The 288,358-nt window shown below is 32.0% G+C and overlaps 4 protein-coding genes and 1 pseudogene across 12 annotated transcripts; 3 read left to right on the top strand and 2 right to left on the bottom strand.

The window, feature by feature from the left end:
• Positions 1-9,754: 9,754 nt before the first annotated feature.
• LOC143062366 (uncharacterized) lies at positions 9,755-52,601 on the top strand. Its single transcript, XM_076234079.1, has 9 exons — positions 9,755-10,072; positions 34,039-34,196; positions 36,888-37,030; positions 38,837-38,970; positions 42,484-42,555; positions 46,717-46,764; positions 49,509-49,823; positions 51,098-51,532; positions 52,106-52,601. The coding sequence occupies exons 1-9, from the start codon at positions 9,994-9,996 to the stop codon at positions 52,435-52,437; spliced, it is 1,716 nt and encodes a 571-aa protein (XP_076090194.1). The 5' UTR covers positions 9,755-9,993; the 3' UTR covers positions 52,438-52,601.
• A 23,000-nt stretch (positions 52,602-75,601) lies between these two features.
• LOC143062526 (hephaestin-like) lies at positions 75,602-96,747 on the top strand (annotated as a pseudogene).
• Positions 96,748-99,778: 3,031 nt separating this feature from the next.
• On the bottom strand, positions 99,779-221,700 carry LOC143064162 (transcriptional activator GLI3-like). Of its 9 annotated transcripts, none has more exons than XM_076236783.1 (23): positions 221,570-221,700; positions 215,260-215,415; positions 200,467-200,514; positions 193,517-193,563; positions 178,817-178,928; positions 148,730-149,002; positions 147,365-147,485; positions 144,963-145,138; positions 144,007-144,042; positions 142,595-142,630; positions 141,698-141,832; positions 140,961-141,164; positions 132,167-132,429; positions 125,364-125,475; positions 124,209-124,351; positions 119,333-119,482; positions 118,645-118,809; positions 112,144-112,305; positions 111,542-111,631; positions 110,922-111,104; positions 110,101-110,224; positions 108,668-108,745; positions 99,779-106,489 (listed from the first exon to the last, which is right to left on the bottom strand). In XM_076236783.1, exons 5-23 carry the CDS (start codon positions 178,899-178,901, stop codon positions 103,935-103,937), a joined length of 5,091 nt encoding a protein of 1,696 aa, XP_076092898.1. In that variant the 5' UTR covers positions 178,902-178,928; positions 193,517-193,563; positions 200,467-200,514; positions 215,260-215,415; positions 221,570-221,700; the 3' UTR covers positions 99,779-103,934. The 9 variants fall into 9 exon arrangements, with proteins under 9 accessions (XP_076092898.1, XP_076092903.1, XP_076092899.1 ...); XM_076236788.1 differs by having other exon boundaries at positions 148,730-148,999; XM_076236784.1 differs by having other exon boundaries at positions 221,574-221,700.
• Positions 221,701-232,085: 10,385 nt separating this feature from the next.
• Positions 232,086-247,523, top strand: LOC143064161 (very long chain fatty acid elongase AAEL008004-like). Its single transcript, XM_076236782.1, has 7 exons — positions 232,086-232,270; positions 237,997-238,184; positions 238,924-239,007; positions 243,120-243,176; positions 245,389-245,494; positions 246,211-246,347; positions 247,175-247,523. The coding sequence occupies exons 1-7, from the start codon at positions 232,216-232,218 to the stop codon at positions 247,379-247,381; spliced, it is 834 nt and encodes a 277-aa protein (XP_076092897.1). The 5' UTR covers positions 232,086-232,215; the 3' UTR covers positions 247,382-247,523.
• Positions 247,524-277,673: 30,150 nt separating this feature from the next.
• LOC143064156 (uncharacterized) lies at positions 277,674-281,255 on the bottom strand. Its single transcript, XM_076236776.1, has 4 exons — positions 281,142-281,255; positions 280,591-281,001; positions 280,057-280,235; positions 277,674-279,543 (listed from the first exon to the last, which is right to left on the bottom strand). Exons 2-4 carry the CDS (start codon positions 280,787-280,789, stop codon positions 279,046-279,048), a joined length of 876 nt encoding a protein of 291 aa, XP_076092891.1. The 5' UTR covers positions 280,790-281,001; positions 281,142-281,255; the 3' UTR covers positions 277,674-279,045.
• Between the last annotated feature and the right edge of the window lie 7,103 nt (positions 281,256-288,358).

Genomic DNA, 288,358 nt, shown 5'->3' with positions numbered 1-288,358 from the left:
TTTCTTTAATCACTCTGTAATGTTTATGGCATGACGTTATTAATGTTATGCTCTTATTTGGCCCTTTAATTTAAAGTAAAATATTGTATTGTATACTCTGAAAAATATTTCGAACTTAAAGCAAAATTTTTTGTTTCCAAAACTGTAACTCACATTTGACCTCTTGTACCCTCAGTCAAGATAAAACTATAGTCCCACGAAACACGCGACTCGATCAATCCATATAAATTCCTAGTTATTTAAAATCTGGTTACATTACCTAGAAATTACTCGCATGCACTTAAAAAAGGGAAAGCATATATCGAAATTGTTAACGGATTTGTAATATGAGGTCTGGTTTTAACTTCTTCAATACAATCATTAACCAAATTTTAAAGATCAGCAATAGCTCGTGATACAATTTTTGCATTATCAATAGCAGATTTATTGTTTTTTACTAAAAGGAATAGCATATCCGTTTAAAATAATGTCTAACTACGAAAGCCGAAAAGGATCATTCAAAATTCAAAATTCAAAAATCAAAAATCCTACATTAATATATCATGATTCCCCGCGCTTACGAAAGCCAAAAAATATCGCACTTTACACTTTAATATGCTACTGAAACCTATTTTAGAAAGATTGTTAAGAACACGAACCCATTAAAACAAGGTAAAGGGTCCGTTTAACCTTCAGGGGGATACATTCAACTTTACCATTTGACACCCTTGGTAACACAGCGTCCTTGCAAGTAGCAACCCTCTATCAAGAAAATACGAAAGGAAACCCGTGCCCTATACTACTACAGCTGGAAAGTTGCTTCAATGAAATGTAAATGGCCTATTTCTATACGAAGGTATACACAGACAGACGTGCCGCCGGAATAATCTTAGCTACAGCGGAAGGAGCATTAATTTTAACGCTTGTCCGTCTGTACGTCCGTACGTATTCGTGGGAAAATTTACAACTTGGAAGTTTCCGCAATTTAACTTCATGTTGCCTTAAACAAATGCTATGAAACTTACATGCATTGCTAATTACCACCAAACTGAGATCAAGTTTAAATTTGGCTGGCATCACTTTCACCGTTCAAGCCCATTTAATGGAAAAATGTTAAATTTGTCGTCTACGCGTTCTAACTTTATGTGCCTCAACAAAATGTTATGAAAGTTACATACAATGCTTATTACCACTTCGACAATGAGCAAATCCCATACCACATAGGAAATCATATAAAACCCCGATGTCATTATATGAAAGAGAGGACTGCTTCAAATGCCATTAGCACCACTGAACCAAAATGTACATATGATAGCTATGTGGATAATTAGCATGTTCCAGAGAGGTATACAGCCGTTTAAAACATAAATTAAAACTGGTACTCCAGGAATATATTTGCATAGGAGTATTTTCACCTAATTTGACACAAAGCTTCTGTTTTTTATCTTTATTGTACACAAAAATTTCTGTAACCTGCTGTGCTCGTCGTTTAATTGCTATTTTAGGAGGGAAATGATAACTTTATGTGGAAATGTTGTTTTTTAGTGCAAATGTTTTTTATTGTTACTATCAGAAAGTTTTCTTGTGAATTTTTAACTTATAGTGTCTTTGCTATAAAAGAACCTACATCGAAAGATCAAGTTTTCAGTGTTTACTTAGAAGGTAATATTTTGACACTAGATTTCCCAATGACAGCAATGAAAAAATCCGAAAACCCTTGGTAAAATTGATATCCAGGAACATTGCAAAACATTTTCACCAGTTTCAAGGCGGTTTCGGGTTAAAGAAATAACAGAAATAAATTAATAAATAATCATTTAAAAAAACAGTTGAAATTTTATATTACAGTCAAATATAGTATGTCAAAACTATGTAAGCATCCTCTACAATGAAAGAAAATTGGTCTTTTCGGACACAATGCGAAATGCTTAATTTCTTACAGCATAAAACTCTCAATGTGTTCCCTGTGTGGATAAAAAAAAACCCGTTTCGATCTCCATTCATAGCCTGCTTATTCTCTACTTTTACACCTGACAATAATTCTCATTCACTACACCGAAAAGTGGACGACATATTTTTTGAGTTGTATAAATGAGGATGCTGCACATTCTGTATGTGCCTGTCCCAAGTCCGGAGCCTGTAATTCGGTGGTTGTCGTTTTTTGCTGTATATCAAATTTGTTTTTTCGTCTGAATTGTTTTACATTTGTCATTTCGGGGCCTTTTATAGCTGACTATTTTTTATGGGTTTTACTCATTGATAAAGGCCGTATGGTGACCTATAGTTGTTTTAATTTCTGAGTCATTTTAGTCTCTTGTAGAGATTTGTCTCATTGGCAATCATACCACATCTTCTTATTTTAATATTATGAAAGATTCTCAAGTCATGAAAAGAAGAAGAAAAAATAACAATCGAACAAGGATTGAAGTGACACTCGATATCTCTCTCAACCGGAGTAAAAGTGATAACAAGAAATGTTTCACTTGTCTGACACAATGTCGGCACATATCATTTGAAAAGTGAACATTATAATGTTTGTCTGTGCACAATTATATTATTAATCTACGGTATATTTTATCAGATCAATTGATCAGATTAAGACAATATTTGTTGTGTTTGGATTGCAACTGCAATAAAACAGGATTATCTTTCTTGATTTGCGAGTTTTGAATTCTGAATTCTGAATGATCCTTCTCGGCTTTCGTATCTAACACATATGAATTTGCTTCAATCATTTTTCAATAATCGAAATATTTTTTCCGTCTACCTTTAACAGATTGTACACTAATTGATTGCTCATATTCATATGAATCCAGTTGTAAAGTATTTAACTGCTCTTTTAAATGACGTTTATCACTGGCAACAAAATCAAAATAATACTTATCATTCATATCTCCGTCCGCAACTTCTTGGGTTGTTAAACTTTGAACAGTTTCGTCTCCAGTGACCCATGATCGTCTGACAACTAAAGCAGATGTCTGTTGATTTAGGTCCAGTGTTGTTTTTCTAGTGGACACGAAAACCGCGATCAGTAGAACTAGTAACAGTTGAATTGGTATTCTCTACGTGTATTAGGAATAATCTCTTCATTTTCAGAATTTCCCATACTAAGTTGAATGTATGAAATTGTAAGAATTCGACAAAATCATCTAGAGCACTTGACTGCAATGACTCGAATGACTTTAACTACTATCAAACCACCCGTGCATGAAATTCTTCCCGCATACTTTATATACCCAACCAAACAGACCTTTCTATAAATAGCATAAACACATGTTCCTTACCAAACAAAACAAACTAGCATCGATATATGTACAACTTTGATAAATATAAAAAAAAGTGTTGATTAATTAGGTGAGCTGGTATAATTATTCTATACTGTAGGGTTTGTTTCATACAAAATGATGGAATGTACGGAGTTTAGGTTCATGTGAACCCTTTGGTTAAAATGGCTGCATTTTAACCTCATAATTTACTCTCAGTACAAACAAATCAGTGTATCTGGGAGCTGTTAGGCATAGCATGTCCTAAATAAATAAAATTCAAATATATTTTATGTTAGAAAAGTAAAAACTCAACAGGATTTGCCGTGCACTTTTTTTCATTCCTCCAGAAAGTGCAAAAGAAGTTGCATAGCCATATTATCGCTGTATGTCAAATCCAAGATAGTTGCATCGAACTGACACATACATTTATTCTTATAAAGATAAAGAATATTAACTATTGGAAAGTTTCTGGCTAGGCCCTATACAACAATGTGGGTTATTTTTTTTTTTTGCGAAGAAAAAAACCCAGAAGATAATGAACTTCAATCACAGATTTCCTCCAGATATATTGTTGCGCATGTAAATATGTGTCTGAGTGTTTCCAAATAAAGTATATTGTTATTGTTGTTATTTATTTTATTGCCGTTGTCAAGAATTATTGGATTATTTTTGGGAAAGCTAATAGTGATTGATATAAAAAAAAAGAAGTAAAATCCCCAAAATTCTGAACTCTGAGAAATTCAAACCGAAAGTCGTTAATTAAATGGCAAAATCAAATGATAAAACACACCAAACGAATGGACAACAACGTTCATATTCCTGACTTGGTACTGGCATTTTCAAATGTAGAAAATGATGGATTGAACCTACCTGGTTTTATAGCGCTTACCTCTCACTTGTGCGACAGTCGCATCAAATTTTATAATATTGATAAAATTTAATGATGAGTGAACAAAAGTAACAGACGCAATAGATAAAAATGTCACAAATAGCGGTAAATACTCCAATTCGGTAGGTCACATTCGTGACAAGGGAATGGGATTGTAGTTACGACATAAGGGACATATCCGATATCATCTATATAACAGATATTACATAACGGTAAACCAACTCGTGATGGCGTCCGTGAAATTTACGAAATGATTATTTCAACTTCACTATTTGGAACTCTTGGTTTAAAATTGAAAAGGTCACAATTTGGTAGCTAAATGTAATGAAGTTTTATTTTCAACCGACTCTCACAGTCAATTTTGAGATATAAGTAATATCAAATGGCAATATCAAAAGCTCAAACCCATCAAACGAAGGGATAACAACTTTTATATTCCTGACTTGGTACAGGCATTTTCTTATGTAGATCATGGTGAATTGAACCTGATTTTATAGCGCTAAACCTCTCACTTGTATGACAGTCGCATCAAATTCCATTATATTTACAACGATGCGTGAACAAAACTGAGAAAAATAGGGATACAGCAATCAATACCGTTTCACAATCTCAATCAGAACAAAAACAAACCAATATTTAACAAAGAAGCCATTTTAAGAATATTAAGAATATCCCGGTAAAATAGGCATGTGTATATGTTTTGTTCTTTAGTTATTTTCACATTAATAAAACACCTTGAATTGAACCTTAACTTTAATTTTTTTATATTTGAAAAAGAGCCATGAATTCCCAATCAAAAAGGATGATATTTCTCATTCTATTTAAATTTCTAATCTTTATAATTATATACCATTGTCGTAGGATCAGTAAGATCATAAAACGCGATATTGAGATAAGTTTGGAACAGCAACTTCATCCATAATTTAGGTTATGTGTCAGGATTAGGCTATGCAATCAAAAGTCAGTCAAACAAATATCTGCTAATTCGCCCTCATGAATATTTGATGACGACAATTCTTCCAGACCCTTGTGTTGCAGGTTCCAGTTGAAATTAAACAGGAATCTTTCAGTCATATATATTAATCTGATAGGCTTGCTGTGCTATTGACATCATGCATACAGAGTGGTAATTTAAAACTTCACAAGTTGACGCCTCAATTTATAAATCTGACGTACGCTTGAGTACATAAAGATAAAATTTAGAATGGAAATGGGTATTGAAATGTATATTTCTGCCTTTAACGTGGCTTACAGGAGCAATATGTGCTATTGTCATATTTTTGCGTCCATCAATTGTAATCATTAAAAATGTCTTCTAAAACATTATTAGAACCAGAAGAGAGGTTAAAGTTACAAAAAACTGATACTCGTAAGTTGAAAACATACTGATAATGACATGACAAAAAAAAAACACGAAAAAACGACTAGACATACAACAGTAAACTAAACATAACATGAAACATAAAACAAATACGAACCCCACCAAAATCAGGGGTTAACATATCCTTAACCACTATTGGCAACCATGTAACTAAAGTAAATACCTATGTGGGATGATTCTTATTCAGCTCGCTACATAAGAGAAAAAGAAGATCGGATTATGGTTGTTAAACTTTAGATATGTCTGTAAAACAGATTATTTGTAACAGTCGATCAATTCGTGATAAGTTCGGTAATTTTTTGAAGGGATGATTTTAACTTTATCAGTTGGAACTCTTACTTTATAGCTTTCTCGTAAACAACAACTCCACTCACAGGCGCTGACATGTTGTTACATAGAAATGGAAAAAAATCACAATTACGAAGCTGGAATCATTTTTTGTCATAAAGTTTTTGAGAAAACGCGACTCTCATTGCCAATTTCTAAATGTAACAGATATAACCTGTATCAATTTTTATTTTATTTTGAAGTTTGATGAGATAGATGCGTTCGACATAGTCCTAGAATTATTGAATGAGAGAACATCATCTACATAGCGGAACGTGAAGTTAAAGGATAATGCTAGCTTCTTCTTATTCTTTATTAGATGCTCGTGTATGACGCCAGCTACGTATGAATTAGGAACAAGTCGGAAAAAAGGGACACAGTTGCTTCCAATAAAAATGCTGATTGTTTATTGAAAAAAAAACGTCTTCTAAACGTTACAAAAAAAATGTCCATCAAGTAACCAAGCGTCTTGCTAATGCCAATTTCAGAGAACATTTTGTTCGAATCAGAGTGATTTCTTACAAAGTACGATACAAGTCCTCCATAGACAAGATAATTGTACATACATAAACCGTTCTTTTAATTAAACAAAGTAGAACCAAATATGTCCATTTTTAAAGTTAAGAATATGTTTTACTTGTGTAAAGAGTTAAAAAGTTAAATACATTAATGCTATTGAAAGTCGAGCGATACTAAGATTGCATCTTTGGAATGTTTAAATTTCACATCTGATAGGTACATTTGATAGGTACATGAAAAAAGTAAACTACAAAAATACTGAACTCCTAGGAAAATTAAAAACGAAAAGTCCAATTTCAAATGGCAAAATCAAATAATAAAACACATCAAACAAAGGGACAACAACTCTCATATTCCTGACTTGGTACAGGCATTTTCTTATGTAGAAAATGGTGGATTGAACCTGGTTTTATAGCGCTAAACCTGTCACTTGTATGACACTCACATCAAACTCCATTATATTTATAACGATGCGTTAATAAAACAGACATACTGGGTTAAATTGTTAAAATAGGGATACAGCAATCATCACCGTGTCACAATCTCAATCAGAACAAAAACAAACAAATATTTAACAAAGAAGCCATGTTAAGAATATTAAGAATATCCCGACAGGTTTTTCGCATTTCTAATCATTGTAACTTTTTCACTGTAGCGAAAGAATATGAATGTTATTGCGGTAAAATATGCATGTGTATATGTTTTGTTCTTTAGTTATTTTCACATTAATAAAACACCTAGAACTCATCCTTAACTTTATTTATTTGTCTTTGAAAAAGAACCATTGATTTTCAATCAAATAGGATGAATTTTCTCAATCTATTCAATCTATTCAAATGTTTAATCTTTATAATTATATACCATTGTCGGAGGATAAGTAAGATCATAATATGCGATATTAACATTAGTTTTGAATGGAACAGCAACTTCATTCATAATTAAGGTTATGCAATTAAAAATCAGTAAAACAAATATCTGCTATTTCGCTCTCATGGTAATTTGATGACGACAATTCTTCGAGACCCTTGTGTTGAAGGTTTCTAGTCGAAATAAAACAGGAATGTTTCAGTCATATATATAAATCAGGAAGGCTTTCTGTGCCATTGACACATATGGATTGGTGTTTTAAAACTTCACGAGTTGACGCGCCAATTTATAAATCTGACGTACGCTTGAGTACATAAAGATGTATATTTCTGCCTCTTACCGTGGCGTACAGGAGCAATATCTGCTATTGTCATATTTTTTCCATACATCAATTGTAATCTTCTTTAAAATTTCTTCTAAAAACATAATTAGAAACAGAAGAAAGGCGAAAAATACAAAAATAATAATACTCGTCAGACGAAAACAAACAGACAATGACATGACAAACAAACACACGAAAAACGACAGTAGATAATATAACATAAAACATATAACGAATAAGCAACACAAACCCTACCAAAACCAGGGCTTAACAGATCCTTCACCTCTAGCTGCACGCGATGTGTAACTAAAGTAAATACCTATGTGGGATGATTCTTGTTCAGTACGCTACATAAGAGAAAAAGAAGATCGGCTTGTGGTTGTTACACCTTGGACATATCTGTGAAACATATAATTTGTAACAGTCGATCAATTCGTGATAGAGTCAGTAATTGTTTGAAGGAACGATTCCAACTTTAAAACTTGGTATTCTTGCTTAATAACTGTCTTGTTAGCAATAACTCCACATGCAGTCGCTAAAATGTTGCTACTTAGAAATGGAATGATGACAATTTCGAAGCTGGAATCCTTTTTTTTTGGGGGAAAAAGGACTCCTATGGTCAATTTCTAAATGTAACAGATGTGAGGCATTATAACCTGTATCAGTTTTTATTTAATTTTGAAGTTTGATAAGATAGATGCGTTCAACATACTCTTTGAATTATTTAGTGAGAGAACATCATCTACATAGCGGAACGTGAAGTTTGATCGTTTGATCAAATAGGTCAAATTTCGAAATTTTACATCCAGGTAGAACATTTGACCGTTGCAGACGACTTAAATATTTTCCATTGCAGTTACCACCCATCAATTTATGAAACGACTAAGCTCGATTGAGTATTTATACTTCATCATTAAATCTCTATCATGGAATTTATATTAATTAACATGCTAAAAAAAATAGGGTATCTTTCTACCTCCGTGAATGAATCATTTGATTTATTATATGAAATTTGTAATTTTTCTGAATACCACTTCAGCATCGATTCGACTATTCTGTATATCATGTATTGAAAGTGTAAGAAGTCACACTGTGTAGAGCAATACGAAATGCATGTACCAATGAGACAGGGTAATTGCTGAACAAGTAGTGTTTTTTATTAAAAAAAAACTTGTTCTTGATACGTTACAAAAATGTTGTCCATCAAAGATCCAAGCGTCTTGATTGTTCCAATTTCAGAGAATATTTTTCTTACAAAGTACGATATATCCCTCCTAAAGACAAGATAATTTTACATACTCTAGCCGTTCTTTTAATTAAACAAAGTAGAACCAAATATTTCTTGTTTTTAAAGTTAAGAATAGGTTTTACTTGTGTAAAGGGTTTAACATTTAAAGGTAAATGCATTAATGCTATTACAAGCATAGAGAGACTAAGATTGTATCTTTGGAATATTTCAGTTTCACATCTGAAAAAAAGTAAAATCACAAAAATACTGAACTCCGAGAAAAATTCAAAATGTAAAATCCCAAATCAAATGACAAAATCAAATGATAAAACACATCAAACGAATGAACAACTGTCCTATTTTTGACTTGGCACAAGAAATTTTCAAGTGATCATTATTATTATAGAACACGTAAAAACCAAATGTTCAGAAACAAAAAACGAATGGAGAACAGCTGTCATATTCCTGACTTGGTACAGGCATTTTCTTATGTAGAGGATATAAGTATTGAATAATTAACAATATATATCCTTATTGTACAGTGCTTATTAGTTGCAAAAAAGCTTAGATGGCATCCTTCGTTGGGTTATTTATATCAGGACCCTTCTAAACTTTTTGCACAAACTTTTTTTAAGCTCACATATTCTATATATGTAAATTAAACTTAGGTCAACTCAAAGTTATTTTTAAAAAAAAAGTGGTGTTTTAATTGATTTTGTAATCCTTATAAGTCAGTAACGAATCAATTTAGTTTTCAATCGAATCTAAACGGTCACATCTACAACATTTTTAATTTACGATTCTTATAGTGATATTGGCTGTGGACAGAAACCTATAGCTTGTAGTTTATAATTAACATCATTTGATTTTGGTTATACGTTGAAGTATTATTCCATTACCAGGAGATGTATGTATGAAAATATGTTATACATTTTTGATACATCGTCTGTACAATAGTTTCTTATACTACGCTGAACAATATTTTATCCGATTTACTGTTCTTTATAATATTTCAAAAACTTGATGATTAGCAATCATTAAAGATGAAAAATCGTAAGTTATCTGTAAACTGATCAATAAAAATAGAAGGTTCGTCAATATAAGAAGGAAATGTAATATAGCGGTTAATGACTAAGCAACCTTCCAAAAAGAAAACATGTCAATATACGTTTAAACCGATATTTATATTTAAGTATCGTGAATGGTTTTACCTGGATGAAAGAAACAAAGTTTTTTGCCATGCGAACATTAATTCTTTTCACTGGATTCTATGTTTTATTTGGTTTAACAGAAGGTAAGTTTCGTTTTATAAACATTTTATTGTTTTTGATCTTATGATTTTACCTAAATCAGTAATAACGCAGAAATTTTTCTTTACAAAACCTTGAAATAACAAATGAACCAAACTTTACTGTATATAAAGCTACACACAGCGATCCTTGATTCCCAGGTCAGCGTCATCAAAATGTAGGTTCAGTCGATGATAAAAGTATTTCTGAAGATTTCAATGATTTTGTCAAACCTTCATGGAATTTTATGAAACTTGGACAGAAGCTTCTTTCTGATCAAAAGACAGTATCCAAAGTAGATGTTTATAAAAATATAAATCCCCGCACCCACTTTTCTGTTCATGAATTGTTTTTTTTTTGCAATTAATATTAAAAACAATCTATGGATAAATAAACTCATCATAGATACCAGGACTAGTTTTGTATATACGCCAGACGCCTGTTTCGTCTACAAAAGACTCATCAGTGACGCTCGAATACAAAGATTGTCAACACTTTGGTCAGACCTTTATGATATCAACTGATACATAGAAGGAGATATTTACAGAAGTCCATGTGTTATCTGCCATCTGATATTGTAAAAAAAATCAGAAACCAATCGGTATAGACCTTAAATGCCGGTATGCAAGTTACGAGAGAAGAATGTTACTGAATGAGGAAAATTAGTGGTTTTCCCAATTTTTTAGTGCAAATTTTTGACATATTTTATTCTGTTTGTTTCTATTTTGTCACATTTAATTTGTCATATCAAGCAAAATAACTAAGATAAAGTCACTTTTATCCTGGGTTGTGTTATCACTGATTTTCTAAAATTCATTGTCTAACGTGCGTGTATGGAACGCCGGAACTGTCTTATGCGTGCGCTCAATTTTCATAATTTTGTGTATGTATCATTCAACGTGCGCTCAACGTACTTTAATTCTTTGTCGAATATAGTGCGGTCGAAATTAATTCATACTTAATCATGTAAAGCGCGCTCAACTGCAGTCTTAATAGTGTAAAATACGCTGAACATTTATTCATTCTTAATCGAAAAAAGTGCGCTCAACGTCAATTCATTATCAATTTTTTAATGTGCACTCGGCATATTTTGATTCTAAATCAGTATTTATCAGTATTAATCTTGCAAGATAACTTTACAGAAAGCATTATATTCATTTTAGACATGATCCAATGTATAAAATTCAACTTGATTAATTTCTCCAATCTGGAACCATGCTCCATTATTCTTTGCCTATTTGGTAAATTCATTTTCTACTTGGATATTTTCATTCATTTAGGTTTTCATAACTGCCATTACAGATATCATATTTGTCTCAGTTCTTGATGATCACATCAATAATATACAAACTGCAAGGTTGTCAGGTAAATGTAGATTGCAAATTAAAAAAGTTGGATGCCAAATTTGAATTAACAGACTTTAACACTGATATGTATGTTCTCTACAACAATATTTTTATTCTCTGTTTTTTGTTTTCATTTGAAGTAAGCTAAATAAGTCTGTGATAAATGAAAAATTAATTACATCAGATGTATTTAAAGGTATTTAGTCAATAAACAAATATAAGAAGAGACAACTATACCAAGAACGATTTTGATATAGGAACTTTTGTTTTACTTGTAATTGTGCTAAAATCTGTTATTTATTTTCTGATAAAGTTTAAATTGAGGGTTTAATGATAAGAATTTTTCATTTCATTTAAACAAATTATTTACTCGAATTAATTTGCACTGTTCATCGTGTTCATTATGGCAGACTCAGCCGTTTTAAAGATATGTCCAAGGAAAAATGTTGACTGCTGTATATTTGACATTTATAACTATTATGTTTGTTTGTAATGTTCACGCATCTTTGTCAATATAATGGAATTTGGTGCGACTATCAATGTGTGAGGTTTAGCTAGCTATACAACCAGGTTCTATCCACCATTTTCTACATGAGAAAATGCCTGTACCACAGTCAGGAATATGACAGTTGTTATGTATTCGTTTGATGTGTTTGGGCTTATTATTTTGCCATTTGATAAAGGACTTTCCGTTTTGAATTTCCCTGGTAGCTCAGTATTTTGTGATTTTACTTTTTACTTTAGATCTTTGTTGACCCTCTAGGATAACATATGGCGTAATTATTTTTATCATGAGGGTACTTATTTCCGTTCTTGAGGAAATTCTAGAACATTTGTACTTCATGATTTTATAATGAGGATAGAAATGTGAAGTGAATTCGGAAAGTTGTACATTCCATTTGCGGAAATAATGAAATGAAATTCGACTTTGACATCCGTGGACAGTGTTGTTTAAAGAAAAAGTAGAAAATCTGCACGCACATGGATATGTACATCCTTGTTCATTTTTATATTACAATGAATGTTATCTCACTAATAATGCATATAATAGTTGACACTTGGCGTTTAACAACCATCTATTAGTTCAATTATCTTATCCTAATGTTTGTTATAATATGTATAACAACACGAATAAACTGCCAACTGCAGATTTAAACTAAAGTTAGGAAGCCGAAATAATTGCAATACATAAACCACTCATTTACATCCCCTTTATAAATAATATGCACCCGAGACATTTTTTGGATTTTCTTTCACCAGCAACGCTTAAAACTTTCAAATATTTGAAAGCCAAAACTGTATAAAAAAGGAGTGAAGAGCTTTATGACCAATTAAGTACCTACTCATTCGCCACATTCTGTATCTTCTTGTCAAAAGTCAAGAACATGTAGTTCAGTTGTTGTTGAAACCGTTAGTTTTCACAATTGAAGTGTTTCATATTTTACATGTCGAGACTGTTTAACCGACTTTTTGTATCTGGTTTTTCATAACTGAAGATTGTACGCTTAACTATAGTTTGTTGGATAGTTGTCTCATTGGCAAACATACCACTTCTCTTTATCATTACATAAGAGCTAAATCCATATAAGGTCAGCTTTGCCTGAAGGAGGTGAACATTCGTATTTTAATAATTTAATACTTTTGTAAACTGACAATTAAAGAAATGTTTGTTATAAATCATGATTGCCGAAATCCTGACTACTGAGCTGATGATACACTCGGGGACTGAAAGTCCACCAGCAGCGATTTCGACCTAGTGCTATAACAAGTGAAAACAGCACATTATAACGGTAATGTGTAAATGAATACGTCTTTAACTAAAACACAATATTGTTATGAGTTCAATTTCCACTTAAATTTATAAAAGAAGATACATATTTGTAAATAAGCATTAATATATTTCAGCTATGAAGATTTGTAATCTCTAAAATTAACCATATTTCCCTTGGCCATTACTCGCGGGAAATATAGTTAATACTATAGTACAATAAAAACCATTATATGAAAGTTGGTATTTAAAAGTGTTTGCAACTATTGAAATCAATTAAAACAAGTGTATATATATATATACGTCTTAACAACTGACAACTTTACGACAGATCCTTCAATTGGATCAACAGTGAATAGTGATACGCGACTGAAAACGCATGTTATATTCAAAATTACTCGAGCTCTAAATATCAGCATAACAATGTTATATCTAAAAAGTTACTGTTGGAAATCACGCACAGAAGAGAACGTTAGCGTAACGCGGCATTGTTGTATATCCAACGTCGTTTACTTATGACGTTATCTTGTACTTCAGTCATCAATACAAATTCATACAGTTTAGACGTCTTTGTTATATTACATGCAGTTTTAGTAAAACCACTTTACGATATTGGTGCCGTAACTGAGGATACATCATTTGAAATTGGACTGCTTGTTGGAGCTGACCAATACTGGGATATTGTCGAGGATGATATCATTAGGGGCGAGGGACCAACAGCAGTAAAGTCCAAACTAGGATACCTACTCTCAGGACCACTCAAAAGAACTAGTTCAATCAACGAAACACACTTTAGTACTACCAATTTAGGAAAAACGGAAGAGACGCACACTAACGAAGATACAACAGAGAGGAATACTATTAACATTGAACATATCTCTACATTTGTGGACACGTCAAGGACAAAACAAAGAACCACTGGTCCGTTGAAAGTAACTGAAACAGACAAATCAGCTTTAATGTGGACAATAGACACTAACAAAAACAAACGCTTTTACGATGATTTACAAGGAATAGGGAAATCAAAATCTCAGGTCACTGAACAGCTTTACTTATATCAGGAATTGGATTACAGGGAGAAACTTACAAGAAAACAGAACGTGAAATAAATGTGACACCGTACTATAACAAACTGTGGTAAAAAATTTAATTTTAATGATGGACTTTAAAGTTAATTTCATTTATTATTTTAACAGAGAGACTTTAATTATTTTACAAGATATAATTTTTCACTTTTCGTGGGCCGGAGAATGTTGGAAATCACGCACAGAAGAGAACGTTAGCGTAACGCGGCATTGTTGTATATCCAACGTCGTTTACTTATGACGTTATCTTGTACTTCAGTCATCAATACAAATTCATACAGTTTAGACGTCTTTGTTATATTACATGCAGTTTTAGTAAAACCACTTTACGATAGTTACTAATGCAAATGATTGTTATTCCCTCGCCGGGATTCGAACTCCTGCTATTGAGATGTCGCGACAACATCGCTTGTACGAACTCTAGCACTCTAGACCACTCGGCTACCTAGATTGAACAAACAATCGATTTTCGGTCTTCTGATGTTATCTTTCCTCGTCATTATAATCTAGAGTTGTGGGCATTACTGGCAGAATTTCAACAAGTTAGGAATCAAAAAAGACATTATCAGTGGTTGTTGATTTCTCGTTATATTAACAAGTGTGATAATTATAAACAATTTCATTCGGTTCAATGGTATATTTAGCAAAAAAAAATGCTTTTGCTTTTCTCGTTACAAAGCGATACGGCTACAACACAAAAATATTGCCTTGTGTTACATACTTATTTGTAGCATGAATAATTTCCTTAGTGGTGTAGAGACTATTTACACTTTAATCTGAAATCTTTTCTAAAAGAGCGCCATGGCTTGTTCAGGTTTGTGCAGGTGCAACCCAAGTCTAGAGAACGACCAGTCCATTTAATTTGAAGGGCTGCAAAAGGGGGTGATGAACATGGTCGGAAACACTTGCTTGGTTTAGGCATGGTGGTGAGATCTGATATTTGATATATAAATTTCACAAGTAAGAATTTAAATAAATATTGTGCAACACAAACACCCGTTGTGAAAATAATTGAAATTAAATAAAAATTCATCCTGCCTTTACCCCGAAATTATCATATTGTCGTCCTAATATGAGGCAGGCATTACCTGTAAATGGGGACGAAGTCTGTATGAATTATTTTTTTGTAACTTAAATATTTGTTAAAAAAAAAGAAACAGAAATACCGTAACGTTTCCGATTTAAGTTCTGTTGTTAGGGATTTTAGTTGTGACGTTATTTAAGTTATGACATCATATGCAATGTAACAAAAGAAACGCTATCATCAGGTAGCGTTTTTTCATATCAAGGAATTATTAAAAATGAAATTGGTATTGCGTTCCTTCCTATTTTCTATTTTATACAAGACTGTATTTTACTCAAAGTTTCATACAAACGAGACCGGAAAAAGGAAGTACATTGTAGATTTCTGCGCAGATGTGGGAATTCAAAACATGACATCAAAAAAATTGAACGATTTTGGGTTCATTAGTACAATGAAAATATCGGGAAAATTTTCCCGATTTTTTTTTTTATTGATTTTTCTACTGTTATACATATTACCGTTAATTTTGCTTGACTTAAAGTCGCAGTTGAATTTGCTGCTAACAGATTATGTTTGATTTAAAAAAAAAATGTTCACCAGTTTAGTCACATTGATGTTAATACATCGCAACTTGATACATTTTTCATACCTATTGTGACATAGAAACTGCTTGATCGCTGACGACGAGTGCGACTATTAAATTTTTAAATTTATATATGAGTTATTTATCTTTTTTTAAGTTAAATTATATAGATATATCTTATAATTTGAACACATTTAATGACAATAAATCTATTTACGATATGGAATGTTAAGCAAAATTGCCGACCAATCAACATTGAAACAGAGGTACTTAAATTGTGTATACATGTACCCTTATACCTTTTAATTATCATATTTCAATTTTAAATGTATTGTTAGGAAAATTGGTTTTTTTAATCGTGTGTTTAGCGCTTATTGTTCTATATATTTCGTTCTTAATATATAATTGTGATTGTTATGGTGTAATAACTTGTATTTTCATAAATGTCTAGATTTCTTCTAAATCAAAACTGTGTAAAACAAATAATCCTGTGCATAGGTGTTTAAACTAAAAATCATATAAATGAATTAGCTGACAAATTATCTTTACTTTTACATATATATAGAAAATAAAAATAGAATTCCAACCACAAACTACAAACAATAAGACATAACACAATATCCAATCAGACTTTAAAAAGAAACATCATAACTAAATACATGAATGTTGAATGTTTAAACCATTGTGGTGACGTCAGCCTATTCATTTACCGTGGATTCTTTTTCTAGAATCTACGCTTCCTAAATCCGTCGCTGAAATGGACTCACCAGATTATATTTTATTGTTTCCTTTGTGTGTCTAATTTCATTAAGGTTGAATTGACTAATTAACTGATTTCTGTTCCCAAATGGAATTATTTTAAAAACTTACCTTTAATTTTTGTAATTTCTGTATGCCTTCACTGGGAATCGAACCCGTCCATGAATTCTGTTAAATGTTACTGACTTCAACATATCGATGAAACCTCTGGGCTACCAATTGGTTACGATTTATAAGTTTATTTTATATATATAAATGAATAAATAATATACATCGGTTCAACATACACACAGGGCTTGTACCTTTATATATTAATAATAGGCAAACGTAGGTTTCATGGTTTAGATTAATAAGGTAAAGTTTAGGTCTTGTCTGTTTAGGTTCGAATTCTGAATTCTCTTTGTTGTCAATAATCTCTGGTTTTCCAGTTTTTGTTCTTGTTTTGTATGTTATTGTGGATATTTTGTGTAATAAAAGCGAGTTTAGTCGTTTATAATCGGATAAATGTTGGCCATTCCACGTCCACTTGTATTTCTGTCCATTTGATGAGTTAAGCCTGTTTCAAATGATTTTTATAGTTCGTTCTTATGTTGTACTGTACTGTTATACCACTGTCCCAGGTTAGGGGGGTTGGGATCCCGCTAACATTTTCAACCACGCCACATTTTGTATGTATGTGCCTGTCCCAAGTCAGGAGCATAGCTGTAATTCACTGGGTTTTTTGTTCAATTTTTACATAAATAAGCCATTAGTTTTCTCGTTTGAATTGTTTTACATTGTCATTTCGGGGCCTTTTATAGCTGACTATGCGGTATGGGCTTTGTTCATTGTTAAAGGCCGTACGGTGACCTATAGTTGTTAATTTCTGTGTTTTTTTGGTCTTATAATAAGAGTTGACTCATTGACAATCATACCACATCTTCTTTTTTTTATATTCCACATGTTTGAAATAAAAATGAATACATTCTTTTTGTCCATTATTGTTTTATAAATTAATATAATATGATTTCATCTGTTTTACTAAATAATTTTACAAATGTTAATTCGCAAATTCCTATGCTAGAAAATCGTTATGTGCCTAGAATTAGGCTTCGTGTTAAAAAATTTCGGAAACACACTTATTATATGCACTATATGTAACTTTTTCCATTTTTAATTTTAATAGAAATGAGTCCGAATAGAACTTATTTTGTATAAACAGATAATATTCAGATGCCTGATAATATGAAGATCTTAAAGGGCAGACGTGTTGTGTAATAATGTATTTGTATTTTTAAACATTTATTTGTGATATTTAATTTATTGTAATGGATCGTTTGACACGATAACATGGTTATTTAAACTGACTTACAATACCTTCTAATTAAGAATAGGCGTTAATTTTGACAAGACATTAACACAATAGTTTAAGTTATAGATACAATGGATAAGCGTTGGTTCATGAAAAACAAATCATTCGCCCTCCGGGCTCATGGTTTCTTTTTCAAGAATCAACGCTTATCCATTGTATCTATATCACATAAATAACGAGTTAGTTTAGGCACACAAACATCGTACAGATCAACCAATCCAATGGTATCTATAAAATTAACAAAGTGGCATTTTTAATCTTTCCTCCTCACAACCCCGAGGGAGCAGCCTCTGCGTAAGTAGCACACTACTAGACATAACGTCTTACAAAAAGGTAGGTGGCAGGGAGAGCTAAAATTAAAGTGTATTAAACGTATTGGACGATATCAGTTGTGATTTTTTTTTATCTTTTCAGATTAGGTAAAAAAAAGTCTTATCATTTTGTACATACGTTATTTACCAAAGAAGAATATGTTATACTATATAGAAATAAAGTTCAATAAAATAACAAAAAGGGGTCTATAACTAGTAGATAAGGTTGTGGGGAATACCACCCGTTTCGACAATGTCATTATACCTTACAATGCTGTAACTATCAAACTATACACTGTAGGTAAAAAAAGGAAAGTTTTTCTATCTTCATAAAGTATGAGATGACAAAATAGTGTACCCCTTTTAAACAATAAATATTAAAGAATCCTATTGACAGCAAAGATGCATTTTGCAAGAAGTTCGTTCGTCCTCAAATGTCCCCAAACATTTTTATTGAACTGATGTCAACTCATGATTACTTTCAAATCTGCAAATAAACAACAGCCTTTTAATATACATTTTTTTCTGATTTTTCTTTATCAACTAAGTTTTCACTCAACTGAAAAACGAGGACAATTAAAACAGATGGTTCAAATAAACCAGGCGTATCATTAATTTGGTTCATTTTCATAGTTCTAATCAGCGAAGATCGAATAAAAGACGTTGAATTACTAAATAAATAGATTATATACATGTTGTTGAAAAAACCACAAGACATTTCTAGCTTCATTATTCCATATTTATTTAAAAGAGGGACGAAAGATACCAAAGGGACAGTCAAACTCATAAATCTAAAACAAACTGACAACGCCAAGTCTAAAAATGAAAAAGACAAACAGAAAAACAATAGTACACATGACACAACACAGAAAACTTGAAAACAGATCTGAGATTAGAAAATACAAATATCTATACAAAATACAAAGTTGTCAAAGTCAGAGATTCAAGCATTTAATATCCTCGCTGAAAAAGGAAGTGTATTGTTTTCCTATCGATATACAATTGAAAAGCACAACAAAATAGCTTATTATAGTCGACATTTCTTGTGCAAACTAACCAAAGTCAGTGTATTGTATTCCTATCGATATACAATTGAAAAGCATATAAAAATAGCTGATGATAGTCGACATTTCTTGTGCAAACTTACCAAAGTTCTATTCGAAATCGTCAGACAATGGTTATGATAACAAACAAACCTATTGTTTATCGATTACTCCTTCATTTGAAGTATTATATTTCTAGTGCAAAACTAGAAAGACAATGCATGTTTGATTTTTAACCTGAATCACAATGTATCCTTTGGATGTAACCAATTCTGTATTTCATGTGAAAAAAAATTGTTTCTTGTATCATTTAACAGAGAATGAAATATCAACACGCTCAAATACAAATGCAATAAAATTGGGTTGACCTATCCTGCAATTTTACTCTCATTGACTATAAATAAACTCATCATAGATACCAGGATTCAATTTTGTATTTACGCCAGAAGCGCGTTTCGTCTACAAAGGACTCATCAGTGACGCTCGAATTTTAAAAAGTTAAAAATACCAATTAAAGTACGAAGTTAAAGAGCATTGATGACCAAAATTCCTAAAGGTTTTGCCAAATACAGCTAAGGTAATCTATTCCTGAGGTACAAACGCCTTAAAGTATTAAGCTCTTTTATTCACAATTGTATTTTTTAGAATTATACAGATAACAATATAAATTCACGTTCACAAATAGGATTCAAATTAATAATTAAATACAAGTAGACATAAAATACGAAAAACAATTAAAACTGCAATGCTTCAATGAAAATTAGTTTTTTCCATGTGAGTTGGACCCCTGCTGATGGCAGATCTGTCCAAAATAAAACACGCACAACCTTTAAATAAAAAAACCGATTTATGTAAACGAATACTTTATGTATATGATAACTTAGATGTAATGAATCTTAAGTTGACAAAGCTTTGACTACCGAAACGCTAGACTAGTGTCGGATCTTATGAGACGATAGCGGTGCCTTGTTGCATGAGTGTTTTATGATAACAAAATGTAAAGTGTTGTTTATTTTACATGCTATCAGTCTAACCGTTACAACACAAATATTTTGTAAAAGAATCAATGTACGAATTTTGATCCTGAATGAAAATACAAAACTATAGCAGATCAGTTGTGCACGTTTTATTTTCATTTCCACAAATTAGAAACATTGTTTTCTCTATTTTTGATCAAACTGGATAATTAAAATAAACAGTTGTTTTTCATTTCGTTAAATATATTTAACTAGTAAAGCTGATCATCCGTATAATTTGTTTAATAAAAAAACAAAATAAAAACATAATTGATTTCTTTGGATTATTCAATTAACAAGATACAATTTTATATGACTATGAAAACTCATTCCGTGTTCATCATGCACGACCTAACCGTTGCGATACATCCGCTCTACATAGCAAATATATCGGAATCCCAGCACACAAATCCCCTAACATTGTAGATCTAATGTGTGAATCTTTAAAAACAATATACTAGTAGATACTGTCCTCTCAATATTTTCAATTTATTTAGCCTTCTTACTGTTTTGGATCAAGCAATGAACAGCAAATTACTAATCCCAAGAGTGATGCTTTACATTCACATTACGAAGTCGTTTTCCTGACATCAGAAAATATCAAACGATGATGAATTATATACCAAAGGTAGAATAGCTTGGCTTAACTGTAAGAAAATCGATAAATAATTCGTTTTATTCTTCCAGCGCAATAGACTAATCTTTGCAGCAATACACAAATGCGGATTTCCTGTATTCATTTAAAGCAATGGCATAACACAACGTATATAATAATCACTGAATACCTGTAAGCGGCTTTAAAATACTTGTTTTTATTGATTTCAATCAAGAATATAGTAGGAAATCTGTTATTTTATAATTTTGATGTTCGCAGGCTTATACATTATTTTAATATTTGTTTGTATTCATTAGCTTACTGAACAAGTAAGTGCTGATAAAGTCTGTGAAATCCTTTAAGATTATCAGTCAACGTATGCGTCATCTTCAAAACAAATTTAAGAAAAAAAAAATTTTTTATTAGTTAATCTTTTTTATTAGATAAGCATTTACATAAATTGAAGGTCAATTTTTTTGACTTTTTCGATATGTGCGAATCTGTAAATAGACAACGTAGACGAATCGATGTAACAAACAAATTCTGATGACATCACACTTTTGAACTCCAAATCAGCTCGACCGGAGTTCTCAAGCTATGGTGAACTAACTTAGAACGGCAAATATTTTCTAAAGGGGTTGAATAGTTCTTATGCTCCCTACAAGTGTAAAAGATTACTCGTCAAGCATTTCATTTTAGAAAAAGACAAAAAGACACTTGAAACAATTTCGGAATAAAGAACAGAAGAGTTACAGAAATGCTTAAAAAAAAGATGGCTAGAAAGCGAAGTGACAGTTCTTGAAACAGGTGAATGTAAACCAGACTCTCAAAACCGACATATGTTAACCAGAATATTGAAATGGATGAATGTAAACCAGACTCTCAACACCGATATATGTTAACCAGAATATTGAAATGGATGAATGTAAACCAGACTCTCAACACTGATATATGTTAACCAGAATATTGAAATGGATGAATGTAAGCCAGACTCTTAAAATTGACATATGTTAACCAGAATATTGAAATGGATGAATGTCAACCAGACTCTCAACACCGATATATGTTAACCAGAATATTGAAATGGATGAAAGTAAACCAGACTCTCAACACCGATATATGTTAACCAGAATATTAAAATGGATGAATGTAAACCAGACTCTCAACACCGATATATGTTATCCAGAATATTGAAATGGATGAATGTAAACCAGACTCTCAACACCGATATATGTTCACCAGAATATTGAGATGGATGAATGTAAACCAGACTCTCAAAACCGATATATGTTAACCAGAATATTGAAATGAATGAATGTAAACCAGACTCTCAAAACCGATATATGTTAACCAGAATATTGAAATGAATGAATGTAAACCAGACTCTCAAAACCGATATATGTTAACCAGAATATTGAAATGAATGAATGTAAACCAGACTCTCAAAACCGATATATGTTAACCAGTATATTGAAATGGATGAATGTGAACCAGACTCTCAAAACCGATATATGTTAAGCAGAATATTGAAATGGATGAATGTGAACCAGACTCTCAAAACCGATATATGTTAACCAGTATATTGAAATGGATGAATGTAAACCAGACTCTCAAAACCGATATATGTTAACCAGAATATTGAAATGGATGAATGTAAACCAGACTCTCAAAACCGATATATTTTAACCAGAATATTGAAATGGATGAATGTGAACCAGACTCTCAAAACCGATATATGTTAACCAGTATATTGAAATGGATGAATGTAAACCAGACTCTCAAAACCGATATATTTTAACCAGAATATTGAACTGAATTAATGTAAACCAGACTCTCAAAACCGATATATATTAACCAGAATATTGAAATGGATGAATATTAACCAGACTCTCAAAACCGATATATGTTAACCAGAATATTGAAATTGATGAAAGTAAACCAGACTCTCAAAACCGATATATTTTAACCAGAATATTGAACTGAATTAATGTAAACCAGACTCTCAAAACCGATATATATTAACCAGAATATTGAAATGGATGAATATTAACCAGACTCTCAAAACCGATATATGTTAACCAGTATATTGAAATGGATGAATGTGAACCAGACTCTCAAAACCGATATATGTTAAGCAGAATATTGAAATGGATGAATGTGAACCAGACTCTCAAAACCGATATATGTTAACCAGTATATTGAAATGGATGAATGTAAACCAGACTCTCAAAACCGATATATGTTAACCAGAATATTGAAATGGATGAATGTAAACCAGACTCTCAAAACCGATATATTTTAACCAGAATATTGAAATGGATGAATGTGAACCAGACTCTCAAAACCGATATATGTTAACCAGTATATTGAAATGGATGAATGTAAACCAGACTCTCAAAACCGATATATTTTAACCAGAATATTGAACTGAATTAATGTAAACCAGACTCTCAAAACCGATATATATTAACCAGAATATTGAAATGGATGAGTATTAACCAGACTCTCAAAACCGATATATGTTAACCAGAATATTGAAATTGATGAAAGTAAACCAGACTCTCAAAACCGATATATTTTAACCAGAATATTGAACTGAATTAATGTAAACCAGACTCTCAAAACCGATATATATTAACCAGAATATTGAAATGGATGAATATTAACCAGACTCTCAAAACCGATATATGTTAACCAGAATATTGAAATTGATGAATGTAAACCAGACTCTCAAAACCGATATATTTTAACCAGAATATTGAACTGAATTAATGTAAACTAGACTCTCAAAACCGATATATATTAACCAGAATATTGAAATGGATGAATATTAACCAAATTATCAAAACTAATGAATGTAAACTAGTTTCTTAAAACCGATGATTGTAAACAAAGATATCAAAATCAATGCATGTAAACTAGAATCTTTAAACCGATGATTGTAAAAAAGAATATCAAAATCAATGAGTTTTAGTTAGAATCTTTAAACCGATGATTGTAAACAAGGATATCAAATCAATGAAAGTAAACTAAAATCTTTAAACCGATGATTGTAAACAAGGATTTCAAAATCAATGAATGTAAACTACAATCTTTAAACCGAAATATAAGAGGAAACAAACGACACAACAGAAACACAACGTAAAAATGTAACACACACAGAAACGAACTATAATATCACAATAGCCGTATTCCTGACTTGGTACAGGACATTTTTAAAAAAAAAAATAGTAGGTTTTGTGGCATGCCAGATCTCCCGCTTTTATGGCAATGTTAAATATAACATTAAAATGACAACATTACATGACAAGACTACAATACACATAGCTGGGAAAACATATAGGACAGAGAAACACACGAATAATAGCTAACAAAAGGTACCAGGTTTAAAATTTAATACGCAAGACGAGCGTTTCGTCCACACAAGTCTTACCAGTGACGCTCAGATTAAAAAAGTTTAAAAGCCAAAACAAGTACAAAGTTGGAGAGCACTGAGGAACAAAAGTTCCAAAAAGTTGTGACCAATACGGCTAGGGTCTTCTGCCTGGGATAAGAACATTCTTATTATTTAGAATAATTCATACTTTTGCAAACAGTAAATTTTATAAAATGACTATATAATAGATCAAAGTGGTGACTAACTACAGAATAAAAACGGATACATTACAAAAAAAACAACCTAAACCAGCACGAGTTAGCCAAAACCAATTCAACGCACAAAGTTACGTCACATTTGAAATTCTAAAAAGATTTCCCAAAAATAAGATTGATAAAGGCAACAGTAGTATACCGCTGTTTGAAACTCATGCATCAATTAAGAATCTCATAAACTTAAATTTAAATTAAAATCTTAAAACCGATGCATGCAAATTGTAATTTCAAATGGATCAATTTTAGCCAGAATCTTAAACCGATGAAAGTAAATCAAAATCATAAAAAAAATCATATCAACTAGAATCGGAAAACGGATGAATTAATACCAAAATTTTAAAACTGATGAATGTTAACCAGAAGAAGAATTTAACAAACGATGAGCGCAAACAGCAAACATTAACACAAATGTAAACCAAAAGCTCAAAACTTATATCTGTAAACCAGATTCTTAACACCGATGCATATAAACAAGAATCTTGAAACATCTAAATGTAAACCAGACTCCCAAATCCGATATATGTAAATTATATTCTGAAACCCGATGTAAATAAACCAGAATCTTGAAACGGATGTATGTAAACCAAACTCTCAAACCCGATGTATATAAAACAAATTCTTGAAACGGATGAATTTAAATCAGACTCTTATAACCGATATATGTTAACCAGATTTTTTAAACGGATGAATGAACACCAGACCCTCAAAACTGATGTATGTATACTAGAATTTTGAAACCGATGAATGTAAACAAGGATGTCAAAATCGTTATAATAATGTAACTCATATAAGGCTTTACGTCATTACTATATATCGCTCTATGTGTTTTCCGTTTATAATTGTATGGAAAATTGGAAATATATATATATATTTGTATGAGTTAATGTTTTGCTTTTATTTAGAAATCTATTTCCTTTAGTCTGTCAACAAGTACTATGCATTGATTTTATACTCAAATTGGAAACACAGCATGTTTCTTCAGCAGACAAATATAAATGCAAGAACGAAGTTACGAGGCAGTTGCCCAAAATTGCGGATTTTCGGATGCTAAAAAAATATTGAAAAATAAATGTTGATATATAGAGCAATATTACAATAGGATGATGTATCATAGCCATGTATTATGTTGAAGATATCTTAAAACAAGTGAGTTCGAATCAACTAAAGAAAGCCCTTAAGAGCAATTATATTTTTAATAGATTGAAAATATTCAAATCCTTCTAGATTTTTTACTACGACACACGTTGAATTGAAAATGAAAGAAAATATGTCTTTTGTAGTTAGTTTTTTTTTCTAAGTATGAAAACTATCAATTATATAAAACTAAATTCGACAACTGTATTGTTTGTTTTCTTAAACAAATATGGACTTTATTTTTTGATCTGATATAGAAGTAGTATTATTAGAAAATTCTTGTTTAATTTGTGAAATTACTCACGTAATATATCATCAGTTATCTATAATAATCGTTCTGATGTGATATTTATTTACCTATTGTCGTTGAGAATTGTCAGACATTGTTGCAATCTTTCTTTAAACATATTGATCAATGAACGACATATAGTTACTTGAAATATTTTTATGTAAGTACATGTATATACAGCCCGTAACAGAGAAGTGATCGAATTGATGTTTCTTTACCGTCAAAATTAGCTACGTTATCGACAAACTTAATTGAGTAGTGACCGAACTATTGGTACTTTAACGTTAAAAAGATTGACAATGCTGACAAACTTTCATGTGTCGATAATCAAGTTTAATACCGATAATATTGAAAATAATTCTAATAATATGAAACAAAATATGTCCATGCACCATTTCGATTGGGCGAAAAGTAGTCATTTCTTCAAAGTCAGAACAGAAAAAAAAAAGATTTATGGAAGGACATCTTGATAGTATTATTTCCTTTACAATTTTACCCAAAACTAAAAGAAATATACTGGTAAACAATTAAAAAGGTGTTTGATAGGAATGAAGTCCTTTATTTTTTCGGACTACAATGTGTACCGTATGTGTGATGGATTTGAATTCAAACAATAACTTTGAAATGTTTTCTCATATGTATACACAAAAGGGAGGACTGGTATTTGTACTTCTGTTAGAATATGTCTTCGTCCGTTTCACATACCAAACTTTTTTCTAGTACAGTTTAAACGGGAAAATTTTGTTGAGAATTTTTTTTAATATGAAAAAATAACGAGCAAAACTCTTTTTTGCAATAGCACACACAGAGAATATTTTTTTTAGTAAAAATCAGTAAAAAAATGTTTCTTCAAAATATACCATGGCCAGGACCTGACAGTTTTTAGCAGTGTACAAATGAATATCGTCCGGAAAACTGCGCTTGCTGTCATTTTGAGGGATCATGCAACATTTCACCTATTACCCATAAACAACATAGGTTCTCAATTACTAAAGAAAGTTCTAAAAGATAATTTCAAATCAGAGTAAACATATTAACTTCCTTATATCCAGTCGAATTTTTCTATAGGTTACACAAAGCTGGTTCTTAAAACCTTTTTATCAGGGAAAACAATTTTCTTTGACTTTTAAAACATGTAGGGGAAACTGATTTACTAACCATTCACATATAATATTCCGTATTTCCAGAGACATATAATACATATGTCTCTGGTATTTCTGATTTTTTGTTCGATAACGTAAATTATACGACTTTTATATGACTACATGAACTTGTGCCATTTATTTTTGCTGGTCTTTAGGAAGACAATTTACAATTGTGTAGTGAACGGAGGCACTTATACATAACCTTTTAATTCTGTTTGGAAACAAAAATAAATTCCCAATATATAACTATACATGTATGAATATACATGTATTTATATGTCGTGTACATGATTGGATTTTGTAGATATAACTACTACACAGAAAAAGTATCATGGATGTCGAGGCTTTCATATTCAAGGTTTTGAATTCTACCCTTGTTGAAAACCTATGGAGACCTCTACAGTTTCTCAAAACATCAATTATTTTTTTGTAAATTGAGTGCCGTCTCCCTGAACATGCTAACACTTAAGTCATATCTTTTCATTTTCATATTTTCCCCCCTGTTTGTCTCTGTTGTCTTGATTGTTGGAACGATTAGTGGTATCTAACAATATTTATGAAAACTTTCTGAGAATTATGAATATTTCTTCTCTGTCAGATATGGATCATTACCAATGATAAAATGAAATGCCGTACATCACATCTTAAAGAGGTTTTAATTTCAAATATTCGTCAATAACTTAAGATATAGAGCAATTTTGTCTTCAACATTTCAAATGTTAAAGGGTACATTTGGATTTTTACTTCGATTTGAAGGAAATTTATTTCAGTTTTTTCTGTGACAAAGTACAAGCATGTCGGTATTGAAACAATGTATGATTGACATAATCCCGGGGACATAATAAACAGATAGGTATGAAAAAGAAAAGATATGGGGTATTCTGTATCAGACTAAAGAAAAACTATTACAGTGTTGAATCCCATAAATATTCACAAAACTTGCAAGCAGTATATAATATCTACATTGACCAAATCGATGAGGTCATGTTTATTGTAGAAACGATGGATGCGACCCCGATAAAGTCATGATCAATGTCATTCAATCAATGAGTATTTGTGCTATTCATAATGAATTTATCTGAGTCGCAGTCATTGTTTCTGTGGTAGTAAACATAAAATCGATTCGCACTGGCAATAATCGGTGATTTCTAAAATTAAATGAACCTGGATACAGTGATTCAAATAATTCTTTATAACAACTTTCAAAGAAATAATGTATAAACTACAGCATGTACAGTGCAATTCGTTTTTGTTGTATGTAAACGTAAGCTATATTTGCCTTTTCATGGAAACGAAAGTATAGAGATTATAGACGATATAAAGAATATATGAACGCTTTTATTTTTTTTTTTTTAGTCAGTCACTGTGACAATTACCAATTAATCAAACATTGAACATTCCTGTCCCATTGAAGAACTCTCTCGTGTCTGATGTGGTTACTTCCCCCAAACTTAAAGAAACAGCAAATTTCAGATTTTCCTTAATGATAGTTTGAAATCGTTCTTGTTTCAAAACTATTTTCAACTTCATGAAAACTGGCTCTGCAGCGCTGAGATCAGGCGAATAAACTGGCATAATTATGATTATAAAAAATGTTTTACTGTGTTAAAAAAACTTCGACTTAAACAATGAAAACTTAAACGTTGGACATGAAATATTTTGTCGATGAAGAAAATTAAATTATGTCACTTCTAAAATAAGTTTGTCGATAACGTAACTTATTCTGACACTAAAGAAACGCGAACTCGATCACTACTCTGTTACGGTCTGTATCGGTCATAACCTCCATAGCAAGTAAACCTGATGACCATAGATAATTATATGCAATGAAAGATTTCAAAACGAAGAGCGAATGCTAAAAGACAATGATCTTTATCAGTATTTGAAGAATATATAACTTAGGACAATGACTACGACTTCTTGTGGCAATATGCTAAGATTTCTGGTAGACTTTTAACATTTAATGATAAGCTAGACTTTTGACTACTTCCCCGACTAGTGGAAACTTCAAATTGTGTGAACACTGTGTACAAGACAGCATTTACTATCAAATTAGTCTGTGCATCGAAATACAACTAGACACTTGCTATATGATCAATTAAATGAATTGATTAGTGACAATTTATATTTACACTGTTATCAGAATCAGACGAATGCTTTTTATGTTTGTGCTTGGGAACAAGGAATATCTCTGTGACATTTTAACACCCGCACATTGTCGAAGTCCTTAACGTAGAATGCTTCTTTTTGAAATAATGTAGACTGTAAATTTGTTTCCATTCATGAAATTTAGGGACATTTCCAATTTTTTATTTTTAAAACAATATAATCGTACACAACCAATGCATGTCAATCTCCTATCGGTGGAAATAGATTAAGACGAAGTTCAGGAAAATGGCAAGTTCGATTCTGTCTTTGTTGCATTGTCTTTTTGTTTTTTTTTTTTTTTTGCACTTTGTAAAAATACTAAGTGTTTCTGTTGTTTCGTTGTTTTCCTCTTATAGTTGATGTGTATCCCTAGATTTTAGTTTGTAACCCGAATTTGTTTCTCTTAATTGATTTTTAACGGTATCCTACTGTTGCCTTTATTTGACAATCTTTTATATTTTAATATCGTAATGAAAAAGGGATACAAGCCGATAACAGTCCATTCTGTAAAATATTGAACATGTCTGAAGCTGCAGGCCGAAGACCTGTTCAAAATTTTACAGAATTGACTGTAAGAGGCTTGTATCTTACTTAAAACATTTGTTTTACACGTGGAAAAGGTAAAACAAAAGAAAAAGCAAGCAAAGATTTATTTTCATCAAGGATGAAAATTGTTTTGTGAATAAACTTTCTTTACATTACAATATATCCTACATGTTGGCCCCTTTAAAACAGTAGCTTAACTTAAAAAAATAAACAAAAAGAAAGTACAGCTGAAGGTGAACAACATGTATTGCTACATGAAGAATAAGACACAGGGTATGCGTATTATGATTTTTGCGTGCTCAATGACTACTCCTATTTTCCGCTCATAGTTTCCGTGAATACCTTTACATGCGTTTTGTGTATCAAAATGGATAAAGTGATGAAAGTATATTCGTAATGCAAAACCGGAGAAAGAGATGTCGTTATTTGTGATTGTGTTGTTTCAAACTTTGGATTAAATGTGTATTCAGAATCTATTCAGATTCATTATTTCAGTGTGGATTACACAGAGGATTTAGTCAAAGCAGCTAATAAGGGTAGGTTTTATATATTTTATTTTAAAATGTAATCCTCTCCTATTGGTTTCTTGTTTCTTCTCGGGTTTTATGTTTTACTAGGTGAATAAGAGAAAAAAAGCGTATGAAGGCAGGTTGAAGTTCTTTTTGAACCATATCAAGTGCACCGCAGCCAATTTTAATTAAAATATATTATTGATATGATCAAATGAAGAGATAACAAAATTCAATCAGATATATTCTTTTTGTTGGAATTTTCAAGATATTGTTATTGTCTACCCACACGGTACCATCTGAATACCCCCTCCTTTTTCTTGTTTTTTTTTCTTTCTGCAAGGTCTTTTTTCGTTTATTTGTGTATTGAGCTCCTTGTGTTTATTAAATATTACGGGAACGTAATTTTGTCTCGATTTTCTTTTGAAAAAAAATCTATATAAAACGATCACTGCGAACAAAGTGCGAATCGGACACACGATTGGTATGTTTTGACAGATATAATGCATTAATGGCTTCCTTAATTTTGCTTCCCATTTTCATCGTCGTTCATAAAGAAGTGTTGCATTATATTCATATTAAGCAATAATATCAGACTTGAAAATCAACAACTTGTAAATCAACGCCGAAAACTTAAAATAATAAAAAATATTATAGTTCCCTAGTTTATGAAGGAAGTTCTAGATTTTCACTTTTTACACAGGATAAGGTTTAGGTTGTTCATGGCCCTTGTATTGCGGCATGATCTATCAAATTTTGGAAAGCATTACTTTATTGTTTGTTTTTTTTTTTCATTTCAATTGTAGTTGAACATGATGTTAGGAAGAACTAGAGTAACACCAGAGGTCAATTTTGATAAGCTAAAGACGGGCGAGGATAAATCTTTTGAAAAAAGAAATTCACAAAGACTACAAAAACAAGACTTACAACAAACATAATGAACTTATTGAATTAGTGCTAAAAGAGAAAACAAAAAAACATGAGAAAAATGGCTGTGATATAAGTATTCGGAGTGTTAAAATCAAAAGTTAAAATTAATAATGTACTTTCATTTCAGTGATTGAACTATCATTTACCTGTAAGAATCAGTTATGCTACCTTTAGCTGTCCAATATTTTAAAGAAAGCGGATGGGCTATTCTTAAAAATATTGGACAGCTAAAGGTAACATAATGGTTTCTTACAGGTAAATGATAGTCCAAACACTGAAATAAAGAACGGGTAAAACAATAGAATGACGTCACATCAATATTTTAAGTACAAAGTAAAAACCAGACATTGTTCTATAATTGTTATAGAACTGCCTATTAGTTAAATATATTTATCGGCCCGCTACCGATGATAAATTTGTCAAAGTGTAAAATCACTGAACTCCGAGGGAAATTCAAAACTGAAAGTCCCATAACAAATGAATAAATAAGAATATTGCAACTCCCAATTGATACGATATTCCCGTGCTTGCATTTCCTATCATGCTTTTCTTGATAGAGGGTTGCTGCTCACAAGGAAGCTATAAAACCAAGAGTTCCAAACGGTGAATTGAAATCATCCCTTTGTAAATTGTACGGATTTTTAATCTATTTTACGGACGCCATCACGAGTTGGTTGACCGTTATGGAATAACCGTTTCACAAATGATATCGGATATGTTCCTTACGTCGTAACTACAATCCCCTTCCCTTTCATGAATGTGACCTACCGAATTAGACTATTTACCGGATTTGTGATCACATAAGCAACACGACGGGTGCCACATGTGGAGCAGGATCTGCTTACCCTTCCGGAGCACCTGAGATCACCCTTATTTTTGTGGGGTTCGTGTTGTTCATTCTTTAGTTTTCGATGTTGTGTCATTTGTACTATTGTTTGTATGTTTGTCTTTTTCATTTTTAGCCATGGCGTTGACAGTTTATTTTAGATTTATGAGTTTGACTGTCCCTTTGGTATCTTTCGTCCCTCTTTTATACTCTATTAACATTTATAACTTTTTTTAATTGTTTGCGTCGTTTGGTTGTTGTATCATTGTCGTATAATCCACATTTCCGAATATTCATGTTGTATATGTACTACTTTTGTTTATGATGAAACACAACGATACAATGAAAGTGAAACCCCCTGGTTTGTAGAAATGTAACTAGTGTCAGTTCATATAAACTTTTTTTCGTGCATTATCGCAACATGTTAAGCTCTTATTCTCTAGAAAAATCAAACTGAAAAATTCAATGATCATTATTTTTAAACTAAAGTATCTTTGTGTTGGTTTTTATAGTTGGGACAAAAGAATAAAATGCCAACTTCACAAGACTTTATTTCACAGCAATGGGATTTTCAAAAAGTCCTTCAATATAATATATCACAGTATAATATGGTTATTTACTAATAATTTTATATTCTACCGATATAATAGCTTATTTCTTAACAGATTACAAAATATTGAGTTAATGAAAATAACCAAAACTACCAATTTTGACAGATTATAGCAAGCTTTGAGTATTGATTCCAGAAATGTATAAAAGAAAATCTTTAACCTAATATAACCCAAAATACTGCGGAAAGTAAAGTTGGTTCATTTAGGTTAGCGCAGTAATTCGATTTTTTACAAATGTTTCGTTTAATCTATTTTTTGACGTCGACAAAAAAAACAAAACTATGCAAGCATTTAAAATCTTTAAAGTGGTAATTTCTAACACAATTCCATATAAATAATCTTTTAAATATTAGGTCGATGACAAGATATAAAGATAATTGGACTAATTTACCACAAAAAATGTATTAGTGTTGGAATAACCGTTGGTAAAGAAAGTTAATTCGCTTTTGTTGAAAAAGCAAAAATTTAGTTCGAATAATCAAGATCAAAATTAAAGCTCTAATTCCCAAGACCTCTTAAAAAGCGTAGATTTTGACTGTGGAATTGTTGGCATCTGATTTGCCAAATAAAAGGCAACAGTAGTATACCGCTATAAACGTTTCCTTCCGTCGTTAAAAGACAAAACGAAGACTCTTGTCATCTTTGGCATATCCAATGATTTATTTATTCAGTTATTATGATATGAGGAATGATGTGAAAATGCTGCGATACGTTACCAGTCTTGTCGTTGTTTGTCTCTCGATTGAATTGTTTCACATTTCGAGCGTCACTGATGTGTCTTTTGTAGACAAATCGCGGGTCTGGCGCAAATACAAAATTTCAGTCCTGTTATGATCTATGATGAGTGTATTTGTCTAGTCGGGATTTTTATAGTTACTATATGGTATTGGTTTCGGTTATTGATAAAGGTTAAACGATAACCTATAGTTGATTAAATCCACGTTATTGTATATCTGAAAGATAGTAGTATCATTTGGCCCACATATCGCATCTTTTTTTTTTATGTTGTCATATTTTTTATTCTTGTTTAGTCATTAACTTTGGCCCCGTGATTAAGTGATTAATGTGTCCAGATTTAATCTTCATTTTCAGCCCATTATATTAACAGGTGTTTAAGGTGGTCTATGTTGAGATAGAATTGTATCTGAAGATTAGAATAATATTTCCAAACACATCTGCTTTTATAAAAAAGAAAACGTGTCAACATGTTAACCATACGGGGACCTATAGTTGTTTATACCCTCGTTCTATGGTCTCTTGAAGATATTTACATGTTATCATTTTCATAATCTTCTCGATAGGTGACACTGTACACACTGTTTTAAAGATGTTGAAAGAATGTGGATATGAAGTATTTGATGTATGGAATCTAAAGCATGTATACTGTGGATCAGCAGGCAGCACTTACATATATCGTCATGATTATATAGATAATATTGACCTTACGTGTGTCTCTTATGTAAGTAAAATTATATGTTTGCATGTTTGCTTATTCTGTTTTGAAAAGTAATGCATTCTTTTGTCAGAAGGTTTTAATTTGTGACATCACATTCATAGAGTGTTTTTATTTCTTTTCCTAATTATCATTATGCCCAAGTCGCAGTAAAAGGTGCAGTAAGTGTTACCTTTGTTCGTTTGTCCGGTCGTTCATACTTATGTTCATGAACGTCCTGAATTTGGATTCCATTCTTTCACTCTTTTTAGATTGTCTCAATTAAATGTTATGAAACTTTAGCATAATTCTTTTTACCACAAAACACAGATGAAAGTTTTAATTAAGGTTATACCGTTCTTAAGTTATGTTCCTTTGAAACGTTATATGCAAGCAGGTGCTTCATCTGTGTCCCATGGACACATTCTCTTTCTAAACAAAATAATGTACTAGAAAGAAACATGAGACATTAAAGATACATGTAGATATGTGTGAATTTACCAGACTCAGTACAACAACCTCACGTTGAGTAGTGTATGTAGCGAAATGAAACAATCAACGTTTGTGATGATATTCTCATAAAGAATGAAAAACCTGATTTTGTTTACAAATTCAAGTTGATGTTGAATATTTGTTTATATCTAAATTAAGTTTTTATTTAAATATTCAAAAGTGACGCATAACGCAACCGAAATTTAGATTACATAATCTATGAATTAACACCAGCTTAAACCACAGTTCTGTTGTTCAGAAAAACAACATATCATTTTGTTGACACACAATTCAATCGATATGTTTTATATTACCACTTAAATGAGCAATCTTTGAGAATTTTAATTCTAATTACATAAGTCCTGGTATTGGAAAGATTGGATTTGTTAATTGCTAACACGGGATCAATAGGATCTAACAGGATAAAACTTTAAGCTTACTCAACGTTCATACAATATTGTTTAAGTATCTAGTATATAACTATTTGCCACGTCAACGAATGCTGGAAGAATTTATTTTTTTGAGGTGCATTGATAATGCATTTTCTAAGAAACACGAATTAAGAAAGTTCTTGCCTGTAAGAGAAATGTATAGGTACGCTATTGCGAGAACAACCTGTTAATTCAAAAGTACGACGCCTTTTCCTGCAAGTTCGAATTCGTTCGTTTTACAGTATCGATTATCAGGTTTGACAAATTGACCAATTGATTTAACGTGAAACAAATGAAACAACCAGTAAGTATTTTTGATTCATCTAATGTTTTGTCATTAAGAAAATGGGATGTGGATGTAATTTATTTCATATTGTTTTCGAGATGACGAGTGATTTTAAAATTCTTGTCTAGTCTCAATTTAGAATTTAAACACAATTGCCTGTTTTTGAAAAACATATGTCTACATGTGCAAAATGTGACACCTTGCTTGATATAAAAATTCGGACTCAGACATAAAAAAAAACAAAAACACAAACGCCCCTCCTTTTGAAGTTGAATGGTTGTTCCCTATAGAATGCTTCGGGTTTGGCATGCCATAAAACCAGGTTCAACCCACCATTTTTTCATAAATGCCCTGTACCAAATCAGGAAAATGACCATTGTCACATTATACTGTAGTTCTTTTCTGTGTGTGTTACATTTCGGTGTTGTGTCTCTGTTGTGTCGTAGTTCTCTCATATTTGATACATTTCCCTCAGTTTTAGTTTTTAACCCGGATTTGTTTTTTCTCTATCGATTTATGAATTTTGAACAGCGGTATACTACTATTGCCTTTATTAAACATGTTTGTTATCACTCAACCCTCCCCTAACCTGGGACAAGGGTGTAACATCACAACAAAAATACAAACTATAAAAATCTGTTGAAAAAGGCTTAACTCATTATATTGATACAAAGCAGAAAGACATCGAACAAATACACAGACCAGACGTGGCAGAGTATATATACATCCCTCATCCCTATTATAACAAAGGACACTAGTAAGACAATAGTTAACTCTAAGATCTGATAAAACTTGTTGTCACTGACAGCTATTTCAAAGCCAACGACAACTTATTAAAAAAATTCATGTATCTAGGACTAAAATATAAATCAATACACATCCGCAATCCAATGAATTTAGTGTTAAAATGTCATTAACTGTCATAGAAAAATACTTTACCTTTTGCAATGCCAAAATATAGGTATTGGCAGTTTGTAGGGGTAACAGGAAAGTGCATAAGTTTATAACAATAATATTTAGAATGTGATAATTAATTGATAACGAAATCAGTATTTTCTTATATCATTAAAAATAATATTCAAATATTTAATGACAGTGTTGAATTGGTTACCTTTTAGAATAAATTTATTTCAAGGATTGATAAGTTTAACTGGATCGTTTCTAAATGTCCGGTCTCAGTTAACAACATCGCCTTAAGTTTAAGGTTGATATTCGGAATCCGTTTGAAAAAAGTTTTTTACAAGTACTTCAAAACTTACAACCAAAGAATTCAATACAGGTTTTAAGTAATTTGTTATACCGAGATACCGAACTTAAGGATGTTGTCTTATTGATTGATGTATACCCAATTTTAACAATTCTAAATATTTTGTGTTTACTTTTTTATATGAACCAATCACATATAAAACCAGTTTTAAAAGTGTAAAGCGTATTTTGTCTGTTTCAGTTTTCAGCTTAACTTGATTAAATCCATTTCAAGTCTGTTATATCACCCATTGAACATTTCAGATGGAAATGAGATTTGAGACAGACAAACTAACCCTGAGGTACAACAATCCCATTACTGATAGAATAGAAAGCATTCTAAGCCGTAAACCAGATAGTAGTTCTCCTGATAGGTCTCCATTACCTATGGATAACTTTATGACAAAGTAAGAATTATAACTTTTAGTATATAAAGTGTCTATTACTAGTAATGGCATAATTTTAAGAACAGGAAAAGTATTGATTAAAAGATTAAGTTTTTACTTCATGATTTCTTAAAGAAAATTGATGAGTCTTTTATAGACGAATCGCCGTCTGGCGTATATACTAAATTTAGTCCTGGTATCTATGATGAGTTTATTGATACAGTTTACTCCTAAATTTCATTGGTGTTTTTGATCGAATTGGTCTTTTTAAAATCTCACAAACAAATCTCAGGTATATTCCCGTGGTCGTGTGTATAAATAATAAAATAAGAAGGTGTGGCATGATTGCAATGGAACAGCTCTCCACAAGAGACCAAATGGCATAGAAGGAACTTGGAACAATACAACAACATGATTGTAACGTTAAATATCGTTTTAAGTAAAATTGAGAATGGAAATGGGGAATGTGCCAAAGAGATAACAACCCGACCATAAAAAAAAACAACAGCAGTACCTATTTTCTATAAACCTATCTAGATTTTTCCAAATTTGAGATATTCTATAATCATAGTATCAAGTGTCATATACTCTGAATACATTATATATGTTATATACATGTATAAATTGAGAGGAGATTAAAATAAGGGAGAAAAACCAATTTTTCACCATCCCCTACCCCTCCCCCGAAATCCTGAGAAATTCAAATTTTAAACAAATATATTCTATTTAGCGTGTATTCCTGGAAATTAACTGTTATATTGATGCAGTTTGTCACATTTTGAAATAATTTATTTTGAGTCATGTACTTAGCTGTCCGTTCAATGAAATTTGTCTATAATTCACAATAATGCATGTAATATAATAAACATATACAGAATTTTCTAATCAGTACAGGGAACTTTCTGACATAGAATGCCCTGAGATGACTAAATGTGAAACAATTGAATCGTAAAAGTAACGGCATGTACGGCAAACAATAAACTAAGAACAAATATGATTTTCAGCAAAAAACGACAACCACTAAATTACAGGCTACCCACTTTGGACAGGTTAATAACAAATGTTGCAGTTTTACACATGTCTGTCAGCCCTCAATCTTGCCTTAAGATTTGACATTGATGTGCTAGTTCAACATTTGAAAAATTGTTAAAACCGATGGAAATGTCTTAACTGATCAGAAAGGCAAGAAGCTTAAATATAAACTGCTATAAAGACAATATACACCAGTACTGATTTAAGATATAAAGTACCCGCAAACATTGACCAGTAAATAAATCATGTTTTCCTAGACTTTCTACATCTTTTATGTTATATATTCTGCATGGTTCATATACGTATTGAACTATATGCCCTGCATAATGTTTTAAAGGGCTGTTAATGTTTGTATTCAAATATGTATTAGAATATTATATCAATTTACACCACTGGGTCGATGCCACTGCTGGTGGACGTTTCGTCCCCGAGGGTATCACCAGCCCAGTAGTCAACACTTCGGTGCTGACATGAATATCAACAATGTGGTCATTTTTATAAATTTTCTGTTTCCAAAACTTTGAATTTTTCTTATCCCAGGCATAGATTACCTTAGCCGTATTGGGCACAACTTTTTGGAATTTTGGATCCTCAATGCTCTCCAACTTTGTACTTGTTTAGCTTTATAAATATTTTGATATGAGTGTCACTGATGAGTCTTATGTAGACGAAACGCGCATCTGACGTACTAAATTATAATCCTGGTACCTTTGATAACTATTTGCACCTTGTCCATAACGATAGTTGAAGAATAAAACCGAATATGTTATTTTTTTTTCATTAACTGTATTTTAGCACCAATAACAGATATGAGTTTCTATGGTTAGATAGCTCTAATAGTACTCTATATGCTGGTATATACCATGGCACCGAGGCCGGTACAGCGCCACAGTATGTGTACAACGTGGCTACAAGTTCACCATACACCGGTAGGTCTGTAAGAATCCACACACGCTCACACACATACACTCACTCGCACAATTATGCAGAGGACAATTATCATTCAAGATTAATTTAGATAATATTCAATATGAATAAAACACGTATCATGCACCAAAATAAACTCTTCATAGATACCAGGACTAAATTTTATATATACGCCAGACGCGCGTTTCGGTTTCAAAAGACTCATCAGTGACGCTCGAATCCAAAAAATTTAAAATAAAAAAAAAAGCCAAATAAAGTACGAGGTGAAGAGCATTATGATCCAAAATTCCTAAAAGTGTTGCCAAATAGAATGTTCACTTATTAAAAAGAACAGAGTGTCAACATTAAAAAGTAAAACAAATAAACCAATAGGAATAACAATTGTGTTTCTGGTCAACAAAATCATTTTTATGCAGGTAAAACCATGATTCACATATATTTTCTATCTATAAAAATCAAAGTGACCAAGAAAAATTGTCAAAGTAGTGAAGTAAATATGTCTTTATTCAGCATAAAGGATGAATAAAAGGCAATTTTTACACTGGACTTTTAAAACGTCGTCTATGTATGCCAAATTTCAATGGTACTAGAGCATTTGCATTAATCAAGTATTTGCTGGCGTATCCGTATCGACGTATCGTATAACACGTATATGAGGAAAAGATAAATTAAGTCAAGTTAGTCCCGATGAAAATATCATATAATGCATGAAATTTTAATTGAGATTGGGGCAAAATCATTATTGTAAACAAATCTGTTCGATACGTATACGTCGATCCGTGCACGTATCCTGATACTTGAATTATTCAAATGCTCTAATAGAGGTTGGTCATTTAAAAACGTATCAACCGTATCATATACGTTGACGTATACGCACTGCAGATAAACCAAAAAGTATTTTGTGATACCGAGCTAAAGACTATTTTACGTTTTCCACCTGTCCCTCTTGTATCTTTCGCCCCTCTTTTCCAACAATTAAGTCAACTACACAATTAAATACTAGCATTAGAAATTAATCAGTTGCCCATCTGCATTATTGAAAGTAATATACAACTAAAGCTCGGTATCACATAATGTTTATGATAAATCTGCGGATGCGTATACGTCAACGTATATGATACAGTTGATACGTCTTTAAATGACCGACCTTCATTTAAAGTTATATGAAACGAGTGAGTGGTGAAAAATAATGTTTATCCAATTCTTGAAACAATACATTTATATATCGTAAACTTAGTCCTCTGTGCACGATTTTATCATTTTTTACGCAAATATATCGTATAATCGTCAATTTTTTTTCTCTCTGTCTGTTATGATTTAACAAATATGGTTGCTCATTAAATGCCGTGTTATGAAGCCGATGTTTACCGATTGTCACCTTATAGTAAACGAATAACAAAAAGCATGGGTATTGAGCACGTGTTTAACATGTATAATCATATATTGTTTATTTTAATGACAGATCCATGCGTATTGCGATCACCGGATTTTTACGAGGGGGTCACGCTTAGGTCACTATGCATACGTAAAATATGTCGGTGAATTGCTTCCTGGAAGCTGGCAATTAAATATAAGTAAACTTCTTTTACATGTGGAAAAAATTAAAGAATTTTCCTCAGAAAAAGTATATGTACATAAATTGTATAATGAAAACTATCCATTTAGTTATAAAAAACATATGCATATATTTTTTTTAATTTGAGGTTTCTTATGACTTTAAGGTAGCCCAATACAAAGATTTGTTCACTCCCAATCAGACAACTTTAAACTGATGTTATTCATTTTATTCTTCTTTAAATTTTATAAATGAGGTACAAAAAGAAAAAAAGAAGAATTAATCTTTCAAATTGTGATAATTTCATTATGACATAGTTATTACATAATTAATTGTTATGTAACAATTATGTGCTATATTGTGATGATGTCCACACTTGAATGAATTAAGCTTCTTTGTTATTCATAGAATCCCAAAATATTTTATTGAGTCTTGCACAACACAGCTTGAACTCCAAAACCGTGTCTCAGATTTCCAAAAACATCAATAGAACAAATTTTATACCCAATTAAATTTAGTGAACTCTTATGAACTGATGTTGCACACCTCATTGAATGTTTATGAGAGAATGAAATACAATTGTAAAATCTGAGGAGGTCGAACTGTGTTGTACAAGAATATAAAAATATTTGGGGATGCTATGAATATTAAAGAAGATAAATTCATTCAAGTGTCGACATCACAATATAACAACTAATTACATAACAATTTAAAATTATGTAAAATGTATGTCATAATGAAATTATTACAATTTGAAAGATTAATCCTTCCTTCTTCTGGTACCTCATTAATAAAATTTAAAGAAGGATGAAAGGAATTACATCAGTTTAAAATTGTCTGATTTGGGATGAAAAATCTTTGCATGTTGCTACCTTTTAAAAAACGTTACCGTGACAAGTCAAGTTACCACAATCCCATTGAAGTTTCCTTATTTTAGAATTGACAAAGATCCATTAAAACATAAAAGATTTGGAAAAAAAAAACGAACAAAACTTGTCCGTGCATACCGAATAACTTTATGTGTATGCATCGTCCCAAGACATATGGTGGAAGCAAAACAGTTCAGTCTTGAAGTGTTAACACCGCGACAACATTTGAAGATTGTAACTAAACTATACGAAATGTTCTTAACTTATTCATGCCACACCCACACTTTGGTACAATAAAAAAAATTACATGTGATATCGTAGACATTTGTTGTATATTTTTAGCATATCAATAATCCAGTAATATTGGATTGTGAAGTCATGATGATATGTTTGCTTTTCGTTCATTTTTTATATGTGCTTTGTCTATATGCTTATTTATGTGTATTTGATACTTATATGACGTGGCTCTGTACTTATATATTCCGACATTGTGTTATTGTATTATAGTAATAAAAAAAAAATTCTCGTCTTTAATTTTTGCTAATATGCTTGGTCTATATTCCATTTTGTGCTTCTTTGTTACATATTTTTTTTAAAGGATTACGATTATAACACAATGTTGACTGTTGTACCCCTATTTTTGACCTTTTTACATAATATTTATGTTTGTCTTGTTTATGCATTGTTGAAAATATAATGGAATTTGATGCGACTGCCACGCAGTGAGAGGTTTAGCTTGCTATAAAACCAGGTTCAATTCACCATTTTCTACAGAAGAACTTGCTATTACCAAGTCAGGAATATGACTGTTGTTATCCATGCGTTTGATGTGTCTTATCTTTTGATTTGATTTCCTATTAAAAGTCGGTGATTTTTACCGGGCTGTCCGGCTTCCTCTACAAATAAAAAGTGGCCGCCACGAAATAGCCTAAATGCGATGCTGAAAGTGACGTTAATTCACCACAAATCAAATAATTTTTTTTTTATTTGACCATTTGATTAGGGACTTTCCGATTTGAATATTCTCCGAAGTTCAGTATTTTTGTAATATCAATTTTTTAAATTGTTTTACATTTCTCCTTCTTCTTAAGTTAATGACGACCCTACAGGTTTTAACAATATAAACACAGCAAACGATGTTGAGATAGTATTGTCAATTAAAGGTAAGTTCGATTACCAATTTCAGTTAAAATTCTGTTAATAAGAAAATGTCTTATGCTATTATGAAATATATGATTTTATTATTTCTTTATCAATGTCTGCATGAATGAACAATACCAACTTGTGGGTTTCTTGCAAAGTTGATAACACATAACTTTGAAATAAATACGACAGCATAAAAGCCATGCGCTTTTAGAACGAATTAAATATGATTGTAATGATACAAATTCAAGTTTAATGTTTATGAATAAAAATGCAACACATACCTACAGAGACTTAAGACGCGTACGTACATATCGCTTATAAATTTGGTGCCGAAAGTAGACAGAATAGCTCGAAAGGAGTAGGCCTCAAATTTCAGGTTCATCTGACGAAAGATTTTGACCACTTTTTAAACACTTAAGTGTCTATTTCATTTGAATCAATTAGTTTATGTGAAAGATTTTAACTGATTAAGTCATTAAAAACGATCCGATTCAAGCTCAAATATGAAAAATCTACCAAATATGCCAAAAAATGTCACTTTTCAGATGGTTTTTGTCAAAAATGAAAGTGGCCGCATCCGTGTTCATCCTCAACCTATATATATGTTATGTATTATCATAAAATACAATTTAAATTTTAATATTAAGGATGAACACGAATGCGGCCACTTTCGTTTTACACGAAAACCGTTTAAAATTTACCTTAAATGCTAGAATTGTGAAGATTTCAGTAATTTAGCATGACTTAATGGTGCCAGTACCTAACATATGGGCATTGTATTGTCAAAAAGAGCCCATATTTATGTAGCAGAAGCATTCTACTGTCAAATAAATAACTAAAAGTTTACATTTTATCAATTTTGTAAAACTGCTATATTTTGGGGCCAAAAAGGGGTCTTACTGGACCTACTCCTTTATTCAACCTTATTCCAGAAGCATCATTCTTCATATTGTGTTAATGCGTTTGCTTTGTCTGATGTTAGAAATTATATTGTAGAACTTGTCTTTTCTACGAGGATCTCCTTGTAGGAGTTATCCTCAGGTTTGTTGTTTGGTTAGTTGTGTTCAAACGCTAGTTTTCAATTTATATTACATAGACTGTCTGTTGTTTGTACTTTAGAATGACGTCTATTTGGTGTCTAAGTAGATGGAATAGTGTATGTATGTACATCACAATAATATAAAATTATGTTCAATGAAATGCCTGTTGATAATAATTTCGGCAATTAATAGACTAACGGCACTTACAAGAGAGAAATGTGTTGTTCTCATCACTTGGAGTCCGTTGTCCATCGTCGTCAGTCGTAGTCATTCATTTTTACAACTTTTTTCTCCTCTGAACTACTTGACCAAAGTTAACCAAAGGTGAGCGACACAATATAAATACTTCTATATTTTTTCTACTTTTTCTTGATTCTAATCTTTAACACTGATCATAGATAACAATTCATTTTTTTTTCTACCACTGTGTCATACATGCATAAATAACGTAGTTAGCCTGGTACCTTTGATAACTATCATATTCAGATAGTGACACATTTGACTTGGAAAACCACGTGTATATTAATTTTGTCATGTCATTTGCAGTTTTCTATATTGGTATTAATTGTGTATCTTGTTGAACACTGTATTCTTTAAACACCATATGTTCTGATTTATTTCAGTGATTTTATTATAGATGTTTTTATTATTGAAATCATCTGCTATAACTAAAACCTTCCCAATAAAATATTTCTCTGAACACCACGGAATCATCCATGATACTGCCAAATTCAAAATAACCCATCATTGTTTTCATAAATTCGATGGCAAAGACACATTATGATTAAAAAAGTAGATATATCTTAAACCTTTTTTATGAAGCTGGTTTAAACGCCACAAATTGTTCTGCATTTCACGATATACCTTTCCATTTCCACCACTAACAATCCCAATTTCAACCAACAATTACACGATTTACCATACACCACTAACAATTCCCCAATGTAACATATACAAAAAAGATATGGTATCATATCAATAGATCAAAAGACACAGAAATTAACCATTATCGCTTACCGTACGTCCGTCAACAATGAGAAAAGCCAATACCATATTGTCTGTTAAAAAGGCCTCAAAAGGAAATTTGAAAAACACGAAATATACAACAATCTAACAATACAATTTCCAAAAAAATATCAAAAAGTCAACAAACACATTTCCCAATAATCACGTGTATATTGTCCTTCAAACTGTGGCTGAAAATAGCAGACCGACATTGACTATGCGATAAAAATGAATGGTGTTCATTTGTTTCCTCTTCAAATTTATTCAACTTAATTTCAGAAGCATCTTTCTTCATTTTGAGTCAATGCTTCTGCTTTCGTTTAATGTTAGAAATGATCTTGTAGAGCTTGTCTTTTATATTAGGATTTCATTGAACGATTTATTTTCAGGTTTGTTGTTTGGTTAGTTGTGTTCAAACGCTAGTTTTCGATTTATATTACATAGACTGTCTGTTGTTTGTCCTTTTGCATGATGACTATTAAGTCGTGATGATGGCAATTATAATTTCTTTCATCCTGCAATTTCGCAATTTTGATGGTGGTCGGAATAATTGCTTAGTTTTCTAATATGCATAGTTACCACTGTACTGGTGTTGGCGATTTGTCCCTCAAAAGCTATTCACTCTGTCAGAAGTTGATGTCTTTGTATTGCATTTATTTGAGGAATATTTCAAAAACAAATCTCGTTCTAGAACAATAAAATGATTAACAAAAACTGAGGTTTATTGCATTGGCATAATTGATCTGTTGGCTGTTGTTTTATGTCTATTCGATTATCAAATTCGAAGCTTTAAGATATTTATTTATGGATGTTTTCCCTTCCCAATGGTGGCAAGGTTTCTCTTTGAATGTTAGTCCAGACACAAAGCGTTTTATTTGTCACATCAATAGTTGTCTACTTTATGATACACGAATGGGTATAGTAAAGGATTGCTTTGCTACATTCCAGAACATTACATTAATTAATATAAACCAAAAGGGAAAATTGCAAGCATGTGTACAACATATATATTATTTATCCCATGTAACATCCTGCCACATTTGTAATGCTATACATTTAAACATACATCAGACAAACACACACTTTGTTCGAAGATACAACTTAGTTATTTGTTTGTCAAAATTTAGTTTTGTTTTTGGTACTCTTCATAAACAAAAGAAGATATGGTATGACTGTCAACGAAAAAAATCTCCACCAGAGATAAATGGCGGCCTCCATATCGCATAGCAAGTTTAAAAAAGGCCACGAAATGACAAATTTTAAACAAATTAAAACCAGAACACTAACGACCTGATTTATAAACAAAACAAAAGATAAAACAAATATGGTATACAGCAACAAACAACGACCATGGAATCACAGTCTTATATTTAAAAAAAGAAAACAAGAATATGTCACAAGTACACGGATGCCCCACTCGCACTAACATTTTCTATGTTCATTGGACCGTGAAAATGGGATATAAACTCTAATTTTGCATTAAAATTAGAAAGATCATATTATAGTTAACATGTGTACTAAGTTTCAAGTTGATTGAACTTCAACTTCATCAAAAACTACCTTGACCAAAAACTTATACCTGAAGCGGGACGAACGAACGGACGAACGAACAGAATGATGAACGGACCCACAGACCAGAAAACATAATGCCCCTCTACTATCGTAGGTGGGTCATAAAAAAATCATATTTTTATGCCCCACCTACGATAGTAGAGGGGCATTATGTTTTCCACAGACCAGAAAACATAATGCCCCTCTACTATCGTAAGTGGGGCATTAAATATGATTTTTTTTTTTACCCATCTACGATAGTAGAGGGGCATTATGTTTTCTGGTATGTGCGTCCGTTCGTCCGTCCGTCCGTCCGTCTGTCCCGCCTCAGGTTAAAGTTTTTTGTCAAGGTGGTTTTTGATGAAGTTGAAGTCCAATCGACTTCAAACTTAGTATACATGTTCCTTATGATATGATCTTTTTAATTTTAATGCCAAATTAGAGGGTTTACCCCAATTTCACGGTCCACTGAACATAGAAAATGATAGTGTGAGTGGGGCATTCGTGTACTGGGGACACATTCTTGTTTAATAGTTTTTTTTTTTATATCCTATATGTAATTATCTAGCATTGTTTCTTTAGACCATTGTAACTTTGCATCAAGTACAGGAAAACAAAACACCTGTCCAGGTAAGAATATATTTATATTGTTAAAAATGTGTACGGTCATTTGTCAATGTTTTAAAATGTCATAGCAAAATATTAAAGCAAACATCGTATTTTACAATCCTAACTTCTATTCCAAAGCATAAAGACATAGATACAATATAGGTACACATAGGCAATGAATAGAGAATGTCATACTGAGACGTTTTGATTGTGTGTTACTTAACGCTTTATCAAAAACTTAAAGAAAATAATGATATAATTGTACCCCATGATAAAACTTATTTGTACATATATTTATTCATTAAATTTGAATAATTGCCTTCGCCGTGTGATATGACTTTTGTTATCAACTGCTTCTGGTTTATATCAACTGCTTCGTTTCATATCAACTGCTTCGGGTTATTATCGCATGCTTTGCTGTAACGTTATCGGATGACATTTCGACGTAATTCGGCAAATCTCGGAAAATATACCTCACTGTTACGTTTCTTTGTTTAAAACATAACAAAGTTCAATCCAAAAAAGTATTAAGAATCAGGAAAATATATTATTTAAAATGCAAAACAAATATTACAACAAATGCATTTTTTCAAAGATTAAAAAATAGTTTGTGTCTGTATATCTTATGTTGAAGTTTATGATAAAAAGAACATAACATGTCATTTTTCATACCAGACCCCTTATCAGCCCATGGTCAAAATCATCCCTCGAGGCTGATATCATGATCTAGGCCTAATAAGGGGTCTGATTACAATCCTAACTGCTATACAAAAGCATAAAGACAGAATACAATGTAGGTACACACAGGCAATGAATAGAGAATGTCATACTGTGGACGTTTAGATTGTTTGTTACTTAACGTTTTATCGTTATTCTATGACTATGATAGAGTGATAACTTCAAGATTTTTTCCTTTTTTAAAATTAGCAATAAAATAGTTCAGTCTAATACAACACCGATCGATAGAAGAATGAAGTATTTACATTATGTATATCTAAGAAGATGTGAAATGAGTGCCAATGAGACAACTCTCTATCCAAGTCACAAAGTATAAATACAGTTATAGGTTAATATACGGCATTCAACATGGAGCATTGGCTCACACCTAACAACAAGTTCTTGAGGTACCCAATATGGATAGGGTAAAACAATTCAAACAGGAAAACCTACGGTCTAATATATACTAAAACGAAAAAGAAAAAAAACCCACTTATGAACCATGTAAAAAAACGACAACCACTGAACGACAGGCTTCTATTTGCTTCTTTCTTTCTACTCTGGTTGTTTGCACGGGTGTAATACAACGGATTGACTTATGGTCGGACAAGGGGTTGGTGAAATGCAGAGCAAATCCGTTTACTTGCAACTTCTTAAATATTTTCAACTTATAAATCATGGTCCTTAGGTTGATATTTTGAAGAAATGATGCTGTCTATCGTTTTTGTGTTATAAATTGAGGACAGCTCAATCATCAATATTAGTCAGATGTAAATATATTGTATGGTTTAGTTTAATTTGCTATTTTGTGTTCAGTTGTGAAAACCTTTGATTAATTCAACAATTTATGATATAATGTATTAATAAATGTTATGTAGCCCAGTTTGCTTTCACTAGCTTTTATATATTACATGTATGACGCAAAATAGTGAAATTGAAAAACAGATTGATTAAGAGTAAAGTGATCATTTTCAAGGAATAGCTAGCTAGGGAAAACGTCGATATCGTCGTTCTAAAAAGTCTTTCATGCTGAGTGATTTTATTAATTAACACGCAATACACTAAACTGCGTTATTTTTTCTTATGTTGTATTAGTATTATTTAAACTGACTTTATTCAATAATGAAGGTATTTTCCGTTTATACATGCTTTTCAAGTTCAATGTCTTCAAATATTCCTTATGGTTAATTACACCTCGCATTCAATCATGTAATGTATAAATGTTGTTCAGTTATGTTTATAATTACAACTTGATTATAACACAAAACTTGTTTACTAAATATCACAAAACGGTTTAGTGCAGACAACATCAAATTACATTAGTTCTATAGGGTAATTAATTGCATGAATAATTGGGAATATCGTCCCAAGAAGAATTTTATATTGCACGAGCTTGCAATATGTTCTACGAGGGACAATATTTCCTAATATTCATTTTAAAAATGTCATCCAATTTTTACTAAAATAGCAGTAACAAAGCTTTATTTTATACTTCAACGTCATGTCAATATCCTATATATATATATATATATATATATATCGCATTGATGAGAATATTACAAAAAGATGTTCACGAATTTTAAGTATTTACCTAAATGATTAATCGTATTCCCAACAATAACAAAATGTTATCGAAAGCGAAGCTTTATAAATTATTGATGAACGTTGATGCAAAAACTTCAATTACTTAACTAAATATATGAATTTCATACGTATCTGCGTCGAACAACAAATATATATTTCTCTGAATATCATTTTGATTAATGGATGTTTAAGAAATTGCTAAATCAAATCTTATATTTATGGCATATATAACATGTTTTTGAAACTCTTTAAAATCAAAATATTATAGTAATTGTTTGGATTTTCCATTTTTGAAAATGCCTGTACCAAGTCAGGAATATGACAGTTGTTGTCCATTCGTTTGATGTAATTTATCCATTTTGATAAGGGACTTTCCAAATTTAATTTTCATCGGAGTTGAGTATTTTTGTGATTTTACTTTTGAGGGATATATTTGTCAAACTTCTTTATTTTAATTTTAATAGACCATGGAACTCCCAGTGTCCACAATACAGATACATATATTGAAGTTCCAGCTGGTGAAAGTGTAACCATTGACTGTTCATACACCGCGTATGGTCTGGCAACGAATGTTGAATGGACATTCATAAACAAGTATGGTGTTTCATCTATAATACCAGATGGCACAAACGTGTCTAAATACAGTGGGTCTACTGTACACATTCCTTCATTGATAGTCAATAATTTTGGTTTCTATGACGAGGGTATCTACAAATGTTCAGCAAGTAATATCTTTGGTACAAATACCGGAGTAGATATTCAACTTGTGATGATTCAAGGTAAGATACAATCAAGTTCTAGAAAAATAATTCTTTATTTGAAATTGTTAATTTTCTATATCGTGTTATTGTCTTGGAAGATATGAAAATGGATGCTAACTAACCCTTTCAAATATGTTACTCAATTATAAGAAGTTTGTTGACGATATAGAATTAAAGTATCAATAAATGAGAATTTATCCAGTAAACATCTAGTATTTTAAAGTATTGATATCGGGTATCATAATTAGCAATTTCTATTTCCCGGTATAAATTTAGGATATGAATGATTGTTTGTTGGCCTAATCAGTCAAAGATATGCCTTTTTTAATAGTGAATCCTATGTTTCAGTTTTAAATATTTCGTTTATTTTCTTTATGATAACTGCATGCATTATTCATTTTAAGCTTAATGTCAAATTATGGTGCTAAATACAAGATTGAATTTTATTATTGACTTGCCAATCATTAATGCATTTCCATTGTTATCGACCGTTATTTGACCACATTGAACCAATACTAAACTCCGAGGAAAACTCAATCGGAAAGTCCCTAATCAAACGGTAAAATCAAATGACAAAACACTTCAAACAAATGGACAACAACTGTCATATTCCTAACTTGGTATTGGCATTTTCAAAAGTAGAAAATGGTGGATTGAACCTGGTTTTATAGCGCTAAACTTCTCACTTGTATGACAGTCTAAATGTCAGCTTATGCCCCTTTAAAGTATTTATGTGGAATGCAATACATACTGGTAGTTCCAAGAACGCAAATATTTGTTCATATTTTACTGGTAACATTCTGACTATTAGATGGTACTTAAAATTTTTAAATTAAAAACTCATCCGTTTAGGTTTTGATATCCAGAAACTTAAATCCATATCTAATACCGTGTAAAACATATATACTATGCATTTACGAAACAAACATTAACAATGTGTATATAGTACTAGAATTAAACGTTTTTATCAACTGCATTCTGGCCAGCCTTTGCCGCATGATATTTTTCTTAAAAAGATATCATTACATTTAACTGAACTCTTGCAACCGTATAAGGAATAACACTCATGACTTTCAAATTTTTGAATTTGAGCGTTCCTGATTAACGTAAATCCAGAAAAGCGCATCGAACGCGCAAGTTAATAAGTTTTATGCGTTTGGTCGATACCATTATTTTATTCTTATCATGTAGATTTTTGTTTTAAATTGTATTTTTTCAAATATATGAACATAACATACATAATCTACGAAATCCCGTCGAAACGTAAAATATCTTACTCCTCTCTTTTAAAGCCTCAACAGTTATTCTAACAGACACGACGAGTGAAGACCTGGTATTCACAACTGTACCATCAACAACAGTCGATAGAACTTCAGTGAAGATAATTTCTACGAATAATAAAACAACAACGAAAAGAACAACCGAAATTATGTCAACAAGCGGAAAAATCACGACAGATGAATTATCTACTACCACGGAAACGATAAATAATGACATAACGACTAATGTGTTACCATTAACCACGGAAACGACCAATGAAGACATCACGACTAATTTTTTATCTATTACCACGGAAACGACCGATAAAGACATCACAGGTAATGTTATATCTACTAATATTACCATGGGAATGACCAATGGAGACAACACCAGTAAGCTAGGCACAACTCAATCCCTATTATCTGACAATCATGCCTCTTCAATATTACCACCAGGAGCACCCACAGGTAAGTGAAGAAAACAATTGTAAATCTGGCTTTAAATTTTTATTGTGTAAAAAGCAAGGTTCAGTGTAATTTTGAGCTAATATTCGTAGCATTGATTTGAGTTATATCTTAAAAATATTTGATAGCTAGGACTTGATGAGGTCGATAGACATAAGAGCGCTATCTATAAAGTAAATATGGAAAATTATGACATATACCTTTGCTGACTAAGTGTCAAAGGCTTTGCTTATTGTTGAAGGCCGTACGGTGACATATAGTTGATAATGAAATTTTGGTCTTTTATGCAATTATACCATATCGTCTTTTTTTGTATTTGGCCTCAAGGTTATGTTTCGAAATCGCATGGATCCATTCTTTAACTCTTATTTTAAAAATTTGAAGTAACGGAATTCTCATATATTCTTTCTTGTAACTATAACAATAAGATATACTATGTGTACTCGAAACAAGTAATGTGTGTACAGTTGAACTTACCGTTGGTTCGTGATTTCAAAAATCAATTTTAAGCTTATTCTGATGCATATGTAAACTGTGACATATATGTCTTATATACTATATTCGTATATTTTGTAGGGGTGCCACAATGTGCATGCAGTTGTGAATATAAGGCACGACTAGACTATTGGGGTAATCAAACTGTTACCAACTATACAATGGATGAGCTTCGCCTTATTCTATCACCTAAACTAAAGGAAATTGAAGATTTACTTAAGGTGGATAAACAAAAGATTTCGTCTTATCTCAACAAATTTGTAAGTGCCCCCGATGACAGGGTATCCTCGCAATCTATAGGAGCTGGTATGATTTTGATTTTAGTGTCATTCCTGTGCTGTTTCGTAATGTTGGATCTAACCTCTATCAAAAGGCATATGAATACATGTAGAAGAATTAATAAAAATAAATAGTATAGAAAATAAAAGATCCAGAACTGTTCTTTTGTGAACAGGAAACGTTTTTAATTGTCTCCTTATATTATATTATGATGAGTTCCCTTCATAACAAAGCATGTTTTTATTATCACGGTTTTGTTGTAAATCATATCTTAATTCAATTAAAATCTGTATGCCTTTTTGTGTTTCTTTGATACATATATACGTATACATCCTGTCATTGTGTTTTTGTGTCAAAGTTAGTTTACATATTTGTTTGTTTTTATAGTGATTAAGAGAATAACACAATGTTGACTTCTGTATCCATATTTTTGACATTTTTACCTATTATGTCTGTTTTGTTTAAATATCGTTGTCAATATAATGGAATTTTATGCGACTGTCATACAAGTGAGAAGTTTCGCTAGCTATAAAACCAGGTTTAATCCACCATTTTCTACTTAGGAAAATGCATTTACCAAGTCAGGAATAAGACAGTTCTTGTTCAATCGTTTGATGTGTTTGAGCTTTTAATTTTGCCATTTGATTAGGGATTTTCGGATTGAATTTTCCTTGGAGTTCAGTATTTTTGTGATTTAACTTTTAACATAATGGGGTGAAGTTTAATGTTTTAAAGACTACCACACCTGACAGTATTAGATTCATTGCATGCATTATAAAACTTTTGCTTTTAACTGTAAAAAGGAAGAGCAAATTCATGTTACAATTATTATCGGCTAAGAAGCATGTTCTCGTAGCCTTGAATTTTAAGATTATCTGATTCCAGCATATTCAGATTACCTGTAAATAAACTAACTATGTTATATTCCCTCTATTGACAATTAGAGTCTCGATTCGAATAATGGGTGATGTGTGAACAACGCTTGGTGAAATACCAGTTCCGAGTTTATCGTCAGCTTAGAAGTAATAAATTCGGTACGGACATGATTTACTACAAATCTTTCTTAAATTGTCCATTTCTAATTTTCAACTCCCTCAAGCAAAGTTAACCTTAGATGAATTGGGCTATTATTTTTATGATCTTTTTATATTGTATAGCTTCATATCAATATATGGCTATCAATTTTTTCGGCTTTGACGTTCCTGATGTAGGTAAATCCAGAACAGAGATTTGGAAGCACAAGATTTATAGTATTATTTTAGTAATGTTTTCCTTTTTACCCTGTAAAATCCACCAGAAGTGCTCCATTTTGAGTTCATGTAATTCCCTCTGTGGATGTTTTCGTTGATTGTAAACTCAAATTTTGTTAAAGTGGTTTGAACATTGGCAAACTACTTCAGCCATTGTTTAAAATCATCAATCTACACTGAGGGAATAATATGTTAGACATTTACTACAAATTGGAATATCATTACAATACCGCCTGCTCTTTGTCCATCGCTCTAGACCACTCGTCCGACTAGACTGAACTAATAATTCAGTTTCGGTGGCATAGTGTTTCCTTTCCTTGTCAGTAGAATGTAAAGTTGTTACACAGTACATGATATATAAGCCATGAAGATCGAGTTGAGTGCAGGTATGCTAAATATCTATCGTAAAGGATCCAAATTACTATTTTGATAAGTTTGTCTCTACGACAGATGCATGCAACGGCTCTCAAGAGAAGGTGATACACGGATAAAAATACATTTTATATTCATAATTACTCTAAATATCAGCACATTCAATGTTAAATTGCAAATTTGATGATGCAAATGTTTGTACTTCCCACGCCGGAATTCGCACTCATGCTTTTGGGATATCGAGACAACACCACCTGCGCTGTGTTCATTGCTAGATAAACCAATCTGCCACCTAGACTGAACTAATAATTCGCACAAATAATTAAGTACGTCTAAACAAGTAAAAACTCAACCAAACATCCATCCAATGGATCAAAAATGAAGGTTCTACGCGGCGAATATATATAAATGAACAGACACACGGTAAATACTGCCATAAGGAAGCTACCAAACCTTTGTAATGACCTAGAAGGAGACTTTCTTATGCTTATGAGACTTAAAAATATATATTTTTAACGATTCTCTTTCGTAGCAAATCTTATTTCTTTCCGGAATTAGATTTTTTTAATAGCCAAAATCATTGTTATATCTTAACAGCTGCTGTATGTTATATTAATCAATTCGACAATATTTGTTAGTTGGTGGCAGTATCATCAACTTTTACATATGTAATGTTAATAACCCTTGCCGTTTATCCAACTTTAACAAATACTCACGTAAATAGGGATTTCATTCCGTATAATATATGGTATGACGGTATGAATGTTTGCTCCATTCAACAATTTAACGATATATTGGGTTTTGTGTTGGCTATAGCGGGCATTTTGCTTCAACTGACACATAACAATTACAAAAGTTCAGATCAAAAGATGCGATTTTAAGGTTGAATGTGAAATTAAAAATGATGCGATTCAAGCATTAGATTTAAAAGTACGAATATAATTGACTATATAACTCAGATAAAGTATAATCTATGTTAAATAAATGTCAAGAAAAAAGTAAATCAAAAGACCTCACTCCAATGCAAGTTTAAAATTTAAAAAAAAAACTTACAAATCAGACGAAATCAATATCATAAACGGTACCAATTTTTCTGCATCAGATGTGCATTTCGACTATCAATGTCTCTTCAGTGATGCCCGAGGCCAAAATAATTGAAAATCTTAAGCTTATTAAAAGAATAAAGAGCTAATTACCAAATAGGACAAAAAAAGTACAAAGCCGGGCAAGGAAAAAGAGCTATGCATGAGGGAGATACATTCCTTAATTCTAATTAATTTCAAAAATATTGGAACAGCAAATTTTAATAACACAAAACCCATATGTTCATGCTCAATCAACGAAACAAGTGAAAAACAACTACAAAAAAACATATTTCTGACTTAGTACTGTACAGGCATTATACGAAGAAAAATGAAAATAATTTATAGTTCCGTTAAATTGACGAAATTGGTATTGCATCAACTGACATAATAACTGTTCAAAATTATTTTGACGTTTCTTAATAATGAAACGAAGAAGTTTTGTATAATGATGTTTGCATAAACACGAAAGCATGTGTGAAATACAGATAAGCATATTAAAAAAAATACTGGTTAACATACTATATATATATAGTAAAATATCTTTTCTATCGATCATCGCGGTGGGAAGTCGTCAAGAACACAGTATTATTTTATTTAGGGGGTTCATTCTATACACGCAAATTTTTATTAGTTTTCACTTCAAGGTTAATCGAACAAATTTATTTAATGATTGATTTTTACATATTTTATTTTACTTTACACCGAGCTCATGAGGGTCTTAAATATCTGATCTTATTGCTGTGTCCACAATTGTTATTCTACGTATTTCACCTGTATCGGTGTGGATAATTCCATGTTTATATCACATGATATTTCCGCGGGAAATTCTTCTATTGAGACCGACGAATCATGATGTAAATTTGGATTAATGCATATGTACAGGGCCGTAACTACATTGAGGCAAATGAGGCAAATGCCTCGAGTAAAAAATTTCAAAAAAAAAATGAAAGAAAAGGTTGTTTTCTTATCAAATTGTTTTCACGGAAAGTCTTGCAAGAAGCAAGTTCTTTTCACTCTTTGGTGTATCCCCTGGATTTTTTTTTTCGTTTTCCATGTTTCTATTTTCCGTTTAGTTTTCAGAGTTGATGGTCTATTGTTTGAACTTCTGTGTTCCTGGCTTGTCTTTTGTTCATTTATTGTCCTACTTTATGACTATAGTCTGAGCGTTGATTTTCATTTGTAAATGTGGTTTTGCAATGTTGCATGTCCACCGATGTCCAGAATTGTGCGAGAAATATATTTTAAGAACATGCGATGCTACTCAGTGGACACACAAAAAAATGTCCTTACTGCATGGATAATTGAAATTGATATCAAAGAGTTTGATTGTAAATAAAACTAGATAGCTGACATGGTTTGAATTAAAGTAAGGTCACATATTTCCCGGTATCAAATAATTTGAAGAAAAAAACCAAGATATTGCCATATATGACCTTTTACATCGAAAGGTTAAATTTAACTTGCATTTATAAGTCGTGTTGACACCCTTTAACAGATAATAAAGGAGAGGAGTATGGGGACATAATCGCACACAAAGTCAATGCATAGAAAAAGTACAAATGATCAATGGTCAAAGTTTGTGTTCCTGCTCTTCATCTTGATAGTTGCCGCGGATGGTCTTCAACAATACTTTTAAAGAATAAAAAAAAGATCGTAAAACAAGGTGAAGATGGTCCCTATAGTGTGGACATAAGCAGTACTAGTACTTAAAGTATAATACTGCAATATCACTGTATTTAAATCTAGTCATAAAAAAATCACCAAAGTCTAATCATAATACAAGACAAGAACAGACAGACAGATACGGTATTAATAATTATGAGAATTACGATTTTTGCTTTATCATGGCCTACATATCGGTCTTTTAATGTTGTATCTAATACCTAAAAGTCTTAAATTACAATGAATCTTTGTTTTTGCTTTGGGACCTGATTGTCGAAAAAAATATCTAAATATAAATTAAGCCGTTTCAATGCAAGAAAGAGTCTGGGAAACGCTCAGAATGCACGATTTTGCGTTATTTTTCTCAGAGCTTCTGGGGGCCTTAAGCCTTAAGCGGCCCCAGACCCCTCGCCCAAAATTTTTTGCCTCGCTCCCCTCGGCGAAAATATTTTGCCTCACTATTAAAAGAGGCTAGTTACGGCCCTGATGTATTGTGAAATATATTGTTCTCTGTGTATATATTTTTGATAAATTGATGATCACATTTTCTACAATATAGTTAGATGTCAGGTTTGTACAATTTAGTCCCCATTTAGTCTCTACTGTAGTCTTTTATTCAAACTGAAGCCAGTGAACTGGTAAAGGGATACATGTGCTGCATAAACTCATCACATTTCAGGACATTTCAACCAACAAAAAACTATTGAATATTTTATCAGCTGACATATCTATTTTTATTTCATCTAATAGACGTCATAATTATTTGGACTAACCAACTGAAAAAATCAGCGAAAACCGTGTATTCGTGATTTCTACATGTCTTTCACCTGCTATGGACGATTCTCTATAACATTGTATTTTAGGGGTTGTTTACATTTTGAGTCGTATGATAAATGTATGTTGCACGATTCCATATAACATTGTATTTTATGGCTTGTTTACATTTTGAGTTGTATGATAAACGTATGTTTGTATGTGTTTCTTAATGAACACAGCTCAATTTTATGATACTTTATATCCCAATGACTCGTGGCATTTACGTGGGGATTCTGCAAATACCATACTGCCATATCGAATTTACCAATAACAAAACAAATATATATATATATATACATGTACATAGAAGTTTGAAATTCTAGTTATGACGGTGTAAAGATATAACAAACTACTATCACAGTAGAATCAAGAAATAAGAAGGTACACCCGAAGGTACATCCCCACTCCATCCTTATTTTTATCTAGAAAAGGACGGGGAGGGGGTAAAGTCGTTCTACGTTGACGAATTTCATTTATATTCACATTGATAAATTACATGCGAGTATATGTCAATGAGGACCCAATGACAAAGAAAACAAAACGACATATAGGACATATAGAGGGCAACAATCAGTCTTCAACAATGGACAAAATAAAGATGTAAAGATAACTGTTTTGAGAGTATTATAATTTGGACTTCGTTAGATATTTTTCAACAAATTTAGAGTTTTATTTTGTTGTGAACATATTGACCTAGAACTGTCTTTACATCTCTCTCAGACAATCGAAGTTTCAGTTGGTATAACATGTATAAATTTTTTTCAGTCCCAATTTGCAGTGTTGTTCATTTGTTTTGGACATTTCCATATAATGCAGCATGTCAGGCCAAATATCTCGGCGTTTGAATCTTTGCATATGGCCATAAACCTGACGTCAATTTGAGAAGCTAAAAATTGGACGTCTATTAGAAAGGCCAAAAAATTGATGTCGATTGACCCTGAACAAAAATGTATAGATATACCGATTCAATTCAATAGTCTGTTCTCAGATGCCTGAGATACACTTCAATATTTATTATTCATTGAAAATACAATGAATATATGTGGAATCATCTTTTAGAAAAGTTGTTCTTATGGTAATGACCACCCCCCCCCCCTCCTTTACTTAAGTTAAAAAGACTACATCTTGTTACCCTTATTTTAAAGCAGCAAGATTTTGATTCGGTTTCCATGTATTTGTGTCTTATATGAAGGAGGTTTTAGGTCATGTTTTCCTAAACATCTTATTGCTATTTGTCTGCCATGACTGGACATCACCCAGGTTCCTGTAAAATTTTGACTTCACAATACAAAATAACTGATGCCACAATGGAAACAGGATTGTTGTATGAAGTGGGACAGATTATCTGGTCAGCTGACAATAGTAAGTGATATTAGGTGACTTGAATCTAAGGGTCATTTGCTTAAATCAGTTCCAATAATGCATTGGACATACACAAAATGTAAGGTTTTTCTGTTGGTCAAGTGACAATTTTTATACGACAACAATTTTTTTTATAATGGTATTATGTTGTCGTCGTCTCTTCGTTTCCAGACAATAACTTTAGTTTTAGTGAATGGATTTAAAAAAATTTAAAACAGGAGGTTCAATACCACAAAAGGAAGGTTGGTATTGATATTGGGGGCTGGGTCCCAATAGTTTAGGAATTACGGGCCAAAAAAGGGCCCGAATAAGCATTTTTCTTGGTTTTCGCACAATAACTTAAGTATAAGTGAATAGAAATCAATGAAATTTAAACACAAGGTTAATGATCACAATAGGAAGGTTAGAATTGATTTTTGGAGTTTGGTCTGAACAGTTAACTTAAAGGAATTTTAAACGTGCCTTAAAACTAAAAGGGCCCAAATAAGCATTTTTCTTGGTTTTCGCACAATAACTTTACTGCAAATGAATAGAAATCAATGACATTTAAACACAAGGTTAATAACCTAAAAAGGAAGGTTGGGATTGATTTTGGAAGTTTTGGTCCCAATAGTGTAGAAAATAGAGGCCAAAAGGGTTCAAAATTAAACTTTGTTTGATTTCATAAAAAAAATAATTATTGATGTTCCTTGAAATGCTGAATCTAACCGTGTATTTAGAACTTATATACTTAAAATACGATTAAAAAAAATCATGTCTTTTTCAGGACTCCTGATCCAACCATGTAGTATGGCATGTTATTGAGATATATGGTTTTGGTCGATGGATGTTCATGTAGGACCTGTAGTACAAAGTATATCACTGGATTTAGCTCTTTGTCTAAGTGTACTATTAAAGTACTTTGCTTTGAGCTCAGTTCATTGTTATGCAATTCATTCTTTGTGAAATAAAGATTTGACAGACAGCTCTCATGTACAAGGATTTGTCAAAGAAGTATCACCTCTATGTACAATGTAAGTAATAGGGAGATAAAAGCATTCTCTTTCGATTTGAACCAAACATTATTTGTCCATTGACCAAATTTTAAAAAAAGACCAAATTTACCCGACACCGCTTCTCCCGCTACTAGCAATATTATGCTAGATTGTTATAATACATCTGTACTGCCTACTGATGACCCGGTCCTGAGTGTAAATGGTCCTTCAATTATGTTTTTAAAAAAATTATTAGGCCTATCTGGCCTAATCGATTTCTTGAACTATATTTCATCGTACATGTTCAACATTTTTCATTCATTTGTTTATTTCTTAAGTTGTGTGAATTAACATTGTTACAGTAAATGTTAATTACTACACTTTCATACCACAACAAATACTGTATTGGTACATGTATCACTGATATTTGTATTCATATAATAAAAAGAAATGAAAAGAGAATTATCTTCCATAACCTTTTGAATACTATTACTTTTTAGATATTTAGACATATTAAGACTTATTAAGTAGCTGTTGATAATATCCACTTGACAAATTCTATCAGATTACTTTTGGAGCAGTTATACATTGTAAGTCATTGAAGCATGCTCACAAAGGTTCTTTTGGTGAAATCATTGTCATATTGGTCAAAATATTTCTTTGCTTCAACCAGATTTGGAGGAGATATTATCAAAGAATTGATAAAAATCAGCACAAAGGTTTACTTCCTAGATTATCTAGCCCCAAGCATCATGTCAGGCATTGTCATTACTAAAAATTAAACCAATAAATGTATTCTAATCTGAGGAACAATTTAACCCAAAAAAATACTAATGATACTGATGATCCACCACAAAATGATATAAATAGAACCATACAAATAGTAAGCAAATATATATAAAAAAGATGTGTTATGAGTGCCAATGACACAATTCTGCACAAGAGACCAAAATGACACAGAAATTAACAACTACAGGTCACCATATGGCCACCAACAATGAGCAAAGCCAATACTCTATTATCAGCTATAAAAGGCCCCGAAATGACAATGTAAAACAATTCAAACGAGAAAACTATTTAAACGGCCTTATTTATGTACAAAAAATAAACGAAATGCGAATATATGTAACACACAAACAAACGACAACCACTGAATTACAGGCTATACTTATATCATGTTATCAAATCTATTTATCATCTCCCATTTAGAAAAAAAACACATGACAAAATGAACCTATTATGTGTTGCTCTCCTGGCTACAAAATATATCCAAAATCAAAGATGTGGAACATATTCTATCATAATCATTTGGTAACTAATGTAATTACTGTCTCTTTCATGCCCGTCTTGAACATAAAAAAAATAAATATTAAATAAACAATACTAATGCTCAGGTTGGTTTTCATCGTGCAACACAGTTAATAACACCATATAGGAAAACATAGAACTCCCATTTGTCATAAGACACTGTCAAACATCCAAACATACTATCCACACTCATCTGTGTCCACACTTGTGTCTTAGAAAAGATCTTTTAAATATCGGATGCATTGCATGCAAACTACGATCAGTTTACTACTGATAAAAATTACAATCACTATCCTGTTCCAATATAACAACTAATGTGACAATACTCTTGAATTTAATATGCAAATAAGCACAAATGGAAAAACAGCCACCTGTATTGGTAATTTTGCGACTAGACATTGGGCAAAACATTCAAAAATAGCATTCGTTAACAACGAAGAACTGTTTGTGCATGGGTTTCTATAGAATCGAGTAGCAAATTGCATCAAATCAACACTTAACAGTACTATAAAATTTCATATAGTTGTCTTAATTATACGAAGTTCAAGTAGAGTTGAAAATATGTCAAAGCATGCGCCTGATTAAGTGACATTTATTACTTAGCACGCAGGTGTTTAACAAAAATAAGTGTGGACACATTGTAAAGGTGATTATGCCCATTTTCGGATGCAATTAGTTATCAAGGTACCAGGCTTATAATTTACCACTCAAGTCGTGAAACGATGAGGTCAACTAAAATGGTTTTTTTTTTATTTTTTTTATTTTATCATCATTATTTCCTAGAAATAGAAACTGAATATTTATTAGAATGAAGCACATTAATTTTGTTATATAACTTCCCTGCTCATAAGAGAAAAAAAACTTTAAAAAAATTACACACAATTTGTACTACCGATTAAATCTAAACATTTTTATGCCCCACCTACGAAAGTAGAGGGGCATTATGTTTTCTGGTCTGTGCGTCCTTCCGTCTGTCCGTCTGTTCGTCCGTCCGTCTGTTCGTCCTTCCGTCCGTTCGTCCCACTTCAGGTTAAAGTTTTTGGTCAAGGTAGTTTTTGATGAAGCTGAAGTCCAATCAACTTGAAACTTAGTATACATGTTCCTTATGATATGATCTTTCTTATTTTAAAACAAAATTAAACTTTTGACCCCATTTTCATGGTCCACTGAACATAGAAATTAAAAGTGCGAGTTTCAGGTTAAAGTTTTTGGTCAAGGTAGTTTTTGATGAAGCTGAAGTCCAATCAAATGAAACTTAGTACACATGTCCCTTATGATATGATCTTTCTAATTTTAAAACAAAATTAAATTTGACCCCATTTTCATGGTCCACTGAACATAGAAATTAAAAGTGCGAGTTTCAGGTTAAAGTTTTTGGTCAAGGTAGTTTTTGATGAAGCTGCAGTCCAATCAACTTGAAACTTAGTACACATGTTCCTTATGATATGATCTTTCTAATTTTAAAACAAAATTAAACTTTTGACCCCATTTTCATGGTCCACTGAACATAGAATTTAAAAGTGCGAGTTTCAGGTTAAAGTTTTTGGTCAAGGTAGTTTTTGATGAAGCTGAAGTCCAATCAACTTGAAACTTAGTACACATGTTCCTTATGATATGATCTTTCTTATTCTAAAACAAAATTGAACTTTTGACCCCATTTTCATGGTCCACTGAACATAGAAATTAAAAGTGCGAGTTTCAGGTTAAAGGTTTTGGTCAAGGTAGTTTTTGATAAAGCTGAAGTCCAATCAACTTGAAACTTAGTACACATGTTCCTTATGATATGATCTTTCTTATTTTAAAACAAAATTAAACTATTGACCCCATTTTCATGGTCCACTGAACATGTAATTAAAAGTGCGAGTTTCAAGTTAAAGTTTTTGGTCAAGGTAGTTTTTGATGAAGCTGAAGTCCAATCAACTTGAAACTAAGTACACATGTTCCTTATATGATCTTTCTAATTCTTAAACAGAATTAAACTTTTGACCCCATTTTCATGGTCCACTGAACATAGAAATTAAAAGTGCGAGTTTCAGGTTAAAGTTTTTGGTCAAGGTAGTTTTTGATGAAGCTGAAGTCTAATCAACTTGAAACTTAGTACACATGTTCCTTATGATATGATCTTTCTCATTTTAAAACCAAATTAGACTTTTGACCCCATTTTCATGGTCCACTGAACATAGAAATTAAAAGTGTGAGTTTCAGGTTCAAGTTAGTTTTCAATGAAGGTTCAAGGTAGTTTTCAATGAAGTTAAAGTCCAATCAACTTGAAACTTAGTACACATGTTCCCTTTTGGTTGATCTTTTTACATTTAAGGCCAAATTAGATTTTTTACCCAATTTCACGGTCCATTGAACATGGAAAATGATAATGCGAGTGGGGCATCCGTGTACTTTAGACACATTCTTGTTAATTATGTATTACTGTTGTGTGTTTACAGCAATTCATACATGTAACAATGACCTACTATAGTTAAAAAACATGTGGTTCAATCAACTTACAAATCATTATTAAAATTTATATAAAATGTGTTTTCTTAAATGGTGTGAATGATCAGTTCATTTTGTACAACATAAGTTTATCCGATCTCTTTGGTATATATGTACTAGTATTGTCAAGTGTAATATTCGTGTAAGATCACACGTACGTGATATATAATACGACATGTGGTTTAACACCACCAAAGACGTCTTGCATGCAGGTTACACTTATTCGAGTAACGAGCTACGGCACAAAACAAACTCTTTTTAAATTTCAAGATAGTGAGAAATAATTCCACAATGTACGGTGTGAATCACGCAAACACACACTCCCATGTTCTGGAATAATGTCCCAAATTTCGTAAAAATATCCTTCCTATTCTACCTTTCAAACCTTTTGCAGAAGCCTGGTATTGTTGAAGCTTTCTCCTTGATCTTAATTTTCTGACGTCAGTTTTTTGTTTGTACTGCAAACTTTTTTTTCGAGGAATCCATTTTCAAACAAAATTAAGTCATTTATAACGGCTATTATACGTTATTATAAAACTGTTAAATTAACATCAATGGCAGTTACGAACAAAGACTGCCGATTTTCTTTTCCATCTTATCAAACTTTTACATATATTTTTGGTTTAAATATATGCTATCAATCAGTTATACCTTAGTTGATGATAAATGGTCCTAATAAACATCATGTAAATTCTACGATGTTATTTATCAAGCATGTATACGATCCAGATAAATTTATCGCTACTTTAAATAAAATTGTTTTAAAAGGTTACCCATCTAACACTGTAAGTAGACCTTTGAATATTATTTTTTATTAGTATCAATATTGATTTTGTTATCAGTAAATTCAAATCCTTGGTAAATTCAAACCTACTAAATATCATTGTTATACACTTATGTTCATTCACGGTTCCTCAATCTACTGATACCCATAATTGCCAATCGAAAATGCGATGTAGTACCAGGTCGGGGATATGACAGTTATTACTCATTCGTTTTGAACTTTTGATTTTTCCATTTGATTGGAGACTTTCCGTTTTGAATTTTTCCTTGGAGTTCAGTTATAACAATGTTCACCCTATCAAAAAATGCAATTAGCATATTTCATTTCGGGTATAAGATTCGAACTCCGTATCGTTAATTTTTATCTTCCTTAATGTGTTAGCTAACGATTAAACGCGTATGACAATGCCCGGGTAAGATATATCACCAAAATGTTTTACATATGCATAGATGGAAAACGAAAGTACAAATGATTCTCCTCGGCAAAAAATTGAAATTGAAAATAACATTTCATAGCACACCCGATCATCCCCGGTTTTTAGTGGATTTTTTTTTAAATGTTGTATTTGTTTTGGGGTTTCTGCCATGGCATCGTATATTTATTTCCAAATTATTATTTTCAATATCGCATTGTAATCTTTCGTCTCACCTTTATACGATTTCCGGGGTTTACTTTCAAAACGTAAAATAGACAAAAAATTGTTCCAAAGTTGGGTTTCACAGCTTAAGATTTATAAAAAGAAGTAGATTTGGAAAGCAGAATTAACTTGCGACAAATGCCGCGCAGTTATTTTCACAAATCCGTTTGTTCTTATAAATTTGTTTATATCTCTGAACAAAAAATACTTTGAAATAATAATTTCTCAAGACAAATTCTAAAACATGTTGGAATTTTGATAGAAACTTGAGAAAAGATATTCACTTTATCTATAGACTATTATACTTATTTCTGCATTAATTGAAAAAAAATGCTTGATGTATTCGATGCTTTATTTATGTTTTCTTGATTAAAGATCAACAGAATATCCAAAAGCATGTAATGTCAAATTGCCTGAGGAAATTCGAACATTTTGGTTATTACTAAATTAATGAACGCAAATTCAAGAAATGCATAAACGATATCACGTCAGAGAAAATGCACTACCTATTGAATTGATGATACCATAGGAGAAATGACAATTTTCAAAAAATTTAAACTATTATTCCTCATGCTCTATTGAAAAAGTTAACCATTAAAAAATACCAGGCACAATGTAAAACAGAAAGTTCCTTACCAAATGTCAAAAGGCTCTAAATAAATGTAGCACTTTTCTACATACACAACAGGTACGAACACGAACACTGTTTTGATTATTTAACTTTTGACTTTTTTGAAACTCGATTTTGAATATTTACAAAATGCATTTACGATAGTTGAATATTAGTCAACTAGTGCAGCCTCCTTTTTATCAGCCAATTGAAAATTTTATGCTATTGTCATTACCTCGCATAAAAAGATAAACATATACGTGGAAGGCAGTAAGCTTAAATCTTTGTTCACATCACCAGATGAAAATGTTTGTATAGATTATTTCTGCGATCGTGTTGGGAGGTATAAAGTTTTCAGCAAAAAAAGATGAATCCTAGACGAAAGAAGAGCTTTTATTCGAAAACATATTTTGAAATTTCAAATTTAAATCTGGCTAAACTATGATGAACTATGATGAAGGTTTGCTTAAAGCGATATAAAAAAAAAACGTTTTAATTAAACGACAAACATCATTTGTTAATGCAAATAGCATTGTTAAATTTGGTAAAGCATTTTGAATTTGTAAGTTATTACGTTATTAGTTGCAACAACTGTTATGTTGAATTCGTAGTTTTTTCTCAAAAACTAATTATAAAAAAGATGCAAAGGTACAAAGAGGTATTCAATCTCATAAGTCGAACTAAACTGACAACACCATGGATAAAAAATAAAAAGACAAACCGATAAACCGATAAAAAAAACAGTTAACCAAAATAACATAGAAATCTAAAGACCGAGTAACACAAACTATACCAAAAACTTGGAATGATAATTTATTTGTATCATGAAAATAAACTCATAAAAAATACCAGGATTAAATGAAAATTATTTCTTGTTACCTTCCAAATATGTTATGACCTTTCAACTTTCAATGAGTGGGGGAATTTGGTGGTCTGTTGTCTTATACAATTCAAAATGTGTATGCGATTTGGTTTGTTTAGAACATTTTCTATGTTGTACATTGTATTTCATTTTCTTACAAATAGGAATAATGAAAGTTCAATAATATGGTGCTTGGACAGAAACTTAAACAAAGATATGAAGAAAGCAGCACATTGAACAGAAAATATTAAATTAAAAGTGTGATGCCTCTTTTTTTTTGTCACTGGTGGTCTTCCGCATCACCCAGTCAATGGCAATCAGGAATAAGATGGGTGAAATGATGCAGCCCTGTCGTACTCCAGATTTTTACTTCAAACTAGTCGGTTTATTGTTGTTGAGTATCACAGCACATTCAAAGTTGGTATAAAAGCATCTTATCAGTGTTACAATCTTGTATGGTACTCCTTATGATAAAAGGATTGTCCAAAGAGTCTCTCTGTGTAGACTGTCAAATGCTTTCTTGATATATAGAGGTGTCTTCCATTCTATACACTGCTCAATGATGTGTCTAAGAGCAAAGATCTGATCAATGCATCCTTTCCCTTTTCTAAACCCAGCTTGTTCCTGTCTTAACCTGTAATCCAGTTCAGAGTGTATTCTGTTTAACAGTATTCTGCAAAACACTTTACTTGGGATTGAGAGTAATGTTATGCCTCTCCAGTTGTCACAGATCCCAATATCGCCTTTCTTTGTTAATTTAACAATAAGACCTTTTGCCCAGTCATCAGGTATTATATTTTTTTCCCATATGTGTTTAAAGAGATCATGAAGTATGACTGTTCCTGTGGTGATGTCAGCTTTCAGTAGTTCAGCTTGATGATATAAACACAATTACTTAATTTTATCCTGACATTTGCTATATATATCATATTTTAACCAAATAAGCAGAATATTATTATACAATAACAATCAAAACCAAGGAGTAAACAAAAACTCACAAAACCATAAGACATTTACATTATACAGTTATAAATAAGTAATAAGAAACAACACGAACTCCACTAAAAACCGGAGGTGAAATCAGGTGCTCCGGAAGGGTAAGCATTTCCTGCACCGTATACGGCATCCGTCGTGTTATTTTTTTGTTCAGTTCGGTAATGATGGAAGGTAGGTGATTATGACTGAGGAAGAATATCAGATAAGATTTCTGACACACTTTTGTCATAATTGCCAATCAGTTCATGATTGCCATGTAATAAAATTTCTTGAGTGATGACCTTAATTTGATTAATTCATAGCTCTGTCTTAGAAACTTTTGAGAAAGCAGTATTCCTCGTTCAACAAAATCAACGTACTTTGAGCTAGCTCTAGAGTAATGTTTCAACTGAGACACATATACTCCATATGCTGGTGCCGCTGGGATGTTGCTACACAGAAATGGAAAGTTGACTTTAGGAAAAATAAAATCATTGCGTTTGTCATAAATTTTTGTATTTAACCTACCATCAGTAGTCATTTCGAGAACAAGGTCTAAATATGAAGCAGATTTATCTGTGTCGGTAGTGTCTTTAATTTCTAGTTAAATATTTACATCAGGGAACAGCGAAAGACACGATTATAACAGAAAAAAAACATATACTTTCGACATTTCTTTGTCTTTCAACACATGGTTTGGTATAATCCGCACACAAATGTTGTCATAATATTATTTTTTTTTAAACTGTTATATCTTAAAATATTCAAATTGTAGGTGGCAAGTACGTATTGCATATCACTTTACAATATTATCTTGCAATTTGTATTTTGGCTTTGCATTTGACTTTGACATGATATACTTAGGTAAGACTTACCACACGAAAAAAAAATAATTACTTTTTCTCCCTAAATGCAACATTATTAACAACAATAGACTTCACATTCCTCTTTTTGGTATTACAAGATAGAGAATTGTATAGAAACAATTTAATCAGTCAATATATCACTATCAAATTTCCTTTAGGTAACTACTTGTATAAATAAATGCAGTTCACATATATAAAAACAACTTGTTAAATCAGCATATAACATTTGTTGAAAGTCGAGTTCTAAAGAGTTTGACACTGGCGACGTCCAAATATTATTATCTTTAAATAGAGTCAATACGTTGTTCTTTTTTCCTTTATTTCTGGCTTCAAGAGGGTTAACATAGTTTGTCTCTAGTGCCAGGTGAAATTTTTGAAGTTTGTTATGCCCTTCCCATGGCGGCGGGTGTATAACGGTTCACCATTGTCCATCCGTACGTCCTAAATTGGTTTCCGTTCTCTTACTTAACTTTGTCACAACCAGCAACCAATGGCAAATAAAATCAATTTCATGTTTCATCCTAAATATGTAAATTTACATTTCCCAACTTATTCGGATATCAAGAGCTTGCAGTTGCAACTCAGACTTTGTAAAAGGTCACCGTTGCTAGAGCAGAAAGTTGACGAACCATTGATATGCATGAGAACGTCCCGTCCTTTTTCCTGAAAAGTTCATCGGAAGATACCAAGCAAGACCTTGTTGATAACTATGTCGTATCAACTTCACAAATAATACATAGATTCTTGGTCCTGGCTTTGTTTATCATCTTAATAGCGTGTAATAGTATTCTTTTGTTTGTATTTTTACTGTTGAGTGTATTTTTTGTGTCGTGACTCAGTACTTGTGCATCCTGTAATTATGTTATTGTGTTATGATAATTATTTGTATTTTTGCCATTCATTTATGCTTATGTGCTTTGTCTATATGCCTTTCTATGATTCTTTGTTAACTTTTTTTCTGTTTATAGTGATTAATATAACACTGTGCTAGGTGGATTGTTGTACCCCTATTTGTTTTGTTTGCACATCGTTGTCAATATAATGAAAATCTATGCGACTGTAATACAAATGAGAGGTTTAGCTAGCATTAAAACCAGGGTTAACCCAGCATTTTCTAGGGATATGACAGTCAGGAATATGACAGTTGTTATCAATTCGTTTTATGTGTTTGAAGTCAAACTTTTGCCATTTAATAAGGTACACCCCTTTTTTTAATTTTCTTCAGAGTTTGGTATTTGTTTTAATTTTATTTATTAAACAAAAAATCTTTTAAATCTTTTTTAGGTATATAATATTTCTAGAATTGTATCTCTCTTCCTTTCATAAATCTTGGATCCGTCATTAATACCAGTTCGGTTTATACCATTTCGAAGAACACCACATTTAGAATTATGATTTTTAGCAGAAACATAAGAAATGATCAAATTTTGTTATATTATATATATAGCTAAAATATCATATTCTTAACAAAACACTTTGTTCTTTAAAATCATGGTTGACTCTTTGATGATTTGTTACTAGGTAAGTTACGATAAGAAATACATGCTATCGATGTTATAAGCGAAAAAAGTAATATTCGTCTAGGCATAACAATGTATAATTTAAGTTTGTCAGAAGAATAGGTCGCAAAATGTAGAAAACCATCCCAATTTTATTTTCCTTGGTTTTTTTGTTGTTGTTATGTTTTATTTAGGGGGGAGGGGTTGGGCCAGGGGGCTTATTTCTTCAATTATGACATCATGTACACCTTCCATTATGACTTAATTAAACAATGTTTGTAATAAAAAAAAAATCCAGTGGTTTTCTTTTATCATTGACTCATATTTTAATAATTAATTGAGAAAAATCTTCTCGGTTTATTTTTTTTATTATTGTGTACATCTTGGGCCATTTTATGCCATTAAAGCCTCTACTACATATTTAGTACTACAGAGAATAAATTGCATTGTTTTGCCCCATTTCATCAGAAAGCACAACAATTTAATATTTAGAGATCTATATTCAGATTGTTGATGGATGGTTTTGATTTCGATTAGTGTTAAATATGTCATGCATATTCGCATTTGTAATACCGTTAAATGATTTTGATCAAAAGAACCAAACGTATGTTGCATCTTCATTGTACACAATATTGCTTATTAATCGTTTTCACCTAATACAGAATTTGAAAATAAAAATATGTGTTTTGATTATTACAACACATTTAATTAACCTCAATAAAAAAAAATATTGCTCATTCATGTAATTCTGTTTTGTCCTTTTTGATATAGTTACGAAATGTAAAGATCAGAAGAATATTTTTTATGATTTCTAAATATCTTTTAAAACTTACATGAATTCAATAAATAAAAAAAAGAATTCTCACCTGATGAATTATAATTGTGAGTTTCCACTCTATAAACAAAAAGGAATTACTGGCAATCTTGATGAGACTCAAGATTCAAGTGAATAGCCAGGATAGATTCCACAACAATGTCCTTAAAATGTCGAGGAACAACTGACGTCATGAAAGTTTTCTTCGTGCAATAATATTACGTTTAAGTGAGTTTTTTTATATTAATATAGAGCATTTCCAACAGCTGACACATCAAAATTAGAAAAGTATAGAGCTGAACAATACGATTTATTGGTTGAGTGTGAACATTTAAATGATATAGTTCAAGCATGCAAATATTGGCCTATAAGTCACTTGAAGTTTTAATCTAAGTAAAGGTCAATAACAAAAGGTAGGAATAACATTTCGAACTCCAAGGAAAATTTTAAAAAACAGGTAAATGAAATCGAAAAAAATCAAACATTTTCGGTCAACAGAACAAAAGAAACCAATATAACCACTGACAAACAACACAATTGAGTAAAAAAATCAAACATGCAATTTAAATTAATGCAAAGACGACGTCAAGAAAGTAATATGTTTGTCATAGATAGTACAGACCGTAAAAAATGTAATATTTCCTCGATGAAGTAAAACTTCAGTCAATATATAAACAAGGGTTAACAACAAAAAAAGCAAACAATAAACACTGTAAAAAAAACTTCAATCGCACCTCAATTCTGGTGAATTCATTAAACAAAATGTGTCCAAAAAATATTTCAAAACATCTGTTCTTTTTGTAACGGCGAAACTTGTACGAAAGCTTTGCTAAAAAAGATAATGAAAAAAAATAATTAAGTCTTAACTACTGAACAAATTGACCGTTTGTAAACTGCAATCAAACGGATTAATAAAAAATTATCTGTTTTATCAATTTTTTTAAAAATCATTGAAAGAAACGAACTATTCTTGAATGGCATTTGTTTGTGCAAATAGCACAACTCTAATTAAACGATATTTCCTTTTTTGGGAGATCTAGAGCACTGCCCTGGTAAATATTTTTAGACTAAGTAGTGAATTGAAAAGCCAACAAATTCCATGGAATGTTCTGTATTATATAATATAACACCCCAAAAAAATCATTTTACTGTACACTTTATTTACTAGCGGAAATAGAGTGTTACAAGACATATTGCGATTGTATGAATATTATGAGCAAAATAAAAACCAAATAAAAAAACAGAATTATCATTGGAGCCAGAAGAAACGAAAATATGAATTTCATGGTTATTAAAACCTTTTTTTCAATTCTCTACATTGAAGTATTAAGAAATAATTAAGAATATCTTTGAAAATATGAAAAATAGAATAATGGAAGGGTTAATAGAGAAGATCATCTGAACGTTACAATGCAGATATCTTCTTTTGAAAAGGTTTGCTGGACGAAATGACACAATTTCGCACAAAAAAATCATTTGAACTTTTCGTAAAATCTAATGATATACGAAATTACATTAATTTCCACGTTGTTTTACTCACATCAATTATATATTCATTCCTCGAGTAGTAACTGTACAAGACCTTAATTTCATTCTACCAATTACTGACAAACTTTTGAAATATCTAAAGAATTTCTTTTTTCCTTGAACGTTTTTGTAATCTGGATTTTACAGGATTGTAGGTCTTATAAAGTTATTGTATTTCTTACATTTCATGGTTATACAGATATCAAAGACCTTTTTGTTTAATAAAAATCACAGGTAGTAAGGGAAGGATATGTGATTTTACAATCGCATTTGAAATAGTTGATGTGTATTGATTACCATAGGAAAAGGTACTATATAATATGAGCGATTTCGTAAACTATACCTGTACAACATAACTAGTACTTGACCAACCAGTTCCCTACGTAGAACATTGTAAGCTCAAAAGGTAGGTTAAACATTAACTTAACATTATAGAATAAGGAATAGATATCCATTGTGCATATCTCTTATTGCTTGTCTTCCTTTTGGTTTCTTTTTGGTTTCTAAACTCTTCGTCTTTTAAATAAGTGTTGATTTAAAGATATTTTTACTTCAAGTATTACTCAAGAGACAAATTTTGTCGAAATGCACATCTGGTGCAGTAAAAGGAGTAGGTGCAGTAAGACCCCTTTTTGGTCACAAAATATAGCAGTTTTACAAAATTGTTAAAATGTAAACTTTTAGCAATTTATTGGAAAGAAGAATACTTCTGCAACACAAATATGGGCTGTTTATGACAATGCAATGCACATATGTCGGGTACTAGCATCATTAAGTCATACTAAATTATTGAAATCTTCAAAGTTCTAGCATTTGAGTTAAATTTTAGACGGTTTCCGTCTTAAATGAATGTGGCCACATTGGTGTTCATTCTTATTATTTAAATGTAAGTTGTATTTGATGATATTACATAAAATGTATAAAAGTTGTGACTGAACACGCATGCGGCCACTTTCATTTTGAACAAAAAACCATCTGAAAAGTGACATAATATGGCATATTTGATAGATTTTTCATATTCAAGCTTGAATTTAAGCGTCTATAATGACTTAATCAGTTCAAATCTTTCACATAAACTAATTGAATCGACAGAAGCAGACACTTGGTCCGAGACCCTTGATTTTCGTTGTTCACGAATACAGTCCCTAGTGTTGACAGTGAGTTACTTGCCATTAATTTTTATACCCCTTCCAAATTTATTTCTCCATGTTTAATGCCTCAAATTGCAAGAAAAGGGGGGGGGTGAAATTACACTGTAAAAAAAAATGGGTTCAGAATTTTAAAGGAAAGTAGTGATTTGGTCCAGCTGAAAAGGTTGAAAATTAGCACTTCGGAAGCGGTCAAAAGATTTCAAGACGCCCTAAACATAAAATTGTCCATATTTCGAGTTAGAGCCGATGAAGTTTTCTATAATTTTGATATAATTTGTCCCAAAAGTAGTACAACACACTGTAAAAATTTCATTGAGAAAGCACAGGTGGGATTTTTTAAATTTTCATTTATCTTCTAAAAGAAATGCACTACGAAATAATTGTGGTCTCGGACCACTTATGTGTTTAAAAAGTGTCGAAAATCTTTCATCAGATGAACCTGAAATTTCAGGCCAAAATAGGCCCTTACCGGACCTACTCCTTTGTATCGTAAATCTTATAAAAACTAATGAACTCTGTAAGATGTTGTTCTTTGTGTCTTTAAGAAGGTTACATTTGAAATCTCTTCATAAAAAATGGGATATTCATCGTCATTTTGTATGTTAATACACGGATACAGAGAAATATTTATTGTTTTCTAAAAACTGCTATTTCAAGGACACTAAGACGGGTTTTCTATTAAATCCGATATGACGGCTCTTGACTTAAAACTTTACAAATTATTCATTGTTTATGTGGTCTAAACATAACCAGCGTGACTATAATTGAATAAGGACGATGCACAAGAGCAATCGGTAGTTTTGGATTTTATATCCCTGAGTGTACAAGTATCTTGTACTGTCTTGTTCTTCAAAATAATGGTACCAATAACTGAAATGTAGGGTATGAAATGATAGGTGTAAGTAGTCAGGTATTGTCAACTGCACAGAATTGTGTAAACTGCACTTGAATAAAACATAATTACCACTCCAGATATCGTTATTAATGCTGACGGAATGTTACACGAGCGAACTGTATTGAAATGGGACCATGTTGCGTTTAAAGATTTACTTTTACTTTTACTTTATATTTCAGTCTCACCAACATGATTTTACTTTGTATTGCATTAACGATTGTGATACATGGACAACATGTTAAATCGGGATCCTATAGTCAACCGGAGTACTTTGCCAAAATGGGACAAGGTGCTGAGAAAAATTATGTACTAGATGATCATGGTAAATACTTGTTCACTTGAATATCATATTATTTATTTATTCTTTATTTGCTTCATTGAATATTCATTCCAGCATTAGAACACATTAAATATGTTTGTTAGTATTTTCATTCAATAAAGATCTCTCTGTGTCATGTTTCATTTGATCTATAACCAGAATTCAAAAAAAAGATGGCGTTTAAATCATTCATTATACGTGATTTATGTATGTCTTGAGCAGATGGTTATAGTAACAACCTTCGCAAAAATTTCTGGATAATCTTTTGTCAGTCTTTCTTCGTGTAATAAGTAAAAATTAAAAGATGAGTTTAGATATTTTTCATATCAATAAACCATCAGAAGTTTCATTAAGGCATTCTTGTTCAAACCATACGAGTTTTAAAAAAAAAATCGTTTATCGCCTTTTGTATATAAATCAACGATAGTTAAAACTAAGGATATATTCACAAACACTTGCGTTTTATGGGTTTTGTAAAAAAAATACTGTGCTTTAAAAATGTACAACTTCAACGGATTTATTTTTCTCTGAAGGAAAAGAAATATGTAGTTATTTTGCAAGCATAAGCCTTAAAACATATATGTTTGGAATTTAAGTTTGTTTTTGTATAACAATTTAATTGATAGAAACTGAAGTTTGAGTTGTAGCAATTCAGATGTTTACATAAAAAAAACGCGATAGTGTCGAATTGTTGATAAAACAACTATATTTTAAATGAAAACAAAAGTTAAAAAAAAAATCAGTTGAATTAAGGTAATAAGACATATTCACCTAAATAGCGAAACTCATTTAGACTGATATTGATCTTTCATTTGTTTCATTTTCTGATTTAGTGATAAACAAACTTAAAGTTTTCCTTCTATTTGTTTTACCTTTTCAGTTTTCCACTTCCGATTATAAAAACGTGCACTTCAAATCGATTTACTTCATTCTAGTATTATGTAAAATGAATTTGATTCATTCTTTTTTTCCATTCTGCGTAAACCAGAGGTACATTATTTTATATGTTAAGATTCATGATTATTTAATTAACAGCTCCAGTACGTACCTACTACATCGCTGCAGTAGAAAAAGAATGGGAATATGCTCCTTTAGAAGAAAATACATTCAATAACGACATGAAGTAAGTTTTTTTTCTTTCTAATATAAAGGAGGGGCGAAAGATACCAAGATTCAAGATTCAAAGTTTTATTATCCTCAGGCACAACAGTGTACAAGAGGTCAATATACATACATACATAAATATACTAAATATCTATACAGTAATTACAATACAATTATGATAAACATGTATATATATACGACAACAGGAGCTAACACACAATAAACAATCATGCACGTGATTCTCGTGACACTTTCATGTGTATATACAGTCAGTCTATATCATTTGGATTTAACACAATGTCATGAATATGTGAGTTTTTACATATGTATAAAAAAGTGAATAATTATAGATATTTGATAATGTTTTTTAAGAATCTACAAATATTACGATATAATTTTACATTGCAATTTGACAGCATTCCAATCATTTTGATCTCTGATGGATTTGTATTGTAATAATGTGGGATAAATTTTTTGCGCAGGTCCACGATTTGTGGATATGTACAAGTAAACATATAATGATATTCGTTACCAATATTAAAGTTACATAAATGACAAATTCTATTATGTTTAGGGATCTTTGCCCATCTTCCCGTCTCTATAGGAAATTTTAAATTTGAGCATCTTAACTTACACATATATAATCTATCAGATACAGCCAATCTAAGTAGATATGGTTCCAGTTTAAATTCATGTTTAAAAAGTCCATAAAATTCCCCCCTAGATGAGCTATTAATTTGCGAGAACCAATTTTGAATAAATTGATCAGTCAAATTCTGTTTTAGAATAGACTTGAGAATATTCTTATCCATATACATTTGATCATTCCATATAAAACTAAGCCCTGTTTCATCAAAAATAGATTTAACATAAGAAATCCATTTAAAATGTCCTTGCTTACTCTCGTGAAGTTTAAACATAAGTCAATACAAAATACTAGATATTTTGTTACTACTGGATAAAAGGTTGTTCCAAAATAACGCCATTCTCAATTTAATGATAACTTCCATTGGAGAACGTCCAAGTTCTCCATATACCATATAGCTAGGAGTATTGTTTCTTAAATTGAGAATTCTCTTACAAAACTGCAAGTGTATTTTTTCTATACCCTGTTTATTTTCAAATCCCCATACTTCACTTGAGTAGACAAGAATTGGAGTAATGAGTGAATCAAACAATTTTAATTGTAAATCTAATGGAATTGACAAATTTCTTATTTTCTGCAGTAAAGCATACAATGCTTTATTTGCCTGATCCAATAATTTCTTTTTAGCAGTACAAAAACTACCATTATAATTGAACATAACACCAAGATATGAATATGAATCTTGTACATCAATATTTTCACCATAAATATTAAATACAATTTTTGGTTTAAATTTTCTCTTGCTGAATATTACAATTTTTGTCTTGTTTGTATTAATACGAAGTTTCCATAAATTACAATATTGCTCAAACGCTAACAAGGCCTGTTGAAGACCTTCTTCTGTTTCAGACAGTAGCACAGTATCGTCTGCATACAAGATAATTAGGAGTTTAAGTAGACAAGAGGGACAGTTAAACTCATTGATCGAAAATCAACTGACAACGCCATGGCTAAAACAGAAAAAACACAAACAAACAAATAATAGTACACAAGACACAACATAGAAAACTAAAGACTAAGCAACACGAACCCAACCAAAAAATGGGGGTGATCTTAGGTGATCCCGTAGGGTATTTTTATGATAACTTTGTATATAATAACAATTGATTATTCGTGTGTTTCTCTGTCCTATATGTTCTCCCATTTATTTGAATTGTAGTCCTGTCATGTAATGTTGCCATTTTAATGTTAACCAGGTTCAACCCACCATTTTGTTCTAAAAATGTCCTGTACCAAGTCAGGAAAATGACCATTGTTATATTATAGTTCGTTTCTTTGTGTGTTACATTTTAATGTTGTGTTTCTGTTGTGTCGTAGATCTCTTATATTTGATGCGTTTCCCTCAGCTTTAGTTAATAACTTGGATTTGTTTTTTTCTGAATCGATTTATGAATTTCGAACAGCGGTATACTACTGTTGCCTTTATTTGTTGATATTGTTATCAATTAAAGTCCTAATGGGTGGATTTGTATCGTTTACAACATCATCACCAAAGTGTACAATTTGTCCAGAATTAGTAAAGTTAACTAGACTCAATGCAAAATGATTGGAAAATATTAAGCATATTTTTGTACTGCTCTAGGTAATTTACTACATTTGACTCTTCAGACTTATTGTCTCAAAAGGTTTTTTATACAAATAAAGTATAACAATTGAAGTACTAGTTATTTATATTAAGTCATGTATTAGGAAAGTTTTATTGTATGACTTGTTTAATGTTAATTAGCACAGAAAACGTTGTACAAGTAGTACCACGAAAGTTTCCTTTACATAATACAAATACACATTTTCTGAATACCAAGAATACATTTTTTGATGTTATTCACATTCAATCCACAATACTTTTTTATTTACACATGTTTTGTTTCATAGATTGCTATGGTAAACTGAAATTTTAAAACACCACAAATACAACGGACTTACACCTACACATCGAGATTGAATACTGTTTGAAATGTAATCTCATTTCTAAATTGACAATTTTTTTCACTCATAAACTTTCAATCATATGTTGCAAAATTCAAGTAGCACACGTATCTTTATATCCATAAGTTGGCAAATTATCTTTGAGATTTTTTTTCAAGCATTGCGAAGAGGTTTATCTACAATGGAGACAGACAGATTGGTAGCAGGTATACAAAAGTTGTATACACACAGTTTACAGACGGGACATACACAAAGAAAATTACTGCTCCAAAATGTAATGGTTTCCTAGGACCAACACTTAAAGGAACAGTTGGTGAAAAAATACGTATTCACTTCAAAAATATGGCGAGCAGACCATACACTATGCATCCTGAGACTAATATTTGGTACAATGACGATAGTGAAGGTACGTTGTCTTTCACAATTTATTTCAAGTTTGATTCTTTTTTTCAGTAATTTTATTCAACAGCTGATAAGAAATAATTTATGGGAAAAAAAATAAAGACTGTTGATATCCTCAAATCTTGCATAATTTGAGAATTTATATACAGCTTTAAATTTTCCTATATTACTTCAAGTTTATGTTAGTTCTATTGTCCTATAATCTTTCAAGTCAGCTAATCAGAAATGGATGTTTTACAATTTTTTTTATCCAATAAGCATCCACAAGTTTATAAAAACAATTTATAAGAGGACATTTTGATTGGCGTATATCATACATCTCCTGTTATTCATAAACAAAGAATAAAATATGTCTATGTTTTGTTCGTACATGCATACCTTACCAAAATACATATTTTTTTTTAAATATTGATTTCTACAGCTACATTTTAGTATTCTTATTGTCTTTTTTCAATCAATCGATTAATCAAAATATGTATTTCGTGCATGCTTTGTGTCATTAAAGATTATTCTAATGTTAGAAACCACCGATTTTTTAATGAATGTGAAACTATATATTCAGAAAGATAATGTAGTTCTATTTTTTGCGATTGTGTCGTCGTGAAGTTACCATAATATTGATATACTATATACGTATATATTTTTCCCGAAATTGTGATGAATGATTTGTCAACAGGTGCTTTGTTTGACGATGATACACCTGCGAGTCAAAAATTGGATGACCAAGTACAACCGGGAGAATCTTGGACATACAATTGGGAACTTAGAGCTAATTTTGGTCCAACCGACGATGATGAAAATTGTATTGGAGTTCCTTACTCCTCACATCACAGAGCATATAAAGATAGGGATACTGGTTTGGTAGGAATGATGGTTATTTGCAAACCAGGTAAGTGGTAATGGTATGAGTGGTATTTTTCAACCCATTCTTTTAATTGAAAAGTGTAATAAAAAACTAGAAGGAATTCCGGTAAAATAATTAGACTTTCAAACTACAAAAAAAATGAGCAGCATTAAGACATTTCATTACTTAATAATAGCCCCATCGCTAGCTGTGTTAAATTTTAACTTGTAGCATTCATAGCTATTTTGTCTAAAGTTCAGATAAAGCAAAAGTCAATTCATGTCAAACTATACTTTATCCTGATTTGTGATGAAAAATTTAGCATACATGATTTTGCATATTAGAGCGCACTTGTTCCCGAAAGTTCGATACAATGGTTTGAGCAACATTTCGTATTTGCTCTCCTTTTGTGAATCTACCATGATATGAAGTCCTTCAGCTTTCATTTTTTACCAACATTATTTAAATATATCACATATTGACAAAGTAACAGCTATCCTAAGGAACTGTTTTATTTCAAATATGAAGTACTTTCTTCAAGGTTCTTTTTGACCGGGTCCGAATTAATCATATGTATTGAAGTATATTGAAAATGGGGCATGTAAAAACATATTCCAAACGTTTTCGATATTACAATGCAGGAATTTTACGAGATGACGACAGTCGGGTTGATGTTGACAGGGAGTATGTTTTGTTCATGGGTGCCGTTAATGAAAGCAACAGCTGGTTAATAGACGAAAATGTAAAGCGCTGTGGACATCCAAATGAATGTAAATCCCTAGTAAAGTGTGGAAATAAAGACTTTATTGATTCTACTATATATCAACAGGTAATATGTATGCATTTGTATTTTCATTTTTATTTTATGTTGTTATGTTGGGATTTTGGATGAAGCAAGGTATTGATAATAATCACGATTATAGATACCAGGATTAAATTTTGTATTTACGCCAAACGAGCGTTTCGTATACAAAAGACTCATCAGTGACGCTTAAATCTGATGTGTTCAAGCGCGTCAAAGAAACGTTTAACAATTAGTTACCAATATTTAGATTCATTTCATATTCACGGCCGACACTCGGCTAACCGAGAGCATGGTCGGTTAGTCTATATTGAGTATGCGGCTATATCGGCGGTTGGTCTGTTAATCGGGTTGGCTAAAGTCTGTTAATCAGGTGTTATCGAGAAAATCATTGAAAGTTCAACATGTTTCATTGTATAACTTTCTAAATATATTTTCATCATAAAAAGTATTCATGTCTAACAAAACAATTCAATGTACTGAATTCAGTGGTGTCATTATTATTTTTCTAGCTTCGATGTACGATCTATAAAATGAAAAGGCGGGTTACTCATCAATAAATATATACACATTTTACACACATAAAATATACACAAAATGACACATTGGTTAAATGTACTTACATTCAATATTTTGAACATCGAAAAAAGAAAGGCATTATGTTTGTTAACCATATTGATATCATTGTGTGAAAAATCTACACGAAAATCTGTATTTTGGTGACATAAATCAATCTTTATTTAAAACCTGGTCTGTTAATGGGTCGGATATATAAAACCCGATCTGTTAATTGGTCTGTTAAAAGTTATGAATGGCATATTAAAAGTTAATGAAAGTATAATTTTATTGCTATATGGGGTGTTATCGGATCAAATGGGTAGGCTCAAGACAAGCGGCAAAAATATACGAAAACAACACATGAGCAACGAAACATAACATACACGGAAACAACACATGAAATTGAAAATTGATAAAAATGGTTTCAAAAAGTGTAATATTAAAGTACTATTAATTTCATCTAAGAATGATCGCATATATCATGTTGATTCTGTTTAATTGTCATGAATGACACAAATTTGTAACCTACATTGGTAACCAGTATATAAATCAGAGATAAACGTCGTAATGTAACTAAACATAAGTAAGTAAAATATATTGGGATGACAAAATATGTAAAATAAAGAAAGAATAATGAGTAAGATAAATAAAACGTAGAAAAACATGACATAACAATTTAAAGAATACAGAAATAAACAATACCCCAATCCGGACCCTCTTGGTATACACGAGAATCTGGATGGAAACGCAGAATATAGAATAATAGATAAGGACAGTAGAGAGTGATACATTGCTAAAAACGAGAGAAAAATAATACTTGTTTAAGAATACACACATTAAACACCGATGGCTGTTGATACAGTAACGGATTGCGATGTACTTATATTAGTGACAAATTCTAGAAGTTTACATGCGGACAACTATGGTGGCAGGTTAATGCCATTTTGCGTTTTCGCCTTTCATATTCTATATGGCGAAAACGCGAAATTGCGAAGTCGAAAACGCGAAACCGATTTCGCCTTTTTGCGATTTCGCATTTTCGCCTTTTCGCCTTTTCCACTTCGCGATGTCGTGTTTTTGTGTTTTCGCCCTATAGAATATGAAAAGTGAAAACGGGAAAACGCGAAAACGCGAATGGAATTCAACGGCCACCATAGACAACTGCAGTTCTCCTCTGCACTTATGAAAAAAGGAACTAAACGTAATAAAATGAATTAAAACTTAAAATAATCAAATGTAGCTGCATTCGCTCCTTTCCGTTTACTTCTTTAGAATGATTTGTTAACAACATATGATTAAGTAATAAAAGAAAAGAACCAATTGGATGATACTGACGTATTAGGGTTTAACGTCCAGTGAAAAATATCATGTTCATATGAGAACGAGAACACGTTATATGTACACTGTGTTGTATTAGAAAGACACTTTCAGTCGGAATTGAGAACGTGCTACTTCGAACAGACACAAAAATTAAGGCTGATTGAAAACGTATAAAAAATTCATGCATATTCAAGTGGCCAATCCATATCACGCTGTATTGAAGTGACACACCCTTCAATAAAATGCAAAGAAAGTCAAAATAAAAATGCTCTTTCTAGGATACTGTGGCACCGTATTAATTGTCATTTTTGTTTACTCAGGAACATCTCATTCTTAAATTTTTCAATTGTCCAATCCATTAACAGACTTTATTCCCATAATTTTCACTAAAACGTGGTATTATTCACGTTATTTTACAATTATGAAATATTTACTAATGTCAATTTATTTTTTAGAACCACAGTACTATTTTTTGTCCTTTAAATGATATCTAAATTTGTTTGTTTCGCCTTTTATTGAAAATATTGCTATGTGTATAAGCATAAATACTACATACTTGCGCGACGCCTTTTAGTTTTACTGAAAACTGCGCAGACTAAGAAATGTTTTTATAAGTGCAAAATGTTCTTTGATAGATATCATTTTGTCAGACACTTTTCTTTTTTTGATTTGGTTCTTATAACATGCCAAAAATCTGTATATTTAATAGAGTTTAACATTAAATTAAGCGTTTTACTCTTAACAGACGTATAACCAACCCGATTAACAGACCAATTGCCCATATAGCCGCATACTCAATATAGATTAACCGACCAATCCCTCGGTTAGCCGAGTCTCGGCCGTGATATTGATACGATAACAATTATAGCGAAATGTCTTAAAACAAAACATATACTTTTGACATAAGAGCATCAATGAAATGTTACAGGAAATGTAACATGACACTTAAACTTATGAATTATTTCACAGATTAACGGGTATATTTATGGAAATGGTCCGGATTTTGAAGTTTGTTCTGGTGAAAAGGTGGTCTTTTATGCATTCGGAATAAACTCTGGAATACAAACAGTTACAATTTATGGAGGAATACAATCGTGGGTAAATAGAAGGTAAGAAAAGTCTGCATTATAGAAAAGAATCAAGCATATTATTTTCAACACATTTGGATGTACGTTGATAAAAAAAAAAGAAACTTATATATGCTTATGTTTAAGGCCGTACATTGACCTATAATGGTTTACTTTTATAAATTGTTTTTTGGATGGAGAGTTGTCTCATTGACACTCATACCACATCTTCCTATATCTATTATATTGACATTTTCTTACAACCGGTATTTATGTTTAACATATAACTGCTTTTTGCAAGTACTTTCTCATCCAATTTTTTTACATATTCAGAGAAATATAAAATGCAATAGATATAAGGCCAGTCAAAAACATTTGAACAGAGATAGAAGGTTTTTTTTCAAAATGCTGAAACTACCTCGTAAAAATAGTTTGATTCCATATCATATATATGTCTGAGAAATACAAGTTTATCTCTGAAAGACGAGATTTTATATATTTGATTCAGTATTGTCTTTATCAAAATATACATGAAAAACAGGGACTTTTTTAAATCGACAATTAGACAGCATTCTCGAAATCAAAATATGTATTTACGAATTATTGTTAATTTTCAATATCAATGCGTATTATTTGAAAAAATATAATAACATAACTTGACACAACTTGGTTCATTACCAATCTAGATTTGAGGGAATTAGTATACAACCTGGAATTACTAAAGTAATCAGTGTTAATCCAGAAGGTACTGGACGTTGGCTGATGGGAAATACCAATCTTGACAGCTTTGAAAGTAAGTATGCTCTAAGTTGTTCGTATGCTAAGTTGTAATAACATTGTTAAAATAGTAATTAAGAATGTTCATGACAAGAGTATACACGATACATAACAAAACTAAAAAGTGTAGGCTGATGATCAGACTGTTCAGTAGCTGATATTTTTTTCTCTACACATGAACATCCAAATCATAATAAAAAAAAGTTTTCGAAATACTAAGAATGTTCTACCTCAGGAAAAGTTTACATTAGCAGTACTTGAGAAAACCTTTCAAAATTTTGCCTCCTCAATGCTCATTAATAATTCTGCATTAACTGTAAGCAAATTTTCTTAACAGTATTCAATTGACCGCAGTGGATAAATTTTGAATATTGACAGAAAGATTGATAATTTATTGATCAGACTTTTCAGATGATATAAAGATTAAAATGGCAGTTTTACTCTAAATGTATTTACTAGTGAAGTCAAAAGTAGTTCGTATACCTCATACACATCGGTGTTAATACAGATTCTATAACATTCAATTTCACTTTTAAAATTAATTCTTGTACTTTTACTTCTACTTATAGCTGCTGTTACGCGAAATCAATCAAAACGGTCTCAAAGCCCAGATTAAATTCAAAACTAAATGTATTGGTATAAAGTTAAGTATTTCCGTGTTTATCACGAAGTTTAATGACACTTGTTCCTTGATTCTTGGGGTTAAACAACTTTATTCATCGTGTCTTTATTTTGCAAGAAGTAAATACAATAATAAAAGTTATAAAACTTCATAAATTTTCAAAATATTTATATAAAAAACCAATAACTCGTCCTATATTCTAACTATCGATGCATTGTTTTAAAACTAGAATTCAGGTTGACAAAAAAGACCCTAAATGTCACATTTTAAAAAGAATTGTACTCTTCGAGATCGTAAATATCGATACAAAGTTACCGGTTAATTCATAATGAACTAGAGATGTCATGTCTGCTGTTGAAATTAATACTATTTCTTGTAGATGGTATGTTTGCATTCGTGAAAGTCAACCAATGTCCAGGGATAAAACCACTTACAACAATACCTTCCGGTAAAACTGTTCGGTTTTATATGGCCGCTGAGGACATTGATACTTGCTCCACACCAAATGGTATTTTAGCTAGAGCAGGTCAGCTAACAAAGGAAAGGGCACAGTAAGTTAATATTTGATCATGTAGATTATGTTTAACGTAGCTTATAAATTACAGTATATACGTGTTATCGTGTCCTCTGATTAAGAGTCTTACAACTAAAAATCGAACTTATAACATTGGTTGCAATAAATTACAATGATTTCCCAGTTAAATAAAAACCGATAATTTCACATGTGAAATAAACGTGGTTATTTCACTCTCTGACGTCATACAACAATAGGCGTTGTCAAGACGTCGATAACGTCGGATCAAAACTAATTGTAAATGCGTAGGAAAAACATATAGTCCCTTACATTTTCTACATTATTTTCCTTTAAAAAAAAAAGCCATTTGACAATGTAATAAAAAGTATAACTAATCGCCGTATTTGAATATCAAAAAAAAAAAAAAGAAAACGCGTGACCGAACGACGCATGGATTAAACGAGTGCGCAGCGTTCGGTCACAAGTTGTCTTATTTTTGATATTCAAATACGGCGATTAGTTATACTATAATTATTTTCATTTTTTTTACAAATCGTACTAGTTTTTACGAATTGTTTCATAATCTTCAATCAAATAACAAGAAACCAATCAAAAGTCATATAATGTGTATTGAAACAAGTGTTACGAATTTACAGTTTAAGAAGGTTATACTATTTCTACAGTTATATATTTTCCGACATCTCTATGAGTTTCCCATTTAATCTTTTTATCGTTGAAAACTGTATCTAAAATCATCCCGTTATCCTTGGTTGCTATCAGACGCTTTATCTGTGCAATTGTTGCTAGGGTGCTCTCTTCGAGGTCCGCGTTCGAAGTATAAATGGTGGGTAGCTATTTAGTTCAAGTGTCATTCTTATCGGAGACGTTGTAAGAAGATAGAAAGGTAGGACCGTTAATATTTAAACGACGAGTAGCAGGATTAGTCAAACAAAGTTGAGTGTTTGAAACATGTTGAGAAGATATAGATAGTTTCGGTTCCGTAGAAGTTGTATAAACAGGGTTAGTGCTAAGGTTTTGCGTTCCACATCTCTCACTACTGCAGTGAGTGTTTGCTGTTAAACCATACCTTAGTGCTACCCTGTTCCAACAGTTTTATAAATATATTTTAATAAAGTTTCATACGTCGAAAGTTTACAACAGTTTGAATAGTTTCCATACATTCGTTTAATTCAGGTTTCAGCCCGTTTTGATACATTAAGGTTTAACCCCGTTTTAAACATTTAGGTTTCAAATCAGTTCCAAACATTTAGGTTTCAGACCAGTTCCAAACACTGAGGTTTCAGACAATAGTGCAAAACCGTCAGACCACTGAGTTTCATAATTTAGGTTTCAGACCAGTTTCATACATTTAGGTTTCAAACCAGTTCCATCCATTTAGGTTTCAGACTATAGTTTCAAACAGTTGGTATCAACAGTATCGGACTGAAAGGGTTTTAAACAGTTTTAATTCAACAGGTTCGGGTTAGGTTGATAGGTGTTGAAATTCGTTTTATGTAGTATTTGTTTTTATATTTGGTAGTAAGTTTGACTTTAGAAATTTTGAATTGCTTTTCAAATCCCAGGAAACTGGTACGAACCCGAGGGTAATAATATCTAATCGTCCCCGCCCGGTTACACGTTAAACAATCAAAGCATGGCCAAAAAGAAAAACACTTTGAAAAGACAAAACAAAAGAACAAACACGACACAGAAAACTAAAGATTCAGCGCACGATCACATAAAAAAAGGCTACATTTTTCTGAGGATTTGTGTGTTTCGATTTACAGTTAAGATCCCTGTTGTCCGTTTACAACACAACCATTTGATATGTGTATTCTTCCTTGTTAACTTGGTTCAGTCATTTAAGACTTTTTTTCTAAATTTCTTCATAATGTTTAAGCAAATTAAATTTTTAAAAAAAGGATGACTTCTCAATATTGCAAATGTTACTTTCCTTGACAGGTTCCATCAGTATTCTCCATCGGAATGTTTATGACTAACAAGTTTTTACTTACGTTTCCGATTTAAATCAAAATTTCTTTCATTGTTTGTATTGTTGTTGTGGTATGGGTTTTGTTATTGTTTAAGGCAGTGCGATGACTTCCTGTCATTTATAAACATCCTAAAAGAATTATTTATGTTTGTCTTGCTTTGCTGGAGTGAAAAAGTGAGATTTAAGTAAGCTGTTTTCGGCGGCGGCGTCAAAAGTGTATTAGATTTTGGTCATTTTATGGAGAACCACTAGTAGAAGGTCGATGATATTTGGTATACAGTTGTATTAGCATTGGTTTATGTCATTGCCATAGAGATTTTTTATTCCCGCCCTCTTAGAGGGAGGGTAGGAGGGGTCCTGATCCCGAAATCCCGGGCTTAAAAACACGACATCCCGAGGTCCCGATTTAAAATAATTCTAAATCCCGGCATCCCGAAATTGGAAAAAAAGAATTCCTGGATCCCGAAAGGGTCAATCCCGAAATCCCGAGCTGAAAAACACCCGATCCCGGGGTCCCGATAAAGGTCCTACCCCCCCCCCCCCTTCCTCTTAGTAATTGTCTATCGACTTTAAATATTTTGTTTTCTTTACTTGTACTATTTTTGATACGATCAGTTTAAAGAGACCCACAAATCGAAGGTCAATAAGTTTGGTACGTTGATGCATTAGAAATGACAAAGTTATTATAACTTTAATTTGAGCGTCACTGATGAGTCTAATGTAGACGAAACGCGCGTCTGGCGTACTAAATTATAATCCTGGTACCTTTGATAACTATTAATACAAATGAGTCATCAACAATATCTCATTTTTCCTTAATTTCATTATTTCAGACGAGAACAAAAATTTCTAAATTCAGGAAAAATACACCACGGCCGATTTACACAGTATACTGATGAAACATTTACAACTCCTGTCTCAAGAACTGCAGACACAAAACATTTTGGCGACTTTGGACCACACGTGTATGCGGAAGTTGGTGACATCTTAGAAGTTGTTTTGAAAAACAAATTAAAGAACCGAAAAGCATCTTTTGTTCCTGTAGGCATTGATATCGAAAAAAAATATGAAGGAATTTTATATAGAAACGATAGAAAAAGTAAGTTATAACTTATTAGGTCTGTAATGATCAAAATGTCATTATAATTTCAGAGCACATTACAGTGCTCCTTAAATAATTTTCATCTTCATCAGTTTCAGTTGACGGAAAGAAAAAAACATATCAGAATGTACCAATAATTATCGAAATCGGCTCAGATTGCCTTTTCCAGGGGTTGCATATCTCTGTTAATAAATTTGAATTTATTAAAAAAAATATGTATATTTCATTTTTTCTTTATCTAAAAATCATTGGTTGTGGCTATTGAGAAAAACGCAATAACAATCGTTTGAATGTGTTTTTTTTTCTTGAAATAACTTGATAATTTTGTATGTATCAATTGTAGACAAATCCAAAAAAAAGACGTTAGAATTAACATGAAAATTTCCATATTAAATTATTTGTATACATCCCAAAAGTGCCTTCGTGTGCATAATTGATGTATTAAAATTTAATTTTCATTTATAATACTTCATTGAAAAGAGCGAGTATGGCACTGTCTAGCTCTTCATAAAATTCTCAACAACGATAGCAAAATCATGATTTCAAAACTTGCAAAATAAAGCCTACTAAATTCCATTCATTCACTGCCCGCTTTATTCTTTATGAGCTTGTCCGAAGTCAGGAGCCTGTGATTCAGTGGTTCTCGTTTGTTGTTGCTTTGAATATTTATTTTTCGTTCATTATACTTAGTCCTACTTTAGACAAAACATATTGAAGGCAATTACACAATTACCCGACATATCAAAGAGTCCAGATTGCGTGAATTCTATCAAATTCAAATTTTATATATCTTTTTAGGTAAAAAATTATGTGGTCGTCTAACCGAGCCAGGAGGGACAAAACTATATAGGTTTGTAATTCGAGATAATGTTGCGCCTAATACTGACCTCGGACTGCAGTGTTTCTCCTCCTTTTATCATTCTGCAGGCGAAGGATATGTTGAAGATGTTGATTTTAGATTGACAGGACCATTGACTATATGTAAACGTGGAGGATTATACGGGGAAGGAAAACAGGTAAATATCAAAGGATGTGTTTATAGAAATTTACAGTTGGTGAATTTATGCATTATAATGATAAAATTATAGTTTTATTTGACTATCAACTGAAAACATAAACTCGCCATCTCCGAAAATGAGGATACCAGAATGACGACAAATGAATACCCGGGTTTTGCGCTATATTGCATTTGGTTTAGATGTAGATTTTACGTTCCTGCTGAAGGAAGGTTTGTGTTGATGTATATTTGTAAGACCGTCCATGTGTGACCGTCCCATTAAAATCTTGGCTCAATTCTTTTTAGAAACTACAAATCAGAACTTCTTGCAATTTTGTATCAAGCTTTGGTTGATGTAGTTGTACCATGTTTTATATTTGTTTCTCATAACCTCCCTGCCATTCATGACAAGTGTCGACTTTTTCCATTAAAAAAACCAAATTAGAACTTTTAACATTATGCATTCAGCTTGACGTAAGCATTCATTATTTTATGATTCGTTACATATCAATGTATCATCAACTTGTCAATTGACTTATACTCATCTATTTTAATTTGGTCGCATTTTTCACGTAAACAACACAGTTTTCTGATGTTTTGTATCAGTACTCATATGAGCATGCTATACCATATGATGTGACTTATCATTCATCGCCCAACAACTTCAGCTTTACGGAATACTTATAGTGGGGTATCATAAGTAAGGAATATACAGTTCATCTTGTTAAGATCGGATTTATTTACCCTTTCATTTCCAAATAAAACACAAATCGGGTTCTATTTACTGGTTTTCTTTTTTCTTTTACTAGTTAGTAAAATGTTATTTCACTGCTAGAAATAGCTTTCGTAATAAAAAAAATATAGTAAGTCTGTAGTGTTGTATCTTTTGTTTTGTAGGTCGGATTTGACAAACACTTTTTCCTTCAATCATCAGTTTACAACACAAAGAAAAGTTTGGGAAATCAATACAAAGGAATGTATCCATCTTATAGACCGACAGAAGTGACACGATTTCCAGGTAAATATCCAATACACATGAATCATAGTTCATTTTAAAATGTCTGATTTATCAATTCCTAAAACAAGATAATCGTCCATACGTTGGTAATTCATGTTCTTGATTATTCTTTAAATCAGTGTTTAAGTAAAGAGTGAGAAATACTTGCTAAAATGTATAGAAGACAACATACTTGATATGAGAGGGACAGTCAAACTCATTAATCGAAAATAAACTGACAACGCCATGGATAAAAGATAAAAAGACAAACAGACAAATAATAGTACAAATGACACAACATAGAAAATAATTTATACATACTCTCATAAATCATCTGTGTCACCACAACAGTTCTGATACTGTTTCTAGAGTATGCCATTTAACCATTTAACAGCTTATATAATGTCCGGGATTTGTCATACATTAAAAGTTATTATAGCAAAAAAAAAAATCATGAACACTTTGGAAAACTGAGCAAGTATTTTGAAGTTGTTCGGCAAGACCTGTTTGTTAAAGCTGTGTATAAGATTGACAACATGAATATTAATAATGTGGTCATTTTATTACATTTCCTGTTTACGAAACTTAAATTTCCTATTTACAAAACTGAGGATTTTCTTATCCCAGGTATAGATTACCTTAGCCGTATTTGGCACCACTTTTTGGAATTTTGGATACTCAATGCTCTTCAACTTTGTACTTGTTTGGCTTTATACATATTTTGATATGAGCGTCACTGATGAGTCTTATTTAGACGAAACGCGCGTCTGGCGTACTTAATTATAATCCTGGTACCTTTGATAACTATATCTTCTTCTTTTTTTTAACTTTAATGTTTGACATGAGAATATGCCTTATCAAAAAAGGTCAAAATATAAAATCGAAGGTAATTTGATATGTATTGTTTCTTTCTATTCTAAAATACAAGAAGAAAAGGAAGTACACTTTGAAAAAATTCTTATTTATATATTTTTATAGCAATAAATGGTTTGCAGTATGGAAATGTCAAAGGAATAGAAATGTGTGCTGGCGAAACAGTCCTATTCAGTATTTTAGGATTTGCAGGGAGTAAGGATATGTATCAGTCTATAATCTTTGAGGGTAACAGTGTTGGATATAATGGACAAACTGTCGATGCACTAACTGTTGGGAATGGAGAGGCAGTCACAGTTACCATGACACCTGACAATATTGGTAAGAAAGAGGAATGACAAATGCACTGCAATACAAAGTAGTCCGCTTAATATGTGTTCAAATTTTATGAGAAGTTCTTGTAAATTTCTGTATTATCTTATCTCATATTTGAAAATAAAGAAGGTAATCATTTTGAGCTGATGAAAAAAAAAATGATTTTCCAAATTTGCTGGTTAATTCTTGTGAACTGGTTCATCATGCTGACTTGAATCAAATGCTCAATCAAATTATCTTCAACATGTACTAGCTTTGACTTGGAAAAACAGATCGTACTCGTACTTATGTAAAACGCCACCAATAAATTCTATCTCGCTCGATTTTCTATAAAATATAAACTACTTTAACCAAAGCAAAGCTTTTTTTCTATCTTTTCGTATTGGGTATGAAGCAAGGAGAGATAGAATAAAAAACATTAAGTGAACCAAGGGTGAACTGTTTAAGGTGAATCATCAGTAATTATATACCTATAAGGATTTCATTTCAATCATTGTTCTGAAGAAATCATTGGGGGAACAGCCACGCTCTTTAAATGAGGATCTAAAATATATTATCCTGCTTCTCAATCTTTGTAGAAAAACAGTATTGCCAGACAAAAGAGAGATAACAATCATTCGGAAAAGTTCGATAAAAAATGTTGAAAAATAATCTATAACTATTTCCGCAATAAAAATGTTATTAAACATGGAAAAAAACCACAGCACCCCTTTAATATGGATTATATGATAAATTGCTACTAGAAGTATATAACTTTTTCACTGTTCGTAGTTTGTAAATTGCTGTTCTCCACTGAAATTGTTTAGTTCAAAAAGTTGATTAAAACAAAACCAAAGATTTGACGTTTTCAGGATTAATTTCCAGAATATTGCCGTTCAGAAATGCAGTCTGTCTTAAAATGTCATACTATTAAACATTTCAACTTGTCAATTTTGTGTATCCATAATTAGGGGTTTGGCTGATCAAAAGTGGTCAGACCAATTTACAAGAAGATGGAATGATCGCTACATATACTGTTAAAGACTGTGGAATCAAATCATATGTACCCAAGTCAATACAGTCAGGTGGTAAACTATGGAGATATTACATAGCTGCTGTAGATGTGGAATGGGAATATGCTGACAGAAAAAATCATCCTGTCACACTGGAAGATCTTCAGGATCCAAACACGTGAGACATTTTTTTTATTTTTATAAAACCAAAATATTAAAATAGACTAGTTTAAAATATATCATCTGCACTGTAAAACCGTTAATAGATATAATTTCAACCTCAAAAAGATAAGTTAGTACAACTTTCGTTTTATTATTAGTCAATTAATGAAAATATCAAAACTTTTCCGACCCAAGCCAAAGAAAATACTATATCTTATATTAATAAGTGTCTCTTAAATGTTTGCCAAATCATTCTAAAGGAAATAATGAAAAAGAAACAGAGTTTCAATTGGGAATTGAGAAAACGGATTTGAGGCTTTGCTACCAAAACATACTTAAAGACATTATCGATTTCCGATTACAGCTCATCGCGTTGATATATGTGTATTTTTGACATTTTTACCTATTATATCTGTTTGTTTTGTTCACACATCGTTGTCAATGTAACGAATTTTATACGACTGTTATTCAAGTGAGAGGGTTAACTAGTTATAACACCAGGTTTATTCCGCCATATTCTACATAAGAAGATGCCTGTACCAAGTCAGGAGTATGACAGTTGTTGTCCATTCGTTTGATAGGTTTGAGCTTTTGATTTTGTCATTTGATTAGGGACTTTCCATTTTGAATTTTCCTCGGAGTTCCGTATTTTTGTGATTTGACTTTTTACAAGTTTTGTCTTTACATTGATTTGTGATTTCTGTTATACCTTTTGGTTTTATTGCTTCTCATTTATGCAAGTGCTTATTCATCTTATGAGTTTATTTATTTTCTAAAAGAGAATGAAAACCGTCGTAAGTGAATAAAATCAGGAAGAAATATCTTTCAATACATGAATGTTCCCGCGATTAAGTTGGTTTTCTTTTTATATTTCAGAGATGGTCATTTGTATGTAAGGGACACTAAGAAATTCATTGGAACAAAATATATCAAAGCGGTTTACAGAGAATTTACCGATGCTTCATTCAAGCATTTAGTTAAACGAAGTTTCAGAGATTACCATCTCGGAACTATGGGACCATTTGTTCGAGTTCAAGTTGGCGATACCCTTATATAAATAGTATATAAGAATATGGTTAATTTTGAAAATACAATTAATATGAGAAATCTTAAAGGCGATAACCGCATGGTTCGTGAGCAAGCAGAAAATGGAGTTCCACCTGGTAAAAGTACAACTTTTAGATGGTATGTTCCAGAAAGATCGGGTCCTTCTGCACTTGACCCGAATTGCGTTGGACGATCCTATGATTCTACAACTAATCCCCTGAAAGACTCGAATACTGGCCTTTTCGGACCTTTGGTAGTTTGTAGAAAAGGCGTACTTGATAAAGATGGTTACAGGACTGATAATGTTGATCGTGAGTTTGCTCTAAATTTTGAGACCTACGACGAAACAAAAAGTCACTTTTTCAAGTTAAACACTCACATATACGCACCTGGACGACAAGATTGTAAGGACCCTGTTTTTGTCGAATCCAACCAAATGCACGCAATCAATGGTTTCATGTATTTCAATACACCTGCAATGAATATTTCTATCGGAGAACAGGTTTCCTGGTATATTATGTCAACTGGGGACAAACAATCTCAACATTCCGTAAAATTCAATGGCCAAGCACTAACCATGAACGTGTTTGGTAACACCAAACGCACAAGCGTCATCAGTAGTGAAGCAGGAACCTATTATACAGCAGAAATGTTGGCTAACCATGCCAGTGTATGGCTATTGAGTGACCATGTAGGAGAAAATATGTGGAAAGGTGCGATGATGACGTATACCATCACCAAAGATCCTGTCCCATAAATTCACTTTAGGTAATATTATGAATAAATATATATTAAGATACAGATAAATATAGATACATCTATAATTACTAATTACCGATTATAGCAAGAGTTATAATCTAAATAATGTGTTTTTAATTGTTTGACAATACTAGTAAGTAAAAAATATGATTCGACTGCCAAATTGAACACTTATCACGAAGTCTCAGTGAATAAACTTGAAAAAGTCTTCTGATTGCCAAAACAAATAAACGACTTTTTAGAGCGTCAAGTTCTAATCGACGTAGGCTTCTCATTAGATGCAACACTTGTTTTCTATTCTTATGGAGTATACAAGTTTTGATTTTTTCTTTAGACTAGATACAAAATTCAAAAACAAAATGTTCAAATTTTAAAGCTCGATCTACCAGTATTTCATTTATTTTAAACTATTTATAATAGGAGTTATTGTTCTTGAAAGATGAATTTTATCATTTAAAAAAATGTTTGCTTATTGTCTAGAAAATTATAATAGATAAACAAAAACTTTAAACAGCAAAAAATGATCAGCAAGACAAGATCTATAAATAAGTCAACATGATGTCAGAAATTGTTAGTCGGCTCCTTATAAAAGTTATTGGCCTTCCATGGCGATTTCCCCCATGTTTTTGCATAAAACCTTATGACCTGTTATAGATAGATATAAACTTCATAACGAGCTTATAATCAGCAATTCACAATCCTCAAATATTCTAGATACTCAGTGGACTCGTTATTGGAGTTATTGCCCTTTAAAGATATTTGGTTTTTTAATCATCTTGAAAACAGTTAAAGTTAAACAAAAACGTTTAACAATAAAAAGAATGAGTATCAGCAGGATCAGACCTGCTAATATGTCAAAATGACTCAAATTATCAGTTTTCTCTTTATACAGTTATTTTCCTTTAATGGTGATTTTTACTTTAAAATGTGGCTATTGTTGAAAATAGAAGGACGAAAGATACCAGAGGGACAGTCAAACTCATAAATCGAAAATAAACTGACAACGCCATGGCTAAAAATGAAAAAGACAAACAGACAAACAATAGTACACATGACACATTATAGAAAACTAAAGAATAAATAACACGAACCCCACAAAAAACTTGGGGTGATCTCAGGTGCTCCGGAAGGGTAAGCAGATCCTGCTCCACATGTGACACTCGTGTTGCTCATGTTATAACAAATCCGGTAAATAGTCTAATTCGGTAAGTCACATTCATGGAAGGGAAGGGGATTGTAGTTACGAAGTAAGGAACATATCCGATATTATCTGTGAAACGATTATTCCATAACGGTCAACCAACTTGTGATGGCGTCCGTAAAATTTACGAAGGGATGATTTCAACTTCACCATATGGAACTCTTGGTTTAAAAGCTTCTTTGTGAGCAGCAACCCTCTATCAAGAAAATCATGATAGGAAATACAAGCACGGGAACATCGTATCAATTGGGAGATATATACCCCGTATGCAGGTGCAGCTGGAATGTTGCTACTTAGAAATGGAAAGTCCACAATTGGAAAGCTGAAATGATCTCTTTTGTCGTAAAGTTTTGTTTTCAACCGACCCTCATTGTCAATTTCTAGATGTAAGTCAAGATATGAGGCCGACTTAACTGTATCTGTTGTATCCTTTATCTCTAGTTCGATGGGATAGATGCGTTCAACATAATCACCAAATTTTGAATCATTTAGTGAGAGAACATCATAAATATAGCGGAAAGTAGAGGTAAAAGGATGTTCTGAACTTCTTATCTTTCTTCCTAAGAAGTTCTTGTATGAAGTCGGCCTCATAATTATAAAGAGACAGAGATTTTTTTTGTTTGAATCAGATTGATCCTTTACAAAGTAGGATTTATCCCTCCCTATGCAGATGCAGGTCTGCGACACAAGCTCTGATTCTTTTTTTTTTTTTTTTTTATTGTTTAGTTGTATGTACTGTATCATTTTGTTCCTACTGTATTAGGGCCCGAAGTAAAATAAGTGAACACTAATTGAGTATTTTCTTTGCATAAAGACAAGTATTATTGTTATCATTTATTTAATTCAGCGCAAAACCGGCGGGAAGAGAGAACCTCGTCATTCCCCAGTTACTCAGCCCCATACAAAAAAGTTTATATTTTCCTTACATTGACCTAATATTGTATATATGCTATCATTATTATTTGTAATTTCATATTTGCTTTTGTAGGTATTGACAAGTCCGCATTTGAGCAGTCGAAAAACCTGAACATGTCAAAATGACACCAAGAGCATGAAACACAAATATATTTGGAATAAAATTATTGTAGAAAAAGATTACTTTTATTAATTGAAGCAAATCCCTGTCATTTCCTAAAAATACTGTCCTCAAAACGTGTAAATCCTTGGATACACTCTTCACACGGGCATTGAGGAATAAACTCAGGTTTTAGCAATTTTGTTGGAATTGCTGGTTATTGCTGCTCCTCAAATTTAGTAATTGCTTTTGGTCTTTCAACTCTTTTGACTTGAGCGCAGTGATGAATCTTATGTGGACGAAACTCACGTCTGAAGTATTCAATTAAAGACCTAGTATCTTTGATGATTGTTTTTATATATTAAAATATGCAGTCCTTTACTAGATGAAACATCATCCGTAGAAAGAGACATTTATAGACTGTCTTAAGAATGGATTGGATGTATGGAATATCTGTTACACAGAGCTATGACGATGGATATGTCCAAGTTGTATTATTCACAGTCCCTTCCTCTTTGCCTCAATTGTTTAGCTTTGGTAATCTCTTTTGACATCATCAGAATAAGATCTTTAAAAGGTTTGGGAAACATTGAGTTGGCACACGATGGATTGGAAATTGAGGTTATAATGTTTTAAATATTTCAATGAAAAGAAATATCCTGTAATCAACTGCATGTTTTTGGTTTCATGTACTGTAAACATGTTTATGAGGACTTGCACCTCTTTTAATCAAGGACAAGCACAATCAGAATATACATGTGTTAAAGTAGCAATACAAAAATTACGAACAGCAGCATAATGAAAGAAAGAATTTACTGAGTGATTTAGAAAAAATCAATGAAAAATTATACAAAGAAGAAAATATTGTTTATATATCAACGAAATGTTAATAATTTCTAAATGAAAACATTTTAACTAAATACCCAATCAAACCAGTTGACGAAAAATTGGAGTTGAAATAAAATAGTTTAACTCATATCATCTGAAAAAAATGGAAAAATAAAATGACAGATAATACTACTACCAGATATGGATACGAGGGTGATGTACTTCATTAAGTACATCTACGTGATAGAAGCTAAAAAAGAAAACATACTGAAATTTGGCTTGTTTGAAATTGTTTGTCTTCATTAGTTTGTCAGTGGATGTAAATTATTATAACAAAAGTAACGAACTCAAAAGCAATAAGGAGAAATTAATAAAAAAAAATGACAAAAAACAAACATTTTTAACCAACGGAAGCAATTAAATAAAGAACTGTAAAATTTCTGACTTGGTCCAGGTATTTTCCAACGAAAATTGAGGGCATTTATAGCTAGTTAAAACTCTCTCTGTGTGACAGTTGTTTATTGTTTCGTTATATTGACAATACGCAACCCATACAAACATAACAGATATAACGTTTTATTAAACCATTTCAATGGTGTGTGTATGTTATAGAGGCATAAAACCTAGTGATAAATACTCGTCATAATTATATTTCGGGTATATTCACAAACATTCTGTGAATACACAGTCCTCTACCGGTTAAAATTCAATGTAATGGAACAAAATTCTGACTTGATCCATAACTTATCATGGTGTAAACTACATAAAAATATCAAGTGAAAATCTTCAAGAATGACGAAAACAAAAATGTTGAAAACAGATTATTTAAGTGAATTTGCTATGTCCAAAAACCATAACTCTGCACAAAATCATCAGACCATTACAAAAAAAAAAAAAATTCAAACTTGATCTGTAACTGTATACTGATTACCAAATCAATATCTTCAAGAAAATCCAACATACCTATTATTAAATTCTTCAAACAATTTACAAAAGACGAGGAAAAAACCCAAAATGTCATTTTATCTTTTAAATAAATAATAAAATGAGTTAAGTACGAAGACAAAAAGTCTGGAAAACTGTTTTGCCGTAATGACAGATGGACGGAGTGCAAACCTAAAGTCCCCTTCGACTTCGTAAAACATTAAATAACAAAAATGGGTCAAATGTCGAAATTACGGGTTATTAGATAGCCTGGACAACTACAGAAAATTCGGGGATGATCACTTACATTCTCGGGTGATACGCAAAATCCGGGTCAGTTGATAGGTGTACGACAAAGCAACCAACAACGGTGTGGTGATATGACTAAATACTACACGAAAGTCCTTTAGGATGAAAACATTTTTTCTACATCCGGGTCCGTGCGCTTCGCAGAGTCGAAAAGTAACAAATATAGCAGTACCATAGTTCATCTTAAGGCCTATTCTGAACATTTGAAGGTCCCTACTATGACTGTATTGGTTACCTCCACTTCACACAAATAAAGGTAGAACATTGTGTTTGAAAAGGACCTTCTCTTAAATCAGTTGTGTTGCCATACTCGGTCTGTCTGAATCTGTGATGTATGTGTACACAGTTTTAACAGTACCAAATGGTGGATATTTGAGTTGCTCATCCAAATATGTCAATGTAACAGAACTATAAACTGTCATACAAGCAGGAGGTTAAGTTAAGTTAGCTATAAAACAAGGTTTGCTGGAACCACCATTTTTTTCTTCAGAAAATCTCAAAACTTATAATGTGTGTGCAGAGATAACTGTTGGATATGAATAACTAAAGGATTAAATTGCAGTAAAGTATTTTGATACTGATTTTTTATATTTGTGAGTCCATACTAACTTAAATTTGGGGTTACTTTTCTTTTCTCTTCTTATTATTCTGGTTAGTTTTTTATTATACAGCTTGGCTTAGACTCCTAAAATGCCTTGTGTTTGGCAATGAAGAAGCAAACAATTATAGTCTAATACATTTGGTTTTCCAAAGATGTAGATAACAGAAATGTATCCATAGGACACAGATGACCCACTCCCACTATCATTTTCTATGTTCAGTGGACGTAATTGTGGTAAAAACTGTAATTTGGCAGTAAAATAAGAAAGATCATATCCTAGGGAACAAGTGTACTAAGTTTCAAGTTGATGGGACTTCAACTTCATCAAAAACTACCTTGACAAAAAACTTTAACCTGAAGCAAGGACAGATGGACAACGCATGGACAGCTAAACAAATCTGTGCTGCACAGACCAAAAAACATAGTGCCACTAGGTGGGCCATAAAAATTTGCTATCTTCTGCACTTCAGGCAAAAATACCACCATGAAATCACTAAGGCAGAAAGAAACAAGATAAAACTTATGTAATAATGATTTACTGTAACAACCATATTGTCTATAGCACAATCTTACTAATGCATGTTTGTTATTACATGAAAATGTGATATAAAAATGTTCAAATGACAGAGATCTTAAATGCTGCAAATTAAAATCAAAATTGCATAGCTCCTTTTAAATGAACAAAAACAATCTCCATTAAAATATATTTTTTTGTCAAAAAATATTAGAAAATATTCATGAACTGTTAACAAAGTGGATATACATAAAATTTGTAAACATTGATATGTATAACTTACAACCATACTGTACACGTCTTTTGGATATCGTTCTCATTATATTTCTGAGGTCTACAGTAAAAACACTTGAACATTTTCCATATATATATATACAGGCCATATCAATAATATTTTTTTCAAGAACTTCTTTCTTTAAATCATAACTGCTCAGGTGTAACAGTTAGATGTAGGTGAATTGTATGCTAGTTCTCTTTGAGAAATACTAAAACTATCAAGTTTGTTTTAGTAGCTTTGGATAAAAGGTAAATTTTAAATTTTCTTTTTTTCCAAGGGGAACTTTTCTTTCAGTTGAACTATACACAATGTGGATAGAGATAAGTCATCAGACTGAGAAAAAAAGAGTCATTATTTTGTTCCTGCTCTTTTTAATACACTATGTATACATGGTATGAAATTTATTGCTCTAATGTTTACCCTTCTAAATGTACAAGTAAAATGTATTATGGCACAATAAAAATGATTCAATTTGATTGAAATTTTAAAAAGAAAATTGAAATTAAGATTGCAAGGGCAGAATTATGCTCATTCGTGTAGTTTAAAAAGAAATCATAGCTTACATACATAGTCTGAGACTTATTCACTCTCGTTTTGAATCAATTCTGTATAGAGAACTGTGATATTTCCATAGGAAACACAATTGACATGATTGAAAAATCTTTCTAAACATTAAGCTTTCTTATTGACATTTTTACAGTTTACAAAAATCTGTAAACTATACTTTTTCTGCATTTGTCACCTGGTAAGATAAACCAATAACAGAAGAGTGAACAAATTGATAACTAACAATTAAGGTGTGGAACATTGTCTGGTCCAAAATTAACAGGAGCCTATTTATAGTCATAGAACTACACAAGAAGCATTAATGTCTATGGTCTATCAATATCTAAAGAGCTACACATAGAATTATTAATTGAGTTTTGAACTAAGTATGGCACTCTTTGAACACACCTTAAATAATTAAACTGAGTATCTGTTAACAAAATACATGTATTGTATGCAAGATATAAAAATAAAGAGTATTTTGTATTTCTAGGTATAAAAAGCATTATACAATGAGTTTTTTTTTTTTTAATATTTAGCCTCAAATAAAACTAAAATAATAACATAATGAGTATCCTTCTTAAACATTTGAGATTCTTGATACAACAACTAACATTATGAGACTTCCTAAAAGATTGCATTAAAAAATTCATAAAAATTAAAAAATTACATGTATGGGAAATATCAAACTTTTCATAAATCTTTAACTGTCTTAAAATGAGTCAATGTGTGATTGCAATTTCTTGTTAAGAGACTCTGTAATTTTAAAACTTTCTACTAATTTGTTAAAAAAACAAGTTGAGTGTCTCTTATCAATCAAATCATTGGGTTTATTTTACAAAGTCACAATTTGTAAGTATTAAAAAGATTATTAACTACAATGAATATAAGTATTAAGATGGCAGGAATGCAAAGATTTTTATCTGATTCATATCCTGTTCTGGTTCTGTAGTGAGAAGCATGTTCAGTAGCGGTATACTAATATGGTAAGCAACAGATCAGACTTTGAGCAAACATACTGAATAAGGACAAACTTATACAAGCAATCATCTAGAACTGCCAGAAAACAACAAGCTGAAATTCTGCTTAAACATCTTTTGATGTGATAAATAACTTGTACATACTGTAATTTCTGAAATTATTGCAAGGTTTTCATTCATGCGAAAAATGTGACTTGATGATTATCCCTATAATTAGAACTCATTCTTATTTATGATACAGATTTTCTTAAAATTGTAATATTAATCTCCCTTTTTTGTCAACTCCTTAAAAAATTGCAAAAAAAAAAAATATTAAAAAATAAATATACTTAAGAATGTCTGAATCTTCAGCAGCTTGAGTGACACATTATGATCTGAAGCATGCATCTAGGTACCAATTAAGATTGATGTTAACTTTGATGCTAGTTTCCTGGGTAAAAAATGACTGTTTGACAGTCAATTTCACTTGAGCTTTCTGGTTTTTTTCTCTAATACAAAAATAGACTGTCACATGACCACTATGACCATTTCATTCTAAGAAATCACATCTAAAACCTACACTTGTCTGAAAGGGTTTTTCTATCAAAATATTAACTGTTGACACAGAGAAAAAATTTCTAAAAAGCAAGTATTGAAATTAAAATGGTAATACTTTAATATGTCAACTATGCAAAACATTCATATTATAAATTGTAATTTGGATGGAGAGTTGTCTTATTGGCACTCATACCACATCTTCTTATACCTATATAAGTCAATGAATCATAACTTGAAGTGCATGGCCAAATAATCTCACTGGTAATACAATATACTAAGGCAAATACAACTGCAAACCAAATATCATTGAGTTATAATTAGTGGTTCATCTCAAACTGACTTACCAGTAATCACAAACTTCAACGAGGAAACTAAGCAAATGTTTCAAAGTCAAAAGACCATGACTGAGGAAGCAGATCCATATAATATCCATAGATTTGAGATTTGCTAATGCTAATATAACTGTGCACCAAATATCATATAACTCATAATAAAAGGATTCCTTTAAAGTTGTTAACTATTGTAAAGTTCTGAAGTCACTAAACCATGGTTGAGGGAACAAGGACATATACATATATTCTCCATTAAAAGGTAAACTAATTGGATCAAATACAGTGGTCATGTGACAATTAAAATAAATGCTAGTGTTGTTTGGACAATATTACCTACAGTGATCATATATACACACAAAATATCTGTACAAATGAATATTATCTATAGATGTAAGTGATATGGTATTAATTATATAATGTATATATTTTCAAATGTTTTAACCTGTTGCCTTATTCAGAAAAGTAAATCCAGAAAATCACGATAGATGTATTCTATAATGTTATGAAGCCATGATACACCATTTTTTGGAAATTAAGATATGAAATATTTGATATTATACAGGATAAATGTTTACAATTCAAGGAGGAATAACTAAGTTAAATGTGCTATATTATAGCCAGCATTTATATTTCCATTTATGTCTAAAATAAATAAATTCAGTCCAAACAATGTCATTATTCCTTTTTTTGCATTACTTCAATTATCTACATAAACTGGATAACTATATGTTTGATTCACCACAGAAAACTTTGAGCCCCTAACGAAAATGTATCTGAACTTATTTTTCTGAACTGCAACAATAAACATCTAAAAAAACATATGATAAAAAATCTGTATGTAAAAAGTTTCTAGTAAAAATCTATTTTAAAAATAATAGCACTTTTCTTATGTTATGTACAAAATATATGCTAAAAGCTAATTCTCATTAAAATATATTCAAGGTGTCATAGTTGCATAGTCGTACAGCACCAGTTAACATGATAAAAAACGCACCAAAAACTCCATTATACATGCATGTAATTCATAACAATTAGAGAGCAAAATGTCAGCTCTTTTTCATTGGAAGCACTAACAGAACAAATACTTTCACTTATGTCTTAACAAAAACTAGGATGATTAATGTCTACTATATATCATCATTAACATAACTAACCAATAACAAATCCAAATCATCATTGGTATACCAACAATAAGGTTCTATTGTATACAAAAGTATTGTCTCCATTCAATCAGTAAACATCAAACTTGAAACTAACACAATATTCCATAAAATATATTTCAATGTTGTTTTCTCCTCGTAAGAACACCTTAGAACAATTTAAGTGCTCCTATAAATTTTACATAAAAATCATCCTCTTCAATATAAATCTTCTTTCTGAGCAAATGGTGATATATTCTTCTAACAATTAAATGTATTGTGTATTTTCTAACAACAATTAGTAACTTCACATATCATGCAAATGAATTCTGAATATAAAAAAACACATAATCAATGTCTCATATTTAAATACTTATTTTCCTGAGCTAACTGAGTCAACACTGAGCTCATATCATTAACAACCATATTATTTGACATCATAGAGTATCGTGAAGATTGAGACTCGGAACGATTTCCTGAAGGAGGTATAAAGGTATTTGTACAAGTATGCTCTGACACTGAACTCATATTGTCTAACAAATTCTCTGATGATATAGAATTAATATTTTCCATAAAATCTTCGATGGGTTGAGCTGCTGCATCTTCAGGGTCTGTTGAGCTGGTCACCTTGTTACATCCAGGCGACATTTCCATTGGATTACTGGAATACTGTTGGTTGTTAGCCATTCGTTGATTCATATTTTGTTGGTTCCACATCGCCTGTTGATTAGGATCGTTTTGATTGTACATATTTGTTGGATAAATCATGTTACCATGGTTTCCACCTTGATTGACATTCTGAGTCATTTTTTGTTGGCTGAAATTTCCTTGCATTTGTTGATACATTTCTTGATTGTTATAATTGTTTTGATTGGGTCGTATCATATTATTACAATTCTTCTGATTGGGTAACATCTCGTTATGCTGTGGCATCATCATCTGATTACGATTCGCTGCTTTCCCCCTGGCAGGAATCTGTGATGTGCTAATATGAGGTACTTGTACTTGGGGGCTCTGTGATTCTCGTTTATTAACAGGGGGTTGAGGGGGTAACATTAAGCCAGATTGCATCTGGTTCACAATAGGTTCATTATTCATATGACCTTGCATTTGCATATTATTCATGACTTGCCCTCCAGGCATTTGCATATTATTCATATTTACACCACCATTCATTTGCATATTATTCATATTTCCACCACCATTCATTTGTGGATTCATATTTTGTCCTCCTTGCATTTGCATATTTGAATTTTGTCCTTGCATTTGCATATTTGGATTTTGTCCTTGCATTTGCATATTCATGTTATTCATATTCTGATAATTACCCATTTGATTTGGCATCATATTTTGATTACCAGCTGACATTGCCATGCGTCTCATGTTCATACGCTGTTGGGATTTAGGCATGCTAGGCGGCTGTGGCGATCTCTCCTGATTAAACTGAGAATTATTTCCACTTCCCTGCATCATCTGCCACTGATTAACTCCCATCTGCTGTCCATTGCCGAAATTCCTGTTGCCATCTTGTGGCATCTGCATATTCCCTTGCATGTTGCCACCATTCGATCTATATTGCATATTTCCCATATTCATCATTTGCATATTATTCATTGGTCCATTTTGCATTGGTTTATTTGATGGTGGATGAGGAATCATATTAGATGATGGTGGTGGCATCATATTATTCGATGAGTTTTGTGGCACCATATTGATGGATGAGTTTGATGGAATAGAGCCAGGTGATTGAGGAGGCATTGAATTAGGCATAGAATTTTGACCTTGAGACATATTTTGCATGTTGTAACCTTGACTTTGATCCCACATTGGATTCATTTGCATACCTCCATTTTGCACTGTATTGTTTTGAATCTGTCCTTGAGAATTATTCATATATATAGGATGATTATTCATATTTTGGTTTCCATAATAACCCACAGGCATTTGCATATTACTTCCATCAGCCATCGGCATTTGTTGATTTGAGCATTTCATAGAGTCCTGACCAGGCTCACAATGGATTTCATTTTCCTGTAATGCTTCCATTTCCTGGAAACTACTAGGTATTCCGTGATTATAACACTCATTTAGAAATCTTTGCATGTCGTCAGGAATGATCATGTCTTCATTGTCAGCCATTAATTGTTCTTCAAGTGCTGCCTCATGGTCTGCATCAGTTCGCCCAGGAGAGTCATATTCATCATTTTCATTCAGACTATAATCAGTAGCTATACTACTCCGTGATGAATGAAAGGTGTTATTTGATCCTGTTTTATTCATCAAACTTTTCATTGACTGTGGTACAGGCAGAGGTTTCATCATGTTCAAACTATGAAATCTTTGTAATTTTTTCAAAGCACTAAAATTTGGATCCACTGTTCTAACAGGGTCACTAGCTCTCCTAATTTCACGGCCAGGTATCTCATGAGGTAGCGGTGTTCGACAAGGTGTACTAGTCCTTGCTCCATCCATGTCATGTCTCGCAGACAAAAATCGTGCTACTCTTTCTTGAGCATACTTACTAGCAGGAGTTCTCATAGTCATTGGTTGAGACGTAACAACAAGATTAGGGTGACTACCAAGCTGTGCTTTTGAAAGCTGAGCCGCAATATCACTCATGTTACTGGTTTCACTGGACCGTCTGCTGTTGATCTGAACAGCTGGTCCATGAATAGGAATATTTCCTGTAATGTCATACTCATATGGAGAGTTTGTTATACTGAGACGGTTATTAGAAACCTGTGAGACATCACTAGATCGTCGACTTGAATAATGACTGCTGAGAGGAAATGGACTAGCATCAGATCTCATGCTACTCAAATAAGAACTAATAGTACTTGTATTACTGTCCCGACGATTACCATTGACAGGAAGTAGTTTATTGATTGGTAATAACTCATTTCGATCTGAAAGTAAAATAGAAATAAGGTATATTTTTCTCTCACACACATAAACTAAATTTCTTCAGTTGGTAAAAAGGGCATCCCTGTCATGTATTGAGCAAGATATAAGTACCTACTACATATTAGTTGTTGTATTTACTTCTCATTGTTGGCATGCCATTTTTTTGTGATCTTTTCATCTGTCAATGAACATAAGGCTGATTTGGACTTTTAAACATCTTGCTTTGTCAGATTTTCTCATTATATGTTGGTTTTCAAGATATTTTTCCATTTCCCAAAATGTTCTTTTTTAGCCATGGTGGCCATGTTGGTTGGCAGGCTGGATCATCAGATATTTTGTAAAACAAGCAATACAAAAAAGCTTGACACACTTAAGCATTCTAAACACTTTTTCCCCATTAATAACCCTGTTGAACTTTAGAGTTTCAGAGTTCCTATGCATGGAGAAGTTGGATGTATTTTCTGTAAAGTGATTGTGCATTTTATGAAGTGCAGAACATCATTTTATTTTAGTTTATAGTATCTCAGGGTGCAGCTTTATACGGCCACAGAGTTCGAACCCTGAACAGTGGGGTCAAGTATGAACACAACATTCAAGCTTGACACAGCTCTGAATTTGGACTGTGATTAAATATTTGACACAACATAGTTTTCTGACACAGAATGAATGTGGTCTAAGAACTTTAACTTAAAAACTTAAAAATTTTAAATTGGACATTTACCTATTATGGTCCAATATCCAAAATCTAAATACATGGTTAGATTCAGCATATTTCAAAGAACCCCATATATTTAATTTTTGTTGAAATCAAACAAAGTTTAATTTTGGACCCCGATTTGGACCAACTTGAAAACTGGGCTTTTAATCAAAAATCTAAATACATGTTTAGATTCAGCATATCAAAGAACCCCAAGGATTCAATTTTTGTTGATATTAAACAAGGTTTAATTTTGGACCACGATTTGGACGAACTAGAAAACTGGTCCCATAAGCAAAAATCTCAATACATGTTTAGATTCAGCATATCAAAGAACCCCAAGAATTCAATTTTTTTTAAATCAAACGTAGTTTAATTTTGGACCCTTTGGACCTTAATGTCGACCAATTTGAAAACGGGACCAAAAATTAAGAATCTACATACACAGTTAGATTCGGCATATCAAAGAACCCCTATTATTAAATTTTTGAAGAAATCAAACAAAGTTTAATTTTGGACCCTTTGGGCCCTAATTCCTAAACTGTTGGGACCAAAACTCCCAAAATCAATCCCAAACCTTCCTTTTATGGTCATAAACCTTGTGTTTAAATTTTATAGATTTCTATTCACTTATACTAAAGTTATGGTGCGAAAACCAAGAAAAATGCTTACTTGGGCCCCTTTTTGTCGCCTCATTCCTAAACTGTTGGGACCTAAACTCCCAAAATCAATCCAAACCTTCCTTTTGTGTTCATAAACCTTGTGTTTAAATTTCATAGATTTCTATTTACTTAAACTAAAGTTATAGTGCGAAAACCAATGTGTCTTTAGACGACGACAACGTAATACCAATATATGACCGCAAAATTTTTTTGCTGTCGTATAAAAACCCTTAAGTTCGAAAACAACTCTCAGCTACCAAATAACAATACAATGAGGACATTTCTAATGGAATCTTGATTATTACAGTTTTTATTTGTTCGGTACCCAAAAGTGTGGGCATGAGGGGAAAAAATGTAATCAATCGACAGTCTAAATCATCAAAACTATCATTCAGAGATGAAAATCATGCACATAACCCAACCATAGCTTTTTCTAGTTAAATGATGTAGATAAACTTTTACAAAAAATAAAAGTCAAAATTTGCAAACATGATTATTTTGAAAACAGAACTACAAACCCTCCAACTTTGGTTAGCAAGGCAGAAGCACTTAAATGTTTTACTAGAAATATAAAAAGTAATTGAGACATAACATCATCAGCTCAAAATTTGTAAAAAATCAAATTACAAATGCTTTTCAAAGAAATAGTTGATTTAAAACTATTTTTATTTTTTTGCGGTCATAAAACTTTAAGAGCATGATTTTTGTACTCAGACTCACAAATCAACCAATCAAAATACTGAATTTTGTGTTATAAGCACAAATTTTGTACTCAGAGTACCAGGGAAGTTTTTTGACGGAGAGACTGTATTTACACTTACTTTTAAGATCCGTAATACTTTTATGCTGTGGTCTTTTCTGTAGACTTTTTAAATCAGTCAGGTCAGTCATTTGGTTAACTATTTAAAAAAAAAATAAAGATATTTTAGTGCAATACTATACATACAATACTGGTATTAAGATGAAAAAAGATCTATGTTGTTGAATAACAAATTAAGAGAAAAAAAAAATTAGGACAATCACACTTGATTATACTTCTATTCTCATGTTCCATCTGTAGTTCATGTTTTACAATGTCTAGTTTTCCACTTTTTAGTTGCTTCAAAAGTGTCCTCTACTAAGTTATCTTTTCAGAATTAGATAAAATTCCTAATTGCAAACATTAATTATGTTCTCTTCTGCTCTGATCCAAGTATACAATTTCCTCTGATCTTTCAAATTCTTTGTAGGAAACATAAAATACATTTAAACAAGTCATGTGTATTAATATATTTATCCAAATCATGTGTGTGTGTAACACATGGCTGTCCAACCTTAAAGAAAGGAGTAGGTTCAGTAAGACCCATTTTTGGCCCCAAAATATAACAGTTTTACAAAATTGTTAGAATGTAAACTTTTACCTATTTATTGGAAAGTAGAATACTTCTGTTACATACATATGGGCTGTTTTTGACAATACAATGCATATTTATTAAGTACTAGCATCATTTTGTCATGCTAAATTACTGAAATCTTCATAATTTTTGTATTTGAGCTAATTTTTAGACGGTTTCCGTCTTAAATGGATGTGGTTTTCGTGTTCATCTTAATACTTAAATGTAAGTTGTATTTGATGATAATACATAACATATATAAAGATTGAGGATGAACACAGATGCAGCTACTTTCATTTTTGACAAAAACCATCTGAAAAGTGACATCTTATGGCATATTTAATAGATTTATAACATTTAAGCTTGAATATGAGCGTCTTAATGACTAAATCAGTTCAAATCTTTCACATAAATTAATATTATCTTTAAAGTAGATACTTAAGTGTTTAAAAAGTGTCCAAAATCTTTTATCAGATGAACCTGAAATTTGGGGCCAAAATCAGCCCTTACTGGACCTACTCCTTTAATAAATTTTTCTTTCTTTGCATTTCAGTCTGTTTTGAATTTCTTATCCCAGCATCTTATTTACCTTAACTCAATTTAATGGTACTTTTAATCTCTTTCAAAATATGAACTATTTTTCCTGTCTGTTGTAACAGGATTTGTTCCAAAAATGCAAAATATTGACATTGATTCCAAAGAATATAAAATATTGACATTGATTCCAAAGAATATAAAATATTGACATTGATTCCAAAGAATATAAAATATATATAAGTGCAATTTCAAATTAAATGAATTTTTTTTTTTATTTTTAGTTTTGCTGAAGTTTGACTATATTGTAGCAATTTTTTGATGTGGTGAATACAAAATAGACTTACTATTTTCCTGGCTTGTGATGGTAGGCAGTTGACTTTTGCCTGACAATCTGTTTTTAGTTTGCATTGAAAGTTGTGAATTTAATCTATTAGTTCTGGTTATTAATGATGACCCACTGCCTGGAACCTAGAAAGAAAATTTATTTATTTAGTAATGTTCACAAAATATAATTAAACAACAAATATTTTTTGTAAGTGTGTTTCAAACCTGACATATTTTTAAAGCTTGCCTCCCTTATCCATTGCTCACTTAATTCAATTTCTTAATTTTTTAGTTACAACTTGATTTAATGTGCCTGTCCCAAATCAGGAGTCATTAACTTAGTTGTTGTCCTGTGTTGGTATTTAATTGTCATTTCAGACCTTTTTTATAGTTTCCTATGCAGTTTAAGATTTGCTCATTGTTGCAGGATGTTTGTAAACCTATTGTTGCTTACTTCCATGTCATTTAGTCTCTGGTGGAGAGATTGGCCGTCATACCATTTATTTTTTTATATATCAATGAAATAATAACGATATTAAATCAAGAATTTTACATTATCTGTTACTGAATACTGTCAATTCAGAATTTATTGCCTGCATTTATTATTGCGATTATTTCATTTAAGACTAAAATGCGATTTTAATTTTTGCGATATTGAGAAAAATCCTCTTAATTTGATATAATAATTTCACTATGCAAGTTTAAATTATTTTGATTATTTTTTTTTATTATAACCCTGTTGCATTTTTCACGACAATAAAATCACTGCAATTATTTCGATTTGTAGTAATTATTAGAGAGTTGTTTTGTTGTTGGTAACATCTACAGTCATGGAACTTACTTCTGCTTCGTCTGGCTCTGGTATATCCACATCCTCTTCCTCTTCCATCCCATGGTCTGTGGTAATGCTCTGTGAGTTTATGTGGTCCTCTATCAAGTCTGGTTGCATGTTACATGTGACATTGACCTCTGGACTACTCTGAGGTGAAGGCTGTTGATGGGATACAGTACTTCCAACATTGTCCTGTAAATAGGGAATTCATAAAGGTCAACTTCCATAAATTAATTCTTAATAATGAGTTTCATAAAATAATTGCTTACAACAAGTGTGATGTCTATTTTACTTGAAAATAACAGACAGTACTTCATTTCAAACATATAGATGAAAAATATTATGAGGATTTAGGATTTTAAAATATGCTATCATAAATTTTTCAAAATTTTACAACAATCAGTCCTGGTGAAATCAATTTTTTTTCCTTCCTTTTTTATTTGCTTGTGAAACAAAGGAAACCTAAATTATATCATAGCATTTTTAGAGACAGACAGAGTGGAAACCTTAAGTCCACTTTGACTTTGTCGGAAGGGGACTACAATGTAATAATTAAGTTCTTAAGACACATTAAAATAAGATTTTCCAGCATTTGCGTTAGTTGATATTAATGTTACACGACGGCATACCTGAGATCTACGTCTCTCTCCAGCAGCTTGTAGTGGTGTGACAGTCAGACATTCCTCCATCTTATTGTTACCTTCTTCTTTTTCATTGTCCTATAAATAATCAACAACATTATTCAAAGGGTAATTGTTGATTTCTACTATTTTTTGGTTGAAAATGTGGTCTTTTTTCTCGAGTTTTTGTCTAAGAAACATTAAGCAGAATCTTTATAAAAATAAGGATAACTACAAAAAGACTTTTTTTTACATTTATTATATAATTTCTCTAGATAACTTTACTGTTCCATAACTTGGGTATTTACAGTTATAATCAATTTTTGTAACATGCCCTTAATGAGACGATAATTGGTGAATAAGTATTTATGTTCATATTGGTATTTGTATAGTGGGCACGCAACTAAAATTAAAATTTGATATGTATTTGATGGTAATAAGCATTATGAATAAGGTTCATAATAGTAATGCAAGAGTAAACTACCGTTTATAAAGGGACATAACTGGAGAACAGTAAAAACAATTTTTAACACCTTCAATAATATTTACCTTACCCCAATTTCAACAACTTTACAACACTATCCATTGTATGGTAATTACGGTTCACCTACCTGATCACCTTCTTCTTTCATTTCTTTCTTACAAGTACCGTCCCCTTTGTGTTTCTTGTTGGCATAGAAGTCAGGTCCATGAACAGTTTTTACATGTTTCCTCAGAGAACTTGGGTCTGTGTAACGTTTTGTACAACCTATTGCTTTACAGACATATGGTTTCTGAAATACATATTGTTGTGCCAGGATTATTTGCATTATTCTTTTAATAGTAACCTTCATACAGTCGTATTTCCCGGCGTATATTTTCCGCGAAACTAGGTCATACATGTTTTCACTTTTTGTACACTTGCTTGTTATGCGGAATGATTTTCTATAGTTACAACATAATTACCTTATTCAGAAGTTATTAATGCATCCTATTTAATCCATATTTATCCTTTTATAATGTTAGAATTATCCCAAACAGAACTTGTCAACTTTATGGCCATTTTGGTTACTTTCATTTTGTGTACACACGTACTATTTTTAGGTGTATTGATTAACTTGATCTTTTAAACGTTTAGAGAAAAGTATAGTCAGTTTCAAATTACCTCGCAGACAGATCAGCTGTTTTTAGTAAGTGACCTAGATTTTACTATTCATTGTAGCACACACTGCAATTCTATTTAGATATATTGTAATTGATTCATAATTATTATTTATGATATTAGCTTTTAATAAAGCTGCTTTTATTTAATTCCAACAAATCTTATTCTTGATTATTCAAAGTTTGGACTTCAAAACAGTTTTATTCCTTCGACTTTAAAATTGATATTTATATAATATCTGCCAACCATTTACAATAACGGTTGGCGTTTCAATTGGTGGCAGCGGTAAAAAGAACATTTAAAAATAAAAAAAAGAAAAAGAGAGGAAAAAAGTAATACATAAAAAAAACCAACAACATACAAATCAGCATATATTGAAACTCAAACTGTGGTTTACATATGATATTATAGAACACCAAGAATTATTGAAATTCAAGGTGTATTTTCCATTTATAAATTATTGAACACCAAGAGTTATTGAAATTCAAGGTGTATTTTCCATAAATAAATTATTGAACACCAAGAGTTATTGAAATTCAAGGTGTATTTTCTATAAATAAATTATTGAACACCAAGAGTTATTGAAATTCAAGGTGTATTTTCCATAAATAAATTATTGAACACCAAGAGTTATTGAAATTCAAGGTGTATTTTCCATAAATAAATTATTGAGCACCAAGAGTTATTGAAATTCAAGGTGTATTTTCCATATAAATTATTGAGCACCAAGAGTTATTGAAATTCAAGGTGTATTTTTCATAAATAAATTATTGAGCACCAAGAGTTATTGAAATTCAAGGTGTATTTTCCATATAAATTATTGAGCACCAAGAGTTATTGAAATTCAAGGTGTATTTTCCATAAATAAATTATTGAGCACCAAGAGTTATTGAAATTCAAGGTGTATTTTTCCATATGTTATTATAGAACACCAAGAGTTATTGAAATTCAAGGTGTATTTTCCATAAATAAATTATTGAACACCAAGAGTTATTGAAATTCAAGGTGTATTTAGCATAAATAAAATATTGAACACTAAGAGTTATTGAAACTCAAAGTGTATTTTTCCTTAAAATATTTTAATAATATAAGGGTAACTGAAATTAAGTATTAATTCAGTCTGGTATATTAAATATGAATTTAAGACACAGACAACTACCACCTCCTATGTTTTTAAATAATGGAGGGTCCCCAAGAGCTCCCTTATGTAGTGTTAATTCAAATTTTTCGGGTTTAACAAGAGAAAATGAGACACAAGTTGTTTCGAATAGTGCACCAGGGGCTAGTGGTATTATTTCTGATACTTACCCTTCAATTACAAGTGTTAATAATTTTAATAGTTCAATGGCTGGTCCCAGCATTTCAAACTTTAATACTATAAGTTCACCTAGTATTAGGTTAAACAGTCAGTCATATCCTGCTTGGGGGTTACATACAAATATTAGTACTAATAGTATAAATGTAAGTTCTTATTCAAATCCAATGAATAGTACTACTAATTTGACTCAACCAATGACAGCAAATCAGACAAATACCATGACAAACCTATCACGGCCCAGAACATCTTCTTTAAGTGACAGCAATCTGAACAGATCAACATATGTGAATCATCAACCAGATGAGGTGATGGAACTTAGACGAAGGATACAAGAACTTGAAAGAGAGAAAGAATTTAATACAAGGCAAACAATGACTACTGAATCCCAACCTTCAGCACATAGTATGCAGTCACAATATAGAAATTATGGTAACCATGGTAACAGTGAACAACAACCATATAGATGGAATCAACAAAATTCCACATACTACCCTGACACAAGATTTAGTGAGACGGCCTATCCAATGCGAAATCGAACAGAATCATTTGCAAGTCAAGATTCCTATAAGTCAAGACTTCCATTTTTTAATGGTAAAGGAGACTGGAAAACTTTTATGGTACAGTTCCAGATAATTGCAGAACGTAATAACTGGAGTCCACGACAGCAAACAGAAGAAATCCTTCTAGTCCTTAAAGATGAGGCCCTTACTTTTGCCACAGAGTTAGCTCCAGAAGTTCGCACTTCCTTTATGCTGTTTAACTCAGAAATGGAAAGACGTTTTGGAAACAACAATTTTCCAGAGACCTACAGACGTGAATTACAGACCATCAAGAAACAATATAAAGAAAGCATCCATGAATATGCTGCTAGGATAGAAGGCATGGTTAGAAAGGCTTACCCTGGAATGGACAAACAGCTGTTCAATAATATCAGTATTGAATATATGTTGTCTGGATTACCTGATCAGAGTCTGGCATATGATGTGCTGACCAAGCGACCAAAAACCATGGAAGAAACGATAAACCTGGTGACTTGGCATCTAACATGTAAGAATGGCATGAAAGGCAAAACTCAGATCCGTCAAGTGGAGACAATGGAAGAAGAAGAAGACTATGACTATGAAGACCTCAACTGCAGAAAAGCAGGTCCCCAGAGATTCGTAACTGAGGAGAGATTGAATCAGTTTGGTAGGGACATGAAAGAGTCTATGACCAGAGATATAACAAAGGCAGTTGGAGAAATAGTGGAGGAAAAGCTGAATAATCAAACCACAGAGAAGAGACCATATAGGGAAAAACAACAGAAACCCAACTCCAAATGCTATTCATGCAATCAAGCAGGGCATTACAGCAGGGACTGCCCAACTAAGAAAAATGGTAAACAACAGTATAAGAATAGCACTGAAGAGAATTCTTTAAACAAGTAGAGGCTGGGACTGTCGGTCAAGTGTCAGCCTTAGAGATGAAAAATGAAGATGCTGAGTCAGCAGTTTCCTTAGAGATGGGAAATGAAGATGCTGAGTCAGCAGATTTTGATATTGATATACTTTTCAAAGAATCCAAGATGCAGAAGGGAAATAAAGAACAAGAAAAGGATTTAAGTCCTTTGTCACCTGTGAGAGAAACAAAGATTGTAGAGGTAATGTCTGAGTTGACGTCAGAACAAAGTACCTCGACAGCTGTAATGACTCCTATGATGAAAACGGAGAAGATGGACAGTAGACGGCAATCTAGTTGTGTTATCCAGATAGACAGAGTGAGGTCAGCAACAATTAAAGTTCCCATAAGTATTAATGGGCAGGTGACCAAAGCTGTTTTGGATACAGGAGCAGAAGTGACGGTTCTTAATAGCAGTCTGTATTTTGGGATTCCTGAGGAAAAGAGACCAATATTAAAGAAAGCGACCAGAAATTTAGTAGTAGCTGAGGCAGGGAAAAGTATGGAGACCCATGGAATAGCTATGATGAATGTTAAACTTGGGAACCATGAATTTTCTTGGGATATGTATATTGCCCCTATTGGTGATAGTATTCTTCTTGGATGTGATATTGTAGATGAACTTGACATTACAATAAACTCTAAGAAGGGAATACATGTGGACGGCAAGTGGATAGAGTGTTACACTGAGAGGAAGGTAGATGACAAGATAGCAAGAGTGGTTTTAACTGAAAATGTAACCGTTCCAGCCAATTATGAGAAGATATTATTTGGTGGGAGTTATAATACTGATGCTATAGATACCAGATATACCATGCTAAAATCAGTGGTTGAAGATAATCGGAAAATTATGGTTACACAAATCCTTGTTGACCCTTTTGAGAAAGTCATTCCTTTTAGACTGGTGAATATGGAGGACCACCCTGTACAGTTAAATTTGAAGTTGAATATAAACCTTACAGATGAACCAGTACGTATTCCTGATGAATGGAATAGTACCATTCGGAACTGTAAAGCAGAAAATTCCTGGAAGATGAATGATAAATGCAGAAATGAGGCCGAAATTCCTGCATTACCAGATCATCTAAAGGATTTATTGAAACTAGACAGTGTACAACAGAGGTATAGTGTCACAAGACGAGAATTACTTGCAGGTGTCACATTTATGCAGCAATTTCGACACTATTTGCTTGGAAGAAAATGTTTGCTGAGAACAGACCATGGATCATTACGATGGATATTTGCATTTAAAGACCCTCAGGGACAGTTAGCACGGTGGATTGAAAGTCTTAGTCAATACAATTTTTACATTCAACACCGTCCAGGAACAAAACATTCTAATGCTGATGCAATGTCTAGAAATTCTAATGAAAATGATCTTTGTATACATTTGAAAGAGGGAAATCTTGATTCCAGTTGCGCTGAATGCATTGAATGGAAACAAGAATGGTTAGAATTTAGAAAAAAGTTTGATAATTTAAAGAATTTAACTGATAAACCTATGATAAGGAATGTAACACAGTCAAGTGATGGTAATTGTTCCAGTTGGTTAACTAAATACACAGAAAAAGAGATGAGTACATTCCAGAAAGAAGACCCAGATTACAGCTTTTTACATAAATGGATGAATGCAGGAGAAACACCAGATAGAGATAAATGTGCCAGTTTCAGCCCAGCAGTAAGACATTATTGGCTGAATTGGAGTAATCTTGTCCGTATTGGTGGAGTAATATACCAAAAATGGAGAGAAGTTAAAAGTGAACTAGATCATTTACAACTTCTGGTATCAGCTGTTATAAAGAAAGTGTTTTGGGCGCGAACGGACCTGATACCAATATTAATCAGCTGTCGCGATACTGCATATTCTGGTCATTTTGGTATTAAGAAGATCAGAAGTTCCGTTTGTGTTGTGAATTCAAGAAAATAGAAAAGAACTTTGTATTCATATTGAACTTTAATTTTATGAGATTTATATATATAATATTTATTGTTTTACTGTTTATATACATTGTATGTATGCTTCTTATATTGAAATTTGAATATTCATTCATTTTATATCAATTCTGGGGACAGAATTCTTTTTTCTTTAAGAGGAGCAGTGTTGTGCCAGGATTATTTGCATTATTCTTTTAATAGTAACCTTCATACAGTCGTATTTCCCGGCGTATATTTTCCGCGAAACTAGGTCATACATGTTTTCACTTTTTGTACACTTGCTTGTTATGCGGAATGATTTTCTATAGTTACAACATAATTACCTTATTCAGAAGTTATTAATGCATCCTATTTAATCCATATTTATCCTTTTATAATGTTAGAATTATCCCAAACAGAACTTGTCAACTTTATGGCCATTTTGGTTACTTTCATTTTGTGTACACACGTACTATTTTTAGGTGTATTGATTAACTTGATCTTTTAAACGTTTAGAGAAAAGTATAGTCAGTTTCAAATTACCTCGCAGACAGATCAGCTGTTTTTAGTAAGTGACCTAGATTTTACTATTCATTGTAGCACACACTGCAATTCTATTTAGATATATTGTAATTGATTCATAATTATTATTTATGATATTAGCTTTTAATAAAGCTGCTTTTATTTAATTCCAACAAATCTTATTCTTGATTATTCAAAGTTTGGACTTCAAAACAGTTTTATTCCTTCGACTTTAAAATTGATATTTATATAATATCTGCCAACCATTTACAATAACGGGCGGCGCTTCACATATTGTTACATAACTGATACAGGTTGTACTTTGTTGCATTGAATAATCATAAATACTAGATTTAAAATTTTGTACAGCAAACACATGGTTCATCTTCAGAAGACTCATTAATGACCCTTGAATAAAATATGTTAAAAAGTCTAAGGAAAGTACTAAGTAGTAGGGTATATTCAACTCATTGAGAAAGTAAAAACATATACATGTTTTTTTTTTTATTGAGTTATGAGTTTCAATGAATGCTGTTGATGTGGTTCATAAGTGTTTTTTGTTTTTAGGTTTTTTTTATAGATTAGACCATTGGTTTTCCCAATAGAATGGTTTTAAACTAGTCATTTTTGAAGTCCTTAATAGCTTGCTTTTCCTTGTGATCCAAGGCTTCGTGTTGAAGGCCATACTTTGACCTATAATTGTTTCCTTAAAAGGTAGAGTAGATGGAGAGTTGTCTCATTGGCACTCATAACACTATTAATTACATCCTTACTACTTACAGCATTAGAATGAGTCCTGTTCTGATGTTTGGCTCTGTCAGATGCATTACTAAATGCTTTAGTACACCCAGGAAATTCACACATGTAAGGTTTTTCACCGGTATGGGATCGAAGATGAGTCTTTAGATTTTCTAGCCTTGAGTAAGCTTTAGAACAGCCTTCGAACTGCAAAATATAACAAATTTAATCTCAAGTTTCAACAACACTTTCTATGTCTATCAGTAATATAACCTCTCCAGTGAACTCTGCCCTTAGGATATAAATTATAATTCTCAATTAGTTTGACTTCAAAATTTTAAATAAGCTTTATTTTATTGCCCTGTTGTACACATATCCTATGTCATTTTTGTTACACCAATATTTGTTTACTGCTAATTATGTTTGATAGCACATATACTAAAAGAAATGCTTTTACTTCTTTCTCACTCTTCTTAAATGATTTGCTTATCTTGCCTTTAAAGTTTTGTCCCCAAGTATAATAATAGTTTTTACAGTCACATTGCTTCCTCTTTGTTTCTTTTAAAAGGGGTTGTAATTTTGGTATAATAGAAAAGAAGCAGCATTTTGGCAGAAAAAAGAATTATTTATTAACAGATGAAAACTTTGTTGGAAAAGATCGTCTGTACTTCATATTTGTACACATTTGATAAAGAAAACAAGATTTTTAACTAATGACAGTTCTACTTACAGTACACTTGTGTGGTTTTTCTCCAGTATGTCTCCTCATATGAACAACTAACATATACTGAGCTTTAAATGGTTTCTCCTCACGGTTACATTCTTTCCACCGACATACAAAGGATTTCTTGTTGGCCTGAATGTGATCTATGTTGATATGCTACAAAAATATTGGCATTATAAAATACAATCCAATTAAGCATTTAATTGTCATCAATGAAACATTAATGTCAATTCTGATAAGATGTTTTTTTTTTTTAAAGTTACATGACCAATGTGTAAAGTGTTCTACAAGTGTTTTTCATCATTTCTTATAAAACATTTAGAATCTTGTTTCATTTCTTTACATCAGCATTTGAATGACAATGACATAATTGTCTTCTTACATATTGATCTATTGTTTGATGGCTGTAGTTATAACTTTATGACCTTATTACTAATCAAACAAGCCAACTTTGGCTAACCGTTTTAGTATACATCAATAATATCTCCATCAAATAATACAATATTTAAGCCATAGACTAATGTTTTTTTCCCTATCTTAAACTACTCTGAAATGTATATGTTATTCAAATCTTTTATGATGTTTCTTAAACAACTTTTTAATTCTTTATTTTTAATTAAGACTAGGTTATGTTTTTACCAGAAACAATGTTAGGGGTCCATAATTGTCAATCATTTTCCTAAGTGTACAAAACGTACACTTGAGGGGAGCTAGTTGAAAAATCAACATTTTTACCATGTTTACAATACAATTTTTTTTTATTTCCATAATTTTTTCATGTAAATTTTAACTTAAAGACAAATATGTCTTCTTTAGTTTTTGCCCTGTCGTCAGAATTTCGTATGATCACTTTTTTCTAAAAAGTCGTTTTAATGACTGGTAGTATATTTGAGAGTTTCAACCCGCCTTTTCAAAATGAAAAAAATGTGTTTGTTTGCTTTCATTCAATTCAAATAGTTTTTCCTGAAGCTGTTTTTATATGTCAAAATATTCTATTCAGTATTTTATTTTCTTCTAATCTATAAAATTTGCGAAGTTTAGACTATTTAAAATTGAGGTAATTTTAATTGCAAATTCAGACTCAAACTTTAGTTTTTCCTTCATAGTAGTAATAAAAATTATCCCGTAATATTTTAAGCATATAGTATTTAATAAAACTAATAAGTGATAAAAATTTCGGAACCAAAATATGAAAAAAAAACCTTAAGAAATCAATGGAAAAAGAATGGAGTAAAAATCTTCAATTTCAACACAAAACTCAATCACTTGCCGTCCATCACATTTTGTGTATTAGTCAATAATTTGATCTCAAATGATATATGAAATTGCTACCTTTTTCGCTATTATATACACATATTTTCAATTAAAGTGCACTGATATATGCCACATACTTTGTTTGTATATGTTTATATTCTATGTTTTTTCGTTAACATCAAATATACTTTGTCAGAAAAGTCTTATTGTAAAATCAAAATAATTGACGGATAGTTTCAGTAAATATTCCGTGATATGTCAAGTCCTTTGCAGCGCATAATATGCCAAATAAAAACAGTCAATTTACCTGTTTAGGGAAGTCAATTTTTGTATCTGCATTGCATAAAAGATTGGATGAGGTGAACATCAAGATATTTCATGCGATAGCTGTTAATTTGAAGAACTCCGTGCAGGCAGTTTATCATCGTTCATGCTACAAAACTTACACAAGTAAACATATTTGTTCCCCCTTTTAGAGCGAGGAAGCTTCTAGTCTGATATTTAATGACGACATACAATTATCTGACTGTTGTCCCTTAGCTTCGGGCGTTTGTACACGTTCTAGAAATGACGTCGTTCAACTGGAGCGCTTGTATATTTTGTTGCAACAAAACATTTTAGAAAGATAAAAAATTACTCAAATTTGAATCAGATGAGCGTATTAAAAATGTTTTATTCGTGTCTGATAAAGTTAAAGTTGAAATAGTTTCCCGTTCATCTTTAAAACTTCAAGCACTCTGTCATTTTGGTTACAAATTATTTGCCAAAAACGACAAACAAAAATAAATCCAAACCCGTGGAAGCAGATATCTCATAACACGATACTGCTTTTACTAATTTTATTTTGGCTATTGACAACGATTTAATGGTCATTCCTCATGACACCGTTACTTGATAAATATAGATCATTTCTTCCGGCTGATTCTAATTTAAAATATTCTACATGTAAAATGCAGTCTAAACTCATTTACATGTATTTCTATAGAAATTCAGTTGTCAAACAACTTCAACAAGTTCAAGGCAAATATAACATAATATTTAGTAGCAAAATAACTATTTAAGATGCCATATAAGCTTCTAGTCAATTGAAAACTGACCTCAAAATCTCAATGTCAACTATAATAGACACAAATAACGGACAGATATTTCATTCCGCTGCAGGTTTACTTAGAAAAGACATCGAAACTCTAAAGAAGACTACCCAACTTCGGATGAATTGTCTCTTCCTTCTTAAATCAGTCAATGCCTTCGTATTTATTGCAATTCATTCTATGGTTACTCAATGAAACTGCATACAGCCAACACTATTCTCAGGAAATTGTGAAAATGCTAAGCAATTGTTGAGGCAATCGTTTTTGTTTAACTCCTTTTCATTTAGGATTGGGTTTACAAATGTACCATGAGTTTGGTTAAAAACACCTTGTTGAAACATTGAATGCCAATGGATTTTATGCTTCTTAAAGTAAAGTGCGACGCTATCTAATGTGTTGCCAACCATGAAATTGAGCGAATTCTAGATAGTGTGTCCGTCTCGTATAATGTTTCCCCAGCACCTTTGCAGACAAGCATATGGATGTCATCACACCTTCCTTAACCCCCTTTTAGATCTCTGTTAAATCTTGGATGAATTGATAGGGATGGTTTGAAGCTGGTTTCTTTTAGGAGCAAATGTCTTCGGACTTCCTACAATACCTTGTCTGTACTTGTAAAGAAAAACTCAAAATAACGTGTTTGCTTTGAGCAGAACCTTTCAGGTGCAGACTTGTGGCCATGAGTGAAATGTGTAGAAATATTAAAACATGTCTTGTGACGGTTGAAGAAAATGAAGATGATGGAGATAACGGTTGATTTGGTATAAAGCTTGTTGCACTGGTACACACGGTACAAAAGCAACGAGTAGTCTATAAAAAAACCTGAAGTATCCGCAAATTCAATTTGAGGTCATATTTGACTGTAGTGTTCTATGGCTTTGGTTTGATACCTCACCCACTATGATAGTTTAAAAAATAATTTTTTAAGTATTGTCCTGCATGACACTTGATTTTTACCTGAAATTGATATTTTTTATAAGGTTAAGGTGCTCTAAACATTTTATAGGTTGAAAACTTGATTTTTGAAGTTTTGTTTATAAAACGTCGTTTTAGGATTTTTTTGGATAAAAAAAATCTCAATGATTAAGGTTTATGTATAATAACAAACATTATTAAAGCCAAAACAGTTTCATTTGTATTCAGGTAGAGTTTAGAAATAGAAAATAAAGGGCTGCGCTTTAGCGCATGATACGCCCATTGCTCTTTTAACTTGTCTTTTATGCTTTAAATGAATTTATATGATCAACTAGAAATATATATACAAATCAAAAGGGATGTTACATTAATATATTCACCAAAGTTTCATAAAATCCCCCTTTTTTCAGTATAAAAATTCATTACTTAAGAAAATGTAAAATCTAAAATTTATAAAAATGGAAAGGGAGCTTATGTCAATAGATATAAACAATTTATCAAAGTTGCATAAAATTTTGTGAAAGTGTTAGTTATTGTCCCAAAATTGGAAAATCCCCCCTTTTTTAAGCATAAAAATTCATAACACGGAAATGTAAAATCTGAAATTTATAAAAATTGAAAGGGAGCTTACATCAATAGATATAAACAATTCACCAAAGTTTCATGGACATTGGTGAAAGCCTTTTTGAGTTATTGTCCGAAGTGAAAATCCCCATTTTTTTTATGAATAAAGCCCCATAAATCCAAAACTTAAAATCTGAAATTTATAAAAATTGAAAGGGAGCTTACATCAATAGATATAAACAATTCACCAAAGTTTCATGGACATTGGTGAAAGCCTTTTTGAGTTATTGTCCGATGTGTTGAAAATCCCCCCTTTTTTATGAATAAAGCCCCATAAATCCAAAACTTAAAATCTGAAATTAAAAAAAAACGAAAGGGAGCTTACGTCAATAGACATAAACAATTCACTTAAGTTTCGTGGAAATTGGTGAAAGTGTTTTTGAGTTATTGTCCGAAGTGTGGACGACGGACGGACGGATGGACGGACGGACGGATGGACGGACGGACAACAGTATACCATAATACGTCCCGTCTAAAAGACGACGGGCGTATAAAAATGTCAAAATTGAAACCCTCCCAAATTTTCACAGATTTTTACATATGACCTTTAACCTCAATTTAAAAAAGATGTGACCATATCAAGTCCTGACGACAGGCATATTATTATAGTACACGATTTCCTCTTTCCAATGATATATTATGTAGGTGTGTGTTCGGTGGGGAGATTAAATTAAAAAAAATCTGCCTTCAGTCACCGCACTATCACAGATAGATGTAACTAAGTAAAACAATCAGATACGTTTCAGTTTATTTTCAATGCAAATTTCTATATCAAACTAAACTAAAATAAACAGGATTTTATTTGTATTAAAACAGATTGATTATATATTGTCTTGAAATCTGAAAATGGTTGATGAACAGTTTTTGAGGGAGTGTGGGGGGTCTGAAAAGGGTATGTTTTGCACACTTAGGAAAATGGTTGACAATTATGGATGACCCCTAAATAAATTTACACAAATATCATGACATTATGTTCCAGTAAATTTTACAAAACTTACCTTAACAAGTTCATCCTGACAATCAAACTCTGATGAACAATTTTCCCAATGACAATTTGTTTCTATAAAATCTGGTTCCCCTTCCTGAGGTATGTGATCTGGTTTTCTGTCCATTTTTTCATCTTCATCGAAATCATCAAGTCCTACATGTTCAATGATTAAAAAGAATAAAAATCATATAAAATTTCAAAATATTGGATAAAACAATTTTCCTGCTACATTGTACTCTGTTATGTTTAATGAATACCAATTTGATCGTGTAATATAAAATGTAAATCCTGCAAAATTACGTTTTATCAGAACATACTCTGTTGGCCTATTAATTTGTTTGTCATTATTGCCTTTTGTTTATACTCATGGTAATTTCTACATTTTTCTGCAAATTTACATCTAAATCAGTTTAATAGTTAAAATACATAATCATAGATTAAATTTTTCAAACATCCAAAGTCGGAAAGTGACTTGCATATCAAATATTCTAAATTCTAAAGCATATGTAGCAGCTTTTCAAACCTCTTTAAGTTGGAAATATCCCTCATAAAGAAAAGATTCAAAGAGAGAGAGAGATTTATATTTGTTGAACAAAAAGGTACAAGTGATAACTTTAGAACAGAAAGAGGGACATGGGTAACACTATATGCCCTAGCAACTGGGTCTAGAAATAAGTGACCCTTACACCCTAAAATACAAAATGCTTTGTAGAACTTTACTTAGAATGGCCTGAAGCTTAACAAGGATACAATAACCATTTAAAACATATTTATAATTCATTGGCATTTTGTTCTTTCAGAAACAGAAACAGAAAGCGGTACTAACATTAAGCTGTATGTTCTTGTCAGTCAAACAATAACTACAGTTTCAATACTGTAAATGCAGAAATTATTGCGAGGTTTTTATTAATGGGAAAAATGCCAGAGTTGTAAACACAATAATTTGAACTCACATTTAGAAATACTTTCCATGCATGGTAGGGTTGTTGTCTGTTTGACACATTCCCCATAACCATTCTCAATTTTATTTGTATGAATTAAACAGGATTTTTCTCAAAATCGTAAAAATTAAAATCGCATTTCAGGCTAAAATGACAAAATCACAATAATAAATGCACGCAATAATTTCTGAATTTACAGTATTTAGTTTATTACAAAAACTTACGAGAACACTCATTTTCTTTTTTGACCTTTGACCTTTTGATCTCTATTGTCTGGTCAACAGTACTACTTACTACACTACTTCCTGCATCTTTTGTTGTCGTGGAGATTTGTGGCTGCAAAGTGAAATTAAAACTTTTTTTTCAATCAGAGTTATCTTTCTTAGTATAAGGTCTAATACCACCAAATCATGATACAAAAGATTTTTGTGTCATAAATATATGTCTTGGGTATTTCAAAGCACCATTATTTTTTTATTTGGGATTTCTATAGAATATTTGTAATCTTGAGGTTACATGGTGACTAAACCTTGTAAACAGATAAAATAAGGGGAGAAATTTGATTGGTTAACTTTCAGTGATGGTTATTTTCTCATATGCAATGAAATGTTATGTGAATTTTTTTTCTATATTACTGGACAGAATAAAACTTTACTCATGCCAAGTATTTATTCATTTGAAACAAAGATAAATTCTGCACATTTTTTTGAAAAGTGCAAATTTAACAAAGACTAATAGGGGAAAATCAATGGTGGTATTACACCTATAACAGAAATTGATTTTAACAATATTTTAAACTGACCAGAGAACTAGAGGCTCTAAAGAGCATGTGTTGCTCACCTTGGTCTATGTGAATATTAAACAAAGGACACAGATTGATTCATGACAAAATTGTGTTTTGGTGATGGTGATGTGTTTCACAGTAGATCTAACTTTACTAAACATTCTTGCTGCTTACAATTATCTCAATCTATAATGAACTTGGACTAGTAGTTTCAGTGGAAATTGTTAGTGAAAATCTACAAATTTTATGAAAATTGTTAAAAATTGACTATGAAGGGCAATAACTCCTTAGGGGGTCAATTGACCATTTTTGTCAGGCCACATTTAAAAGACTGTCTGTTTCCCCTCCCCCGGGTCTACCCTTTGTAAACAGACCAGGAAGGCAGGTTCTTTTTTTTTTTTTTTTTAACTGGATGTGATTGTCATAGCATGGTCACACGAATGGTTTGACTTGTCCAGTCCAGGCCACTTATCAGTTGTTTGTGCTCAATTTGAGTGTATTTATTTAGATTATCAATCCTTCTGCTTTCAAGCACTTTCCAAAAATGGAAACAAATAATTTTCAGGAAAAAAATAATTTTGATTTTTTTGTGGAAAATAATTTTTTGACCCGGGGGCTTATTTTTGACCCGGGTGGGGGGAGGGGAAACAAACATATTTTTAATTTTGGCCTCATGTTGACTTATTTTTAGGCCTTACTTTGCTGTACATTATTGCTGTTTACAGTTTATCTCTATCTATAATAATATTCAAGATAATAACCAAAAACAGCAAAATTTCCATAAAATTACCAATTCAGGGGCAACAACCTAACAATCAGTTATACCATTCATCTGAAAATTCCAGGGCAGATAAATTTCGACCTGATCAACATTTTCACTTCATGTCAGATTTGCTCTAAATACTTTGGTTTTTTAGTTATAAGCAAAAAACTGCATTTTACCCCTATGTTCTATTTTTAGCCATGGCGGCCATCTTGGTTGGTTGGCCGAGTTACCAGACACATTTTTTAAACAAGATACCCTAATGATGATTGTGGCCAAGTTGGTTTAGTTTGGCCCAGTAGTTTCAGAAGAGAAGATTTTTCTAAAAGATTACTAAGATTTACGAAAATTTGTTAAAAATTGACTATAAAGGGCAATAACTCCTAAAGGGGTCAAATGACCAAAATGGTCACGTTAACTTATTTATAAATCTTATTTTGCTGAACATTATTGCTGTTTACAGTTTATCTCTATCTATAATAATATTCAAGATAATAACCAACCAGATGCTCCGCAGGGCGCAGCTTTATACGACCGCAGAGGTTAAACCCTGAACGGTTGGGGCAAGTATGGACACAACATTCAAGCTGGATTCAGCTCTAAATTTGGATTGTGATTAAATAGTTGACACAGCATAGGTTTCTGACACAGAATGAATGTGGTCTAATGAACTTAAAATATTTTTTTTGCCTTTGAGCAATTCACTATGCTGTTGAATATTAATCCTCTCAAAAAAATGTTTGAAGAAATTTTCTTTTTATTTATGAAATCTGAAATGAGAAAAATTTAACCCCCCACCCCCATTTGTTTTCACATCCCCCTTTCCCTTTTTCCAAAACTGATCTCAATTCAAATTTCTAATGGAGTTTGCAACAATAACTACTCATTTAAATACATCATAAAATATTAAAATGTAAAATAAAGTGCTTGTTAACACTGAATGGTAAAGATTGTTTTAATTTATCAGTTGGTAGAAAAAGTGAATATACATTGTATATTGTATAAAACAATGATTTAAGTTGATTCAACTACTATTCTGGACAAAGAAAGATAACTCCAATTGAAATATTAATTATATATATTGTATAAAACAAAGATTTAAGTTGATTCAACTACTATTCTGGACAAAGAAAGATAACTCCAATTGAAATTGCAATTAGATATTTCTTGCTATTGCGCAATACTGAGTAATTGAAAATATTTGCTATAGCACAATACTGTGCAATTGAAGATTTCTTGCTATTGTGCAATACTGTGCAATTGAAAATTTCTTGCTATTGCACAATTCTGTGCAATTGAAGATTTCTTGCTATTGCTGAATACTGTGCAATTGAAAATTTCTTGCTATTGCACAATACTTAATATAATAATTTTGGATCCTGATTTGAACCAACTTGAAAACTGGGCCCATAAACAAAAATCTAAGTACATGTTTAGATTCAGCATATCAAAAAAGCCCAAGAATTCAATTTTTGTTAAAATCAAACTTAGTTTAATTTTGGACCCTTTGGACTTTAATGTAGACCAATTTGATAACGGGACCAAAAATTAAGAATCTACTTACACAGTTAGATTTGGCATATCAAAGAACCCCAATTATTCAATTTTTGATGAAATCAAACAAAGTTTAATTTTGGACCCCGATTTGGACCAACTTGAAAACTGGGCCAATAATAAAAAATCTGAGTACATTTTTAGATTCAGCATATCAAAGAACCCCAAGGATTCAATTTTTGTTAAAATAAAACTAAGTTTAATTTTGGACCCTTTGGACCTTAATGTAGACCAATTTGAAAACAAGACCAAAAATTAAGAATTTACATACACAGTTAGATTCGGCATATCAAAGAACCCCAATTATTCAATTTTTGATGAAATCAAACAAAGTTCAATTTTGGACCCTTTGGGCCCCTTATTCCTAAACTGTTGGGACCATAACTCCCAAAATCAATCTCAACCTTCCTTTTGTGGTCATAAACCTTGTGTCAAAATTTCATAGATTTCTATTCACTTAAACTAAAGTTATAGCACGAAAACCAAGAAAATGCTTATTTGGGCCCTTTTTGGCCCCTAATTCCTAAAATATTGGGACCAAAACTCCCAAAATCAATCCCAACCTTCCTTTTGTGGTCATAAACCTTGTGTTAAAATTTCATTGATTTCTATTCACTTTTACTAAAGTTAGAGTGCGAAAACTAAAAGTATTCGGACGACGACGACGACGACGATGACGCCAACGTGATAGCAATATACGAAGAAAAATTAAAATTTTTGCGGTCGTATAAAAACAGCAAAATTTCCTTAAAATTACCAATTCAAAGGCAGCAACCTAACAACAGGTTGTCCGATTCATCTAAAAATTTCAGGGCAGATAGATCTTGATCTGATAAAAATTATACCCCTTTCAGATTTGCTCTAAATGCTTTGGTTTTTGAGTTATAAGCCAAAAACTGCATTTTACCCCTATGTTCTATTTTTAGCAATGGTGGCCATCTTGGTTGGTTGGCGGGGTCACCGGACACATTTTTTAAACTAGATACCCCAATGATGATAGTGGCCAAGTTTGGTTAAATTTGGCCCAGTAGTTTCAGAGGAGAAGACTTTTGTAAAAGTTAACGACAACGGACGGCAAGTGATGAGAAAAGCTCACTTGGCCCTTCAGGCCAGGTGAGCTAAAAAGAAACCTTACAGGTTAAATGGTAGGACAGCATTGCAGGAGATGAGCATGAATTCCTTAGTACATCATGTTTGTTATTTTTTCCAGACACCTATAGAGACCTTTAATTTCCTTGCATTATTTTACCTTATTCTACCACTGGAATCTTTCAAAAGATTTCTTATTGGAGTTATTAGCACTTTAATACACTAGTTTTTTGAAGATTTGAATGTCTCTACATCCCCTAGCTGTATTTCAATGGAATGGCTAATCATTTAACCAATGCTTTTTACACACTAATGATGTTAAAATATTACCACATAAAAATCAAAATACTTCAACAGTCATCCATGAGCTATACAAATCAAGGTCTTATAAGAACATGTCCTATCTGGAACCAAAATTGTATGTTTTTTTTTATGGTATGTGAAAGTCTTCGCCATGCTCCATTTAGAGTAAAATGTCACAAAAGCATGATCTACCAGCAGTTAAAGCTGTGATAAATAATTGCATGTCATAAAACATTTCACAACCAGGTGCTCCGCAGGGCGCAGCTCTATACGACCGCAGAGGTCGAACCCTGAACAGTTGGGGCAAGTATGGACAAAACATTCAAGCGTGATACAGCTCTGAATTTGGATTGTGATCAAATTTTTGACATAACATGGTTTTTTTTTACACAAAACAAATGTCAAGATTTTACAAATCAATTAAAGATTTCTTCTTCAAACTTTTTAAATCTAAAATTAAATAGTTGACACAGCATAGGTTTCTGACACAGAATGAATGTGGTCTAATGAACTTAAAAGTTTTTTTTTGCCTTTGAGCAATTCACTATGCTGTTGAATATTAATTCTCTCAAAAAAATGTTTGAAGAAATTTTCTTTTTATTTATGAAATCTGAAATGGGAAAAATTTAAACCCCCCCCCCTTTTTTTTCACATCCCCGTTTCCCTTTTTCCAAAACTGATATCAATTAAATTTCTAATGGAGTTTGCAACAATAACTACTCTTTTAAATACATCATAAAATATTAAAATGTAAAATAAAGTGCTTGTTATCACTGAATGGTAAAGATTGGTTGGTAGTAAAAGTGAATATACATTGTTTATTGTATAAAACAATAAAAAAACTTCATCAGCAACATTTTATATTGGCAAATTTCCAATGAAGTTATTTACATAAAGTTATTGGCAAATAAAAATAGAAAATGACATCATAGTCATGTCTGGCAAATGTCCAACATACATTATCTAAAAACATTTTAGATAAGATAAGGAAGAAAAGCTTCATCAGCAACATTTTATATTGGCAAATTTCCAATGAAGTTATTTACATAAAGTTATTGGCAAATAAAAATAGAAAATGACATCATAGTCATGTCTGGCAAATTTCCAACATATATTATCAACTACTATTCTATACAAAGAAAGATAACTCCAATTGAAAATTAATTGCTATTGCACAATATTGTGCAATTAGATATTTCTTGCTATTGTGCAATACTGTGCAATTGAAAATTTCTTGCTATTGCACAATACTTGATATGGAATCCTGATTTGGACCAAATTGAAAACTGGGCCCATAATCAAAAATCAAAGTACATATTTAGATAAAGCATATCAAATAAGCCCAAGAATTTAATTTTTGTTCAAATTAGTTTAATTTTGGACCCTTTGGACCTTAATGTAGACCAATTTGAAAACTGGACCAAAAATTAAGAATCTACATACACAGTTAGATTTGGCATATCAAAGAACCCATTTATTCAATTTTTGATGAAATCAAACAAAGTTTAATTTTGGACCCCCATTTGGACCAACTTGAAAACTAGGCCAATAATTAAAAATCTAAGTACATTTTTAAATTCAGCATATCAAAGAACCCCAAGGATTCAATTTTTGTTAAAATAAAACTAAGTTTAATTTGGGACTCTTTGGACCTTAATGTAGACCAATTTGAAAACGGGACCAAAAATTAAGAATCTACATACATAGTTAGATTCGGCATATCAAAGAACCCCAATTATTCAATTTTTGATGAAATCACACAAAGTTCAATTTTGGACCCTTTGGGCCCCTTATTCCTTAACTGTTGGGACCAAAACTCCCAAAATCAAACCCAACCTTCCTTTTAAAGTCATAAACCTTGTGTTCAAATTTCATAGATTTCTATTTACTTATACTAAAGTTATGGTGCAAAAACCAAATATTATGCTTATTTGGGCCCCTTTTTGGCCCCTAATTCATAAACTGTTGTGACCTCAACTCCAAAAATCAATCCCAACCTTCCTTTTGTGGTCATAAACCTTGTGTTAAAATTTCATTGATTTCTATTTACTTATACTAAAGTTATTGTGCGAAAACCAAGAATAATGCTTATTTGGGCCCTTTTTTGGCCCTTAATTCCTAAACTGTTGGAACCAAAACTCCCAAAATCAATCACAACCTTCCTTATGTGGTCATAAACCTTGTGTCAAAATTTCATAGATTTCTATTCACTTAAACTAAAGTTATAGTGCGAAAACCAAGAAAATGCTTATTTGGGCCCTTTTTGGCCCCTAATTCCTAAAATGTTGGGACCAAAACTCCCAAAATCAATCCCAACCTTCCTTTTGTGGTCATAAACCTTGTGTTAAAATTTCATTGATTTCTATTCACTTTTACTAAAGTTAGAGTGCAAAAACTAAAAGTATTCGGACGACGACGACGACGACAACAACGACGCAGACGAAGACGCCAACGTGATAGCAATATACGACCAAAAAATTAAAATTTTTGCAGTCGTATAAAAATTAGCTTTAAAGACCAAAACTGTTACTTACCGAAAGTTCTGGTTTTGATGGCATTTGATGCATCATAGGTTGTGAGGTAGGTGGCATCATTGGTGCTTGTGGCATTTTACTGTTGTGGCCCATCATGGGTGGGTGCATCATGGGATACATGAATGGTGATCCTGGTATACTACCAGGTTGTCGTAGATATTGGTTATGTGGATTGTGTGGATTGTGTGGATTGTGTGGATTATGAGGGTTATGTGGGTTATGTGGATGTTGCTGATGTGCTGGACTGGCAGTTCCCAGGGATGCTGCAAAAAAAATACAAAAAGTGCAACTCTGAATAACTTTACTTCTTGTTTTAGTACATATAAAGCAAAATCAATTTATATTGACTGTAACCCATTAGATTTATTCCTTTCAACAAAGGAATTAGCAATGTACCGTTCACAATTTCACACCAAATCAAGTTTCAAAGCAATATTCAGTACACTAGACTGAATTAATGCAATGTCATTATATTGTTACAGTAATTGTGGATAATCAACTTGGTGGTAGTGCACAAGGTCTTTAGGCATCTTATAGACAACATATGTTTAATCTATATCAACATTCCCTTTTTACTTTTTTCCATTGAAGAACTTAAAATATTCCCTCACTGCCTCCATGATTATCTAGATTCGACCACAGTCAATCTAATTTGTTCCTAGATTTGAACCATCTAATTTGTAACTACATGCGTTAGATCATTTATATCAATGCAAAATGTACAGTAGTATTTCATGAAAATGGTAAGTGATAAATTCATTTGTAACAATCAGAGATTAAACGTCAACAGTCTGAACTCTGAAGTCATCTTAGCCAGAGGCAGCTGCAACTATGTTTTATTGTAAAAGTTAAGCAAATGCAATACAAGCAGTTATTTAGACTAGCATGTTGAACAAGTTGAGTAAATGTTCTCAAGTTATTCATATGCCCAACAGATGGAAATGAAATGATATTGTGGTCATGTTTTTGGTTTATTTGAGGAGTTTTGTTTTTGTTTTTCTATGATGAAATATGATCTCCTTTCTTTATCTGTGAATAAGGTTAAAAAGAAGTATTTGATTATATCAAAGTCAAGTTTTCTTTACAAAGTAAACTATGCACTAGAATTTGATGACTCATGAATTATATTACTGAAGAACCAATGGTTTTACAATTCTATGTTTCTACATCTAAATCAAACAAAGAATGCTAAGAACTGTCAGAAAGATTTTGATAAATGATCAATTTACACTGGGAAATATGTAAATTACATAAACACCAATCTTTGTAAAAACTACCAGACAACTTCTGATGGAAAGCTGATACAAGCCAGCTGATAAGGCTATCTGATATAGACATATACCAAAATGTGGTTTGGTAGGAGCAACATGGATGGAAGAAAGTAATTGGCATCTCATTTCTACATAACATAAGCTATCTTCGGAATAAAATTTGTGTAGCAAGCCCTCTGTTAAATATAGATTTCACCAGATATATATTGGACCATGATGAGTTCAATGTTCTAAATGGATTTGGCTTTAGTCTGATTTATCAAATATTACCAAACTTGGTCAAACTCAGGTTTAAATGCATACAGAGAAGCATATGCAAATTGAAGACAAAAAAATTAATCATGTTTGTATTGTTGAAGACCTTCATCCACCTGTCTTTCTTAAAGGACAGGAATGTTGGTATATTGATTTACAAGGTTTTTTTTCCACCAAAATTCTTGTTTCATGTTCATTTACACGTAGTATATCCTTTACCTTCCAAAAAATTGAATTCAACAAAATTTAGACCCAAAACCACATTTTACAATTTGCTCCAGAGAATGTTTTTTTTAATTGCCAGCTGATAATGCCATCATCTTGGGATGTAGCATTTTCTTGGCATCCAAATCATCAAAAAGCAATTAGATCTTTGAACTGAATGATAGCTTCTGTTATCTAACTCTTAACACAGCATGAAAATAGAATCACTAAAACAGGCTAATTGACTAGGTGTGCAAGTTAAGTCAAGTTTCTGGTTTTGTTTTAAAAGAGTACAACACCAAAGAAGCATAATGTCAATTATATGTTCTATCTAAATACATGGCTTAAAAATTTAAGCAACAAATTATCAATTAGTGACACTTTAATTTCTATTAAAGAATCATCAAGATAAACAGAACAAGTGCTGAATACTTAAGGTTATTTATAAAATTAAAAGAATAATGTGAAAGATTATGTCCAAAAGAGGCTAAAAAACATTGTATTTTTTGACAAATTTCAACTAGAAAGATCTATGTTTAGTACTGTAAATTCAATTATCAATGCAATGTCTTTATTATTATTGTGAAAAATGCAACAGGGTTATAATGACAATAATTTAAACTCGCATTTTGAATTTTTTTTTTTATGAATTTAACAGGATTTTTCTCAATATTGCAAAAATTTAAATTGCATTTTAGTTTAAAATGACAAAAATCGCAATAACAAGTGAAACTGCGAGCTACTGCTCACTGATGATACCCCCGCCGCAAGTGGATAATATTAATAGTGTAAAAATATGCAAGTGTTCGGTAAACAGGAAGTTGTCGAGTGATGAATCTGAAAACGCATCACACGGTATAGCTGACTTATATAAATCCTGAAACCAAATTTCAGAAATCCTTGTATTGTAGTTCCTGAGAAAAATGTGACAAAAATTTTCAACTTGGCTATCATGTGTAAAATCATACAAGTGTTCGGTAAACAGGAAGTTGTTGAGTGATGAATCTGAAAACGTATCACACGGTATAGCTGACTTATATTAATCCTGAAACCAAATTTCAGAAATCCTTGTATTGTAGTTCCTGAGAAAAATGTGACAAAAATTTTCAACTTGGCTATCATGTGTAAAATCATACAAGTGTTCGGTAAACAGGAAGTTGTCGAGTGATGAATCTGAAAACGCATCACACGGTATAGCTGACTTATATAAATCCTGAAACCAAATTACAGAAATCCTTGTATTGTAGTTCCTGAGAAAAATGTGACGAAAATTTTCAACTTGGCTATCATGTGTAAAATCATACAAGTGTTCGGTAAACAGGAAGTTGTCAAGTGATGAATCTGAAAATGCATCACACGGTATGGCTGACATATATAAATGTTGATACCAAATTACAGAAAGGGTGGATGTGTAGTTCCTGAGAAAAATGTGACGAAGTTTCGTGGGACGGACTGACTGACGGACTGACGGACTGACGGACTGATGGACGGACGGACGGACGGACTGACAGACAGAGGTAAAACAGTATACCCCCCCCCTTTTTTAAAGCGGGGGTATAATAAATGCAATCAATAATTTCTGAATCTACAGTATAAATGATTTGCATATTAAAATAATTTAAGACTGTATAGCATTGTTGCTGTGACTAATACAGTAAATTTATCTATTTGTCCCAGGTTTTTGGTAAGACAGTTTGTATGTACTAACCTAACATTACAAAAATAATCATGACTTGACATTTACTAGGTGACTTTGACATGTAGGAATCTAAAACCCATCATTCTATTTGAAAGTTTTTGGTCTACAGAGATATTAAATGTGTGAGATCAAAATAAAACCTGGAATAATACATAAGTAAAAATACAGTTGATTGACAGATCTAATCATAAACTTTATCATAAATCATAATCTCTGTCTTCAAGTATTACGATACCATACTTATACCTAAACTGGACAATTATGAGAGGATTTTTACAGACATGTATATAAATTCAAACATTCTTGTTTTATGTTCAAAGTTACAGTTGTAACTTTAAACTATCCCGTGAATACAGTATTTTCCTTTTAAGGGGTTTTGGAAGTGTTGCTTTTAAGGCGCATATATATATTGGATTAGTGTTTATTTTATCTGAAAATAGCCACACATTCAATATTGAATTTCAACTGATTTTCACATTTGCAGTCTATAAAGACATTCATATCTTATGATTATACACACAAAATGATAATAATATTAAATATTCTTTTAATCCTTCAAAAGTTCAATGTGATTAATAATGAAAGGTTACTCTGCTTTAAGTTACAAAAGTGAAAATAACAACACTATTTTTTACTTTAATTATATATTAAAAAAGTTATATTTCTAAAATATATCATCAGTTTCTTTTTACCTATAAATAATTCTTACAAATGATGAAATTTGCCAAAACTCTGATTTAAACAGCTTTGAAAATATCGAAGTCAAAATAAATACAGAACTAAATGTGTATTATTAAATAAACAAATGATTTCTAAGAAAATATTAGACTGGCACATTAAATTTACATGTGTTATGATTTTAACTACATATTTATAATGTTGAAAGTCAGACAAAAAGATATAACAGTAACTGAAATTTTGAGAATCAATTGCCCATGAACATAATGATACTTATCCAACTGACATGTATAACTTCAAACCAATGCTGAGTTGAAATATCAAACTTCTCACAAAATAGTACTGTTATATACCAAATCATGAAAAAAAACTTACTGTTTGTAGAAAATAAAAAACTTTAAAAAAAATTCTAATAGTGATTTATAAATAAATTGCTATTCTTATATTTCAGTATAATTCATTTTTAAACACATTTCTGAAAAAATCATGTATAACTTCAAAGTAAAGCTAAATGATCTATCCACACTTAAAAAGTGTGTAATGGCATTATTTAGCATGTGTGAAATAAATGTTATATTTAAAGTTAGGCCAAGTAGAATAAATTTCATGTTTTATGACTTTTAATAAATTAATGAGGAAGGGAGGGAGGTTAATTAATTTTTGTATGTATATCTATTATAGCATCAACTGGTAATTTTTAACACCATAAATAACTGTTTATATATAGGATCAACAAGTATTTTAAAAACTACATATTCTTGAAGATACTTAAGAAGTAATCATACAATAAAAATAAGGATATAAACCATCATTGGCCTAAAGAAAAAGATGAAAAGAGTTAAGACCAAGAGTAGCACACATAACAATTAGCAAAGATTGTGCAACACATGCCTACCCTATCTCAAAGGCTGTGTTGCATATGAGCTGCGTCAGATAGTCATCGACCTTATGCAAGTGCATGTTTACATGTACATATATAAGTCTTTGGTTAATTTTGGAACATTGATATAAAAATAGAAGTTGAAGGGTAAATATATAGCTACTCAATTTTCAAACAGTTACAAATTTTTCATATAAATTTAATCAAGCCAAAATTGGTAAACAGATGTATATTCATCTTTTTGCATAAAGTCGATTTCTATCCAACACAGCTCACATGTTTAGTGACTTTTTTTCTATATCAAATATAAATAACATGGTAAATATTATTTTCCTGAAACCACCTGTAGTCATGTATTGTTTTGACTTTAAGTTTTGTCACTTAAGTTTTGTCATTTATTGATAAAACTTTTAGTTTCACCTAAAGATGCAGTTAATGATTAATAAAATCAATACCCAGAACAAAAATTCTTATCTGAGATACAAAAAAAATTCTAGTTTATAATTTTGAATTTCTTGATGTGATGCAAACTAGGTTTTTGTAGAAATCACTTCACTCAATTAGGATTCAGAATCCAAGTTCTACAAGTCCTCCAGAGTTATCATCCTTTGATCTGTTTGAAAGAGATAACAATTAAACCCATTTTTTCACTCTCTTTTTTCCTTATTAAAAAACAACAGATATTTTTTTTGCTGACCAGACGCTACCAAAATACTCACTTTTCATGGTATTAAATATGTTTACAGACAAAAGTAAATCAGTATTAAATACTTCCTGGATCCTTAATCCATAAATATTTATAATGTACAAAAAATCTTTAAATATCAATACTCAAAGACTAAATAAAGGCTCTTCCAGAAAATACTTTAGTCTCCCAAGGAAAACAACCTTTTCAACCAGACAACCCATAGAAATTTATTGAATTTTGAAGCAACCATCTACAGAATTTGCATTTTGTACAGACCAACAATCCTTAATATGAAAAATAAATGAAGAATGTGTCCATGGAACAAAGATGATGCCCCCTTTGCATATTATATAAAGTTAATCAAAGAGGTGAAAGCTCTGAGGAAAAATGACGCCACTGCCTCTAATATTGGGATATTTTTTATGCAAGTCTTGATTTTCACATACCGTAATAAGTTGAACATTGCAACATGTCTAGTAAGCGTATAATTGATATTCGTATATGAGTGTGTGAAGTGAAGATGACAACTGACTGTTTTTTTTTTTTTAATACAAATGAATAGGTCAAGAGTCAAGATTACCTAAATGATGTACAGTATCCAATGACTACTGGCGTTTTTTTTTGTACAAATAAATAGGCCAAGACTACCTGAATGATCTACAGTATCCAATGACTACTGTCTGTTTTTTTTTTTTTGTACAGATAAATAGGTCAAGACTACCTGAATGATATACAATATCCAATGACTACTGGCTGTTCTTTTGTACGTACTAAATAAAGACTACCTGAATGATCTAAAGTATTCCAAGTGTATTTTTTTTTTCTTGCAATTACATTTTTCTAAATCAAGAATACAGACTACTAGTATCCTTTCAAACCAAATGATTATGAAGAGCCTGTTGTAATAAGCTCTTATACCCCACTAGTCCTATAACATATGACTTCGCATTCTTATTCAATTTTTAACGTTTTTATACTGATATTTTCATTTTAATAAAATTTTTGAATGCAAAGTGTGACACATTGATAGTAAAAAAAAGTGACATACACAAATGTAGTTATTTCTGTTACTTGAAGCAAATTCTATTTCTGTAGATTTACACAATATTGTTATACTTGTTTTATTTCACATTGAAGATTAGACAAATAGGGATACTCCTTTGATTTTTTTATTTCATGTCAGTCAGGTCCCTTTATATGAAACTTGAAACCACTTCTCTGCCATATTGATATTTTATATCAACTCTGCCCATGACCCATATAATTTGATATTCATTCTTTAACCATATATCATAGTAAGCTAGTTTTTTTTATTTTACACTAATCCACAATCTTTCATGTTAAATTTTGTCTTCATTTAAGTTTATATTTAAGTTTATGCCATTGAACCATCATGGTATTAAACACAATTCCAAGTAATTATGCTGTTATAGAGGGTCACCATATATTCATCTTGGGTGGCATTCCAGTTATTGAAATTTGCAGATTGGATAACTAGACCTTTAGGAATTGATCTCATAATTTAATATGGAGCTCTCGTATGCGACCCCTACTCGGTAACAAAAATAAACATGTCAAGCGGCAAAATTTATCACCAGAGATTACAAGTCAAAAGAGGATGGAGATGTCTCCAAAATGATTGCCAAACTGGAACTACAACAAGATCTCCAGACAAGGAGAAACAAGGCATTGAAGCCAAAGTTAGTATTTATGTACAAAGAAGTTGAGGGGCTGATTCACGCTATTGAACCAGACGAATTTCTCTTAAAAGCATGTCCGAAGAGAACCATATCTGACGAGAAATTCAAAGAATACCACGAAACAATTATTGTGGAAAAGCAAGTAAAGAATAACTCTTACTGTGAGTGTATTGACAATAGGGTACAAGTCAAATCAGCACCAATAGAAAAAGTCAAATCTGCACCTGGTTAAATCGACATCTAGTCAAATCGGCACCTATTTAAAGTCAATTAGGCATCCAGTAATATATATAAATAATTCAACCCTTAAAAATGTGAATAAACATGATAAAATTAGGTTAATATTTCTGGCCAACCCCTTCCTTATCCAACTCTTCTTGGGTAAATACTGTAAAATTTCTGGACAACCCATTCCTTATTTCTACTGTGTTTGCTTAAAATACTGTTAAAAATATATATTAAACAAATCCAACATGGGTCCCAAATTGACTATATCAAGTGCCGATTTAACCAGGTGCCAATTTGACTATACCGGGTGCCGAATTGACCAGGTGCCGATTTAACCAAGTGCCGATTTGACTAGAATTCCGTAAGACAATGATCGCGCCGAATAAGCTAGACGACACTGTTGTGCACACATCAAATGTAGAGAGCTTCAAATCTGTTCTCCCGCCCCGCCAATAAAACCGTTGTATTAAAGCCAGCATCGATATCGACAATTTATTCACAGATACAGTCTGTTACAGACTCTACTGTTGTAACTTTGTAAACAAAGATTGAGTCGGATTTCCGGTACTTCGATCTGTCTATAACCAGTAGAAAGTGGACCAACACGGACACATTATATTTTCTTATAAAAGAAGGCAGTTGTTTGTAAAAAGAAAAGACTATCAAGTTTCCCACGATTAATCATATATCTTTAATGTTTTAACATTGTTTTAGTTTAACTTCACATAATCTATAAAGTTATAAAAATAGATTTATGAGTATCTTAACAACATTGGTTGGTACACTTCGATCTTTTTGGTAATAAGAAGGACTGGTATGTAAACTGGTTCCCGGTTGATAATACAAGCAAATTCCAGTTTATATGTGAAATAGTAAATACTAAACCAAGCGCGGTAGACGGAGAAATGTAATGGGAAGTAAATACGAACCAAGCGCGGTAGGCAGAGAAACGTTCACTAGTATCGGAAACATGCCGCTGAAAGCGTCAATTTTCCAAAAAGGGACATAACTGAAGAAAGATAGAAGTGTCAGATACGGATTAATACGAAATGGCACCACCTGCATAATTTACTTCTCCAAGATACTACACCATTTGTATAATAAATATCACTCAACCACCATTGGGACAAAGTATTTTCTAAATCAGCCTCAAAATATAAAATTTGTTAAAAACTTTGTAATAAAACTTACCAGCTGAAAGGTGGCCATAAGATCCACTAGCACTTGAGCTGCGTGAATTATTCTGGTGCATATAGGGTGTGAGATGTAGTGATCCTTCAGAGCTCCTGGTCAGGCTCTGGATGTCAAGGTAATCAGAGATAGGAGAATGAGAAAGTGCTCGTTTTCTACTACTTTTACCAATGATACTGGGTCTAGGACTTGTCAGACGAGAACCTAAAACAAATTTCAAATTAGAATAACTTTTTTGCACTTGTTTATCATTTTAAGACCTACAATACAGTAGCATAGAATAAGCTATCCAAAGATAAAAGGCAGGATTTGGAAATTGCTAAGGCATGCGGACCCAGAACTTATCTAGAACATATTTAGGCTGTCATATATTTAAGCAACACAGTTTGTCGAATTTACTTAACAATCAAACTGAACCGTTTTACATTTAACCCTGCATAACTTCAATTGATGTACATGTTGTGATGTGATCTGGCCCAAATACTTTCAATCAAAGATGTTTAACCACACCACATTCTGTAGGTACTTTGTTGCTGTATATCATATTTGATTTCGTTTATTGTTTTGTATATAAATCAGATTGTTAGTTTTCTTGTTTTAATTGTTTAGCATTTATCCTTTTGGGATTTACATCATTTGGTATCTGATAGAGAGTTGTATCATTAGCAATCATACCACATCTTCTATTCCTAAAATGTCTATATTATCATTAAAATATTCACTTGAAAGGTACTAACTTTCAACGGAACCGGGTAAAGTAATGCTGCCACTTCCTGGAGTAGGAGGGATATCTCCAAATAGACTCCGCCCACTTTGTGATGCATGACTAGGTGGGTAATCTCCATATAAGGAGCTAGGAACACTGGGATAACCTGTAAACAGAATGTGACAAATCAATATAAATTAATATAGTCGAAGAGCTTGATTTGGTCATATTGTATTAACTTTCAACTTTTTGAATTTAACTTGGAGTTTGGTATTTTTGTTAAAAAAAGTTGATACAGAATTGACTGCTGATATCAATTGAATGAATAATTTGAAGATGTTACATTTGATACAATAATCGTTTACTGTCATGTTACACTGAACTTAAATCTAAGAAAAACTGAACTATATATTTTCAACAATCATGACTTAAATTAGATTTTAATCTACAGAATGCCATATTAAGCATCAACAATATTTCTTTTCCTAAATAATGCATGAAAAGCATTATTAATAATAAGGAACTATTTTAAAAATAAGGTATCACTGATATATTCAATGTTAAATCAGAATAAGAGGTTTTTTTCCTTGGATATTAGTGATTTTAGGAATATGTATGAAATGGTTCATAATGGTCAAAAATATTATCTGTATGTACAGCAACCTTTAAATCAAGTAGTCTACTGGCAACCATATTGAATGAATGATCAAATAACAAACATTGTTCTGATGGCTCAAATCAGATTATGCAGTGTTTTAAGATTTCCTGGTGACATCTAATTAAACAGTGAAGTAATTACAACCTTAAGGTCTTTTTTAAATTTTTCTGTCAATTTAATTTATCTTACAAGCTTTGTTTCCTTATGTCTTGCCTTTTATTGATGTATGTATATGTTATAATTTAAATTAGATATTTCTTGTATTCTCACCTTGGTGTCCTATTGTTTGAGATAGTCTGCTGTATTCTAAAAAAAACAAATAAAATGTGTCAATTTAATCTAAGTTTTATCAAACATTAATTCAAGTTTTTTTTTTATAAATATACTATTTCTTTCTCTTTTCAAAAATTTCAAGAACAGTAAAATACATTTTGTTTTATTTTTAGCTTGTAATCTTTATCAACCATTAGAAATATCTTTGTTTTTTAATCTTGAAAAAAATCTGGAAAAGAATTTGCTAGAGGTATAATCTATAGAATTTGGTCAAAATTGCCTCTGTCAGACAATAATACAAACAAAATAATAGCAATCAATTCATTGCATAGTCATGTCTATAAACATTTATAATTTTTCTGTAGTGTCCACTTAAAACTTGTAAACTATTTTTTCCCAAATTTAGCAATATTTCATATGTTTATGACATTGTTTTTGCATTGAAAAATCCTCCAGTTACATATATATATATATATATATATATATATGATAAAAAAAATACATGTAGCATTTATACTTCGATATGAATAATCTATTAAAAATTTTTTGGAATACATCTACACATGTCAAGAATGCACTTGAAAAGCAATGAGAAACAAGATTCCTTTTTTACTTTAAATTGATATTTCTAGAAAATCAGTTGATAGAGTTTTGCTTTGTTTTGTTCTAAATTCTATGTTATTAAAGTGAAAATTTCCTTTATAATGAAATGAACATATGACAGGGTCACCAGATTTTGTATTTTGCTGTTCAAATCAATTTAGTTTGAATGACAAATGTGTCCGTTCCAACTTGACCTCAGTTTTGTGGTAATAAGCATTGTTTATAAGTTACCTATTATTTGGTTGAGGCAAATTAATGTTAGAGAATGGAAATCTATTTATGGATGTACATACATATGAACAGATGTACAAGGGTTACACTTAATGCCTCCTCTTGTGACAGCAGGGGCATACAAAAACAGGGGAGGCTAACAGACAGATAGATTGACTAAGGAATAAACAAATAGACAAGGCATTGTAGTACACCATTCATTCTGTCAGTACCTTTATAACTGAATACATTACAGAAATTTCCCAATAGAAAATAGATATTTTTATTTTAAAAGTACATCTTCATACATGTACATGAAATTCAACATATTACAATTTCAAACATATGGTCATGGTCAATAAACATGTATATCAATACCTACCAGCCTTTCAAGGCTTATGATGCACTGTCGTTTATGTACGAAATATTACATAATAACAGTATGATAAATTACTAAACACATGCAAGGTGAGTACCGTAACATGTAGAAAGGTTTCTCTTCTTTGGTTGAAGTGTGGTGTTAGGTTGCTATCTCACCGACAATTACCTCATATCTCATTTTACTAAAATTGAATATTACAGCAGAAATACTATACCTTGATCTAATAATGCTTGTCTGTATCTGTTATAATCTGCAAGAACAAAGCATATTTTCATTACAATGTAAGCAGATTCTTTTCAATCTTGAAATATGTTGCCTCCCATTGATTAACTATTTGTTGGTATAAAGGTTTTGTCACTATTAGAACTAATCTTGGCCATACAGATCTTTTCAAGTCATGTTGTAAAACTTTTATAATTGAAGTTTCAGTGTAAGTTTCAACCTCTTTTTATTACTAAGTCTTGAAGAAGGTTTGACAAAGCCTGGATGCAGGGCCAGAGTAAAAGTGAGTACTTCAATTCATTGGGGAAACAAAACAAGATGAAAGACAGCTATATAGTAGTATGTTGATCTATAGTTGCTAACCTTCCACATCATATGGTCTGTGGGATGTCTCACTGGCAATCATACCACATCTTTATATTTTTATAGTCACATAGCTGTTACTTTCATATGTCTGTTACTGCTTTTTTTATCATTGTTACAAGGTTATCCACTTAAAATCCTGTATTTTCTAAACATCACAATATCATTTATATTCTTGTAAGCTAGAGGTATAAGGGGACGGTTGAGATCTCACGAAACATTCAACCCGCCACTTTTTTGGGCCTGTCCCAAGTTAGAAGTCTCTGACCTTCATTAGTCTTGTATGTTTTTTAGTTTTAGTTCATTCATATGTTTTAGAGTCAAGTATGACTTCCATTTTGCACTGAACTAGTAAACATTTTCATTTGGGACCCGCTGTGGCATGCCTTCAGGTGCAGCATTTTCTTGCTGCATTTGAAAACCCATTGGTGGTCTTTGGCTGTTTTCTGCTCTTTAGTCAGATTGTTGTCTCTTTGATGTATTCCCCATTTCCCATTTTATCTATAACTTTATTAAGTGAGAATAACAAACGTTACATATTCTCAATATATATCTCTCAAATTCATAATTGTACAGATCATTTACCCGGTAAACTAGCAGGACTGTATCTTCTCTGACCCAAATGACCTGGCTGATAGTAACTGCGCTGTAACTGTTCTAGATGGATTCGAGCTGCAAGGTTTGTCACAGGCTCTCCAGGGGATAACTGACTTCTCATACTAAATAAGGAAACATCAGAATGTGAGGGGCTGGTCGCTAGACTGAAATCAGAAAATATCTAATATTGTACATATTTCAATGGAAATCAATTATTATTTATTAACTGTTTACAATACTTCGGTTTTTTTTCAAAATACTAATGATTTTCTACACTAGGAATGGATTACTGTCTTTCTGTTTTGAATTTTCCTCAGAGTTCAGTATTTTTTGTAATTTTTTTTTTCACTGTCATTGACTATAGCTGCATTTGGTAAAACATTATGGAGTTTTTGGGTCCTTTAAATTGGTCTTGTTATCTTTTGATTCCAGCGTCAATGGCAAGTCTTTTGTAAACGAAACAAGTGTCTGGCATTCAGAATTGTATTCCTGTTATCTATGCTGAGTTAAATTATAAGTTATATCAGACTTATGTTGCTGTTGTTATTTTTAGCTTCAAGTATTATGTTATGTGCGCTATTTATTGATTCAGCAATGAAAACAGGAATCTCAAATATACCTGTAAACAATATTTCTTAATTGTTTGTTTTGATGTATTAATTTTAAGACACAGTAGTCAAATAGTAGTAGATGAAATCTTTATAGAATAAATTAAAACAACAAACAGAAATCAACTTAATATCTTTGTACATGTCATATCCATCAAGACACCAATTGTCTGTATGTGTCATCAGAGAATAGTAACAGTAGGTAGAAATTTAATGTAATCTTGTGTTTTTCTTCTGGCTAAAACATATGCTGTGTGGTATTGTCTCAAACACCCATGCTGAATAATCGTTTACTATTTTAAAGTACATGCATCCATAAATTATGGGAAACACAAGCTCATATAGAGAATATTTACGAATATCAAAGTCTTTCTGTTTATTTCATTGAATAATATTGCATTAGCCTTGAATATTAATAAAAAGTAGCTTTAATAAGTTGAAAACAGGAATCCACACCTTAAGGGGAGTAATATGTCTCCAATGAGGCTATATTTTCACTAAATCAAATTCACTGGGTTTTTTTATATGAACCAGTTTCAAAATAGAAATATTAGGACACATGACACTTACAAATGTATAGGATGATGGTAATGTTGGAAGCCAGTAGAAGGTTCACTAGGACACATGACACTTGCCCATGTATAGGGTTTAGGATGATGGTGATAGTGGAAGGAACATAAGTACACATGACACATGCCCATGTATAGGATGATGATAATGTGATGGTGAGGCTAGAAGGAATGATTGAACAAATGACACTTGCCCATGTATAGGATGATGGTGATAGTGGAAGGAACCCTAGGACACATGAAAGTTGCCCATGTATAGGATGATGGTATGGTGATTGTGAGACCTGTAGAAGGAATTCTAAGACACATGGACACATGCCCATGTATAGGATGATGATATGGTGATGGTGAGACCTGTAGAAGGAATTCTAAGACACATGACACATGCCCATGTATAGGATGATGATATGGTGATGGTGAGACCTGTAGAAGGAATTCTAAGACACATGGACACATGCCCATGTATAGGATGATGATATGGTGATGGTGAGACCTGTAGAAGGAATTCTAAGACACATGACACATGCCCATGTATAGGATGATGATATGGTGATGGTGAGACCTGTAGAAGGAATTCTAAGACACATGACACATGCCCATGTATAGGATGATGATATGGTGATGGTGAGACCTGTAGAAGGAATTCTAAGACACATGACACATGCCCATGTATAGGATGATGGTATGGTGATGGTGAGACCTGTAGAAGGAATTCTAAGACACATGACACATGCCCATGTATAGGATGATGATATGGTGATGGTGAGACCTGTAGAAGGAATTCTAAGACACATGACACATGCCCATGTATAGGATGATGGTATGGTGATGGTGAGACCTGTAGAAGGAATTCTAAGACACATGACACATGCCCATGTATAGGATGATGGTATGGTGATGGTGAGACCTGTAGAAGGAATTCTAAGACACATGACACATGCCCATGTATAGGATGATGATATGGTGATGGTGAGACCTGTAGAAGGAATTCTAAGACACATGACACATGCCCATGTATAGGATGATGATATGGTGATTGTGAGACCATTAGAAGGAATTCTAAGACACATGACACATACCCATATATAGGATGATGATATGGTGATGGTGAGGTCATTAGAAGGAATGCTAGGCCACATGGACACTTGCCCATGTATAGGATGATGGTGATGGTTGGGCCAGTGGAAGGAAAGCTACAACACATGCCACTTACCCATGTATAGGATGATGATAAGGTGATGGTTGAGGCCAGTTGTATCGCCCTTCCAGAGTTCCAGAGTTCAATGGTATAGGAGCATTGACAGGGTAAGGTAATTGGTATGGTAGGTTGAAACCTGTAATATATAATCATACATATAGACATTGTTTTAATTCAAAATAGTGATATGAAAATAATTAGGTATGGTAAATAATTTTACTCAATACTAGATCCAGTCTACTCAAAATTATTGTCATGTGTTTAAAAATGAGTTCATTAGGTTACGGATTCCAGAGAGGCGCTGGAAATATATATTTTATTCAATTCAAAATTGTTTAATTGATTTTACTGATCAAAAGGACTTATTACCATCATTTTAATACCACATATGAAAAACTGATCTTTTGGTTTTCTTCAATTCTTTTTTTCACTAAAATAAGTATCTGCACAGTACTATCAAAAAGTTATGACCACTTCTTCCCATTTTAGACATTTTCAGATTTTTTGGCAACAGTATTTTCATGGGATATTTTTGTTCTGTCTCATATGAGGAGCAATTCAAACAATACACTTCAGTGCTATAATTACTTTGTAAGCCACCTCTAGAATATCAGGAAATTACCTGCTAACTTGTTGCTCATTGTTGAAGTGGTCCTGTGATCTTTAATTGTTAACTTCTATGTCATAAGGTCTATGGTAAAGATTGGTATCATTGGTAATCATATCACATAGTCTTATTTTTATGTTTAGAGATTGCAAGGTAGTGTACCACCTGGTCTAGTTAGAAGATAGAGACCAGGATATGACTTACAGGATGCTTTTAATGGTAACCCTTACAAATCAAATAATATTTAAGAAAGTCTAAGTTAGTCCTGGGAAACTGTTTGTGGTGGAGACTTTCTTAATTACCATACTGTTAATTGTTTCACATTCTTTCATTTCTAGGATTTTTATAGCTGACTATAAGAGTATGGGTTTTGTTCATTGTACAGTGACCTAAAGTTGTTTTACTCAATGTACCACATTTCCTTATTGTATATAAAGTATCAATTGTTTAACAAATATGCAAACTTAAAAAGACAACATTTATCTTTTTTCACCAAACTAAATGAATTTTTTTAAATAATTTTCCCCAAACAGCGATAGTTTAACGTGTATCATTTTTTGTTGTTCTTTTCTATTTTCATGTATAGAAGTGTGTTAAGATCTTGTTTCTTAGCATGTTCCTTTTTTCTGGTGCTTAGCTATACTTGCAGACTTGGGAATCTTTGTTACTGTAACAAGGAGATCGAACGGGCAGGCACTTCAATACAACAGCGAAGCATATGACTACTTGGTGAGTCTTATATATAGTTAATGTTGAATTTACAAGTTGATTACCTGAATAAGGGGATTCAAACAATCCATTTCTTGGATCAATTAGAGGAGGAAAGCCAAAATATGATGGAGGTAACCTAGGATCCCTTAGGTCTCGTGGATCACGTGGATCTACATTTGGCGGGTGCGGTGTCGGACCAACACCTCGATCAACTGTCTCAATCTCAGTTTCACGACCTTTTGTGGTGGTGGTAGGTTCCTCGTCAACCCTAGTCAGGTGACAGCTTGGCGGGCGGCTAGCCAACAATGTTCTCCTAGACTTCTGTAGTGTTTCTGCTGTAAGATAAAGAGTCTATTAATATCTTTGATGACATGCAGTATATTGTCAATAATTCTCTCAAAATGTGCAAAGATCAGTGTTATAGCCAGGAATTGAATATTTGGGACAAAATATCCTGGAGACGTTTGTTTTGAATGCATTCACTATGATTTCAGAGGGGATTTCGATGTTAAGATGTTTTATGGTACTGAATTTTTTGGTGTTTATTCTCTTACAAGAGCAGTTTGCAAATATGTATTTCGATGACAATTTGAGTTTATAGTGTAAATTCAGAAATAATTTGGTATTATTATTACTGCAATTTTTCAATAATTTATTACTATATAATACTGATTATTACAAATTTTTGGGAATTATTCAGCAGAATATGGGATATGTACTGGTATTATGATATTATGAAAATGTACACAAATATTCTCACAGGCTAAATAACTGTCATTTTTTATAAAACATAGATAATGTATCACCTTGGTCTTGAGAATCTAACCTTTGCAAACTCTCAAAATATAAAGTTCATCTCAACTTAATACATGTAAAATGTATTATTTTTTTTTTAATTCTGCTTTGCAGCATTTTTTGTTAGGAATAATGAGTATCCTCCCCTGAAAGGACATATAGTATATATAGGTAGTATTGATATATAAGGAACTGACCTCTGTATCGATAGGCCAATCATATATAGTACTAGATTTAAGGTTATGGGTTCCAATGAGACAACTCTCCATCCAAGTCATAATTTACAAAAGTAAACATTTATAATAGGTCAAATAATTTACATACTTTGGGTTAAAATATTCTAAAGATAGAAAGTTTTTTTAAAAAATCCATCTTTTCAATGATTTAATAAAGTGTTAATTAGGTAAATTGTAATAGAGATTTGTGAATCCTTTTCTTTCTTTAACAATCTGCTTAAAGTTTTCAAAATTATGACATGTCATGCCACTGACATCATACAACATCCATAATCAAAATGTAAATACTTCAAATTCAGAAATAATTGCCATTTTTTAAAGAATGAGAAAAATGTGTGATTAAATATTGTGATTTCAGGAAAATCTTCCAACAGATATACCAGATGTATCAGATATCAGAATGTGAATTACTATTCGCAGTCAATCGCATTATTTGCATTAAGAAAAACCTCACAATATTTTTTGAATTTATACAGTACACATGCAGGAAAGAAAGAACAATGAACTTATGCCTTCTTTTCTTCAAACAAAATGTTATATATCATATATTCAGGTTAAATAGTAAAGGTATTTATAAATAGAAACACTGATGAATAAATTTAATTAACAATGAATTAAATAATGGTTGTCAATCACATTTCAAAATATTTTGAATTAGAATTCTTAAGGCTATCATTAAAAATATTTTGACCCAGTAATTAATTGTAAGTAAATAATATATTATTTAAAATAAACCACTGTAAATTAAAGAAAAACATGGTTGACAAAGATTTTTTTTAAAAGGCTATAATAAAAATATACAGTGTTTTCAATTGCATATTATGTTCAAAAACAAGTTAGGATGATTCCAATGGGAGGACTAAAGCTTTTGTTAAAAGCACTACCTTTTAGTTAGCTCTATACTTCCCACTTTTTAAAACTTTTTTACCTGATGTTTTTAAAGTTAGAAAGAAAATTCTTTCACCTTAAAAAACAGCCAGCCCTTTCTAATCTTGTCGTTCAATCTAAATTAAACTTTTATTGCATGAATCATATTTAAATTTTTTCCCCAATTCAAATATTTCTAATTCAGATGTCATTTAAATTGTTTTTGTACCATGAACTTTATCAAGAACGGCATCTAAAATTTACATGAAAATATTAAAATTCTGAACAAGACATATTGTAATTAATCTTTGCACAGTAAAGATTATAGTGAATTTGTAATTGACAAAAATACTAAAACACTGTCAAGGACGACCCAGGTAAGATAAAAAGGTGAGTTCAACGGCACTTTACCTTACAAGATTGTGTTCATTTCTGTTGTGGGTTTAATGGTGAGGAAAGGGTCAAAGAGCGGCAAAACAAACTATGATGACCAAAGCTTTGTTATACTTAACAGGTTATTATTTCAACTTGGAATTATTTTTAATTATGGAATTTGCATAATTTCTTTTGCTTTGAAATTTTTAACAAATTCCATGCTTATTCTCTCTCTCTATACATATATATTTTGCGCAGTGCATACCACTTTCCATACATGTTATCTTCTTTGTAATAGAAAGTGTTGTGCACAACACAGAACATTAAAATACAGAATAAACATAGAATTTATTGAAAATTTCAAGCCCAAGAAAGTATGCAAATTCAAAAATTAAAAATAATTCCAAGTTGAAATAATAGCCTGTTAGTTATGCATTATTCTGACATGACATCAAAATATCTTCAGCGCAGCATTGCATCAAGTCTTTATAACAATTTATGATAATATGTTTAAGCTTGACATATATTTCAAATAACAACTTTATTCAACTGAAGAGTAAGCACCACAAAAATCATTGATACTTATGGAGCTTTACAAGGGGAAATAACTCAGGACAAAATATATGCTATAAACAATCAGTTATGACTATAAATTAAGAAACAAAGTTTTGCCTTGTTACCAATAATGTGTTTTCAGAAAACATTGTGCTGAAATAAACTATTTCTAGAAATATTGTTGTTGGTTGAAAAAGTTATATATCTGGAGTTGATTTCACAAAAAAACTTATGACTAAGATTGATCATAAATATACTGAATTGTGTATGACTTATGACCAGTCTAAGTCTTAAGTTTTTTTTGTAAAATCGACTCCTCATTGGGATTTGACCACACTGCAGTATATATATAGGGTAAAATGATTTTATAATACCTAGATGAATCTGATTATTGAAAGGAATTTCAGACAGTACAAATTTTTGACTTAATATTAATACTGAAGATATGCAAGTTTTTATATTATTTATTGTAGCTTCTGAGAAAAAAGGATGGAAGGAAAATCCAGGGATAGATTATAAGATGGGCAAACAGACAGATTTTACCACCAGTTTACCATTCAGAATGGGGAATATTAAAAAAACATTAGTACTGTCAATTCAGAAATCATTGCATGCATTTATTATTGCGATTTTGTCATTTAAAAAGCAAATGCTATTTTATTTTTTTGCAATATTCAGAAAAATCCTGTTTGATTCATATAACAAATTTCAAAATGTGAGTTTTAATTATTATGATTACCACCCTGTCGTTTCTGAATTTACAGTGCTTAAATTCTTTTGAAAACATTGCACTAGTAAAGCTCCTCATTAAGTAAAAGCCAGGTAAATGTAGAGGTACAACCAGATGCCTAGATCTTGTTCCCCAATTAATTCAAAAAATGCATCAAATGCAACAAATTGCACTTTCTACAGTGCAATAAAATGCAGAGATGCATATCAGACAGTAATAGCATGTAACATCAATTAATTTGACATAAAGTACACAGACTTGGATAACACATTTCTCCAGGGTTTGTTCTCTATTCTAGAATAGATTTTATGAGTTACTTTTCAGGCTTGATTTTTATTACTCATACAATTGTGTTTGTGACAGATCATTGTTTTTCATAACAATTATTGTGTGATTTATCTGTACCATTTAAAACATATCTATAGCAAATCTTACTTTTATACAAAATTCAGAAAAAAGTGCTAAATATTGAATTTCAATTATATCTAGTAAAAATAGAAAGATATCAGGTATAAAAGTGATGTTATAATATTTCAGTGCACAACAGTACAGGGTCACAGAGAAGAATTTAATATAAGTTGAGTTTTCAAATCAGCCTTTTTAGAAAACTGTTAGATCACTGAGGATTGAATTTATTCCAGCTATTCTTAGATCATCATTTATGCTATCATGATGAAAACAGACAGACAGACAGAGTGCAAACCTAAAAAGGTTTAACTTCTTTGGTTGGGGATGAAAAAGATAGCCTTAAAGATCATGCTGCTATTGTATAGTATGATCAATTTTTTAATGCTTTATTTTTAGCGGTAAATATTTCATATTCCAATTGCACATCAAGGTCACTTCCATCTTATTTATAGCCGTCACATTTTTTTAAATGAAGAGGTCAATCAATCAGGAGTTATGGCCCATTAAACCAGTTACTAGTGATTGGTTTCTTAGATTGTACAATGTTAATATGATAACTGTGGTAATTTTGAAAATGAGGATCAAATTCCTTATACTGAGTTACAGTCATTCTGAAAAACACTCCCTTATAAACACCTCTCCCTATCTCTAAAAAAATATTAACCAAACAAACCAAGTTCACTCTTACCGAAACACTCATTTCCTGTCTAAAGAAATGTAATAATCACTTTCTTTATGTTTTTGTAAAGAATTATTAAGATATTTCCCTCCCTTTTATTAAAATAACATATGTCTATTTTATGGCATTTTTATAGGCTTCATGTGTTTTTTATTATGTTCTACTAGGAAGTAAGGCTATTACACTAAATACCATAATTTCAACATGGAAGTGTGTGAAAACATCATGTCATTCTAAAATTCTTCAGGGTATCAATGCAGCTGTGCTCTCTTTTTGTACTCAGTGTGGAATATTTTAGAAATTCAAAAAAATAATAAGAGTCCAGGAAAAAAATCATACTTTCATTACTTGAGAAATGTGTTGCCTAAATGACTGTTGTGTTTAAAAATTTCAGGGTAATGGATTTAACCCTGTTTGAGTTATTTACACAATAAATGTTTTCTTTACTAAAATTTTCCTGTAAACTTCAGCCTACAAAAATTAAGAAAACTTAAAATGAAATTCCATAAAAGATGTAGTTCAACATTGCTTTGCTTTTTGATCACTTGTTAATGCCAACTGTAGTATAAGATGGCTCCGACATCAGAAAGCTGTAAATAGAAAAAAACTCCAACATAATGACGGCCTGTTTAGGGGAAATTGTTGGGTCAGTGTTGCCTTGCTTTAGGCAAACTTGTTGGTGCCACAGTGAGCATGGTGAGTGAGTGGAGGACTTGAATCAATTGTGTATTGACTTTTAATCTTTTATATAGGACAGATATCTTGGACTTCTTAAGTGGTGTATGTTGTGTTGATATCTCAGTGACATATACCTCACATATCCTTTTTATTGATAATTGTTGGTGCCACAGTGAGTGAGTGGCAGACTTGAATTAAGCATTTATGTGATTGTCTTGGACTTCTTAACTAAGTGGTGTATGTTGTGTTGATGTCTTAGTGACATAAACCTCACATATCCTTTTAATTGATAACTTATTTTACAGTGTCATGTACATGGAAGTCCTGTTACCAAACTCAGATATGACATTATGACAAGGTAGCTGAACTATCTTGTTTAGGTCAGCTGGTCCATTCTTTAACATATACATGATGCTCAAAGGCAAGCCGTCTGCATATGTCATTAACAATCACTGACAATATTCAAAATAAGTTCTCTATTTTACCTTCCAATGTATTATTTTTAAAGATTCAATGCTTATAAACAGGAATATTACAACCCATGTTAATGAACCATTTTTCTTAAACCCTTCCCTAATATATACAACATTATCAAATCATCTCTCATTCATTAATTAAATTTAGATTTCTGAATACCTTTAAAAAGTAAAAGAAGAACGATTCTTAAGACATGAATGCCCCTACTCAAGCTTTAAAAAGTTAAATACATTAGGTGACTCACTGCCCATGTTTGGACTTAAAAGTCTGCTATAGTTTTGGTTCTTATCGTTTAGTTTCATAAAATTTTGGTATTTCACATTTTCATGATTATATTTATTATTTTGAACAGATTGCTTTCTTTTCACTTACGGTATATCATCATTAAATGTGTGCAATATTATTTTAATTTGGCAAGTATTTCATCTCTTTCTTTCTCCTTCATTTTAGAATAATATCATAATGAACTTTCTTAAAAACATGTGTTGTTTAATTCGACCAGCATATATAAGATATTTTATATTACCATTCATTTAGATTCGAATTTACATACTAATTAAGGTAAACCTATATATGAGAGTCATGCATTGATCTATACAATCCAAAGCCTTGATTATTCACAGCAATAAGCTTCATGAACTCCAGTGGGGGATACAGAAATGTTAATATAAAGATGGGCCCGCTGACTGACCTTAAAGAGGGGGCCACTCCAGTCCTGCTTTAGTGATTCCCTATATAATCAACCAATTTTTTATGACAAAAGGGGGGACAGACCCCTCCCTGGATCCTTTTATGAACTCATCATAGAAACCAGTATTAAATTTTATACCCAAGTCAACAGAAGCAATGTTTCATTTACGACAGACTCATAAGTGAAGCTTAAATCAAAAAGTTAAAGGGCCAAATAAAGCATGAAGTTATTTATAGGTTTTCTATATTAGTTTGGACCAGTATTATTAAATGTTATTTAGAGTATTCAGGGGGTTGAAAACATGCTAAATAGTCCTTATAAAACCAGCAGGTAAGGGACGACATCAAAAGTTCAATGTAGGATAAAAAACTTTATTCACATAGTTTTTTCGCTGACCTCCCTACCCCCCTTCTTAACTTAATTTTGGAAAAATTGATTTACCTATATGTAAAATCGATTTTAAATTAACAAAACTTGCAGCAGTGTTGACCCCCACCCCCAAACTATACGATTTAAGTTTTTTATCCTACATCGATCTTTTGATGTCGTCCCTAACATTATGCAGCCTGGGTAACTCTTCAAAATAAAATAGAAAGCATTTTGTCAGAAGCAGGATAGTGATTGCATTAATATAAGTAAAGTAAACATTATCTTAATGAGATGAACTTGGACTTTAGAGATATAATAGATGACATACTTATGCTGTAATTATCATATAAGATATATATATACAACCTACTAAACTTTTGAATATGTTTTTATGTATATATGTGACATATTTGCTTATTCTTATTGCTGACTTATTTAATTCTACTATAGTGAGAAGTACTAATTTTATGGCATGTAGACATCTCACAATCTGTCAACATGACATAGTACCTTCAACACCATGGTGGAATTTTATTATACATCACACTCAATAACCATAGTACAAGGCTACATTAATGTTTTATAAAGTCTTGTAATTCTTGTACTTTGACGATCACAATACTGGAACATTTTGTGTAATTCATATAAAAAAATATCTAATCAGATTTTTTCTTGACTGTAAAATTTACTTGAATATCCTTATTTCATGACCAATAAACAGCAGAGTCCTACAGCTTCAATGATTATTTTTTTTTTTTTTTTTTTTTTTTAATTAAATGTTGACAAACAAAAAGACTGAGAACTTTGGATGTTTAAATTAATACATGCTATTGATGTCACTTTAAATTCAGTGAACAGGTTTGACTATTCAACTCTCGAAACAACACTACAGCACAATCTTATCATACAGGAGTAATCGGATAAAATGGTTGTTTGAAAAGTCGCTTTTATGTACATTTTGGCAATAAGTTTATGCTTTCCTCTCGATTGTTTATGACATTTTTTACTAAATCCATTGGATGTGTGCTGATTAATATCTTAGACTAGGAAGCATTGAATTGTAGGATTTGAACTATCTTTCAGTATCTGCCAGTTCTCTTAGTAAATGTTGGTACTTTGTGTCTGAAAGTCTTTTTTTATTAGTTGTGTTTTTATGTGCTTTGTGTTGAACTGTGCCTTTTTCAACATATATTCATAGTTTGTTATATTATGCTGTGCTGTTACACAAATGTCCCGGGATAGGGGAGGGTTGGATGCCAGCAATAATGTTTTATCCAATAGCATACCATTGGTGCCAGTCACAAGTCAGAAGCCTCGATTCAGTGGTAGCCGTTTAATTTTACAGGTTATTATATACCTTTGTTTTATTCTAAAATAATTCAGATCATTCAGTGGATTCCCTGCCTTTAATCACTTGCTATTCAGTGTGGATTTTGCTCATTGTTGAAGGCTATACGGTACAATTTCTGCATTATTTGGTCTCGAAAGGAAAGTTGTCTCATCTGCAATCATGCCACATCTTCTTATTTCTATATTGTTTGGCAAATTGAACAGAAATTTTCAGTTGCAAATGATTTATAGCTGTTTAAGACCTAAACATCCAGTGGAATAATTTTCTGATTGATTGATTGATTGTTGGTTGCTTAATGTCCAGTGGTATAATTTTCTGAAACAATAATGATAAGTAAAATATAGCTTTAGCTGTTATATACAAACAATTTATTATTTCAACTTGGAATTATTTTTATTTATGGAATTTGTGAAAAACATTATCGTAAAGTAACTATTTTAAGGAAGTTTACTTTTTACAATTTCTAGGGAAAAACATTAAAAGAGTGCTTTTAATTTCCTAATATTTTTCATTTTCTTGTCCTGAAAATGATAGTTTTACATCCCAATGCAAAATGCATAGCTAAATTACTTTCTATTATTTAACCTTAGGTTTATTTTGAAATTCTAAAGAAGTAGTATATCACAATATGTCATACTGACATTGTACCATTTACATGGTGGTGTAAAACGTAACAACTTTCTCTTCACATCACATATGCGACTAGATATATCCAAGCTGTATTACTACCGCCTAAATTTGATTGTAAATTCAAGTAATAAATAAAATGTATTTTTTAACTGCATGAGTTATGAAGTCTTTTGGCTTTGTATTAGGAAGGTATGATTACTAAAATAACACAAGCCTATCAATGGGCAAACTGATTGTTTGTATTCACTGATTGTGAAATCTGTGTTTGCTTCAGTATAAACAAAGATATGCAGTTAGAAATAAATGAATATTCAAAACATTTCTGTGTACATTTTCTCTCTGTCTTTTTTAGTATTTGCCCAAATCACAAAAAGAGGAGAACAATTGTCAAGTTAGGGCAAAAACTCCTTAAAACAGTCAACTCACAATTTCAGAAAAAAATTAGACTTCATAGCAGATCTTGTCTTGCTGACCATTTTTGCTTTTTATACTTTATTATATCTATTATTAGGCAAAAATGCAAACAATTGGTCAACATCAGCATTTTAACTGGCAAAAACTTGTAACAAGGAAACATTCGAATATTTCTGCCAATAGACTTATCTGTAGATCTTTAAATAGTTCCAACAGTCTTGCTGATAATTTTTGCTGTTCAAAGTATCTCTATCTCTGAATATAATTCAAAAAAGGCAAAAATGAAAAAAAAGTTAAATCCTCGTTTAGCAAAAAAAAATAATTTGTTCAGGCAATATACCAGTTATATCATCTCTATATGGGTCACTCAATATGAATCCTACTATTAAGGTCAGAATCATTTCCTCAAAGCTTAACTTAATTTAAGAATGAGTCCATGCAGGGTTAAACACTTTTTAAAAGTCCAGAAATTCAATTTTTCCACTGATTTTCTTTCTTGTAAAAGTACTGTGTGTGGTCTTTGGTCTTTTGTTAAAATAACTAGCAGTTAACGTACTGTGAATAGTATTATCATCCATGCTGTGTTTACTACACAAATCACCAGTTTTGTGAGGGAATGGCTCAGTAGAGGACTATGAAAACCGATGATTATGGCAAGACAAACTTATAATCAAAGAAATTATAACCAGAAATTTTACAAATAAAAACAATTTTTTTATTGTATAATCAGCATTCCATTTCAATCTTTCAATGTTAAAACTACTTAAAATTTTCCTCTGTGTTAGACAATTCTGGTAGGTACCATTGATCCTGTTAAATTAAGGAGAATATCTGATGTTAAGTTGATAACTTTCATCTACATTCAATAGATTGGTTGTGCCTTGCAGGTTAGAGAGTCATTTTGGTCTATTCTTTAATTATTTTAGACTCTGATTCATTGTTGTAAATATTATTTAAAAAAAAAAAAACTAATTGTCACCAATTATTTACTCAAATATCCAAATCGGCTTTGAATTTGAAACTGTATATTTTTTTAGCCCAAAAAAAGTGTTTTTGAAAATGATTTCCTGTGAAACATACAATAACTGCAAATGACGATTTCATATTGGGTTAAAAATAACCCTGAAAAATATATATTAATACCTCAATATAGTGTGATTTCATATAATTAAATTTTCAAAAAGGCTTTTGTTTAAAACTTACATCAAGAAAAAAGCAATAGCATTGAAGAAAAGCTATCTTTGTAGTGATCTTTAAATACCCAGTTTCTGTGTGTGTGTTCCCAAGATTTATGAGCCTCATCAAAGACAATGGACATCTCCTAATGACCTCCTAATAGGTTCATTTTACGCTAATTAGATTAAGAGATTATAGATTTAGTGTTACTTGATAGGTAAACAATTCATAAAATCAAAAAGATTTTATTGAATACCAATTGGAAAATGATTGGGTGTTGGTTAACTTCAAAAATCTGTAACTTCCAAGTTGTGTCTGGAAACCGAATGTTTATAAATGAGTTTGCTAAATTTACAGTTTATATCAATCTCTTGGAAGAAGATTGTTGGACACTTTGAGCATCTTACTGCTTCAGAAAGATTTAGCCTTAGTAAAACCAAGGAGGCTAATATAACCTCCTTGGTAAAACACTTTTGGTCCCTAAAATATTGACCAAAAACAAAGACACATTTTGGGTTGTTTGGTCCGACTTCACTGCTGTGATCTTGGAAGTTTCTGATGTAAATCTAACTTCTAACCCTTTTCATTATCTCATCTTATAAACCTACCACTGAAAGATTATTTTTTTTTAGTAGAATATAAAATCACAAATCATTATTTACACAATATAACTGTTCTTGATTAAATTTTAAAAAAATGTCTTGGAGTCTTCTGTAATATTAAGTGTCAAGCAACATTGGTAGATTTGGGATTTCTTTTCCTTTACTTTAAAAAATAATTGTAGCCTAAATAGAAATTCTGATAAAATACAATTGTAAGAATAAACAAATATTAGGAATTTGGAAAATCAAACAACTTTTTTCAATTTTTGAAATCTTAGAATTTTCTTTTCTTTTGAAATGCCCTCAAAAGTCTAAGCTAATATTAAAAACGTGTCTATCAATTTCAAAGATGTTAATAAATGTTTGATTAAAAAAATATTGAAACTTATTTTCATCTTTGAAAAAAAGATACTAATCGACTAAAATATAAAAAAGATAAATCAAATGTAAAAATAAAACATCTGAGTCTTCTTTTTTCCACAGTTTTGAATAAAAAAATCTAAAACTTCAGAGATTTGATATACCAAAAATAATGCAAAAAGATAGGCAGGTATAATTTTAAGCATAATTTGAATATGTATGTTTTATCTGTGTGAGGGATGATAATTTTAAACCTACCTGTGTATATCTGATCTACCTCAAATTTATTTTCATCGTTGGCGATATACATTTATCCCTCCATTGCATTCATCACACAACATAATATGAACTGAAATTCCAAATTTTATAAATCCAAATTTTAAACTTCTTGAATTAAATATTCCATAATACAACGAATGCCTTAGGATTTATCTAATATTCCTTATTCCAATTCACTTTTTTTACAGTATCAAAAATTATTCCAACATAATTATCAGATGCATTAAAGATCTGCAAAAATTCCTGTTTTAATCCATTATTTTTAAAACCTCATGGTTTAAACATTCAATCGGAGCAAATTTAAAAGTTTCCGAAAGCAACAAGTGATGAATTCCTTAAGTTTTCTTGAGCTGCATTGAAATTTTTCAAAAAACTTACAAATCCAGGTTACATAATTCAATGGATAAAATACAAATAAAACAACACAAATCACAGAATTTACCACTTTTTCACCATCTTTTAATTTTTAAGATGATCATCTCTTGACAGTTTCAACTTGGGAAAACTACTATGGTGGGATGGAAGGATTCAATGACTGAGGTGAAACAGGTCAAACTCAAGTAGACAATCTTTTCCTATTCTTCCCCTCAAAATGGACAAAAATGCAATAAAGTTGTTATATACTTGATAATATACATTGTTTTCAAGAAAAAAATATCAAATTAATAAAATAAACAAGATAACGATATCTAAATTATGACCTTTTTGCCCCATAATGTAAAATGGTATGATCTGATGACGTTAAACCAAGCAGGCCTCACTTGATTTTTCCATAGCTCACAAAGACCACCCAAGTGTACAAGGTATTCATGTGTTTAATACATGTCAACAGTAAGAACATCTATAGTGTTACAAGGGGTGATCCCTAACAAAATTAGATATATTTTTCTTAACATGACTCTATTGAAAATTACTCAACTTAATACTAAGGAACTAAACAATCTTGTCTTCATATCTTAAAATTGATTTGTGGGAATAAACTGAATGAATTCTGACAACCCTTCAGCTTTGTTTACAAATGACAGAAGACATATATTCCTCAAGAATAGTTTTTTTGGTCATCCCAGGTTCAAAGATTAGATAGAGGGTATTAATGGGGAGGTATATTTTGATAACTAAGTCAGGATTAGCCATTTAGACTAAATAAAACAAATTATAATGATAAATTATTGATGAAGACAAAAGTAATTTTTTAATTAAGAATCATATGTCAAAGGCACCTAAAATAGTGTTGTATCCGACTGACTACCAAAAAAAGTATACTATCAGACTGACTGAAGGCACCCATATTAAAAAGAGTTTTATCTGACTAACAGCACTTCAAAGGACATTATATCAGACTGACTGAAGGTGACCCAAAACAGTGCTTGTTCAGACCAACAGACAGCACCCCAAAAAGTGTTCCATCAGACTGACTGAAAGCACCAAAAAGACTGTTCTATTAACCAACTAAAGGCCCCCAAAGAGTGTATTAGCAGACTGACTGAACGCACCCAAAAGAGCACTATAACTGACAGAAAAGGGTACAAAAAAGAGATCTATCAGACTGTCTGAAGGCACCTAAAAAAATGTCTATCACACTGACTGAAGGCACCTCAAAAAGTGTTCTATCAGACTGATTGAAGGCACACAAAAGAGTGTTATATCAAATTGATTGAAGGCACACAAAAAATTGTGTTCTATTAGACTGATTGAAGACACACAAAAAAAATGTGTTCTATCAGACTGACTGAAGGCAACTCAAAAAATGTTCTATCAGACTGACTGAAGGAACCTAAAAGAGTTCTATCACAATGACTGAAGGCAACCAAAAGAGTTCTATCAGTCTGACTTAAGGAACCAAAAAATGGTTCTATCAGACTGACTGAAGGAACCTAAAAGTGTTTTATCAGACTGACTGAAAGCAACCAAAAGTGTTCTATCAGACTGACTGAAGGCAACCAAAAGAGTGTTATATCAAACTGATTAAAGGCACACAAAAAAATTGTGTTCTATCAGACTGACTGGAGGAACCTTAAGGAGTTCTATCACACTGACTGAAGGCTACCAAAAGAGTTCTATCAGTCTGACTAAAGGAACCAAAACGTGTTCTATCAGACTGACTAAAGGAACCTAAAAGTGTTTTATCAGACTGACTGAAGGCACCTCAAAAAGTGTCTATCACACTGAATGGAGGCACCCAAAAGAGTTCTAGCAGACTGACCGAAGGCACCCAAAATAGTTCTACCAGACTGACTGAAGTCACCAAAAAACAAGAATGTGTCCAAAGTACACGGATGCCCCACTCGCACTATCATTTTCCATGTTCAATGGACCGTGAAATTGGGTAAAAAATATAATTAGGCATTAAAATTAGAAAGATAATATCACAGGGAACATGTGTACTAAGTTTAAAGTTGATTGGACTTCAACTTCATCAAAAACTACCTTGACCAAAAACTTTAACCTGAAACTTGCACTTTCATTTTCTATGTTCAGTGGACCGTGAAATTGGGGTCAAAAGTTTAATTTGGCTTTAAAATTAGAAAGATTATATCATAAGGAACATGTGTACTAAGTTTCAAGTTGATTGGACTTCAACTTCATCAAAAACTAACTTGACCAAAAACTTTAACCTGAAACTTGCACTTTCATTTTCTATGTTCAGTGGACCGTGAAATTGGGGTCAAAAGTTTAATTTGGCTTTAAAATTAGAAAGATCATATCATAAGGAACATGTGTACTAAGTTTCAAGTTGATTGGACTTCAACTTCATCAAAAACTACCTTGACCAAAAACTTTAACCTGAAGCGGGACAGACGGACGGACGGACGGACAGACGGACGAACGAACGGACGCACAGACCAGAAAACATAATGCCCCTCTACTATCGTAGGTGGGGCATAAAAAGATCTATTAGACTGACTGAAGGATCTCAAACAAATGTTCCAGGGGTTTCATTATCTTTCATGTTGACTGGTACTTTCCACGTTTCTAGGTGGTACTTTTCAATTTATTCCATGAATATCTTATATAAAAATTCCTACATTTAGGCGGTACTTGTCAACAGCATAGGAGGGTAAAAGTACCGGGTACCGCCTCCTAATGAATGGCCTGATGTTCTATTAGATTGACTGAAGGCACCAAAAGGAGTTCTATCAGACTGACTGAAGGAACCTAAAAGAGTTCTATCACACTGACTGAATGCAACCATAAGAAATCTATCAGACTTACTAAAGGAACCTAAAAGTATATTATCAGACTGACTGAAGGCAACCAAAAGTGTTCTATCAGAATGACTGAAGGCAACCAAAAGAGTTCTATCAGACTGACTGAAGGCACCTCAAACAGTGTCTATCACACTTACTGAAGGCACCCAAAAGAGTTCTATCAGACTGACTGAAGGCACCCAAAAGAGTTCTACCAGATTGACTGAAGTCACTAAAAGAAAGATATATTAGACTGACTGAAGGAACTCAAACGAATGTTCTATTAAACTGACTGAAGACACATGAAGGAGTTCTATCAGACTGACTAAAGGCGCCTAAAGGCTGTTCTATCAGACTGACTGAAAGCACCCAAAAGAGTTTTATATGACTGACAACACTTAAGTTAAGAAAGTGAACTCTCAGACAGCCCAACAGCACTAAAATAACGTTCTAGCTCCCTGACTGACAGACGTTAAAAAGCTGTACCATCAGACTGAAGCACTAGCCAAAGTGTGTACTATCTGACTGACTTGTGGCACTCCAAATATGTATTATCAGACTGATGGAAGCCCACATTACCTACAGACTGACTGAAGAACACAGCACTCTCAGACTGACTGAAGCACACAGTACTATCAGAATGATGGAAGCACACAGTACTATCAGACTGATTAAAGCACACAGTACTATCAGACTAACTGAAGCACACAGTACTATCAGACTGACTGAAACAAACAGTACTATCAGACTGACTGAAGCACACAGTACTATCAGACTGACTGAAGCACTCAGTACTATCAGACTGACTGAGGCACTCAGTACTATCAGACTGATGGAAGCACACAGTACTATCAGACTGATGGAAGCACACAGTTCTATCAGACTGATGGAAACTAAACCACATACTACTATCAGACTGACTAAAGCACACAGTACTATCAGACTGATGGAAGCACACAGTACTATCAGACCGACTGAAGCACACAGTACTATCAGACTGACTGAAGCACACAGTACTATCAGACTGATGGAAGCACACACTGTACTATCAGACTGACTGAAGCACATAGTACTATCAGGCTGATGGAAGAATACATCTCTATCAGACTGACTGAACCACACAATAATATTGAACTGACTGAAGAACCATCTACTATAGACTGACTGAAGCACACAGTTATATCAGACTGACTGAAACACACAGTACTATCAGACTGATGGAAGCAGGAAGCACTATCAGAGTTACTGAAGCACACAGTTGTATAATAGACTGACTGAAGTACACTGTACTATCAGACTGACTAAAGCACACAGCTCTATCTAACTGACTGAAGCACACATTACTTTCTGTCTGATTGTAGTCCACATTACCATCAGACAGGCTTAATTACATAGCACTATCAGACTGACTGAGGTACACTACTGTAGGAACAGCATGTAATGCCCTTCACCTCTAATTTTGTATGAGAAAAACTTCTATAATGACTAGATTAAGCTGCTTGGGGTATAGAGTACAAGAAATCGCTGCTCAAATCAATTTATTGAACAATCCAAACTGTATTGTAATGTTCCCCCATTTTAACAGCTGAATAAATTTACTTATCATGAATTCGTTTATTAGTCCAATGATAAGAACAATGTCAAAACGTGGTCACCCAGAGGGAACTCATACATAATCAATAACTGTCAGTACTTTGCAAAATACAATAACTTCATACTGGACAATTGGCAACATCATTTCCATGAAATTATTTATTAAGAAAAATTCTGTATGTACAATAGGTTTTCTAGACCAGTATTATTATTATCATTATATACCAGATCTCAGTTTTATATATTCAAGTACTGTTTCCAACAATTCATTTCAGTTTAGTACTGTTTCCAACAATTCATTTCAGTTTAATGGTCTTATATTTGTTTAAAAGTCATTCAAAACTCAAATGAATAAAAAGCTGCACTTTTTGCAAAATAAAGAAATTTCTGAATGTTACAAACCAAGTCAACAGTGTACCCTTTGCTTAATGTTTTCATTTTAATCTTCAGACTTATTCAAACTTGTATTCATTCGTTCCTCTTTTAAAAAAAAAATAGGATTCCAGACACTTTAAATGGTGAGTCATGCACCAGTATTATGTGTTAAGAAAGTAGACCAAGAATTCTTCTTTCTAGACATACAACAATTGAATGCTCCAGGATACCTCTTCTCAATTACTCTAGCTGTATTCAGCAAACTTAACAGGAATTTCAGGTTTTTGTTGTCACCCAGCGTGACTCTCTGGACTAAGATCACAGCTAAATAAATTTTCTGTCCTGTCGTACTGTAATGGTTTTTAAACGTAAAAATAATGTATTTCTACATAATTATAGGCTTCCTCAATGCTTCTTTTAATTTGTGACCTTTAAAAAGTTTAATCATGATAATTTATTGACACAAGTACTATAAATGGGAAAAATACAAAAAGCATATTTTGGAAACAATACCATGACGTGGACAACCCAACTGGGATAATTAGTTTATAATTTCGAATAATTGACCCTTGGAATCCTAGGAACTAACAGGTTAATTTTTGTTATTCATCGTTTCAGTTGAGGTTCAATCGTCAGGAATACACACTCCTTATTTTTCTTTCAACCTTTAACCTATTTTCAGGTGTCTGCGTCATTTAATAATATATTTACTGTAAGATGCCTTGTAATTTCGACTCATGTTAGCTAAAAGAAGTATTTTCATATGAAACCACACATTGAATTCGATCGGGAGGTTCTTCATACAATATCTTTTGTAGTTCACAAAAGAATTGAATAAAAAGTTTTGATTCAAGGTAAAGAGGATTATTTAAATCATAGACGAAAATTATTTATTTAAATAGACAATTTTTCAAACAAGAGATTTTTCTTTAAATTTTGATGACATAATTAGTCTATTAGTGTCAGAAATAATTAAACCATTAGATTGAGAGAGAAATCACTAAGACATATGAAGAACTATATACATACAAAATCATTCTATTTTTACCAAAAAAGTTTGCGGTCTTAAAATTAGAAGCAAAACTTAAATAATTCCATCGTGTCCTTATACCATGTATTAGATGTAAGAAGATGTGGTATGAGTGCCAATAACACAACTCTCTCATCCAAGTCTCAGTTTGAAAAAGTAAACCATTATGGTCAAAGTACGGTCTTCAACATGGAGCCTTGGCTCACACTGTCAGAACAGCAAGCTATAAAGGGCTAAAATATTTTTAGTATGATTGTCAACTTAATTTTTAAAAACCTGTTTTAATATATGTCTTACAGAAACCAAGAGGATTCTGAAAGGTTCTTAAAAACAAAAAAAGTATAATTGAATGCGGTCAGATCCTTGTAAGGAAAGCATGGACACAGATTGCTTGCTTTTTAGACCCGTACATCTCAGGAATAATACAGACTACATCAAATTTCCACACATGCCACAAACAGAGATTTTTATAAAGAGTAAACAAAAATAACACTGCAACATTTGATGTATAATAAGAAACATTCTGCATCAAACTGAGTAAAAACACTTTCTTTTGGGTCTCATTTGGACTCTTTTTTGAAATATCACAAAAAACATAACATTCACATAATAATTAATGCTTTAAAAGGGTTTGTAAATGTCTGTATGTAATTGGATGACAAATTTAAGGGCTTATTCCATCCAGTTTGTATATTTAGATTTCCAAAATATACAGACAAATGACAGGGAAGGTACATTAGGATCAAAAGCTTGTTCTGACAGGACTAGATGGTCTTATATATCAGACCATTGAATATATAGCGTGCTCCACATTGTGACTGAGGATAAATAGCATGTCAAACTTTAATAATTAATGCTTTTTATATCACCAAAAAACCTGAGCAAAAAATACTTTTTACTATCTGTCTTAAGGAATACCTTGTTGGTTATATAGAAAAATAAGAAGATGTGGTATGAATGCCAATGAGCCATATTAACAAAGAATATCGGTCTAAAAGGCCATTTTAGTTATTATCTTCATACATCATTAAGTGTGTCCAATATGATAAATTTCTACATCAACATTTTTTTGCTAGAAGCAATTTTCACGACCTGAGCTACGGTCTAACAAGGGCAAAATCATTTTAAAGTCATTTTTACGACAGATTAAACAAATCCTTTATAAATTTTTCTAACAGAAAGATTATATTTAAAAAAACACATTAAATTCATACACCCAAAGGTGACCTATCTGCTCATATTGGGATGTATTTGAATGATAAAACCCTGGCAAAAGTACAAATCATAAAAAGTGGCGCGTTTTGTACCGGCTGCTCTTTGATATATTATATGATGATGGGACCTTCGTATAAAGCTATTATCCCGCAGTGGGTGTAAAAATTCGCATGAATGAACTAAAATTTAATATTTTGTTTACATCTACAGTTGAGCGATAAGTTGTTGAACAAAGGTATCTCTGCAGAAACACCTGGAATTTTACCTGAGATTTTCGTGCTTTTCATCTTATTACATAATACATGTATAAATGCAAACACTAGAGACAGCCACATCTGTATAAAAGTAAAACAGCTGTTCTATGATAAGTCCAAAACATGACATTGGTTATAATTGTTCTGCAAAGTACAGACAAATCTTAATTCTAGAATTAATATTATACTATTTAATTCTGAATATATATACTTCCAGAAGAAATTAATCGATCCCAGCCCTTTCAGAGACCTCTTCAAAAAAAAGAATGACAGAAAAATACTCAACACCATATCATCAAAGAAATGTCAAAACAATGCAATGAAACAAGCATCACACTGTAGGAAACCTGTCAAAATGAAAATAAAATCTGTAAGTTTAAGTAATTTTTGTTGGCTTGAAGTTATTTCATGCTTAACTGAAATCTTTAAAATGTGATATTTTGTCAGAAATGAAATTCATGGACAGTTAGTCTTGTTTTTTCTGAACTTAGCTTTCTTTGTTTGAGGCTCTGTACTATGAAGTGCTTGATAATGTGATTATCAGACTTTTAGAATCATCATTTTTCACCTAAAATTTTATGACTTTGAAATGGTAAATACTTGTTTTTACATAATGAAATATCTTATAATAATGTACTGGATTTAATAAAAATCTGAATTAATTAACATAAGTTTTCAGCAAAAATTGCTTTTTCCCTATATCATTGAAATTCATGTGACCATACAATTTTTATTGATGATTCCTTAAAATATCAATGTCTATCTCTTGTGGTTTTCAAAATTGGGGTTTTTCTTACATGTTTTCTTCCTTTATAAATATTCATGAGCGCTGTCAATGTTTATAGTAGAACTTGACAGGAATACACAAGACTACAGTGACTTATGCTTCACAGTTTATACTTGAAGGTCACATGTCTAAGGATCCAATTTCCAATTTGATTGACAAGAACGTAGATTTCAGTGATATTAGATCAGGTGATTTAGGCTACGTCAATTATACAAGAATTGACACATAAAGAACAGCTTTCAGCTCCAGTTTTATTTATATTCTGTGAATATGAGTAAAGTAATCTAATGAATGGTATTTTTAACATCAGGATAAAATATGTGTTAACAGTAACAGTCTAGGAACTTAAAAATTCATTGTCTTGCCCTGCTTCCAAATTTAACTTTAACACGATATTCCTTTTTTCACCTTTTTCTCTAAAGATCCTAATGAGAAGATTTTGTACATCTTTCCCAGTTTAAATACTTAGTACTGTATGACAAGGCAGTACATACTATTCTCCTTGTTAAATGGAATGAAAAGATTTTACCTCAGCTTACATGACTGGAAAAGATTTCACCTAAACTTACATGACTGTATAAGATTTCACCCCCTCAAACCAAAAAAAGTGAGAAAGGTATAAAAACTTAAAAGGTCAGCTCAGATTTCTTTGTATCAAATGAACTTTAATGATGAAAAGCAATTTAAGTATCTTATATCATATAGCTTTTATACTTTGGAAAGGCTCTTTAGGGGTAAACTTACGGTATTTAGTCATTTAAATTTGTCTAAATTTTGTGAGTTATTGCTTAATAATGACTATTAAAGCCGCGCTAAAAGTATTCAGAAAACCATAAGTTGAATTGAATTTTTAATTTTAGTGTTTAACGCCACTGTTTAACGCCACTGTTTAACACCGCATTTAGGCTATTTCATGGCGGCCAGTTTTTATTGGTGGAGGAAGCCGGAGTGCCCAAAGAAAACCATGACCTTCGATAGGAAAACTGACAATCCTAGTCAACTAAGATTGGAGTCGAGAGCGGGTTTCAAACTCACAACCTCAGTGTTGACTGGCTAGTGATTACAGTAGTACACCAAGACCCCAAAGTTGAAAAGCAATGGATGTAAAATCCAAACACAGCGTACAGAATGCTTACATTTTCAGAGTGCTCTGAACTGTAGTTTCTGTGAAAACATGTGAAGAAATATTTCCTACACTGTAGCTGGGTTTAATTGATTGATTGATTGCTTGATTGTGTTCAACACCACTTAAAGCATTATTGTGCTATTTTGTGGCAGTCAGTTGGTGGAGGAAGCAGGACTACCTAGAGAGAACAACAGACCTAAGATTCAGTAATGGTGGAGGAAGCAGGACTACCTAGAGAGAACAACAGACCTAAGATTCAGTAATGGTGGAGGAAGCAGGACTACCTAGAGAGAACAACAGACCTAAGATTCAGTAATGGTGGAGGAAGCAGGACTACCTAGAGAGAACAACAGACCTAAGATTCAGTAATGGTGGAGGATGCAGGACTACCTAGAGAGAACAACAGACCTAAGATTCAGTAATGGTGGAGGAAGCAGGACTACCTAGAGAGAACAACAGACCTAAGATTCAGTAGAAAAACTGACAATCCTAGATAATTCAGATAGAAGTCAAGTTACACATGAGGGATTTGAACTCACAACCTCAGTGCTGACAGGAAGTTGAAAAGCCAAGAAAGTAAAAACTAGAGGCTCTAAAGAGCCTGTGTCGCTCACCTTGGTCTATGTGAATATTAAAGGAAGCAGATGGATTCATGACAAAATTGTGTTTTGCTGATGGTGATGTGTTTGTACATCTTACTTTACTGAACATTCTTGCTGCTTAAAATTATCTCTATCTATAATGAACTTGGCCCATTAGTTTCAGTGGAAAATGTTAGTAAAAATTTACAAATTTTATGAAAATTGTTAAAAATTGACTATAAAGAACAATAACTCCTAAGGGGGTCAATTGACCATTTCGGTCATGTTGACTTATTTGTAAATCTTACTTTGCTGAACATTATTGTTGTTTACAGTTTATCTCTATCAATAATAATATTCAAGATAATGACCAAAAACAGCAAAATTTCCTAAAAACTAACAATTGGGTCAGCAACCCAACAACGGGTTGTCCGATTCATCTAAAAATTTCAGGGCAGATAAATGTTGACCTGATAAACAATTTTACCCCCTGTCAGATTTGCTTTAAATGCTTTGGGTTTTGAGTTATAAGCCAAAAACTGCATTTTACCCCATGTTCTATTTTTAGCCATGGTGGCCATCTTGGTTGGATGGCCGGGTCACCGGACACATTTTTCAAACTACTAACCCAAAAGATGATTGTGGCCAAGTTTGGATTAATTTGGCCCAGTAGTTTCAGAGGAGAAGATTTTTGTAAAATATTACTAAGATTTACCAAAAATGGTTAAAAATTGACTATAAAGAACAATAACTCCTAAGAAGGTCAACTGACCATTTCAGTCATGTTGACTTATTTGTAAATCTTACTTTGCTGAACATTATTGCTGTTTATGGTTTATCTCTATCTATAATAATATTCAAGATAATAACCAAAAAGAGCAAAATTTCCTTAAAATTACTAATTCAGGGCCAGCAACCCAACAACGGGCTGTCCGATTCATCTGAAAATTTCAGGGCAGATAGATCTTGAACTGATAAACAATTTTACCCCATGTCAGATTTGCTCTAAATGCTTTGGGTTTTGAGTTATAAGCCAAAAACTGCATTTTACCCCATGTTCTATTTTTAGCCATGGCGGCCATCTTGGTTTGATGGCCGGGTCACCAGACACATTTTTCAAACTACTAACCCAAAAGATGATTGTGGCCTAGTTTGGATTAATTTGGCCCAGTAGTTTCAGAGGAGAAGATTTTTGTAAAATATTACTAAGATTTACGAAAAATGGTTAAAAATTGACTATAAAGGGCAATAACTCCTAAAGGGGTCAACTGACCATTTCAGTCATGTTGACTTATTTGTAAATCTTACTTTGCTGAACATTATTGCTGTTTACTGTTTATCTCTATCTATAATAATATTCAAGATAATAACCAAAAACAGCAAAATTTCCTTAAAATTACTAATTCAGGGGCAGCAACCCAACAACGGGTTATCCGATTCATCTGAAAATTTCAGGGCAGATAGATCTTCACCTGTTTAACAATTCTACCCCATGTCAGATTTGCTCTAAATGCTTTGGGTTTTGAGTTATAAGCCAAAAACTGCATTTTACCCCATGTTCTATTTTTAGCCATGGCGGCCATCTTGGTTTGATGGCCAGGTCACCAGACACATTTTTCAAACTACTAACCCAAAAGATGATTGTGGCCAAGTTTGGATTAATTTGGCCCAGTAGTTTCAGAGGAGAAGATTTTTGTAAAATATTACTAAGATTTACGAAAAATGGTTAAAAATTGACTATAAAGGGCAATAACTCCTAAAGGGGTCAACTGACCATTTCAGTCATGTTGACTTATTTGTAAATCTTACTTTGCTGAACATTATTGCTGTTTACTGTTTATCTCTATCTATAATAATATTCAAGATAATAACCAAAAACAGCAAAATTTCCTTAAAATTACTAATTCAGGGGCAGCAACCCAACAACGGGTTATCCGATTCATCTGAAAATTTCAGGGCAGATAGATCTTCACCTGTTTAACAATTCTATCCCATGTCAGATTTGCTCTAAATGCTTTGGTTTTTGAGTTATTAGCCAAAAACTGCATTTTACCCCTATGTTCTATTTTTAGCCATGGCGGCCATTTTGGATGGTTGGCCGGGTCACCGGACACATTTTTTAAACTAGATACCCCAATGATGATTGTGGCCAAGTTTGGTTTAATTTGGCTCAGTAGTTTCAGAGGAGAAGATTTTTGTAAAAGTTAACGACGACGACGGACGACGGACGACGACGGACGACGGACGACGACGGACGCCGGACGCCAAGTGATGAGAAAAGCTCACTTGGCCTTTTAGGCCAGGTGAGCTAAAAACAATCCCAAAGTAATAGATAGCATGTTACATAAAGCCTGATAATAAATGGGATGGGATAGGAAAGTTGTGGAAAAGATATTTTTCAACTAAACCCTAAAGAAAATCCTTCCTAATGTATGGGAACCATATGACACCAGCATAATCAAAATCTGTTGTAGTATTAAGTTCCATGGTAGCCAGGACTAATTCCTTATCTTCCTATAGGTACTTTGTCACTTAAACAAATTATCATGATCATTTACTGTTGGTAGTCTTAATTTAGAAAGAATAACTGAGAGTGTATCCTAACTATGCAAAACATTCAAAGTGGTAAAGTGAAAATGAATGCATTTGAACGAATTCTCTGCTGACATCAACCATTAGATGCGTAATTCCTTATTACACAATAACAGATTAAAAAGTAAAAGTGTTAGCTTTTAACAAAGAACAAACTTGTTTACTTTGATGAGTTTTTTCTAAGAATAACATTGATTGATGCCATTAAAATGACACTGATTTATCAATGCAACTAAAATGCTTAACAAGCAAAAACAGTATTCTCAAACAAATCTTCATTTATTATGGCAAAATTGCAGTAATAATTGAAATGCATTTTTTTTAAACCAGCATGGGTGATCTTAAAAATGTAACATGAATGTTGACTAAAATGGTGAGTAAAAAATGGTGAATAAAAAAATGGTTAAGTGACCGACATTTGAAAGGAAGGTTATATGCCAACCCTGGTTGCATTCGTTCAATAACTTATAAGAAGAACAATAAAAGAGATCCCCAAAATTCAAACTAGATCTGTATTTTGTGGTTATAAACATTGTGTTTCATACTATTTGGTTGAGTCAAACTAAAGTTAGAGAACAAAAACTAACTATGGAACATACAGATGTACCGACAGACATTCATACAGATGGACAAGGGTAAAACTTAATGCCTCCTCAGCTAGGGAGGGGCATAAAAATTTTAAAATTCAATACAGAAAGTAATGCATGCATGCAGTGACCAATTCAAGGTTAAAGGTAGTAAAAAATTACTGAATGCTTAAAAATTGGCCATGACATTGGTCCATGATAATGCTAATATATCTGCATACCAAATATCATTGACTTATCACAACTTTAACATCTAAACTATGCAAAACATTCACAGTAAAAAGACCTTGACTAAAGGGAAAGGGACCAAATAATCTCCATGGAAATGAGATGTGCCAATGCTTATATATTTGCATACCAAATTCCATTGACTAACCACAAGTGGTTTCCTTTCTCACGGACAAAACTAGATTTGTATGAAGGCATCATATTGTTTTGACTGGTGTGCAGTGCAATCAAAAATATAGAAAATATACACATTACACATATGAACTCAAATTTCCAGGTCCAAATTTCCAGGTATTTTTGTATTACATGAAACAAATTTTATTACTAAGTTTGCTTAAATAAATTTTCAAGAAATGTAATAGTACATGATAGTAAATCAATATAATTTTGAATAACCTGTCAACTGAGAAATGAAATGAACATGATGTACATGTATGACATGTTCATTAAATAAAGTATGTTAGACCCCATATGGGCATATCACACAAAAGTACATGCATGTCAGCATATTTTCATATCAAAACCAATTTTTTTTTAAAAGACGTTTAATCATGCAATGTAGGTCATATGACCTCATTCTTTGTCACTTAGGCTCGCTTTTTAATGTGTACTTCTGCAAAATTAAACAACTGTGTGTCAATCAGCTGTGGGGTAGTGGGGATTGAAATTACATTTCATTAAATGCATGATGCATTAAATTTCTAGTTAAAATAGAAATGGTAACCAGATGCTCCGCAGGGCGTAGCTTTATACGACCGCAGAGGTTGAACCCTGAACGGTTGGGGCAAGTATGGACACAACATTCAAGCTGGATTCAGCTCTAAATTTGGATTGTGATTAAATAGTTGACACAGCATAGGTTTCTGACACAGAATGAATGTGTTCTAATGAACTTAAAATTTTTGTTTCTCTTAGAGCAATTCACTATGCTGTTGAATATTAATCCTCTCAAAACAAGAATGTGTCCTCAGTACACGAATGCCCCACTCGCACTATCATTTTCCATGTTCAGTGGACCGTAAAATTGGGGTAAAAACTCTAATTTGGCATTAAAATTAGAAAGATCATATCATAGGGGACATGTGTACTAAGTTTGAAGTCGATTGGACTTAAACTTCATCAAAAACTACCTTGACCAAAAACTTTAACCTGAAGCGGGACAGACGGACGGACGAACGGACGGACGAACGAACGGACAGACGGACGGACGGACGAACGAACGGACAGACGGAAGGACGGACAGACGCACAGACCAGAAAACATAATGCCCCTCTACTATCGTAGGTGGGGCATAAAAATGTTTGAAGAAATTTTCTTTTTTATTTATGAAATTTCAAATGAGAAAAATTGAACCCAATTTTTTTAATCACATCCCCCTTTCCCTTATTCCAAAACTAATCTCAATTAAAATTTCTAATGGAGTTTGCAACAATAACTACTCATTTAAATACATCATAAAATATTAAGATGTAAAAAAAACTGCTTGTTATCACTGAATGTTATTTATTATAATTTATCAGTTGGTAGTAAAAAGTGAATATACATTGTATATTGTATATAACAAAGATTTAAGTTGATTCTGGACAAAGAAAGATAACTCCAATTAAAAAAAAATCTTGCTATTGCACAATATTTTGCAATTAGATATTTCTTGCTTACTATTCTGGACAAAGAAAGATAACTCTAATTAAAAAAAAATTTGCTATTTCACAATATTGTGCAATTAGATATTTCTTGCCATTGCGCAATACTGTGCAATTGAAAAGACTTGCTATTGCACAACACTTAATATAATAATTTTAGATCCTGATTTGGACCAACTTGAAAACTGGGCCCATAATAAAAAATCTAAGTACATTTTTGGATTCAGCATATCAAAGAACCCCAAGATTTCAATTTTTGTTGAAATCAGACTAAGTTTAATTTTGGACCCTTTGGACTTTAGTGTAGACCAATTTGAAAACAGGACCAAAAATGAAGAATCTACATACACAGTTAGATTTGGTATATCAAAGAACCCCATTTATTCAATTTTTGATGAAATCAAAAAAAGTTTAATTTTGGACCCCGATTTGGACCAACTTGAAAACTGGGCCAATAATCAAGAATCTAAGTACATTTTTAGATTCAGCATATCAAAGAACCTAACTGATTCATTTTTTGTCAAAATCAAACTAAGTTTAATTTTGGACCCTTTGGACCTTAATGTAGACCAATTTGAAAACGGGACCAAAAGTTAAGAATCTACATACACAGTCATGACAGTTAGATTCGACATATCAAAAAACCCCAATTATTCAATTTTGATGAAATCAAACAAAGTTTAATTTTGGACCCTTTGGGCCCCTTATTCTGTTGGGACCAAAACTCCCAAAATCAATACCAACCTTCCTTTTATGGTCATAAACCTTGTGTTTAAATTTCATAGATTTCTATTTACTTATACTAACGTTATGGTGCGAAAACCAAGAAAAATGCTTATTTGGGTCCCTTTTTGGCCCCTAATTCCTAAACTGTTGGGACCTAAACTCCCAAAATCAATACCAACCTTCCTTTTGTAGTCATTAACATTGTGTTTAAATTTCATTGATTTCTATTTACTTAAACTAAAGTTATTGTGCGAAAACCAAGAATAATGCTTATTTGGGCCCTTTTTTGGCCCCTAATTCCTAAACTGTTGAAACCTAAACTCCCAAAATCAATCCCAACCGTTCTTTTGTGGTCATAAACCTTGTGTCAAAATTTCATAGATTTCTATTAACTTAAACTAAAGTTATAGTGCGAAAACCAAGAAAATGCTTATTTGGGCCCTTTTTGGCCCCTAATTCCTAAAATGTTGGGACCAAAACTCCCAAAATCAATACCAACCTTCCTTTTGTGGTCATAAACCTTGTGTTAAAATTTCATAGATTTCCATTCACTTTTACTAAAGTTAGAGTGCGAAAACTAAAAGTATTCGGACGCCGGACGACGACGACGACGCAGACGCCAACGTGATAGCAATATACGACAAAAAATTTTTCAAATTTTGCGGTCGTATAAAAAAGCCTCTCAATCTGATCTCACAAACACAAACAATATGACATATTTCTAATTTGAGATTAGCCCCAAGTGGAGATAGTAGTTGACCATATTCCTTCATCTCACCCCCTTTCCAACTTTGATAGAAGAGTAACTTCAACTGTAGTAGAGGAGTTGGTGCAATTTGCTTTGCACTTTTGATTAGATAAAAACTAGTAAGAGATTGGACTTGTCTTTTTTTCCTAGGTTCAGCTCCATGTTACTGTGTATAAATATAATATGGCAAAAAAATGAAAATATTCAATGCTGTTAAAATATTTTAAAAAGATTGATAATTGAAGACGTTTATTTCTGCTTACTCAGTTTGAAAATGGCAAATAAAAAAGAAAAAAAATTAGGTTTGTTTGAATTGTAATTAAAAAGGTAATCATCAATCCCCTTTTTAGGGCGTATTATACGCGGGGGAAACAGTCAAAGGTTTTAATCAAATTTGATCTCTTGTATCTTAGGAATAACAAATGCTATAAATCACATCATTAGCATTCCACTATCAAGATAATGTGACTATTTATAATACTGCAAATGATAAACTCATCAAAAAAATGAAAAAAATGCTACATACATCATGCACAAAAACTTGTAAAATGCATAATAGTGCGATTATAACTTAGCTGCATATGAGCGTGCATACATTCTGCAATATGTTTGATGAATTTTGACCGCAGATTGTAACAGGGTATACACAATAGACAACTTCATTGCAACCAACTTGCTCTTCCTTATTCAATGCATTTAACCCCTTATTTTTATATTCATGCTGAATCTGCAATTTTAGGCAAAACAAATGTATTTACTTTGTTAATATTTCCTTTGTAGACTGTTTTTTGTTATTACTATCTAAAAGGAGGATGCGTAACAGTCAAAGACTTTTTGTATCTATATCACTAAAGGAAAAGACAAAGGACAAGGTTCACTAATGGCACAAAATGGCCTAAAATATCAACTTGATCATAAAACACCAAAAAGGTCTCAATTTAGTTCTTAAATGGGTCTATTTCAAAAGTATAAATGCTAAATATGTCAGTACTTTTCATAAGAGTACAAGATATTCGCCAAAAGTAAGCCCATTTTGGACATTTTGTCAAAATATGATGATTTTGTGCATTTTTCAGACCTAAAAGCTTTTGAAACACATTGGCAGCCACTTACGATCCAAAATGTGTTGTAACCAAAAGATTCCAATTTTGATATAGATTTCATCAATATAAAAACTTTTTGGATCGTAGATGGAGGCCAAGGTTAATTATGCCAAAAACAATTGAAATTATGGACAAAAAGTACCAAAATTGACCTTTTAATACAAATTATGCTCATTTAAGGGGTCATTGCTCCATAAATAGTAAAGGAAAGTGCCAGAAAAAATATTTTTGTCTTAGTAGTATTATCAAAAGTATTTCTATGTGAAATTTGTAATTTTTTGGCCTGATTTAAAAAAACTTAAAAAATTCAGGGCCAATTTTAACCCTTCGTGAACCTTCTCCTTTCTTTGAGCCGCAACTCATGATATGAGTTATGAATGTAGTGTTTTGTACTATCTAGATTTGTCTTTGAAACAATCTTTTTTCAATAGAAAACACCAATTTTTGAGGAAATATCCAAATTTCAAGACCATTATTGATCTGTGTCTTATACACTTTTGTGCATGCACTGAGTCGACGTAATTCCTGCGAAATTTATAAAAACTCTTTTTTTCAACACTTGCCCATTTGTACCGCAATTTTGTGAGCATCTTCTCTTTATGTTAATGTGTAGGCCCATTGCATTACTTTTAGTATCCGTGTTACTTTGTATATTATTTGTTTTTAGTATCAGTGTTACTTTGTACATAAGTTGAATTTACCATCTGGACTGGTCTGTGAACTGGTCGACTCTTTGGTTGGTGCCAAGTCGATGTCCGTAACGTTTGGACATTCTTCATCTGACATACTTATTTTTTCTCTTCTTCATTACTCCTGAAATGATAAGACACAAAACTCAAACAAATAATTCTTGCTTATAAGTTTACTGAAAACACAAGCATTCTATAAGTATTGCATGGCAATACATAGTCCCCTACCATTGCCTACCAGTTAAAAATCCATTGTATTGGAACAAAATTAGAACTAGATCTATAACATGTAAACTTTTTACCAAATATCAAGTCAATATCTTCAAGCATGATGAACAAAATGTGTCCATAGTATACGGATGCCCAACTTGCACTATAATGTTCGATGTTAAGTGGACCCTGAAAATGGGTTAAAAACTCTAATTTGGCATTTAAATTAGAAAGATCATGTCATAGGGAACATGTATACTAAGTTTCAAGTTGATTGGACTTCAACTTCATCAACAAGAGTGCACACACTGAAATGTCTCGCCTTCTTTACTAATCATTGATTTTATGTTGATAGTCCTAAGTATAAAGCTTGATTACAACTGTCACATAAACTTAACATTAACCAAGATAGCTAAACAAAGACCAATGAACCATGAAAAGTAGGTCAACGTCACATGAACCATGCCAGGCAGACATGTACAGCTAACAAAGCTTCCATACAACAAATATAGTTGACCTATTACTTATAGTTTAAGAAAAATAGACCAAAACACAAAAACTTAACACTGTGCAATGAACAGTGCAATTGAGGTCATGGTCAAATAACACCTGCGGGACTGACATAAAGACCATAATATATTTCCATACACCAAATATAGTTGACCTTTGGCATATAATATTAGATAAAAAGACCAAAACTTAAAAACATAACTTTGACCACTGAACCATGAAAATGAGGTCAAGGTCAGATGACATCTGACCGCTAGACATGTACACCTTACAACCATTCCATACAACAAATATAGTAGACCTATTAGATAAAGTATGAGAAAAACAGACCAAAACATAAAAACTTAACTATAACCACTGAACCATGAAAATGAGGTCAAGGTCAGATGACACCTGCCAGTTGGACATGTACACCTTCCAGTCCTGCCATACACCAAATATACTAGCCCTATTACTTATAGTATCTGAGATATGGACTTGACCACCAAAACTTAACCTTGTTCACTGATCCATGAAATGAGGTCGAGGTCAAGTGAAAATTGTCTGACGGGCATGAGGACCTTGCAAGGTACGCACATACCAAATATAGTTATCCTATTACTTATAATAAGAGAGAATTCAACATTACAAAAATTTTGAACTTTTTTTTCAAGTGGTCACTGAACCATGAAAATGAGGTCAAGGACATTGGACATGTGACTGACGGAAACTTCGTAACATGAGGCATCTATATACAAAGTATGAAGCATCCAGGTCTTTCACCTTCTAAAATATAAACATTTTAAGAAGGTAGCTAACGCCGCCGCCGCTGCCGCCGTAGCCGCCGCCGCCGCTGCCGCCGTAGCCGCCGCCGCCGGATCACTATCCCTATGTCGAGCTTTCTGCAACAAAAGTTGCAGGCTCGACAAAAACTACCTTGACCAAAAACTTTAACCTGAAATTTGCACTATCATTTCCTATATTCAGCAAACCGTGAAATTGGGGTCAAAAGACTCAAAACTCTAATTTGGCATTAAAATTAGACAGATCATATCAAAGGGCACATGTGTACTAAGTTTCAAGTTGATTGGACTTCAACTTCATCAAAAACTACCTTGACCAAAAACTTTAAACTGAAGTGGGACAGACAGACGGACGGATGGACGGACTGACTGACGAACGAACGGACGCAGACCAGAAAACATAATGCCCCTCTCCTATCGCAGGTGGGCCATAAAAAGTGTTGAAAACAGATTATTCAAGTGAATTTTCTATGTCCAAGGACCATAACTCTGCACAAAATCATCAGACTGGAAAATAATTGGAACTTGATCTGTATCTTGTTGAGATAAAACTATATCCCAATTTTCAAGTCAATATCTTCAAGCATGACGAAAAAAAAGTGCTGAAAACTGATTATCTAAGTGAATTTTCCAAGTCAAAGGACCGCGCGCCGCCATAAAATCATTAGACTGGAATAAAATTTGAACTTGATCTGTAACTTTTCATGATAAAACAATACACCAACTATCAAATTAATTTCTTTAACATTGCAGAAAAAAATGTGGAAAACTGATTTGCTGGACTGACGGATGGATAGACAGACGAAATTTTGGCACAAATAAATGGAGCAGAACCAAATGAAAATTAGATCAATAACCATGGTAACCCATCATAGTAGATTCACATACTAAAAATCAGCTCAATATGCATATATGTGAAGAAATTTTTATTTAAAGAAAAGTCTGTAGAAATGTTTGTTGACACTATATAACCCAAACAACTTTGACAGGTAAGGGTATCACTTTATGACCCAAACCACTTAGTGGTGGGCCCATATGAAATTAAATAAAACAAGTATGTTATAAAACTGTAAAGTAATTATTTCATAATTTGCATTACGTCACTTAAAGTAGATAGGTAGGCACATGGTGTAACTTGACTTATGATTGACATCAGCTCTGGGATTTAAATACATATCCCAACATCATCAGTTTTTCTTTTTCCTTGTCCAAAAACAAGTAAGATTTGACCATATCTTAATCTTACATATTATTATCATTTATCATAGGTATCAAGGATCCCAGTCTGAAATTCTACAAGGGCTTAATTGTATTATTGACAGTACAGATCTGCAGATCATTGCAAACCACCAAATATCAAAGAAAACTTTTTTTCTCTCTTATTTACAGATTTCATTTCAGCACTTTAACTAAGTATAATGTTCTATTTTAATTAACAAGTAACAGGCTATTATTTGAACTTGGAATTATTTTTAATTATGGAATTTGCATAATTTCTTGTGCTTGAAATTTTTAATAGATTCCATGTTTATTTGGTATTATAATGTTTTGAGCTGTTCATAACACTTTCCATACAATGTATTTTGTATAGATAGTGTTGTGCGCGGCACAGTACATTCTATTGAAAATATACTATCTTCTTTGTAATAGAAAGTGTTGTGCACAGCACAGAACATTAAAGTATAGAATAAACATGGAATTTATTAAAAAAAAATCAAACCAAGAAATTATGTAAATTCCATAATTGATAATAATTCCAAGTTCAAATAATAGCCTGTTAAGTGTTAATGAGCTTTCAATTTCACTGATTGTTCGTTTAGAAACTTTCCTAGCTAATTTCTAGTAAATAATTCAGTTCCTCTCTGAAATTGATCTCTCCTACTTGCTCAGAATGTAGTACAAAATGTAATAGTAGAACAGCAGAATAAAATAACTGAATTATATCAATATATCAATGAATTGATAAAACAGTATAATTAGCCTGCAGAGTTGACTCAAAATCTTTCTTTTCCTGGTGGTCCTTGAAGAAATCTACTGGTCCTCACTATTTTTTCTATTGCAAATTTTCAAAATGTGGTGGTCCTTTGGATATTTTGGTGGCCAAAACCTTTGGACCACAATTATTTTGAGAACTGTGAGCCTGTCATTGACACTGATTCCTGAGTGTCTGTTTATCATTTGTTCTGATTTTGAATATTTATGTTAGATAATGAATATTAAAATTTTGACATGACTTTTCCAGTTTAAATTGTTGTCTTCTGTTACTTTTGACAATTAGTACATGTGTAAAGTTAAGGGTTATAGTTTATGACTTTTTTGACACTGTGAATTTAATGAAAATTAAAAATGAATGGTAACAGTTTAGGTCACAATTTTTTTAAATCTGAAGAAAGGTTCATAAACAACTTGACTTCATGACAATTTTAGATGAATGTCTGACATATAGATTAACCTTATCATCATTCTATTTACCAATTATATTGACCTATTTAATATTGAATCTGAGGAGGGACTGATTTATTTATAAGTTGAAATGAGCTTTGAACTAGCTGTCAGTAACTGTCAGTACTATAAGATGAGTGCCTCCAGTCATTTTACTTTTGTTATTTTTTTTCATCCCATTGTCAATCTGGCTAGTAAATAGTAATGGGAAGATGTGGTATGAGTGCCAATGAGACAACTCTCCATTCAGGTCAGAGCATTGTTTGCAACTGGTTTTTAGAGTTTGCTGTGTTCCACCACTGTTTAAGTGCTCACAAAAACATATTAAACTCTGCCTCATCCCTAGTCTATAGCTTTTAATTCAGAAGATGTCATAATGGATGCTGTTTGTCATGTTAGTTTTTCATTTAATGTCTTTATCAAAATTCAGGCCATAGGATTTTTTGTTTGAATTGTTTCACATTTTGTAAAGTTCAATCCTCTTAAAGCCGACTATAAGGTACTAGTTTTGCACATTGTTGAAGGCAAAACATGCAGTGATCTATGACTGCTTACATCCACATAATTTAGACTCTGGTGGATAGTTGCCTCATCGGCAATCATACCACATCTTATCATCATAAAACAGGTAATCACTTTTGTTGACCAATGAACCATGCAAATAAGGTCAAGTAAATTAACCATGTGCACCTTACATTGTACACATAACATATTCTAAGTGTATTTTTTATACACTTAGAATCTTAGATTTGAACTGACTATCATGACTATGGAAAATCTTAGTGATAACTAATGAACCTTGAACATGAAGTCAAGGAAAACAGACATATGCCAGACCCAAAAATTACACATTTATTCATCTTTTTCAAGATATGGATTATACAGCTCTTGTAACTTCTGATATCTCTATAATAATATATTTTTACATGTTTATAAAATGTATGTACAAAAATATGCAGTCCCATCACAATTAGCTTCACTTTTTTCTAACTCTGCATAAACTGCCTTGGGAGAGACAAAAGCTATAAGTGAAGAAAACATCACAATGACTTGCTGATATTTAAAATATGTCTAAAAGTAGTTACTTCCACTTTATTATATAATGTCTCACTTTTGGATAACTTTGTAAAACATAATAAAGATTGGAGTAAGCAAGTAGGAAGATAACTTTTCACTGTTTCCAAGGGACATAATTCTTTTAAAAATAATTGATCAAGAATGATTTTTGAACTTCTCCAAGAATTGCGATAAACTCTGAAATAAGCTCATAAACATCTGGCAAGAATTGAACATGTGATGCACAGAAGGAAGGACAGATGGAGTCATAGACAGGCATCGGTATTTCTGTTCCCTCACAATAAGTAGTGCGGGGGGGGGGGGGGGGGGGGGGGGGGGGGGGGATAATTAACCTTAGGGTTAAATCAGTAGGCTTGTTTCCCTATATATTTATGTGTCCTTTCCATGAAGGAAAACTTAAGATTTCATTCAGAGAGCATTTATTTGAAAAATTTCTTTTAATAGTAGAGTGATATTGAACTTTGACTAAACTGAATCAAAATCAATCAACCTCCTCCGTTTTTGTATATCTTCCAAATGTAACAGTTTACTTTTGAATTCAGCATGGGAAACTCTAGATTTCATGCAAGAAGCATATATTTCGGACAAAGGGCAAACAGTTGGAGAGATATAATAACAGACAGCCAGAGACAAATCAAGGACTACTGATGTAACTATAGCAGATTAATTTTTCAAAGATTTTCACAAAGGTGAAGATCTTCTCTGTTTGGAGGCTCTGGGAAAATAAATTTTTTGTTTATCACACAAAATGGGTACCCTCAATTGAAATTGCTATTGAAAATTGCCTAATTTCACCACCTGGAAAACAACAAAAATTATCTGAATGTATGCACATAGTCAGGTGCACATATCCAAAGTACAAATGTGTATATATACAAAACATTCTTCAGAATCTGAAGGCACTAAGTTCAAAAAAATGTAGGAGAAATTACACAAAACAGATATCACACACAGCCTCTCACATCCACATTACCTTATAAGCCAGATTCACAATTTGTGCAGCCTGGTAAAAAAAATGAAAATGGGAAGAATTTAAACATCACAATTTTTCTGCTATAATGTCACATAAAACACTACAAAAACAGGTCAAATGATCCTCTATAAAAATCTGAGAAAACATCAAATACTCAACTGACATTGCTGACAGAGGGGAGCATTAAAGACCTTTAAAAAATACCTGAAACATTGTCCATTAAAATATTTGTGGACAAATGGCCATCAATTAGTGCCTATCCCTTTCTTTAGATCTTGCCCTTGTATCAGCCACATAATGACTCAACCAGAGAATCCTAAAAGGTTGTACTTGTATACAGTCGCCATGTGTATTTGTATAGAGTTATTTATGGGAATATAGAACCTTAAATCATTTGGCTTTCAGTGTATTATAATATATTAAATTATGTACTGGGTTAAAAAATAAATGGCATTGGTTGACTGGAAAATGTTCTGTCCTAAACCAGACTACTTAAAAAGGCTTGACAGGACAAAAAATTACTAACAAGACAACATAATTTATAGAGGAAATTCTTGTTGAGACTTATTTTGTTTTTTATTCCATTTATTATTTTTCTTTAATTTTATTTTTCTCTTTTTTGTTTTATTAAAGTTATAAATGCTATTTTCAAAAAATATATATATATTTTAAAGTAATGAAATTATGTCATACATTAATAGCACAATTATAATGATTTTTTTCTTTATGTGTTTTACAGTTTCAAGCAAAAATATGGACTAACAAAAAACTTAAAATATACGATACACCGAGCTAAATTTTTCAAAATTTCATTTTGTTCCCCTTTTTTCTATCTGAAAGACCTGTTTTACTCCTAAATTTATGCAATATCGTTTTAACCCCATCAAAGAATATTCTAAAATAATCAACCATATCCTCTATGTTTACAACCCTTTTATAAAAATATATTAATTCTACATGCAAATGCATAGACATTAAAAAATATAAGACAAACCGCAGATCATTTATAGTAATATTAACAGCACAAATTTACACACCATTTTAAGAATTCAAAAATAGTGAGAGTTTATTAGTTGCAGTTATCAACCAAGTTTTATGGTCCACTGTAAGAATGGAAAAATTAAAAAAATAAATAAATACAGAACAGTACTAAGTCTGTGTCTTTAAGAGAATAAAATGCAGTGGTCATGGTTACAGGAAAAGTGTCTTTTTTTCAACACATTGCCTATAATCATTATAATTATTTATTGTCAACTTCATTACATTCAAGAGTTTGAATACCTGTCAGTTTCAAATACTTTTCCAAGCACTTAACCGTTAAAATTTTACCCTCATGGCTCAACCCATTATAAAAGTACAAAAAATTAATAACTAAAACTAGATAAAAAGGACAATTGTATTATTAATACAAAGCTCAACTATCATTTATTCTTAAAAAAAATCTTGTATAAAAATGGAAGTGCAAATTGAATGTCTGTTTACAAAAAACTGCAGCAATGAAAATTAAGAAATGTCTTTACTAGAAAAATCTTTGTACCCATTTTCTTAATGCACATTTAAAAATAAATCAAATTTCCATATGAAATGATTGAATAATTACAAATAGTAGTCCATTGTTATAAGAGAGGGTATCATGTACACAGACCTTAATAGTTCTGGACCATTAACAATGTACTACAGAACATTTCTGGTGCATAACTATAAATTATTTTAGATATTATAGCGTAAATCAAATTAAATATGATTGCATAATCATGATAATTAGATAAAATTACATTTGAAATAGAAATATTGCTAACAAATCTCCTTACAAATTGTGTGGTTGAAATTCCAAGTCAAAAGAAGAAACTTGGTATCACATAATCCAAGTCAAATAATTTTAAATTAAAAAATATTTTCCATACAAATTTTCAATTTATGGAGGGTAATTATAAATTTAAGGAATGTGTATATACAACTGCTATGCTTAAAAATGACTTTTGTTGAGATAAATGTTTTAAATATTCATTAAGAGACAAAAAAATGTTTTAAATATTCACTAAGAAACAAAAAAATAACTAACAAATTATGGGTGTAACTACCCTTCACACCTCAACTGGCCAGATTTTGACAAAATGCATTTGTTTACAATAAATTACTGTAGATCTAATTATCTTATGTTTATCAAAATTTAATTACTTACGCTAATATTAAAATATAAGTATAAACAATTGTATAATATATGTATGAAATATTTAACTTGTAGATAACATGTGTGGTTTTAAAATATATACCTACATTTAATATTTTGAAAATTAATCGACAAGGTGTTCTTCCATGCTCCAGGTAGATCGTATTTAAATCCATGTTTTCTTTTTTATGACAATTAAATCCAGTAGATAATATATTGGGTATAAAACTCACACTTCTGTAGAATATGAGGCCATAAGAATGATGTGTATTACTCCATTAAATCTACAAATAGCTCACAGCTACATACTAGCACATGGCTTTTCTTTATCCTAAATCATATATATATGTTACACACTAACAAGTTTTAGTCAATGGATGTCCGAAAAGAATGCACCCATTGTAATACTATTCCTTTAAAACTTTAAAAAATGTTTATCCTACGGAAAGAATGACCAGTTAACTGTCTACTCCAAAGAGGAATTATACCTTCAGAGTATTCTACAATCAGATATCACCCCAAGGCACTGCAAATCATACTAAAAATTTCTTCAGTATAAGAATCACTGGTGCATGGAATTCAACAATGACAGAAAATACGGACTTTAGAAAAAGAGAATTGTACTATACACAGGAAATACCTTTAGCGTAATGGGCACTGGGTACTTATCATATCAATAGGCGAAGGGTCTTAGGTTACACTCAATGTAACGTTACACATCTATTTTTTGTCATAAGAACTTTTTTGTATTGGTTCATTTGAAGTGAGGGTGTAAAGGAGATCTTATTTCTCAACAAAGAATTTTATTAAAAAAAGATTCTTATCAAATAAAATAATACGAGTTATCTGATTAAGTTACTGAAAGAAATTAAGATAATTAACTATTAATTTTTTCTAATTTTATCATTTTCAAATAAAAATGAGGTTAGAAAAAGCAAGGATTTGTATAGAAGCTTGGAAAAATGAAAACACTTCTTTTTACTGAAACAATTACATAAATAATTACATAAAAAAGATTTTGATTTTTAACAATACTTCTCCAATTTAAATTAAATAAAAAGTTTTGAGAAAAAGTTCAATAAACTAGGTTAATAGAATCAGAAAACATCACTTATTCCATTATATTTGAAAATAGTATTTTTATATATGACTTAAAAAGGGGAAATTAAAAAGTCTGAAAATTTGGATATTAAGAAAATTAAAACTTTAGATTCTAAAATAATTAGATAGAATTCACTTCCAAAAAATCTCAAGCTTTTCCCTCATGGATAAAATTCGATTGAGCTATAACCTTGAAATGTACAATTACATTAGAAGTTTTAAAGTACATGTACATGTACTATTTCATTAAAGAGAAGGTTATTTTTCATTAATCAAGATATCTTATCATTCCTGTTTTTTTGGGTTTTTTTTGTAGAGAATGTCTACCAACAAGTGTGATAAAACTCCAAACTATTGCATATAAATACCCTTGTGAACTTGTTTCAAATTTCAACTTCAAACCTATATTATTTCAGTAGATTTTACATAATTCTTGATATCTGAAAATTTGAAAAATGCAAAATTTACTCTTCAATGATCATTTTATAAGTACAAAGTATATTTTTTTTTAGGTTTAAATTATAATGTTTCACAGATAACATATTTTTCTTCTTTATCAACGATGGCATATATATCACTAAGAGTTAGCCTACTGGTTATATTTGACATATCTTCTTAATTTTGAAATATAGTATTAGTAGTGTTTCAAGATTACTGCGAAATATTTCATAGATATATACATTTATAATTAATGTAAATATTCTCCTTTTCTTTGTCTTATCTTTTAAACAATTATTTTAAATTTTAAAATCTTCATGGACACCTTTTAAAACACTTTAAATAAATTTTTACCTTCAAAATCAAATAAAAGAGAAGTCTGACTATATTATAATTTGATCTTCATAAAATCTTGGTTAGAAAAACAAATTAATGATAGTTCCAGATTTGTTTATTCCATAAAATTTTAGTCAAAAAAACTTTTTTATCAGATCAATATACATTAAATGTTCACTCCTATAAAAATTTAAATTATAAAATTCAAATGAAATGAAATGACATTTATGCCCCATCAGGACCCATAACTCATCAATCAAAAACATATGGAAAACTGTCATTCTACCAAAACCAGATTTGTATTCATAAACACTTAGATTTCCTACAAGATACTGGCTCATACTGTTTTATGAGCTGAGGGATACCAAAGAAAATGAGAAAATTTAAATTCTTTGTTGTTAGAGAAGAAATTAGATGTTGTGGCATATGAGTTACTTCGCTGGATTTTTTTCACTGCTTTTAAATGATAAATCAAAATTGTGTTGTTAGAATTTCTTCACATATCTAATGGGTGTATTTGACACACCTTTATTCTAATAACTAGCAGGCATAAGTTGAAAATAGCTTATATGTCCCTATTCCCTCGGGGGGGGCCACTTGCTATATAATTAGTGGTAGGGATGAGCCGCTGGAATAGGTCACTTTTTCATGCTGTATGATATATGAAAAGGGTGAGAAATTCAGATTAAATATATCAATAGGTTGATATTATCACTTGCTTGATTATATCATAAGTATCTGAAACTAATCAGATGTCCGTATTTATTTTTGATGCGGTTAAACCACAGTCATAAATGCATCAGTTATTTGTCAAACCAATTAAACTCTATTTATTCTGATGTGGTATTTTTACTGATGCCAGTGATAGATGCAATAAATCCAACTATTTTGACATTTGCACCTAATTAACATTCAAGGGTTTGTATACATAAAACATGATAACAATTATTTAAAGAAATTCCATTGTGACAGTGTCCTTTAAGAGGGAACGGCAATGAAACTTTTTAATTAATATTTAAACATGTTAAAATCAGTGAAGGTATACATCTATGATCTGACCAAACGTCTTTTATATGTATTGTATTTTGGAATTGAAATATCTTCATAATGAAAGATGTAAAATGGGCAATAAGAAAAAAGTGTTTAAGATATGACGAATTTATTGGAAGAGAAGGTGATATTTATTTATTGCGACTATTTTTCTTCTTAACAAGATGATGAGCGGGGAAAATATTGAAATATATCTATAGGTCTGTTTTTTGTTAATCAATATATGACAAGGTATATATTTTTGATTAACAAAATATATGAAAAGGGTGGGGTACTTGATGTCTCAGCTGCTCACCCCTACCAAAAAAAGTTTGAAGTGGCCCCCCCGAGAGCCTATTCCATTTAGAAAGTTGTTTTAAAAAGATTAAAGTACATGCAATTACAAGCACATGTTAAAGTAAACAATTGTGCCAAGAGCATATGATGTGCTCTTTTTATGTATACTGACATTGTTGCAGGAATAAAATGTAAAATTAAGAATAAATTAAATTATAAGCAAATAAATAGATCTGTAGAAAAACGTGTCTGGGTATACCTAAATATGACTGTTGAAACTCAATGAAAATCTGATAACTCTAACCAATGATAAAGCCAAAAAAAGTTTTCAAAATCAAGAGCCAATTTTCATTTACCCATGCTAACAACAGTTTTAAGTTTGATCCAAGCATACTAGGGCTAATGCATGATATTTCAAAAGAGCCTATTATATATCAGAATTATCTTGAAATTGAACCCATTGCTTAATTCCCCTATACCTAAATAAACAATAATGTAGATTCAAGTAAATCAATCCAAGCAAAATCAGTAATGGTACAATATGTGAAAAAGATACTCAAATGTGACAATTAAAGTGCCAGAACTCTGGAATGATAAATAATAAAAAAAAAAAAATCAAATCAAAAGGTTGCTTCCTTCTTTCAATTTGAACAATAATGTAAAGTTTGGTGGAAATCAATCTCGGATTCTGGAAAAAACTGGAATTGGTATGCGAAATGTGAAAAATTGCCATTACTCTAACAGTTAAAGTCCCATAACACTTGAACAACAAAGTAAAAAAATTTGAAATCGTAAGGGATCTATTTTCTGTTAACCATGATATTCTTAAGTTTATATGACAATTGGTAGCAGCAAATATATGTCATCATAGAAAAAATCAATAATATATATATGTATTTATCAAAGTTGTACAAAATCGAACATGTAAATTAATGTTATTTGTTTATAGTTAACACGTGTTTGGTTAATTATAGTAAGGTCGGGTTCGATTTGGATATTGAGTTCATGCACGAATGAACTCAGGTGATTTTAAGTCTTTCCAGCCATTGCAGTCAAAGTGTACAGTAGCATTTTGCAAAATAAATAATATTATTAATCATATTATTTATTTTCAGCTTCATGGACCACAAGTATGTGGAAACCAGTACAAGCTGCTTACTAGCTATATATATATATATATATATATATATATATATATATATATATATATATATATATATGTCAACTATGTCAACAATATCATACTCATATTTATAAAAAAAATGTGCACTTTTCTCTGCAAGTGGTGTCTCCCATGTAAGAGTTTGCGGTTATTGGATAAATATTTTATGTTTTTTTGAGTTTATGAATTAGAATTTAAATGCTAATTAGGAACAATCAGGTTTATAACCTTATTGAAAACAAACTAAATAAGTATTTAAAACTTCTAGAGAGTAAAATACAAATTTTAACTACTGTTTGATGTTGGGGAAAACCCCTTTGCAAGGATCTCAGTGATGCAAGACTGTCAACTATTCTCACTTAGGAATGTTCCACTTGTCTGGACCTATTTACACTTAAAAATTATTTATTATGCACAAATCTCATCCATTACAAAATTATATATTCATTTTTACATGCAATGACTATTAATTATTAATAACAGTTCTGTTTGATTTATTTTTTGACACCTATACACAATACTATCCTAAATAAAGTTACGTTCCATTGACAAGTTCTCTGGAAAACAAAGCATTGATAATAAAATAATGAAGGAATCAGATTATTCAAAATTGAAGCTATAACACTTTTAAGGAGGTTTATGTTCAGAAATTACAAACAATCTAAAAAAAACTGAGTTTACAATTGATTTCCAAGATCTGGGTCCTTGATCAGCATTTTTTAGAATAGTACATTTTTTAAATGCATATAATGTATAGTATGGCAGATATCATTAAAACCATTCCAAAAATCATGAAAACGATAAATTCTTGTAAAATGTCAAGTTTTACAATTTTCAAAATACAACATTGTAATCATACAAGCATATTAAATAGATTACACCAAAATGACCCGGAAAAAAATCACAGTAATTAAAAAATACATTTTTTTTCTTGTTATCTAGGTACATTTTTTACAATTTAGGTCAAATTTGAACAAGCCCATGTGTTCATTGTATAAAACGGTATGTCTGGCCTTAGGCAAATCAAAAAGAAACAAATACCTTTATTATCTGCTAAGAAATATGTATTAATCATTTCAATTATCTATCAAAATTTGTTTTTATCATACACATTTATAACCCTCCTCAAAAGTTTATTTCCAAAATGATCAAAAGATTAATAATTTTGGATATTTACTTTTAAGGACGTAATTGTATTATTATATTGTAACTAAATACATTGTTATATGATGATGACTGATGTACCCATATTTTGACTATTTTATTTATTGTGTCTGTTTAGTTTACACATCAATGTAAATATAACGGAATTTGATGAGACTGTCATCAAAGTGAGAGGGATAGCGCTATAAAACCAGGTTTAATCCACCATTTTCTACATTTGAAAATGCCAATATCAAGTCAGGAATATGACAGTTCTTGTCCATTCGTTTTTGATGCGTTTTGTTATTTGATTTTGCCATGTGATTATGGACTTTCCAAATTGATTTTCCTTTAAGTTCAGTATTTTTGTGATCTTACTTTCTACTGGTAAATTGATGTTATTTGTAAATTGTCTCTGTAGTAAGCTACTATGTACTTCTTAAGTCTAAATGTGAACTACTGCCAAATCTTGTGGCTTCACCAGACAACAACAAAAGGAGAAGCATGCCAAATTAACAAAGGATATTCCAGAACACATATTTTGGCTACAAGCATTTTGGTGTTAGAGAAAAGGAATATTTTTGTGCAAGGAATTTTGCTTTTATATATGAGCATTTTTGCTTATGCAATATATCTGTCTTACTTTGTATGTCTAATGTGTATGTTTTATATGTCCTATGCTTAAATTTGTATATCTAATGTGTATGTTTTATATGCTTAAATTTGTATGTTGATTTTGTTATTAATGTCGGCAAAAAGTTCTACAGAGCTTATGTTTGTAAAGTTCATGTTACCAGCCTTCTAATAAAATTTTCTGTTCTATTCTACAAACATGTACCAATATCTTTTTTTAAAGAACAATCTAGTCACATTAATATTCTGAGGATATCTAGAAAAATGAATTTTTAGCAAAGTAAATCAGAAAATTTGCAGAGACAATTCTAATGAACAAAATAAGTCATTTATTTGGATATTTTTCTGAGTGATTATCTCCTATTATGTCACCTCTGGTATCAAGGATAATTCCTTTTCAATAATTTACCTGTTGTGCAAAATTCTTCTTATTTCTCTTTAGAACTGATACATCCTGGAAAGAGAACAATAAACAATCCTTTAATAAGTCATAACAAGGCCTTAAAAAAATCAAATATAAATGTATATGAAGTACATGAACCGAAATTATGTTGCCTTAGTGTTGGAAGTTCGTTTAATTTGCTACATAAATAAATCAGAGTTGGATGATACTGTTATATTTGGTGTTTCATTTCTAGTATTGTTTTCATATGTCTAACTATTTTCAAAAGTGTTGAGTGTTTGTGAGGAATAGCTTTGGTGGTGAATTTGTTACCAATTTTAAAGTCCGTTATAATGAAAAAATTACATTTTTTTTCAGTTTTTGGACCAGTTCAAAAAGTTTAAGTGAAATTAATTTCTACTGCTTTTCAACTTTAGGAAATCAAATAGAATATTTTCTCCAATAGATAAGGCAGAATTTTCATTGTTACTTCATATAGTGACCTTATTCCAATGAAAGTGTAGTTAATTAATGCAAGACATTTTCGTATTTTCTATTTGCTAGATTCAGAAACATAACCTATGGTTACAATGTAACACTAATGGTTATTTATAAAACCTACTTCTTTTAATCAATCTAGAGATCTGTCATCTAAGTTTCCACATGAAATGATAACCATATATCACAAGTCATTTAAACACCTTGGACAGGTGACCAAATCACTGAACTGAGATGACAGCCTTACTGTCCCATTAGAATATGATCATATTCTTCCATATATCATACACTGAATAAACTTATTGTTAACGTTCATAAAAGGTTTAATATGTCTCAAGACACAAACTACAACCAGTGTCCATTCTGACCAACATTTAAACCCCCAAAGCATAAAATATAGGTGTGAATATGACCGATCCAAATTCCTGATAAATTTTATAGCATTTGAAAATATGTGGTTTGTCAGTAGACTCTTATGTGAAGTAAAGCTTTATACATAAGTGATTTTTTTTTTCTAACATTTGAAAATAAACTTAATTTAAGACAAAAGGACATACTGGTATATAAGCTTTTTTAACTGCTATATAGTTATTACTGAATAAATAAATGGAAAAATATATTCAGAGTAAAGATATATAAACTAAGAATCGAAAAATCTTATTCTTGTGCAATTAATTTCGGGGTCTATCTGGCAAACATAGGCGGATCCAGAAGGGGGCCTAGGGGGCTCGAGCCCCCCCCCCCCCTTTTGTTGGAAAAATTTGGTTGATTATATAGGGAATCATTGAAGCATGACTGGAGCGGGCCCGTCCTTTAGGTCAGTCAGCGGCCCCCCCTTAGGAAAAGTTCTGGATCCGCCACTGGCAAATGAAATTTGACTGCATATTTTAGTACATTGCATGATGAAATTTAATAGATATAAGAAGGTGTGATATGTTTGCCAATAAGACAACATTCCATCCAATTTACAATTCATAAAAGTAAACCATTATAGGTCAAAGTACGGTCTTCAACACAGAGCCTTGGCTCACGCTGAACAGCAAGTTATAAAGGGCATATTTTATACTGTTATAAAATTATTTAGGGGGAAACAAGGCATTTTTTTAAGAGTCTAATTGAATCTTCTTTATCTAAAAATTTACATTTTGTGTAAAATAATGGGAATTTCTTTTGTTCAGAGACTTTTTATCTAGACAACAAAAGGAAATACATATTGTCTTGACCAAAAAAAAAAAAAATACAGGAAGTCAAATATGAATTGCCTTGTATATATGTGACTGACCCAAATTTCTGTTAAAATTATTTTAAATGGCAAAAAAAGCACAATTTACAAAAATGAACAATGAAAATGTTCTTGTATATGACTCAAATTCTACCTACAAAAACTAATGGATGTCTTAACTAGAATTCCAATAAATGTCCCCAAGTTGTACAGGACATGTTTTATCTATAAATGTCCAAAAAATACATCTAACTAGGTATGATGTATACTATAATAAGTATATATTCATGATTTATTCTATAATCCTAACACTATATAACAGTTTATTAGCAATAGAAATGTATATGAATCAAAAGATATATACGATATATATATGTCAATAACATAACAACCCAATCAGACACAAAAAATAACCAAAAAGACATTTATAGTGTAACACATACGAAAAGACAGGCTTTAATATAAAAAGAAAATGTGGTATGATTGTCAATGAGACAACTTTCCACAGGGAAACAATGTATACACCCATTAAAAAATACATTGTTGCTAATGCTAGTTGTATGTAAAACTTTTGATAATATAAAAGGGAATGCTATTTATTTCTCCCTCTAAGTTATACTTTTTTCAGTGTTGATTCATCAGGCACATCTTGTAGTGATCTGCAAAAAAATAATGCATGCTGTTAAGCCCATTCCCATCAGTAAACAGGAAGTAGGTGTCTGACAGATCTTAAACAGCACTTAAACATAACAAGTCATCACTGTCAATCACCAAAACAGTAGTAAATCTGTTTGGTAGTACTGGAGAAATGTGTGACAAAAAAAATATTAAGTTTATACAACATATTGCAATTTTTTTTTTTAAGTTTACAACAATAATGAAAGCTGACTGAAGGAGGGTGATGGCAAGGGCTCACATGGTCCAAGGTGAGCTTAAAAGATTATAGGACAGAATTTGTATGAGCACTTATGTTCTATATGGTGGAGGTTAGTTTTTATATGGGGAAGAAATTGAAGTGCACTGAGAAAACCAAAACCTCCAGTAGGAAAGCTGACAATCCTAGTCAGTTAAGATTGTAGTCTAGCGTATTTACAACTTGGAGTATTCTTAATTTTTTTCTGAGAGCTTTCAAAGAAGCAATAGACACTTAATAAGCATCTGACTAGCAGCAAGTTGAATAGAAACAGTTACCTCCCACATCTAACGTCAGCTGACTGTTCCGCAAATGGTGAACAAATTAATTCTCCTAGTTTATCAAATCTGACAAAAATATAGTGTAATATTAGTGAACAGAAGTACATAAACTTTATATAATAATACCTACTGGCCATAGAAGGGTAATCAATATTATATTAAGATCACACTTTGATTGACATTAGGATGTCGTACAACAGTCAAATAAAATGATTTTGTTGTGTTATTAATATGACTTATTTCTTCTTACTTCAAAACTTTATTTAAAAATGCTAAAGTCTTTCCTTGTTCATTAGATTACTTCTATATTAAAATGTAAATTAGGCAACATTTTGTTCTCATAAATAAAGATATATAACATAACTTCTTCCCCTCCCCCCTCAACATATTGTTAAATGAAAATTGAAGTAGATAATTGTCTAATCACTGTAATTTCAAAGAGTTCTATGATCAGATGATTTTTTCATTCCCCAAAATACATTCATTAGTACAACATCATCTATATCTGGCTTTTAAAAATGCATATCTGTTAGGATGTAAGACATAGATGGAGGGTTTGGTGCCAACAAACAGGTTTAACCCTGCCACATTTTGTATGTGCCTGTCCCATTAGTCAGGAGCCTGTAATTCAGTGGTTGTTGTTTGTTGCTATATTTCATATTTGTTTTTCGTTACTTGTTTTGTACATAATCAGGCCATTAGTTTTCTTGTTTGAATTGTTTAACATTTGTCATCTAGGAGCCTTTTATAGCTGACTAAGTAGTATGGGTTTAGCTCATTGTTGAAAGCTGTATGGTGACCCATAGTTGTAAACTTTTCTGTCGTTTCATGATTTGGTCTCCTGTGGAGAGTTGTCTCATAGGCATAAAACTACATCTTTTCACTGTTATACAAAGTGTCATAAAATTGGATGAAAGTTTGACAAATTAATTAATGTGTGACAAACAATCGTCCCCAACTGCATATACTTGTTAACTGTAGAAATTAGTCCCTTTATGAGTAAAACAAGGAATTTCAAAATTTTGCTCAGGATACTGTATTTTTCTCATAAACAAGCTTCCTTCCAAACTACGTAAAATTCAATGCAGGTAATGACAAACTTTTTGATGTCTAAAAAAAAATTAACCAGACTGATTCCACCGATGACAGAATCTAGGATCGTTATGTCTCGTAGGCTCAACAAAAATTCAGACTCCTATAATGGAATCCATTTAGAAATTGTTTCCTTTTAAATCAAAAAGGCAGAAGAACTTCTGTTTGGGTATAAAAAGGATCATATAGCTCAAATTTAAAGAGTATGAAGTCACTCGGTCCCTTCAGCATTTCCTAGATGAAAATGAAGATTTTTAAGAACTGGTGAGAAATGTTCTACAATACGCAGGGTTTTCTGCCAACTTAACATACATTCCTATGTGTCATTAGTCAATTTAAAAACTTTTGCTTAGACATTTAAGTAAATGCAAAGAATCAAATTGTTCAATCATTACCAGATTCTACTTGTATTTCCATATTTTACCAACAATAATGCATCTATAGCCAAATGTCAAATTTAAACCACCTATATGAAATATGTACTCAAATTACAAATGCCTGTATGTTCAATTCTAAAACCCCTCTTTCAATGTTATAATTACAAGTCTTTGTATTGTACCATTTCAATAAAAGTAAATAAAGAGTTATTCAATGTTAAGCAAGACTTCCGACGGAGACCGAAAAAATCAAACAAAAAACTTATCCTCAAAACCTGATCAGTCTAATTCAATAATGAACGTCAATATTCCCATTAACAAAGTAAATAAACCGAGAGTTTTCCTGTCAATAGATTTGACGATTTCCTTTATAAAGCCAAGACAAGGATACTTTTAAACGATGTTAAACCGTGAATGAAGTTATACAATAACTCTAGTTAAGAACAGGAAGTCATCCAAATCGAGTTTAAGATGGTTGATCATCAAAAATGGGAACTTAATTGTAAAGACTAACATTAAATATTTAAATGTTCTATCTGTAGTTTAAATTTGTTCAAGGACACTTATTTCAACAGAAATTACATTTTTCATTTTAAAACTAAGTTCATTTAAAGTCCATTAAAATATCAAAAAAAGAAGACTTTATGATATAGTGGTCTTAATAGGGCTAATTTATATCTACTTTAGTGTGGTCATATACCAAGATAAAAGTATATGTGTGTCCAGTAAGTAACAAATTCCTCACAAGTACCAGGTACATTTAAGGACATATGAATCAATTAAAAATACCCATGATAGTTTTCGTTTGAAAACTTTTCTTTCTTTTATATTAAGTTTTTTTCTTTCTTGATTATCTTTGTTTCATTCATTCAAGGTAAAGTAAGCTTTTTCCAGCATTTAATAAATTGACAAAAGAAAGGACATTTCTTTTTATCTAATTGATCAAAGTGCTATCAGGAGAAAATATCAGGTCCAAGCATTAGATACACCCATGAGGGTGTTAGCCTCAGGGGTGGATCCAGCGATATTTAAAAGGGGGGTTTCAAACCTAGGATGAAGGTTCCAATACATTGATCGTAAAAAAAAAAAAAAGGGAACCCCAACACCCCTTTTCGATCTGCCACTGAGCCTGATTGCAGTAATTTAATTCAAACCAAGATAAAATGATTAATACAAAATGATTGATTTCAATTAATTTTGGGGGGAGGGTCTTTCTATTTTACGGTAAAGCATTATAAATATGAGATATCCATATACATCTTATATCATCAATCCCCCGACCTATGGCTTTCTCAATTGTTACAATCACCTCCACATAATTTAGACAGTGACAACATTTAAGATTGTATATTGACCTGACAAGTACAGATGTCTGTGTCTCACAATCTACCTGAAGTGTCTCACAGATCTACCTGAAGTGTCCAAGTCAATCCTTAGTTCAAACATAATCATTAGAGTCAATACTGCGGTTTAAACTGCCACTGACTTAAAATATTGACAATTTTGACAAGCATGTATCATTTAATTTGTTGTTTTACAGAAATGGATTATTTAAAGTATAATTGACTTCAGTGCTTTTCAACTTAATCCTGTAAGAAAATATCCTGCATTATAAGAAAAACAAACCTGTGTGTCCATGCTATAGGTTTGAACAACAAGGCATTAAAAAAGACACCCAAACATAAAGGATTTAAATTAAGTGAGTTTCAAATATAACTAAACTGAGTTTCTTGAGAAATAAATGTCAACCAAAATGAAGAACATGAAAGTTAAGTTGAAAGAGAACAACAGGACAAGGTGTTATAAGGTGTTGAACTAGGTTACAGTATTGTCAACACATATACTATTGTACAGGTGGTATCTGATGAGGTTCCAAAGTTTTAACTAGTTGATTTGACTTGTTTGTTTTCTTGTTTAATATCATAATTATCAATCAGATGTTTACAAATTTGGGGAAAATCAAAGTTATTTTAGTTATTTTGAAATTTGCAGGAAATCTTGTGCCTCTTTCTGCATGTTTAATGAAAAATAACAAAAGAAGAAGAAAATTGGAGAATAAGCTTTGTTGCTGCAGTAGACTTTTTAAAGGTTTTTCATGCCTATAGTATATATAAATAGACCCAAATCAACCTTTCTACCATTAATGCTTCATTTGGGATCATATGAACCAAAACAAATAAAGGACGGCTCATACTAGTAGTACTCCCATCCTATATCTTTAAGGAACCAAAGGTAAATCTGATGTTGCTGTGACATTTCTAGAAATGGTGGCAGTCATTTTTGATGCCAGATTACAAAATTGGGAAGCTGGCACTTCTTAAAGCATGTGCACTTCCAAGCTAAATATAAAAGTTTTGTATTCCAAAACACTACAGCAATGCATGACTATATCATAATACTGTGTTGTTGTAGTTTTATAAGGCAAAAGCTATATTTTGTCAGTACTGTCTTATTCTTTGAAAAAATAAGAAGTTTCATTCTTTTCTGGGTTTTTTCTTCAGGAATTAGTTAATTTAAAGCAAAGAGTTTAATCTAAACAATAAACATTTTGTTTATATAAAGTGAATGCATATATCTTTTTTAATTAATTATCTTAGGTTCTAATGTTCACATCAGCTTTCTTGGATTACACCATTTTTGTACTGAAATTATAAGATGCACCAATGTTATTTATTACTATTTTATATTTACATATAATTATTTCAATGATAATTTTTCTATCACATCAAATTTCCCAAAATACATGTATCAAAAAACTAGTGCATACAATAATGATTCTATATATACACTTTGATAATCAGAAATATATACTTGGCAATTCCCAACATTTATTAAAATTCATAACCACAGATTCATGCCTACATATAACTGGTATAACCCCAACACATGTTGTGCTTGTACCAGTAAGACTTCCAGGTCCATGTGTTGCATGTGGTTGTTAGTGTGGTTGTTTTTCCAGGGAGTCAATTATCCTGGTGGATGTGCAGTACTTATTATCCATTTTTTATGTGTTTTACAAAGAAAATAACCATCCATTTGATAAGAAACAACAATGTTAAATGTTTATGTATTGTAGGGACTACACATTGTACATATGCAGTATTTATATCATTGACATTTTTTATTTAACAGATAGTGTGTCAGACATTTATTCAGACAGTCTTCAGGAAAAGCTAACAGCATCATTGCTTTGTGATATATGTACATGTATATTGGCCAATTGTTGGAATGCCTTCACAGTACATTGTATATCCAATATAATGAGTCCAGCAATCATTTAAAAAATATACATAAAGAATGACAGAAATTACAAAAATAAGATAAACAAAGACAAACAACCACCAACAATGCATGGTTTAGAAAGTCTAACTTGCTACAGACACAACATGTGATGTGGGTTAAACCATTTCTATGTGCAAATATGATCATCCATTGAGTCTTCTTCAAACCAGTGATAAATTGGGGCAACCCTTTGGCTGTGCTGGATGTATAAATTTGCAGCCTTATCCTGTCAGAATGGAAACGCTACATGTAAATCCCATGACTAGTGTGGAGAGAATTCATTGCTCGCAGCATGTAACTACAACTCTTTTAAATGGTTTGTAGGTGGTGTGATGCAAAGCAAAATTCTGTCCCTTTCAAAAATACCTTATTTCCCCGTGGAATTCAATCTCTGTCAACGGACTTATAACTATGGTATGAATTAATCATTTAAGTTAACAACAATCAATTATTCACATGTATCTCTACATGTAATAAAATCAAAACACAGAATTTCCCTCCTACACAAATTGTATAATTTCTAAAATACATAATGAAAACATACAAGATCATGCACTTGAGCATGAATAGCAACATCCCAAATACTGTTGAACTACTTTGTACATAGTAAAAGACTTTAAGAATGAAATTGCATGTGGTTCCTGTAGCATGAAATTGAGGTTACAGGTACAGGCAAATGACATTAATGTATGCAGAAGGATATATGCAACATCATTTCTTTAAATCAATCAAGTACTGTACATAAAATTATTGCCCTATGGTGTATAACCACAGGCAACTCAGATATCTTGTCCTGAAAGCATAACCTGGGTGACATTGAGGTTCAGGCCATATGACATATATGTTAGATAGCCATAGAGTCCTTGCAACTGGGAACAAGAATACTTAATCAATAAAGTAAAAATCAGATTTCATTTCAACTTTTTCGTTTTGCTTATGTCATTAAAAGGAGCAAGTCTGCAATATTATCAAATAAAACTTAGAAGATGTGGTACGATTTCCAATGAAACAACTCTCCACTATAAAGAACAAATGACACAGAAGTTAATAACTACAAGTCCATATACCACCTTCAATAATGAGCATAGTCAGCTATAAAAGTCCTGGAAATGACAAATGTAAAACAATTCAAATGAGAAATCTAACATAAAACTAACTGTTGATTATTATGTATGTCATGGTAATATATGACCAAATAAAGTACACTATTTGTTATAATTATCATTTGGTGGTCACATTTAATGTGCAATAAAGTTTAAAAAAAAACATACAAAATATTCTAATGATATTGTTTTCTCCTAACAAAATATTCTTTTAAATCAAGTTAGTATTACTAAACAGCTATTTACATGGACTCCTACGGCATCATCTCTTCATTTAAAACACCATCAAGTCGGCATTTCATATGTTCTAAATCTCCATTGTTAAATTACAATGTCCAACTCTTTATTGGCCTTTCATTAAAACATTTCTTAATCCGAGTTAAACACCAAGCCCAAAATTTTTACACAAATTGCTATTGTCATGATTGTAAAAGTCATATGTGACAAACAATTATCACAAACGCCATGACAGGTCTTTTTTTAAGATCACTGTTAGGGTGACATGAAGATAAAAACTTTTCACCATGGTAACAAGCAACTATTTCAATGAGTTTAATATGCTAAGACTGAAATAATGGAACGAATACTTGAAGCAGTCAAATTAATATGAAAATGGTATTTACTTTAAAGTGCAAATGTTTTAAAAGTGTACTTTCTTGAAATTAACAAGGATTTAATTTGATCATAATTTGTCAAAGTTTATGACTTTCAAGCATTCTGAACACTCGTACACTTAAAAAATTGAGGACAAGATTTGGGAGAACAATTGTCTTTTCCTAAATGCAAGCATGTATTTAAGGATTAAATAGAAATTAGGAATGTCACACTTCAGCGTTCAAAAATAGTGTCACGTTCTATTCAAATGTTATTAAAGTGGACTCTGAAATGATAACCAACAGCGTAGATAACACAAAACAAGGGAAAGGGGTCTTTAACCTAAGCATAACACATCATAATGAAACAAAATGTACATTTTACTCTACCTGATTTAAAATCTGATTTCAAGCAAGATTTTTTAATAATTAGTCCAATTAAAAACTTGTAAGAAAGGATAATTCTAAAGCAAACGATTCAAAATTTAAAATTCCCAAAACACCAATTAAAATAACTGTTAGGTATCAGTGAAGGTTACGAGTAATTTCTTTCTACTTCTTCTGGAAAATACTAAAATAAAAATACCTTTTTCTTTGATCAATCGTAGTTTAGAAACGAAATTCGTAATTAACCAAAAAATAATTTTCAATCATCAAAATAATTATGTGTCTGGATAATATCTAAATTACAAGTTTAAACCATGTCAAAGTATAATAAAACAAATAGTTTTAGGATTATTATACATGTTAGGTTATTTTGTTCACAATCGTCTCTCTAATCTACAGGCACTGTCAATGGGGTAGCGATACAAGTTACTGATATACTTAAAGACAGGTAGGTTTAATATACAAAGCTACAAAACACAAAATATACCCCTGTTGTTCTCCAATATATGCCTTTGTTTAGAACTACATCAAAGGGTTAAGTGTAATCGTATACCTACATCAAACATAGAAGTTTTGTCAACTGTAAGGCCATTGTTGTATAAAGTGCATGTCTTTCTTAATTACCTCCCTGGTGTGGTTATTCAGAATGTGTATTGCCTTTTAAAGATTTAATTTAATTAATTTGATTATTGGTATACATTTAATATATGCCATAACTATCAAACTACTATCAAACTAAACATTTTAATAACTTGATATACAACAAATTTGGATTCAGGTATTTTAAAATGTAAACTTGAGGATGATTAATTTGTGTCACATTACTCAGAAAATAAGTTTACAAACAAAGCAATGGTTGGTCTTAAGATTATTGCCTGACTTTTGAACTATTGTCTATCTTTCAGACTATTGTCCATTGTCTGTCTTTCAGACTATTGTTCGTCTTCAGACTATTGAGTGACTTTTGAACTATTGTCTGTCTTTCAGACTATTGTTGGTCTTTTGACTATTGCCTGACTATTGTACTATTGGTAGTCTTTTGAACTATTAACAAACTTTTGAACTATTGTCTGTCCTTCAGACTATTGTCTACTGACAGACTTTTGGACTATTGTTATAGTCTTTCAGACTATTGTTGGTCTTTTGACTATTGCCTGACTATTGTACTATTGGTAGTCTTTTGAACTATTAACAAACTTTTGAACTATTGTCTGTCCTTCAGACTATTGTCTACTGACAGACTTTTGGACTATTGTTATAGTCTTTCAGACTATTGTTGGTCTTTTGACTATTGCCTGACTATTGTACTATTGGTAGTCTTTTGAACTATTAACAAACTTTTGAACTATTGTCTGTCCTTCAGACTATTGTCTACTGACAGACTTTTGGACTATTGTTATAGTCTTTCAGACTATTGTTGGTCTTTTGACTATTGCCTGACTATTGTACTATTGGTAGTCTTTTGAACTATTAACAAACTTTTGAACTATTGTCTGTCCTTCAGACTATTGTCTACTGACAGACTTTTGGACTATTGTTATGGTCTTTCAGACTATTGTTGGTCTTTTGACTATTGCCTGACTATTGTTCTATTGGTAGTGTTTTGAACTATTAACAAACTTTTGAACTATTGTCTGTCCTTCAGACTATTGTCTACTGACAGACTTTTGGACTATTTTTATGGTCTTTCAGACTATTGTTGGTCTTTTGACTATTGCCTGACTATTGTTCTATTGGTAGTCTTTTGAACTATTAACAAACTTTTGAACTATTGTCTGTCCTTCAGACTATTGTCTACTGACAGACTTTTGGACTATTGTTATAGTCTTTCAGACTATTGTTGGTCTTTTGACTATTGCCTGACTATTGTACTATTGGTAGTCTTTTGAACTATTAACAAACTTTTGAACTATTGTCTGTCCTTCAGACTATTGTCTACTGACAGACTTTTGGACTATTGTTATAGTCTTTCAGACTATTGTTGGTCTTTTGACTATTGCCTGACTATTGTACTATTGGTAGTCTTTTGAACTATTAACAAACTTTTGAACTATTGTCTGTCCTTCAGACTATTGTCTACTGACAGACTTTTGGACTATTGTTATAGTCTTTCAGACTATTGTTGGTCTTTTGACTATTGCCTGACTATTGTACTATTGGTAGTCCTTTGAACTATTAACAAACTTTTGAACTATTGTCTGTCCTTCAGACTATTGTCTACTGACAGACTTTTGGACTATTGTTATAGTCTTTCAGACTATTGTTGGTCTTTTGACTATTGCCTGACTATTGTACTATTGGTAGTCTTTTGAACTATTAACAAACTTTTGAACTATTGTCTGTCCTTCAGACTATTGTCTACTGACAGACTTTTGGACTATTGTTATGGTCTTTCAGACTATTGTTGGTCTTTTGACTATTGCCTGACTATTGTTCTATTGGTAGTCTTTTGAACTATTAACAAACTTTTGAACTATTGTCTGTCCTTCAGACTATTGTCTACTGACAGACTTTTGGACTATTGTTATAGTCTTTCAGACTATTGTTGGTCTTTTGACTATTGCCTGACTATTGTACTATTGGTAGTCTTTTGAACTATTAACAAACTTTTGAACTATTGTCTGTCCTTCAGACTATTGTCTACTGACAGACTTTTGGACTATTGTTATAGTCTTTCAGACTATTGTTGGTCTTTTGACTATTGCCTGACTATTGTACTATTGGTAGTCTTTTGAACTATTAACAAACTTTTGAACTATTGTCTGTCCTTCAGACTATTGTCTACTGACAGACTTTTGGACTATTGTTATAGTCTTTCAGACTATTGTTGGTCTTTTGACTATTGCCTGACTATTGTACTATTGGTAGTCTTTTGAACTATTAACAAACTTTTGAACTATTGTCTGTCCTTCAGACTATTGTCTACTGACAGACTTTTGGACTATTGTTATAGTCTTTCAGACTATTGTTGGTCTTTTGACTATTGCCTGACTATTGTACTATTGGTAGTCTTTTGAACTATTAACAAACTTTTGAACTATTGTCTGTCCTTCAGACTATTGTCTACTGACAGACTTTTGGACTATTGTTATAGTCTTTCAGACTATTGTTGGTCTTTTGACTATTGCCTGACTATTGTACTATTGGTAGTCTTTTGAACTATTAACAAACTTTTGAACTATTGTCTGTCCTTCAGACTATTGTCTACTGACAGACTTTTGGACTATTGTTATAGTCTTTCAGACTATTGTTGGTCTTTTGACTATTGCCTGACTATTGTACTATTGGTAGTCTTTTGAACTATTAACAAACTTTTGAACTATTGTCTGTCCTTCAGACTATTGTCTACTGACAGACTTTTGGACTATTGTTATGGTCTTTCAGACTATTGTTGGTCTTTTGACTATTGCCTGACTATTGTTCTATTGGTAGTCTTTTGAACTATTAACAAACTTTTGAACTATTGTCTGTCCTTCAGACTATTGTCTACTGACAGACTTTTGGACTATTGTTATAGTCTTTCAGACTATTGTTGGTCTTTTGACTATTGCCTGACTATTGTACTATTGGTAGTCTTTTGAACTATTAACAAACTTTTGAACTATTGTCTGTCCTTCAGACTATTGTCTACTGACAGACTTTTGGACTATTGTTATGGTCTTTCAGACTATTGTTGGTCTTAAGACTATTGCCTGTCTTTTGTACTATTAGCAGTCTTTCAGACTATTAACAGACTTTGGAACTATTGTCTGTCCTTCGGACTATTTTCTATCGACAGACGTTTGGACTATTGTCAGTTTTTCAGACTATTGTCTATCGACAGACTTTTGAATGATTGTCTGTCCTTCAGACTGTTGTCTATTGTCAGTTTTCAGACTTAACTGTTGGTCTTTAGACTATTGCCTGACTTTTGTACTATTGGCAGTCTTTCAGACTATTAACAGACTTTTGAACAAATTTCTGTCCTTTAAACTATTAATTGTCTATTGATAGACTATTGGACTATCAGCAGTCTTTCACACAATTGTTGGTCTTATGACTATTTACTGTCTGCTAGACTACTGGCTGACTTTTAACTATTGTCTCTCTTTTATATTATTGTGTATTGACACAGGTTTGGACTATTGGCAGTCTTTTATATTATTGTGTATTGACACAGGTTTGGACTATTGTCAGTCTTTCAAACTATTGTTGGTCTTTAGACTATTGCCTGACTTTTTTTCAATTGTCAGTCTTCAGAAAACTATTGTCTGCTCTTTTTTCTTTTGGACTATTGTCTGTCTTTCATACCATTGATGTCTTTTTATATTATTGTTAGTCTATTGGACTATTCAACCTTTTTTTCAATTTAACCAACTTATCTGTCCTGATCAGTATTTTCTTATTATTTTTCTTCAGAAATTTGGAACTGTAATGTCAATACACTGGTTGATCAAATAAACTTTTTTTTTTTCCAAAAAGATTCATCCTTCATTATGAACTTTAACATGACAAACAGTTCAAGTCAATCATTTCACTTGACATTGGTTTTTAACCTCAAATTTTCAAGACCTTGAAGAATTTCTTCCCCATTCCTCAGAACCAACACATTTTTAATAATCTGAAATTTAAATCACTACAAACATATGAAAAATGTAAGTATTCTCAAAATAAAAACTTCAGTAACAATTTAAATATTTTAAGAGTGAAAGAGAAAATAATCATTACATGCCAACCGATTGTACAATGGTTATTTATCAAGTTACTGGCAACCTTTTTTTTTAAACTAATGACATAGGTTTGCTTTTTTTAAGTACCTGATCTTTTTTATGGCTTTCACATCTGCAACTGATTATCAAGAAATATCTCAAAAAGGGGATCATGAGGGGTAACATTTTATGTAACTTTAGTGCAAAATGTTGAAAGGCAAATGTGTATGATCAATTGATTATTATCTTCAAGGATGCCAATTTTGATATATTATAGAAAACTATTTGTAAGCATATTACTAAATGTACATATTTCACTACCCTACAATTGTTTGAATTAATTATCTAATAAAAATGTTTTTGTGAAGTAATTTCCGAATCCATTCAAATGGTGTGAAACTACAAAAGCAGAACAGCAATAAAACATCATACTCATAATTAAGAATAACATTAAGACTAAGAACATGACAAATAATTTCACAATAATTTCAAATGAAAATTTTCTAGAGGTCGCTTTATGAAAAAGAACAGCAAATTATAGCCATTTACAATCTGTCAAAAAAAAAGAAGCATTTTTTCCCCCAGAAAGCAATCAGTATATAATAGTACAATGTACCAAAAACAGTTTTAGTTTTCTAAATATAAGCACACAAACTGCTTCCTTTATTTGACATTTTAATTTGATTAATTAAATGCCAAAAAATAAGTAGACATTAGTAATGTGCTTTAACTTTTTTCTCATTTTTTTGTGGAAATTTTTTGGCTTATTTCTTATTTCTTAAGAACTTTGGTTGGTTGTTCTTACTAATTTATTACTTTATAATGTTACCATTAATCAGTCTATATGCTAGTTGCAAATGCATGAGAAAGTGTTAAATACTTCTATTAGTGACTATAGGTTTTTTTTCAAAATACAGTCTTAACCAAACTACCTCAAAAAAAATGCTTTGAGTTTAAAAATAAAATTTGGAAATATTATGCTGTTGCTAATTAATTTCCTTCATGAAATTACCTTTAGACTATTTTGTAGAATAAAATAAAATTACATAGGACACATTCATTTATATTTCTATCAAACATATTTACAAAATAAAAGTTTGGCCAACTAATGTCCTGTCAGAAAAAGATTAATCTATTTACTACAAAAAGTTTTCTCTTTAAAACATTATAATGTATTTGGTGTACCATGGAGAGCATGAGCATTTCAATTAACCCTCTCCTTTGAAGAGGTAATTTTCTTGGTAATTTATTATACTGCCTGCCTTACCTTCATATCTAGGTAACATCTGGTAATTTAAATTTCCGCCAAAAAACTTGTTACTCAAGTTACATGACAGAAATGTTATACATCTATTTCACAGTTAAAGGGATGTAACTCCAATAGTTTAGAAATACATGTCATGGTCATTTACTTTGAGTTTTCAGGAATATGACATTTGTTATCCATTCGTTTGATGTGTTTGAGCTTTTGATTTTGCCATTTAATTAGGGACTTTCCGTTTTGAGTTTCCTAGTTCAGTATTTTGTGATTTTACTCTTTTTTTTCAACAAACATGTGCATGAAGGACACAAATTATTTGTGTATCATTTTTGGAAAGTCTAAAATATCTATGCATACAGAACTGAATCTGTTTCAAAATCTAAAAAATCCAATATGATTTTTTCCTAACTCTTGCAAAATATCGAAACAAAATATTCCTTTAAGACAGAGTTGTAAAGAAATGTTAGTTGAATAATATTTTGTTTGATTTTAATGACTTCAGTAATCTTTGCCCATTTTAAAATTTTTATAGAATCAACCTTTATTCTTATTCCAAATACAAATTACTAAGAGATAAAAATCTGGGTGTTTCATTCATGTAACTTCGTTAGATGTAAAAATTAATTGAGTAATACAAAAATATTTGTGAAATGATTAGCCAATAACATTATAAGAGATAACTTATTTAGGTTCAGTTAATGGAGTTTCCTATCTGCTATCTTTGTACAAATTACAGAAAGACAGGGTGATTAGTATGCACCTATTGCCTTTTATCAGAAACAGATATCTGCACCAGGTAATAGCATTTTTAACATTGTGGTTGGTGCACATGGTGTTACAAATGTAGTACTAATCAGTTTCTTTTAAAACATGAAAAAGTTAAGAGTTAAGCTTGTGTGAAATATACTTAAAGGTTAAGATTAAAGAAACAAATATTACTTTTCTAAACTATAGTAGACACATGTGTGTGACCTGCAATCTAAGAAAAGCAAGTTTCATCAATAAAAAAAACTTCAGATAGGACAGATCGGTTAAATTCAATGATATTGGATATGTTACTATTTTAAGCAATTGACTTATCTCTTCTTCTGTGGTTTAAAGTAAAGATGACCAGACTATAAAGATGTAAAATTCAAAATTTATTAAACATTTGCAAATTACTGAATTTCTAGAGGAGTTTATGGTGTAAAAATTAGAATTGTACACTCTAAGAGGCTTTTTCACAAAGAAATTTTCAGGGCAGACTAATTTGCAATTTTTTTCTATCTCTTTCTCCAAACAAAAAATTGAACCAAATATGTGTAAATGTCTCAGCTTTGAAATGAGACATTGTACAGTTACATATCCAAGCCTTTAAAGGTGAACTACCTCGTGATGGCATCCATAAAATTTATAAAGGGATGATTTCAACTTCACCACTGGGAAATCTTGGTTTAGTAGCTTCCTTTTTCATTGCAACAAATATTCAGGTTATTAAGATCTTCTTATGTATGTGTATAAGCAATCTGTAGGACGATCACTGATTGAAAAGGGATTGTATGTATATACTGTTCCACTCTATCAATATTTAAAAAGATGGAATACATTTTGACTTAGTTGTAACTATATAGTAACTAGTAGTATATAATTGTAACAAATCATACAAGAAATTAAAGTAAATGAGGGATTTTTTTTGTAATGAGACAAAAGTGTTGACAGAAACACATTTTGCATGATGCAAGAAGGGCTTTACTAAAAATGTACACCAACTGTTAAGCCCCCTTACAAAATACAAAAAGAAGCCTTCATTTCTTATAATTACCTTTTTTATGCTACAACCATGAAATAAGCTTGTTTTTCTATGCATTTTTTAAATGATGCCACAGAGAGAATATGATTTTGCATTTTATAATATAGAATTAAAATGTAACTTTTGGAATGCCAAGTAGTGTCAAATCGAAATTAGAGAATCTTCTATTTAATATAACTATAAGGGTATGTAAATTATGATGCTCTTCTTTTGTCCCTTTAAAAGATCAACTGAAAATCAGTAATTCATTAAGAAACAAAAAATTAACCATTTAAAAAAAACATGTATGGATTATTTTGTACTCATATTGCAAATCTTATTGCAAATTTTACTCTTTTTTTATATACAAAAAAGCTCAAAATTTATTTTTTTTAAAATGCATTTTTCAATTGTACTTTATATTTTCCAGCTATCATATTTTCAATAAACTCTAAACATCTTTAAAGATCTTTGTAAATATCAGATACCAAAGCACCATCAATGATAGCCTTTGGTCATCAATGAAACATTCCAGATCAACTATTTCCTGCTTCAAGTTTCAGATTACTTCAGAAGTGACTAATGATGTTATCATTGTACATTTGAATATAAAAACTGTAGACATCAACGATAAACAAATCATCTATTTCACATGTTAATTTCTGCTATTTTTGATTTCTTTGTATATTTTCTTGACATGTACATCTAAAGAAGATTGATAGGTATATAGAAATTATTGTAAATGTTTATCAAAATTTAGTCAGACTGATGAATCAAAATCCTTGCTAATGGTTAAGGGGAAATAACTCCAATCCTACAATGCTTCCCAAATTAATTTTGTAAAAACAATAGACACCTGAAATGGGTAATCATGATTATTTATGAATGATGTTTATTAATTGGTGCCCCCTAAAAAAAGTCTTTTAAAGTTTAAGTAATACAAAGTATCCACAGTCTTTCTATCTTATTCTAAGTTATTGTGGCAGCTATGTATGAATGATGTTGAGGTGATATAAAACTTAGCATTTTTCTACAAATTAGGAACAAAAATCCTTAGACACTTGAGAACTGAGTGGAAAACAGTTATTCTTAAGTTGTTGTTTTTTTAATTTGACCACACCAGCCATTAAAGGTCAAAATCAACTCAACAGGACCAAAAAATATCATTAAATGCTGATAAACTTTTTTTATTACATGTATATCAGATATCAGCATATTTTCTTCAAGAAATAATTAAATAAAAGAATAGGGTTCTTTCGATGTTCCCTGCATTGCCTAGTTTCCCTTAAGATCCAAAACAATAGATCCAAAACTTTTTTTTTATCTCTTACAAATTTATATTATAGAAATGAAGGCTCGAAAGCAAAAACAATTTGATTTCCAATATAAGTAATATTTTAAAGAGACATAACTCTTTTAAAAATATTTGATCAGCATTGATTTCGAAAAATTGTCAAAGTTATGGCTTCCATAAACCTTTGATATAAATTTAATAATAATCTGGCAAAAATTGTTAAAAGGAGAGTGCTAACAATATTATTTTCCATATAATTTATATTGTTAGCACTCTGGGCATTATATGATTAATCAACACTGATTTTTCAATTTGTCCTTTGACATTACATACTGATATATACCTATGATATAAGTTTCATAAAAATCTGACAAGTTTTGTACATATGAGAGTGCTTACACAATGAAATTTTCTATAGATATTTACATTATATTTCAAAGGGGCAAAACTATTTCAAAAATTGATGACTGTCTGAGACATCTATAGCTGACATAGAGCTACAATATGAGTTTCATAAAAATCTGGCAAGAATTGTTAAGGTGATACCACCAGCCATGACAGCCATGTTGGTGGAAGGCAGGGTCATAGGACACATTTTGAGAACTAGATATCCTAATGATGATTGTGAACAAGTTTGGTACAAGTTTAGTAAAAAAATTCTCAGCAGTTTCAGAGGAGAAGACTTTTGTTAAGGTTAACAACAGACAATGATGTACGATGGATGCCAAAAAATATGAATGTAAAAAATCATATATATTCATGTAGATACTACTTTTCAAAGTTAGGATAAAGCATAATAACCAGATGCTCCACAGGGCGCAGCTTTATAAGTCCGCAGAGGTCGAACCCTGATCAGTTGGGGCTAGTATGGACACAACATTCAAGCTGGATACAGCTCTGAATTTGGATTGTGATTAAATAGTTGACACAGCATAGGTTTCTGACACAGATTGAATGTGGTCTAATGAACTTAAAAATATTTTTTTTTGCTTTTGAGCAATTCACTATGTTGAATATATATTAATCCTCTCAAACAAAAAATATTTGAAGAAATTTTCTTTTTATTTTCTGAAATCTGAAATAAGAAAAATTGACCCCCCCCCCCCCAATTTTTTTCACCTCCCCCTTTCCCTTTCCCTTATTCCAAAAATGATCTCAATTCAAATTTCTAATGGAGTTTGCAACAATAACTACTCATTTAAATACATCATAAAACGTTCAAATATAAAATGTCATACAGTCATGGTTAAAATTAATGTTAATTAATAATAACTTCTAAAAATATAAATGGGGAATGTGTCCAAAGGGACACAGATGATGCCCCCGCTGGCATATATAAAGGGACATAACTCAAGAAGTTTAAAAGTGATGCTGCCAAAAATTGAACTTAAACTGACTTTAGAGGTAATAAGCATTATATAAACATTTCATTAAATTTACTCGAGACAAACTTAAGTTAAGAGAACAGAAACTAAAAAATTCTTCAATTTTTCCATTTGTTAAGGAGCATAACCATAGAATGGTAATCAAAGTGCTTGTAATCACTGACTGGTAAAGACTGCTTTAATTCATCAGTTGGTAGTCAAGTGAAAATTGCATTGTATATTGTATATATATATAGCATTGATTTAAGTTGATTCAACTACTATTCTGGACAAAGAAAGATAACTTCAATTTTCAAAGAAGATTTCATAAAGCATTGGTTTTAGGTGATTCAACAACCATTCTGGACAAAGAAAGATAACTCCAATTTATTGTCTTGAAACTACAAAAATGCTTGTTTTTGGCCCCTTTTTGGCCCTTAATTCCTAGACTGTTGGCCCCATAACCCACAAAATATATCCCAACCTTCTACTTATGGTATTAAACATTGTGGTACAATTTCAGAACAAAATTGAAATACTTATACACAACTTTTTGTACTGACACAAGATAAATGCTTGTTTTGGGCCCATTTGGGCCCTTAATTCCTAAACCTTAAAGGCCAAAAACCCCAAAATCAATCCCAAGCTTCCTTTTATGGTTATTAACATTGTGTTAAAATTCTATTGATTTCTATTTACTTATACTAAAGTTATTATCTGGAAACCAACAGTCTGGACGACGCTGATACTAGCAATACATACGACTGTAAAAAATGTTGCAGTCGTATAAAAATTGATCAGTTATAACTTTCATTTATTTTCGTGGGTATCAATTTTCATGGATTGAGGAAAACTTGCATGTTCATGGATATTTCAGTTCGTGGTTTCAGCAAATTCTGTATTCACGCGTTTAGAAAATTTGTCATCATTGAATATTTAAATTCCTGGTTCCCCCGTACCCAAGAATCCACGAAAATTGGTATCCAACGAATTTTAATGAATCTACAGTATGAGAAAAGCTTGTGATCAATATAAAAGCTTAATGCCTCTGGTATTCCTTTGTCATCAAGTTTACTATAGTTCTCCTTGATAACAATCCTTTTCAATCAACATGAAACATATGATATGTTGTTAACATCATCTGATAATATTTTCTAAAATCAAAACATGGGTATAAAGTAAAATTGGATAAAATGACTGACACAACTTATTTCCTTATAATTCTAAACGAATAGAAAACCTTATTGTGAATTGAGAAGTAGGGTTCTTCATTCTAATTTTTTCATACATATAAACTGTACAGAGGATTAATGTGTAATCTAAAGGCCAGAATCACACAACATGCATAAATAATAAAACAATAATATTTACAGGTTCACAGTAGTCACTGTTCCTTGCAACAAGTGTCAGGATTTTTTTTGGTCATTTATGACAATTTGAGTATAGCAAAAATGCAGTAGTCCAGGAAAAATATAAATTTAAAGATTTTAATAACATATATTTATGTAAACAAGTTACATTTCAATTTATTTCAATCAAGAACTGTAACATGACCTTAAAGTTTGCATTGCCCTCATAAAATCAACAGAAGAACCAAGCTACATTGTTTCTGAAAACATGATATTTATAAATAAAAATAGAACTTACTTTTATCTACACACATCCAATACATAAAACACATGGATGAGTACACATTTTAGTGAATAACTTTAACCTCTCTCAAGTTACAGTAACAGACCAGCTGATTTTATCTAGGCCAAGAAAATATATTATCTTTGGTTCATATGCCATACAACAGTAATTCTGTAAAAGAATATAATTAATATTAAACATCTTGCACTTCAGTAAGTGTATCTATAGTTCAGTGTTTATAAAAAGTTATGAGGTTTGAAATCACTTTTGATATTGATAAATTAAACATATAAATTACCAATAAATTAAAATCAAGAATAAATTAATGAAAGAAAGTGCCTCAAATGATTTTAAATTTTCTACATACATAAAAAATATGAAGACAAATAATTTTACTTATTTTCAGTAGAACACATATTTTCTATTTCAAATTAGTATAGCCATTCAAATAATGTTGGCCAATCAAGATATAGTAAAATTCAGTTATTGGCTTATATTTTGATGAACCATTCTCAGAACAGGTTTTTTTTTAATTTTAATTTAAGAATGTATCTTCTTCTGCTGTTTCAGTCTTGTTAAAATCTCATTTTGGGATTATTTCCAAAACTTGTGACAATAGTGGAAAATATCAATGAATTTAAAAAGTATTGTATTCAAACTTAACGTAAGTTGTACTTGAGTAATTAAATTTTTAAATGTTATTACCATTGAATGAAGTCAGTCGCATTAGCCAAAATGTTGAGAAAATTGGTTAGGGGTACAAGAAATTGTTTTAACAGAAACTTGTACATCCCATATTAATTTTCTTTTTAAATATCTTTCATATGAGTTTTTCAATCATTTATAACAAAAAGAAGTTGAAATTATATGCTTTTTGTCCTAAAAAAAGAGAAAAATTTCAAATTTACAAATTTGACAGCATGGTAAATCGACAAGAAAAAGCAACAAAATTTTATAAAACTTTCTTATATTCACCCTTGTCGTGCGGGGGCCGTAATATTATGGCCATACCCAGACCACCGTTATTTTGGCATCAATGGCACTCCATACATTTAGAGGTCATAGTAATGCCATTTAATTCGTAGTGTATGCACGTTTTCTCAATCTGACACTATTGATTGTCATGTTTCTAATTTTTAATATTCATTTTGAGCTCAAATACGAAATTCAAAATTTGAAATCGGACAAAATTGGGTTTTTTGGAGGGGTGGGCTTACCTTCAAGGTCTGAAACACGGAGTTATGAGGACTGAAACCTTGACAAATACTGTTAACCTAAAGGCACATAACGATTGATCATGTTAATTATCAAAATATGACAAGGAAACGACTACTTAAAGTCCAGTTAAAGTTCAAAATCGCAAAAAATCAAACATTTTGTGAATTTTGGTGTACGGTAAATGACCTTCTTTACACTGATGAACCCAGATCAGTTTCACTCGGACCTCACAACTGTTGTGATAAAAGTGTTCACTGGTGTCCACTCTACATGAAAACTACAGATGGATGCATCTATCAGCATCTCTTGGACTTACAGGTCAAGAAAAAGAATGAAAAACGTCAAAATTAATACTTTTTGCACCGGAGGACCAACTTTGGGGCTAATTCTTGCCCACCCTTCCCTGCCTCATCACCCCAACCAACCCACCCTGTGATTCCCTATCTTTTATTTATTGCAATCAGTATGCATTAGCATCAGGGTACAGCTCATTTGCATATCATTTGCATATTTTTGCAAATACTTGAAATTTAGACAATTTCTGAATTTATAACAACTCAGCATGGTAAGGGTTAACACCTACCAATATTTTTTTTTTGTTAAAATCTATTGAGATTGGTTCACTTAAAAGTTCAACTCTATTGAAAGTATGAAAATAAGTTTAATTGTGAAACTATGATTTTTTTTTCATGATAATAGCCCAAAATAGGGTAAAAACTGTTGAAAAATGTGAAAATCATCAGAATCAGGTACTTTCAAATGGCTGGAGCAAATAAAGAAGTGCACCTAATTTAGTTGTGAAATGTTTTCCCTGAACACATTTCTTAATCTAATTATGTCTTTCCCTGAGGATTCTTCTGCCATGAAATGTAAAGGGGTTTGAGATTTTTTTAAATATTTTTCATGAAAAGTATTGGGTATATAATAACCATAAATTCCTGCATATCTAAGCAGGTTTGCGTGTTATTCATATGAATCAAATAAAAAACTTTAATCATATCATCATCCAAAATATTAAATGTCAATAGCCTTCCTGTCTTTTTATGACAATCCATCTATGAAATATTGACTCAATATTCAACCTTGGATAACCTTCCTTTAAACAGACAAAACTTCATACTATACATCAACGAAATATTTACTGTATATATGGAAAAAGTTTCATTTGGGAATTGGTCCTTTGAATTCATAATTTTTTGTTGTATGCTCAAGTAATAAGTACCAGAGGTGAAAGAAAAGACTTCAATTTATTTGAATAAAAAGTTGTTTCTTTGAAATAAGATAAAATCAATCTACAACAAGCACTAAGTCAATGGGTATCTTATAAAGTCAAACCTAAATCAGCACAGACTGATACATACAGAGATAGGCCAGTTCATGGATACAGTTTTCAGACGAATCTGTCATGTGACTTCCATCGCCACGTGACAAAAATGTATGCATAGAAAATTCCTACACATGTTGAGCAAACAGGTGAAAAAGTTTTATCTTATACTCACTACTGCACTAAATATTTGGGAAATTAAAATCTAAAAGGATGGTCACCCTCCCTCAGTCATACGACAATCACGATTATGTACTTACGGAACATTAATTATTTTTATACTACCCCACATAATGTTGTTTATGAAAGTGCTGGAAACTTTCAATAGAGCAGGGATACAGGCACGCCTTCTATCTGGTAAATGACGACATAAAGGCGTGCGAAATTGGTGATCTTTTCCAGTGAAAGACATATCATGATTCCAGAAATGACCTCTATAATATCATTTATTCTGATGACTGTTGTAATGATTGTGTATGCAAAATTACACTTAAAGCATAAGACTTTGATCTAATTAACACCTGTTAATAACAATAACAAATTTAATTTCATATGAATGAATGAATGAATGCATACAAAATACTACTAAAATTAAACTAGAGGCTCTAAAGAGCCTGTGTTGCTGACCTTGGTCTATGTGAATATTAAACAAAGGAAGCAGGTTGATTCATGACAAAATTGTGTTTTGGTGAAGGTACTTTGCTGTACATTATTGCTGTTTACAGTTTATCTCTATCTATAAAAATATTCAAGATAATAACAAAAAAACGGCAAAATTTCCCTTAAAATTACCAATTCAGGGGCAGCAATCCAACAACCGGTTGTCCAATCCAGCTGAAAATTTCAGGGCAGATAGATCTTGACCTGATAAACAATTTTAACTCCGTCAGATATGCTCTAAATGCTTTGGTTTTTGAGTTATAAGCAAAAAAAATGCAATTCACCCCTATGTTCTATTTTTAGCCGTGGCAGCCATCTTGGTTGAATGGCCGGGTCACCAGACATATTTTTTAAACTATATACCCCAAAGATGATTGTGGCCAAGTTTGGATTAATTTGGCCAAGTAGTTTCAGAGGAAAAGATTTTTGTAAAAGATAACTATGATTTACAAAAAATGGTTAAAAATTGACTATAAAGGGCAGTAACTCCTAAAGGGGTCAACTGACCATTTTGGTCATGTTGACTTATTTGTAAATCTTACTTTGCTTAACATTATTGCAGTTTACAGTTTTTCTCTATAATAATATTCAAGATAATAACCAAAAACAGCAAAATTTCCTAAAAATTACCAATTCAGGGGCAGCAACCCAACAACAGGTTGTCCGATTCATCTGAAAATTTCAGGGCAGATAGATCTTGACCTGATAAACAATTTTACCCTGTCAGATTTGCTCTAAATGCTGTGATTTTGAGTTATAAGCAAAAAACAGCATTTTACCCCTACGATAATGTTCTATTTGTAGCCATGGCAGCCATCTTGGTTGATTGGCAAGGTCACCAGACACATTTTTAAACTAGATACCCCAATAATGATTGTGGCCAAGTTTGGTTTAATTTGGCCCAGGGTTGGCAAAAACCCGGGTTTTATATGAGTATTGCCCAGCCCAGTGGGAAATACTGGGAAAACCCGGGTTTTACTGGGTTTTAATGGGTAATACTGGGCAATACTGGGTAATATAAAATACTGGCCTGAATTTTAAAGAGCATTCATTGATCAAACTCAATTGCAATACATTTAAGATACAGTCGACTCTCGTTATGTCGAAGTCAGCCGGACCAGAGAAATATTTCGAGACACACGTAGTTCGACTCAAACGAACACCGGAAGTTCAACAATCTAAGGGACACAACTCTTGCTTAGCTTGGTAAAGCTAAAATAAATCCGGGTGAATATGGCAAGGGGATCGATATTCTAGTATCAGATCGATGTATTTGTATGTCACAGTCTTTTATTATTATAATGACATTATTTTTACTTATTCAATTGTTTCAATTAAAATAAAATCCGATGGCTTTTCCAAGAGAGTAATTTCCAATCGATAGTTTCGTTATTCAGGTCGGTTATAGCTGACAAAATTGTTCATTCTTGGATACAAGAGATTTAAGAAAATTTTGATTTCTAATCATTTTGTTTTATCTCACTCTTTCTTTTCAAAAGAAAATATAACAAGATTAAAGACGCCGTTTGAGTAGTTTTTAGGTGATCATCAACGGAAGCCATAATCCTCACTTCACACCCAAGCTCATTAGTGTAAATCACAAATTAATTGTTTTGTAAACATTTCAAAAACTTTTTCATGAATATTAACAATGTATCACTAATTATTTATCAAAATTCTATAAAAAATAAACTTAGGTAAACACTCATGGAAATAGCATGTCATAAATCAATACAGTGGTCAGTGACCGGAAATTTAATTACACGTGTATTGTCAGATTAACTATTCAATCCATTTAAATCCCGGAGGTCATGTTTTGACATATGTGTATAGTTCGAGATAAAAAAGAATTTTGAATGCTTTTGTTAACCTTGGGACCGTAAATTTAGTTCGACTCAACCGAAATTTCGACTCATCCAATTTCGACTCATCAGGAGTCGAATTACATACTTTTGTATGGAATAAAGTTCGGGACCACGTGAAAACTTCGACTCATCCGAAATTTCGAGTCAACCGAGTTCGAGACAACGAGAGTTAACTGTATTTATAAACACATTTTCATTTATAAATTAGTTTACTTGTTTGAGAGTGATAACACAAGTGTATATACATTTGAAAAAGTACTATTCTTGCAACTATGAGACAAGTAAACATGTAGGCACACATTACACAAATATTAATGGAAAAGGCTTTTATCAATAATTCTCTTCTAAAAGTCTATTAAATCTCCCTCTCGTCTAGATTGGTCAAACTGTTAACATACATTCAAAGAATTCATTTTTCAAATGTATATATCTTACATTTGATTAAGAATTAACAAGAAAATGTATTAAAACATTGATAAAATAGTCTAATAAAAAATTTCGCATCATGATCCACACCATTTTAACCCTGGCTCCAACACTGACTTTCACATATATATATTCTATTCAATAAATATTTTATAGTTATAAATATAAAATAAGAATTAGAATTTAGGCAACCATTGCTAAGAAAACCATGAATACCCTTTCGCTATATGTCTGCCATAACTAGACACAAAAGTTCCAGTAAAATTTTAACATCACAAGTCAATACACCTTATCGCTTATCCTGGCTGACCCGGCCGCTTGAACTTTTGACGCATACAACAATCACTTTTCCATTGTGGCGTCAGATATTTTGTTTTGTGACGTCAAATTTTTACAGGAACCTGTATAATATCCAGTAATGGCGGACAAATAGCGATAAGGTGTATAGAAAATATCTCAAGCCACAAATTGGCACAATGGAAAAGTGATTGTTGTAAGACATCTCGTGTTAAGAGGCGCAGTTTATCTGCCTCTGGTGAAGTGGAGCAGATTTCAATAGCTAAAAGGTCTATATTTGGACTAATGGACCCAGATTTACTCTGCACACCTCCAGATGGGAGGTTGAATCACACCAAAAAATACCTATACCATTTTTAGTGAATTTACATAGTGCAGGCAGAGACATATATACACATGTGTATATATTATATGTGTATATATTATATGTCTCTGGTGCAGGACAATTTTCCACATAGTCATAGAACACAAATATAGTGCTCCTTGTAGTGTGGAGGTGGAACTATATGGATCAAAACCTACACAAATACTTAACCTACTGAATCCAATCGACTAAAGTAAGTTTAAACCTTTAGTCCTAAGATTCATACCCCGCCAGATTTCAAGGGACTTAATGCATGTATGCCAAGAGAGAACCTAGCCTTAGGTGAGATGATGAGATATGCGTAGTTGGACCAGGATCCAGACTAAACAGAAACTAATTTTCAAATCTGAACGAAAAAAGAACGAGTATGTTCCGGAGCCGAAGCACTCCTACTTTTAAACGTTTTTTTTTAACAAAACCTGGGAACAGTATATCTAATATATATTATGTTCCTGACAAAACGAATTCTTCTTAAACTAATTAAGTAAGTAAGTAATGAAAATGTAAATAATTATGTAATAAATGATGAAATCTTATTTTACTTGAAATTAGACATAAATCCTTTGCCTGAGAAATAAAATATCAAATATGCTACGAATAGTACGAAAATGTGCTCTGTCAACATAAAAATATCAAATTATTAATATTCATACAGTGGAATAAGGTAACAGTAGCAATAGCTGAGATATATATTATTGTTTTATAACATATATGTTTTCAAATTAATATACAGGACTTTGTAAAAATAAAAATATTCTGTTATCCGAACATACGGGCATTTTTAAAATCAGTTTTCTCCCTTTCTTAGTAACGCCGATTTCCGTTGATAAGGCGGTGAAACATTGTTAGTATGGTTATCGTGTTAATAAAATTTCATCGTGAATTAATGTGTATTTTTTTTCGTGTACTTGTTGTGATGTAGGTTTGTTAAAATCGTAACTTGAAAAGCTGAAATAATTATTAATCTTTAACACTAAAAATGCAGCTAGCCTACAAATTTCCGCTTTAAAATTCAATTCTTTCACTCTCTTGTATATATAATTAATTCATAATCTGCAGAAAAATTAATTAAAACCATTCTTATTATTTCATTCCTTTTTCTTTCTTTCTACTGTAGTAGAACCGAGACGACTTACTGAGTGAGAATACAATATCACATCTTTGCAATCTTTGCCTTGTTTAATTTTCCTTAATCAAGGTCATGTGCAAATTAAGTTAGGTAATAAAAATGTCGACATCAAAGAAACGTTGAGAAAGGTAAATATTAACCTGGTCATCTGGCCATGGTTGATTTTTGGTATCCAGCCGGGTTATTAGGTACGTGTGAAGTTAAGGATGACAGTGGTAATTAAGAATACTAGAATTTCTTCTAAACTTTAACAACAAAATGTTGATGTTATGATGTTAATTCAGAAACGCGAACGAAGACATTACTTATTAAAGGTGTATGAATATTCATTGATTGAGATGATAAACATTTGAAGACATTAAAACAAAAACGCACGTTAAAACATTAACCCACAGAAAAACTTATTTTTGAATATAATTTGGTTACTGTCGAAAGGAATACACATAACACTCAGACGGAGAAAGAAGATAATTTTTCTCATGGGTTGGTGATTTTTTTTATTATAAAATCATTCTACATGGCATATATATCATATACATCTTATTATTTATTTTACTTGTATATCTACATAATGTATATGCATGTCGCGAGCAGAAGCAACCTACCCGGCACCGTTTTCTTCATTGCTTTAATATAGCATCTCAAAGAGTTAAAAATGGGGAAATGCAAGATGATTGTGAAGTAAAAAAATCAACTTCGCATCACCAGATCTAGCAGTACAAAGTGTGAAATTGGTGTTGAATCGTGATGTATAGTGAAGGAACAAAGAAAATAAATATAAAGCAACTTTTCCTGTGTCACCTATGCCTGTAACAGCATCCATTTCTTCATTGCAATGGGCATCTGAACGAAATATGAGCTTACTATACTGTTCTTGGTTTTTTGGTTGTCAGTAAATTTTTATTTTTTCTATGCGTAATTTGAAGATAACTGTAAAGTTTATTTTAAGCTTGGCTTACAAACAAAAGTGTTTAGTTTCAAGTTACCTTATAAGCGACGTGTAAAACAATCACACCTCTTGCATTTTCATAATCAGCTATTCGTGACATTGACAATATGTACCTTTCAAGAATTATCCATAACAATGTAGAATTCTTACTTCAACCCTTCATGACAGTCATGTTCTGGAGGTTAATAGAATTAATGACGCCAGCAAACAAGTTTATCCCCGCCACATTCTGTGTGTGTATAGAGTCCAAATTAGGAGCCTGTATTCAGCCGATGGTTGTTGCTGTATATCATATTTGTTTTTCGTTTCTTGTTTTGTTCTTATATCAGGTCGTTAGTTTTCTCGTTTGATTTTATTTTTTACATTTTTCATTTTGGGGCCTTTTATAGCTTACTATGCGTTATGGATTTTTCTCATTGTTATAGGCCGTACGATGGCCTATAGTTGTTAACTTATATGTAATTTGGTCTCTAGTAGACAGTTGTCTAATTGGCAATCAGTAATGTTCAAGTTTTACATGTAATAAGTTAAAGCCCTTTCTACATAAGAAAATGCCTGTACCAAGTCAGGAATATGACAGTTGTTATCCATTCGTTTGATGTGTTTGGGCTTATGATTTTGCCATTTGATTAGGGACTTTCTTTTTTTAATTTTCCTCGGAGTTCAGTATTTAAATGTGATTTTACTTTTTTCAATAGCTTCAAAATTTGGTGATAAAGTGTCGGAAATTGAACATGGTGAGATCATCCCTATTCAATAGTACCGCATATCACTTTCAATGTAACCAACTCCTGCAGTTTGAGAATTTATTGTACATGTTGACTTTGCAATTGTTTGTGCCTCTGAACTCATAATTGTGGCACATAAGTAGTACTGATGCATTTTGATCTTGAGAGAAGCTAGATACATCACGTAAGACAAGTATCTTATTTTTAGCGTGTTTAACATGCAGAGAGCAGTGGCGGATGCAGGAATTTTCGAAAGGGGGGGTGCTAGCCCAGGGCAAAGGGGGGTGCAGGGGGGGGGGGTGCAAACATATGTCCCGATTCAAATGCATTGATCGGCCAAAATAAAGGGGGGGTGCGGACCCCTGGAACCCCCCCCTCTGGATCCGCCACTGGAGAGTTCTATTTCAGTCAGTGTGTGCTGGTACGTGAAAATTCTTGTTTTCCAACGTAACTGTTTATAGCCGGTCAGTAATGGTGGCGTTGCATCAATTTTTCTACAATTTCTGTATCAAATTAATTAATCGGTCAAAATATGACACTTTTTTGAAAATTCATTACAAGTAACTGTTTTTAAAGGCTCACTCTAAATGTACAATAAATATACAAGTAATTGTATAAACGGCTTGCCTTGTACACAGACTACCCGGAATTTGAAAGATATGTAATTACCAAAGTTTCGAAATATTTATAAAATGACATATAATACTATATAAAATATAAAGTTTATTTTAATCTGGGACATCATATGGTTAGAGTAACAGGTTTTGATAAAATTTGAATCAGATTAATTCAATTTTCGATAAATATAAAAATATACATATGCATCGATTTCATCAGTGCTTCATTCATAAACGTAAGTAAAAATTATTAATCAAAATTAAAATAGTTAATTCAGATTGACAATTGAAAAAGATAAAAGATTTTTTTTTTATCTTTTTCACACCTTGTCACCTGATAACAAATGTTTATTACCAATTAACAGGCTCTATTATTTCAAATACCCCTCGGATATAGGATGATCAGCGTATCGATGGAAAAGCGTCACCTACAGTGATGCCCGGATGCTGTATCTAAGTGCTGCTACGTCACGCCGGATATTTGCAGCAATGAAATAACGAAAGTCAGTCACGAGGTAACGATTTTGAAGCGGTGAAAAAGCGACCAAGGTAAGTAAAAGTATCTAAACTTCTTTTCTGCGAATTTTTAGCATCAAATAATGTATTGCGCAGATGGTTTATAATCATAATCTATATGAAAATATAAAAACAACACGTCTAAATTTGCATGCGTCCGCTTTTCTGGATTAACCTCCATCATGAACGCCAAAAGCAGAATATTTAAAAGCCAAGGATGTATAAGAAGCGAAACAGTTAAGCTATATAACCGGAAAGGACCTTATAAATAACCAAAATCCATCTAAGGTCAACTTTTCCTGGGCTATGTTTAGTTTAAATATATTAATTTATAGTGGATTTGAAAACAAATTATTACAACTTATATTAATGAGGGGGGGCAAGGGGGGTCCCAATAACAGCAAAACAGCAAATTGATTTGGCTCATAACAGATAACAAGGAATTAAAATGGACAAAAACAGATAACAGTAAATGAAATATTAAAATAATTCGGTCTTTGACAAATCAGTATTTCTTATTACGGATATAATCCTTTGTAATGCATTCCATTTTTTATGACTATGTTTTTAGTATTAATTTATGTATCTAGAATGTGTTTAAATTACTACTCAATATATTATAATATTTTTATACGCTCGTTTACGGAACGTATTATGGTATACTGTTGTCCGTCTGTTGTCAACATGTCGGACATTAACTCAAAAACTCTTTAACCATTTGCATTAAACTTTGGGAAATTGTTTATATCTATTGACGTGAGCTCTCCCTTTTTTTTTTTCTTTTTTTTTTTTTATAAATTTTAGATTTTAAGTTTCTGGGTAATAGGTTTTTATTCAATAAAATTGGTGTTTTTTTTCAGTTTTCTGATAATATTTCAAAAATGCTTTCACAAAGCAAGGAATTTTGGTGAATTGTTTATATCTATAAACATGAGGTAACTTTCAATTTTTATAAATTTTAGATTTTACGTTTCCGAGTTAACGGGTTTTATTAATTAAAAAGGGGTGATTTTCCAGTTTTCAGACATTAACACAAAAATGTTTTCAGCAGTTCTCATGAAACGTTGGTGTATTGTTTATATATATTGACTGAAGCTCTCTTTGTTGCTAATAAAAAAAGTGACCTAAAAGAGTTTGAATATTCTGACTTTTTCTAAATGACCATTTAATGAGGTGTGTGAATTTTTCTTAATAAAACTATGAGGCAAAGTGGTATATAGGGTAGAAAAATCAAAAGAACCAATTATAAGCAATTTATCAAGTACTTCGAACGAATTTTGACACTCTAAAAGCAATTTATTCCACTATTTTCAAAGGCCTTATTTGAACAATTTTTTATCAGCTGAGGTTTTTGATTGTACCAAGTGTACTAGTAAGTAGAATACATAGTTTAGTAGGGAAACAATGGCTTGAAACGAAATAAATCTTTGTTTGTAATGAGTTATGTGCAGCTTCGGACCCAAGTACATGGTCGGAACTTTCATTGTACAATGCATTCGGTTCTGCTTTGAAAAGAATTACAGAGCTGAGTCTATGTACCATATTATATAAAAGGTTAAGTGGTTGTTAGGACCTAGTCCTTAATTGAGATCCTTGTCAGATATTCCTGGCCATATGTTTTCCTTTTTGTCATATTAAGAATTGTTTTAATTTATTATGTTCGTACGGAAAACAAGGAACATTATTCTCATACAAAAAATTAAGATAATTCTAAATACACATTCATAAAAAAATGGAATTTATTACAAAGGATAATCATAAGATATACTTGAATTGTCCTGGACCTCACTTCTGTGATGGGTATATGTTAATGGAATCCTTCTCTGAATACGGGACAAACATATTAGTAGTGGTAGACCCCAATGGCCAATGATCTTCAATTTATACCGAAAATTGACTGTCAAAAAAATGCTAACATTCCAATTTTCAATAACAGTTAACAGCAAATAAAATATCACAATAACAGATAACAAAAAAACTAAAAGCCCAATAACAGCTAACAAAGAATAAGGCAATAACAGCTAACAGCAAATATATTTTCAAAATAACAGATAACAAAGAATTAAATTGCCCCATAACAGCATAACAGTTAAACCCCTTGCCCCCCCCATTAATCCTTTTCCACTTTGCAGGTGCGAGAGTTGCATTGTAGCGGCATTAGGAGTAATGCTGAGACAAGATGGGCAAAAATGACATTGCCCTCAGGTAATAAACTCTTTGTAGGTCCAATATACCATCCACATACAACATACATAAACAGTCTATGAATGAAATAAAGAAGAACCTAGAGAAAGCAGCTAGTTTTGAAAACCAGACAGTATGGGTCGGAGGGGATTTCAACCTACCGGACATAGCGTGGAAAGACCTGTCCAACACTCAAGTCAAAGAAAATGGTAAATACACAGAAATGCATAAAGACTTTATAGATCTCATAACAGACAGAGGCCTGGTACAACTAGTCAATCAAATCAAATATCAATCAAAGAAAATCAGACACAAAGAAAAGTATACCAATATTTGAGACCATGAACGTAGAAACAAAGAATTTTGGAAACCCCTTTATCATAAATCATCAAAATAGTACAGATATAAACAAAATGTGGGAGGGATTTAAAGATGAGAAAATAAACTTACTAACAAGCACATATCATAGAGAACAATTAAACATCAACATGGATACCCTTAGATAACCATTGAACTGCGCAGGAATATGAGGAAAAGGGACCGACTATACAACAAAATAAAAAAATCAGTAGATAACGGGAAAATGAGAACAGCATTATTATAAAAACCCGAAACATCTAGTACAAAAAGAAACACGTAAATGCTACTGGAACTATGTATCAAACATCGTAGCGCCGGATGATAACCCAAATCCAAAGATTTTTTTTTTTCTCTTTTTTAAAATGCATGAGGAAAGAAACAGCGGGAGTTCCACCATTGAAACACGAAGGACAAAGATCAAATGACACAGTTGACAAAGCAAACACATTAAACCATCAGTCCCAATCAGTGTTTACTGAAGACAACAAAACTGAAATGCCACATATGGGAAATAAAAACTTCAACACTATGAATGACACCAACATCACAATAAATGGAGTAGAAAAGCTGCTGAAAGAACTCAACCCTAAAAAAGCAAGTGGGTCAGACCAACTCACCCCAAGAATACTAAAAGAACTCCATCACGAACTACCTACAACAGATACTTTCAATAAATCCACGTTTCTAGGAAAAACACCAACAGACTGGAAACACGCATTTGTTTGTGCAATCTACAAGAAAGTACCACACCATGAACCAGCAAACTACAGTTCTGTCTCACTAGCCTGCATCCTTTGCAAGCTAATGGAGCACATCGTAGTATCCAACGTAATGAAACATCTAAAAACTAATAAAATACTATCTGAATTCCAACATTGCTTTAGAAGTAAGAGATCGTACGAGACACAACTCCTAGGCCTGATACATGATATAACATGTACAATGGACATGAAAACACAAACAGATAGGATAGTCCTGGACTTTGCAAAGGCATTTGATTAAGTCAGCCATCCACGCTGCTTCACAAGCTCAGACAATATAGGTAACGAGGAAGAAACCACAAATGGATCACAGCATTTTTAGATAACAGAACACATTAATGACATCACTGCATGATAACATACAGTCAACAACCCGCCTGTTTGCTGATGATTGCACCATCTGCCGGCCGATTAGAACTACCAAAGATCAAGCTATCTTACAAAAGATCTGACAACACTGACGAAATGGGAACAGAAATGGAAAATGGAATTTAATGTCAGCAAATGTAATGCGATGCACCTAACACGATCCAAAATCCACATAAAAGAACATTATTACATGCGTGGGGAAACAACTAGAAGTAGTCACAGACACGAAATACTTGGGAATTACCATCAAAGATGACCTAAGCTGAAACTTACACATAAACAACATTAATTGTAGCCAGTGTAAACCAAACATAAAAAAGCTCCAAAGCAAACAAATACCAATGCTGTCAACGTAATAATAAGACCAAGAGTGGAATACAGTGCAGCCAAATGGGATTCCTCTACGCCAGAAATTATAGACATAATAGAACGGGTACAAAGAAGAGCAGCTCGCTATATTTTCAACGACTACAGTAACGAATCGAGTGTCACAAGCATGATAAGCAAGCTTAACTGGATACATCTATACCAACGGAGAGCTAACATCAGATTATGCCTAATTTACAAAATTGTAAATAGACTAGTAACAATTCCAACAGATATTTACCTGATTCCATTAAACAGAACATCTAGACACTACAATAAAGACATGACTACTACAAGTTCTCATTCTTTCCAAGAACAGTAGTAGCCTGGAATAAATAACCGGAATCGACAGTGAAAGCGCCCACTGTTGAAGCTTTCAAGACACTGGTTACCTAGATGATGGAATGTTTTTTTTTCCTACACCAACTCAACAGTACAGCATGCACCGTATTTTATTTTTTGATCTTTGATCTTTTATTGTAAATAGACATTACCAGCACCTACGTAACGCACAAGTATTGAGTACTCATTATTGAGTTTATCTACTATACCTTAGAAGAAAAAGACTCGAAAAGGAGGGTGTCTTTTACGTGCACGAGATATTGCTCTCTCCTAACATGGCCAGCCATTTATCTTTTCCCTTCCGACGGACTTTCATCGTTTCTCAAGACCATACTTCGAAATGGTGTCAAGAGAGAGAGCCGGAAATTAAGTCCTTGAAAGTTTCTCCTCGAAACAGCCGGGTATCGAACCAGGAACCTTGTTGTTTGTAGTCCGATGCGCTAACCACTACACCACGGCTCTCCAGGCTGATCTAGAAGTTGAAAGCTTAGGTTTTTACATCTTCGCTAGCCAAGGGTTACGATCCAGTAAAGAGGCGGAGACTGTATCGTAAATCATGCCTGGCGAAGATGTAGTTTCTTACCATTTCAAATTTTATTAACGAACAGTTTCGAAAATCTCGTTATTAATCATGTCAGTTCCGAAGTTCTGACTACTTGGCTGATGATACGGCCTATAGGACTGATAGGCAACAAGCACTGAGAGGTATCATATATATAGTGCTGTACGTAATAAAGGAAAACAACACGTTTTAAATTGTATGAGTCCGAAGCGCTTAACATGCAATCCCAAGCAAACGTTTTCTCAACTAACTCTCCCCAGTTTTCCATGTTGCAGATTTTGAGACTTCATAAACGCAAGTTTCAGAATGATAAAACACTTTTGAAGATTTCTTCCCCGATTAATTGATATAAAAATATATTCCTATCATAAATTTTAACCAAATGCCAGCTTCTAAGTAAATTTATTAATTTCAAAGGTAATTTTGCATCGAAATGTAAGGTGTCGCTTAGGGTGTCAGATGTTGCGTCTCATGGGTTGAGGCATTTATCAAAACAAAGATAAATTGACAATAATTTGGTCTTTCAAACTTGATTTTGTTTAATTTCTTATCCCAACTTTTTTCTCCTTCAAAATTTTACTACAGAAATAAAACAAAACATAGAAAAAATAGTTTGCAGCAGAAAACTCAAACTGTTCTTAAAATAAGTGATTGTAAGAATTGTTAAAATTAGCTTGATTATAATTATCTGCTATTGTATTATCTGCATTGTAAAGAATAATTCATATACCTTTGTATATTATCTCGCGATTATACATTTATGTGTTTTGAAAAAATAAAATAAATATAAAAAAAATGGTCTTTATCTGATAGTTTGTTATTCAAACATATCTACTTTGTTATGAAGAATCATAACTTCAGGTATTTCGTTTGGCCCATATTAAGATTTTTATGTAATGTGCTTTTTAAACGTTGGAAATAGAGAAAAAAAATGCAAAAATATTTTGTTTTAAATATGACAATGATTTATTTTTCATTTCAGGTACTAACATGGTCAGGAAGAATTCTTGGCTATTGCAAAATGCACCAAATTATAGAGCAAAATCACAGATCAGACCTTGGTATAAGATATGCCCGAAGTTACCAACACCTAAATTAACTTCATAAGATTTATCCACCAGTTTCCTCTACAAAGTACACGTACAAGCCGAAATAGGAAGTACCAACTCGAAATCACGAATTTAATTTGTTATAACCTATATATATTTGTGTGAAAATCGTTTTGCAAACTTATAATTTTTTTACGAATTAAATTTGTTATAACGAATAGTGAAATGTGATACTTTCTAATTAAAAATGTTGTACAATTTGGATAAAAAAACTAAAGTTACAAAAACATCGGACTCGTAACAATTATTGTCGTATATATTTCTACACTTGTAGTCAGTGCAAGGCCTTGGACTTCATCTGACTTCTCGTGCAAGAAAACTATACCGGGCAACAGTTGTTACCAGTCCATTCTTTTTGTTAACTTTATTCTATATCTTATACTTTTCTGCATCGATATCTTTATATCATAAATAGTTAACATTGGGAAGCTGACCCTGGTTTGATCGTATTTTTTTCTAAAGACAACAATGGAAATCCAATGACTACCATATTTGGGTATATTATGTGTAATTTTTCGTTCAACTGAGACGGTCGTTTCTAGGAGCATACTTACTGACTGTTAAATGAAATTGTTTCATCTTTATATTTTCATATACTATACGTATACTGTATTTAATTATTAACTTCACTAGTAACTGTTTGCGATGCATACCCTTAAAAGTGTTTCATTACCCTTCACATCTGAATAATTTTCATGTTTCAGTGATTAATCTTGCAAATGAATGTACGCTTGAGAAATCTTGGGTTCATATATATGTTGAAACTTAAATATCATACGGTCGATCACACAATCAAATATTTGACTTCAGCTAGAAATTGTCAACATGGATGCATTTAAGGCGATACAAAATGAATACAATTATTCAATGAGCATGGGCGGTAAGTCTTAATTAGATTAATTTAACTTATTACAAAAAAGAACCTTAAAAGATGCAAGCAACTGAAGCAAGTCTTTTTTTTTTTAAACAATTGTCTTAATTGTAGTATCTAACATGTACAATCGTCGTGTTTGATACGTTTTTATTACAATTTTTAGTCTTAAAGAAAATATGCATACGACTTTCAAATCCACTTATTACATGGATAACGAAATTAATTGTCTACAACTTGGGCAGTTTGCATGGATGACGAAATTAATGGTCCCCGATACAAAAGTTAGTTGAAGAAGACTTTATTTATCGATCGTGTAATTCTTCACACAATATCTATCAAATTAGGGTTGGTATTTGCTCATTGTTGAAGGCAACTTATATATATATATATATATATATATATATATATATATATATATATATATATATATATATATAATAAGGAGATTATATCTGATTGCAAATGAGTCAATTATCCACCAAAGTTCCAATGAAGCAAACTATAGAACAGTACAGAATGACAGTGGACACACAAACGCCGAAATATAAAGACAAATAAAATACCTAACCCGTAAAACGAAAGAGGGAAGAGGTTAGGGACTAAGAAGTTGCATTTGGCATGTGTATCAACTCCAATATACTGAGACAAATATCCCGCATGTGAAGAATAATCGGAATCAAAACAGACAACCACAAATATTATAGAATACGGAGTTGGTCTTTTTAGAGAAAATTTACCCGTACACTTAAGACAGATCCATTGTCGGAATATTGAGCTGTCAGTGTAATGGGTTGTCGGAATAGTGGGCTGTCGGAGTAATGAGCTGTCGGAATAATGGTTGTGAGATTAACGGGATGTCGCCGTTAAAAACAATAAAACGTATGGTCACCGACTTTGGTGTAGAAACCAATCTGTTACCTAATTGGAAGTGAAAACTCGACAACGCAATGACGTTGTGAGTATATATATATATATATATTACAAAAAAACTGGTGCGACTCTGTGTCATACTTTACAGAATGTATTTTTTTAAGGATTTTAATTATACAAAATATGTTTGGTTGCATAACAAAGTATTAAACAAATTCTTCCAAACGTGACCAAATAACTGTTGTGAATTTATTCATGCAGTTGAAATATCAGCCTATCGATTAAATATCCCGGCAAATTGAAAAAAAATGTTGCGTCTAAATACTGTAATATCTGATATGATGACAGACCACATGCAGAAAAAGTAGGATTTACTTGCACTTAGTCAGTTGGAGGGCATTCAACTGTGAAAGAATGGTAAAGGATAGCATATTTCGGTACCAAAAAAAGGCAACAGTAGTATACCGCTGTCCAAAAATAGGATGTGTAGCATAACCTTATATTAGCAAGAGTAAAGCATTTTTTTAATCATCTTTACTTAGTTACCTTTCAAATATTATGACACAGATGTCTGTGAACCCAATTTAAATTTGAATGAAATTGCTTGTATAGATAATTGAAAGAACACGGATATCGATTGGATTCGAATCTTAATCAAATACATGACATATCTTTTCTAACGAGTTCAATTTTAATATTTTTCGGGCTTTTATAGCCGAGTATAATTCCTTTTCATATATAATACAAAAAATAAGATCATATTCTTTGATAATATTATTATGCCCCATTTATGGGCATTGTGTTTTCTGGGCTGTGCGTTCGTTCGTTCGTCCGTCCGTCTGTCCGTCTTCAGGTTAAAGTTTTTGGTCGAGGTAGTTTTTGGTGAAGTTGTAATCCATTCAACTTGAAACTTAGTACACATGTTCCCCATGGTATAATCTTTTTAATTTTAATGCCAAATTAGAGTTTGTATCCCATTTTCACGCTGCACTTAACATAGTAATCCTTGTACTAGGGACACATTCTTGTTTTCTCTGATTCATCGCCTTTTCAGTTTCTTCAAAAGTTCTGCATTTTTCTTTACCTAAGTGCATATTATTAATTCGTTTCATACATCTATTCTTTTCTGATTTTTAGGTCACCTGGCCCAATGGGCCAAGTGAGCTTTTCTCATCACTTTACGTCCGTCGTCCGTCGTCATCTTCATCATGGCGTCGTACGTTAACTATTACGAAAATCTTCTCCTCTGAAATACTTGTCCAAGTTTAACTAAACTTTGATACAATCATTACTGAGGTATCTAGTTTAAAAAAAAAAACACGTGACCCTGTGTCTCAACTAATATGGCTGACATGGCTAAAAATAGAACATAGGGATACAAATGCAAGTTTTGTCAACTACTTTGAAAAGTTATAAATAAAGAAAATTTGACAAGGGCAATAATTTTCAGAATGTTGAGCTTTACCAATTGTTCATTTACTTCAAAACTGTCAGACAGTTTTTATAGGAGTTATTGCCCTTAAATGAGAAATTTGACTATTTTTTTTACATTTTTGCCTTATATCTTAAAAAATATAATAGATGGATAGAAAAAGCAAAAATGATCAGCAAGTCATATACTACAATTGAGACAATTTTAGAGGGGAAATCGTCAATGATTGGGGTTATTGCCAATAAATGACGATTTTCATCATTTTATTTTTTCATTTTGCCTTATATGATAAAAATCATTATAGATAAATCACAAAAATAATCAGCAAGTCAAGATCTACTTATAAGTTAAATTTGATGATACAGTTAGTAGACTGCCAATCTTTATAGGAGTGATTGACCTTGAATGAAGATGTGTTTACCCTCTTCTGATTTTGTATCAAAACCTAAAGAAATAAACAGAAACTAAACAGACTAAGTGATCAGCAATACAATGAACAAAACACAGACTTTTGTCATGAATTCTATTCTTGTCTATAATGTTGGAGTGTATCTTTTGTTGGATATGCATATGTCCTTTGCGACACATAGGACATACACCAAGGTGAGCTGATCCAGTTCCAATATCAGTTGGATTCACCCTTTCTATGCTGTTTCGGCGCTATTCCACAACAACATCAAAAGATGCGCTCTCTCAATTGATCAGTTCGAACCTGAAACTGGATGGCTACCATTGCTCTTGATATGTCAGCTGATGAAACTGATGCACTGTCATTGATTGAAATATGCATCAGAGCTGTTATAAAGTCTCTTTTATCATGAATTCATTATTTACACTTAATGTCTTATTTCACATATCTCTTATTGTCACTTTTCCAGATCTCATTTCTCTTCCTCCATATCCACAGTGAAGATACTTCTGCTTGTCTACACACTTCGGAAATAAGCTTCTACCTCTCTGCCCATGATAGCTTTCCATGCTGTCTGTCCCGCAAAGACCATGCATCCTACTTCAAGATCAGAGGACCACTTCCTTTATCCCCTCTGTTGCCATGGCGTTGTCAGTTTATTTTCGATGATCTATGAGTTTGACTGTCCCTATAATATCTTTCGCCCCTCTTTTTTTTTGCAATCTTCTACAAGCTGTTGGTATTTTGTCATTTTCCGTTTGTGCGCCTCATCAGTCCTTTTTACCCGAGGGACTGTCAGCAGTTAAAGCCGGGCTTCAAAGTTATTGTGAAACTGCCTATTCTAGAGGTGGCGTGAATCAGATGTGAATACTAAAACATTCCAAAGATCTTTTAGAGTACATGCAATCTAAGGCTCTTCCATCTTGCATTAATATTAAAACATTTGAATTGTCTACACGTTACACAAGTATTCTCTTTTCCAAACTAAAAGACTTATTGAAAGAGTTGGTATTGCTTTGTGTCATAAAAAAGAATGGCCTTAATTTTTTGATTGACAACATTTTGTCACGTTTCAAGTTGGATGACGTGTTTTTTAACACACTATCGCCATTCCCATGGGAACCAATTGTGCCCCTCGCCTTGCCGACTAGTTCATTTATTCGTATATGGTTGACTTCATGCAGGAACTTCTTAGGAAGAAACCAAAGAAGTTAGCAATATCCTATAACTTTACTTTCCGCTAAATAGAATATTAAAAATTTGGTACCAGTTGGTTGACCGTTATGGAATATCCGTTTCACAGATGATATCGGATATGTTTCTTTTCGTAACTACAACCTCGTCCCCTTTTCACGAATGTGACCTATCAAATTGATTAGACTACTTACCAGGTTTCTAATAACATGTGCAACACAACGGGCGCAAATATGGAGCATGATATGCTTACCCTTCTAGAGAACTTGATATCACCCTAGTTTATAGTGTGGTTCGTTTTACTTAGTCTTTAGTTTTCTATGTTATGTCTTGTGTGCTATTATTTGTATGTTTGTCTTTTTTCATTTTTAGCCATGACGTTGTAAGTTTATAATTTTGATCAATGAATTTGTGAATGTACCTCTGGTATATTATGTACCTGTCGCCCCTCTTTCAGTTCCAGCAAAATTGTCTAATGACCATAGTACCATATCTGGTCTTGGCGATGTTGCTGTTATTTCTGCCGGGAAGCTCATACGTTGCTGGATATCTGCAGTAAACTGCCAGTCTGTTGCTGTTGCCAGGATCCAAAGTCCTTCGATATATTATTCGATATACGTGCATATATGGATTTATGTTGAGAAACCAATATCTATCCTGCAATCAACCAACTACGGTATTGTACAAACAGGGTTTCCCCTGGGTCAATTATTTTTTTCGCCACCTCTTTCGCCAAAACAATATATTTTTCGCCACTTTATTATTTTTTTCGCCAAATAACACAAATATATTTTTCTTTTAAAATTTTCCTTTTTTTCCAGCCCCCCCTTAAATAAGAAGTGTTTTTTTACAACAAAACGAAGCATCTTATCACTTGGAATTAATCCCTACGGTGTAGTCATTACATTGAAGGGTTACTCTCATGTCAACCTTTTGAATAGATTTCTTCATAACGACAGTTTTCTTTTCTAGACCATCGTAAATAAGTAAAACTGTATGCTTGAAACACGTGTGTCACTGTTCAAAACGACTTTGAAGTACCCAATCAAATCAATGATCTATATGAAAGTTAAATGATAAAGTTTAAAATCAGAGACCTTTCTTGCTTTTGAACATTTTTCGTCATAACAACAATTTTCTTTTCTGGACTATCATTAAAAGAAGGAGAGGAAGCGTAAACATTTTGCTTCAAACACGTGCGTCGCAAAGTGGTTAATAAATCCCTTTTGTGACATGTGACAGAAGCTATTTAACTATATCATTTTGTCATATCATACGATCAACACCTTTATTAATTAGTCCTTTGATGTCGATAGCTATGAATGCAATCAGCTGATTATTGATTTTCTGTCAAAATCTTAACGAGTTCAAGGTGAATTCCGAGTATTGTCTGATCGGTAAAGTCAGAGAAACCCGAAAAAAGTAAATAAACAAGATGGCTGAAAATAAATCGTTATATATATTTCTTTCGCCAAATTCTTTAGCCAATGACGAATTTTAATCGCCACAATTATTATTTTTTCGCAAGTTGCGAAAATGGCGACCGCCAGCGGAAACCCTGTGTACAAATAACAGGAACACAAATATTGTTTTGCTTTATTCGTACTTGTACAAAAAAGTATCTTGTTACCTCGCTTCGATGTTGAGCAAGCGATAATGTGGATATTTCTTTTTGTATAACAGTTGATGTATGGTCCTCTCCTTGGTTTACTTTTAATTTTCAAGTGTAGAGTGTTAGCTGCAGGATAAAAAAAAACAATATATGTGTCTAGTACATGGTCCTTATAAATACGTCCAGACTTATTACGATGTAATTTTTTTATCCAGATCCTCGTGTCAATGGCTGGTTTATGATGTCATCACCATGGCCATGTTTGATGATTATGTTGATGTATCTTATATTAGTGAAAATGGGTCCAACAATAATGAAGAATAGAAAACCGTTGGAACTAAAAAATGTATTACTATCATATAATATAGGATTGGTGTTCCTGTCTGGATATTGCTTTACACAAGTGAGTACAATAAATAAAAATGATAATTAAATACGAGAGCATAGACAAAGAAAACAAACCAATCTAAGTTGTGTAACGGAAATTATAAAAATTCCTTGTTGTACAACCCATAATGTAAAATTAATACTTTTGATTTGCCACAAATATTTAAGTCATATGATAATTAGATTAAACAAAAAATTGAATGTTTTGTAAACTTAAATGGATTATTTTACTATAAAACACGAATACAGTTCAATTAGCTTATATAAAAGCAGGAACAATATAAAAAAAAAACTTATAAAGATAGCTTTCTATCTCATGTCCTACGCGTGTTCCATGATTATGTTTTGATATTTTTGTCAAGGTCACAAAACTAATTAAGCAGCCAAAGTGTGCGTAACTTTATGCACAGCCAAAAGGACATTCCATATTATCATTGGTTTACTAAAGTGTGATCGAATTCCAAATTAGCATTTCTATACACAAATTTTTAACACTTATAGTGTCTTTTCAGATACAAATGTATTTCTATTGAAATGCTTTCATTACTTTAGCTTACCTTTCTTTAAAAACATGTTTTGATTGTTTAACCAGCACACCAATGCAAACATTGGAAAAAAATGATACATGCCTCCCTCTACTCTTATTTTACACTTGACACTCATACACTCTCATTTTCGTTGTACCTAGCATAGCATTGGCATAGATTAATTGCTTTCACTGCTCGATAATATATGTTTTTTCTTAAAATTTCCAGATATTTTTTCGAGCGTATGTTTTCGGGGGCATAAGTTTTGGCTGTGAAGCTGTCGACTATTCAGATTCGCCGAACAATTTAGCGGTAAGTCTTTAGAAAGGTAATAAGTATACCAAAACGAAAACAAATTAACTGCAACTTTTTATAAAGTTATTGAGTATTCCCAAAACTTGTGTAGATCCATAATGACATATATTATTCTATTACTAAACTCTTGGAATTTTAAACTTCAGTATCTTAATTCGAATAATTCTGTTAATTGCTTTAGTTTATACAATTGTGTGCACAGTATCACATGAACTTAGAAAGTTGATTACAGGTCGACGCTTTCAAAAGATGTAGATAAATTCATCATAGATACCAGGATTAAATCTTTTATTTACGCCATACGCGCGTTTCGTCTACGCTCGAATCCAAAAAGTTAAAAAGGCCAAATAGAGTACAATGCTTCTTAAATGTAAGATTTTATCATCCTGTACATCAATTTAACAAGTACGAAAACATATCTCAGCAAACCCTAATTCTCAAAAACACACAACCTTAACAACCTCAACAACACCTTTTCTAAACAATACTGATATTCAACAACACAAACCTTGAAAATGGTGAAACATTAATGTCATTTGAAGAAAAGACACTAACGTTCTGCAATCTATGTATATAGTATAAAAAAAGGGGGGATTTATACCAGTTCAAGAAAAAAATCATTATTATACAGTAAATGGAACATGTGCACAACAACAGGAAACAGTAATACCAAACCTCAAGGTATATAAAAAAAAACGAAAAAAAAGTCTTTAAATTATCCTGCATTTATGCATCTAAATCTAGATATAATATAGCCAGTCCAATTTATTTATAAATCCAACATGATTACTACACACTGTAAAATTGAGAAAGAAAATGGGGAATATGTCAAAGGGACAACAACCCGGCCATAGAGCAGACAACAGCCGAAGGCCAACAATGGGTCTTCAATGTAGCGAGAAACTCCCGCAACCGGAGGCGTCCTTCAGCTGGCCCCTTAAAAATATGTAAACTATTACAGGGATAATGGACGTCATACTAAATTCCGAATTATACAAAGGAAACTAAAATTAAAAATCATATAAGACTAACAAAGGCCAGAGGCTCATGACTTGGGACAGGCGCAAAATTGCGGCGGGGTTAAACATGTTTTGAGATCTCAACCCTCCCTCTATACCTCTAGCCAATGTAGAAAAGTAAACGCATAACAATATTCACATTAAAATTCAGTTCAAGAGAAGTCCGAGTCCGATGTCAGAAGATGTAACAAAAGAAAATAAATAAAATGACAATAATACATAAATAACAACAGACTACTAGCAGTTAACTGACATGCCAGCTCCAGACCTCAATTAAACTGATTGAAAGATTATGTCTTCATCATATGAATATCAGACACAATCCCTCCCGTTAGGGGTTTAGTATCATACCATCATAAAATATATGAAAAGAACATAACCCGTGTCATGCCAACAACTGTTTTCTTTTTTTTTTTTTTAAAATAAATGTGTTTAGTTCCGATGCAAAGACCCTATAAGTGAATCAATATTAAAGCCAAAATATGCAATCTTTAATGACCTGACAACAGTATCGTAACTATATCCCTTGTTAATAAGTCTGTTTAAAGTCATAAGAAACCTCAAATTAAAAAAAAATGCATATGTTTTTTATGACTCAATGGATAGTTTTCATTATAAAACTTATGTACATAAACTTTTTTCTGAAGAAAATTCTTTAATTTATTCATATTTAGAAGAAGTTTACTTTATTTCAATTGCTTCCTTCCAGGAGCAATTCCCCCGACATATTTTCCGTATGCAAAGTGACCTCAGTGTGACCCATCTCATAAAAATCCGGTGATCGCAATACGCATGGATGTCCTTAAAATAAACTATTATCTGAATTTACATGTTTAACACGTGGTCAATTTGCATGCTTTTTTGTTGATTGTTGACAAACAGGTGACAATCGTTAAACTTCGGCTTTAAAACACGAACGTTAACTACCTGCTATATTTTCCCAACAACACTGAGCGATTGAAAAAAAATGACTATAAAACGAAATTTATGCGAAAAAAATGGAAAATTCTTGAATAGAAGACTAAGTTTATGATGTTTGTATGCATTGGTTCAAGAATTGGAGGAAGATTATTTTTCACCGGTCACTCGTTTCTTATGACTTTAAAGGTTTTGTTAGCTTTCGAGGTGAATACTGACATTTTTGTGCTTTTTAAAGAATGTTACCATAAAGATTGTATGTGAAATACCTGAATGTATAAGATGTCTGCATGTTCAATTATATTTACGAATTATTTCCTTATACCGATGATAAAATTTAGTAAATGTTTTGACTAGTTTGTGATATCGAAAACCCTGGTGTAATAATTTGTCAGGAATACATAAATTTCTCTCGCTAAAATCTAATACGTTGTTACATACACGAGCGAATCGTACAAGTTGAGATATATAAACACCATAAAATGGTGACAAGGGAACGGCACCATCGAAAAATGGATAATTAACGATAGGAAATGAAAAATCATCCCTTTTATCATACATTTTTGTATTAATCTTCCCGTTCATGATATAGATATCAAGATCGAGGAAAGGGCAGTGGTCATTGTAAGTATTAGCTTTATCTAAAATAAGTTCAACAGGATAAATTTCTTTAGTATACATACTTAAGTCGTCATTATTGAGAGCCAATATATCATCTAAATATCTAAAAGTATTGTTAAATTTTTGTATCAAATATTGTTTCGATGGGTCTTTGCTAATTTTATTCATAATTTGTAACTCATACAATACAAAAACAGGTCCACAATAAGTGGTGCACAGTTAGTTCCCATTGTAATTCAAATAACTTGACGATATACGGAATCTCCAAAGCTAACAAAATGTTATCAAGTAAAAATTCAATCGCATATATAGTATCAAAGCATGTCCAATTGACATAGTTCTTTTGTTTATTGCTACTAAAAAATGACCTAAAAGAGTTTGAACATATGTACTCGCATTCTGACTTTTTAAATGCCCAGTTAATTAGGGATGTGATTTTTGTCTTAATAAGAATATGAGGCAAAGTGGTATACAGGATAGAAAAATCAAAATTTTGAACAGATTCAAAATCACCAATATATGCATGCAATTTATCAAGTACTTCCAACGAGTTCTTAACACTCCAAAAGTAATTAATTCCACTATTTTTAAAGGCCTTATTGGAACAATTTATTATCAGGGTTTTTTTTATTGTACCATGTTGTACTAGTAAGTAGAATAGACAATTTAGTAGTGGACCAATGGTTTGAAGATGAAATAATCTATATTTGTAAGGTTTTTTGTGTAGCTTCGGAAGCCAATAAAATATATATATAGTCTTCTAGATAATATCATTTCGTTTCTATGTTTCTAACTTCATTATCCAATTTTACTCTCTCGAGAGATTACATACTGGGTGCAGTCGGATCTCAAATGGTAGTTGAGAGAGAATTCTGGTTTAAAATAAGTCATTGCTTTAATATATAGCCACACATACAATGTGTGTTGCAAACTGACAACATACTGCTTTCCAAATATATATATTATAGGAGATGCACTGTTTATAATTTTCCTAGTTTCATATCATTTCATCGTATAAGACGTTCCAGAGCTACTGGATTTTTTAAAGTCGCAAAGTTGGTGATTGAAGGCTATCTAATTCCAGCTTCAATATTTGATTGTTAATACAATATAAGATATAATATAATAAGTATAATTTGTAAATATCCAAAATATGTAATTGTTATTAGATAACAAAATTGACAATAAACAATATGAATATGTAACATTCACACACAAAATAAAATTTAACTTTCTTCTTGATAATTAACTGCGTGGCAACATTCCACTTCCCAAAATAGTGTTTTCTAGGTTTTATAACTTTCATTCTTGTGAACCTTCCCTTCTTTACCAACTGAATATTTATGCGGTCATTCTTGTGAGTAAACTGTAGTTTAACCACCCTGTGTTCCAAATCGACAAACCTGATAGAATTATCAGTTTAGTCAGTAATTTTTGTTGCTCGATTTGAAGCGACTTTTATCCAATGAGTGTTTTTTTCTTTCGTTTTTCATACATTTCTGAGTACGATGAATAGTTGTTTGAACAGTTTTTTTTGTGTTTCTATTACAGCTTGTTGGAACAGGTTGGCTGTTTTATATATCTAAACTATTGGAAATGTTAGACACAGTAAGTGCTTTTGTATGAAATAAGAATTTAAACATTCGATGCAATATTATTATCGCTTCATGACAAAACATTCAAAACCGACTATCATTTTCATAATGGAACTGATATAGCATTAAATGCAATTTAGAAAATTACTAACATTGACAGGCACATCTATGTAAAATTACTTCTCTTTATGTTTCATGTGATTTGTATAAAAAGTTACATCCCTGAAATGAGGATTTAGAAGCGAGGGACAAAAATGTTGCCTGTTGCCGAAAGACCCGCCAAAGAGCTCTTTAGTTAAAGCGCAGAATGTATCGATTAATCTTCATTGGACATCACATGTTATTTCTTCCTTTAGAAAAGATTAGATCTTACAGATCCAACACAGTCAAACATTTACCCCTTTTAATCATAGTTTTTACTGACGAATGGATAGATACAGTCCATATTTCTATATGTCTCAGTCAATCTTTAAGATCGACGATGGAAGTTTTTAACGACATTGACTGGCTATACAGCTATTGCACGGTCGATGACTCAAGTTTGACAACTTTTTAAGCTTTTAAATGGTCTGTACTGATTACCATACAAGGCCATATAAAAAAGAAGATGTGGTATGATTGCCAATGAGACAACTATCCACAAAAGACCAAAATGACACAGACATTAACAACTATAGGTCACCGTACGGCCTTCAACAATGAGCAAAGCCCATACCGCATAGTCAGCTATAAAAGGCCCCGATAAGACAATGTAAAACAATTCAAACGAGAAAACTAATGTTTTGTTGTGATGCAATTACAGTATAAGATTTTATTCATCTCCATTTCGTCAGATTAAGAAGTAACTTAAAAAGCCACGAGTTTCTTATAATTATAATGCTTTTAAAATTATTGAACCATTGAATGCATATATACTCAAAAACTTTTTCGGCATATATTACGAATCTATAACGTATTATGATTATCTACATTTATTCAGTGTTGATCGTAATCTAATTTAATTTCGAGTTTCATAGTTATTCGATCGACATCATGTCAACTATGTTTAAATTTTGTGCTATTAGGCTTACATTATTCTAGCTTAGTTGTAACCAAAAACATATACACGATTGAGTAATTTAGTTGATTTGTGATTATTGTTTTTCATTGACCATATGTGTACCTACATATATGTAAATAATTATCAAATTTTGTGTCCAGTATCCTTGCTGGTTTATAAGCATTACTATATATATATTGCACTTATCTAAATGCTATGACCATTTAAATTAGCCAATTATCTACTGGCTGTAAAAATGGCTATTTTTTACCATTCATGTTGTATAAGAAGACCAAAAAATATGAAAAGAATAAAATAGGTTAAAAATTACAGCCACAGTTGATTCAAAATTTAATTTGGATTACTGATATGATATCAATTGGGTTTGATATATTATGATAGCACTTAACAATACTTGGTATAATCATCAGATTTATGTCAGTTTCCAGAGCAGATATATTTTCGCTATTTCAATCATATATGTTGTGTGCGCAATCTAGTCAGAATTCTCGTCAGTATCCTTTTGTTTTTGTCCTTAGAAATAATTTGGTATTGATAGAAGATTTTTCTATGTTTTTTGTAAAAATATTAAAATCGATTTCGAGATTGACATAATTTGTATATAAGGTGTATGATACGCTCAGTGCTCGTTAACGAGTCTTTGCTAAAGTTCTCTAAGGGGTCCGTGGATGGTCTGGTGCAAGGCTGAATATGCATCTATCATCATACCGTCCTTTCCCAGTGGAAGTCCTTATAAACCGCCCTCCATCCTAGGTGATTTTCATAGCAGAACCTACTCTAGTGTAATAATTATTAATGTGTTCTCGTCAAGAATAAGCATCACACTATAGCCTCGTGACGTTAATGAAGCAATACTCACTCAATTATATATTTATATAGACCTTGAACTGTTCTCTAGATGTATTTTACATTTTCTTGTTGTATTCAGTTCGGTTAGTATTAACACAATATCAAAATGTAAGATTCGATACCTTATAATAAATAACTATGATATACAATGGTGATGATAATGTGGTTTGTAGCAAGTCAGGAACATGAAATTTGTTATCCGCTCGTTTGAAGTGTTTTAGCTTTTTATTTTGTCATTTGCTAAGTAACTTTCCGTTAAGAATTTTCCTCGGAATTCGATATTTTTGTTATTTTACTTTTTTTGTGTGTTTTTCAGGTATTTTTCATTCTGAGGAAAAAGTTCTCACAGGTTTCATTTTTGCATGTCCTTCACCATTTTATTATGCCATTGTTAATTTGGATTGGTTTAAAGTTTGCGGCCGGTATGTATCATTATCCAAATACTTTAGGAACTTAACTGCTGCAATATACTCTGTACACTAATTTTAAAATTAAATCATACCGTTTCAAACAGTTGTTTGAGAGAGAAGATTGTAACCAACTTCAATAAACTTAATTAACGTTGGTGCTATGTGTCAAACATTTTATATCATTAGGTACGATTTTCACTTCCTTTCGTGAATTTTAAATATGGTAAATGATTAATTTATTCATATCTTCAGTCTTATATTGATATACGACATCAAGAAACGCATTCATGTATTTGAAGCGGATCTCTATTTAAAACAACCTATGATTTACAGCAGTTCAGAGGGTACCATGCTTTTTATTTGATTTTTTATTTTTTTTTCGGGAGGCGGTTACACACACACACACACACACACCTTATAATAACAACTATGGTATACAATCGTTGACCATACCTAACCTTTTATTATTATACAATGATCGAACAGCAACAAGAAACAGGGTTGGTTATCGCTAAAATACAACTAAGGCTCTGAATAAAGTAGTTGTTTCCAATATATATTATAGCAAATAGTTCTGGATTAGGAAGCATGTGCATCTCATTAGTTCTATTTTTGCAATTATTTTGTATAATAAATACCGATATGCTGGTTCACAAATGCTGCATGTAACATTAAAGTTTTTTTTTAAATCTCCGAACATGTACAGGATATTTTTAATTATTTTGCAGGTGGCATGACAATATTTTTTCCTACTATCAACTCACTTGTTCATTTTTTTATGTATGCATATTATGGTCTTTCCGCCATGGGACCAAAATATCAAAAGTACTTATGGTGGAAAAAGTACATGACAAAATTTCAAATTGTAAGTTTAGTTATACAGAAACAAGATATATGTTATTATCAAAGTAGTTAAATGTAAATTTTGGTGGTTTGTATTTCGTCTGATATATGGTTTTAGGGTTTTACCTTTAAAATGATCCAACCAAAGAATGATTATTCTTCTGTCAGTATCAATTTTCAATTATCATGAAACACGTTAAGATGGAAACTTCATTAACAATAACACTTTCAACGTCGTGAACTTTTTAAAATTGAATCAGGTATATTTCTTTTGTTGCTAGATTTTTGGATGAACACTTCCTTTTAATTGTTACTATCATACTGATCGATATAATACTAAAAAGTGTAAACGCTATGGTGTAATTCAACCAAATGTGAACGTGTGACTGTACAAGCCAATAATTTTGGTGGTTCTAAACGATTGGTTATTTGGGGAATGGTTGTTTCAGAAGGACGAACAAGGTCTTGATGATTATAAAAAAATTAGAAAAAAGACACTAGAACAAATTATCCTTGTTTAGTTAATTAACAACTTTTCTAAACAATTTAGAGCTTGACATAATGTACATACGTCTGTTGTAGAAGTCTTTGTTTTTCGACTATTTTTGTCGGTGTACAACTGTCTTAACGAGGTATATTTACAATCGTCCTTTTATTAATATAAAAACGAAAATAACCCAAGTCATAAACAAACAAAATATTTAAATATTTTTTTTAGGTTTCTAGAATGAAATTAAACAAAACAGTGACAATATTTTTGCTGTTGTGAATCGGTACGTTTACATTCATATTAAAATTTTGCGGCTCTATAAAGTATACTCGTAATATGTATGTATATTTGTTTTTTAGATCCAGTTTGTACTAATTTTACTACATAGTTCGCAGTTACTGTTTATCGACTGTGGGTTTCCACGTCCCATGGCATGGATCTTTGTGATAGGATCTGTAACATTTATCTTGTTGTTTTCTAATTTCTACATTCAAGCCTATCTGAAAAATACAAATAAAAAACAACTTGACAACCGTGCATCAAACGGGCACGTGAAGGAGGAATAAGAATCTTCTGTTTCATTTAGAATTCTGGTATTGACCACTAATGGCATCTGTATTAAAGATATAAGAGATATTTCCTATTTTCTTTATCTCGTATTAAATTGTCGTAGATAATATTTTAGAGTTGTTTCTTTATTGAAAGTAATCTGGTCATGCATCTTTACATGCATCTAAGCCATTAATCAGTAGTATGTTAAAGGAGGAAGTATTGCATCCCTCCTGATAAATAAATAAATTCGAAAAAAATCTTTGATGAGACCCTTGTCAGTAATTTATTCAGAGCCAGTCATTAAGGACTTTTATTTTCCGTTTATTAAAAGAGTTGTACCACAATATTCCGTTACGCATACTGATTACACACTCAATAGGGCTGACGTTCACATAAACAATTGAATGCTTATTTTTGTAGATTTATTGTGGTATTAAAATGTTTTCTTACTCTCGTTTTGTACCAATTTATACAAAGTCACTCTTTAAAAAACTAGGATAAAAAACATTCAATTCTCATAGATACATTTAAAAAAGCAGAAAATTTGAAATTAAGCTAACTGTTGGGTTTATTTTTTATATGCCTATACATATTTGTATTATTTTAATGAAGCATTATTAGGAAATATATAAAAATTATTGTAAAACATTGTGTTATTGTTGTATTCTAATACAATAATAAAAACATTGATGAACATCTGTGTTATACAAATTTTTATACGTCCAACTTAAAACAATTCTATGAGACAATAACAGTTGGTAATCAATCAATGCTGAAGACATGGACAAACCAACTTAAAAAAAAAATATGCTGAGACTCACTATGATGATGAAACTGTACCACTTTTATTTTTTCTGGATGATTCGTTGAAACAGAAAAGATGGAGATGGATTGGCCATGTTCTTAGAAGACCAGCAGAGGACTTGACCAGAGTAGCCCTTAGATGGATACCTGAGGGGAAAAGAAAGAAAGGACGCCCCAAAACAACTTGGAGAAGGACAGTTGAAGCTGAAATGAAAGAACATGGAATCAGCTGGAGTGAAATAGAAAAGAAAGCTCAGAACAGAGATGAGTTGAAAGATCTAGTCCTTGCCCTATGTGACTCCGGGCATAATAAGGACTAGGTAGGTAGGTAGGATTCGTTCAAACTCCGATTGTTACCAACCTTTTGGTTTACAGTTCAAAATAATTGTTGGTTATTCAGCCATATACAAATACTTTTTAGATAAGTGGATTACATATATTTGTATTTTGCTGGACATATGTTTATATTATAACTTTGGTTGCAGTAAAATACCGTGATTTCCCATTGAGATAAAAACTCATCATTTCAGATGTGAAATAAATTCGATAGTTTCACTCCTCTGACGTCTAACAACTATGGGTAATACCAAGACGTTGTCGATGACGTTGAATTAAAACTAATTCAGAACGCGTAGAATAAATTATGTTCCTTTCATTTTATACTTTATCTCCATTGACAAATCCATGGTCAATGTAATAAAAAGAATGAATTATCCAAGAACTGAAAGATCTAAACATATTATCGTGACTGAACAACACTACGTGCATTTATGAATTAATGTGTTGTTCGGTCATTCATTGAAAATGTGTGTTATTACATTCTTTGCAATGCATAACTGTTATTTCCCAGTGAAATCAAAGCCGATAATTTCACGTGTTATTTCGGTTATTTCACTTCTGTGACGTCATCCAACAATAGATGTTGTCTACACGTTGTCGACACACATTGGGAATGCGTATAAAACATAATCTTTACATTTTCTACTTTAACTCCCTTAAAAGTCCACTGGCGATGTAATAAAAAGAAATCATGATCGAACAACACTGAATAAATGTGTTGTTCGGTCATTCGTTCAATATTTTTTCTATGTTTGACTTCATCGATTAGTTATTCGATATTTTTTGAATTCTTGAATTAACTACCGATATTCTACAAATACAATTTTTTAAATTGTTTCTCTGAAAAAAAAAAGCGAATTCCAAGTGAAATTTAAAACGGAAGGTTCTTTATTAAATAAAAAGCTCAAACACATCTAACGAATGGAAAACAACTGTCATACTCCTGACTTGGTACAGGTTTTACCTTATGTAGAATATGGTGGTTAAAGCTGGTTACGTAGTTAGCTAAACTTCTAACTTGTGTGACAGCATATATAGGTCAATTATATCGAGAACAATGTGTGATCAAAACTTACAGACATTTAAGGAAATAGTGTCACAAATTGAGATACAGCAGTCAACATTGCAATATAATCATTGTATCACTATAAAAACAAATAACTGTTTCAACAACAATATATGGTAAAGATAAAGTATTACCAATGCTATTTCAAATGATCGGGCGGAGGTTATGATTTAATTTGCATAAGGACAGTCTATTTGAAGAGGTGTGTGATAAGGATGACGGCCGTTATAATTATTATTGATTTCTAATCATCTACCAGTGTCATTAAACAGATAAACAAAAGAACTGAGTGTATGATATCGGACGAACAGAATAGTTTAAAACTTAAAGCACATGTGCTATATCTAAGTATTTTAGATTATCGGCTGTTGTATTATTCTGTTTAAAACATTTTTGATTGTGATATTTAATATTAAACGTTTTTAACAAAGATAAAATATAAAATAAATTAATTAATAAAACATTTTCACCCTATTCTTTTCTCGAAATGATCATAATATGCAGCTGTGACATTTCGATTGACGTGTTTAAAATAGTGACGAAAGATACCAGAGGGACAGTCAAATTGAACTGAAAATAACGTCATGGCTAAAAATAACAAACAGACAAATAATAGTACAGAAGACAACACATACTAAACTAAAGACTAAGCAACACGAACCCAATCAAAAACTGGTGGTGATCTCATGTGCTCCGGAAGGGTAAGCAGATCCTGCTCCACATGTGGCACCCGTCGTGTTGCTGGTAGCTGGAACGAGCTAGGTTTTTGTTTGGATTGATAATTTATTTGCTTATTTCGTTCGCGTGAAAGATAAAATTTTACTTTTATACATTTACAGACGAGGGAAGAACACCAATATACGGAAAAACATTCCTCCGCAAATTTGCATTTAACCTTTTTGTGTTGATACTTAGAGTAATTATAGATACATAATGCTTCATATTTAGAAGATCAAAAATGATGGCTGCTTAACGTCTATAGCGGAAAATTGATATGCATTTTCAAGGCCGAGAACATGTTAATGCACGAGACCGAAATGTAGAGCCAGTTTTAACTTGCTAGCTCATAATGTAACAGTCCGTAGAAAGAAAAATGATGGCTGCTTAACGTCTATAGTGGAAAAATTGATATGCATTTTCAAGGCCGAGAACATGTTAATGCACGAGACCGAAATGTAGAGCCAGTTTTAACTTGCTAGCTCATAATGTAACAGTCCGTAGAAAGACACGTCACTTACTTACGTAGAGCCGTTTCTAACTTGCTAGCTCATAATATAACAGTCCGCAGAAAGACACGTCAATTACGACACTTCATGGAACAATAAAAGTATTGAAAAAGTGGCAAATGTGTAGGAAAAACAATATTTGATCTAATTGTATACGAGACCTGAAAATCAATGGTTTTTGATAATTTATACTATATAACTGTTGTCTTTTTAACAGATAGTAAAATGGCAGTTTCGTGATAAAAAAACGGATAAATTATTCCAAAATGGAAACTTATCTGCTTCAGGTACAATTTAATACTTATCTATCTAAAATTCCTTCCTTTTTAAAAGCACACATTTTGCTTTTTTTCTTTAAAAAAAAAACTATACATTATGTGCCACAATAAGATTTAAAAAGTCATGAGTACCGTTGTCTTTATTATAATTATAAACAAAAACAAAAGAACAGAACTATGAAATAATTTTAAGATGAGTTTTCACTTGTTTAAAGATGATTTAAAAAGTAAAATCACAAAAATACTGAACTCAGAGGAAAATCAATTCTGAAAGTCCATAATCGCATGGCAAAATCAAATAACAAAACGCATCAAAAACGAATGGACAAAAACTGTCATATTCCTGACTTGGTACAGGCATTTTCAAATGTAGAAAATGGTGGATTGAACCTGGTTTTATAGCTAGCTAAACCTCTCACTTGTATGACAGTCGTATCACATTCCATTATATTGTCACCGATGCGTGAACAAAACAAACAGACACAATAGTTAAAAATGTAAAAAATCGGGGTACAGCAGTCAACATTGTGTTATCATCTTAATCACTATAAAAACAACAAATGTAACGAAGAGGCACAAAAAGGTATACATCAAAATAACATCCTCATTTTGATTATATTATACGATTTTATTTGTTTATGTAAAATGCACCCATCAAGGAAGGAGGGTTTTGAGTACTGGTGTAAAATTGCGCGTTTGAAATTCGCACAGGTAGACATGAAATAATTTTGTCGTTCAAAGTATGACGGAATGCATAAATACAGTCACGCAAAATATATATAACAAACACTGACTAAACAGTATAAAGTAATAATAAATAAAATAATAGTGTGGTTCAAAGTATGACGGGATACATAAGTACAGAGTCACGTCAAATGTATATCACAAAAAAAGTTGGTTAAGGTAGCACATGTAGCAGGAACAATTCTGCCTAAGATTCGGGGATGCGGACCACAGCTAATTCTAGTTTGTAAACTGATGTGTGCGGAAAACGACTGATGCCAAAAGTGATGCGCTATAATATATCCAAGTAAATGAAAACCAAAAACTGAAAACAATATATAATTTAATCAATAAAGTACAACTTTTATTATCATATGCCAAAAGTAATTAGGAATGGAGCATTCAAAGACTTCAAATTAACTCGTACTATTAAGGCATGTAGCAAATGCACTAACGTACTATGGAGGCATGTAGCAAATGCACTAACCTAAATTCTGGTTGGAAAGCTTGGCTTTCCTTGGTTGGACTGAATGTCAGTCCTCAGAGAATTCAAAATAAGAATTTAAACAGTATAAAGTAATAATAAATAAAATAATAGTGTGGTTCAAAGTATGACGGGATACATAAGTACAGAGTCACGTCAAATGTATATCACAAAAAAAATTGGTTAAGGTAGCACATGTAGCAGGAACAATTCTGCCTAAGATTCGGGGATGCGGACCACAGCTAATTCTAGTTTGTAAACTGATGTGTGCGGAAAACGACTGATGCCAAAAGTGATGCGCTATAATATATCTAAGTAAATGAAAACCAAAAACTGAAAACATTAAAAACCAATTGTTCAGAGAACCATTGATGGTCTTTCCACCAGTAAGGATCTTTTTTATATGAAAATATTAAAATTCGGTTTTAAATATCAATTTTAGCGTCAAATGACAGCTTATTGGACGCTGATTCCAAAAATATATGGTTTCTATACAAAAAGATATACATAAGGGAGATCATTTTTTACTTCCGGTTTAAAAGATGTTATTTCCGGTATGTTTTGATAGTTTACTTGACACTGATTCCAAAAATAGATGGTTCTATATACTTTTACATTAAATTAGTACAAAAAATGGCTACTTCCGGTTTACAAAAGGTCACTTCCGGTTGGCTTATTCTAGGTCACATTGCTTGCAACCTTTTGCCAAAAGTCTCATGGCTTTATCATGTATATATAAGAGGAAAAAGCAAAGGTCAAAATCTGGAACGTTAAATTTACCTATGACCTTGAGCTTAATTTCAAGGTCATCAACCAAGGACCTCAAATCAAAGGACTCTAGGCCTCTACTTTATATTGTTAATGAGTTATATTACCATACAACTAATATTAGATATAAAAGGGGGCAAAACTCGCATTAAATGTTATGTACCCTTTTAAGTAAAATTTACATGTTACGACATGTCGCAACTAACAATTGTGTGAAAATATTTTGTCAATATCTTGTATGATTTCTGAAAATAAGAGATAACAAGCCAAAATCAAAAATTTGAACATGACCTTGACCTTTGACCTTGATCTCATTTTCATACTTTTTGAGCAAGGGCCTCAAATCAAAAGACCCTAGGCCTCTATCACTTATGGTTTTCCAGTTACAAATTTATTTCACTTATTTCAATACAAAACGGGAAATTACTCTCATATGGGGTCTTCGTAAAGCTTCGGTCAAAATAAAACGTAACATCCTTAGGATATAACGAGCAATTTGGAAAAATAAATTTGTCGCTTTCTTTTACGGTTGCGGAGGAGATCTGATAACAAGAAAAACAGTGTTTGGGGAGATAACTCTTACAAAGAAAAGTGTTCGCTTAAACAGGGTGAGTTTCAAAAGCGTATAGACTGTATGATCTCATATACAAAAAAACTAAGCGACATCTTTTGAAACATTTTTATACCGCAAGAAAAAAATTAGGCGGAAGAAAAAAAAAATAATCAGAACAAAATCAATAGGTCTTTCCACACGAAAGGTGGAAAGACCTAAATATATAATTTAATCAATAAAGTACAACTTTTATTATCATATGCCAAAAGTAATTAGGAATGGAACATTCAAAGACTTCAAATTAACTCGTACTATTAAGGCATGTAGCAAATGCACTTACGTACTATGGAGGCATGTAGCAAATGCACTAACCTAAATTCTGGTTGGAAAGCTTGGCTTTCCTTGGTTGGACTGAATGTCAGTCCTCAGAGAATTCAAAATAAGAATTTAAAACTAGTTATATAAAATATATAAATTTCTCACAGAAGGTAACCAAAGAATTTGCAACGATGCAAATATTAAACTTTACAATGTAAATAAATATCTTTAACCAATGAATAAAAATAGCAAAAGCTATGTAATTTAACAAATATATCCTTAATAAGCTTCATGTAAATTAATTAACAATGAAATACATAAAATATGAAATTTAGAGTTTTACCAAAGGGAGCTAAAAATTAACTAATAACTCTGTCTGCTACATTCCTCCCCCCTAAGACAAACAATAAATTTCATAATTAAAGTCTGCAAACTGAAATATCTATCAAATTCATGTACATTTTGTACCTGCATCAATACGCACGCAAAATCCAAATGTCAGGATCAAACATTAAATCCAAAATACATCAGTTAAAGTTGAATCACGAGAATGTTCGAGGAGACCGCAACACCATTCTGATACCCTCCTCCTCCCTTCGAAAACAAATGTATATGAAATAACATTTGACGGTGAAATTTAACAAAAGTCCATCAACGTTCATCAGATTAAATGTCTTTCAAGCAAATGTAAAACTATCACTTTTAGATAAATGTCACTGTTTAACGCATACACAAACAAACATCGGCATCAGTTTCAAAGGATAACAGACGCAACTTGAGGTCTTCTTTGTAAGTAGGCTTCAGAATCAGTGGAACGGCATATAGAATAAGGCACAGCTAACGGTTGAAATCCAACATGAGAAGTTATACCAGGCAATGTCCACCAATGTTGATCTCACAGTGGCACATTTGACGTGTGCCACTGGGTTCTATTTCTGCAATCCAACGTTGTTGATAACGGTAACACAGACGTTGTGCCACCGGAGATCGGGTCCATCTGTATGCAAGGTTCTCAAAATAAAGTTGGACGATGCCCGAATGTAATAGCAAGGTTCTCAAAATAAAATGGACCAGATGCTTCTGTATGAGCTAGAAGTGTTCCTAACTTCAAACTTAACTTTCACTCTATTGGTTTCTGCCATGAAAAAAGTCAAGAAGTCGGTCTCCCGTAAACTCTCTAAATAATAAATATTATTTAGAGATTACAATCCAGACAAACGAGCAACAACTCATAAATCAAACCAAGTCCTACTAATACTAGCTAACAGTCTACACTTCTAACAACACAGAAGATCAGCCATAATTTAAGCCAGTAATGAAAATGAAAAATAAAACCAGTTGGGATGTGTAACATCCCTCCCTTGGAAAAAGAAAAACCAAACAGCCGTATTGAAATAAATATAAATTAAAACTATATATCTACAACACAATGTCAAAACAAACATTAAACAAAGGTAACACAATTAATCTGAACTACAATGATCATTCCTCAACATCCCACCTATTTCTGAGAGCTTTACTTGACTATCTGCAGACCTTTCAACTACTCTAAAAGACATATTTTGACACTTAGACCTGACATGACCTGACTGATTACATTTAAAACATCTCTTCGGCTTACGTTTCCTACGTGATCTCAATCACCTCCTCAATATACTAATTAAAGTTTCAAAACTGTTATGAACTGTTTTACAACAATCTAAACTTTCTGTCTCATCAATAGTCTCTGAATCACCAGAAAAATGAACAGCTTCATATTCAATGGCAAGTGATAAAGCCTCATCTAAATTATGAGGGTGCTTAAAAGTGACAAATTTAGCCATCTCAATATTCAAACATGATGTAAATAAGTCAGTAAAATACGAATCCAAATCGGAAAAATTATCAGGATAAGCCTTATGAGCTAGTATCTTAAAACGCTGACCAAATTCAGAAATTGTTTCACTTTTCTTCAAACTGCAAACTCGCAGTTGAAATTTGAAATATGCCACCCTCTCCCTAGGATTAAACCTCTGAATGAGAACATTTTTCAAGCAGTCATAATTATACAACTGTGGCCTCTTTAAGAAACGTAAAATAGTTTGAGCATCGCCTCTCAAGTTCATTACCAACTGACATGCCATCTCAAATTCATTCCACTGATTCCAAAAAGAAACTGTCTCAAAATGAACAAAATAATCTGTAATATCAATGCTGATACCATCAAACAAACAAGGTTTTTCTTCAAACCTAATCATGACTAAATAAACATTTACAAAATAAACCAAACTATGAAAATTAAATACCCCAGGAACAACTATGCAAAACTGCTCTGATTAGGACTGTCATATCCAGTGGCACCAAACACTGACTCAAATGTCTGCTCCATTTCTTATATATAATTTTGTTCAGTTACAAACCAGAAAAAGTTGTTTTATAACTCCGCACCCCACCCGCACTACCAAATGTAGCAGGAACAATTCTGCCTAAGATTCGGGGATGCGGACCACAGCTAATTCTAGTTTGTAAACTGATGTGTGCGGGAAACGACTGATGCCAAAAGTGATGCGCTATAATATATTTAAGTAAATGAAAACCAAAAACTGAAAACAATATATAATTTAATCAATAAAGTACAACTTTTATTATCATATGCCAAAAGTAATTAGGAATGGAGCATTCAAAGACTTCAAATTAACTCGTACTATTAAGGCATGTAGCAAATGCACTTACGTACTATGGAGGCATGTAGCAAATGCACTAACCTATATTCTGGTTGGAAAGCTTGGCTTTCCTTGGTTGGACTGAATGTCAGTCCTCAGAGAATTCAAAATAAGAATTTAAAACTAGTTATATAAAATATATAAATTTCTCATAGAAGGTAACCAAAGAATTTGCAACGATGCAAATATTAAACTTTACAATGTAAATAAATATCTTTAACCAATGAATAAAAATAGCAAAAGCTATGTAATTTAACAAATATATCCTTAATAAGCTTCATGTAAATTAATTAACAATGAAATACATAAAATATGAAATTTAGAGTTTTACCAAAGGGAGCTAAAAATTAACTAATAACTCTGTCTGCTACACACAATACAAAGATTTATTCACTCCCAATCAGACACCTTTAAACTGATGTAATTCATTTAATCCTTCTTTATATATTATAAATGAGGTACCAAAAGAAAGAAGAAAGATTCATCTTTCAAATTGTGATAATTTCATTATGACTTAATTATTATATAATTAATTATTATGTAATAAGTTGCTATATTGTGATGTCCACACTTGAATGAATTTAGCGTCTTTGTTCTTCATAGCATCCCAAAATATTTAATAGATTCTTGTACAACACAGCTTGACCTCCAAAACTGTGTCTCAGATTTCCAAAAAACATCAATAGAACAAATTTTATACCCAATTGAATTTAGTGGTCTCTTATGAATTATTGTTGCAAATTTCATTGTAGATTTATGAGAGAATGAAATACAATAGGAAAAATCTGAGACACAGTTTTGGAGGTCAAACTGTGTTGTGAAAGAATCTATAAAATATTTTGGGATGCTATGAATAACAAAGAAGCTAAATTCATTCAAGTATGGACATCACACTATGACAACTAATTACATAACAATTAATTATGTAATAATTATGTCATAATGAAATTATCACAATTTGAAAGATTAATCTCCTTTCTTTTGGTACCTCATTTATAAAATTTAAAGAAAGATGAGTGGAATTAAATCAGTTTAAAGATGTCTGGTTGGGGATGAAAAATCGTTGTATTGTGCTACCTTAACAGTAAAAGTACTATTAATAAATAAAATAATTTTGTCATTCAAAGTATGACAAGATACATAGGTAAAGAGTCAAATCATAAAATAGTTTTGTCGTTCAAAGTATGATGGGATACATAAGTACAGAGTTACGTCAAAAAGGATATCTCAAAAAACGGACTTAACAGTAAAAGTAATTATATTAATAAAGACAAATAAAAGAATAATGTAACAAGTTATTAAGATGATAAACAACGTCAGTACCCAAAATCTATACTTCAAGACCATCGTGTATTATTTGTGAAGTTGATACGGAATATTTATCAACAAGTTGTGGGTACCTCCTGATGAACTTTTTTAGAAAAAGGACGAGACGTTCTTTGACATATCCCTGGTTCATCAACTTTCTGCTCAGACATTGATGACGTTTTACAAAGTCTGAGTAGGAGCTGCAAGCTCTTGAATACCGAATAAGTTGGGAAATGTATATTCCATATGCAGGTGAAGTTGGTATATTGCTACTAAGGTGGGGGGAATTGATAATTTCAAAATCAGAATCGTCTCGTTTGTCATAGATTCTGGTACTAAGATGACTGTGTATGTCAAATTCGAGGTATAAGTCTAAAAATGAGGCGACGGAAGCCGTGTCTGTTGTCTCTTTAATTTCTAGTTCGGATTGTTAATGGAAAGAACATCATCAATATATCTGAAAGTGAAATTAAATAACCTGGCTTCTTTGATCTTTTTGTTTTTGACAAGTGTCTGAAGGAACTCCGATTCATATGAAAATAAGAAGAGGTCAGCAAGGAGAGGTGCGCAGTTCGTTCCCATAGGAATGGTTCAAATATAAAACAAAAACAAAAACAAAACAAAATAGCAATCAATCTAATTCACATGAAAGACCTTAAACCCCCCCCTTTTTTTAAAGAAACAAATACTGAAAGGAAACGATCGTATTTCAATGATTAATTGATAAAGGTATTTTTGATGATGAAAAAAAAATAATACAATTTTAGAAAATTTGATTTATATAACATTGTGAGATTTTTGAAATGAAGAAATTTAAGTATAAAATTGTATCACAATATTCCATTCCCTATGTTGAAATCATTATTATATAAGAACATCCATTTTACTTACCATATAACGATTTGTTAAGTGTGCCTTCATTTAGATTTGACCATTACAATCGGAAAGAATGATTTGGTAATGCTACTCGAAGGTGGGAATATGTTCTGAATTGCTCAGACAACACTTGGTAATTGTTATCTAATATATACTAAGAAGGCAAATTCAAGATATTCAATCGGACATTAAGTATGTGCTAAAGGAAGACAACAGTAGTATATCCACTGTGTATCATCGCCACCGGAAATTGGGTACTAACGAAGCGGAGAGAAATAGAAAAAAAAGTAAACAAGTTAAGAATTCATTCAATTTAAAACTTTTCCACTCATTTGATGAGGGTGCCGCTTCAGAATTGATTTTCTGATATATAATTCTTTAGATTATTAGGCCGATAAGTACAAAATTAATACAAGATTTTGTGTTATACTCCAAAACTTGCCACTTAGTACCGGAAAATTTCGAGTTCGATCGTCCTCTATCGCCCCATTCTCAAGATATTGAACTGTTTTTCATTATTTTTCTAGACACGTTTTTAGATTATTATAGTGTGGCATCATATGTACTGAAATTTGTTGTCAAAAAGATGTATTTTAAAGAATATAGACCATAAAAAATAAAGTCTAGGGTACGGCAACTTGCTCGTGTTGACAAATTTACTGTATGGCAACTTGTTTTCAACTGTATGGCAACTTGCTAATTTTAGAATATTCATTGACCGTCCTTTCAAAGAAAATAAAGTATTAAGTTCAAATATCTAAGGTGAGGGGATGTACCTTTTTATGTTAAACTGTTTTTGTCCTTTTCAAGGTTTTGTTTAAAACTGTTATTTGAGATAAATTTAAACTGTTAACTGTTTTCGACCCGCTGTCTGTAATCTGTTCTGTTAAAATTTGCAATGTTGTTAACTGTTTATTTGAAATTGGGATTCCTGTTATCTGTTACTTAATACTTAAAGTGTTCACTGTTTTTGACATCATTTTTTCTGTAAACTGATCTTAACTGTTATTTACAAGAATCACATTAAAATTTGCTGTCCACCTCTTTCTTTACGTTGCTTCCGCAAAGGAAAGACATAAACAGCATATATGTAACTGTCTTTAAAAGTCTTTGAGTATAGTAAATCCTTGATAAAATTGAGAATGGAAATGAGGAAAATGTTAAAGAATCACTTAGTACCGGAAAATTTTGAGGTCGATCGTCCTCTGTGGCCCCATTCTCACGATATTGAACTGTTTTTTATTATTTTTCCAGACACGTTTTTAGATTATTATAGTGTGGCATCATATTTACTGAAATTTGTTGTCAAAAAGATGTTTTTTAAAGAAAACGGACAAAAACATTGTTTGTTTATTGTACGGCGAATTGCAGGTCGTTGTACGGCGAATTGCAAAATAACAACTTTTGTCTGTACGGCGTCTTGCAATATATTATAATTTTAAGAGGAAATTAATCACTGTTTAGATAATATCGAGTGACGATATTTTGTTGATATCAAAGCTTTACAGGCTTACAAATATACAAAATGACTTACTTATCAAACATTATTAAATATATGCCGTTAATTCCGTTCATAAGTCGTCGTTGCGTCCTGCTATTCGACTTTGTACAAAAAGTTTTTTTTTCAACCATATTATCCTAAATACAGTCATATATCGTTATACTATAACGACTGTTGTCTTATTTGTTGTTAGAGTGAAATTTTGTAAGTTCAATAAAATAAACCGCCCATTCATCTTTTGTTGGTGCTAGTTTTTTTATTTAGATAAAACCAGGCAGTGGAGATGTGGTATGATAGCAAATAAGATAACTATCCATCAGGATCAAATAAAGTGTATGTAAGCAATCATATGCTATCGTACGACCTTCAACAACGAAAACTCGTACCTTATAGTCGGCTTTAAAAAGCACCGACCAAAAAACATGGAAGGATTCAACAAGAAAACTAACGGCATAACAAAACAATTTATGAAAAACAACAAATTTGATAAAGATGAACCAACGACAACGTGCACCGAACCACAGGATCGATAATTTGGACAGACACATAAAGTATGTGCTGGGTTAAATACACTGTTTGATTATTTAATTTCTGAAATGATTCATTTGTAAAAGTAACGATCGAGAAATAAATCGTGAATTGCATTCGAATTAATTTTCTTGTCAGTTTCTTTTTGAAAATATATAATGTGTATACATCTTAAATGCTGTCAAGCGAATGGTATTTCTATCTTATGCATTTTGTCTAATGCATAATTATATTGGGGGGAGGGGGTGGGGCGCAATAGGGGTCCGTTAACATGGTAACAACACCTCGATTTTGGTAAAAACAGTTAACAACAAATTTTAAATACTGATAACAGTTAACAGCAACTTTAATTTACCCTTTTTTCCAAACGAACCCAAAAGCCATGAAAAGGGGAAGTGCACTGGCGGATCCAGAAATTTTCGTAAGTGAGGGCCCACTGACTGCCTAAGAGGGGGCCCGCTCCAGTCACGCTTCAGTGATTCGTTATATAAGCAACCCGCCCCCCTAAATACGCCTCTGAAGTGCATATCTTCAATGTATTCAAAAGTTTGAATACCACTGTTCAAAGTCGCAGAAATGCCAAGCTTTATAAGGAATCTTTTATAAAGCTGACTAATTTTCAGAATACACACGCAAGTACCATATTTTTTTATTGACACATGGACAGACAATTGAACGGATGGAAAAGCAGACGGAGTGATTGACTCCAAGAAAAATGACTTTATCATGAATTATCGAAAATGCGTCAAACAGAAAAAGGGAGGCTTCTTCTGGTTATGTATATTGTTGAGTAAATGTTTTTTAAATCAGTCGTAGCAAACTTGGGTTATCGTCATGACGTAGGAAAGTGTAACAAACAAACAGAATGAGTGAATACTATAGAGCGCGAACATTATTTTTTTTATGGCGGGGGCTCTCATAAATTATGGTAACATCTCAGGGTATTCATACGACTCTTTGCTTACATGATTTTATTAAAAAAAATTACGAAAGTTTACTGATTTTTAATTTAAATTATCAAAACCAGTGTATAAATCAGAAAGTAACATGTAAGGTGTCACAAGTTGAAGCACTCTTTCATCTCCAAGTCCCAATTATGAACTCTGAGGTGATATAAAAAAGCCTTGGTCCATCTTTACATTTCCGAAGTCTTAGACTAGCAAATTTGACATCAATTTGAGAACCAAGTCCTCATTTTTCGGCCCCTTCTACCAGGCCACACTGTTCAGTTATTTTACGGATTGCAAATTGAAAAGGTACTTCATTTTTCACCATTCCATTCAGGTACTCTGGGTCAATGTAACTTATCAAACATTCCATATACATCTGAATTATTTTCATCATAGGACAGACCAGGGTTTTAGCTGGGTAAGAAGTGACCCTTCCTTTTAAAGTTTTGGATACATTACAAATAGAAGCCAGAAATAACTACATTGGTTAGACGTATAGGGGGCCTTGAGATATCCCAAAACATGTGTAACACTGCCGCATTTCAGTGTTGCACCTGTCCCAACTTGAGTCCGTAACCTCTGCTATATAGTCTTGTTTTTATTTAATTTTTAAATTTTGGTTCATTTATATGTTTCAGGAAACAAACATTGAACTTCTACCCCCGTTTTGTAGTTAAAGGATTGCTCACTTAGGAGACAGCTTCATGTATACCAATACACAATTACAAGTTTAGTTTCGTATTATGGCCATGGTGAATTTTCTAAATATGAAAGTTTTTGTTCAATTAAATTGATTTTTATATAGTTGAAGTATAATATAGACTTCCTAGTGGGTTTATATGAACATTTGGTTTGTTTGTAACATGTTTTATAAGCCATTTTTCAGTTTGACTGACCATATTTTCCAATCCGTACAGCCATAGATTTAGAAATTTTGTATTGTTTTTCAACAAAGATTTGACGCTCGATCTTTTTAATTTAATTTTATGGAAAAACCAGCGGAAATGCATATGATTTTTTTTACCTCTTGATAGATATATATGTCTATGGTTTCAGGAAAGGTATCACTCTAATTGATTGAAGTTTTCCTTTGGACCAAATTTTTGAGACCTTTGTGTGACATGTTCAACCCCTTATTTTGCAATATTTGGTATTAAATAAATGCTGATTGTTGCCATGGTTACACAAAAACAAAGAGATTATATTTCACCATTATAACTATTGGAAATCAAATCTATGGACGATTCTCTTTCCATAAATATACACATGAATAACTCAAATATTAAGCATTATTTGTTAGGAAGGAAGGGAAAGAGGGTGTTTAAAAATTATGAGTTTTAATTTTAAGTTTTTTTCCTATGTGTATTGCCACCCCACCCTAGTGCACAATTTTCTCTCTGCGTTGGGTTGTTTTTTTTTCTATTTGGTCGGGCTTCTGATTCTTTAACATTTTCCTCATTTCCATTCTCAATTTTATCAAGGATTTACTATACTCAAAGACTTTTAAAGACAGTTACATATATGCTGTTTATGTCTTTCCTTTGCGGAAGCAACGTAAAGAAAGAGGTGGACAGCAAATTTTAATGTGATTCTTGTAAATAACAGTTAAGATCAGTTTACAGAAAAAATGATGTCAAAAACAGTGAACACTTTAAGTATTAAGTAACATATAACAGGAATCCCAATTTCAAATAAACAGTTAACAACATTGCAAATTTTAACAGAACAGATTACAGACAGCGGGTCGAAAACAGTTAACAGTTTAAATTTATCTCAAATAACAGTTTTAAACAAAACCTTGAAAAGGACAAAAACAGTTTAACATAAAAAGGTACATCCCCTCACCTTAGATATTTGAACTTAATACTTTATTTTCTTTGAAAGGACGGTAAATGAATATTCTAAAATTAGCAAGTTGCCATACAGTTGAAAACAAGTTGCCATACAGTAAATTTGTCAACACGAGCAAGTTGCCGTACCCTAGACTTTATTTTTTATGGTCTATATTCTTTAAAATACATCTTTTTGACAACAAATTTCAGTAAATATGATGCCACACTATAATAATCTAAAAACGTGTCTAGAAAAATAATGAAAAACAGTTCAATATCTTGAGAATGGGGCGATAGAGGACGATCGAACTCGAAATTTTCCGGTACTAAGTGGCAAGTTTTGGAGTATTACACAAAATCTTGTATTAATTTTGTACTTATCGGCCTAATAATTTAAAGAATTATATATTCGAAAACCATTTCTTAAGCGGCACCCTCATCAAATGAGTGGAAATGCTTTAAATTGAATGAATTCTTAACTTGTTTACTTTTTTTATATTTCTCTCCGCTTCGTTAGTACCCAATATCCGGTGGCGATGATACACAGTGATATCGCTGTTCAAAAGTCCTAAATCGATCGAGAGAAAACATATCCAGGTTACAAACTAAAACCAAGTGAAACACAACAACAATAAGAGGAAAACAATGAACCAACAGAACACCGAAGTGCAACAAAAAACCAAACAACAATGGTATTTGATTAGGGGCTTTCCTTTTTGAATTTTCCTCGGAGTTCAGTATTTCTGTGATTTAACGTTTTGGTCGTTAATGAATCTTATCTAAAGTTTTCTGAGGGTACCGTATATGGCTTGGTGCAAGACATTTTAAGAAAAAAATGTAATTCATATAAATTAATGACATTGTAATAGTTTTGGTACACAGTTTCATCAACTTCAAAAGGTCGTGTACTTTATTGTGGACTACTGGTTCCAAATAAAATTGATTTCGACAAATTGCTTTGTAACCACTGTCATGATGTTGGGAGTAGACCATATCAACTCAATGTCATGCAATTTATTGATTATATGATATACTTTGATATTTAAGTAACAATATACTGTGTGTTTGAATAATATTACTTGTCAAGAGAATATTTCATTAATTAAAACTAAATTGGCAAAAAAAACACACTTTTTGTTGACAATTTTAATAAAAACAAGAGGCTCGTAAAGCGTCAGTGTAGGTAATCTAGATCTATGTACATCTTCAACTGTGGAAATTGTTTCGAAATTGTAGACTATACTAGAATTCATGGAACTTTTTTTGTTGATCCCGTATTGCTGATAAAAAAATCTGTTCACACTTTCTCTACATCTTCTTCAGTTTTTGTCCAAAACATAGTTTGACTTAATAGAAGATCTTGTTTCACTGAATAATTTTGCATTTAAAGGTGCCACTCAAACTTACTTTAAAAAACTATAGTTTATATCAAAATGTGTACTTACCTGTCTGAAAAACATTTGCAAAGAATGTGCAGCATAGACCCAAAGGTGGTGGATAAGAGGAAGAAAATAACTAGTAAATAAAAGTTATCTACCTTAATACGTCTTCTGTTTTCTGTTAGGCGTATGCAAAATTGCAGCTTTTGCAAACCGAGATTCCAAATCTGGTACATCCTTCAAATAATATGATGCGAATGTTGTCTCATTTGACCAATGAGCTGCTTTTAAAATTTCATGAGAGGAAAGTCCATTGATTAATGCCTAAGAAGTTGAGGGCTTTCTTCTATCATGAGCTCCTACAAACTGAAGTGTGTCTGTATTTGCATGTTCATATGCATATTTAACTGTGTTCACAATCCATCGTGCAATGGAATTCTTAGAAGCCTCTACATGATGATCCTTTTGATATGTTGTAAAGAGTCTTTGTGATTTGCGCAAAACTTCAGTTCTTTTAATATAAGCTAGTAGTGCTATGCAAAGGCACAGCAGTAAATCGTTTGGATCTGTAGCATAGTTTTCAAATTTGGGAATGAATACTGGTTCTCATGGTTTCTTCGAAGTTTGAGTTTTAGCAAGAAACTGCAAAATTTGGCAACAACCGTATACCTCTTTGCTCTTTTCTGAAACGTTTGTCATTAATAGTGAAACTGTGTAATTCACGGACTCTTGCAGCAGAAGCTAATGCCATAAGAAAAACTGTCTTCAAGGTTAAATATTTCAATTCTGCTTCCTCTAGTGATTCTAGCAAAACCAACGGCAAATCCCAATTTGGCGCCAAATACCTTATAGGTGGATTAACGTTGTACAATCCTTTAATCAAATTACGCAAATCCATGTTAATAGAAATTCTATCTTTAGATGAAAGTATTAAAGCTATTGCTGACTTGTAACCAGCTAAAGTGCTTGGCTTACAAGCTACAAGATTTAGAACACTTGGATTTTGATGAAGTATTCCATTTTGACTTTATAGATTTTGTTGGACAGGCAGTTGTATTGAAAAGTCTATAAACAGGTTGAGAAGTTGACTGTACCACGACTGTCTCGGCCACATTGGCGCTATCAGTAAAATTACACAGTCCTTTTTCCGTATTTTTTGTAATACTCGTTTAGAAATATCGGTGGAGGGAAGGCATAAGCAAATAGACCTGTCCATTTCATCGACAGCGCATCTATTGACACTGCTGTTTCTTCCGGCCAAGGAGAGCAAAACACTGGCAGCTTCTTGTGCATGGAAGTCGCAAACAGATCTTTTACTGGTGTTCCTAGCTGAAGGAACAACAAATTCACTATTGTCATATTTAATGCCCATTCTGTCAAACGAATAGTCCTCCCCCCCCCCCTTGACAGGGCATCTGCTATAATATTCTTTTCCCCGGAATATGAACAGCTTCGATTTTGACATTGTGATTTATACACCATTTCAAAAGATCCCATGCCAAGTAACAAAGGTTTCGGGTTCGGGTACCTCCCTGTTTGTTTTGATAACTGACGACAATTGCATTGTCTGTTCTCACTAGAACACTTTTAAATTGTACTTTTATCAGAAATGTTTACAGTGCTAACTGCACAGCTTTGAGCTCTAGCCAATTGATGTGTTTCACTTTGTACTGAGGTGGCGAAACACCTGCTATCTGATAATTGTTTATATGAGCTCCCAATCTCGACTGTGACGCATCTCTCACCATAGTCACCTGAGCAGATTCCTGTTCTAATAACACTCCCTTGAAAAAAATTCTTCGGTTACGTCACCAGAATAGATGTTCCTGAAGTGGTTGATACAGTGGAATCAAATGATTGAAACTGTGTAGAGCTGGTCTCCACCAAGTTAGAAGATAAAGCTGAAGTGGTCTCATGTGCAGTCGGGCCCATAGAACTAAATCTATGCATGAAGCCTTAAGGGCATACGATACAGTTCTGAACCTGTATTTACAAGTTGATGAAAATTTGCATATAGGCTATTTTTTACCTGATTAAATCAAATATGTCATAAAAAATATACCTTCATGTGCTACTTTTTGAGTAAAATGAGGTCGAAATTTTGTATATTTGCTCAAAATTCAGATTTGTGTCCATATTTTCTTTTTCGAAAGAACGGCGTAACTTTTTTGCTTTAAAAGATAAACACAAATTGTTTTTTGTTAAATAATCGGTAATTTCTGTATTTTATAACTATCATTAAAAATTATGCAATTTTTATTCCGAAATAACTCTATATTTATCGAATGTTCATGAATAGAGGAAAAAACGTCATTTTTTGCTGAATGTTTATTAAAATTAAAAAAATTGCGCTATTTACAGTTTTATAAAATTTGGGTCACATAATCTCCTTGCAAAATGAAACAAATTGCTATTTTAAAAAATAGGGGTCCATGCACTCGTTTTCAAATTAAATCAGTTTGAATGATAAAAATCAGTCGAAAAATGCATCTTTTCCCGATATGTCATAGTTTGACGTCGCAAAAATAACATTTTACGTTAGCAACGTCATTACCTTCCCTGTAACTGTATCGTATGCCCTTAAGACCAAGTAGTCTCAACATTACATGCCTCTACTGTTTGTGAATTTTGGAATATTTGAATCATCTGACTTATATTTTTTAATCTCTCTAGAGACGGAAAAACAAGACCTTCTTTTAAGTGAATCACTGCTCCTAGAAACTGTATTATTTGAGTCGGAACTAAACAAGATTGTTCCCATTGATTATCAAACCCTGATTTTTTTAACAATTGCTGAGTGTACTGTAATTGTTTTGTCAGCTTTACTTTGCTGCTGTTTTTAACATCCAATCGTCCAGGTACATAAATATGTGAATCATTTATTTCGCAGAAATGTACCTACTACTGCCATCCCTTTTGTGAAAATCCTTGGAGCCGATCGTAGACCGAACGGTAGAGCTCGGTATTGGTACTTTTTTCCCAAAATGCTGAAGCGGAGAAACTTTCTGTAATGCTTGTGAATGGGGATATGGAAATATGCATCTTGCAAATACAGTTTTAATGCCCAGTTCCCAATGTTCAGACTTTTTAGAATCGATCTGAGGGATTCCATTTTGAAGTGATGACGTATGACAAACTGGTTCAGTGGTTTTAAATTGATCGGAGACCTCCTTGTCATTTTAGTACCATGAATATTGTACTGTAACAACCCTGATTTTCTGCACTTTTCGGGACAGGCTCTATAGCATGTTTTTTTCTAACAAAGAATTTACCTCTTCTAACATAGAAGACCTGTTTGCACCTACTCTGGTATACAACTGTCTCTTTTACTCCTGTAAAAGCTGGAAGACTTACGAAATCTAAAATCAAACCGTTCTTCACTATCTGAAGTACTAATTTGTCTTGAGTTATTTGAAACCACTGACTGTTGTAATGTAACAACCGCGCTTCTCCCTGGAGACTTACCGCAGACAAATAATTGTTTATCTCTTGAAATTTTTCTGGGAGGAATTTTTCTATAATAAAAATCCTTTTCCTCCTTGTTTTGCTGGTAAGGCACGAAAATTAGACGAAGTGTCAATGCCACGACGGTCATTAAAATCCTGCTTATCATATCTTGATGTTTTTGCAGGTTTGCCGTAGGTTACATTAGAAGTTTCTTGAGATTTTCTTTTTCTAGATCCTTCATCAAACAGGCTCTATAGCATGTTTTTTTCTAACAAAGAATTTACCTCTTCTAACATAGAAGACCTGTTTGCACCTACTCTGGTAAACAACTGTCTCTTTTACTCCTGTAAAAGCTGGAAGACTTACGAAATCTAAAATCAAACCGTTCTTCACTATCTGAAGTACTAATTTGTCTTGAGTTATTTGAAACCACTGACTGTTGTAATGTAACAACCGCGCTCCTCCCTGGAGACTTACCGCAGACAAATAATTGTTTATCTCTTGAAATTTTTCTGGGAGGAATTTTTCTATAATAAAAATCCTTTTCCTCCTTGTTTTGCTGGTAAGGCACGAAAATTAGACGAAGTGTCAATGCCACGACGGTCATTAAAATCCTGCTTATCATATCTTGATGTTTTTGCAGGTTTGCCGTAGGTTACATTAGAAGTTTCTTGAGATTTTCTTTTTCTAGATCCTTCATCAAATTTTTGCCCTCCAGGAATAAATGAAGAACGATAAACGTTTCTTTAGAATCTCTTATATATTCAACAGAGGAATGCAAAGTATCAAAATATTTACCACTAAAAAGTTGTGCGCCATTCAAAGGCAAATTCAACAATTTAGCTGATGTGGCTTTGCTAGTGAAATCTACATGTTTTAAGAAAATGTTCCTTCTGTTTATAACAGAATTAGCAACTATACGTGAAGTCATATCTGCCATTGATTTGAAACATGCTACTAAAGCTGAAAATGCTTCTACCCTGTCCTCCTCTAAATCAGCAACATATAGCTTGCTATCAAAGAGCCATATAAAACACTTCTTAACAATGTCCTAGCTGAGTTGTCAACTTTTCTAAATTCAGCATCCATTTCCTTATGGAGGGAAGATAAAGAGTGCGAAAACTGTTTATGGTCTACAAAACTTTTTTTTATTGCCCATAGTAGAAGACAAACCTTCCTCTATATTATCATTAAGCCTTGAGGAGGGGGGAACGAAATTCTGTAAAATCTTTTTTCGACACCATAAAAGCCTTATCACCACTTACCTATTTTTAAGTCTACCAGACATAGCTTCCTTTTCAACATTCTTGGAAACTTCAATTGTAGTACCCTCTAAAGGTAATTTCAAATGAACTGCTTTATCTGAATTGACAGGATTTAGTCTTGAAGGCAAATAAGAAGTTCTGACTGAATCTACTTCAGTCTCCTCTAAACAATCTATTTTCAATTTGGCTTTTAATTTATGGAGAAAATTATTCCATTGAATTGGATCAGTAGATCCTGGTGCTCCTTCACTAAACAGAGAAAATTCTTTATCATGAGAAGGTTGTGACTGAAAGTGGGCATCATTATTATTTTCATCAGAAATAGCTAAACCACCCATACTTATTTCATCTTCGATTTCACGAGAAACAACAGAAATCTGATCATCAGATGGCATAAGTTTACTATAGTGTGCCCTTGGCCTAGACAAAGAAATTTCACAATTCGAGTCAATGGAAGCATGCATATGTTTATTATTCAATGTATCTGAACATGCATCACTTGCTTTAAGCCTTGTGCCTGCGCCTTTGGTAACAATTTTTTCAATTGCATTTGCACTTGATCTGCTATAAATTTGTTAAATTCAACTGCTTCAAAATGTACTCCTCTACTTTAAGTCTCACGATCATCTGCACCATGATCAGTTCGGACTTTAGATTGTTTGTCATGCTTGTCCCACGACGCCAATTCACTCAGCTTTGCCGTACATTCAAGTTTCTTGCCTGTCACCTGCACAGAAGGATTAACGGCATTTGCAGAAAAAGAAAGCCTTGACCTGGCTTTCTCGAACATTTTATCGACTAGCGATCGCTTATCGTCATCCCATTCCCGGCAAATATTGCGTGGAAAAGCCTTGTGACATATACGATGTCTGTAGCATTCTTCATGCGTGTCCAACACATTCATACGCGAGCTACACTTACCACAGATCATATACTTGTCTTCCATCATGTCCATTTAACTCGATGTCTATATTTTCCTAATAGAATAATAACGATTGCTTTAACACCAAAATGCGATCAGGCTGAAGCCATTTTCGCTGAAGGTTAAGTGATCTTCTATTCGGAAGATCGTTAAAGGGAGATGATTTAGAAGTTAGCGATTGTAAGGGGTTACCAAGGGGTAATTGCAAATGTTTTTCATACAGGTAAGTACAGATTTGATATAAAAAAAAAAGAAACACTGAAGTGCAACATAAAACAATCAACAATGCCATTCGACTATGGACTTTCCTTTTTGAATTTTCCACGGAGTTCAGTATTTTTGTTATTTAACTTTTTGCTCCATAAAGAATACTATCTCAAGTTCTTTGATGTGTCTGTAGGGCTAAGTGCGAGGTAGAATTGTGCAACAAATACCAAAATGACAGTGCAACACACTCAGACAGAAACGAACTATATTATAACAACTGCCTGACTTGGTACATGACATTTTCAGAAACAAACCTCGCGCTTTTATGGCAATGCTTAATATAACACTATAACACAGGACTATAGTACAATTGAATGAAAGAACATCCAGGACAGAGAAATACACAAATAAACATTACAATAGGACATTTCGACATGCTTACTGTTATCAAATGTAGCAGGCTTATAATTTGATACACCATACGTGCTTTACGTCTTCATAAGACCCACCAGTGATGCTCAGATCAAAAAAAGTAGAGAAAGTCAAACAAGTACAAAGTTGAAGAGCATTGATGACCCAAAATTCTAAAAAATATTGTGCTAAATACGGTTAAGGTTATCTATGCCTGGGATAAGAAATCCTTAGATTAATTCTTACTTTTGCAAACAGTAAATTGATAAAAATGACCATATACTTGTTGTTCATGTCAACACCGAAACGCACATAAAATCACTGGCAATATGTCAGTAAATACAAATTTCTCAAACGATTCAGACAATTTTGATCATGTTGCCTTATATGCAGATTTTGTCTTAATAATATCTTTTTTACATTTTAACGAATACTTCTACTTTATATAGTTTTCAAGAAAGAAATAGCAAAAATTGTTAAATGTCATTCAAGAACAGTAACTCCAATGAAGAGTAAACTGACATTTTTTGCCAAGTTGACCTATTTGTAAATTTATTCCTCCTATCATCTTTGCTATTTAAAGTGTCTATCTATTATAATTTTAAGACATTAGGCAAAACGCAAACCAGATGCTCCGCAGGTCGCAGCCTCATACGACCGCAGAGTTCGGACACTGAACAGTTGGGGCAAGTATGGACACAACATTCAAGCTTGATACAGCTCTGAATTTGGATAGTGATTAAATAATTGACACAACATAGATTTCTGACACAGAATGAATGTGGTCTAAGAACTTAAACTTAAAAACTTAAAAATTTTAATTGGACATTTACCTATTATGGTCCAATATCCAAAATCTAAATACATGGTTAGATTCAGCATATCATAGAACTCCAAAAATTCATTTTTTTTAATCAAATAATGTTCAATTTTAGACCCTTTAAACCTCAATGTGGACCAACTTGATAACCGGGCCCAAATATTAAAAATATAAATACATGGTTAGATTCAGCATATTGAAGAACCCCATATATTCAATTTTTGTTGAAATTAAACAAAGTTTAATTTTGGACCCCGATTTGGACCAACTTGAAAACTGGCCCATAATCAAAAATCTATGTACATTCTTAGATTCAGCGTATCAAAGAACCCCAAAAATTCAATTTTTGTTAAAATCAAACTAAGTTTAATTTTGGACCCTTTGGACCTTAATGTAAAACTATTTGAAAACAGGACCAAAAATTAAGAATCTAAATACATGATTAGATTTAGCATATCAAAGAACCCCAATAATTCATTTTTTGATGAAATCAAACAAAGTTTAATTTTGGACCCTTTTGGCCCCTAATTCCTAAACTGTTGGGACCAAAACTCCCAAAATCAATCCCAACCTTCCTTTTGTGGTCATAAACCTTATATTAAAGTTAAATAGATACTATAAATAAAGTTCAATTTTGGACCCTTTAGACCTCAATGTGGACCAATTTGATAATTGGGCCCAAATATCAAAAAACAAATCTAAATACAAGGTTTGATTCAGCATATATCAAAGAACCCCATATACTCATTTTTTGTTGAAATCAAACAAAATTTAATTTTGGACCCCGATTTGGACCAACTTGAAAACTGGCCCATAATCAAAAATATATGTACATGTTTAGATTCAGCGTATCAAAGAACCCCAAATATTCAATTTTTGTTAAAATCAAACTAAGTTTAATTTTGGACCCTTTGGACCTTAATGTAAAACTATTTGAAAACAGGACCAAAAATTAAGAATCTAAATACATGATTAGATTTGGCATATCAAAGAACCCCAATAATTCATTTTTTGATGAAATCAAACAAAGTTTAATTTTGGACCCTTTTGGCCCCTAATTCCTAAACTGTTGGGACCAAAACTCCCAAAATCAATCCCAACCTTCCTTTTGTGGTCATAAACCTTATATTAAAGTTAAATAGATACTATAAATAAAGTTCAATTTTGGACCCTTTAGACCTCAATGTGGACCAATTTGATAATCGGGCCCAAATATCAAAAAACAAACCTAAATACATGGTTTGATTCAGCATATATCAAAGAACCCCATATACTCAATTTTTGTTGATATCAAACAAAGTTTAATTTTGGACCCCGATTTGGCCAAACTTGAAAACTGGGCTCATAATCAAAAATCTAAGTACATGTTTAAATTCAGCATATCAAAGAACCCTAAGAATTCATTTTTTTGTTGAAATAAAACAAAGTTTAATTTTGGACTTCGATTTGGACAAACTTGAAAACTGGGCCCATAATCAAAAGCATAAACACATGTTTAGATTCAGCATATCAAAGAACCCCAAGAATTCATTTTTTGTTAAAATCAAACTAAGTTTAATTTTGGACACTTTGGCCCTTAATGTAGACCAATTTGAAAACGGGACCAAAAATTAAGAATCTACATACACAGTTAGATTCGGCATATCAAAGAACCCCAATTATTCATTTTTTGATGAAATCAAACACAGTTTAATTTTGACCCTAATTCCTAAACTGTTGGGACCAAAACTCCCAAAATCAAACCCAACCTTTCTTTTGTGCTTATAAACTTTGTGTTTCAATTTCATAGATATCTATTAACTTATACTAAAGTTATGGTGCGAAAACCAAGAAAAATGCTTATTTCGGGCCTTTTTTGGCCCCTAATTCCTAAACTGTTGGGACCAAAACTCCCAAAATCAATCCCAACCTTCCTTTTGTGTTCATAAACCTTGTGTTTAAATTTCATAGATTTCTATTGACTTAAAATAGTGCGAAAACCAATGTGTCTTCGGACAACGACGACGACGCCAACGTCATACCAGTATACGACCGCAAAATGTTTTTTGCGGTCGTATAAAAATGAGTATCCAGATTTGACCATGATGACTCCGATATTGTCTTGATGATCAATTTTTATCATTTTGATTTTTTTATCAATATTAATTATCAAGATATACGGCAAAAGCACATTAAATAGATAGGGCACATGGGACACAGATGATGCCCTTCTTGCATATCATATAAAGTTATAAAGATATATAACTGAAGGACGGTTAGATTACTTTAGCCGTATTTGGCATAACTTTTTGGAATTTTGCGTCCTCAATGTTCTTCAACTTTGTACTTGTTTGGCTTTACAACTATTTTGATCTGAGAGTCACTGACGAGTCTTATATAGACGAAACGCGCGTCTGGCGTATTAAATTATAAGCCTGGTACCTTTGATAACTATTACAAGTAACGCTATCCAAATTTGTACTTGAGCTGAGTTTTGTGGTAATCAGGATTGTGTATAAGTTTCATAAAATTTGGTTGAGGCAAAATTAAGTCCGAAAAAGGAAACAAAAAAATAAATTGCTGTTTTCCATTTGTTAAGGTGCATAATTCTACAACATAAAAGTGACACCCAAAAATTCAAATTGGTCTTACTTTATTGTAATAAGCATTCTGTATAAATTTCATAATATTTGGTTGAGGCTAACTTAGTAAGAGAACAGAAATGAATAAAAATTCAGCAAATTTTGGCATAACTCTAGAACGATTTCAGTGATGCCACCAAATTTAAAACTTGATCTGTTTTTGTGGTAATTAGCATTGTGTATAAGATTCATTATATTTGGTATAGGCAAACTTAAGTTAGAGAACGGAAACAAAGTTTGAGATATACAGACTACAGACGGACAATGGTAAAACTTAATGACCCCTTGGCTAAGGCGGGGCATAAGCATGGTATAAACATTCTTGTTATAGTCCAAATTACTCTAAGTAAAGATACTTCCGGTGATATTGGTAATGAAACTTATTCGAAGATTTTGTTTGTTGACAATTTCAGCTGCTAGTTTCTTTCTATAAAAGATAGTTATCAAGACCATTTGACCAAAGATGAACCAGGTGCGCTGCAGGGCGCAGATTTATACGACCGCAGAACTCGAACTCTGAACCGTTGGGGCAAATATGGACACAACATTCAAGCTTGATTCAGCTCTGAATTTGGATTGTGATCAAATTTTGACATAATATGCATTTCTGACACAAAACAATTGTCAAGATCTTACAAATATATTATGCAATATTGTGCAATTAAAGATTTCTTCTTCAAACTTTTCAAAAATTTGCATTTGAGAAATTTGGGGAAAAAACTACAACCCCCATCCCCTTTTTTTGCAAAAAGTCCAAAACCTGATATTTTTTTATATATTCTTTACAAGTAGTGTAAGGGAGGTAAATCTAAACATACCAAACATTGTATGTTAATTGTTTTTGAATTACCTCCCTTACACTGCTTTTAAATTGTCTTAATTGTCCATTGACCAGAAAAACCTAGTTTCACCCTTTTTTTTGCCCATAATTCCAAAAAATTTTGAGCCATAACCCCTAAAGTCATTACTAACCATTCCTTATTGGTATGGGAACTTGTGGTATAATTTCAGAGAGATTCATTCACTTAAACACAAGTTATTGATTGAAAACTACAAAAATGCTTGTTTTGGGCCCCCTTTTTGGCCCTTAATTCCTAAACCATTGGAACCATCATCCCCAAATTCAATCCCAACCTTCCCTTAGTGGTATTGAACCTTCTGGTAAAAATTTATAGAGATCCATTCACTTAATTTCAAGTTATTGTCGGGAAAACCTAGTTTCCCCCCTTTTTCGCCTTTTTTAGCCCCTAATTCCAAAATATTTTGAGCAATACTCCCCAAAGTCATTACTAATCATACCTTTATGGTATGAAATCTTGTAGTACAATTTTAGAGAGAAACAAGTTTTTGTTTGAAAACTACAAAAATGCTTATTTTGGGCCCCCTTTTTGGCCCTTAATTCCCAAACTATTGGGACCATAACCCCAATAATCAATCCCAACCTTCCTTTAGTTGTATTAATCCTTCTTGTAGAGATCCATTCACTAAATATAAAGTTATTGTCCGGAAAATAAATGTGTTCGGACGACGACGACATGATACCATAATACGACGCAAAAACGAACCGCAAAAAAATGTTTGCGGTCGTATAGTCATAAAATTCACAATGAAAGGGCAAAAGTCTGGAGTTTTGATGCAAATGAACAATTTAGTCTCATGATTTTTTTTTTATGTGTTGTTATGACCTTTGAAAAAGCTGTCAGTAACTGCGAGTACTGTCAGATCTGTACTTAGTGTTTATTTTGTTGTTGGGGTGTACAAGTACCTAGATGCATCCCCTCTTGTATTTTTGTTAGATGTATTTCTATTTGTTTCCATCTGATGAGTTTTGCTTTTTTTCAACTGATTCTGAAGTTTGTTCTCATGTGGTACTGTTACACCACTGTCCCTACTTGTCCAAAATGATGAGCCTGTAATTCAGTGGTTGTTTTTATTTCTGTATATCATATTTGAAAATACATTTATTGTTTTGTATAATTTGTTCTTGTGTTGACCTATTTCACCACTGTCCAAGGTTAGGGGTGCCACCAAACATGTTTAACCCAACCCCATTTAATATGTGCCTGTACCAAGTCAGGAGGCTGTAATTCATAGGTTGTTTATTGTTGCTGGGTAACATATTTGTTTGTCGTTCATTATTTTGTACATAAATAAGGCTGTTAGTTTTCTCGTTTGAAATTATTTTCGTTTGTACTTCCAGGGCTTTTCACAGCTGATTATGCAGTATGGGCTTTGCTCATTGTTAAAGGATGTACAGTGGCCTGTAGTTATTAATTTCTGTGTCGTTTGGTCTTTTACAAGGAGCCGTCTCATTGGCAATCACACCACATCTACGTTTTATATATATAAATCAATAGAAATTATATCATAGAACTTAACATTCTGTCAGATTTTCTCTGCAGTTATCAATAGTCAAAACTTCCAATTATCTCTCAATATTTATTAGCCATGTCCGTCATGCTTGTTGGCATTCAGAGTTATCATACACATCAGGGGAGGATCCAGCCATTTTAAAAAGGGGGGTTCCTAACCCAGGACAAAGGGGGGTTCCAACTACATGTCCCCATTCAAATGCATTGATTGTCCCAAAAAAGGGGGGGGGGTTCCAACACTCGGAACAACAACACTCCAACACCCCCCCCCCCTGGATCCACACCACATAATGACATTAAAACTGTATACCTAATATTGAATGCGACCAAGTATGGTTAAATTTAGCTCTGACTGTAATTTCAGACTACAGTGGAAAAGAAATTTGTCAAAAAAAAAATGGACATTATTAAAGTGACGAGAAAAGCTCAGTTGGCCTGTTGAACCAGCGATGATTTAAAGATGCAAATACTATTTATTTAGGTTTTTTATGTTGTATTTAGACAGTTTTTACCTTGTAAGGTTGGACTGAAACAAGTCCTTTGTTTGTATTTCTTCCTCATTGCAGCCTACATACTAATTTTGTCAGAATAAAAACAAACTATATATTCTAACATTTTAACATTTTTATTCACTTTTCAATGATAAATAAATCTTAGAAATGTATAAAAATAACCTGCCATTACATTGTAACAAGATAGAATCTATTACCAATATAGGTAAATAATAAATAATTAATTGTACCATATGTAATATGATCACAGTCACCAATACATTTTATTTGTACTTTTAGAGTAATCTCCCATTGACCATGTCACCTTACATTATTCCTGAGTGCCATAGTTACAATGTATATATTTACATGTATGACAAGTCCAATGAAAGCAAAATTTTGTTTTTATAATCATAAGAAGTAAATTTTCTATAATCAAATGGCCTAAACTTATTTTCTGATGGTCATTTGAAATTTCCATTCAATCTAAATTCATTTGTAGAATAATTTCATAAATAATTAAGTAGGTTTTGTGTATCTTTAAAAAATGTCTTCAAGGTTGTTTACTAGTGAATAACAACATATAAACAAAGTGTCTTAAAACAAAAGTTAAAAAATATTCCCGATTGTGACCCAATTAAATTCTAAAACTTAAAATAAGTTTGCAATATATACGGCAACAAAAAACTTAACAAAATGATAATGACTACTCTAACATAATAGGATTTAGGCATTTTTAACATATGTCTGCCATTGCAATCCTTTCTTTATAAATTAAATGACAACACAAAATTCTATATCATGATGATGCAAAAAATATTCTCTACATACATGTACACAGTGTTTCTCTAAAATGATGTTGACAAAAATAATATAGTCACTTTTTATTTCTTTTTCTTTTAAGATTTACTTTTTTTCATATTCTGATATTAATTTCATACAAATATGTACATGTACAATGAATAATAGAGAATTAATAATGTGTTTATACATAATGACCTTCTGATGCATAAGGTCAAATTGTGATTGTTTCTCAACACATAAATGTATTTTTCATATAATAGTATAAAAATCTTTTTTTTTTATAAATTTGTATTAATTTTTTTTTTTTTATATGATAATTGTCTTCTTCAATTATTTTTTTTTAGCTAATAGATATACCTACAATATAGGTAATTATCAAACAAACAATACCTACAAATAGGTAATTTATCAAACAAACAAACAACCTTCTATAATACATACAAGTTAAAATCTGATGATAACTTGACAATTTTTCTTAGGTTTTCAACCTTAATACATACATGTTAAACTATGATGATTACTTGACAATTTTTTCTTACATTTTCAATCTTTTTAATTACTACACAATCTTATATGATTTCATGACTATTTCACAATGAAACAAAACATGTTTAACCACAACAAGCAGTTCTCAAGATACAAAAGTACCGTAACTCATTCAGTTCTCACAATAAATCTTTTCCTTACTTTGCTGCTAACTTTTGTACAAGCAAAGTTTTCATTTCTTTAGCCAATATTTCCATTTCTGCAATTCTTTCTCTCAATTCTGCATTTTTAACAACTAAACGATTTGCTTCATCTTCCATATTAACAAATTTCATCTTTCTGGTTTCTCTTGATCGTCTTGAAGCAACATTATTCTTGTTTCTTCTCTCACGGTACTTTTTATCTGTAGTGACTTTCATATTGATGATCTTTGATGTTGAAGTGGATGCTATTATAGAAGTTTCTACCTCAGTATCAGGTGAAGGAGAGAGGCATGGTTTCTTGGTGACATAGTCATGATCACTGTATTGATGCCAGTCTATGTCATCAATGTCACGCTTCACAGACACTGGAGATACCACTTCTTCACAGATGACTGAATCCTCTGGTACTGGTTCAACCATGAAAGGAGTATTGGATAAGGGTTCTATTTGTATAACATTCTTTACCTCCTCCGTTTCCTCTAATGGTTGTTCCTGAAAACAGATCAACACATTAATTTTTTTATAGCTAAAATAAAGTTAGACTTATAAAATTTCTTGGTCATACATACATTTCTGGCTGTTTTTTTTTACACTTGTACTTTTTAACAGTCAGATGATTCATTGTTTGTCATCCAATACATGTATGACAGTTGGTTTCCCAGTTTGAATGGTTTTACACATGTCATTTTTGGGGCTCTTTACAGCTTGCTGTTCAGTATATATGAGCCAAGACTATATGTGTTGAAGACTGTTCTTTGACCTATAATGGTTTACTTTTTTAAATTGTGACTTGGATGAGATGGAACTCATACCACATTTTCTTATATCCACATATTATAATCTGCATTCACATTTTTCTGAATTTATAATGACTGAGTGAGCACTTGTTAATGTTAATTGAAGATTCAAGTTCAAAAGCTTGATTTGTAGACATTTTAATTTACAGAAAACATAAAGATCAAATCATGTTAGTAATAATGTTGAGAACAATAAAACATTACTTACTGGTAACAGGAATTCTGACAGATCCATGAAGCTATCAAGGAAATCATCCTCAGACATGGTATGGGCATCAACTGGCATGTCAATACCCAAAGGGAAGTCCATATCCATATCTTCTAAGGAAAGGCCTTCTTTTTTTATTTCTTTTAAATCGGTCATGTCCATGGTCATGTCATTCCATTCTGAAAATATGAAATTAACATAACATGATCTGCTCCTGCAAAACTTCATTCCGTTCTATTTCATCTGTCAAACTCTCAACCTCTTTTTGTCATCTTCAAAAACTACATTTTCTAAGTGTATACAAGTAAAGGATAAAGACCTAGGCAATTTAGAAACCTGTAAATTACAAATGCATTTTTTAATTTTTTTTAAATCTAGTATGTTTTTTTTTGCTATTTTTTAATGTATCAAGTATAGTGTGCTAGCTGATATAGTCTAGTCCTACTCATTTTAATTTTTTACATCATTTTAAATTTTTTAACAAATGTATATTGTACATTGTATATGTAAATTCTTATTAGTAGTAAAATATACCTTTGTCAAATGGGCCACTTGATTTTTGATCCAAACGTAGTGAAGTCATGGAAGTGTTGGGCGTTGTGTGTAACATCTGTGTCAAGTCCCAATCCAAAGACTGTTCCTTCTCCTCCAGAATATCTGATGTCCAACAAGTCCACGAGTTCGTCCAGGTTTCTTGGGGCTCTGCCCCTATAGCCTGTGGCACTGAAGCCATTTTGCCGAGTTTTACTGTCGTCCGGTCCGTACATGGTTTAGAAGAGTCCTGTGTTAAAACGGGGGTCTTCTGGTGTCGAATCTTGGCAGTTAAACGCCTAACTATTCGGCAGAAATCTGCTCTTCTCTTCGGGTCTAAAAGATCCCTTCGTCTTGACTCAAGTCGCTGAGGACTTTGGCTTCTTGTTTGGCTTTTGCCGGACCTGGCCGGGACTGAAAGAAAATAGAGAAAGAAATAAAACCTGACCAATCGTTTCGATATCTTTGGGTCATATCGCGAAAAAATTGATTTAATTGTTCTTTGATCAATTCGTCTTCGTATAGAAGTGTCCCCCATTACTTTAAAATTTTACCTTTAGTTGGGTACTGTGTTTCTTGTTCTTACATTCGTCTTAATGCCGGCTATTGCGCGAACATAAGCTCTTATGGTGCAATACTTTCTAAATTAAGATATGATGAAAAGTATAAAAATACTACCCAATCAGATTACTCTATCTCTATCATAATTTCTATTTTTGTATCAAAAGAAATGTCGGAACTTGGCCTTTTTCATTCATTGGTATGAATACACCCGAGAAATTTCCGCGAAACGTCATGTGAAAATTTTTTCCCATGTGACAAAGCGGAACACAATTAGGCCAATCTAACAATCCCACAAACCGCAACTTGTAATCACGTTTATGTTCATTTTACTTAAAAGTTGTCGTTTTTACTTTGACAATTATTGTTCAAAATTAAAATTTTCCCCGTTTTTAAGTCAATGATGTTCTTTAATTGATCGGATTTTCGAATGTTAATAAAATGAACAACGTAAGTTTACGACTGTAGGTGAAATAAAGGAACAGCCAACCTTTGATCCCCTAGCAGCCAATGCTTTGTTTGTAAACAAAATAGGTATTTCAAATGCTGACTTAGCGTAAGCAAGAATTTGTATAGTATTTAAAACATTGGCGTAAGATTCCAAAATAATATGAACTGCAAATAAATGTTTTATACTTACAAAAATATTTGAGTGAAATGCTGTTGATATGTATTCATTCGGATAGGTTATATTAATGTTTTACTTTAGTCCTACTACGGGGAAAATATTATGATTATTTTTTACCGATATAATTCTTATATACTGCTGGGTTTTCTACACGTCATTATTTTTATGTCACTCTAGAATATTCGTTTGCTGGAAGTTTCTCTACCGATCCATTTCGATCATTATTAGTACTGTAACATTGTGTAATACATTTTAATATGCTTACTATGCAACATTACCAGTTACGGTTCGATCCATTGGGAATATTCTTTTTTTTTGTGCACCTTGATAACAAAAAATGTGTTTTCCTTATGGAAATTCAGAGCAGGTTAACATGCGTTACGTATAGAAAAGGGGAGATGGCTATTATAAAACATTGCCCGAAACAAAAGGACATGTTCGTTGTGCATGTTGTGTATATAGTTCTGGTGATATAGGCGACAAATTTCATTATTTGTTTTGCTGTTCGCATTTGAAGAACGAACGAAAATTGTTTCCACAAACTTGGCTAAATATTCACAAAGTTCAAATATAGTGTCAACAATTTGATCACTGTTTAATATTAAAAAAACAATCAGTTTTAAGAAAACTTTGTTTATTTATTAAATGTATTAATAAAAAAAATCATCTTATTGCGCCAATTTTATATATAAAAAAAAAATATTTGTACACAAAACAAAGTCTTCATCTTCGTTTGTTACAACACCAATGCCATCAAGAATTCGATGAAATCGGCTTGATTTCAGCAAGAATATTTTAATAAAAATCAAAACACAAAAGAAATAGAAGATGGTGGTTTATTCCCCCAAATGATTGTGTTCCGATCCACGAATATTTACTTACTTTATTATGATTTAAAATGTCAGATGTTTTTTTTTTGTGTCTTTACAAATTCATCAATGGAGAGTTATTAATTATCGTTAGACTGCTTTGCCGCACAAGATTGTATGATACCAGGGGCGGATCCAGCCATTTTACAAAGGGGTCCTAACCCAGGACAAAGGGGGGTTCCAACTATACATGTCCCGGCCATTCAAATGCATTGATCGTTAAAAAAAGGGGGGTTTCAAACCCCGGCCCCCCAAACTGGATCCGCCACTGGATACCATATGGAGACAATCATGCAGTATCCCAAACATGTTTATTTTGATTTTTCATTATGGACATTTCAATGTTTAATATAAGTTGTTCGGATACTATATCTGGCACACATCCAGCTGAAATAAATATTGCTCTACTTCTTTAGTAGGTCAAGGTAAATCAAACATTGATGATGAAATACACAGCAATATATATATTTAAATCGATACAATTATCTTATCCATTACGGCAAAAGTAAATAAATCAACGATGTAGCTCATTAAATATAAACATGTATATAGGGCATGGTTGAAGACGTAAATACAAAATATAGATTTTTTTTTCATTACCGTCTTTATATAGTAATCATGAACAATTGAATATCTATAATAAGTTCAAAATCTGATGAATTCCATTTCCTCGAAATCGACACCATAGGCGAATAGGACATGACCCCTCTATTCCCCCTCCTTGTGTGTGTGTGTGTGTGGGGGGGGGGGGTAATACTCATTAAATCTTCCTCACTGAATATTTCATCTTATTAACTGTACCCTTGCTCTCTTCCATTATATGCTGTGCCACTTCAGAGACCTTCATTATAATATTTCAACTGTTGTTACGAGTAAGTTAGAGAAAGAAGACTTTGGATAAGTGAAGTTGTAAGTTTAAAGGAATATTTACTAAATCACAAAAAGTGGTCCATGTCCAAAGCCTGTGTGACATATATATTTAAACTTTATTTTGATTCTTCACATTTTCTTTATATCTTATATTGAAGGGCGATATCAGTGGCGGATCCAGAGGGGGCGTAGAGGGCGTACGCCCCTCCCCCTTTGCTTGGACTTTTTTTTTTTGGTAAATTGATTTATCAGACTAGACGACGTGAACTTTGCCATTTCCCGTGTATTTAATTTTTATGTGACAATTCTTCATTTATAAAGATATTTTTCGCTGGTATATACTGAACTGAAAGTCATGTGATTCACTATGGTGGAGTTGACCAGTGCGTCGAAAAGACGTCACTCAGTCATTTTGAAATTCAAATTACTGTCACAAATTACTTAGGCTGAGCATGACAATCTTAACACCTTCTGCTTGAAGGCGACACATGATTGAGCAAGAAAGTATTGACTTCTATATCATTATTCCACCAAACAGTAATACTCTATATTAGTACACTCTCATGAATCCTATTTCAAAATAACAGTTGAATAATGATCCCCAGTCAGTATAAGCTCTAGATAGATTTAAAATCTAAAGTACGAACCATTTGATTTGAGAGATAAAAAATTGAGTCTGTTTTTTGCATAAAACAAAAATTCTGGCCGTATCTGGATTGAAAACAATAATCTTGTCCATTTTTTTGCTACAAGAAACGAAAATCCAACAGCCTTATTTAGCATTAAATAAACATGATGAATAAAATCAGGCGTTTTTTTTTTTTGGCCGGGGTTTGCATGTCTGACCGGAATGTCTGTTTTGCCGAACTGATATGTTGAATACTTTTTTCAAGACCAGACTGCAACCTGCCTGCATGAAGTAGCCTTTATGCCTGCATTTTTCGACCGTCATTCATAAATTCGTTGTCATTTCAGACTCATTCGTAGCCTTTGGTTGATTTGGAATCCCTCACTTCCCCGCTTAATTTTGTTGGGTGAAACGTATCAACCAAACATTTGGATAAATATTGCTTGTTTGTCTTTTTTAGCTCGTGTCCTTCATATTGTAAATTTCATCGAATACCCGACTTATATCTTGTTAACAACATGAAATATGTGAGGTTATGATAACTAAACTTACAACAAACCAGCGAAAATTGTCCATATGTCTTTTTTTACTGAAAAGTCCTACATCAAATTTATCAGTACATAGCTTTAAATCCGTACTATCATTTTATGAAAGACAATTAATTAATAGGGAGAATACAGCATCGAAAATGTCAAACCCTTACACTTTTCAGGAACTACAAAATATACATGCCTCACGCCAGAAATCGTTTTAAAAGTGCATATTACACTTATCTCATATTTTTAAGCCAAAAAAAGGTCCCAAAAATTTTTCGCCCCGCTCCGCTCGGCAAACTTTAAAACCTTCGCCCCCCTCTTTCCAAATTTCTGGATCCGCCCCTGGATATATCTTTTTGCGCCAAAAATTAACCCATTCATTCATTTTTGTAAATAAATAAGGCCGTTAGTTTTCTCATTTTAATTGTATTACATTGTCATTTCGGGGCCTTTTATAGCTGACTATGCGGCATGGGCTTTGTTCATTGTTGAAGGCCGTACGGTGACCTATAGTTGTTAATTTCTGTGTCATTTTGGTCTCTTGTGGAGAGTTGTCTCATTGGCAATCATACCACATCTTCTTTTTTTTTTATATTATCTGCGCCAATTCATTTGCGCCAATTCATTTGCGCCAATACTACTTCTGCGCCACTTCATTTTATAAACTATAGTATAATTTGCGGCAATTAAAAAATCATATAATTGCGCCAATTTTATCAAATTAATTATATTTTCTTATGTATATCAACTAAATAATTGACTTCAAGGCACAGGCACTTGTCTCAGAAAAATGTTCCCTATATATAGGAATTTTTTTCTGCGACAAGTGCCTAGTGTGCTTCCAGACTCAAGTTCGGCAATTTTCAGACTACAAAAATATATGCTGTATTACGTACAATGCTCACTCACATAAAACTATAATTTGTGATTGTCTCTGTTCAACATTAAACCAAAAACTTTCTGAGATCACCATCAAATTTCTTCGTTTTTCTTTACAATTGAATGTCTGACAGAATTTCTTATCTTCGTATAAACGATAATAGGTTTCCCTTTATCGGAATCTATTTTCTTTAACGATTGACATGTTTCAGACATCTTTCCATGTGAAAAACTTTTCGTTATTGAACATTTTATGTACTAGTATTAGAGAGTTTTCTAAATTTCGATGAGTTCAGTTTAATCTAAAGTGAATAGCAACAAATGGAAGTTTTTAACGACCTTGACTGGCTATACAGCCCTCACACGGTCGGTTCGGTGCCCGAAAGCGATTGGTGAGCGTTTACATAATTTTGTGCCATCGGTCAGGAACAGGTGGTGGACGCCATTTTGGAGGTCGCCATCTTGGTTTTGTGAGTTCTTTTTGGTTTATTTACTATTTTGTTGTTATTTCTTCACAACGGCTGCTTTCATCGCCAGTTTGGTCAGCTTGGCAGCCCGCTAACCTCGATGATGGAGTACTGGTAGATGAGTCTTGGACGTAGTGCTAAAGATGAAAGGAAGCGTTATCAGGACCAAAGCCGAGAGGCAGTGAAATGAGGGTCAATCATCTAATACCTAGGATACAGCCCTCGGACGTTAATCGGCATAACACTCCCCCCCATCCACAATGGGTTTGCAGTGCATGTTGACGCGGGAATACGTTTACTACAACGTTTACTGTACAGCGTTGGATTGGTTTCTGTCATCTAAAGTAGTAAGTCGTTGATCATCTAGAAGTCTTCTTCTTCTTTAGTTACAGAAAACCATCAACATTTTGAAGATTACATTCTGGCGCATGCCTGATTGAGGTTGCTTTTTAAAATTAATTTCAATTTTTCTTTACTTTTAAGCTTTACGATTTTTATTGAACTTTTAATTTTTACATTTTTTATTTTATTTTTTTAAAATTAAGATAAAAACAATAGGTACATTTAGTTTAAGTGAGAAAAGGTTTTAAGGAGTACTTCATGGGTAAGTGCATCCTTAAAGTTGTCTGTAGAAGTTTTGTTTGAAATTTCAGGTGGTAATTTATTCCAGTCTTTGATTGTTTGGCTGAAGAATGAGAATTTAAAACTGTCTTTATTGCACTGGAGCTGTCTGAATGTTAATTGATGAGTAGATCTTGTTTTGGACTGGCTTTTTATGAGAATATCTTGAGATGGTATTGAAATTTCGTTATTTATTACTTTGTGGAACATTTGTAATCTGGTTTTAAGCCTTCGTTCTTGTAGGGTTTGCCATTTCAGATTTTGAAGCATATCAGATACACTGCTCAGTGGTGTTGTGAAATCTGTTGCAAGTATATCGTGCAGCTCTTCTTTGCACTTGTTCAAGTCTGTATATATTTTCTGATGTGTGTGGGTCCCAAACTGTACAGCAGTATTCGAGTTTTGGTCTTACTATTGTTTGATATGCTCTTTCCTTCACTAATTTTGAACTAATTTTTAGATTGCGTCTGACGAATGATAAAGATTGATTTGCTTTTGCTGCTGACTGTTGTATATGTTTGTTTCATTTGAGATCTGAAGAGATTGTAATGCCTAGATATTTAGCTGATTGTACTTGTTCTAGGATATGACCGTGCATGTTGTAATAAAAGTGTATTTGTTTTTTCTTTGTTGAGACTCTAAAGATGTTACATTTGTCAGGGTGGAATGACATGAGCCAGACTTGTTCCCATTTTATAGCTGCTTCTATGTCTTCTTGAAGCTTAAGACAATCGTTTTGGCAGGTAATAGGCCGGTAGATAATGCTGTCGTCTGCAAAGAGTCTTATTTGGCTGTGTTTAAGGTAGTCAGGTAAATCATTAATGTAGATAAGAAAGAGTATTGGTCCTAGTACAGTGCCCTGAGGAACGCCTGATGTTACTGGAATTTTTTCAGATGTCGTGTTTTCGAGAAGGACTGTTTGAGTTCTGTTAGATAAAAATGATTGAATCCAGTTTATTGCCTGATCGGAGATGCCGTAGTGTTTTAATTTTGAAAAGTAAGCGTTTGTGTGGCACTTTGTCGAATGCTTTGTCAAAATCCATGATAACTAAGTCAGTTTGTATATTTTTATCGTTGTTTTGAGCTAGTTGGTGTATAAGAGATATTACTTGAGATTCGCATGATCTGTTTGCTCTAAATCCGTGTTGTAGTTCATTTAGTATGTTATTTGCTTCAAGGTGTTTCATCATATTGCTAGCTAGTATATGTTCAAGTAATTTACATGAGATGCAGGTAAGTGAGATTGGTCTTTAATTACCAGGATGATGTTTGTCTCCTTTTTTAGATACTAGTACTGGTGTAACGTTTGCATGGTTCCAGTCTGATGGTACTTTGCCTGTCTCAAGAGATTTGTCGAAAATAATTGTAAGTATGTCTGAGGTTATTTCGATGTTTTCCTTCAGTATTTTGCCAGCGATAGTATCTGGTCCTGCAGCTTTATTGGTGTTTATGTTTTTTATGAGTTTGTATACACCTTCCCGACTGATGTTAATTAGTTCCATTTTAGGGTATGTACTAACTTCTTTCGTTGGTATTTCTGTGTTAGTTTCTGATGTGAAAGCAGATTGAAATTGCTGGTTTAATATGTTTGCTTTTTCAGAGGGGTTTGTATGGAGGGTACCTTCGCTTCTTAAAGATGCAATGCCGGTGTTTTCTTTTCTTTGGCTTTTTATATAGTACAGCTTTTTTTTAGGTTGTTTGTTGAAGCAATG

Source organism: Mytilus galloprovincialis, chromosome 2 (assembly GCF_965363235.1).
Source record: "Mytilus galloprovincialis chromosome 2, xbMytGall1.hap1.1, whole genome shotgun sequence".
Lineage (NCBI taxonomy): Eukaryota > Metazoa > Mollusca > Bivalvia > Mytilida > Mytilidae > Mytilus > Mytilus galloprovincialis.
Note: the sequence above shows the minus strand (reverse complement) of the source record. Positions and strands in the feature narration are given on the sequence as shown.

What these genes read in the sequence shown, in the direction of transcription:
- LOC143062366 (XM_076234079.1), top strand. Translation starts at nt 9,994, where the DNA reads ATGAAAGAAACAAAGTTTTTTGCCATGCGAACATTAATTCTTTTCACT. An exon ending in TTTATTTGGTTTAACAGAAG is followed by an intron (nt 10,073 to 34,038) that starts GTAAGTTTCGTT and finishes TCTTCTCGATAG; the next exon opens with GTGACACTGTACACACTGTT. An exon ending in AAAACAAAACACCTGTCCAG is followed by an intron (nt 46,765 to 49,508) that starts GTAAGAATATAT and finishes TAATTTTAATAG; the next exon opens with ACCATGGAACTCCCAGTGTC.
- LOC143064162 (XM_076236783.1), bottom strand. Translation starts at nt 178,901, where the DNA reads ATGTCAGATGAAGAATGTCCAAACGTTACGGACATCGACTTGGCACCA. An exon ending in AAAAGAAAATGAGTGTTCTC is followed by an intron (nt 124,352 to 125,363) that starts GTAAGTTTTTGT and finishes TTGAACATGTAG; the next exon opens with GACTTGATGATTTCGATGAA. An exon ending in CAGAGCCAGACGAAGCAGAA is followed by an intron (nt 110,225 to 110,921) that starts GTAAGTTCCATG and finishes TTTTCTTTCTAG; the next exon opens with GTTCCAGGCAGTGGGTCATC.
- LOC143064161 (XM_076236782.1), top strand. Translation starts at nt 232,216, where the DNA reads ATGGATGCATTTAAGGCGATACAAAATGAATACAATTATTCAATGAGC. An exon ending in TTATTCAATGAGCATGGGCG is followed by an intron (nt 232,271 to 237,996) that starts GTAAGTCTTAAT and finishes TTTTTTATCCAG; the next exon opens with ATCCTCGTGTCAATGGCTGG. An exon ending in TATTGGAAATGTTAGACACA is followed by an intron (nt 243,177 to 245,388) that starts GTAAGTGCTTTT and finishes TGTGTTTTTCAG; the next exon opens with GTATTTTTCATTCTGAGGAA.
- LOC143064156 (XM_076236776.1), bottom strand. Translation starts at nt 280,789, where the DNA reads ATGGCTTCAGTGCCACAGGCTATAGGGGCAGAGCCCCAAGAAACCTGG. An exon ending in AAGTGGCCCATTTGACAAAG is followed by an intron (nt 280,236 to 280,590) that starts GTATATTTTACT and finishes TCATATTTTCAG; the next exon opens with AATGGAATGACATGACCATG. An exon ending in TGTCAGAATTCCTGTTACCA is followed by an intron (nt 279,544 to 280,056) that starts GTAAGTAATGTT and finishes ATCTGTTTTCAG; the next exon opens with GAACAACCATTAGAGGAAAC.